The 288358-nt window shown below is 37.7% G+C and overlaps 5 protein-coding genes across 8 annotated transcripts in view; 4 read left to right on the forward strand and 1 right to left on the reverse strand.

The window, feature by feature from the left end:
• The first annotated feature begins 44415 nt into the window (after positions 1-44415).
• On the forward strand, positions 44416-134153 carry cacna1bb (calcium channel, voltage-dependent, N type, alpha 1B subunit, b). Its single transcript, XM_079586012.1, has 45 exons — positions 44416-44501; positions 44622-44774; positions 46458-46645; positions 60043-60146; positions 74458-74573; positions 75185-75274; positions 77922-78011; positions 78557-78775; positions 79752-79864; positions 80120-80232; positions 80385-80516; positions 83820-83892; positions 83985-84102; positions 85021-85088; positions 85229-85335; positions 87275-87337; positions 90890-91540; positions 92782-92951; positions 94553-94679; positions 94831-94960; positions 95781-95840; positions 96384-96490; positions 103032-103128; positions 104442-104602; positions 105893-106033; positions 106947-107148; positions 108711-108875; positions 110873-110983; positions 112344-112427; positions 114060-114176; positions 114294-114359; positions 116166-116257; positions 116378-116528; positions 117751-117878; positions 119041-119137; positions 121966-122071; positions 122433-122540; positions 122793-122902; positions 123213-123370; positions 123474-123603; positions 123780-123890; positions 125289-125443; positions 126929-127251; positions 129580-129800; positions 129887-134153. The coding sequence occupies exons 2-45, from the start codon at positions 44648-44650 to the stop codon at positions 130433-130435; spliced, it is 6549 nt and encodes a 2182-aa protein (XP_079442138.1). The 5' UTR covers positions 44416-44501; positions 44622-44647; the 3' UTR covers positions 130436-134153.
• On the reverse strand, positions 60557-73296 carry LOC306984432 (GTPase IMAP family member 8). The gene is made up of 8 exons (XM_079585791.1): positions 73162-73296; positions 71857-72012; positions 71510-71564; positions 70670-71386; positions 69546-70250; positions 69333-69451; positions 68582-69242; positions 60557-63612 (listed from the first exon to the last, which is right to left on the reverse strand). Exons 3-8 carry the CDS (start codon positions 71553-71555, stop codon positions 63341-63343), a joined length of 2520 nt encoding a protein of 839 aa, XP_079441917.1. The 5' UTR covers positions 71556-71564; positions 71857-72012; positions 73162-73296; the 3' UTR covers positions 60557-63340.
• A 338-nt stretch (positions 134154-134491) lies between the features above and the next one.
• Positions 134492-203517, forward strand: LOC306985080 (uncharacterized protein). 3 transcript variants are annotated; one of them, XM_079586977.1, is made up of 68 exons: positions 134492-134798; positions 161449-161593; positions 161848-162006; positions 163092-163287; positions 164655-164780; positions 164973-165053; positions 174974-175627; positions 177314-177358; positions 179497-179616; positions 181130-181168; positions 181254-181307; positions 181638-181691; positions 183109-183216; positions 183413-183466; positions 183594-183647; positions 183869-183913; positions 184003-184056; positions 184203-184247; positions 184449-184502; positions 184585-184629; positions 184706-184759; positions 184919-184963; positions 185526-185579; positions 185752-185796; positions 185896-185949; positions 186063-186170; positions 186289-186342; positions 186427-186480; positions 186920-186964; positions 187073-187126; positions 188134-188178; positions 188712-188765; positions 190042-190095; positions 190185-190238; positions 190352-190405; positions 191830-191883; positions 192078-192122; positions 192260-192304; positions 192394-192501; positions 192609-192662; positions 192739-192792; positions 192978-193031; positions 193140-193247; positions 193372-193425; positions 193504-193611; positions 194320-194373; positions 194504-194557; positions 194640-194693; positions 194847-194900; positions 195026-195133; positions 195243-195296; positions 195407-195460; positions 195595-195648; positions 195832-195885; positions 196122-196175; positions 196290-196343; positions 196462-196515; positions 196605-196658; positions 196744-196797; positions 196977-197030; positions 197316-197333; positions 197542-197595; positions 197695-197757; positions 198797-198962; positions 199797-199906; positions 199994-200074; positions 200607-200789; positions 201733-203517. In XM_079586977.1, the coding sequence occupies exons 1-68, from the start codon at positions 134678-134680 to the stop codon at positions 201874-201876; spliced, it is 5448 nt and encodes a 1815-aa protein (XP_079443103.1). In that variant the 5' UTR covers positions 134492-134677; the 3' UTR covers positions 201877-203517. The 3 variants fall into 3 exon arrangements, with proteins under 3 accessions (XP_079443103.1, XP_079443104.1, XP_079443105.1); XM_079586978.1 differs by having other exon boundaries at positions 134560-134798; positions 161455-161593; XM_079586979.1 differs by lacking the exons at positions 134492-134798; positions 161449-161593; positions 161848-162006; ... (1 more) ...; positions 164655-164780; positions 164973-165053 and adding an exon at positions 171839-171943.
• A 1587-nt stretch (positions 203518-205104) lies between these two features.
• Positions 205105-224060, forward strand: man1b1a (mannosidase, alpha, class 1B, member 1a). Of its 2 annotated transcripts, none has more exons than XM_079587270.1 (14): positions 205105-205463; positions 207569-207698; positions 209131-209239; positions 209423-209610; positions 210250-210392; positions 212383-212492; positions 212591-212782; positions 213420-213568; positions 213737-213925; positions 214020-214210; positions 216357-216477; positions 218386-218580; positions 218894-219025; positions 220194-224056. In XM_079587270.1, exons 2-14 carry the CDS (start codon positions 207597-207599, stop codon positions 220398-220400), a joined length of 2028 nt encoding a protein of 675 aa, XP_079443396.1. In that variant the 5' UTR covers positions 205105-205463; positions 207569-207596; the 3' UTR covers positions 220401-224056. The 2 variants fall into 2 exon arrangements, with proteins under 2 accessions (XP_079443396.1, XP_079443395.1); XM_079587269.1 differs by having other exon boundaries at positions 205137-205463; positions 210247-210392; positions 220194-224060.
• Positions 224061-237017: 12957 nt separating this feature from the next.
• Positions 237018-288358, forward strand: part of whrna (whirlin a) — a 93890-nt gene continuing 42549 nt past the window's right edge. Inside the window, exons 1-4 of the mRNA XM_079585507.1 lie at positions 237018-237523; positions 238206-239111; positions 281602-281823; positions 285903-286028. Of these exons, the coding sequence (XP_079441633.1) occupies positions 238377-239111; positions 281602-281823; positions 285903-286028 (1083 nt within the window). The 5' untranslated portion in view covers positions 237018-237523; positions 238206-238376. The remainder of the gene's footprint in view (positions 237524-238205; positions 239112-281601; positions 281824-285902; positions 286029-288358) is intronic.

A 288358-nucleotide genomic window follows, 5' to 3' on the forward strand; every position in this document is an offset into this window, starting at 1 on the left:
TGTTAATATCTTAATATCTGTCACATTTAGCAGATTAGAGCTGGGCGATAATATAGTTTACTTTTTGCGACGATACAAGCAACAAGCAACAAGCAACAAGCAAGTGGTTGAGATTTTCTGTATACTATATATTGCCCTTCACGACTAGTGCACTGTATGAATGCGGATGAAGTTGGACATACTTGTATATCCAACTTTATATGACTTACTTTCTTCTGTGGACAAGTCAATGGGGTCCAAACAACTTTGGATCATGACCCCAAAATTCACCTTTTTTTCATTTTTTTTTTCATATAATGATCAGGTCCTATACCTGATCATCATATGAAAAAAAAAGAAAAGTTAATTTGTATTTGTCTCTTTTGTGTTTGTCCAAGTCATACACGTTTGGGTAAATCAATTATATAATTTTTCTTTAAAGCCAATATATTAAAGCATACATATCAGTACATTGCCTGTCCAGTTTACATCAGGATAGATATATAATGAAAAAAATAAAAATAAAAAATCTTTTGTGGTCCACAGAAGAAAAATAGTGCAGGTTTGGAATGACATGAGAGTGAATACATTATATATATATATATATATATATTGTATATATATGCACTGTCCTTTTAAGCCAATATTTTAAAGCAGATATATCAGCATTTTTCTTGTCCAATTTACTCATGCTATAGATATGTCATGCACTTTTTTTTTTAAATTATAAACCTTCATCTTCCGAATGTTTTGGTTTTGTTATTGTCTTGACTTGCATTGTTTGTTGTTCCTCCATTTTTCCTTGACTTATCCACTCCATTTGAGTACCTGATCCTCACAACCATCATCGCCAACTGCATCGTACTGGCCCTCGAACAGCATCTCCCAGCCATGGACAAGACCCCCATGTCTGAACGCTTGGTGAGCATCAGCTTTCTCTATTTTCTTTTCGTTCACCCTTGATCATTAAGGTTTCGTTGTTTTAAACATGTCTATCAGAAATTAGATCATTCATTTTGTACTGAATATGACTGTAAGCTTATCTCTTAGGAGGGAGAAACAGCAATGACAATGCATTCTGCTAAAAGCAGAGCGAGTCAGAGATAACTGTGTATTTGGCTTGCTTTTCGTTCCGCCCACACACCCGACATCCCCGCTGGAGTATATTGATTGATCATTTTAGCGGTCTTGCACTGGTTTGCGTGGGTGACTGGTGAGCCTGTTGGAGCAGAGGCTGTTATCCCACTCTCAGAGCTCCCATCCAGGGCCACTGAGAACCACCCAAGCACTCCACACAGGAGCCATGTCTCTGTCTCATTAAAACCTGTCCTGCTGGGAACCATTGACAAACGTGTGCATAACGCTGCTTCTTCATGATCCGACCTTAACCCATGCAGAGCAGGCTTTGATCCAGTGCCTTGCTCTTATTCCCCAGCTCACAACAGCATTTGTGCCTGTTGAGTCAAAGTGATACAACATAGCTGCTTCAAAGTGTGTTGTTGCACAATTAAAGCAGGGACTGGACATGTTGGCGGATTAAGTCGGTAATAGTCTCTTTGTAAAGCTGAATACGGAGGCGGTAATGTTGGATTCCATACTCCCTGGAGGAGCGCTGCAATCACAGAAAGGAAAACAGCATGAGCCAATAAGGTCAATGGGATCCTCTCGAATACAGCCTCCTGATGCTAGACAATACAAAATACGACGCATTTAAAAGTTTTTTCTTGTGAATTTTTTTTTTTCATGCTTGAATGTAACTCTACACCCTTGCTTAACTTACAATGCAATGCAATGAATATGCTAATTAGTTCCCGCCTCCACTCAATCACACCAGCTCAGACTTCCTGATCCTCTCTGTCAACTGTAGTAAATGGCAATGGCAAGTGGAAATATTGGTTTAATGTAGACATTTGCGGTTTAAACCAGAAACTGATTCAGAACAAGAAGAGGTAGAGCAAATTATACAGGGTTGTCTATAAGTTGCTGTATCAGAATTTTTTTTATGTATCACTCTCTACAACGTCGGACACATAAGGGTAGTTGATATGATTAGTCTTTGGCTTGATTACGTTATCAAACAGCTAATAATGTGATGCTAATGTTACACAAACGTTCCCGTTCACCATCTCAGAGTCAGACAGCTGCCTTCTGCAAATCAGCATCCTTTGAAACGCTTTGAACATCATAGAAAGTCAGTGGCGAACAGCCTTGTACTTTTACAGGATTGGTTGGATGTTTGTGACGGTAGGAAACGGGCGATTTCAAACTGCGTTTTTGACAATGTCTTTGGTTCAGTGCAGTTTTAAGGAGTAAATACTCAGCAATTTCAATGAGTTTCTGTTACCTTTTTGAATTTTGTTAATAAACGAACTGCTGGCCTGCGAATAGATCCAGCTCACCTTTTTCTTCCTGTATTTCAACCGGCCGTGATGCACATGATGGTCCTATGCGACACGTTTTATATATTCCAAGTGTTCTGGGGGTATATGATAGGGTTTCGTGAAAAACAAAGCAGAATTGAATGTATTATTTAACAAAAATCATGACCCCAGAACACTTGGAATATATGACACACGTGTTGCATGGGACCATTCTGTGATAATATTGCTTTAGTTTTTTTAAAAGCTTGATGCTGGCCTCTATTCACTGCCATTATATGGACGAGTGTGAGAGGGACACTTAAAAAAAAAAAAAAAAAATCCTTTTGTGGTCTGAAAAAGAAAGGAGGGCATATGGCATTAAACCAACACCAGGGTGAGTAAAAATGACTAAATTGTTATTTTAGCGTGACCTATCCCTTTAAGGACCTGTGTTTTATGCCAGATACTGGCAGTGCTTAACTGAAGAGTTGTTTCGTTCTTCATTGTTCCCTGTAGTGAGGGTTCAACCTCAACCTGTCAAATTCATCAACATCTTGTTTGGTTAACACTGCAACGCAACCAATTCCCTACCTGTTGCAGAGATAAACTGGCCCCCTGATACCCAAACACTACAGACAGGATGTTCATTATTAATAAACTCTTTGGATCTATACATAATAGATTGAAATATGCTGTCTGCTGCAACGCTCACTCATGTCTCTGCTTCCATAAATCATCCGTTATGCACAGCCTCACATCTGCTCCTGCAAGCACATTTTTGCCAAGTGATTTCACAGAGACAACAAGACAGGTGCTGTCTCGCACCGCAACGATAATTAGACTATTATTGAGAAAATATACACCAATAGAGTGTGATTTAGCTTTGGGGCACCTTTAGGGAATATTCAACATGAAATTATTTTTTGTTTGTTTAATTTTGTGTGTGTTTGCTAATGGAATGTTATGTAATGCATTGCCAAAGGCACATTTATTTTTACAGAGAGTTGAAAGATTTAACAGTGCAGCGCTTTCCTCGCTGTACCAAAGTATCATCACAAAATGGCATCATGCTGTTGTTATTGAAGACTATCTTAAAGAATTATATTGCTAGGATAAGGTTCCCATCAAAAAGAGCACCATAAGAAGACTTATTTGCGAGCAGGGTTGATAATTGCACTCATAAAGTGGGAGGGATTTCTGAGAGCAGAGCTCTGGAGAGGTTAGTCCGGTGTAAGTGCCTGTAGAGCCTTAGGGCTCTGGTGACATTAATGGGAATGAGTTCAAAAGCAATGCGACATGCTGTAGCCAGGACTCAATCTCTTTAAGTACATTCTTCTAACAGTTTCCTTAACTTATACTTGGTATATTTCCTCCAGTTTTATTAGGTTTTAGAATGTTGAGACCCTTTTTTTTTTTGTAAGATAGAATGTTCTGGTTTCAGTGGTACTAATAGCATATGCAATGTTGTAAATTAAATGTATTATTATATAAATATGTATTTGTATTAAATTATACATGATACATATATATGTATCTATATATATATATATATATATATATATATATATATATATATATATATATATATATAATTTATATAATAAATTATATATATATATATATATTTGTTTTATAATAAATATATAAATTTAAATATATATATATATATATATATATATATATTTATTAGTAAAAAAAAAAAAAATATATATTTATTATAAAAAATTATATATATATATATATATAATGTATTATATAAATGTATATATATATATATATATATATATATATATATATATATATATACTTTTTTTAATGATATTTATTTAATGCACCCATGTTATTTTATTTTTTATTTTATTTTGAATATTCTTCAATTAAGCCTTTATTTTATACTTTTTGTTTTCATGTTAATTTTAGTTTAATGTTTAGTCATTTTGTTATGAGCTTTTGTCATTATTATTATTATTTAATGCTATTTGGTTTTAAGTTTTTCAGTTTAAATTTATTTATTTAAAGTTAAATTTAAACTTATTTCAGTTTATTAAAAAAAATCCTAATATTTACATTTTTAGTTTAGTTACTAATTACTAATATTTATATTTTATTTTAGCTTTATTTTAATTAACTGTAATATGTTTGCAATAGTTGTAGTTAACAATAATAACAACCATGTAAAACACTTTCAATGGATTTATTGTCACATCTTCACCTTCCCCATCACAGTGCAAATCCATGCATCTTGACCCGGTGTCATGCAATAAAAGTGAAAAGCTTCAACCTATATTCTCTATTCTGCTTTCTATCTTTTATCCATGCATCAATAGACCCTCTCTTCTTTCAGGCACACAAAAAAACAAGTTGTCCTTCTTTTTGCTCTCTCTTCCTACAGGACGACACAGAGCCCTACTTTATCGGAATATTCTGTTTCGAGGCCGGCATTAAGATCATCGCCCTGGGCTTTGTGTTTCACAAAGACTCTTACCTACGCAACGGCTGGAACGTAATGGACTTTGTGGTCGTTCTGACAGGGTGAGTCCAAAACCCACTGCTGGGGAGGCAGAAACAGTTTCAAATGGATGTGTGTGTGTTCTATGTCTTCAGGAAAGTAAGAGATAGCTTTATTTCTTTGCAAAAGTGCCTGTTACAAAGTGTTCTAGTCTGGTCCCCTTCTGCGTTTATGTAAACATTGCCCTCTGGCCGATCCTGTACTCCTAAGAAAGTAGATTTTTTTTCAGATATTGGACTATTTAGACAGCATTCCTTTTCCAAATGACGTTTGAGTTACAATTATTGACAGTCTGTGATTTCATGTTGATTGCGATGCCTGTTGGTTTTAGGTTGGAATAAGAGTGTCTCTCTGGAATCAAGTGTTATTGAAGGTCATCCTGAATCCTTTTAAATGAAACAGTTTATGTAAATGATATATGTGTTGGAATTACAACATTTATGTATATTAAGGGAAGGAATTCATTCATTTTACATCAGGTTAAATGCCAGCAGTAATCCATAATGAAGGTGCACCAGGAAGCACAACAAGAAAATTTGGCTTTATTTACGATATTTGACAAAGGTCAAAATAAATGAGGGGAGACGTTGTGAAAAATATTCTGACTTTACAGACATTCCTTCCCAGACAGGATTAGATTTCTCAGAGGACCCATGAGTTAGCTGAAAAAATGGTAATTTGGTTTGTAATTTTTAGCCAGGTTGTGTGACAGGATTACAATGAAGTTGTTCTGTAAACTCAAAATGATCTGACCTCCTCAGGAAAAACGAGTCCTGTCGGAATAGGGCTTTTGCTGACTGTAATGTCTGACATTTACTATTATAAGTTTGCCCGATCAGCATGTTGAATTGGTGTCGGGGACATCGGCGACAGTGGAAACTCTGATTGGATGTTCAGTTTAGCGAACGAGCCAGTACACGAGAATTAATACGAAAGTGAGTAAGTCAAGACGGCACAGACAAAAGGCTAATCTAATGTTATGTAATCCTACCCGAGAATTCCAAAACGCGAATGTATTCATAACAACATGAGCGGCTTAAAATGGATAAAGTTATCAACATAACTGATATTCCAAATGGTAAGAAAGCACTGATTTGTTTACGTTTCGTAAGTCATATATGACAATATCAGTGTTTTTTGTCGCTGCATATAAGAATTATTTCTGTGAATGTCTCACATTTTTACCTCTGGTTATGATATAGAATGTAATACTAGCAGGTATGGGTGGTTTCTGTTGTTGGTAAAGCTCGATTTTAACCAGGCACAGTGCTGAGTTATGTGAAAAAGGTGCAAGCTATAATGAGCCCAAATTACATGCCATATTTGTGCTATTTCAGCACATTTAATGTCTGCATAAAATGGATTGCGATTGGTTAGTGAATAAAATGCATTTTTTTCCCCCACTGAAACGCAGCAAGAAAAATCTTGCGTGCTCACTTTATTTTAAGTGGTATAAATATTCATGGTTCAGTATATCTGGGAACTTCAGGAGACCAGAGGGAGGTTCTTAACTTGCGTACCTTTGTAAAACTGTGGTATATGAACCAGCCCACTGCTGAGCTGCAATCTCTCTCCTGCTGTCTGGATCACTGATGCAGGGCTGCTATCTGTGTGTTGCCCCGTGTGTTGTCATGCAGTTCAAGTCCAAGTCGAGTCTCGAGTATTGGTTCATAAAGGCCGCATTTACACTACAGGTCTCGATGCCCAATTCTAGTTTGTTGACTAGAACTGATTTTTTTTTGTTGACGACCCGCTTGCATCTTTTAAAAGTGAAACATATCCAATATCTGCACACTATACACTTGGCGAAACAACCCTATGTAGATGTACTGACCCGGAAAAGGCTGAAAAGGAAGTACAAACGGCGTGATTAGTAATGGACGCAGACCAAATGATAAAACAAGCTTTTGCTTTCCGCATCATCTTTAAAGGTCACTGTCTCTTTTGCTCTAAAGGCTCAAACATAAAACCTTAGCATGACTCCACTGGGTTGAGCCTTTGTACTCCATTGTGCCATTGAAAAGAGTCATGTGATCACGGTTGATGTCCACCTGAGTTGACGGCACTCGCCACCGTCGCTTTTTCAATGATGTACGACTCTCATGGACAGGGGAATATCCGGTCTGTCTGCTTACATGGCTGATGCAAATGCACATATCTGATTCATATCAGGTTTATTTCCACATAAACCTGATAAACCTCGTGAGGTCGGGAACCTGTGAATATCGGAATCCATGTCATATCCGATCTGTTCCACATAGGAGGAATTTTTTTTTGGAATTGGGTCACTTGAACCATGTAATGTAAATGCAGCCGTAGTCAAGCTAGTCACAAGTCCTTTGTGTTTTGGGTGAACTATCCCTTTAAGAGGGACCAGGGTTTGCTGGCTGATCTATAACTGTAGTGCAATTGCATTGTTTATCTTCAGGTGTCTGTATTCCCAACACCTGCTCTTTATATTGTGGTCCATTTCAGTCCACAGTTTATGTTTGTCAAGCTTCCAGTTATAATTTCAGTGACTGGATTTATGGAGCAGATAATTGCAATTCTGAAAATGGACTTGACAGATAAATCAAAGATGAGCGAGGATAAAAAGCAGACAGAGTAAGTGGGGTATGACAGACTGTGATCATTTTAAAAGAAGAAGAGAGGAACAGTATAGAAGGGTTTTGGATCAGGATTTTATTTGGAATATCAGTCATGTATATTAATTAGTTGTTCACCCAGTAGTCATAAATTATTTGCTGTTAGCAGGTAACTGGGCGCTAGCCAAATGAAAATGACCACTTACTGGTGCTGCATGATACAGCCGATATAAACAGTTGGCAGAGTCTTTTGCTTGGTCTCGCAGTCATTATTTTATGCAGACTAGAAAAGCGAGATAATTTTTTCACAATATGTTCATTTTGCAGGGCATCACCAGACAGTACACTGCTATTACCATTGCCCACTGTTACCTCGACAACAGTAGTCTGGCCCATGCTGTCCTCAGGCAACCCGGTTAGGCCTTGAAACAATGGCATGCTCTGTTCTTTTATATTTTTCACTGTGATCGTCCACGTCGACTGGCCACTGCTCCTCTGATCTGATTCCTGCGAGACACTACGGATTTCACTCCCTGTTTTATGTGGATGCATCATAATGGCTCAAAAACCATTAGCTGTAAAACCGCATTCACATTGACAGTGATTTTAATAGCTGGAGATCACTTTATTGTTGGTAGGCTTTCGTGCCACAGGATACACTAATGCTATTGGTAGGCTAGATAACTAGCTTATAAAAATTATCACACAGATATTATAGATATACACTTTTAACCCTTGCATAAATGTTTCACCGATCATTATAATATATTTGTGTCGTTTGCTACCCGGATCTATAAGGGTCTGTGGATATTAAAGTTTCTTCATGGAACCATAGATGCCAATAAAGGATCTTTATTTTTAAGAGTGTATATAATGTATATCGTATGCAGCCATTATTATATCAATGTATGCATTCAAAGACCAGAACAGTCAAGTCGTTCACAGTAACATGAACTTCATGGATTGGTAGCCACCGAATTGCATTGCTTCTCATTTTCAATACGTTTTAAACTTTTTTCAACTTTGTCGAGTCACTGGACTTTCAGAACTTAAAGCAGCGTCCCATAATACGCTCATGCCACAGATCCTATCTTACTTTCTATTTGCCTGGTTCCCTCCTTTCATGTTTCTTCTATCAAACGGTCTTCATCTCATTATATATTTCCGTGAAGGTTGTTCAGATCGCATGTGCAAGTATGTGCTCGTTAATTTAAAGATGTCTTGGCTGAAGGTGAAATCTCAGTGGAGTGTCTGTCTTTTTAGATTCATACTAAATGGTTGTTTAGCTTCTAGTGGAATCACTGTCATGATTTTTTATTTTTTAATGGGCGACATACAGAGTCATGAGACACTGCCTTGGAAGAAGTGATGGAGAGGGCGTCACTGTAAAGGAGAGCTTTAAAACAAGAGACAATGAGCCAGTTTGGAGAAAGGGACAGAATGCAGACACCAAGTTGTAGACATCCATTGCAGCCAAGTAAGATAAATGAGAGAAACTGGAAAAAAGGACAGAAAGAGACACTGAAAGGCCAATCTCAGGGTTGGTGCTACAAGTGAAATGCGATTGTTAATGTACCTGGTTACTTAATAAATGGATGGTTCTCTGAGAAATTGAGACTTTTGTGATTTTATCTTTATTCTTTTAGTTAAGGCAAGACACTATGTGTATAGGGTGAAACATTGAACTATTAGATATCACCATACTTTCCCCAGTTGATTAGTACATTAAGACAATTGTTTTTTATATTCTGTAAAATCTTTCCCTGTAGTTCCTTGCATCAATCAATGAATCAATCAATCAATGAATCAATCAATCAATGAATCAATCAATCAATGAATCAATCAATCAATCAATCAATCAATCAATCAATCAATCAATCAATCACACACACTCTCTCTCTCTCTCTCTCTCTCTCTCTCTCTCTCTTTCTTTCAGTACTCTAGAATTTATTCAAAGTTAATAGACATGGACTAAAAGGCACAAAACGTGTTACATGAGTTTTAAATCTGGTCAAGCTAGTCACCTAGCTGTCCTTGGAGACAGGTCTGAGTTGAGACATAGAATGTGTTGAATTACAGAGTCATTTCATTGGGTCTGGTAATAAGCACAGTGTTACAGACTCAGAGCTCACTGTGACTTTGACAGACATACTGATCATATAATACAGCAGACTATAGATTTTCTAGATCAAATGGAGTTGCATGGGTGTGTGAAGTGGTTTCCACATCAGAAGTAAAAGGATGAGGTGTTTACCCATGCCTTTTCTCTCCTCTCCACTCCGTTTCTCAGTAAGTGTCAGCCTGAGCTGGCCTAACCCTGGCTTAACTCAATATTCAGTTGTTTAATGAATAGGCCGGTGTAACGGTGTTGCTCTGGGCAGCAGCAGACCTTTAATCTGTAGCCATCACACAGCAAAAGCCTCTAATAGGAGAATAAATCTCCTCCCCTCCCCACTCTGAGGTTCAGATCAATACTACAATGTCCAGCAGGAACAAATCGAGCAGTGCAAGGAAAGGAGGAAGATGAAGATAGAGTATTCTACCATAAGAATATATCTGATTCTTATTGAATTTATTTATCATTATTATTATGATTAATTCAGTATTTTATATTATTTTTATTCCTCTTAACTCTTTCCTCACCAGCATATATATTTTTTAAAGTTGCCAGCCACTGCCAGCATTTTTGATAATTTTCACAAAACTTTCATGGCCCCAGAATATTTTGTTGAATATCTGAACATGCAATATATATAAAAAAAGAAAAAAAGAACTGAGCCTCTGCTTTTAAACAACAACAAAAAGTTTGATTCTATAGCTTCATTCATTCTTTTTAATTCACTTGACACTTTCAATTTCACAAGCAACATTTTGAACAAAAAGACTACAATGTTCACAAGCAATGCTTTTATCACTTGTTTTATGCTCCTTTTTTTGCCTGTGTTTAGATCCAGAGATTCTCTACTCTTTCAGAAGATGCCTAATAGCGCCCCCTGCCATATACCAGTGAAAACACGCAAAGCGGAAACGTTGTTTCATAAATGACAGAAAATGACTACGTCAATAGCGGGGAAAGGGTTAATAACTGATTCACAGGGTCCCTATGTAGTGTCGACTCCTTACTGGTTAGAATTGTGTTGCTCAAGTGAATATATCCTACGATATGTTCTAATTTAATTTCCCACTAATTTCCTGTCCTGTCTAAATTATTTGTCAATAATGGTAGCAAAAAGCCCCCAAATTTGGGATTTTTATTGCAAATTACTTCATAATACAACATGTATATCATGATATCACAATAATGTAATTAGATTGCTATTAAAACTGTAGCAAACGTGATAGATTCTCAGCTATATCCAATTTCTGTCTCTTTTATTATTTAGACAAACCACGCCTTAATTAATCAAACCGTAAGAAAAATATATAAATGTAAAAAATAAGATCAATGCAATATCATAAGAAAAAAATGCCTTTAAAAAATGTCTATCCTTTCTGTTGGTATGTATGTTAGCACTTTGATGTACCTTGGTCTGAATGGGCGGAACGTTATGCTTGATGGAATGTTACGCCTATGGCAAAAGCCTCATTGGTCAACACAAGTTAATTTGAGCCAATCCAAACGACGCCTTGGGTGGAACCGGTTCATCTCCAGTTTAGTTCAAAATCCTGGTACTCCGGTATTTACAGAGGATGCTTTGCCTTAGCTTGTTACCATGGTTACAAGCCCACCTCCCTCTTTCTGTGGTCACAGGCGGTTGAACATTCAGCCAGTAAGTAACAACCAAAGCTGCGGTTGACCTGATCTGACCTTTAACACCGCTGTGATGTCTTCGTGGAAGTCATTTAAAAATGCCATTAATCATCCTGACAGCACTCAAGGCTCGAGCCGCGTGCTAGCACTATTAGCTACCTTTGCCTGAACGATTATTGTTCAGCTTCTTTAATTAGCTTGTTTTACACCTAAAGGGCCTGGTAGAGAGGATGTTTGAATGTTATCTCTGTCTGTCTCACATCTGTCCATGTTGACGTCAGCTCCTCCCCTTAGGTTGAGGCAGAGCGGGTTGGGTTGATGCCATCGTCTGCGCTTGTTCTTGGTTCTTTATCACACTCAGAATATTCAGGACTCCGATCAGTGCTGAGGCTGCTTATCCAGGAACACAAAGTGCTGACTTCAAAGAGTTGTGTTCAATTCTGATGTCTTTCATGTGTTTTGGATGCAGTGAGACAATGAGCGGCTTCAAAGTGGTAGGGACCTGGCCTTTCTTTGTTTGTGCCGGAGTCAAAGAGATTCATAATGGAGTACCATTTGAATGTGTGCCAATGTTTCTTCCATCCATCCATCCATCCATCCATCCATCCATCCATCCATCCATCCATCCATCTATCTGTCTGTCTATCTATCGCTGTCTATCTATCTATCTATCTATCTATCTATCTATATATCTATCTATCTATCTATCTATCTATCTATCTATCTATCTATATATCTGTCTATCTGTCTATCTGTCTGTCTGTCTGTCTGTCTGTCTGTCTGTCTGTCTTTTGCGCTATTATCTATCTATCTGTCTGTCTGTCTGTCTGTCTTTTGCGCTATTATCTATCTATCTATCTATCTATCTATCTATCTATCTATCTATCTATCTATCTATCTATCTATCTATCTATCTATCTATCTATCTATCTATCTATCTATCTATCTATCTATCTATCTATCTATCTATCTATCTATCTGTCTGTCTGTCTGTCTGTCTGTCTGTCTGTCTTTTGCGCTATTATCTATCTATCTGTCTGTCTGTCTGTCTGTCTTTTGAGCTATTATCTATCTGTCTGTCTGTCTGTCTGTCTATCTATCTATCTCTCTGTCTGTCTGTCTGTTGGTATCTGTCTGTCTGTCTGTCTGTCTATTCATCCCCACATGTTTGACTTCACTGTGTTGATCAGTGATGCAAAGTGTGGATTTTCAAACTGTTGCAGGAAGGTAGCAGCTTGTCCAAGTCCTTTCTCTATCAAGTGGAGCCCTCTGGGAATGTTTATTTTCTCTTTCTCTCATCTATTGAATTCTTTTATCATCGCTACACTTCATATCTCTCACCTGATGCTTACACTTGAGACTATCATATGTTTCCAACCGTGAATCCATACAATACAATCTTTTTGTCACTAAAGAGCACATTGTAAAGTTCCTCTTAGTGAAAAGAGTAGTTTATTTTATAAAAAGAGAAGTAGCCTACACTAACATTGTCCTCCCATGATATCCCTTGACATTTGTTCGGAAACACAATGCTCTCGGGTCATGAAAAAGCACTTTTGACTGGCATTTGATAAGCGGATGACTGCAGGCCCGGTGCATGTCCCTTTTCTTTGCCTTTCCTCGGTAGGGTACAGAAGTGATTTTGGATGCACTCAAAAGCTCTTTGTGCTGTAATCTCTGTAGTTTTTCCTCTTAGTTTTCATAGATGTCTCCTGGGTCTATTTGCACCTCTTCTCCAAGTGTTTGTTTTTCCTCACATGCCTTTACTTAAGGATTTAGTTCAATCTCGAGTCAATATCATGTCAGATAATAGCTCCACATGTGCAGGTCTGTACAGTTGTGTAGAAACATTTGCATATGTTCTCAGTGATGGTCTTTCAAAAATAGTTTTTGCCAAACCTTTTTGCTAGATTAGTTGGCCTAAAGTGTGTTTTTCATCTCACTTAGGAAGAAAGCCAAGTAGCCAGTATGCGCATAATTTATGTACTGTCCAACTTTATTATTTCTATCATTCCTGTTGCTGGACAGATGGTAAGTCCTGGAGTTCTAGAAGAGAAGCATGTCTCTCATCCCCTCCTTCATTGCATAGTTCCAGGTGGGAAGTACGGAAGTGACCCTCAACTTGATATACAGTATATTATAGGGATGTGAATCTTTTGGTACCTCACGATTCGATTCAAATCGATTCTTGAGGTCACGATTCGATTAAAAATCGATTCTCGATTTTGAATCAAATTTAAAAGGAAATGTACAGTCTATGGTTCAGTCTATATAGTGTTTCTTTACAAATTGACATCGCCAACTACTGGCCTGGCATGTGTAATATTATATTATATTATATTATATTATATTATATTATATTATATTATATTATATTATATTATATTATAATACAAACAAATTGCTTGGGATGTTGCTAATTTGTAGGTTTGGACAAAAGCATGTGGTTATCTAAACTTTTTAGCTGTTATTATTATTATTATTATTATTCGGATCTACCAGATGCCATGCTCAGTGATTGCAGGAATCATATTGTATTAAAATTAAGCAATAAGCCACAAGAGACCAAATTTCACAGAGATTTTACCATAATTCTGAGGCAAGCATGACGCAATGCAAAGCAACCCCAAGCCCTCAAGTGGTTTACTGCTTCTTTTTTTTTTTGATGGCAACTGCAAAATGATGAAATACCCCAATGTTACAAAATAATTACATTTATTAATAGTAATTATCTCAATCACCATTTTCTGCCAAGTAATAAAGTTCAGCGGTAAGCTGTTTACGGTTGCCGAGCAACTTGACACATTAATATGGAACTCGTGTGGTATTCTGTTGTTTCCTTTCACAATAGGACAGAATGAGATTCAAATACTCAGCAGGTCAACACCTGCGTTAATTTTTCTCACTCAAGTCTAAGTGAAGATTAATGCCCATTATGTAAGCTGAGAGGGTCAACAGTCGCATCACGGCATACAACAACTGATCAAGCAACAGCTGGCACAGATGCGGTTTATTATGACTGTTCTCATTATGTTGTTTCTGTCCTATGATAACCTCAGAACTAGATGTCATGTTGTGCACGTGCACAACATTTATTGCAATATGTATGAGAGAAAGAGAGAGGGCAGTGCTTTGTAGAAGAGATTGTGACATTTGCGTAGGGGTCTTAACAGAGCCCTGCTGCGTATCTCCCCCCCTTAGGGAGGGGGTCACCTTTCAGCTTCACCGTGCGCTTGACATGAACGTGCCCCCCCCCCACCCACCCGTTTGTCTCGGTGACCGTAAAACAGACCTTTTGAAGTACACTTGAAGGAAGAGTTCATGTGGGGGAACCTGTAAGACAGATGACACAACATACATCAAACACAGGCTTGTCTAGACGATCACAGTTCTTTGCACTGTTCAGTGTAGATTATTGCTATGACACAAAATTCAGCACTATTATTTTCAGTAGACATATTTATTACATCTAGAGACCATGCAGCGTTAGTGCCATGTCAGGTTGTATAAACCTGCATGTAGACCTTATAGAGTAATTATAGGTATAATTCAAATTTTTATCTACTTTAGTTTTATAGGAAGTGATCCCTGGCTTTTTTATGGGCTATTAAATGTGATTTCATAAAAGGCTGTGTCCGGAAATACCATACTCCTCTACTTCTGCAGTGTGCATACTGTGCGCAGTATGTAACCTCAATGCAATGTTCTGGAATCTGGACTGACCTTCCATTTCAGTGTGACTCGCTAATTGTATGTAATTTCAGCTTATTGACGCATTATTCATCAGACTGCCAAGAATGAAAATGTGTTCAGACAAATTTGGATCAAAAATGCAAAATGACAGTTTTTAATTGTTAATCATGCGAAATGGAAGCTGCTCGCAGATGTATGCACATAATGAGGTCATGTGACAATGATGTAACATACTATCAGTTGAAACAGTGTTTTTTTGTGTTATTTATACACTAGTTTTTTAGATGTATTCGTTTTTATTTTAATTTTAAGTAATTATTTTATTATTTCATTTTGGTCACACTTTATATTAGGTACTAACATAAAAAAAGTACAATTTACTTATGTATAGATTACAGAAAGTAATTACAGCTGTACGGTAAGTGCCTGCAGGTACTTATGAATACAATGTTAATCATACAGTATGTAGACAATATATTATGTGCATTGTACAAACATTTAAATTAATAATTTGATACAAAGTACTGTAGTACAATAAAGTGGGACCAAAAATAACAATATTTGTATATAGCTTAAATTATTTCAATTTGAGGTTTAGTAATTTTAGTATTTCAACTTATTTATCTGCCAAGGCAACATTTAATTTTTAAAAAAAAAAAATTAATTTTTTTTTAATTTATTAATTTTTATTACTAAAATATTATTATAGTTTAAGGGTCGTTTTCAACTAAAAACAGAAAAAAAAATGTATGTGTTTTGGCTGTTCATTTACACGACAATGGCGTTTTTTCCTGAAAACGGAAACTTTTGAAAACGTGTTTTAAAGTGGAATTTTTTTTAAACGATTATCGTCTCCATGTAAACAACAAAAACACTAATTTCTGAAAGCGGTGATGTCATGTGCATGCATGTTCAGTGTATAGGCGCAATGTGACATCACCAACTACTGGCCTGGCATATATACAACACTTTTAGCAATTTTCATGGATCTGTGTGAAGTCAATGGGGACCATTTTGACAACGTTGTCCTCTGTATGTATAAAGCGCAAAGGAAAAACTTTTACGTTTTTAGTACATCATTGTCGTGTAAACCTAGCATTAGTTAGCTGTTAAATGTGTTGAAATGTTTATCATTGCATAATGTGCATTGTTTCACATATGCAGTATAAAATAGTACGCAGTATTCAGTGTATACTGCGCACTATTCTAGTATTGGATTCTGAACATAGCGTGAGTCTCTCTGTAATCATTTCAAGAGCCTTGCAGTGACTTATGCAAAAGACAGGATTCTGTGAAGATTTACTTCTCCATGTTGTTGTAGAGTTATTCTGGTCAACTAGATGTGTTTGTCAGTCGCTTAAGAGGGGGATACATGAGAGGAGAGGAGGGAAAAAACTTCACACAGCCTTATATATTCTCTCTCTGAACTCTGTTTGTGTGAGGCTTCAAACAAACCACTCTGCCACTCTCTGCTTATCAGTCTCTGTCAAGTCACAACCAGGAAAACAATCTGCCTCCGTCTGTCTGCACGAGCTCGCCTGGCTTCTCTCCTGCCTGCTGTTGTGGCTTTTGGCTTGCTGTTCATCCTTTTTTTATAATTAGATAAACAGACGAAAGTTTGAAGATTGACAGAGCCGGCTGAATGTCAAACCAGGCAGCACTTTTCTCATTGTATGTCAGGCACGCTGCTTCTTTCCTAACGTACGAAAATGCTTTTGTATAAGGAAATTAATTAGGTTTAGAGATAGATGGGAAATTCATGAGCGGATGTTTAACAAAGAGAGGGATAAAGGTTGAAGGCACGTACTGGGTGTACACTGTAATTATACTGAATTAGAGCCCATGTTCTGTCATTTTGTGTGATTTTGGGACGCTTGCACTTTGCTATACTCTTGGACTTATTTGATACCATTGTAGAAATGCTACAATTTATTCTGTCAGCTAAAGTGTCAAATCTTAATTTACTGTGATAGTAAATAGTGATAGTTTGGCAAGTCATGTAATCGCAACTGTAATAGTTGTAACATCTTTACTGTTGATTTGCATCAATTCAATGCATCCTTGTTGACTAAAAATGTTAATTTCTTAAAAAACTTTTAAATGGTATTGTATGTATAAAAAACAGGTGTAATGTAAATATAAGGCTAACACAGTGACACGGTTGTTTCTTTTTACTACAGTGCCTTCAGCAAGATGTGTCATGGTATCTGTGTCAGGTTGCAGTCGCTGCTTTACATTTGACATTGAATGAAGCGTTACAGCTCATCTCTGAGCCCTTGTGTAATGTTTAATTCAATATAATTTTATCTTCTGTGTGCCCAAGACAATGCAGATTGTCACAAAGCGCTTTAATGTAATTTTGAGGCTGGCTGCAAGCCCTGGAGGCAGTCAGATACAAAGGACATTTTTATTTGTGGCCCTGGATGTTTATTAGCTGCTCAATTTGTCATTAGTTTTTAGACATATTTGTTGAGTTGTTTGTGTGTTTGTCTGTAGAATAAAACCACTATGGCAGATACACAAGAGCACAAGCACAGCTAGCAGCACAGATACGACTCTTGGCTGATATCCAGCGGTGACATTTATATGGTTCTGCTCACGTTGTTTCCTGTCACCTCTGTTTAAATGGCCAGTCAGCATTTTTGATATCCAGGATAGTCAGAACTGTATTCATGTAGTCGGGACAGAGAATCAGTAGCAACCTGGTTTGACTTAGTTTTTCTTTTTTAAATAGAATATTTATTTTTCTTTCTTTCTGTTTTTTGTTTAGTTTTTTGCATTTTTGAAATATAAATCAACATTACTAAAGTTAAAAAATATATATATTCATATATATATATATATACGTACCACCTACCTAAGCATTGTTGCAGATCATGTACACCCTTTCATGGAAACGGTATTCCCTGGTGGCTGTGGACTCTTTCTGCAGGATATTGTGCCCTGACACAAAACAAAAATGGTTCAGGAATGGTTTGAGGAAGCACAACATCGAGTTTGAGGTGTTGACATGGCCTCCAAATTCCCCAGATCTCAATCCAATCGAGCATCTGTGGGATGTGCTGAACAAACAAGTCCGATCATGGAGGTCCCACCTCGCAACTTACAGGACTTAAAGGATCTGCTGCTAACATCTTAGTGCCAGAGATACCACAGCACTCCTTCAGGGGTCTAGTGGAGTCCATGCCTCGACTGGTCTGTTTTGGCAAGCAAAATGGGGACCAACACAATATTAGGTGGTGGTAATATTATGCCTGATCGGTATATACGGTATATATGTAAGGAATAATTGACGACAGGCCGTTGAATTATTAGAAAAATAATGCACACCAGAGGTGGTAATGCGGTCACGACACGAAGCGGAGTGGCCGTTACACCTCGGGTGTGCATTATTTTTCTAATAATTCAACGGCCTGAAGTCAATTATTCCGCTTATACTACAGTTACCACACCTCAAAATATTGTTCAGATGATGTATTTCAAGACGTTTGTAAAGTTTTTGTCATTAAAACGCTCTTGTATGTAGGACTAATTCCTTGCGCATCTAAACCCCATGCTCCGTTGCTAATTCCAAAACGTAATTTTAGAGTTAGTAACGGAGGTTTGAGCCACTGATAGCAGAGTAATGCTGGACACACACTTAACGACTAGAAACATTCTCTGACTGTGAATGCTGCAGATTTTAAACACCGCTGTGAACATAGACTGAACGCGCTGAAAACGCGTGCATGATCAGTCATAAGTATCAAATTACATTCATAACCGGCCTTAGAGAGAAGCATGTGCGTCAATATTATTATTTATTAATTCAATTCGTTTTAATTAATTCGTTCATTCTTTTTTTCTATTAGTGACAGTAGACTAGACTAATAAATATATAAAGTATAGGCCTATCAATTTTATTTATTTGTTATATTATCTTCAATAATTACGAAAACCCGTGCAACAGGACTATCAATTTATTTAAATATTCAGATTAATTTTCTATTGATTATGTATAGGACTGTATAGCCTACTTTATTTATTAAAATTAAACTGCATGTTTCCATTGATTGTGAAGTTAGACATTGAAAATTGCAGATCAAGTGCATGGGGCTGCAGTTTTTCTTGTTATGAATTGTATCCTATTTTCCGTTATTACAGTTGACTACGCGAAGTGATATGGAACTGTAATGAGGTCAAGACCTGCCTGGAACTACTTTAGCCGTGCGGTTCCCTGAAAATAATTGCACACCGTAGAACGTTTGTCAACCAATCAGATTCAAGCATTCAACGGCCCTGTAGTATAAATATATATATACACAGTATATATATTTTTTTTTTCAAAATGCTAAATCAATTTCATTTGTTGAGATAATATAAGTAAGCCACTCTGCTTGTTTTTGAACATCCAATTGAACATGTAAGCGGCTGTTTACACCTGGTCACTTGATCGGCCACTGTGATCGGATAGCTTTCCAATCGTGAAAAGACCAGGTGTAAATGCCCTCCGAAAACACATTCGATACGGATTTAAATCCGATCGCTCAAACCACTTCAGGAGGTGGTCTGGGCCACATTCCAGACTAAACTGGACTAGTGTAAATGCATCTGGTTGTTGAAACCACATATGTAAATTTTACTCCTCCCAAAAATGCTAAAAAATAAACGTGTAGTGTGAGAGCGTGTTATAGGCAATATGTCATGTGTTCAGCCAGATATGAAGGTCGCTACTGCAGCACACATCACCGCAGATGAGCAGCTGAGCATCTATTCATCACGCCAACGTGCAAACTATCACAAATCAAAGTGAAAGTAAGTCGCAGACGCTTAAGACACAATCATCTTCATTAAAGTAAAGAAACAAAATGATCTTACCAGGGCTGTTGCCGCTCTCTCTTATTGTGGTCTTTGATTTAGACATTTTAGCTGATGATCAATAAAATGCAGCTCATAACTGTTGCTTTCGGTAACTCCTTTAGATCTGCATATAGCGCGGGAATTGAAGATCGGATTTATATCCATTTTACAAAAACACATTTGTGACCAGGTGTAAATGGAATCGTTTTGATAAATGAGATCGCTATCCGATCTGATAAAATGCATGAAGTGGCCAGATGTAAACAGCCCCTATATTTCTGGCTTAACCAATAACATGGGTAGACTATCTGGTTGACCAAATAATGGAGGAGGCTGGTAGGAGTGTTTGGTAATGTCATTATTTTTTACAAGACTTTTGTTATCCTTATTTAAACATATGTCATGCGTATTCTTGTTGGCTGAATACACCGTGTCGTCATTGTCCCAGCATGTTAATAGTTAGGCTAATAGGCAAATTAGTTGTTGTAGGTCATGGTTCATTAATCGCCCACATGACATTAGTCCCACTGTTAGCATGCTCTCCCTGTTAGGTCATGTAATAATAGTAATTTATGCTTGGGTTGTGCCTCATTCTACTCCTTAGTTTCCTGTGTTGTGCCAGTATATTCTAAAAAGACATTTTATTTGGTCTCACATTTAAACATAATTGATATTCATCAGCAACATTGCTGTGTAACATGCAGGGATTAAAGTTCTCCGTCGCTACAATGGATTTTCGTTAATTGCATGGTCCCCCCCTGTCCTTATGTCTTAAATTCACTTTTCGTAATTTTAAGTCTGTAAATATGCTTACATTTCTCAATAATAGTGTAGTGTAATAAATGTCTTAATTGTAGTTTGAATAGGTCTTAAATTAAGGAAGGACTTTTTTTTTTTTGCTTTAATCCCTAAACACGCCATAAAGCAATTCCATTATGTGTTAAAAAATACGGTGTCATTATGAAACGTGTTTAATGTTTTATTATGCAGAACAGATAAATGTATTATTGTAATTTTTTTTTGTGTGCACTCTGAGAATTTATGACTGATTTCCATTTCTAAAAATCAACCTGACTTGTGACTAGTGAGAGAGTGGATTGAAACACATCCTTGCTTTACAGCGTGGATAGTCTCAGGTGATCAGACTCGTCTGATGACGTGCATGAGGGTGGTCTCGGGAGATCTGGAGGTGAGAATGGAAGTGGTTCGCTTTCATTCGGGCGGAAACTTGTTTTTGTCTTTTTCCCTTAAATAACTCAAGTCTCAGAACAGGTTGATTCTGATGTTTGTGACCTGAATATTTGAACTCTTCGAATTCCAACTTTTAACTGCTTAATATAATTATCATAAAAGACATAAGTTCTCTAAATGCACTATAATCTGTACATGTCATATTTTTCACTGTCTGATCTGTCCTATAACAACTAATTGACAACTTGAACATGCGTTAAATGTAATTTCAGTTAACCAGCACTTTAAACACACACACTCGGGTTTGTTCTGTACAGAGAGTGACTCATATGATGAACTTCTCTCATTATCTTGCCTTTTTTTTTTTTTTGAAGACTGGGCTCGGAGCACCGGGAGGCCTTTTAGTCGTCATGGCAATTGATTTACCACTGTTCCTTCATGCTGTGTGTAGAACAGCTAAAGCGAAGAAAACCGGAGGCCTGATTAATATCTGCTTGTTGTGACGATTCTGCCATGAGACATGATAATGGCCCTGATGGGTTTTAACTGTCGCTCGCGTACCTTTTTTCCAATGACATGCTGTGGTGCCTCAGATTCACTTTGCAGCAATGTTTTGTTCAGTTCTGGTGAATATTAAAGGAACTGTTGAACATTTTGTTTAATCTGAAGAGTTTTCGTTTAGTCTCTTTTCTCTATTTTGTTTTGTCTCATTTTGTTTCTTTGTTGTTGTTTTGTGCCAAGTCAACTTGATTTGAGATTTTGTTTAAACTGAAATGTTTTGTTTTGTCTCTTCTTTTTGTTTCTCATTTTCTTTTGTTTTTTGTTTAGTCCATTTTTTTTTGCCAAATCAACTTGATTTGACATTTTGTTTAAGCTGAAATGTTTTGTCTCTTTTCTTTGTTTTGTTTTCTCATATCTTTTGTTTTCTTTTGCCTCCTTTTGTTTGTTTTGTTTTGTCAAATTTTTTTTTTTGCCATATCAACTTGATTTGACATTTTGTTTAAACTCAAATATTTTGTTTTGTCTCTTTTCTTTGTTTTGTTTCTCGTTTTGTTTTGTTTTGTCTCGTCTCGTTTTTTTTCCCAAGTCAAACCAGAAATGACACTCCTTAGCATTAACCAAATCATAAATAGAAAAAGGCCATCTATTTAAACTCAAATGCAAAAAAAAATTCTTGTTTCAAAATTGGATTTCAGACATCGGAATCTCAAATACGTTGACCCAACAGCAAAGACGCATGAGGGCATGAAAGATGTCTTAGAGGCACTGCAGTCAGAGATAAGGTGGAAATGCTCTTGTAAATTTAAATTATGGCTGTTTTTGGTGTTTGGCTAACATTGTAATTGGGCCTCAGGGAAAAATACACTAAAAAGACACAATATAACCTCTGAAACATGTAAAGCTTTAATGAATTTGTATTGTAGAAAACATTTAGTTAAAAAAAGTGATCTCTCCATCATACATCTTTGCTTTCAGAGCAAAAGCCTTTGTTAGTAGGTTTTTTAAATGCAGTTGTCTAAGGTGAAAAAGCATAGATTCTAAACGCCCACTGCCTTTTCAGATGATATTTTATAAGGACATTGAGAGCAAACTGATGGTGCTACATGACCAGTTCTCACTGCCTGCCCTCTCTCTCTCTCTCTCTTTCTCTCTCTCTCTCTCTCTCTCTCTCTCTCTCTCTCTCTCTCTCTCTCTCTCTCTCTCTCTCTCCCTCCTTTTTTTTGTCATTTAGCCTCAGGCTTTTATTCCAACAAGTCCTTCCATTTCCTTACCTGACATTTAAATGTTAGCGCCAGCTCAGATCTAAATAAAAACCCCATGATGCTCTGTGGCAGTTCTAGTGCCGTTGGCTTTGTCCTCCCATTTCCGCTCAAGGGTCTCTGAGTTTACCTGTCCCTTCAAAGCACACTTCTAGGTATCTACATCAAACTCAGCACACAATACATGATACAACACATGAGATGCTGTTTGCTTTGTTTATTATAGCGTACATCCTGTGGTTCAGTTTTATAGTTCTGATAAGCAATAAGGTCTCTCTCTCTCTCTCTCTCTCTCTCTCTCTCTCTCTCTCTCTCTCTCTCTCTCTCTCTCTCTCTCTCTCTCTCTCTCTCTCTCTCTCTCTCTCTCTCTCTCTCACTCACTCACTCACTCACTCACTCACTCACTCACTCACTCACTCACTCACTCACTCTCGCGCTCTTCAAGTACTTTATGTACTAATACAGTCCAAGAGGTTAATTTTTGCCTTGGGGGTGGGGGAAAAGAGGGCATATTTTTATGTGCCATCTTCTAAATGAAAGTCAACATATGATGTCGCCCTTTGTCATCTTTCTCATCCTCCCATTTTCTTTTCTAGCTATGTGCTGCTGTTCTCCTATAATCCTGATGGAGTCATTGTCATGTTGCCTTCCTGTTTCTATGGTGACAAAGAATAGGCTGTATCTAGTGTGGTTTACGTTTCACCACTATCACTCGTTTACACATTCAAACATGCGCACATACACTCTTGCTGTGACAAATCCCCAAAATATGAAATGTGAAAATTGTGATTGTGCCCAAACGTATGACACTAAACATTCACACAAACAAATTTGATGTAACACTATGGCTGGGCACTTATCCCAGCAGACCTAAAACGGGAGCTTCAATTTTGAACCTGACTTTAAACCGATTTCCCAAGCCATTAAACAGCAATCTAAGCCCTTTTCCCACTTTTCCCACATCTAGACTGTCAAGCAGAAGCGAGACCTGATGGCCTGCTGTGACTGTCCCAGTGCGGCCCTATCAGACCTGTTCTTCTTTGTCGCTACATCTGACATTTGATGATCTTGTACATTTATGGCCAGAGTTACTAAATAGATTAACTACTGACGAAGGCCTAAGTAAAGAACACAGATGCTGCATTTCCATAAAGACCAACGCAATCTACCAAGAGCAGAGCAAATTAGCGTCTGGTTTAATAAGACATGCTTTTTTGGGCGTTAAATAATAGCACAAATACCAGTAAATTGACTAGCGAAAACGTTAGTAAATCGCATTACGTGATTAATACTCTACAGCTAGAAACTCCTACAAATGCATAATATAACTGCGTCCACACCTTTTCAGCGTTAATTTTTCACTGCGTGTCTTTAGTAAATCCTGACAGTAGTTTTTCAACGCCAAAAGAGGGTTTGCGCTGATGCAACCTATTAGTAAATCTGTCCTTTGATGTGTTTTTATGCCTGAAAACTTAAACATTTTGGTTTTCTGGGATGTATTGAACATTTTATTGCCAATTCTGTTTATTCAAACTGCTCAATAAAATAAATTTGCTAGCTGGCTAACATATACACACATTCAAAAGTTTGTGTTTGGTAAAACATAAAAAAATGTATCTCTTATGCTCAACAACGCTGCGTTTATTTGATCAGCAATACAGTAAAAACTAATATTGTGAAATATTATTACGATTTAAAGTAACTTTTCTAGATTCTTTGACGAAAAGAAAGTTCAAAAGAACAGCATTTATTCAAAAATATTTGTTTGTAACAATATAAAAGTCTTTACTATTACTTTTAAGTGTTTATATTATATTGACCTATTTGGTCCCACTTTATATTAAGTGGCTTTAAGTACTATGTACTTACATCGAAAAATAAGTACAATGCACTTATTGTGTTCATGTTGTATTGTAAAACACTTTTGCTGCTATTGAGATGTGATGTGTTAGGGACAGGTGTGGTGATATGGGTAGGTATAAGGGTGGGTTAAGTTGTAAGGGCTAACAAATGTGTAATTACAAATGTAATTACATAAATTAGTTACAGCTCTAAATACATGCTGGTATTTTTAAAATATAAGTACAATGTAAAAACATGTATGTACACAATAAGTCCATTGTATCAAATTGTTAATTTCAATGTTATAGTACTTAAAGCCACTTAATATAAAGTGTGACCGTACTTTGTAAACATGACTTTGATTTTAGGTGACCTGGATTAAAAAAAAGCATTCTCTTACACAAGAACATTTTATAAAGTCAGCCAATCAGATTAGTACCATATCTGTAAAGTAATTTCCAGTTTTGTGAGCACTGAGCAGTATGCATCACATGGACAGTGAAGGGATTGTGGGCGGTCCGTGGGCGCACTGACAAATTCTGAGACTAAACACAAGCTGACTAGCATCAGTGCACAACTAGAAATGGGGTTTCTAAAGGTCTGAGGGTGCAATTCACGGAAATCAGAGTGTTGTATCTTATGGTTCGGATGTGAGGATGACTGACACTCGTTTTCCTCCCTCTTTCCCCTGCTTTCCCTGCAGCTCCACACCAGTATCTGTCAGGTTTTCTTGTTGCTTTGAGCCACTTTTGTATGTGACTGCTCCTTCGTCGTGTTGGATATGCTCTTCGTTCTGTTCCAGGCTCTGTTTGTACTTTGTCTTATCGCCATCCCAGAGAAGGTAATTAGAGCCTTCCATCCAACCCATGCGCTTATGTAAATAAATTAAACTCGCTCCTTTAGGTTTAATTTGTGACTCTGCGCTCAAATCTTTTCTCATAAACTAATCTTTCTCAAATGTAGGTTTTTATGTGTGTGTGGTTTCTCCGAGACGGCTTTTATAGACAGCTCAGTGGTTTCAACTATAACATTAAAACAAAAAGAGTTTCCCTCTAGCTACTTTTTGCCATAGACAGTGAACTGATGGCTAATGGTACCCTTACCCTTTTCTTCATATATTCATAAGACAACAGTGTCTTCTGAGGACACAGTTGCGTTGTGACTTAAAAGGTCATGGGTCAAATTAATCAGGTCATTGTTGTATGAGCATGTGCGAGATATTACAATTTTTTGTAACTGAAGTCTTCCAGCCCAGTCTAAAAACAGTGTAATTGTAGGTTGCTTGCCAACTATAATATATATATATGTATATATATTATATATATATATATATACAGCTATTTTACAGAGGCTGCCCAGTATTTTTGCAGAGGCTACCCTATTTTCTTTCAACAAGGGAGATCCTGCGATATAGGCTGTAAGGCTGTCAAACTTTTTGTCATTTTAGTTGTATTTATGCCTGAGGAGAGAAGATATGGAGGAGTTTTGTTTGGCATAACCTGAAGTTTTCCCATGCAGCAGACAGCTTTGAATAATCTCTTCAAGTGTCAAAAGTTTGGATTATAATCGGTAGAGCACATCCAAAATCAGCCTAAGGGGTAAAAGTCTTACATAATTCCACATTTATACCCCAGAAATCCTCATGCACGTGTATGAGGGACATGTGTGCATGAATACCACCATAGTCCCTTGTAAGGAAAGCCTGTTCACTCGGCAGCCATTTTTGCAACGCTATTTTGGACATCCAAAACCAAATCCTATCTACTTGAATGGGGGTATCCCTATCAAAAACTGCTTGACGAACTCACATTTAAATAACATATTTCAAATCAGCAACAATCTGACATGAACTGTCCCATAAATGTTTTTTATGCTCAAATGGCGTTAAAAAAGATTATTTATCTGGCTAGAACAATTGTGCATGTGCAATCCTAAATGTGCGTCTCAGAACAAGGACTGCTTCTAGCAAGTGGAACTTCTAACGGCAGCTGCAGTGACGGGATGACTTTAACAATCGGCGATTGACTCTTTTATTTAGAAGGTGGAACTTATTCCTCCATATTGTGGGTTGCACTTTCTCCCATTCCTAAGTAATATAAGTGCAATGTCTTTGTGTATCTAAAGACTTTGAAATCACTTTAAATAATGAAGTTGAACGGCAGGGTAGGAGGAAAACAACTTTTTTATTGCGCTATTATAGTGATGTGATGGTTTGCCATTAGTTTATTTCTTTCAGAAATAGGGTTCTTCGTCTGTGTGTTGGCGGGTGGCAGAGTGTGTGTCTCTTGGTTAATTACTTGGCAACTTTGACCCTCTACATTAGGTGCCTTTGGCCAGAGATGATGAGTTCTTTCAGGTCCAGTTCCTCCAGAGAATAGAGCTATACAGAGATTAAGACTAAGAGACAGCAGAAAGCTGTTCTAAAATGCCTGTGTGTGTGTCAAAAAGAACTAGGCACAAATGAAATCATACACAGTACAGACAGAAATGTTATCTGCAATATTCCATACATGAGAAGTCTTAGCAGAAATAATAAGCAGTTTAAAATTATACAGCAGTATTAAGAAATATGTGTGTATATATAAATATATTTTATTATCTATATCTATCACGCCATACATGTTCTCACACGGTGAAAAATACATCGCTGAGGAAAGAGGACACTGACAATGCGGCGGCAGACAAAACTGAGCAAGTTACTTTTGGTATGAAACAAAGTCTCAGCTTTCAAATTTAAGTAATTCGATAAATTAAAAAAACAAAAACAAACAATAAATACTGTTTTATATTGACAGAACACTGTAGCACCTCAGTTCAATTGGCACTTGAACCGATCATCTCTTCCTAGTAGACAGCATGAAATAAACATGAATGAACATCAGAAGGTATGTTTTTTCGATCGCGGAAAGACGTCAGTTCACACTATTTTTCAAGTTCAAGTCCACTGACTTTAATCTATTAACTCTCCTGTCTGGTTTGTTTATGGTACAAAATGGAAGATTCGGCAATATTACTGGTCAGATCGTCTGTCAATCAAACTCCTGGGGAGCGGTGAATTGGTAATACAATTTTGAATTTTTTTTTTTTTTTTGCAGTTTAATGTGTCCTGTTATTTCCCCTGAAAACAACATTTACGGTGCATGTCCAAATGTGTTTTCATTCATGAAAAACGTTACTGGCAGTTGAGTTTGTTGAAAGAGGGATTTTTGTCAGTAGGAGACTAACTGACAGACAGCGGGCCAGTTGGGGAGAAGCTGCTTCTGGCAGGAGAGTGAATGAACGCAGCATCCCAGACAGAATCTGGTGTTTTTCTACCTCATTTACTGCAGCTTTTGAGCCATTACAACTCACGTCTGCTCTGATGATTGAGGATCTGTTCATTCTACCTACATCCCACCAACAATATCTGTAACCAGGAGCAGAAAACGACTTTCTTATCTGACCATAAAAACTTCAATTCACTCTCTACGGATGAGCTTCCAGAGACAAATTGTGCTAGGATCACATTGGGACTTTGACACCTGCTAGTGTTACGGGCCAATTAGATTGTGGAATGGCCGGTGATGCCTGATCATAGCGTGAAACTCTGAATGTGGTTGACCCAGTTCAGAAGCACCAGGTGAAATATTCCTGTCCAATCAACACTGAATTTTCTTTGTGTAGTGGAATAGAGTATTTCCACTCTAATTATTGGCCTTCCTTTTGTGTTGAGCCAGGAAAATATAATGAATAATCTTTTCTTCTTTAAATCTTTTTTTTAAAGTAATGTTCCATGTTAAGGCTACAAGATAATATGGCCGATTTTGGACCCAATTCCCCTTCAAATGCACTCGCACTTTGTAGATTGTCACGTGGAACAAAACCATCCCAAATTAAAAAGCGAGCTGATGGAAAAAGCACGACATGACTTCATCCAAATCTTCTTTTTTCCTCGCATTTTTTTTGTAAAAAGCGGTCCAAACTCTTTTATCGCCATTTCTTCTTGCCCGTCGTCCACCATGTTTGTTTACTCTAAAGTCAAACAAAACTGTTAATTTATGATTTTTTTATCGTCATGTTTGTGGTCTCTCACATTTTGAGAGTCTGATAAGATTTTAAAATTCTTTTAGTGTGGGCCAGCCTTTAAATACAAGTTGCTGTCATTAATCACTGAAATATTTTAAACATAACCTTCAGTTTGTAAAAACATGTTTACTGTTTACACTCTATTAAATTAAATAATTGTAATAATACATCAAATATAATTTTAACTTATTCGATATAATTTTTTTGGGGTAATACAACTTTTGTTTTTTAATCTGAAATATTAGTTTGAAACAGACAGAGTGTAATGTGTTAGCAAGGTGTTTCCTGCTATGGTGTAAGTAAATTCTCAAGATGAATGCTTAATATTCAACATTCCTGGGAATATCCCATCTTGGCTGTTGTGATGGTTTTAGAGGGGTTTTAGGCAATTTCAACTAGACTGGCAAGGTGACCTGATTTCACCAAGTATGTTCCTGGATCAACCTCTTTGTTGACCCTGGAACAACATTCTAATCAACCAATCAGATGTGGGGGACAATTTTACAATTTATGTCAAGTTTAGGCTTACAATCATGGTTCGGTGCTTCTTCATCAGTGTTATTCCCGTAAGATTTCTTTTCAGGGATAAGTTATGGGTATAGGTTAGGTTTAGGGATAGGGTTAGGACTTTCAGACAAGAATGTTGTTCCAGGATCAGCAAACTATGTTGATCCAGGAACATGTCTTACTTGGCAAAATCTCAGTGACCAGACTGGTATACCATTTTAAACAAGCAAACCTCTTAATCCCTGCTGGAAATAAACACACCAATTTAAAGACTTTCCCCAAAATTCTGTTATCCAGCCTTGAAATTCTTTGGTGTATAACGAGTGACGCTTGAAATAAAGCTGAGGCTAAATGAAATGTCAACACAATTTACAGGGTCAACCCAAAAGCTAATTACTTTATCATTAGCTATAAATTTGATGAAGAATGACCCATCTAGTTACCTTGTGAGAGTATACAATGATTAAAGTGAGTTTTCTGAGGTGAAATTTAGAGCGGCACCGCTGAGAATTGATGGCGCACTAAAGCGCTAAGCCAGGCTAAGCCATCATACCCTGCTCTCCCCACGACTAAGTCTCTCAAAGCAATCGAAGTCGAATCAAACGGCGCCTAATTCGTCAACCCGTCAAAGAGCTGATGAGTAGTGGGCTCAGCTCATTGGATTACGCCTCCTTTAGCGGAGAATGTCGGAAGGGTATCCATCAGCCGCTGAGACGTCTGTTCCAATCACCTCCCTCTCATTCCCTCCATCATCAGTATAAATATATAATGATCTGTCCATTGCAGAGAATAATTATTGTCATTATGCTTAAATATGTTTTCTCGAACTTAGGGCCCAAGGGCCTCTCTGCGCAGTCAATGCTTCATTGACCTGAGACCTGAATGAGACGCACAGGGTCACTGAGGTGGAATGGAAATGGAAACTCAACAAAGATTAAAGCTCCCTGAGAGCAGATGGGTTTAAAATAACCCCTCTGCTGTTTCAGTTCCCTCACATTGAGAGGAGAATATGGGAAAATTGTTCCCTGAAGGGGGATTTTTTTTTACACTTTTTTTACACATCGTGTTTTGTTATAAAAACAGCAGATTTGGCACATCAGCAAGTCATTATCATATAAATAAACCCTGACAGGGTGATCAGGACCGCAAAATATTATCCTGAAGGTATTTTTTTCTGACAATGACCGTCTGACTGTGCAATATCAAACATATTGGACTGCTACTTATCCAGTAAATAAATACATAAACATAAAATATTTGACTGCTCAATGTTGTAACAGACCAATCAGAATCAAGTATTCCAGAGCGCATTTGTCACGACTTGGCTGTATTATAGATGGCAAATATGTGCATATTCTCTGTAATAACCCTAAAGCAAAATTACCACCATTTTGTATTATTCAATATTCCTGCTTCTCGTTGTTTTTTCAAACTTAAGTAGCCTCGCCCCTTTTCCCTGGCTCCTAGTAATGTATTTATATGTTGGACCGTTTAGGAAATGGCCCTGAGCAGACAGTCTTCATTTTCCTTTGATTTTCTCTTCTAAAAAGGCAGTTAAACACATGAAGAAATAATGAGCTTCCATTTCAGCCGAAACACTGGGCTGCATAGAGCGCTTACAGATAGTCTTCCACCTGTAGTGTACATCAATGTGTTCTGTTGAGGAAGAAGATAAACATTTGACAGGAAGACGGAGTGAGTAATACATCTGTCCTCGATGTTTGTTGTGACCTGCGCCACAGGAAATGAAATGTAGACTTTATCTCAGTAGCTACTGGAGCTTCCAAAATGAGATTGTAGTGAGGGAACAGGAGTGGGTTTCGGAGACCATAGACCTTCGGTATTAAAGGATGGTTGTGCAGTGTTGTGTGTTGTCATCTGCATTAGGATTAAAAGTCTCTTTAAATCCTCTTATACTCCCTAAAAATATAGGGAGGATTTTGCCTGTGTTTAATTTACAGTAGTTTCTGAGGGAAGAACACGTTTTGATTTCTTGGAAACAGTGTATCAAGCAGTAATATACAACGCCTTTTCTAAGTGTAAAAATAGAGAAAATGAACATGCTCAATGAAATATCAAACATAAGCTAATACCAATAAACTGTTTCCAACATCGATGAAACCAAGAAATGTTTCTTGAGCAACAAATCAGCATATTCAAATTTTTTCTGTAGGATCACGTGACACTGAAGACTGAATTAATGGCTGCTGAAAATTCAGTTTTGCCTTCACAGGAATAAATGACATTTAAAATAGAAAACTGTTTCACAATATTATTATTTTATTTTTGATCAAATAAATGCAGATTTGGTTAGACTTATTTAAAACATTAAAAAATAAATTGGTCCGTGGTGTAAAAAAACATGTGAAGAATAATGTTCTCGTGTGAATCTGTTATCACTAAAATGTCCATCTAAACAGCTTGAGGAAGCAGTTTTTTTGTGTCTGGGTGTGTATTGCTTCTCTCAGTGGCTGTGTAGGAAGAGGACCCAGCTGCCTTGCCAGTACAAATAATGAGGTATACTTGTCTCGTTGACTGAGGGTCTGTTTGGCGACTCGTTCTTAAAGTGTCTTCTCACTCTCAGCACTGAACTTTGTCCTCATTCAATATAGCTGCTACTTTTATGTCTACCCTCTTTATTTCATTCCTCTGTGTCTTTTCCTTTAAAAGTGTGCTTTAAAAAAAACTGTACACTACATTTCCTCTGAATACTGCTTAATCACCCGTTTTTAGACTTCATGAGCATCTTTTCTCTGGCCGTTTGTAAGTGCTTTGACAAATTGAGCTCAAATTGAAAACAGCTCTGAGGAGCACAGCTGGGGGAACACATCCGTCCCGGATTCTGGCTGATCAGTGGGATCTCTATTAGGCACTTTGAGGGTTGTTGTGTAATTGGACAGATGCTTCCCGGATCTGGTGTATGTTTGTGCATTTGTATGGTCTTCTGTAATGACAGAATTTCCCATTGTAAGTGAAGAGGTTGTCTAGAAATGCTTAACCTCAATTTATATTATTCTTCTCTCATTTTCTTCAAAAAAGTACCTCTTTTTTGTTTTGCTTCATGACCCAAATGTTGCATTGGATTTATATAGTGGTGACCCAGCACACTACCAAAATTGTTAATCATACAAATGTAAACAAACATATATGCTAACATTAAAAACATACAAATGTAGTACTATTTTGTAGATTTTGCATGTTGTGTTGTTTTGTTTCTTAACAATGAGGTTATAAATGGTAGATGTGGTAGAACGTTGTATGTCAAACTTTTCAACACATTGTCTTCACATTTTTTGAAGATAATAAGATAATAATGCCAATGGCTCTGGTATCTAAACAGTCTGAAATCAAAAATGAAAGAATTACAATAGTTGGGCCAAGTAGAAGTATGAGCAATGTTTTCCACTTTATTGCACATAGGCTTTTTTTTTAGGCTTTCACATTCAGGCTTTTTGCATTGGATCTAATGCCTGTTTTGCAAAATCTCAGCAATGCCGCCCTGCATGTTTACAATCTCATACTTCTGTTAGAAGACTTTCTTCAAATCTTGCCGCCAACAGATTTTCAGGTTTGTAGATTGTTTCTCCAAAGTACAAATTTGCCTTTTTTAATCATCCTGAATGAAAAATTGAAAGAATTAGAGATTCACACAACGCATGCTTTAGCTGTTAACTTCCAACTGTGCATGCACAGTCACCCATGATGCTTCACTGGAATGCCAAGCATGAAGAGGAGTTTTTTTCTTTTCTTTTTTCTTGTTATTCTCATTCCCCCTCCTTCCAGCAGTTCTCTTCAAGAACACTATTTCAATAAAAGTGTTGAGTTAACTACACTATTTTTCAAAAGTTTGGGGCAGGTAAGATTTTTTTGGAGGGGGGGGGGGTACTTTTATTCAGGAAGGATGCATTAAATTGATCAAAAATGGCTTTTCATTTCAAATAAATGCTATTCTTTTGAACTTTCTATTCATCACAGAATCCTATAAAACTGTATCTCAGTTTTCACAACAAATATGAAGCAGAACAAGTGTTTTCAACATTGATATTAAATAAATGTTTTTCGAGCAGCAAATCAGAATGATTTCTGAAGGATCATGTGACACTGAAGACTGAAAATTCAGCTTTGCCATCACATGAGTAAATTACATTTTTAAATATATTTAAACTAGAAAGATATTTTAAATTCTAATAATATTTCACAATATTACTGGTTTTACTGTACTTTAAATCAATTAAATGCAGCCCCTTTAAGCGTAAGATACTTGTTTAAAAACAAAAACAAATTTTGAACGGTAGTGTTTAGTCCAAAATTGTTACCACTCCATTGTAGAGTTGTTTTCATATAATGAATGTCTTGGTATGTTTGTTCAATTAATGTAGTTGCAAATGCATTACTATGATGATATTGTTGTTCAAAAATTTGAGTAAAATGAATCCTGCCTTTAGACTTTTTTTACTGACGTACACCTCTGGATCCTGTGCTTGTCAGCGTGTCATTGCTTTGCCAGCCTGACATGGTCAGCCAGTCCTTTTTAATTTGCTCTCATCCTGTCCTCCTTGCCAGAGCACTGGGGCCTGTAATGAGGTAATGACGCTCGCTGCGCCTCCCTCAAGGCCAAGGCTTCTCTCCACCTCAAGTGTGTTTAATATCATAAGAGACCTGCTAGAACCAACAGACTCTTTTCCAAAAGACCCACTAGTTGCCTATCTCTGGTACTGACCGAGAAATAAACCTTGGTTACATCTGTGATTCAATTCAGTGCTCCAACTCGCCCATAATTTTGTGTTTCAAATAATTTCATTTTGATTTGGATGTGACGAAAAGTGATGAGAACTGAGTGGTTGAGTTGTTCCAATGTTAAAATATTACGCTTTTTCCACCAGTTTGACCTTTGTCTGTTGATTTACTAACAGGTTGCGAACAGGTTGGCATTATCACATTGACAGTAATGAGACGCTGCTTTATCTCTCATTTTGTTCCGCTATATGTCACCATTACATTCACGTCATACTTTAGATGTAATGACCTCAAGTAAAATAGAAGAGATTTCTCTTTTATTGAGATTTCAATTTATAATTGTTCTGTTTTTAAACTGTTGGTCATCCATTTTATTGAGGAAGCACTTTCGCCATTGCATCCGCAAAGAAAATGTCACTGATAGATTTAGCTGTAGATTTTAACCAGGCTGTTTCATGTTCATGCTTAATGTTTCTTTGCATCCAAACATGTTGTTTTTCACTTGGGTAAAGTCTGGCTGATGCATAAGGTTGAGACCCAGTACTGGTCACTTCCTGATTTGTGACATTCCTGTGTCCTCTGCGTCCAGTTTATTCCAGTATTGGCAGCCATTTTTGTCTCCTTTTGTTACTGTTTCTTTCATGCAAGCTGTATGTGACTAATGGATGGCGAGATGAAAGCAAGGTGGAGGGGGATATAGAGATGAGTCTATTTTTTTAACGCAGTTATTGGAGTTGAATCAGGGGACACAATAAAGGGACAGCATTAATTAAAGCCATTTTTAACATAAATGGAAGTTGGGAAGAATAACTGGGGACTGATCACGTTACACACTCTTAGTTTGCCGTTTAATCATGCCGTTTCACCACACACACAAGGTTTTAACACTGGAGGTTTTAATGCCGGAAAGACAACTCCGCAGAGACATTGCTGTGGCTCGCTGTTTTTACTGTCTTTGGTACATTGGAAGCAAACAACAGCTTAAGAGGCCTCAGAGGACAAAAACACATATTCCAACACTTCTGTCAGCCATTTACTGAGGGATGAAGGACATTTTTTTTAAAGGAATGATTTACCCAAAACAATCTGCCATTTGTGTCGTCATCCCATTTCAACTGAGATAAAATAAGTTTAGGTAAAACTAAAGCTGAAATAAATGAAATCTCAATAGAAATATTAAAAAAGCTAATAAAAATGACAATAGTATTATAAACATTTTATTGAATTTTTACTTGCATTTGTCACTTAAAATTTGCTCATACTTATTTTAACTTACCGTACTATGGATTTTTATTAATTTTATTTACATTTCCAAAGTCATTTTTTACTTTTATAGTTATTTTTGGAGCATTCATTCTCAGTTGCTAATTCTGCAAAACACTGTACAAATTGAGCCATACAAGTTTCGAACTACATGATGGTGAGGTTATTTTTCCTTTTCTTTGGAGAACTGTCCCTTTAAGATGATTGCGCTTTTTTTAGGTTTGTGTTTTGTGTGTAATCTGAAGGGTGTAGGTGATGACTGGCAGCTTTTAATGTGTGTGGGCATGTGCGTAGGAGTGTGTGTGTTTGTGCATGTGTCACATTAGAGTGGATAGAGTGCATCTCTGTACGAGTGTAATTGTTGCAATGAGACAGGCTTCTGCTTTGGTAGAAGTATGTGTGTGTAAGTGTGTGTATCTATTAACCGCAAATCATTAAAGCTCTCTGTATGACGCTGGTGCCTTGTGGCAGGCAGGATGACTTCATTAGCGCTCCCTTCATGGGCACCATGGCAATGAACCCCCTGTTTGGCACTCTGATATGCCCGTTCTTGTTGGTCAGTGTGCCTCTGGACAGCTCCACGTCTAATGTCTAATGCTGTGACCTTTTGACTGTTTCTATTCTGATTGAGCATGATGTGGTGACATAATGTGAACTAAGGAAGGTAAAAGTGTAGCGAGTAATGGAGAGAGACATGACAGACGCCAACACTGATTCAGGAAATGATCTATGACTAAGTGATACCAGAAGGGCTGTGTGGCTACTCTCATTTTTCTACATTAGGGGAATCAATTGGGGTTGAAATTCCTCGAGAATAAAAAAAAAAAAAAAACGTTTTTGGGGATTTTAAGCTCTCTGAAAGAGAGCTAAATCTATAGAGATTTAATTTCATAACATATACTTTTATTCCATTACTAAAGGATTTTTTTTTTACATTTTTGCTCAAAGGTTCAATCTCTCATTAAAGCAGTGCAAATTGTAAAAAAATTTGCCACTAGCGTCAAAAATTGAGATTGCAAAATGAATGACTTTTCTAACATATTTCCTAGAATTTCTCAGCTATACCAATTTTCAATAATGACAGTTCCTTGGGAGAAAAAAGAAATAGACACAAATAAGACAATTATTGTTATTATTTAAAAAAAATAGCAAGGATGCTTTAAATTGAACAGATGTGATAGAACATACTCTTATGTATCACAGTTTCCAAATAAATATTAAGCAGCACAACTTTATTCAACATTGATAATAATAAGTAATGTTTCTTGCGCCCAAAATGAGCAATGATTTCTGAAGGATCATGTGACACTGAAGACTGGATAATGGACGCTGAAAATTCAGTTTTGACATCACAGGAATAAATTACATTTTAAAATGTATCAAAATAGAAAACAGTCATTTTAAATAGTAATAATATTTCTCAAAATGACTTTTTACTGTGTTTTGGATCAAATAAATTTAGCTTTGGTGAGCATAAGAGAAAAATGAAATCTAACCGACTCCAAACTTTTGAACGGCAGTGTACAATATAAGTTGTTTAATATTAAATAAATGTATATGACAATACAGATCATTTGTTCATGGAAGATTGAAAAAAAAAAAAAAAAACTGAAATCTCGTTTAGTTGTCAGAAATGCACGTCACCACATTGTAAATGCTAAAGCATCCTGATGCGCCTCAGGCAACAGCGAAAGACTGCCTTCTGACCTAGCATGCAATCATTCCTCCAAAACAAGGGTTTCAACTTTGCAGATTAGTTCGGCTTCAGAAGAAAACATCTGTCTGAGCGCAACATCCGGAAAGCCCATAAATATGCACGCGCAAGGTTTCACAGGACAGCAACACAGATCATGTGACACATCAGAAGTTCAGTTACACTCTGCTTGAAATATCAGATTTAAATTCTAAAATTACTCTAAAATAAAGTTGTGCTGAGATTAAAATTATGTTATATTTAGAGGCAACAAATATATAAACTGGCATCTATTAAGCTTTTTCCGTTATTACCTTAAATGTAGACGCGAACGGCATCTACTTTGACCCGCCCTCAAACACTGTAGTTGTTGGCCTAAAAGAGTTTGGTTTGTGTTGTCGACATGCCAAGGAGATGCTTTTTTCAGTGCCGCAAAAGCAAATTCACTTTACATGCACTTGCAAAGGGTCAGGACTCTGGCTTGAATTGATACAGTAAAACCGTCGCCATTGTCACTGTTTGAATCACTAGCTGCGTCCCTATTCAGATGTGAAATTCAGATATGGTTATGGGCAATTTGCTTTCAACACAAGCTGTAAGCGGTTGACCGTTCACAACAGACTGGGCCATCTGACCAATCAGAGCAGAATAGAGTCTCGGAAAGAAGGGGATGAGAGACTGAATGCTTTATCGAACCGTTTCAGACACTGAAAAAAGAGGTTATGCAATGTATATTTTGAGAAAATTAAAGTGTTTTTTGTTTTTGGATGTATGTAAACCTATTGTAGGAGACTCCTAAACAAAATTAGCAGCCTTTAAAGGGGTGGTTGATTATGATTTCACTTTGTATAATGTTGCTGTTTGAGCATAAACAACTGCAAAGTTACAATGCTCAAAGTTCAAAGCAAATGAAGATATTTGCTTTTAAAGAAATAGATTTTTAAGGACCACAACAAACGGCTGGTAGGGACTACACGACATTCCTCCCGGGTTAGTGACATCACCAACCCTAGAATTTACATAAACCCCGCCCCCTGTACACGATTAATAGATTATAAAGACAGAATATGCTAATCAATGACTACTCATCAGCTACATAAATGAATCAACTAACCATTCAGAAATGTCCTGTTGCATTTTACATGTTGTCACTTCTTCTTGAGTCTCTCCATCATTGACTGTAGTTTGAACATAAAAGGCTAAATGTTTTTGAAATTTTCAGTGCATGTCTGTGTGAGGTAAAGCAGCTCTTGAAGCTCCACCCTCTGTGCTGTGAGCAGCAGCTCATTTGCATTTAAAGGGACAGACAAAACGGTGCGTCTTTGACATGCTATATAAAAATATCTGTGGTTTATTTTGAGCTAAAACTTCACATACACACTCTGGGGACCTCAAAGACATATTTTACATCTTGTGAAAAGGTCATTATACCACTCCTTTAAAATAGCATAATAAGGGTGCTTTAACTCTCCATTTGCTGTCCATTTAAACAATTAAGACACTAAAGATATTAATATGATTTTTTACAAGAGATTGTCTTGACTCCTGTTCTGTAAGATCATTTGTCGACAGGTGTACTGCTTGTAACATTTTCCAGGTACATTTCCCTTTGGATTCTGCTCTGGCTTGTTCTCTGATCTTAGAGGTCTCAGTTGCTCTGTTGAGGTCGTGAGGTCACTGTGTGCCCGAGGCTGACTGACAGCTCTCCTCTGACACTGGATGATCATCTGAGAAGGATAAGTCTCTTTCTGAGATGTGTGAAAAACTCAATTCCAGCACCATGCGCACCGTGCAATGATAATTACATCACAGCACCCCCGCTGAGGGTGAGAAGTCTCCCTCACACTCTCCCTTTCCGCCACTGTCTTTCCCACTTCTCCCTCTTCATCCTCTCTTTCAGTTTGTAGCACTGGCGAGTGCGGTGTGAGTTTAGCAGCTCATTCAGTTGAGTGTCACAGAAGTCAGCTGCCCTTCACCTCTGTAGCAGAGAAAATCAGTAGCTGTCAATCACGTGCGAGTTAGTTATGAACTGCAGTCACAGAGACTGCATTTATAAGCATTCAGCTCCCAACTACTTAATTCTGGTTCATCATCTGACTGCAATTCTTTGTTGAAAGAGCCACATATGCTGATTCTGACTTCTATTGTCTACACTCTCATTGTGTGCTGGGCCAAATCTACCAGTAACTCATTGAAATTTTAGTTTTAGCTTGTGGGACTGAAAAGCAGGAGTTGATTGCCAATTTCTCATGACAGTATCTATTTTTGTGTACTGTATGTGTGCGTTATTGTGTATATGCCTTTGTGTCTTTATGCGAGGGAGTTTTTCTTTGACCAATAGCAGATATCGTTCCCAGCCATATTTCCTGTGCCCGAGCTTTCTGCCCTCATGTAGAGATATATTCTGTCATCGATAAGCGGGATATTAAAAATCTCTCCTTTTTGCTTGCAGCTACCCTGCTACATTCTAAATAATGATGGTCTTTTTCTGCTAGTCTTCTCTCCAAACCACAGACAATCAGTTATATCTTACCATGAGGGTCCTATAAGAGTCCTTATATAAAGTGTAATCTTATAAGTCATATATATTGGTTATCTTTTCCAATAGTTAACGAGTATACATTGCCATGTATCCCATACTTACAGGTTTTATACTATGAAAATGGCCCTTCTCTTAGTATGAAACGATATACACAAGTAAATGATGTATTAAAGGTACAATATGGTACAATATGTACCAAAAACCACTTGCACAGTGTTATATATTTCTTTCAATTGTGTACTTCCATTAGCCTAAATGGTTCCAAGAATTTGTAAATTCAGAGAAATTCACAATTTGAAAAAGTGCCGTCCCTGTTCACTTGTCAATGACGTAATATCCGTGTTATCCCTGGTTTCCGCTTGTACTGCCATAGTAACCATGGCGACAGACGTGGACAACTGCGTAGTGCATAACGTCTAGCTGCACGTTGTTGTTGTTTCGTTCAAACATTATGGACCATGGAACTAAAACGAGGATCAATATCGGCGTGGCGTTTTCGAGATGCAGAGAGCTCCACATCCACTAACTTGGACTTGACAGAGCTTCACGAGTCACGACTTGACAGGGACGCTGCTCTTGCATGTACTTTATTAGACAGGTGAGCAAATGTACATAAAACAAATCATTGTTATATAGCTCAACATGATGAAATGTTAGAATATGATCGGTATGTTATTCTAATGTTGATCTAGCTTACTGGTAGTCTCATACAGCCAACAAACTAACATAGTCACATATGATAACATTATAACTTTCAACACACTGCATTTTAGTATGATAGTGTAACGTTAGACCAAATGAAACAGCGCTGCGTTCCTCAAGTTTAATCCGTCAAATAAACTGACTTGTGTGAGTTGTAATTCAGCACTTGCGGGTAGTTCGGTAGAATTAAATGTCCTTATTCCTTTATATACGCATGTGGCGCTAATATCTGTCTCTTATTAGCAATCGCTCCCTGCTTCATACCACAGTCATGTTAAAAAAACATGAATGTTTTCACTCATCCATAAACATTATTAGATCCATCAGCTTGACAGCATCATTCTGCTTATTCACTGCATCATCAACCTTCACCTTTGTTATTGTAAGAGGTTAACAACCCCTAGCGGCGAAATTATTATATATATATTATATACGTTTATCTAAATGAAATGGCTTCTTAAACAAAACAAAAAGTAGGACAGAACTTGATTTTGTTGATAGGGAATTGATTGGATCGCTGGATTGTAGTGGTTTGCTATTGCTGTGATCTCATGTGATTGACAGGTTATCCCACACCAGTAAACTTGAGAAGAGAAGAGATGTCAATGTAGGAGCTGTCTTCACTGCTGACAAAATGAGCTTTCAATTAAACTTGCCTGGCTATACAGTAGAAAAGGTGAACTTTTGAAATCGGTGCTACCTATGGACTAGTTGCACGGGGCCGCCATTTTGGATTTCTGAACAGCGAGTGTGCGGTTAGACACTTCCGGTTTCGCATTATGCACGGTGCAGGGAGCCGGAGAAAGCCGAAAATTATACCTTTTTTATAGTGGTTTATAGAATAAATTATATAACTTAAAATACTACCAAGATCCATATTACTATCACACGAGCCAATGGCAATTAAATGCACGGATACATAGTCCGATTAATGAATGAAATACAACTGTTCACGAACAGAAGATTGTATTGGACTCATGCTGCATACGCAATGACAATTATGCCAACTGTAGCCTAAATATAGTTACAACTACGATTAGAGTTGTTAAATAAAATACCCCGTGAACATTCACACGTTTGCCCTGTGATAGGCTACAATTTATCTCCATAAATACGGTTTTCTCAATTCTGCGTATATATTTTCACTTACTCGATCAATATTATCATCACATATTTTACATTTTTAACTGTAGGGAACGTTACCACAAAAATTTAGTCTACTATAAGTTTGTGTATATTTTACACGTAGTACAATACTGTATGCGCTGCTTATAAACACCAGACAGATAATGATTTATGAAACAGATGCTCTTCACTCATCTCACTTGCACAGAATAAATGCAGTAATAGAGAGGATAGAAACTCACAGGTGAAATACACAGAAAACTATATGCATTTAAAAATTTGGTCGGGTTAAAGTCCCCCCTGGATCTTCTGTATCCACTCAGCCCGTACCGCAGGCGTCAACGGGGAATGCATGAAAGCTGACTTTGTTGTAACGTGACGAAAGTTAACGGTACATATATAACGGCACACAACAATGAAGTGCTGAGGCTGTCACCCTCCGAAAGGCAAGTCGCCTCTCTTGAATCCTAAAAACACTCATTGTGAAAAATTATCTCTCTAGTAATGGAACTCGGTCGCTGTTGTCTCTTGCTCTCGCTGTCTCCCGCTCTCACTGTCAGATCACCGGAAGTACTGGCCCGCACACTCAGGGTTCGAATGTCAACGGTCGCCATTTTGTGCACGGAGCGAATAGAAAACAGATCAAATGGTCCACTGTCTTCCCTTTTGCCAAATAGGTAGGAAAACTTCAACACCCATAATGCACTGGGCATGTTGCCGTCCAAGGCCACTCCCAACAGTCTGCTATGGATACGCTTGACTTGAACCAAATATCGCCTTGCTTTAGTAGGATATACTAAGTTCTTAGCAAACTTTTAGTCATAATGGTGTCAACTTGTATTGTTCCCGGGTGCAAAAATTCCAAGAGAAAATGTACAGTGGTAGTGAGTTACTTTAGGTTTCTAGTGAAGAATCCAGTATGTTGTAGGCAGCAGCTAACGGCTGCAAAGAATTGTAAATACAGAGAGAATATAAAAGCCCTGGAGCTGTCATCCAGTGGGCTTCTGCTGACAAATAAACATGAATTTCTCTTTCCAGGTAACTACAAAGAACAAGTAAACATTGGTCATTTACATATACGGTACTACCGACACTGTAACAATACAAATCGGGTTGATAATCAGCAAAGTTTTGTTTTTTATGTGTCTTTTTTACTATATTTTCTCAGAACCTTCAGAGAATCCACTTTGAATTCATTTTTTTGTCGAATATCACCATGCATATACACATTTTAGTTCTAAAGTAAGAATCGTGTTTACCTTTAATGCATACCTTTTCCTGAGTGTCTGTGCAAGTGAAAATAGTCAATGTGACATGCTGATTATGTGTTAATAATTAACTTTAACGACTTAAACACATTCAGTATGTCACAGTGTGTTTTGAATGTTTGCATATAATGAGATTTTGGCTCTTCATAATGTGTCGGTAGCCCTTGACTTGTATTGCATATGAAGCATCTCTGTGAGATGTACAGCTCAGACTCTGACCGCACAGCTCCAGCAGAGGGCGCTGTTGTCGCAACACTAGATTACATGTTCCTGAAAAGGTCAACTTTATTAAAAAAAAAAGAATGTTGAAAACTTTGCCAACTCTTCCTCCTTGTCTAACTTTCTTCCTCTCTTCCTCCTCCGTGTTTGTGTAGTGAGTTAGATAGATTGCGGGGGTGTTTTGCGGCAGCTCTATCATATTTAATGGGGCATGTCTGCTCAGCCTCACAGTACTCTGCATGATCCCTCCACCCCAACCCTCTGCTGCTATCCTCTCTTCCCTTTTCAGACATCCATCTTTCTTTCAATCTCTCATTTTCCTATTCTTTCTCGTGTTATGAGCAAATCAGATCAGATGTCAGAGAAGAGAGATGCTCCTCTGCCAAACATAAGAACTGTAACTTTGATATAAGCTTACTCAGTTTGCCTGCTGTGAGTTGATGATTGTGATTTAATGGGAAGATCTTATTCACGGCCACATTTGCACAAATGCAGTGTGCGGCTGGTTCCACTCCAGTGCTGCTGAAGACACACACTCGTGTGCGCTACGCCAGCCAGGCACATTGCCTTGGCAACATCTAATGGCTGTCATCTCGACGGTGTCACTGTGATGATGGGATTAGATTAGATTAGGTTATGCTGATTTTCCAGAACATAAACACACACAACACTGAAGGCTTGACAGTCTGCTTCAGAGAGGTTTCTTGTGATTGCTACCTTACACGAATCACTGACCAAAAAGGTGATCCAGTCATTTAATACAGTGTGAGATGAGAATTAAAGAGGGTTTTTATTTTTTTTTTGGTGTGTGAAAAAAGAGAAATACATATATAGAGTGACACCTGTGGTATCTTTATAGATTTCTAATACTCTTGTTTTGCTTGCATTTTGGGGACCGATTATTATTATTAGTGGTAGTAATTATCAATAGTATATAATGTTATGTAAATAAAAATGTATTATGTATTATATATAATATAAATCATATTTTAATTCTATTGATGAATGAATAAAATAATAAATGACAAATAAATTAAATATGAATACTATAAAACATAATTTTTAACAGTATCAATAATAATAATAATTATTATTAGTAGTATCAATTAACAAGTAAAATAGTATATAATTTGATGTAAATAATGAATTAATTTGTATTATATATAATATTAATAATGCTTATATAAATAATCTTTATATTCAATATGTAATGAATGCATAAAATAATAAATTACTAAAAAATATATGATAAAATATGATAATTGTCTATTGAATGAATAACAATAACATTTTACAATAAAATGTGTATTATTAATATTATTATTATTATTAATCACTAATTATTACCAAATTAAAATTATATACAATAATCTTTAAAATAATTAATAAATCACAAGATTAATTGTGGAAGATTAATTAAAAGAAGAAATTAATTGAATATTGAAATTAATTACAAAAAATTGTTTTAAGTACTATTATTATGAACATCAATTTAATAAATAGAGACAATCGATAAAAATTATATAATGTAAATATCATTATTATATTTAAGATTATATAATATAATAATATTATTTACAATGTTACATTGTTTATATTGAAATTGTTTTGTTTAAATGTAAGTATTTCTATAAAGGATATAATCAAATATCCAAAATGGAAGCAGGCCCAAATGGAATGAAACGAACAACCCATGCTGACTGGCCACTAATCTGAACTAAAAAATGTTTACGGTGGTCCTGCTTTCTACTGAATTCCGCATGTTTGTGTTTGTGACAGGATTTTAACCACAGTTGGTTCAGAGTTCGACTTAAGAACATTGCGGGCCGTCCGAGTCCTGAGACCCCTCAAACTGGTGTCAGGAATCCCAAGTAAGTGTTTAGCAGTACAGAACACGTTGATTTAACACTGTTCAAATATTCAGACATTACAAATGGCTGATATAGTGTGACAGTTTTTCCAAATGTAACCAAATCTGGTTCTCTCTTTAGGTCTTCAAGTAGTATTAAAGTCCATAATGAAGGCCATGGTCCCCCTTCTTCAGATTGGACTGCTGCTCTTCTTCGCCATAGTTATGTTTGCCATCATCGGTGTGGAGTTCTACATGGGCAAGTTCCACCTCACCTGCTTTAGATTGGATACAGGTTAGTCTACTTCCTGTTGTGTGTGTTTTCTTCTTCTTCTTCTTCTTCTTCATTTTATTGAAAATTTCCTATCAGAGTGTGAAGCTTCTTATGAGAGGAAATAAATCATACAGCCACTGCAGTCAGAAACGTTTCAAAGCACACCATCTCAAAACATCCCTTTGAATCACACATGAAATAACAAATTCAGGTTGTCCAAGGAAAGTAACTCCTTATCAGATTACGTTGAAGAATGAAGATAATAAAGACACTTTAGCAGAAAGAAGCCTGCATTGGTATCACAAAAAACTAAATAGGAATACACTCTGTATACAGAATTATTATGGGAAAGTATTATTGAATAAAATATGAGAAAGCCAACTTACTGTTATACTACTTAAACTTATATTTCTTATTATTGTTATTATTCTGAGCCTTCAGACATTATTGTTATTATTCTGAGCCTTTTCGACCCATAGACAAAATAAGTAAGATGTTATGTCTGAGCAATATCACTGTGGGTATGGAATTCCAAAGCTGCCAAAAGCATACATTTGCAAGATGGCCTGAGTTTGAGTCCCAGTTTATGGTTCAGGATTTCTCAAGCCAACATCAAAGTTTGTTCACAAACTTTAGCCTCTTTTTCTTACTTGCAACACTATAGCTAGACAAAACCCGTTCTGATCAGAGCTCCTCTCAGGCTCTTCTTTTGCTTATGCAAATGTCCTCCACCTGCCTTGCTCTTCACTGACTGACATTTACCCACAAAACCTTGCGGAGAGACACATGACACAATCTTGAAAACATTAACTTTAGATGTTCATTAGTGTTTCATTGTGCTCTGATGTGTAAATTCCAGTGTACTTAAAAAAAATCATGCTACATAGACAATATATATTGGGATTAGAGGTGAGGGGAAAATTACATTTTAAATAATCTTTTAGGCTTAATAATGATAATTTTGTACTTTTGTACAATTATAACATAAATGTCCTCTAATTAATATTTAATCAAAATGAATCCTGTATAAAATTGCGCATAACATTTTTCTCGAGGGCTTGAAGAGCAAATGTTTTTCTATTGTATCCACACAGCACGGCTCTTGAGGATGAGGACATAAGCTGTGTTATTGCAGCTGGAGGCTGTGTTTGTGTGCGTGCGCGCATGTTTGTGTATTTACGTACTATATTTCGGTGTCCATGGTGTGAGGGATCTTGACAGGTCGTTAATGTCATATGTGTGTGTGAGTTATTTCAGTTCGACACAGTGTGTGTAATTAGCTTGTGTTGGTAATGAGGTTTCCAATAAGAAGCTGAGCTGCTAACATGTGCTCAGCTGCTGCCTGCTTCACCCCTCAATCAGCAACATCAGCAGGTGCTATGCCTCAGAGAGAGAGTGTGTGTGTGTGTGTGTGTGTGTGTGTGTGTGTGTGTGTGTGTGTGTGTGGTTGGTTAAGGTAAACCATACATTGTGTGGGCAAAATGTCCCCACAAAGATGGCAATATCTGAAATTCTTGTCCTTGTGGAGACATTTTTTGGTCCCCATGAGGAAAACAGCTTATAAATCGTGTGTGTGTGTTTGACCAGTTTGGAAAGGGTGGTTGCAGTAATTTCCCCTTCGTATATATAATGATTATTTATTTAGGCTTATGTACAGTACAGTACATGATTCTTTTCTGTTTGTTTGTTTGTTTGTTTGTTTAGGAGAAAAGGTTGACGATTACCCATGTGGTACAGAGCTTCCCTCAAGACGGTGTCCCAATGGAACAGAATGTAAAGAGTACTGGAAAGGACCCAACTTCGGCATCACAAATTTCGACAACATCCTCTTCGCCATCCTCACAGTCTTCCAGTGCATCACCATGGAAGGATGGACTGATGTACTATATTATGTGAGTTGCTGTTAAAATAATTGAAAGGAAAGTTGATGCGAAGAATGGAAATTGTCATATACTCGCTCCCACATCATTTCTAATAATCCTTATTATTTTCTTTCTTCTATAATCCAAACATATATGGAGATGTGAGGCTGAATGTCTGAGCAGCTCTTTTCCATAAAACGGTAGATGGTGAATTATCATGCCAAATGGCAAACAAAGCATCATAGAAGTATTCCATCGAATCTGTGCACTACGTTCCAAGTTTTCTGAGGTGATGTATAGGCTGAGAAAGCTTAGGCTTATGCGAGACGTGTCGCCTCACTGTTTTATAAGCCAATGGTTTCAGAGACTTCCGAACTCATTCTTCTCCCTGAATATGTTTCTATTGCATACTTTTTAAAATATACTAAAATACATTGAGGTTTAAATAGTATATGCCACTATTTGCACTGTGTAAATAGCATCTAACTACTAATTAGACTTAGAATGAAGAAAATACTGCTATTTTCAGGTAGTGTAAATAGCATCTCTAGCTATTTACACTTGGGGTAAATTGCATCTATCGCTATTTCCACTTAGTGTGTACATAGCATTTAACGCCATTTGCATTCAGTGCCAAGAAAATGCCTTTTGTTGTTATTTCCACTTAGTGTAAATAGCAACTATCACTATTTGCACTTAGCTCCACAGCCTAACTATACCAGAATCACATGCACATGATAGTGGGATATCATAGGCAGTGAAGAATACAGTACATCTATGCCGACTTCAAAAATCAATCAGATGAAGGTATCTCACTAGACAGATGTGGCTCGATCATTGCATTCGGATGTACTCTTGTTGACTTGTACCACCATATGACCAATGACATAAATTTAATTTTTAGGTGAACTGTTTAACCTCACACACACATAAACACACATGCATTTACAGACATGCACAGTGTGGGATGTTGATGTGGAATATTGTTTGTGTAATCTCAAAGGCATTTCTTTGTTTCTGAATTTTGTGTTGTGTTATAGAACATCTGACAGCCTGTGTTCTGCTTGTCTGAGTGTTGAGCTCATGAGACTAAAGGTGCTAAAATCTGTCTGTGTGTGTGTGTGTGTGTGTGTGTGTGTGTGTGTGTGTGTGTGTGTGCGTGTGTGTGCGTGTGTGTATGTGTGTGTGTGTGTGTGTGTGTGTGTGTGTGTGTGTGCGTGCCTGCTGATGTGAATACAAAGTAGAAGAGGGGAAAGAAGTTTGCTTTAATTGCAGACATGCAAAATAACATAATTTATGATATGCATGAATTTCACGCTTATAGAAAACCCTACTGTGGCCATAAGTTTTTACCACAGGCCAGTCATTATAGAGATATCACATTCAGGACAGACGCTGGCATGGACGGAACTGTCTCAGGGAGCGTAGTGTAAATCCTGCTGAGTGACAGCAAAGACAGACTGCTGTAGTTTCACCTGCTCCCCTTCTCCTCACAGTTTACTAATGTGTACAGAGCATCAGACTGCCAGAACATGGTGTGGGGCAGCATATGCCACCCTGTTCCCACACCACTCCTCCTCCCGCCACAGACTGAGACGAGAATTATGCTAAGCTGAACTCAAACTGTACGCTGCCAACCTGTTCCTGTCATATGTGGAGGGCTGCTGGTTATGCTGATGCCCTCTCTCTTTCTCTCACTTTCACCCGCCCACTTTCTAACACACACAACTGTTCCAAAATCTAGTGAGCCGCCTCACGGTCTACTTCATTGTATTAGCCTAACCATCATGGAACCTCGTAAATGAACAATTAGAGCTAATATTGGGTTAAACAATCCTTTTTAATTACACTCAATATTTGTTTTTAGTGTTTAATAAGCTTATTTGCAGGGTTCAAAAGTGAGGATTTTTTAATGCTTGCTTAAACTAAGCAACTTGATTTTCCCACACACAATTACATATTTTTATGAATTTTTAAAAAAGTGTTGATATAATAATACTTGATTTAATTATACTCTACATTCATCTGTTTTTTTTATTATTATTTTTTAAATTATATTTTAAGTATTATAAAAAAATCATAATTGTTTTCATTCAATGTTAGATTTTCCTTTTAAAGAAAATGTCTGTAAATTATAAGAAAATACAGATTTATTTATTATTTTATTTATCCTGAAAATACAAGGATATACAAGGCAGAAATAAACATATAAATGCTTTTGCTGTAAAATGATGCCATACTTGACTTATTATTATCATTAACTTGTAATGTTTTACCCATTCTCAATGATGCTACACAGACTGTCACAAATCTTGGAATTTTGATAAATTCAGTCAATTTTGTTTCAGATATAAAAAAATTTTTTCATATGTAAATTAATAATTGTTTTCATTAAATGCTAGATTTTCCTTACAAAGAAAAGTAGAAATATGTCTGTAAATTATACAGCTATTGTAATGATACAAAGAAAATCTATTAACACTTTTGCTGGAAAATTATGGCATACATGACTAATTGTTACTATAATTAGTCATTTTTAACCCATTCTTACTGATGCTACCAAGATTGTCACACATATTGCAAATTTGGCAAATCCTCTGTGTCAGACAGTAACATCTTTTACCTAGCTGACAAGTTAAAAAAAAGTCGACTGCATTTCACAACCACTATTACTAAAAAAACACTAAAAAACACAAACAAATGCTGCCTCTGAGCAGCTCACTATGTTTTAGAACAGAGCACCACTTTCCTCTCTCTACACTCATGCACTTGCTATGAGTTTTCTTATTAAGTACGATAAACCTTTTCACAAGGCAACTTTAGCACAGCCTGCGTGTACAGTATGTGTGAGTGTATCTGATTAGCATGGGCTTGAGGGCCACATGACCTCTCAAACTGCATTGGTGGCCCCTCAGGCATTCTGCAAGGCCTTTAAAAACAACTTTTGTTCTCAGAATACTGTAAAAAGACGTCTCTGGGAGACCATCGTGGCTTCATCATTTTATTGCCAATTTGTAACTACTGGAGCTTGTAGTTTAACCATTCCTTATAGCCCAGGGGTTTCAATCCTATTTCACAGAGACTGACTCGTTTATAAAGTATCTCAGTGCAGTTCTTAATCCCTCTGCATTGAAAAGCAAAGACCTATAATTGGTGACAAATAGAGAATAAATCAATATGTATTGTTCATCATAAGCCTTAGATCTTTCCCAGAAGTCACCCGTATGAGTGCCAGTTCTTAATGGTGTGCCGGAAGCAAGTTTGAACTTTTCCTCCATTTTGTAGATGAATAGAAAACATACTGTATTTTTTAAATATATATATATTAATGCCAAATCGATTATATAGACATAATGCACTATGCAGTTCAGCCAAACATGCAATTCTTCCAAAAAAGTTTGATATTATATATAAAATATTATACAGAAGCTATTATACAGTAATATAATTAAATACAATTTACTAAACAATGTTCTAAAAAGATATGGTAACACTACGGTAATGGTAACTATATCATATATGTAACTACGGTTACACTTTATTTTAAGGTGTCATTGTTACAGTGTAATTATATATTTAAGTACTGCGTAATATTAATTAACAACATGTGCTTACTATAGGGTTAGGGTCGGATTAGGGTTTTGCTGAGGGCTCTCTAAAGGAGTCTGTAAAATAAAGTGTTACTGTAACTACATATATATGGTACTACATAATATATGTAACTACATATACAGTATATGGTAACTACACAAGTTAACATGAACTAATAATGAAGTGCACATTTCTACAGCATTTATTAATCTTTGAAAATGAAATTTCAACATTTACTAATACATTAATAAAATCAAAAGTTGTATTTGTTAACATAAGTTAAAAGGGTGCTATAATGCCCTTTTCACAAGATGTAAAATAAGTATTTGATGTCCCCCAGAGTGTGTATGTGAAATTTTAGCTCAAAATACCCCACGGATATTTTTAAATAGCATGTTAAAGTTGTCACTTTTTGAGGGTGAGCAAAAAAACGCACCGTTTTTGTGTCTGTCCCTTTAAATGCAAATGAGCTGCAGCTCCCGGCTCAGAGGGTGGAGCTTCAAGAGCTCGTGTCCTTTTACCTCACACAGACATGCACTGAAAATTTCAAAAACCTTTAGCCTTTTACGCCTTTCAGACAATGATGGAGAGACTCAAGAGGAAGTGACAACATGTAGAATGCAACAGGACATTTCTGAATGGTTAGTTGATGAATTTATGTAGCTTATGTGTAGTTATCTTCTAGTCATTGATTAGCATATTCTGACTTGATAATCTATAAATCGTGCTCCCGGGGGAGGGGTTTATGTAAATTGTAGGGTTAGTGATGTCACTAACCCGGGAGGTATGTTGTGTAGTCCCTACCAGGCGTTTGTTGTAGTCCTTAAAAAGCAATTTCTTTAAAAGCAAATATTTCCCTTTGCTTTGAACTTTGAGTGTTGTAACTTTGCAGATGTTGTTTATGCTCAAACAGCAACATTACAGTGAACTAAAGTTAGAAAAGTGAAAACATAATTAACTACCCCTTTAGTGCACTCTGAAGTAACATGAACAAACAATGAACAGCGTTATTTTTACACAGCGTGTTTACAAAGATGAAAAAATACAGCAACAAATGTATTGCTCATGGTTCATGTTAGTTAATACAACAAATGAAACCTTATTGTAAAGTGTTACCAAAGATATTTGTAAGGAGTTACATGTCACATGTGTTTCCACCACAAAACAGTGAATGTAGAAACCGCACAAGGCATGAAATCAGCCTCCGTCTTAGTAATTCAGGGAAAATGGTGTTCTGAATACTTTTTTTAAGGCTACTGTGGAAGATGATGAGTGATATGCTGCTTTTTGAGATCCAGTTTATGGTTTGAATGCAGGATGGATCACATCATGAAATAAGAATAATGCCAGCACTCCATTTTCTAGATTGCATGTCAGAGTAGCTGAAATGTGACTCCTTGGATTGATGTCTTTATAGCGCTGTGATGGAACGGCACAATGGAATAATGGGATTGTTTGTAATGGATTATACACATAACTTCTTTCTTTTATATACCAAATGTTGCCAATGCAGCAAAACCGTGACTGTGATATATAATCATATTCTAAGATTCAAATCCTAGGTAAAAACAGCCGGTTGTGTGCCTTGTCGAAATGAAAAGGCGTTTCTTTATTGAGCATCAAGTTGTAGCTCTATAAATGACAGACAGGCAGAGGGCCAGAGGTTAGTGTAAGTTTCTCAACCTTAGGAGCTACATTATCCCCACCCATAATGAGCTGCGGCCCAAGCAAGCCAGCGGGGGCGGAGTCTTCTGCTAATGACATGGCACTCCTCATTTCATGCCTGTTAGTTTTATTACCCTCTCACTGTGCTAGAGATTAATCACTTTCTGCTTAATTACCACTGCTGTGTCATGCTTGTTTGGGGATGCTGGTCAGATCCCCTGTAGTGGAACAACACTACCTGTTGGAGATGATGATGTTATTATTGAGAAACGTATTTATTTATTTAAAGGCACACTATGTAAGCTTTTTCGATCAAAATATCCACTAGAACATCTATATATAATATTTATAAATTCTAAATATATTTTGTTGATTTGTGTACTTACATTATCCCAAATGTTTCTAAGAATGTTTAAATCCAGAGAAATAAGCAGTTCATTGAACTGACCTATCAATTAAATCATACCCGTTTTGTTTTGTAAAAACCATGGAAACACCAAAGACGCTTTAAAATATTATGTGTTTTATTAAACAGGTGAGCAACTGTTTGGATACATTCACCGACAGAAAACTAATCGTTGTACAGCTAAACACACTTAGGGCCCTATCTTGCACCCAGCGCAATTGACTTTGTACACCGACGCATGTATCATTCCTATTTTGCACCCGCGCACAGCGGACTTTTCCCTCCACAGACGCACGTCGGTAAATTAGGAAATGAACTTGCGCTCGCGGGGGCAGTTCAGCGCAAAGAGAAGGCGTGTTCCGGGGCAAAACTTCCATGGTACTATTTTCCAGTTTTAGAAAGCAATTTCGCCACTAACCAGGAAAAAAACAGTCTAAAGACAGTGGCGCGTTGCGCGTTAGTGATATGGTATTTTAAGGGCGCGTGCTTGGCCATAATGTTAACGCGCATCCACTTTGATTCTCTAATATAAAAAGATGCAGCAGTTTTCATTTTTGCAAATCATACATTATTACAAGGAAAAATATTAAAACACGAGGGAAATCATTGTTGTGTCCGTGAAGATGTGAAAAAGATCTAGATTAGGCTACACATTTACCCAAATTATACGCCTGTTTAACCGAAGCTAATTTGGGTGGGTTTCTCCCATCATCCCCAATGTCACTTCTCTGTGTTTTACAGCCCTGACGAGAACGTCGGTCTCCTCGGCTGTGAACTGCTCCTGGCGTGCGCCGGCAAATCCGCCGTTAATAGCGATCCGCCACGGAACAAGCGCGCCTGCTCTTAAAGGGAATGTGAGAGGACGCTCTGATTGGTTTATTTCACGTTACGCCCAAACCACACCTTTGAATAATGAAGCTACTTCAGACCAACCCCTTTTAGATTTGCGTCGGGCGCAAGAGTCGTTTATCGCGCTGGGAAAATAGCAACAGCGCCGGGATCCGCCCACAAAGTTACTTGCGCTTTGCACTTTGACACTTGCGTTTCAGATCGTCAAAATAGGGCCCTTAGTCTTTTTGTTTAAATCTTGTTTTCTTGATTTACCGCGAGTGCCTTATTTACCATGCCTAATATCACTGCAGTGTGCAACAAGTGCCTAATAGTAGCACACAGAGTAGCATTATAACAACTTTCATTGCACTCAAATGTATCTAATATGATAAAACAGCGCTTCATTACCCCACATACGCATGACCGGAAGAAGCGGAAGCGGTCTGCGGCATAATAAAAGCTCCACTGCTCTCGAGCTGTGTGTCGTACTTAACAGCGGCCTTGTTTCGCTCCAACGGCTTTCATAACGTTAATAAATTTTGAATACATTTCCAGTCATCCACGAATATGATTTCTGCCCGAGTCCCTTCGTATTCTCCACTGGCTGTAGAGGTGAAGACCACAAATCCCATGATTCCCCGAAATCAAGGCGTCATCAAGCTACGCCTTTTTAATGAATAAACGATCTCTAGTGGCGAAAAGTTACATTGTGTGCCTTTAAATAAAGTTTATCTAAAGAGTACAGTTTATTAAAATGTATTTTTTATTATTTAGAATTTATTTACAGAGTAAAATGAATAGACAGACTTTCTCTTTATGTCACCATGGCTATATGCAGAAAACAGTCATTTGTAATTTGTGTTTTAGAGAGCTAAATATTGTTATGACTTCACACAGTTTGGTTATTATTCATTAAGATTTTATTTGTAATTTGTACTTGATTGGATTTGTTAGAGTGTCCATTGTTTTAAGACTTTCTAGTGTTATAGAAGTCAAGATCTTTGGTCATTTTCAACCTTGAAAAGTGCAATAGAGTGGCATTTGAATTTGGACTCAAACTTTTGTGGCAAAGAGATTTGTATGAACATGGCCAAACCCAGGGAGATGTATAGAGTTAATGATAAACATTAATTTGCATGCAAATAAGTCTAAACTCATTTATTACATAATAAATTCAGTTAGCAGAAACAGGATTGAAAAAACAATAACTTTCTGTTCATAATCGTACATTTGCAGAAGGAATGCTTACATTGGACAGCATCATTAGTTGCTAGAAGACCTGTTGACACTGGAATACTTTATGGTAGCATTGCCATTTTGTTTCCTTACATGCCTGTCATCTTTTGAGCATCAAGCAAGGGAATTTTTATTTATTTATAAGAAGTAGGAATATCCCACGTCTTTGAATGGAACGCAGCATTAAACTCGATTGGTTTTCCTTCAATCACTGATCTTGAAAATTGTCCCCCCCCCAACAAAACAACCCTTGTTGAATGTCTCGTGTCATTTCTAAAAGTATTTTAATGGACCTCTTTGTGGTGATTTTGAAATGAGTCACGTCTTGATGTTGTTGTACCTACAGCATCTTTAATTAATCTAAAATCTACCTTCTGGTCAAGCATTTGTAATGTTAATATGTCTATAATAAAACAGTCAACTCGCACCGGGGCGGTAATAAGGTGTCATTTATTGACGTGTGAGAGCATGCTGCCCGAAATGAGACATCATGTGGTCAGTAGCCCCATGTGTGAAAATTGTTACACTAAAATGTATAGTCAGCCCGCAGCTGTTGTGCTATTCCAGTAGCCAGTGTGTGTGTGTGTTTGGATTTAATCAGTGTTTTTGCTCTTGTTACTGCAGGCTGAGTCACCAGGCCTCTGTGCACCTTGACCCTGTCAGCCGGTCATCCTGGGCTGTCAGACCCATCCCAGAGCTCATTAAACATCTTTAAAAATAGCCTGTTGGGAGCTGGATGGAGGACAATCATATTTGGATGCATGCAGCATTGAATCAATTCAGGCTTTTTCCCTTCTTTCCCCTCCCCCTATTTGGATATAACTCATTACAGTGGTAGTGAAAAATATGCATGGATGGAAAATGCATGCGTCTTATTCCATATCGCCCTGCAATCCAGTTTAACCAGGAGCTTAGTGCACTGGAATAATGCTGCACCATATTTAAATTAAGCCATGGGGTTTCTTGTGGGCCCAGAAAGGTGCGGCAGCAATAATCATCGAATTATGATCAAATGATGGAGAAAAGCATTATATCTGGGCATATATCCAGACCCACAGTGCAGTCGAGACACTCAGCATTTTAAAGAGCTGATTCAGGTGTCTAAATCACAATATCAGCTGTACGGTCTCAGTGAAGTACTCCACATAGTGAATCTGGTGCTAAATCAAATAAATTATGCAGTTCATTCTTAAATTTCTGAATTCACCCCACAGTCTTTATTTTTTTATTTCTTTATCTTGGCATGAGAGGGAGAAAAAGAAAAAGAAATATGTTCATTATATCAGAAGATCTTATTATATAGTTTTCTGTCCCTGTACGGACTAAATATTACACTAATATCACACTTACTTAATCTGACACTTTATTCAGTTGACTGTGCATAATGCTGAATAAAGCATTATGATAATCACCGTTTACAGATTAAGTAGATGTGTGTTTGCTCACAGTGTTTCAAAGGAAGTGTTACAATGCAGTAGAACAAAGTAGATAAATTGGGTGACGTGCAATGTCACAGTGAAACAGATATAGGGGAATATGATAAATGTATTTTTGCTGTAATTCTCACACTTCTAATTTGTAATTCCATATATTTGCCATATTTTGGCATCTGATTATAGTATAAAAGTAGCTGGAGTTTACTAAAAACGTTTTAATCCAGTGATGTCTCTTTCATAACAGGTTCATAACCATGAGGTCTTGCAATTCCTGATTTCTCCGCAAAACTTTACCATAACCAGGTTTAGACATCCAGTTTAGATGATTTCACCGTGTGATTGCTGGGAAACATGTAACGTCCTTCCTTATAGTGAATAAATAAAGCAGTGCAGTACAAGTACATATTATGGGCCCTATCTTACACCCGGCGCAATGCAGCGCCAAGTGCGACGCAAGTGTTTTTTTACTAGTTTCAGTCCGACACAGTTATCCTTTTCACGTCCTGCGCCACGTTGTTTAAATAGCAAATTTATTTGTGCGCCCATGGGCGTGCTGGTCTGAAAACGAGGTGTGTTTAGGCGCATTGTTGGCGCGTTGCTATTTTGATGCAACTGAAATAGACTGCGCCATTGACCAACTGAAACCTGGTCTAAAGTTAATGCCGCAATATTTTTGCACCATTAACTTCAGTTAGTACTAAATTAACTTTAGAGCACGTTAGTAATGTGCGCCTATAGGCGGGTCCACAACGCACGTACACTGCTTATTAAACACAAAGGGATGCACAACAGCACACAAACATGCCAAATATTTCAAATAAAAGGATTACAATGTAAAAGATTATTATTATGTATATAAAGATATGGAGGAATCCGGCTTGTCCCGTAGATGGTCTGCTTGCGCACTTTGACCTCGCGCACAAGCAGATCCGTTTGTGCTCTGGAGCAGTGTTTGGTCTTTCCAGAATTCCGTCATGTAAATAGCGAATCCGCCATGGCGCGAGCGGAACTGGCACTTAAAGGGAATGGGAGATTAGACTCTGATTGGTTTAATGCACTTAAATCCTAAAACCCACCCATTACTCATTAAGAGATTAGGGACAAGCCTTTTAGACCATGAGCCTGGTGCGGCAACCATTTTTCCCGTCGTTAAACTAGCAAAAGTGGATTCGGACACACCCTACAGTAAGTGAACTTGCTCCCTGCGCTTTAGACCATGCCCTTAGATCATTATAATAGGGCCCCCTACCTCAAAATGTAATTGCAAAATGAATGTTCTGGTTTGTTCTTGTACATAATGTACTTTCTGTTTATTTTGATTGTAGACACTGAGCCACTTACAGTATATTCTATTTTCTAACACTCTGCAATGATGAATTGCTTTGACATTCCAGGGAAACGTAATTCCCTAAGTAGTTCCTTCGTCAGCATAAGTGAGTATAGACGGGCTCATCTGGGCACTGAGCATTGACTGAGGGACTGTTTCACACAGGTTCCCATCGTCCCTCATGGGAGCTCATACCTCCTGCTCCTCTCACTGTTGCTTAATTAGGAGTGAAATGACTGAGTGCAGGTCTCAGACGCAGCAGCCTGCAGGAATACTGAGACACGCTGATGGTGGTGTGGAAAAACTTCAGTATGGTCATGTTTTTTCATTAATGTAAAAGAAGGATTGATTGTCTTTCTAAAAAGATAACTCTTCTACCTGCTGGATGTGGATGATGATGCAAATTGTCACCTTTAGTTTTATTCTTGTACTGTAGTTACAGCAGGAATTATAACGCACATATATAAAGTCGAGTAGAGATATTGAAAACAAGACAACGACATTTTAGATGTTACAAAAGGTAAGCATTATATTTATGCTCACATTCTGTGGCAGCAACCAATGTATTCTTCAAGCAGAAGGCAGTCCCAAATAAATAAAAGATGGCAGAAAAAGTAAAAGAAATATTGATGATTATAAATAAAATTCATTAAAAAAAATTTTTTTTAAAGTATAATAACTAATGCAATATAATTGACTTTATTTATGTTTTTTAGAATACCATGTTGTTAGCTTAGCAACTATCGTCACACTCCATTGAAATCAATTGTGATTGGAGTCTCGTGTGTGCTTCATGTGACGAGTGTTACTAGCGCCTTATAAATCAGTCCATGATTGTTATGCTACCTTTAGCCAACATTTAGATACATTTTGATACAGGCAGCAGTCAATGAGCGTGCTGGGCTTCGGAAAAGTGCTAACATGTCATCTGATCTGGACTAAAACTAATGGAAACAAAACAACTGAGAGATGTATTTTTACAGTATGTGTGATTGACATGGTCCATCACTGAGCTCATCTATACCTTGTGCTTTTTTTGGCTGAATCATTTACCTGTTCATTAATGATTTATTTGGTTTCTCATCTCCCACTTGGTTTGGTGTTTATTGAGCAGCATTAAGTCTCACGAGTGCCTCATCTCACCTGGGGCTTGTTTTATGAGATACACAATCAATTTTAATATATTTATAATATCTTATTTCTATTTCTCTCCTCTGATACAAAGGGTAGTGTTTTCAAATGTTTATAAATGCATTTTAGACATTCGCAAAAAGTTTCTGGATTGAAACTTTGTTCAGTGAACTGAATCAAATTGATTTGTTCTCAACTTTCTCCAAAAAATAAAAAGCTTTTGAATTGAAAAGCATATTATGATAACACCCCCTTTAAAAGGGAGATGATGGTAAAAGTGACGTTTACTTAAGTGACAAGTGGCACATCATTGACGCATAAGCAGGTTATAGCAGAGAGTCAGTGCTAACGTTATTGCTGCAAAAATCTTTTTAAAGGATTAGTTCACTTTCAAATGAAAATTTGCCCATGATTTACTCACCCTCAAGCCATCCTAGGGTAGGTGTATATGACTTTCTTCTTTCAGACGAATACAATCAGAGTTATATTAAAAAACATCCTGACGCTTCCAAGTTTTATAATGTCAGTGGATTGCAACCAACAGATTGAAGCTCAAAAACGTGCATCCATCCATCATAAACAAACTCCAAACGGCTCCTGCGGGTTAATAAAGTCCTTCTGAAGCAAAATGATGAGTTTGTGTAAGAGAAATATTAATATTTAACACGTTACAAAGTAAAATTCTAGCTTCCAGCCATACGCAGTCTATACCCCTAATGCGCATCTTACTAAACTTATGACGTCAGAAGTAGCGTATAGTGCGTCGTGGCGTAGCTAAATATCAGCAGTACGTCACATTACTCGCATAAGTTGCGCTTTACACTTAAGTGGAATCCGTATGTTCATTTTCTTACACAAACGCATCGCTTTGCTTCAGAAGGCCTTTATTAACCCCCCGGAGCCGCGTGGAGTTTGTTTATGACGGATGGATGCACGTTGAGCTTCAATCTGTTGGTTGTGTGACGTCTCAGTCTAGACTGTGCGTATGTGTGTGTGTTGTTCGTTATGTGTGTTTTAGGGGCCGTCTGGAGGGGGCGTGGTTGACACACCTGACGCTTGTTCGATGCGGAGTGAAAAATGGTGGAGACTGCTCGTGAAGGCGGCGGGAGAGTTTTGTTTGGCGTTCGTCTTCGGTATGGAGTTCGGTGGTCTATGCTGTGACTGGACTGGATTGGATTGAGCTGAGCTGAGCTGAGTGTCCTGTCCGCCCGGCCGGTCCCTGATATATTTTGTGACAGGCTTGTTCGTCCTTGGGTTAAAATAAACGTTTGGTTGTGAAATGACGCGTCTGGTCTCCTTTTTGTTGCAGCCTGAGAGCCGGCTGTAACAGTTGCAATACACTGCCATTATAAAACTTAGAAGAGCCAGGATATTTTTTAATATAACTCAGTTTGTATTTGTCTGAAAGAAGAAAGTCATATACACCTAGGATGGCTTGAGGGCGAGTAAATCATGGGCTAATATTCATTTGAAAGTGACATACCGGTACTTCTTTAATTACAAATGGCTTCAGCCATATTTTCTCAGTGGTGGCTTGTGGGAGTGGATTTGTATTGACTTCATTTATTAAGCGTTAGATTCTCAAACCATGAGAATGATTAAAGTAATTAGTCTCAATATGCTTTGCATAGTAGTCTTAGATGTGTCTTCATTCACAAGAGCAGGTACAAGTCATTGTACATGGATACTGCACACAATACTGATAGTTATTTGTAATGAGCTTGGGAATTTCTTAATCGTCTGTGTGAATGGGTTGTGTAAGGGCTCTACTGTAACATCTCTTGCTTTATTTGTCTATGCACAGGCCAATGATGCCTCTGGGAACACCTGGAACTGGCTGTACTTCATCCCTCTCATCATCATAGGCTCCTTCTTCATGCTTAACCTCGTCCTGGGTGTCTTATCAGGGTAAGTTGTACATCACGCTTGCTCTCTTTGTTTCTCCGATTTCCCTTTCTAGTCCATGGTGAAAATAGACTGTTTCTATTATTTGGAACACTGTGAAGATCTATCTGCCTATATGTGTATACATATTTCAGCTTCATCAAGACTTTTTCCATAAGGTGTATGTGCATTTTGATAAATGTGGAAAAATGTTTAAACTAGTAAATCTATGTACTCCATTATAATAGTAAAAATGCTAAATTTACAAATTCAGTTAAGGGAAGGTTCATTAAATTTTGCCAATCTCAGTATTCTACTTTTCTCCAATGATTTAAAAAAAAGATTGAAAGTGTTTTTTTAATTGATGTTGTCTAAACTTGATGCATCATTCCTTTTAGTGGCTACAAAAACACACTAACAGTTAAATGTTTGTTCTAAATTTCAAAGTTTATTGATCACATGCTCAGTGAATTGAAATTGATATGTTATATTTTAAATCTGCTGTTGCATCCTCTCTCATTGTGACAAAATTGTACAATAATTCTAGAAATATAACTTTTGTAGTTTAACCCTTTCGCACGTACGATCACACCGGTGTGATTAGAACGGTCAGCGCATCACGTGATCAACTGCTAAATTCAAATGTGCTTTCGCGCGTTGGCTGGCGCTGAGCCAGAGACGGACGTGCTCAGTGCTTGTCATATATCACAACTATTCAGTGTTTTCAACCACATAATGTTTATTTTAGGTTTCAGGCATTTAAAATCACATAAGTACTAGCAAACCAATGAATTTGAGTTTGTAAAATACACACAGATGTCTATGGAAGCGCCAATAATAATCCTTTCCATTATAATAAGACGACACGTTTTATTCAAATCAGATACACAACGTGTAAGTAGCTTTACATTTTACCCTATTCTTCCCCCAGTTAACCTGCCACTTACTTTCATGTATTTCGTGAGAAGTGGAGGAATTCGCCTTTGGCTAAGCCACGCCCTAGAATGTATATTGACCAATCACAGCGCAGCCAAGAACGAGCTCCCACAGAGGGTCCGACACTTTTTCACGGCGCTCCATTGACTTCAACGCAGGCGGCTCATATTTTTGGTCTCGGCAGGCTATTACGTCGTCGTTTTATAAAAAATATGGTTAAACGTTGTGCCGGGGGCATTTGTAACACAGATACGCGTTTCCCAGAGAGGTTGGAGGGGGGTGTCCGTTTTTTCCCCTTCCCAAAACCGAAGTTAAATACTGACAAGTGTCGTCTTTGGATTAAACTGTGTGGACGTCCTCACAGTCAGCGAAACCCCTCAAGGATCAACAAGCTCACTTTTGTGCTCTAAGATACATTTAGCTTTTAACCTTACTGTGAGTGTGAAGTTATAGTTAGACAGTTTTATGCTGGTTTAGATTTATGATTTCGGTTCTCTGCCCTAATTGTTGATACGCTAGCACACGCTGCTAATAAATACAGCTTTATACTCGCGTTTGCTTTGTAAATAATAACGATTATAGAAGTGAATAGAGACCTACCCAGCTTTGCATGAACAGTGTTTCTCCTGATATTGTGAGTCACAGCCTCCGTCTCGATTAGGATATGCTGTGTTCATTTTTTGACTGTGACCATTGCTTTTGCCTGTATTTGGATGCCTTGTTGTTGCTCGCGTTTCACCGTATGTCTTGAATAAAGCCTTCAAACGCACACTGCAGACACTTTTGCCTAGTTCTATCGGACACTTTATTTGCTGCTTTATAAAAGTTTGATAAAATTTCAGCAGGAAGAGCTGTCACAGCATAAGCCATGTTGATACCAAACCAGAGCCCAGATGAAGTTGTCGGAGGTAGCAACAGTAACTAAGGGGGGCGGGGCTTAGCCAAAGGTGAATTGACGTGTTGTAAATTCTCTGAGCTGTGGCACAAACAAACATGGCGCCGCCCATCGCGCATACAGCTCAACTAACGCGATCGTTATAAAAGTGTTTAAACAACCAAACACATCCACATGCACATATTTGACAATCGGAATATCTGTGTTTCATGTTATATCTAACATATTGTTGAATATTTTGAATCAAAGAGAGAAAATTACATAAAAGCAGATCATCATTCATTCAGCGCTGTGTTGTGTTTGCGCTGTGTCACGTGACAAGCAATGACGCGTCACCATGGAAACGATAAAATGACAGGTTCTAAATAACGGTCACCTTGAAAAACTCACGCTGGGGGGTCAGTTAGAATATTTTAAACTTACGAGTGAAAGGGTTAAGTGGACTTACATTGTCTTTTTTCTTAAGCACTTTTTCTTAAGAACACATGAAAATAACAACATAACATTTCATACATTTTTATACAATATCATCACATTGTTTTTAAAATAAAATAATAATATTAATGCACACTCCCCTACATAAAAGATGCAAACTCACAAAAACACACTGATAAAACCTGTTGATCAACAGCCCACACTAGCTTCTTCACAATGTGAAATCAAAATGAGAGGAACGCACTGCAAACTGACTGGGCTTTGTATGCAAAGAAGTCAATTTATATTACAATACAAACTGTATGTATAAAGGCTGGGACACACCAAGCTGGCGGTCAGCCGTCAGCTTTTTTTTTTTTTGGTGTGTTCCGCACCGTTGGCTTATGTCGGATGCTGTCGGGATTTTTTGGGCAGATTCAGCATATCTCTCTCACCGACTGGCCGTCGGTGAGAGAGAGAATGTTCTTGGCTGTTCAGCTTAGCGAACGAGTCAGTGCAAAAGCGAAAGTGATGAAAACTTGCAAAGATGACAGTACATACAAAAGGCTGTTATAATTTAATGTGATCTTACCTGAGCATTCGAATGCACAAATATTTTCATAATAACATGCGTCGACTGGAACGAAGAAAGTGATCGGCGTGATTGAAATTCAAAATGGTGAGCAAGTGCTGCTTTGTTTACGGTTTTGTATATCTGCAGTCCTAGTTCAGTTTCCCTTTTTAAATTACAAAAATAGACTATTGATAACTGCTGATATAGACAGATATTTACTTACACACAGGCACAGACTGCATGTGCTAGTTGACAGTCGCCTTTAGTCCTTTTGTGTGCATTTAAGTGCCGCTTTTTGGCCGAGATGCAGCCGATGAGAGCTGACAACACATTCAGCTTTCGTCACTGTTAGTTCTTTGATATCGGCTTGGTGTGTCTCGGGCTTAAAGAACACTGATTCTATATTGAAGATGATCTTGCATGTTTTTGTTCTCTCATATTTCTGATATGTTTTGGAGTGTCCATGTCAGGATAGATTTGGACCATTGAAATATCATCTTTTATACTTTCCATCTTTGGATGTTGAGAACTTGATGTTATGCTCATGGTATCATAACCAGATGATGCAGCATCATTTCTAGGATGCGAGAGCCATTGAAATACTCTGGCATTAGCAGAATTCACAGGATCTCCAAATAAACTGGTGTTGTCGAGCAATGATTCTCCACTCACTGAAAAGACAATGAAAGTTAATGTTATTATGCCCAATTTAATTATTTGCTTGTTTACTGAATATATGATGTACATTCCTGTGTGCCTTACACATGTGTCCTAACCAGATGGGATTCCAGTGATAAGCAATTGTTCTGTCCACTGATGCTGTGGAATAAGGAACTAATATACAGTACAGTACAAAAGTCTTGTTTTCACACCTGGCTGGTTTAGAGCATTTGTCTCAGAACTTGGTGCAGTTTCCCTCTTAGTTTGGTTAGTTTTGGCATATACTAACAGGCCAATTGTGATGCTGATTAGAGCACAATTGTGATAAGTGCACGAGTCAGCTCTCGCCTTTACTGGCTTTCCATCTGCCGGCTTTTTCATCATTGGAGGATGAACGGCTTCATTGTTTTTGTCCTGTCCATGCATTGCATCACTATGTGGACAGGACGAAAGTACTAAGAAGGGGTAATCAGTTATTTGTTTCATGGGCTGATTCTCATAAGGATAAACCTATTTCATGTCAGTGTCAGTCCCACTGGGTAGTGGAAGCTATTAGGCTATATTAGGTTATAATAGCATGGGATAATGAAATTACCAAAAAGTACTAATACATTACGTAACTGGCACGTCATGTGTTAGCTGGTACAGTAACTGCAGTTTCCATAACCTTAACCCAAAATACCACTTTATTTACACTTTGTTATTTTCTATATTTTTGATGACTATGGTGGCTCATAACAACTTACTTACTTCACTGTAGCCTTACCAATACTTTATACTGTTTATTTATCAGTGTTAGTGATATTCTTACAATGTATGTGTATGTTAAGTAAGGTGGGACAATACTAGTGTGTGGGTGTTAACCATTTTTAATAAATAAATGAGCTTGTTTCAAAATTCATATTTCAAAATGTGGGTCCCATGGCCAGAAACAGTTATGAAAACAAGTTTATGTGTGTATACAAATTAAGTGTAAAGAGTGTTAAAGATATGGTAGGCGATTTTGGAGAGGCCAGCAATAGCAAGCTAACTTTAAAAGCATAAGATACCACTGTCCCTTTAGAGCACACCCAAAAGCCACACCTCCTTCAAAACAAATGATCTGCACATCCAAGGAGCAGATTCTACAAAGTGTCACGAGAGATGGTGTTAAAATACTTATTGTCTCAAATCACATAACATTACAATAATAATGAACGTAAACAACTTAAAGAGCTCTAGTTGTACCACCTGACTGCTGCAGATTCATTTCGATGTTGATAGTGTTAAAATAGAAACGCATAAGTCTGAGGGGTTTTCACCTCGCAATTACGGTTACGACATGGCGTGAACTCAGCATAAGCTTGTTGTTTTGGTTCAGGAGGAACTTTAAAAGGCGGCTGCTGTTAACACGGAGGTATGGAAATACTTTAATATGTTAACAGGCAGGTAGGACAACCTATCATTGCATTCAGACAGAACGATGAATGGTTGGATGAAAATGTTTTGGTCCTGAGACTTCCACAGAAGATATATGTACGTTTTTATTAGTGCTGTCAACGTTAATGCGTTAATGCATGCAATTATTTTTTTTTCAGTTTAAAGGGCACCTATTATGGAATTTTGAAATTTACCTTTCATGTAGTGTGTAACATAGATCTAAGTGAACAAAAACATCCTGCAAAGTTTGAAATATGAAAGTGTACCGTATATAAAGTTATTGTCTTTCAAAAGTAAGAGTCGACTCTGAGTAGGGCTGGGCGATAAAACGATAACGATAATTATCGCGATATAATTTTTTGCGATAAAACGATATCAAGAGTTCGATAAATGTTCGATAATGTTTTTGCGCCAAAAGCGGAACGAATCTCATTTGAACCGCGCGCGCCACACGGACCGTTTATCCGCTCGGCTCAAAGTCCAAACGGCAGCGCGAGCTCACAGACGCGTTTACTCTGATCGGTCTCAGACACGAGATCCAGTGAGAAGCGCTTGAATTCAGCGAGGAACACAAATGTCTCAGTGATTTAAACCAGTTTAAAGGCAGATGAGACCGCGCTGACGAACAGCAGAAACACTGAGCGCAACGATACAGTCAGAAGCTTTTCCGTCGACACATTCCCATCATTTACCACGGATTTAACGTTACTGTAACGTTAGCCTAGTAATATTAACTGCACCATGAAATGTGCGTGGGATATATATATTGAATTGTATAATATTATTAATGTAGACAATGTATTAAAGGACTAATGGAATATAATTACAGTTTTTAATAATGTATTTAGGCTACTGGTTTTCATAAATACCATAGAAACCATAAAGTTACATTTTATCTGTGGTTATCATGATCTAAATGCATGATGCTGGATGACCAATGGTTAATTTTAATAAAACTAAAGAATATTACATTTTACCAAATAAAAATAATGTTGTTACTTTTTTTTAACAGATGTTACTGTTTTTGTTAATGAACATAAAAGTAAATCTGCATCCTAACTCAAGCTAATACTACTGAAATAAAGATATTTATTTTGTTAAGGAAAAATGTCAAATGTTTGATCTACCTCGGATTTGTGAATGTTCCCCTGTTTGGCAAGTGTTTGTCATGATATGTTCTGACAATAAAGAGTAGTTTAAAAACACAACGCTCTGGTTTCTACAGCTTTCACGTTGGAGTAAAAATCTGTCTTTAAACTTGAAATAAATAAAGATTTGACATTTATCGATAATTATCGATATCGACTGATATAAAAAAAAATATCGTGATATTTTTTTTTGGCCATATCGCCCAGCCCTAACTCTGAGTCATTTTTATGAATCGTTAGAAGACCGAAGCTTTTTCTCTGACTAGATGACGTCAACTTGTCAAGTTATTTGAATACGATACGCCCACTTATTGCGCTCCAAGGCCAGGGAAAATATCATGGCGACGAGACGCTGCGTTCTGAAGTGCGACTCAAAAGCAAACTTTTTTCATCTGCCCAAGGAGGAGCATTTGAAGACTAAGTGGCTACAATTCATATATACAACTATACCACAGAAGTATAGTCCGAGCCTTGTGTTTTGCTCGCGCCATTTTCAAGACGATTGCTTTACCAACTTAAATGCACTCAAACTGGGATTCGCGAGCCGGCTGATATTGAAGGAAGGTTCAGTTCCAAGTGTATTTGCATCAGCTTCCTCCTCCGTATCACAACCTGTAAGTGTTATTAATAATTGTTGCTTTTATGTTTTATGTAGCATTAATTATTTTGTTTGTTGTGTAAGCACCGTTTAGCTTCTAGGTCTTCAATGAAAATTGTATTGAGATAGCATGTGAAGTGTTTGTCGTTGTTTTAGGAGTTGTCTTAAAGAATAGAGTAATACCTCGTAGTAACGTAACTCAATTTTTTTTTTTTTTTTTGTAAAAACGTTATGTTTATGCATCGGGCTAACGCAAACAAAGACTGATTGTGCTTTTACAATATGAACTCTGGGCTATGCTCGCTAACATAACATTACATTCTTTATCTTATTTTTAGTTTTTTACTACAAACTACAAAGCAGTGGACTATAATAATTATTATAACACAATTTAATTGATAAAAGCATCATTGTACTCCGTGTTAAACAATAAGTATTATCTATGTAAACACTGCTGGGTCATCTGACCAATCAACGCAGATTAGCGTCGTGCAAAGGAGGGGTTTGAAAAACGAGTCGTTGAACGATTCATTTGGGAGTCGGTGAGAAAATCAGGTAAAAATAAATGCATATTATACGACAACAAAAGTGTTTTTTGTCATTGCATGCATGTAAAACTGTTGTTGGGGACTCCCTAAACAACATTAGGAACATTTTAAATGTCATAATAGGTGCCCTTTAACACGTTAAAAATATTTAACGCAATTAACGCAGCATCCATTTTTTTCTGTCATCCTTTGGCTAGCGTTACATTATATGATCAAGCTCTTATTCATGCAAATGCTTTGAAACCATTCAAGCGCGTCAAGAAACAAGAGAACGTGATAATCGAGTTCTCTTTCACGGTTGAACGAACAAAAACACACACAAGTACGCCAAAATGTCAGTTTTGGAACACGTGTGAGATCCGCGTCATGTGCAGCAGCCTGCCACTGCTTAACCAAATAAACCTGCTACTGTCTGTCATTAATGTTAATCACAGAAAAAAGGTAACAGAGAAAATTATTCATTGCTCTTGACTGAAGAACTTTTGTAGCTTTAATAAGGATTCATCTAGATTTAATTTATAATTCAGGCAGTGCAGACTGTTTGATAACTTTATTAAATGTATGTATATTTCCTACCTATTAGACAGGAAGGGCACAGGTAAATATGACATTTATTATGGGTTTATGTGAAGATTGTTATAAGGTCACTTAAATTAAAATCCTAATAAATGTAAAAAAAAAATTATAGCTTTTAATTACTAAGTAATGTTGAATGGCTATAATTAATGTTTAAAATTGGAAAACAAAATAAATTTAATTGAGACACCAGTAGCTGTATTAGTATCAGTGATACTGGCCTTCATTCATTAAAAGATGCCATTAAACAAATATTTAAAGTACCGGTATACTGTCTTTGTTGTTTCTACATTAATTTAGAGATTAACTGAAATTATTACATTATAAAATATAATAAAACATAAAAAACGTATATTAAAAACGTAAGTGTTTTTGATAGCAATTAATTGCGATTAATCACAGAAAATGTGTGATTAATCTAGTTACTTTTTTTTTATCGACTGATAGCACTAGTTTTAATATTTAGACCACTTCTATTATTCATTGCTATCAGGATGTTTCAAGTTTCAAACAGTATAAAAAAAAAGTGTTCATAAAACAAATTGCCTACCCTACCTTTAACTATGTTGAAAAATAATTGTGTTAAGCTCATTTGATCACATAATTAAAATTAATTCTGTCACCGTATAATCTATTACTCTAATACAATAATATTCTATTTGCGGAACTGGCTACAAATTCAGAAACTTACTACTTGGGATCAAGCCGGTGAAGCTTCCCCTTCTTCTGGTTGATGGCTGCTTGGATTCTTCATCTAGGTCCACAACGGCTGCCTCCAGCATCCTCTCTATGAGTTCATCCTCACGTTTATTCCACTCTTCTTCAGTCAGCACCTTACCAGTAAACCATTTGATCACTGGATTGGATGTTGTTATTTTTCTCTTTTCTAGAGTATAGTATTCTCCTCTGTTTCTTGCCACCATCTCTTCAATCATTTTAAGCAGACTTTTTAAATGTCTGTCATCATCTAGTACATGATATCTGTTTCCACACTTTCTTATCAACCTCTGCAGGGCTTCTCCTTCACATGCAATGTACTGCTCAACTGGTCTGTCCTTCAGCCAGTTTCCAGAGAATATAATTATAGTATATCTCCAGACATGCTCCCCAAAAAGGCTCATGAGCTCCAACACTGTTTTTTCTGCTTTTTTTGTAAAAGACTCACTCACAGGTAGCACAAGCAGGAATGCATGCGGACCTGGCAAACTAACCGTCACACTGCTTAAAATTTCTTTTACGTTTTCCAGATTTGATGTTGACCAACCTGGTGTGTCAACCACAGAGACCTTGCATCCTTCAACGTTTCTCTGTTTCATCATACATTGCCTTGTTCTTGTCTGGAGTTTGAAACCCTACAGAATATCAATGATGTAACAATGATAATCTACCGGGACACAGGAATTAAGCTAAAATTTGGTATTTAAATTGCAAAAGTTAAATACCTCATTTAGTGTAATGTCAAAAAAATGTCCTTGCACAATCACATTTCCTGATTTACTTTTCCCAACTCCTTCTCCTCCAAGAAGCACAATCCTCACTTCTGAGAGTTTTTTTTCCCTTTCTGAGAAAGAAATGGTATGTGTTATTGTTAACAAAGAATGACTTGCATTGTCACCTTGTGCAATTTATTTCCACATATAGAAAATAGCTTGTACCTTTAAGCAGCTCTTGAAGAATAACGTTTTGTCTAGTCCTTTTCTCTGTGTTTATTTTGGCTTTCTTTAGCTTCAGCTCAAGCTCATTGAATGGATTGCTCTTCTCATCTAGCTCATAATGGCCATTTTCCATCACCATTTCCTCAATCTTCCCAAGGAGTTCTGTGACTTGTGTGCTGTCAGTGTGATTCTTACAGTTAAATACATGGTATCTGTACCCACATTGTTCCATTAACCACTCAAGGGGCTCGCCTTCCTTTTCAATACGTTCCTCAATGGTTGTTTCTCCAAGCCAGTCTCCTCTGGTGAACAGCACGATTGTATGGCTCCACACCTCCTTCCCTAAAAGACCCATGTGTTCCTCTACAGCTGTTCGATACAATTTATTACATGCTGTGGCAATGGGAACAGTTAACAGAATCGCATGTGGCCCAGGAGGACATAGATGCACACTACGTCTAATCTCCAGTTTGTCAATCTCTGATGTCTTCTCGAGAGGATATTGCCAGAACCAGCCTGGAGTGTCGACTACTCTCAGCTGTCTTCCGTGCACTTCAGCATGCCTAACCTCACAGCACACTGTTGTTCTTGATTCATCAACTTGAAAAGCTTCTTCACCCAGAATGAGGTTCCCTGCAGAACTTCTTGCAGCCCATGATGCTCCAAGTATTACAATCTGTATATCAGTGAGATGTTGTTCCACATCTGAAAGAAGAGATTAAAGTTGTATTGCTCTCACAATACTTTATATTGGTATATTATGTTGCAGTTTATGTAATATGGTTGTCTTTGGCACTTTCATTACATCAATAGCACGTAGGTGCTAGTAAGGAAGATAAAATATTATAAAATATCGTTATAGAGAGTGACTGATGGTGCTTTTCTTATGACTACTACAGATGTTTTTTTTATGCTGCGGTTATTGTGTACACTATTGTGTATTTACACTGTATATACTGTCTTGTTTATTTGTTATTTGTATTAAAGGTAGAATATCTGAGCAATGGTGGGTGGAGTTCCCAACTTATCTTGCATTACATTCCATACAAAGTCACTATGTAATATAATTACTTTAATAACGAAATCAGTTTTGGGTCAATCTTTAGTATGTAATAATTTCTCACCTTTATTGCGTGCTTGGAGTTCAACCCTTTGACTCTTGACGGCAAGAATTCTCTGTTTGACTTTTTCCTCTCTCATTTTCTGTCTCTCGTCATCTATAGACAGAGCTTTACTGAATTTAAAGTAATTGTGATTGTTTTGGGCTACCATTTCCTCAGTTTTTTCTAGCAGTGTGATCACTTGAGAGCTGTCATTCCTATCTTTAATATTAAGGACATGATACCTGTTCTGACACTTTCTTAGAAGTAATTGGAGGTCTGGCCAGTTTCTAAGATTGTTATTAAAAGATCTATCATCATATGGAGTGATGGAGCTAAACAGCACAATAATGTGTCTCCAGACATTCTCTGACAAAAACTCCAGATGTTCATTCAAAGCTTTTCTATAGTCTTTTGGAAAAATGTTATCTACAGGAATGACCAGAAGGAAGGCGTGAGGTCCAGGGGGACACAGTGTTGGGCACCTTATCACTTCCAGTTTGTCAAACATTGGAGTATTTTCCACAGAGTAATGCCACCACCAGCCTGGGGTGTCAACCACAGTCACATGTCTTCCATGTACTTCACCCTCTGCTTGAACAGACCGAGCAGTTCTTCTCCCAACAACAAAAGCATTTCTTCCCAGAATGGTGTTTCCTGTTGAACTTTTTCCACTTGATTCAATTCCTCCCAACTGTCGACCCCCAATCAGTATAATTCTGATTTCAGAGAGACGTTTTCCTTAAAGTAAATAATATATTAAATAATTATATAGTTGAATTAGACTGCTGTCGAAAAGTTTATAAATGATTTGTTAATTGTAGGCATGATAAACATAAGAGGGTGATAATATTTAAAACTTACTGGAACCAGATGTTGAGAGACTTTTTGGTGTACTGTGTTCTGACATCTTTATTTCCTGTTTAATAAATAATGTCATTGATTATTTACATTAAATTTAAATTAAGTGATATTGTTGGCCATTTTATTAGATGCATCTGCAAGCAATCAACAAAGTATGTTAATGCAAACATGTAACTGTCAGACTCCTCACCAGCTTATGTTGGTAGTTATGTAGATATTTTTCATGGATCTTTAAACTTTGAAGAAATAATTATTTGACTGTAAATGGTTTTTACTATGTACAAGTGCTTTGAGACAATTTATATACAGTAAGCATTTGTTTTGAGTCAACCACAAACATGCCTTACCTTTTCTGGGTTGTAGTTTAAAATGAAGACTCGAAGGCTGTTTCACTTCCTCATATGTTAGGAGGTGTTATGTTATTTGTAGATGTTATGAGATCTATTGTTCCTCATATTACATGTCAGCAGGTTGCCAGTTCTTCAAACATTTTTGCTTCAGTGCTAAGAAAAATAAATAGAATAATCAACCCTCTATGCACAACTTGGCAATAGAATAGAAACATTTTTTAGTTTACTTGCCAGACTCTTAAGTTTGTAAAATGGCAAAGCTTTTTACTACGTTCATATGTGGTATGATCTGAAAGCATAACAACTACACTTTTAACATAAGTCAATCAACCATTTTTTTATGAGAGAACTTTAGTAATTAGAACTAAAACCTGAAAAATAACCATGTGTTAATGACAATTTATGGATGCATATTTGTCTTATTAACAGAACTTAGAGAATTATGAGCTGGTGGTGGTGGTGGTGCTTGAGACATTGTTGATCATTCAGTGTTTCTGCAAAAAAATACTGATAAGATAATAATACTACTAATTCTTAACTACTAATAATAACTACTATTATTACTAATAATAATAATATAAAACACAGTCTGATGAGCTGTTAGGTTAATGAATAATAATAATTTTGTTTGCATTGATTTCTGATTTGCTGAAATCAAAACATGGATATAATACTGTAGGTGAGCACTAGCCAATGGCATTGCCACTTGTGAATAAGTTCCACCCACGGCACCTAAGGTGCTTTGCTTGTTCTTAGCGGCTGAATAATTACAAAAGAACTCTGTGATTTTGACATGGAAGAAAACCATTTACATGTAGCACGTCAATTCAATGTGTGATGTAAGACTCTCTCGCTTACTCTCTCTTTGTGTGCATGTGAGAAAAAAAAGGCTGTGCTCAGTCTAGTAATGACAAGTCAGGTACAATACAAATGACAGTGCACTTTGTGCGCTTTAAAGAGGGAGAGTGAAACTCTCAAGCGTCCAGTCAAGTGAAAATACAGTTTATAACTCAAACATTGGCAAATTAAATTTCACAGTTTATTAGCCAGTGGCAAACAATATATTATTTAGTCGCCTAGCATGAAAATTTAGTCGCATACAGTATGTGAGTGATTTACTCTCATTGTAGAGTAAAGATTGATTGAAGACTCCTTATTTTAGGGGTAAAGATGCTATTTCAAAAATATATTATTTAAATGATCGGCGCATGTTACATCATTTTACACATTCTTTCCTCGGCAAAACTTTAAAAATATCTTTACATACTTTATGAGTGTACATACTTTAAACGACACACTTACCCCTTAAAGTAAGGCTGTCCGTTTCTGTAAAATGTCCTGTAATATGTCTTTTGTCTGGAGTCGTTTACAGTAACTTTTAACCAGGTTTTGCTGGAGCATCTGATCCAACCGGTTTTAACTGCTTTGGAAAAGTACATGACATTCAATGTGGCATGCAGGCCACTCCCTCTACACTCTTTTTTACCTAGGTGTGTCTTGTCTTAGCATTCGGACATTATTGCTTCAGTGCTGAGAAAATAAATAGAACAATTATTAATTAGTTTCAGTTCACTTCACTGCACTATAAAATTAGGTTCTAAAATTGTCTTTTGCCAATAGTTTGGTAATATATATATTTTTAATTTAAAAAAAAGTATTTATTCAAGGATTCTTTAACAGAAATGGATGTACATTTTTCAGATTGTATACTTCAGGGGGATCCTGTGCCCGATTAGCAACTCCCATTAAGATAAGATAAATGAAATCCTAACTATATTATTATAACGAGCCTCTAAAGACCACTTTGGGTGTGTCAGATTAGTAGAATAAATACAATTATTTTGTAGTCCAAAGGAACCTCTCAGTGTCATGAACTGCTCCGAGACACGAAGGTGGAGAATCCAAACGCAGCTTTATTTAAGGGGAAATCCAAAGAACAGACAGGGTCAAACACAGGAAGGCAGTCCGTACAAACAAACAAACAAACAAACAAAACAGGCAGGGACCAGAGGCAAGAGAGTAATCCAGGGACCAGAGGCAAGAGAGTAAACCAGGGAACAGGGCAAGATATCCAAAAACCAAAAGACAAGAAAACCAGGAGAATGCTCAGAAATGCAGTGTGACAACTAAAACAAGACTTCGCGGTGAGTGAATGAATGAACAAGGTATAAATAGACAGACTAACAGGATGAGACAGGTGAAATGCAATCAGTGAATGAGGTACAGGTGAGTGTGATCAGTGACAAGTGATGAGTCCGGGCAGAGAATGATGGGAGATGTAGTCTGTGAGTGAATGATAATAGTCTTGATGTGGAGTGCCCTCAGGTGGCTTTCAAGGGCACTCCAGCTGGTGACCGTTACACTCAGAATAGTTTGACAAAAATAAAATAGACATAGAGGAATATTCAGACTAGTTCAGAGAATTGATTGAAGAGTCTGTTCAAAAACCATAACTCAAATTGCTTTAAAAAAGAAAAAGAAAAAGTATATTCATTATTCAACCACTTGGCTTTCCAGCATAATGCAAAAAATGTCCTGGAAAGCTTTCAGAACTTGGGTTACTTAAAAACGACTATGTATGTGATTGTTTGGTCTTAGGGAGTTTGCCAAAGAAAGAGAGCGAGTGGAGAAGAGGCAGGAATTCTTGAAGCTCCGTAGACAGCAGCAGATTGAAAGAGAGCTCACTGGCTACTTGGAGTGGATCTGCAAAGCAGGTTAGTGTAAAGTGACCTCTCTTTAGTATATCATTAGAATCTGATCAACACTTCACCACAACAGACTGGGTTGAGAAAATGTAAATAATGCAAAGCTATTGAAACAAGCCTATTCATAACATGCCTGAATTGTGCAAAGCAAATAGACATGGAGGAAATTACTTTAATGTCAACATTTCCCCAATCAAACAAATCATATAGTTGATGAAAATAAAACAAAATTACTTACACAAACACAAAGGTCTCCCTTCATGCCAAATTAATGAATGAATGAATAAAATAAATTAATAATAATAAACAAATCACACTCAAGGTATTTAGTTTAGTTTATCGATTTATTAAGATGTTCAAATTAAACGATGCATATCTATAAATGTACTTCAATCTATAGTCTAATAGATATTTTATATACCTACTGTAGCAATTAATTCAGGCACCTAAATACTTTTCAGAGAATGACAAAAGTATGGCATCAAAATAGTTTTGGTGCAACATTGTTTGCAAATATTTTCTTGACCTGTCCTAGTTTGAACAGGCCTTAATTCTTAAAAGAGTGTTTCTTATAATGTCTTTACTAATACAGTGCTCTTAATGTTATTTGTTCATTACAGAGGAGGTGTTGCTGGCAGAGGAGGATCAGAATGCTGAGGAGAAATCTCCTCTGGATGGTGCGTGGTACAGGAGGAAACAGAACAACCCAGGTGAAAAGAGGGCAAATGTCCATGGGGCTGGTTTACCATTGTCTCCTATGATAAACCAGGCCAGTGGAAAGCATGATCTCTTGTTACATTAGCTCTCATATGTGGTGATGATTTTGCACGGTTATGGGCCAAAATGGCATTTGGGAATCTGAGTTTAGATTCTGATCTTTTCACCTGGGCACAGTTGCTAGATATAAGTACATTTATCACATGTTGTGCAAAGGCATCTCAAAATACCAGTGGTGTAAAGTATTTGAGTAAATGTAATTGAGTATCTTTTTGGCTACTTTGTAGTTTTACAGAGTATCAAAGGTATTTCCTAACCTTTTCTGCAGCAGTTTATTTCTGCTACAAAAGAAGTGATATTGCCATGTACAGGGCATTGAAGGTTCTATATCTTGTGCGTTTTGCCCTTACTCACCCAAACTTGTCAACAAGGCTATTTTACACGAATGCTAGTGCATTTAGCAGGTAGTTGTGAATTTTTATATGTGATGAGGCACATAGCCCCTTTAACATGGGTTAAGAGACCTTTTTGAAGGATATTCGTTTACTTGTTCCTTTTTTGAGTACTTGAGCTTAACTGAGAACTGAGTGTTTCTAGATGTTTATGAGGGTGTTGTGTCGACCTTGATTTATTGCAAATTTAAGGTGTTTAGTTTTTTAAATTTTGTTTTAGAAAATTAACATGTGCTTGCTCTCCTCACAAATCAACTGTTTCTTGTTTTTTCACTAGCCAGTTTTCCATCCAAGGATTTTTTGGTGAAAAAAGGTTTAGCGCATCAAAATGTTTACCGATATAGCTAATGGAAATGGCAAATATTGATTATTTTTTTGCAAATGGCGACACAATCTTTTTACCTTTAACTTATAGAAGTTAACAGCATAAATCCTATGCCGATACTTTAAATGTCACGAAAAACTAGTTGAAACACTTTTTGTCGAGAAAAAGGTCTTTAACGCAAATAAATGTGGTGTCACATGACACAAAAGCCAGGGTCTGAGTTTGTGCCGCTGCTCCCGTTAAAGCTACAATATGTCAAATTTTTGTAATAAAATATTCAGAAATCACTTGCACAGTGTGATACATTTCCTGCAGTTGTGTACTTAAAATATCCCAAAAGTTCCCAAAGATTTTTATTTTCGGAGAAATTTCTATTTTAAATAATGGCTCGTCCCTGTTGACTTGTCTTTTACTCAAGTATGGTTTTCATGTACTCTTTACACTTTTTTCAAAATAGGTTTTTCCCTTAAAGATGAAAGAATAAATTGAAATAAAGTCCATATGTATTATTATCTGTATATGCTAACGGACTCCTAATATCAGTTAAACGTTCAGTTAGGAAAATATGTGAAGACAGGAAAGAAAATACTTTTTATTTTTCCTTAAACCCATTCTCACAGTGAGCTACTGCACTTGCCTTCCTGCTCGCATGGATTTTGTTTTATCAAGGCCTATAATCTCTGTCAATTTGGGCTGTTTTGGAAGCCAGATGTAATTACTGGGATTAAGACGACTGTGATAATTGGATTAGATACACAAACACTCTCAAATGCATGCCCCATAATGTTGGAAACTGACTAGCTAGTGATTCCACTGACCTAACTACCTTTTCTGCTGCATGAAATTAGTTCAACTGTTTTCAAAATACAGGTAGTGCAGTTTTTCCAGAAACCAGTAAATCGGTTAGCATTGTCCAGCTACTCGTCTTAAAACAGAATGCCATTACATCGCTTAGTTTTCTACTTCACTATCAGCCAGAGGGCAGATGATTAAAGCCATGGTTGCCAAATATTCCTCTATCAGCTGTAATTGGTGATGTTGAGTTCGATCTATGCATTTAGAGAAAAGGGGATAGATAGAGAGAGAAAGTGAAAGTGTGAGATGAATGGAAACCCAGTATTGTGTTTGCACATGACTGCATAAGTCACTGCAAGATCAGGCCTGTAGTGTGCACACATTTCTAACTGTAGCCAGAGTAATAAGTATCAGGGATATCATTCAATTAAAAAATGATGATAATTCAAAGACATGACATTATTTTGACAGACAAGTAAAATTATTGTTTCCCATATATATATGGAATATCACACTTACCCTGTAACTACATGGAACAAGAGGGTAACAAGCACCACTACATGAAGAGTACCTTTCACCAATGTTTAAGCAAAAGTTGCAATAGTTTTAGTTTTCAGTGCACTTTTGTTAAAAAGATTACTGTATAAATGCATAGATATGTACCCTGTAATAAAACAAAAATTGGTACACCATTATTACAAAAAGGTACGCAGTGTATGTTCTTGCTAAATTGGTCCCAAATGTGATTGTTGTATCATAATAGTAGAATAAGGACCCCTTATTTCTATAATACGTACAGTATATATATATATTTTTTATTCTCCTGGTTGTTACCCCTTTATTCTCCAAACTTTACATGTTGTTCCCTTATACTTACACACAAGTACTTTATAGGTACACTATAATTACAGAAAGGTACGCTGTTAAATCACTTTAATTACACAGTAATTTCCGGGCTGTAATCTAAAGCGTTACCATTTTTTTTTTTACCTGATTATGAATTTAATGTTTCTTTAAACTCTGTCATAATATTTGTGTGTATGTATTTGCATGCATTTTTGTGTTCAGTCCTGAAAAGAACAAAGACCAAAAGGGGTAGAAACGACCTCATCAGTGCTGAAGAAGGAGAGGAACATTTCACAGACATCTCCTCTGTCGGTAAGCTTTGACCTTCGAACTTCAGAATCTCGTCTCGATGCATGACCCTTTTTGTCTAAGCCAAATGCTACTTTTTACAAAGCCTGCATAACATTTTTCTCCAACACAGCATTGAATTGAATTTGTACAAATTATATTTTATTTTTAGTATAGAATTATGTTACAAGTCACCAACAAGTGAAGAAATCTCTACAAACCTCTACAGAGTTTCTCAGATTAGCTTGAATGTGCCCATTAGCTGAAGTGGGTAAAATGGAGCCTAAATCTTTCAGCCTTAAAATCTTTCGAGCTTGAGTATGTTCTCTTCTGTTTTTAGATTTAAAAAGCTGATAGAATGATTTATAATCTTAAACACTTACGTGTCTCAGCCTAACACTATAATGAATAACAAATCCAATGCCACTGATTGCAACAAAATGCAGTTTATATTCTTGCATTTATTATTCAGTTGCATTAAAGATGGATTTACAGTAGTAGCTCTGTGATCAGAGTTTAAGTATCTTCCCTTAATCTTTTTTTCAATGTTTTTTTCTCTCTCTCTTTAGCGCCACCCGGATCACCTTTCGCCCGAGCTAGCCTGAAGAGCAGTAAGAACGATAGCTCCTCGTACTTCCGTCGAAAGGAAAAGAGGATACGCTTTTTCATCCGGCGGATGGTGAAGGCACAAAGTTTCTACTGGATCGTTCTCTGTTTGGTGGGATTGAACACGATGTGCGTGGCTATGGTCCATTACGACCAGCCTGAGGGGCTCACCAAGGCCCTGTGTAAGAGCGCTTGCTTTCTGTTCACTAGGAAAATACAGTTGAACTGTGTCAAAACACATTGATTGTATGAATTTTGGGGCTATTTAGTTTCTTAAACAGCATGTCATTAGACTAGTTTTGCAATCTCTCCTTGCTTCGTGAGTCACGACTCATGAACATGTAAGATTTGAGACAAACGTTTTAATGGCATCTTTTACAGTAATAGCAATGCAGTTTCAGTTTCTCAAGCAAAAATGACTTGATGAATTTCATTTATTTCTATAAAGCAGCTTGTTTTAATGAATCAATTCAAAGCTAGGATTCAGATTAATCATTAATCACGTAATGCTTGTGGCATTTATACATTTTTATTAATATATAATTATTATAATTATTATTTTGAATTAGCTTATATTTCTGTACTGCCCATTTTCATTTCATTTTAGTTTGTTTTATTTATTTTGTTATCCGCTTTTGTTATATATTTAACATTATATATATATATATATATATATTATATATTTAAAAAATATATTTCTATTAACTTTTATTTTAAATGTAATGGTTTTAGTTGTAGCTAACAATAACAACACTGTGTATATAAAAATGTTGTAGAAAAAATAGTTAATTATTGTGTATTGTTAAATTATAATTAAATTAAAAAAAATTAAATAGTAAAATTATAATAGCATTTAATTACATTATTTTACTTTTTTTGCTTAAATGATTGATCCTCTGATTGAAAAACATCTATTTAACAACTTGAGATAAATACTGAGATATAAATACATTTAAATAAATATATTTCATTTAAATGTTTTTAGTAAAAGTATATATTGAAGATTGTCGAAATGCTGAGACATATTGGTATTTTATTTCTTTTAGCTTTGTTGCCCAGCTCTACCTTGTAATAGCATTAGTTTTGAAGGGTTGTGTGGGAAAAGCTTGGGTGTTGATGGATAACCTAATCTCTCCTTTCATTTCTATGGGCTGTTAGACCTGGCAGAGTTTGTATTCCTGGGTCTGTTTCTGACAGAGATGAGTCTGAAGATGTACGGCCTGGGGCCCAGAAACTACTTTCACTCCTCGTTCAACTGTTTTGACTTTGGGGTGAGTCACAGCACACATGATTCAGACCAGACCATCCAGGCAGTCATTATCAGCCACTGTGATACTTGTGTCCACGCTGGATCGCCACATGCATGCTCTGAGCCATTTTACTCACATTCACTCCAACTGTTATTGTTCCATTTTATTTGTTTTCTAGTTGATCTAGACTATTTTAATAATTGGCGTCTGCTCTCTTTAATGAGATGATACATAAAATAAACCCATATAACTGAAAGTCTTCATTTATATTCTCAGGTAATTGTGGGAAGTATATTTGAGGTGGTGTGGGCAGCAATCCAGCCTGGTGCGTCTTTTGGGATCAGTGTTCTGAGAGCCCTGCGTTTGCTCCGGATCTTTAAAGTAACCAAGTAAGTAGATGTGTGTTTAAATGTATATATATTATATATAAACAAGTCGAGTCTTCACGAGTCTCTGAAACCAGCATTTCTTAAAGTGATCAGAGACGCTTCTATATGTTGTGATCTATATGTTAATTCTCTCTCTTTCTCTCTCTTTGCAGGTATTGGAACTCTTTGCGTAATCTGGTGGTTTCACTGTTAAACTCCATGAAGTCCATCATAAGCTTGCTCTTCCTCCTCTTCCTCTTCATCGTGGTGTTTGCTCTGCTAGGCATGCAGCTCTTCGGGGGCCAGTGAGTGATTTCTGAAATGATCCTCCATCATTCTAGCCATTTCTGTCCAATTTCACCCCTTTGATTTATCCAAGAAAGAATATTTATTTGTTCTGTTGAAAAACAAAAAAGCTTATTCCATATCTTGTCCAATATCAGCCACCAAAACAATTTGCAAATTGAAAGATATAGACAATTTTTGATTTTTTTAAATTAATTAATAGGCACAAACGTTTAAAACATAACTACAATCAAAAAGTGACTGTGTCAGGCTGGAGCAGATTCTGTAAAGACCTGCAACCTTATGACCACAGCAGGCCTACCATGAAGCTCTAATAGAAGTTTCCGTAATATCCCTGTGGCATCTGCTTCAGATCAGTTTTCTGGAGCTGATCTGAAGCCTGACGGCGTGTTTGATGTGTCTTCTGTCAGACTGAGATCAGCCCTAGGCTCCATCTGCCTTATCCATGAACAAAACTGGTCACAACATGTGCTCAATTGTGCAATCTCATTTATGTAATGGGCTTGTAAAAACGTGTCCTGCTGTCTAGTGCAGTTTCGGTAATATGTTTTAATAGTCAGTCTCAAGTTTGAGCCGTTAGCTCTGGATAAATTTGAATTTTCTTCCTGGACACTGTCTGCATCCTAAATTGCATACTCTCTACTTCTTTTGTACAAATACTTTGTAAAGTATGTTCTATATAATGTGAATGTGTGCAGAATGTAATCCCAACGTTCTACATCATGTTATCCTCTCCCATGGCCTCATGGCACAGCCTTGCAAAGTATACTTCCTTTGACTCATACGCGTACACAGGCGTTCGACTCATGCGCAGTTTTAGACAATCTCTCGCCATGAGTTACAAACCATGTAAACACTGCCAAAAAATGTAATGCGCATGTGCGGCCTACGCGTACAGACTACACGCGTACTCTTCTGATGACGAAATTCGTGTCACACGCACTGTACGCTGGCCCTCACGTTCACGCAAGAATCTACTGGATGCGCACACCTACCTTCCTTCAATAGTAATTAGTTCATTCATTTTCTTCTGTTGCCATCTTGCATCAATCAAATTTTACAAATGCATTTTCTGTCAGAATATCAGTCCATCCATCCATCATCCGCTCCTTTCTTTTCTATAATTCCTCTGCCCTCGTGCCAACTCTTGTGAGCAGAGGGAGTGATACGGCATGCCAACAAGGATTTAGATCTCTACGCTCAAAGAATTACTGAGCTGATTATGCAGTGTGTCTGCTTGCTTTAACGAAAGACACCTCGCTGACAACAAGCTTGATGAATGAAAGCTTTAGTCATGCCCTTCCACTTTCTCTCCCTCTTTTGTTGCATTGGGCTGCTTTATTTTTATTTTATAAATTTTTTTATTAACCAGCCAAACCTTGGCCTCTTGTGCACAACGGATCATTTTACATTTTTAAACAAAATGTTGATCTGAACATCTCCAGTGTAGTGATAGTGTTTATTATTGTTTGCAATAGATTACTGTATGCGTGTTCACACACTTAAACATGGCTTCTTTTTAGTATAGTTCCACTGTTTTTAACGCAAGAACGCGTTCTGCGTGAATGCCCGTTAGTCATCACAGCCAGACAGTGTGTCTAAAGGAAGAAATGCATATTTAACAGTCAGATGGGAAATGGTACCCATGAGTCACTCTGCCCTTCCAAATAAAGCTCACATGCACTGGTAGTCCTATTTTAAATTTGACACATACAGCATTTATGATCTTCATTCATGATGATGTGTTCTGATAGGTGGTCGTCCCGTGCGTGTTGTGACGTCAGTATACATGCACGTCTCCTATTGGCCGTGATGTAATCAGGGTTTAATGCCTGCAGGGTCTGATCGCATTAACTCACCTGGCTGTGTTTGTTGACTCTGTTTTTGAGGTCCTGTCAAAAGCCCCTAGAGTTGGTTAAATTGCTGTCATGCAGATTACCAGCGAAAGCACTGGAGTTTTGGAAGGGATTGCAGAGCACACGCATAAACATTTGAGTGGTTTGAAGAGACTTTCTAATTTAGTCTTTGCTCATTGAGTTTCTTGACCCTGTCTGCGCTTGCTAAAACGCTCCTTGTGTTTCAGAGAAATATGTCTGCGGATGATGTAACCGACTTTTAGGTTTAGTTTTCAGTTGCTTATGCAAATCAGACTGCGATGAAGAATTTGAGATTTTCCCTCCAGCAGAACATCCTGTCAAATGAGCCTCTGTCAACGTTTTCATCCTGTTTTTGTCGTCTTTAGTTGTGAGGCCCCTGGGGGGCCCTGAAACACAAGCTCGCTCAGGTTTGTTCTATGAAGAAAGTAAGTGTTCGCATGTGTAGGCATGAAATACAAAAGCATTCGATGCTTCCCCAGCAATTACAAAATCTCTTTTGCATTTGCAAAATTCTGTGTAATCAAGCATATTCTAAGCTTCTTATTCAAGTGAACAGAGAATGCAATAATGCATCTACTGCAGCTTCTGGTGGAAACCTCTTTGTGTTTACAATGTAAAGCTAATGCACACATCCCACGACAAGCCAGGACTGAATTATATATCCCTTCCGCAATAATTCTCTGTTGTGAAAGCAAGCGTGCTCTGAATCTCCTTTATGAATGGATGAGTCACCGCTGTGATCTTGTGTTTCCCTTGAAGGCCAGACTCTGAAAGGCGATTTGAAGGCAGCGCTGAAAAGAGAACTTTGAAATCTAAAAATAAAATGCTAGAAAGAGGTAGAGAATGGCAGGGATAAATGACAAAAGAGGAAAACTGATCCTCTAGTTGATTTAATCTGAGACAGGGACAAATATTCCTTGCCTTGCAAGAGGTGGTTAATCTGAATCCTGCTTGACAGACAGTTTTTTTTTAAACATTAGAAGTGCATCTGTTTGTTAGTATTTCAGAAATGGTGGCATATTTGGCTGAATTTTATTTGACTTCACCAGAATGTGTTTTACGGGGGTCAAAATGAAAGACTAGGGTCTCTGTGGGGACAGTTTTAGGGTTTGGAAAATCTCTCTGTGTTTTCATTCAGAGGGTGAATAAAACAAATGAAAATAAAGCTAAAAACAAGCCATGTCTCAACTTATTGTGATTGTTCCTCAGATTCAAGTCGGCAAATGACTGATAAGTGCCGTGCTCAAGGGTACAAATGATGATAAAACAGAATTTTGATCCTAGTAACTCAGTATGTTTGTTTTGACAGCCCTGCATTGCTAAACCAAAATGAAAGCAAACCAGAACTGACATCAAAATCTTCAGTGTACCTCTGAAGCCTTTTTACACCAAGTGCGCTGAAGCTCTCTCTCTCTTCCCAACTAGGTTTAATTTTGAAGACGAAACACCCACTACAAACTTTGACAGCTTCCCTGCAGCCATAATGACAGTCTTCCAGGTATACTTTATTTTGGCCTTATGAATGTTTAATGTGTTTATATTAAACTATAAGACTGTTTGGTGTGCTTGACCTGTTCGTGCCTCTTGCAGATTTTGACAGGAGAGGATTGGAATGCTGTGATGTATCATGGCATCGAGTCCCAGGGTGGCGTCCGGAGTGGAATGTTCTCCTCGGTCTACTTCATTGTTCTTACGCTTTTTGGAAACTGTATCCTGTCCTACATATGTTCAGATGTTTTAAATATTCAGCATCACAGTTGGTCCTAACCAGACACGATGCGATAAGATTTCAGCGGCAAGCAATTTGTCTGTCTACAACTTCTGCGAACTGCACTCGCAATGAAATGTAGTACATATGTAGATATTACACCATTTGAACATTATTAAAAATACATACTAAAAACTGAAACAAACTTTGTCATAGGATACACTTGTTTGTTCACATTGAGTTCACAATTTGAATGTTTTTTTAATTTATTTTCAAGATCTGAGGTGAGTTATGCTGTCGCTGTCATAAAGGCCACACAAAATGATATTCAAACTCATAATAAATTATTTGAACATTAATTAAAGCACATAATCAGTACCTGAGATTATCATTATTATTCTTTGTATGTTGTTGTTCCAGCCGTGACGTCACATAAATAGAAACTCTGTTGCTCTTCATGTATCACTATCGCAGCTGGTTAGTATGAAAGGTCTGATACCTTTTATCACACATAATGGAGTTGCATCTGGTTAGGAGGACAAAGAGATTTTTAATGCATCTACATTAAAAAGTTATGCATATGGAAAACCTTATAATGAATGTTCTAAGAGGCAAAGAACATGCTTAAATAAATAAATAAATATACATTTTTATGTATTTATTTGAGAAAAAAAAAATGTTTTATACTTTTTCATGAAAAAATATTTGTGAACAATTAATTTCTTGAAACTATTGATAAAATGTAAAAATATAATCTGTCTTAATGCAAATCTAATGTATGGGACAGGGACAGTTCACCCAAAAATAAAAATTGTCATTGTTTATTCACTTTTAAATGGTTCCATTTTTGGGTGAACTGTCCCTTTAATTGAAATGCAATGTGAAATACGGACAATTCTCTAACCTGATAACAACCAGACACGCTTCTCAATGTATTCTTGGCCATTGCCGTGGATAACCTCGCCAACGCACAGGAGCTGACAAAGGTAATCGGACCTTAATAAGGCTCCCGATATCTGCATGTCACCTGATTTACTGTATGACAATATTATGCTTTGTTTTTGCTATTACACATGTATGTTTCTTTTATCCTGATCTTTCATTTCTGCAATGTCATTGAATTCAGGATGAAGAGCAACAAGAGGAGGCAGCGAAGAAGAGCTTGGCTCTTCAGAAGGCCATGGAGGTGAAGGAGGTCAGCCCTATGTCTGCCGCCAACATCTCAATAGCAGCGTAAGTGTCTGTGTTACTTGCCCTTTGCTTTTTTGTGTATCCAACTTTGCTCTATGGAACTTTTCCTATAATGTGCACTCACTGTAGCTGTTGTTTGTTACTTCTCTGTTCAGTTTTTTGTGATTGCTTGATTGTTTGTATAGTCAATGTCAGTGTGACCCTGGCCTGGCCTCTCCTTTAAACCTGCTCTGTGTAGTCTGTTCTTCATACTGTAAGTGTGTTTAATGTTTATGGTGTTTCAAAGCTACAGTATATTATTATATTTGAATTACATGTCATCTGCAGAGATAGTTGTTATGGTGCCATATGCTTTTTGCATATGCACGTTTTTGCCTGAAAGCTTCTGCGAGGTAAATAAACCTAAAACGTTTTGTAGTTTAAGGAAATTAGCAGTGGAATTAGAGTGTTTCTTCAACTATGAGCACTTTTGGCCCCTTCACACTCTCATTAGTTTATTTACAGTCATTTGTTAACATCAAACAGAAAGTGACTGAAATTACATTTAAAAGGTCGACTCGTTTGTCTTTCTAATCTAAGGCGTTATGTGTATCACAAGTACACAATATTTTCATAATATTTTCAGATTGAAATCGAACTTAAATTTATTCATACGTAATTTCATTGCCGTCTTTTTTTGTAAACAAGTACAGGCGAAACTCGAAAAATTTGAATATCGTGCAAAGGTTAATTTATTTCAGTAATTCAACTTAAAAGGTGAAACTAATATGTTTTATAGACTCATTACATGTAAAGTGAGATATTTCAAGCCTTTATTTGTTATTTTTTTGATTATGGCTTACAGCTTATGAAAAGCCCAAATTCAAAATTAGAATATTGTGAAAAGGTTTATAAGCCATAATCATCCAAATTCTAACAAATAAAGGCTTGAAATATCTCACTTTGCATGTAATGAGTCTATATAATATATTAGTTTCACCTTTTAAGTTGAATTACTGAAATAAATGTACTTTTGCATGATATTCTAATTTTTCGAGTTTCACCTGTACACTAACAGTTGATAACTGTATTGATCATGATGGAAACGAATACACAACATGATTTCTGTAAAAGTTTATCATTTTCTAGAATATAATTGCTTATTTCACTATTTAATTGGATCATCATAGACATGATTATGATTTAAAAATATATTGTATAATATTGTATAAAAATATACAATATGTTTTATATTATTTAGTATATTCCTTTGTTAAACGTTTCTAAGACAGTTTTAACTATAAGAGAAACTAAACATTTTTACAAATCTACACAAATCATCCTCTTCCATACAAGTGACTTTATTTGAAGAAACACTGAGTAATGCCAATCTGCAGTAGGTTTTTAGAAAACAAAATCAGTCTGAATGCTTGTCTTGTTGTGCTACCTACTTTCATTTACATTTGTTTTCATATGCGTAACCATTTTTTTTCTTTTCACAGAGCACATGATGTTAGTACTTTATAATTGTCGCCTCAATATTTCTTAACAAAACTAATTATAATCCACATTTCATTTGATCACATCAAATCAAATTTACAAAACTGCCAACTGTACATTTCTGTAATGCAGCTTGTTTATTGTTAAGATCTTTAATTTCGTCTGAGTTGTTTTTAACACATGTATTATTAGCTTTATATTTTGGTGACACTGAAGTGGAGGGCCAGAATTTCAAACTGTGATTTATTTTTTAAAATAATTTCCTAAACTGTTTCACGCATTTTTAAAGTCTTGAGACATTCTCCATGGCCACAGTCTGTACAGTGTTTAAAGTGTCCTTTACTGAAGTGTTACCAATGTTTGTGTCTTGTATTTGAAACACACAGGGGCAGGTGGGCAGACAGAGTGACATCACCCTGACTGCCATCTGCTCCCTCGGCACTTTTTTCAGTTGAGTTTGTGTCTCATTCTTTTGTTTTGTTTTTTTGTTTCGCATGTGCAGTTTTGTAAAGCAAAATCGAGATGCAATCTCTCGCAGGTCTTCAGTCTGCAGCGTTCACTCACCGTGAGTTGTGCTCTCACTTACAATACTCCTCTCCTCTCCTCTCCTCTCCTCTCCTCTCCTCTCCTCTCCTCTCCTCTCCTCTCCTCTCCTCTCCTCTCCTCCTTAATGCTTTAATTCTCTCATTGTTTCCACTCTCTGTATTTTTATTCATAGCTCATCTCATTGATTTTGGGGTTGATCACAGCATCAATTTTTAGTAGTAAACAAATGCTTTCATATAGATTCCAATTAATCAACACTTTAATCAACACAACCTTGAATGTTGAATGGCTTCACAGAATGTTGTCTGAAATTAAGAAAAAAAGAAAATGGGTAAAAAAAATATTCCGGCTTTATGTATGTTTGAATATTTGCTGTTGCAAGGGAGTAGATAGATAGATAGATAGATAGATAGATAGATAGATAGATAGATAGATAGATAGATTGATTGATTGATTGATTGATTGATTGATTGATTGATTGATTGATTGATTGATTGATTGATTGATTGATTGATTTAGGCCCTGTTTACACGAGAACGCTCGCGGATGAAAAATATTTTATCGGATGTGCCTTTCGTTTACACGGCGACGGCGTTTTGGGGGCTTAAAAACGCACAAAAGTGAAACCACCCTCCAGAGTGGAAATCTTAAAAACGCTCCACCATCGCGTTCCCATCTAAAGTGTAAAAACTGTAAAAACGCAAAAGTCTGCTAGACAGTGAAGGCGTCGCGTACGCGTTTACGTCACAGGCATGTGCCAGTACAGGAAAATAACAAAACATTATCAAACTAAAATATAGCATTAATTTCATTGACACATTTTTTTTTTTAAAGTAATTTTTGAGCAACACGTGAAGAGCACCGAGGGTTAAAGCAGCAGCTTTACCGTGTTAAACATGAAAAACTCTGTCAGCGTCTCTTTCACTTTCAGTGCTTCACATTGCCACCTAGCCGCCTGGAGTGCACACTACATCGGATTTCACACACTTTTGCGCCACCATATGCACGCAGATTTCCCCCCCATAACGCTTGTCTAAACGCAGAATAAAAAGTGATAATGCATCGCCACTTTTGTGTTTTCTCTTCAGATCGTTTCCGTGTAAACATAGCCTTAGAGATAGGGTTATAACAATTTAAAGACTTTTATTATGCACATTTGAATAAGACATTATACTTATTGTTCAGAGACATTATACATTCCCTCTTAATTAGTACACAAATTATTATATTCAGTTTTTTTTTTTTTGACACTATTTGTGCTTGGTACTTGGAGCTTGTTATTCCTCCTTTACATGGTCTCCTTTTGTCCTTAGATAGATGTATTATATATGTGAAGGCTCAGAGGCCTGCAGCACTTTGATTTTTATCCTTTTGATAGTGGATAACTTTTCCAATATGAATGAAGGCCAAGCTAAACAGAGCAGTCTGGGTGTGCTGTCTGCAAGCTTCACTGACTATTTGGATCAACGGGCTTTGTAGTGTGTGGGTTTGGGTTTGTGTGTGTGTGTGTTTTTGCATGCAAGGGATAGAATGGGACTTTTCATCAGAAAACATCATTTGGTGCATTGCAATTATATTGACATCTACATGTTTTGTGTTGTTTGTGTGTCAAAATTCCCATTTCTTGTTGCATTTGTCTATTTCTGTGTGTTTTTCTTTCTCACTTGTTGTTCTTCCCTTCTCTCTTGACCTCTTTTCATATAATGTGATTGTTTGTCTTAAACATGTCTGTCATTTTTCTGTGTTGTGCTACCCTGAATGTGTCTCAAAGGAGTTATGTCTACACTCCATGTCGTCGCTTTGTGAGGTATAGTGACACAGCTCAGGATGCTATTATTATTTTTGTTCAACTTTAGTGATTTTTATCATTAGCACATGCTATTAGCACATCATTAGGGCGTCTGAGTCCCTGTAGTCTCTGTCTCTTCTTAACAATGCATTTGGTGTTGGACGTAAGTGAAATGCATGAGTCAAAGAGCATGAGCTACAGATTACACTGAAACTGTATACTGTATAGAAAAACATCTATGCCAACCACTGTTCCACTCGGATGCTTGAGAGCCTGATATTCTTAAAGGGGTAGCTCACCCAAAAGTGACTTTAAAAGTAGGGGAGAGCAGGACACAACCTAACACTTTTTGACTTTCTCAGTTTGTGTAAATTCACTTGGGGTTCAGAGTATTTCTTTTTCCCCACATTAATTTCACACATCTAGTACAAATATGTGGGTTTGTTTCATTAATAGAGTGTATACATTTTTCTGGATTTACCCCGAAAGAATGGAAGTGAAACGTGACAAAATGCCCGATAGGTGGGGCACATTGTAACATGTGAGGGGCACATTGTAACATGACCATATGACAGCTTAAAATGCTATCTGATCTAATCAAAAACATATACATGACAAACTAAAATATTTTGTCAATAAAATCCAATTTTTCATATGAAATAATGGAATTTTTAATAATTAAAAATAAAGTAATTTTTGAGTTTGACAACGAACACACCACAAAAGAGCTATACAGCATAGTTCAAAATCAAAAGATAATAATAATGAATAATTTCTGAACATTGACTCAGTTTTTTTCACCTTTTTCTCATGGTTTCTCAATAGAATTAATAAAAGTATAGCATAGAATATAGCATAGCATAGTTCTTCTAATAGGGGCACATTGTAACGCAGTGTTACAACATGCCCCACGTGTGCAACCGGGATTTAAACCTGGCTAGGGTCTTCTGCTGGTTAGATCAGCAGTAAATAACTATTTCAATTGCTTAATAACAGATATAAGATATAAGAAACACAAAAAACAGAGATGAAAAATGAACTGAAGTAAGACATTTACTTTTGCTATGGTTAAATAAATGTTCAGTGATATCTTCCAAAGATTTTTTACATTTTGGCGCATTTTTTTCTCTATAAAGTGTTGATTTGGCAACTAGTAAATACATGAAGTTTCATCATGCTGGCATGTGTGGAAAGTGTTAAACCATGTGTGTTACAACTAGCCCCACGTTAGGTTGTGCCCCGCTCACCCCTACCTTTAAGAATGAATGAACTGTATGCAAATGACCTCTGTTTTGATGGATACTTTTATAGTTTTTGTTAATATTTTAAGTTTACTTTTGTGTTTGTACTTTATGTTAGTAAAGTAAAGTTACTTATTTCAGGTTTCAGTCATTTTGTTGTACATTTGTTGTTCATTTCATTTGTTTTTGTTTAAATAAAGCTTTATTTTTATTTCACTTTTAGTTTGAATACTTACTTTTTTTTAAGGAGCTTCCTTAGGCCTACCTCTGTTTTAATTGGCTAATTTCTTTGCATAATTATATACGCTTGTTTAGTCTTTTAAAAAACAACAAAGAAAAGCCATTCATGCTGTATTGTTTGCAAACAACATTACTGTTGATCATGTCATCTTATGTCAAAATGACATATGATATCATGAAAACTTACTGTGATCGGAGTGATTTTGAGTGGTCGACAGTGGTAGGCTCATGGATGTGGGTGTTATCGGAGTAGGTACATATTGATGTGTGTAATTCAGGCGAATGTTCTCCCGTCTCTCAGTAAAGAGCAGCAGAGGTCACTGCAGAAGATGTCCATATGGGAGCAGCGCACCAACCAGCTGCGCAGACACAATCTGCGCAACAGCAGCGAGGCCCTTTTCAACGAACTAGAGCCCGAAGAGCGTCTGCACATGTCTTCTGCGCTGCATCTGCGGCCCGACATGAAGACCCACCACGATCGGCCTCTGGTGGTGGAACACCGAGACGGCACTGTGGACAATTCCAGGACTGACGGAGATGGGGACAGTCGAGAGTGTCAACCGACGAAGAAGCCCCATCGATGTCGAGGAGAGAACGGAGATGCAGGGGAGGGGCGGCAGCATAGACACCACAGCCGAAACAGAGAGCACCAGGGAGGCCTGGAGCGCAGCACCAGTCAGGATGAGGGACACATGAACCACATGGCGGGCTCTCCTGAGGAGGGCATAGGGATGGAGGAGAGAGAACACAGACACCACCATTCTCGCCGATCAAGAGAGCTCAACGGGAACGGAAGCGGCCCGATCGGTAATGGAGGCAGGGGTGAGAGTAGGGTTCGAGGTCACAAAGAGGGCGAAGGAGGGAATGGAGAGAGGAGGAGACACCGGCCCCGTGTTAAAGCCCAGTCCACACTGGATGGAGAAGAATGCAGGGAGAATGGTGGAAAACGCAGGTAAGTTCTGTATGTCGACTGTATGTTCTTCTGAAGAGCACAGACACACAAAAAAAAAATATTTTGAATATTGTTGGTAACCAATTATTTTCAGTTCCCCTTGACTTCCATTGTATTTTTTTTGTCCGTATAATGACAGTCAATGGGACCAAAACTGTTTTTTTACCAACATTCTTCAAAATATCTTCTTTAATGTTCCACAGAACAAAGAAACCAGTGGCCTAATGAATAAGGCATCATCCTTCGGAGCTAAGGGTTGTGGGTTTGAGTCCCACAGAAAACCAGTGCCCATTGTAAAATCTTTCACTTTCTTTGGGGGAAAAAAAAAAAGGTTGTGGCCTAATGGTTAGAGAGTCGGACTTGTAACCCGAAGGTCGCAGGTTTGAGTCTCAGTACCGGCAGGAAATGTAGGTGGGGGGAGTGAATGAACAGCGCTCTCTTCCACTCTCATTACCCACAACTGAGGTGCTTTTGAGCAAGCAAATATGGCTGCCTACTGCTCCGGGTGTGTGTTCAATACTCACTGCTGTGTGTGTGCACTTGGATGGGTGAAATGCAGAGCACAAATTCCGAATACGGGACACAATACTTGAATACACACGTCACATCACTTTCTTTTCTTTCTTAGAAAGTCATACAGGTTTGGAATGACACAAGGGTGAGTAAATGATGACAGAATTTTCATTTTTGGGTGAACTATCCCTTTAAGCCATAAATAACACAAAAACATTACCTTTAGATAACAAAATACTAAAAGTGGAAGTTGCAGGGGAAAAAAAACTACTAGAGCTTTTCTCAAAACTACACATTGGTGCGCAATTTTTGCAATATCTTTTGACCAGCTTGTTTCAAGGGGATTTTTAGTGCACGGATGAAGCCAGATTCACGCAGAGTAGCCAACATTTTAGTTCACATGGATTTTGAAATGTTTGAAAACCTCAAAGAGTCCAAATACTTTTTTCCATCAAATGTTTTTCTTGAAAAGTATGCTGTTTTTTTCTTTTTATAAATGAAATTACTTTGATATTTTGTCATTCATCATTTTATGCGAGGCATTTTGAAGCTGTGTACATTCTGAATAGACTGACATTGAGTATATGATCAGACATGGCATTTGTTGCTACAATTTTATTGTTGCTTTGATGTGCACATACTTTGCAAAGCATTAGGGGGCACTTTGAGTTATATTGTGTATGTTTTGTATTATTTTGTTCAGATGTATAGCTTTCCAATTATTACAGGGGCAGACCGACAGAAACAGACAGCCTAGCCACCAGCCCTCTCCAGTCTCCTACTGATGAGAAGCCAGAGGTCACGGATAATCTAAAAAACAGCACCAGAGCAGGCCCAACCGGAGTCAACATCCCCGTCACCATAACTGCCCCGCCAGGAGAGACCACTATCATCCCCAGTAAATTTTATTTTACATTTATCTTTGAATTTAAATAAGCAAATGCATTAGAGTCTATGATTGGGTTATTACTGCAGTGTTTATTATGTTTCTAGCATATGTTTGGCAACAGTTCTTCTGACCCTAATTGATGGAGTGTGTAGCTTTTCATTTAGGAAAACAAATCATGGCCATATTCCAGGATGACAATGTCAAGATTCATCAGGCTCAAATTGTGAAAGAACGGTTGGGAGGGAGCATGAAGAATAATTTTTCACACATGAATTGGCATCTCTGAGTCCAGACCTTAAATTCATTGAAAGTCTTTGGGATGTGCTGGAATAGACTTTACAGAGTGCTTGACTCTTGCACAGTCAATACAAGATCTTGACCAAAAATTGAGCTAAAAGCTTACAGTATGTTGTGATGTTATTCCCATCAAGAGGTGCATCAGTTTTTGGTCAAGATCTTGTATAACAGTAGCTTAGACATTATGCTTAATGACTACCAGTGTTGTGGGTAACGCGTTATAAAGTAACGCGTTAGAGTACTCTAATTACCTTTTTCGTGAAATGTGTAACTTAACGCGTTAGTTTTGTGCGTTAAGTAATCAGTAACTTCGTTATTTTTTTTAAAAAGTAATCCGTTATTTTAAGGAAAGGAAAATCCGAATAAAAATTTTTCCCCATGATCAAGACAGTGTTTCTGCGCTTCAATACCCCACCACACTCCAGCTTCATTAAGGCACACGCGCGCAGTCTCTTGCTCTCTCTCTCTCCCGCTCTGCCATGCACGCACTGCGCGGTTTGGACTGAGCACAGTCTCTGTCTCGCGGGCGCGCTCGCTCTAGATTCCGGGAGATTTTAACTAATTCGCGGGCATCAGTGAGCCGCTATTAATATGCGGGAGACTCCCGGAACTTCCGATAGACTTGGGATGTCTGCATTTCTATACTGAAATAATATCGCCATTATAATTATTGATTTTTTTTATTGAAATAATAGCCCATCCGCGCATCTCTACTACCCTGGCTGGGAAGGTGTGAATTTTGACTAATATGTTCTGTGATAATAAATAAATAAAACGCTATGTGGAATAGCCTATGACTGTCTTTCCTGTTATTGTTATCCTGCAGTGTTCATTTAGTCGGATGACTGACGTTATTCATTGCCAGGAGTCACGACTTCTAGGTGCATTTAAAGGGGGCCGTGTCTGTCAATCAAGCTGCAGCATGTGTGAGGCGCTGCAAACGGCTTTTAATTTTTGGTAACGCATGAGTACTCTAACGCGTTACTTTTATGAATAGATAACGCAGTAACGTAACTGATTACTTTTAATTGATGGTAACGTTGTAACCTAATTAACTACTTTCCAAAGTAACTATACCCAACACTGATGACTACAGAGGAAAAAGTGTTTTAAGTGACATGAGGGTAAATACTGTAGTGTAGATGATGACAGACTGTTCATTTTTGGTTGAATTATCTACTAACTATAGTATTATCCACTAGTATTATCTACTACAAATTCACTACTGCTAAAAAGAAGGCAGCTTTGAATGTTTATTTGCCACTTGTGACATTCCCTCCTCATCTTTGCTCTAATGATTATCTGTTTGACAGTGAACAACATTGATGGTGACAGTCTAATGCTGAACGAGGAAAAGAAGGATCTTGATGAGCTAAATCAGAATGCGCCCAAACACATTCTACCATACAGCTCCATGTTTGTGTTCGGTCCAACTAACCCGTGAGTTAAACCCCAAACACTATATGTTCTAGCACAGTCTTAAGGAGAGACATGAAATGTGTATCCGGTAACTGCTGTGAATAAACATTTAGATGTGATGTACCTACTGAATAGTGTGAACAAGCGTTGTGTTTTCATGTTGCCCCTGTAGAGTGAGGCGGCTGTGTCATTATGTGGTGAACCTGAGGTATTTTGAGATGTGTATCCTCACAGTCATAACCATGAGCAGCATCGCTCTCGCTGCTGAAGACCCTGTGCAGGCCAATGCCCCCCGCAATGACGTAAGACACACAGACCCACCCACTTGCAAAGTCAAGAAATGTACAAATTTATTTTTAAAATGTTTTTATTTCCAGACCTGAAATAGTCTATTTAGTGAATCGTCTTGCCATATCTGTTAAAAAAAAGTGTGTTATCTTATAAATCTATAAAATGCAACAAACATTGATCTCATTGTCTCTGTATTTCGTTGTAAGCTGTGGTTATGGCATCAGTGGTGTTTACATGACTCAATACCAGTCCTGTAGTATGGCAGCCCTTGTCTGATATGTCATGCTCAGCATTGTCACTAGCTAATCTGACTGGCTTTTCCACTTTTTTTTTTTTCCACGGGAAAGCCTGCGAGAAGATTTAAGCGGCCAGTGTGACTGCATTAGCCCATAAACGTAGCACTGCACTCCTAATAACAGAGAATTACATGTACACACGTCTTCAAGAATCCCAGTGTCCACTGTTTTCTTTCTAATTGATTCATTGAGCATGATCGGCTTGTCTGATGAATCTCTGCTTTTACAAAATATTCCCCAACTGCTCATGTGGGAGGAATGAAAGGCTGGAAAAACTTGAGTGTTTATCCAAAACATCTATTTTTGTCTCTCAGAAAAATACATTGTACATCATGTCTGCTCTGGTTTGAAGATTATTGAATTACTCGCTGAATCATAGCTGCAGTGGGGCCGAACACTATGGTTTACATAAATATTTTTTCAGTATTTATGGCATCAAATGCTTTCCCTTGCTCAAAAGGTCTGTGGGACTGCAGTAATAGGAAGAAAATGACTTCTTATTTCTAGCACTCACACTGTTTTGTGGTTCCCTCAGGTGCTGAAATATCTAGATTACGTCTTCACTGGTGTGTTCACATTTGAGATGGTTATAAAGGTAAATGAAACCTCCTTGTCACTGTGTCATTGACGCAAGAATTTTACCCTACCCTGTTTGGGATTGGCACGATTTATTCATGTTTATTTTTTAATGAAGCCTCTTATGCTCACCAAACCTGCATTTAATTGATCAAAAAACAGTAAAAACTGAATTATTATTACAATTTGATAGAACAGATTTCTATTATAATATATTTTAAAATGTAATTTATTCCTGTGATGGCAAAGCTGAATTTTCAGCATTATTACTCCAGTCTTCAGTGTCACGTGATCCTTCAGAAATCATTCTAACATGCTGATTTGCTGCTCAAGAAACATTTCTTATTATTCTAAATTTTGAAAACCGTTGTACTGCTTAATATTTTTGTTGAAACCCTGATACTTTTTCTTCAGGATTCTTTGATGAATAGAAAGTTCAAAAGAACATCATTTATTTGGTAACATTATGAATGTCTTTACTGTCACTTCTGATCAATTTAAATGCATCCTTGCTTGAATATAAGTATTAATTTCTTTTTTTTGTTCACCTCCTTTCTTCTAGATGATTGATCTTGGGCTGCTGTTGCATCCTGGGTCTTACTTCAGGGACCTGTGGAACATACTGGACTTCATCGTAGTCAGCGGCGCTCTGGTGGCCTTCGCCTGCTCGTGAGTGGCTTTTTTTGTAATTCTGTCAGAGCGGAGCAGAGACGAGCAGACTGTCAGTTCAAATCCAGCAAGAGAGCATTCAGTCGAAAATGACAGAAACAGGATGTGACTGCTCGCTGTTTAGTTTCTGGTGTGAGATGGAGCTTTGTGATGAGGGGAAGTGTGGCATCTGTGTGCAGTTTGGTCTTAGGAACTGATCGGTTTAACGTGCATCTGTTTTTTTTAGCTCATAATGGGATCGTGTGCAGCGCGCACACCTGTGCTAATGGTTCGGATTTAGTATTTCCCACAGGATATGAGCCAGACAGTGGCAGAGAGGACACATTTCCCAACGGTTTTCCTTTCAGGCTACGTCTACATTCATCCGGATACATGTGAAAATGGCGTTTTCGTTTCAAAGCACGTCCACACTAGCATTTTCCAAAAGTTTTTCATCAAAATTACAGTAACATATCTTTAGCAACACTGTGAATAGCACATAACAGGTGCTCAATATGCGTCACATGACTAAACGCGTCATCCATTCTCACAGTCCAGACTACAACGTGAAAACGGTGTTTTTAAATTTATCCACTTGGGAACGTTTTCAAAAAGCTCAGTTTTTGCAGGACAGAACGCTGTCTCAGTGTGGACTCAAGGCCAAAACAGAGAGAAAAAGATGCGTTTTTAAACTAAAACCTATTATTGTGGACAAGGCCTTATTCTTATTGTTCCTGAGCCACACATGCTAATTAGTAATGATTTCCTTAGTGTGCTATTACTCTTCTAATTGATTGAATTAAAAAATTTCATTTGATGGATGATAAAACGATAAAAGTCCCTAGACTCACAATGATCTAGGTGCCTAGCAACCACCTAAGCCACAATCTACCATAGTAACCGCATTGCAACACGCTAACAACCAGTCAGAAAATTTAGCAACCATATAGCCATGGCAACCACCGTGACATCACGACGGCATGAGTTTTTCATAGCCGAGAGCCAACATAATGTAGTTTATGAACCCAGTCGGGTACAGATTTCTCTGCAAGGCAAACATAAACGCACGCACACACATTTGGTTTGACAGCGCGTGTGTGATTTGTGTAATGAATCCAAGGTCTAGTGTGGCAGAATCTTCTTAGTCGTCATGTGCAGATGCTCAGCTGTCTCTCGATCTCCACCTCTGCATTTGACAGAGAGACCCTGGGGTGCTTTAAAATAGCTGAAAAAGAGGTGAGAGAAAACTGCTCCGCTTTTGAGACCAGACAATTTGTGTGAGTTTGCAGCTGTATTATTCAGTAGTGCAGAAAGACTCCTCCAGCTCCGACTCGCACCTGTGCTTCTGATGGTGGTATTACAGCATATTCACCGTGATTTTGACAGGAAAGACATGTTCCTGGATCCTAAATATACTTTTAACCATATCCCCACCCCTAAACCTAACCCTATCGATAACTTATCCCTAAAATCAGAGGGAAATAATACGTGAATAACACTGATGTAAACCTGGTTTCAAGCCTAAACCTGACATAAACTGTAAACTTGTCCCTCAAATCTAATTGGTTGATTGGAATGTTGTTCCATGATCAACAAAGATGTTGATCCAGGAACATGTTGTACTTGGAGAAATCACGTTCACCAAGAGTTTCTTTAGCTACGGACACTTTTGCCCCTGTGGATTTACAAAATATAATATTTTGTATTATTCGACTTTATTTACATTGTTAGTAAAAAATTAAATACACTAATGTCCCGCAATAGTTTGGCTTGCACCATAAAATAATGCTGCCGTTTTTTTGTCATTTATTTCTGGAAATCATAAGCATTTCTACAATAGTGTAATTTCCAACAAATCTAAAAGGATGTATTGGTTTTATTAGCATTATATGGTGGAAATTACATTTAAAACTAACATTTAAAGACTCCTTTGTCTTGCTAAAGCTAATTTATCTATTTTGATGCACAAATGTAAATAATATTTGGTTACACTTTATTTTAAGGCTTATTTGACTAAGTACAATTAACAGCATGCACTTATTATAGAGTTACAGTTAGGGTTTGTTTTATGAATAGGTACTTGCAATTATGCTCAATTTACTTTATTTCTATAGTAAGAACATGTAATAACGTGTAACTACATCACCTTAAAATAAAGCGTTACCTAATATTTTCACATTTTCTGCATAATTTGCCAAAATCCAATTAGATCAGAAATGGCACATAATTAAAATAGTAAAAACATTATTAGGTAGGTCATGTGAAATGGCACCAGAACTGAATCAATTAATAAAATATTTACAAATATATAATTCATTTGATTTTCATATTTTAAGATTTAAATTTTGGTAAGTGTAAAACAATAAATTCTGTACATAAAATGTATTTGAAAGTGAGAAATGATGAAGGACTGATAAAACCATGATAGTTCTAGTGTGACCTTCATTCATATGATAACATAAAATAAATAAAACGTGTTCGTTTTAATAAAAAAACAACCCCTAGGACATAAAAGTGCCTGTAGCTGAAGAAAGATGAATTTAGGGGAGTAGTAGCTCTGGATTCAGTGCACTGTTGTACAGTGAATATAAATGTGTTTTGCTCTTTCGGATACTCCTGTGCTTGTTTCTCTTAAACTGTGCTGTAATCTTCTTTTCTCTCCTGTGCTGTTCTTCAGTGGTTTGTGTCCTGTGGGTTTTAATGTTTCTCATTCAGCTCCTTCTTTCTCCATCCATCTTTCTTTCTCTTTCTGTCTCTCTCTCTCTCTCGCTTTCTTTATCTGCCCTGTCTTTCCTTTTCGCTTGCGTTGCTTTCAGGAGCTTCATGGGGTACGCATTTGTTATTACCTGCTTCATGTTAATCTGCCTGAGTATTAGTGTGTGTTTGTGTGGATAAGGAATCGGTAGACCCTTGCAAGACATTCACAACTGGACATAAGCAGCGTCTAAAATGACTTCTTATACTCAATACACTTCAGCGAGTAAATAAAACCGAGTTACTCAGTTTGGTACATTTTTAAGGACGGCCAACATAATACATTTTTAAATCGAATTTTAAGAAAGACAGAATGATACTTGCTGCTATACAGTAAGTAATGTAAGCAAATCAGATTACAGACATTACAACCATCTACTAAAGAAAACATCTGTTGCAACATCTTTTATTTTTTATTTTAAATTATTTATTTATTTATTTATCCCTGCCTTATTAAGCCACCGTAAAGAAAATATAGAGAAATAAAGAATAGAGTTTGTATTTTTTTATGAAACGTACCTAATCTCATACTTGATACAATGCCCCCCAAAAAAAGATGAGTCCCCGTTACTGGCAGCAATCAGTGATTAAAACTAGGATTGGTTTTGAATGAATTTAAAAAAGACTAAAGGCGTTTACACACAGTGCAATAAAATGATCCATTTTACTTTTACTTGCTGACTGTTCACAATCAGCATCCATTACCAGGAGTTGCATGAACTTCTAGCACATGCATGCATTTTCTTATAGTGTGTGTGTGGGTGTGTATATGTTATATATGCAGGTCTGTGACCTTTTCACATTTGTGTTTTTTATTCCATGTTTCGATGCCTCTATATTTACTGCTGAGTGTGATTTATCTTGCAGAGATGTTACAAACAAACAGTAACTAATAATCCCCCATTGCATCATGTCTTTGATTAATGTAATGTTTTATTGTGCACTAGAGTTGCTTCGATGCTTTTTTTTAATCTTTCTTTGCTGTTCGTCCTTCCACAGTGTTTCCGCTCAGTGACAGCTCTCTTCCGTTCTGATCTCATTTAATCTCTTCATGCTGATCTGCATTTACTGCTTCTTCTGTGTCTGCGACGCGGCTTATTATGTGTGTGTGTTTCTGTGTTTGTGCACATGTGCATGGTTTTTCATCGGTTTCCCTCGTCAGATCACAGCAAACCGTGACCAGGTGGGGACAGTCTATATATCTATAAAAACATACCCTTTACCCCCCAAACCTTCCCACGGACCACTCCAAACTCACCACCCTTCGACTCTTCCTCTCATTCAGCCTTTGCGGAAGGGGATGGACCAACTCTTTCCCAATTACATGACCTTCGACCTTTGCAAGGGCTTATAGAAACTACTACTCCTACTGTTTCCAGAGGACAGCCACTCCTTATGATAATGGTCAAACGGAAGCTGAATTCATTCTGATTATTGCTGTTAAATTATTGCATAAACTGAACATCTGGTACATACATATCAAAAGAAGTTCTATAACCAATTTGTTTTGAATATGAATAAGCTGTGAAAACAGCAGATGGATGTTTTTACTGTCTTTGTATTTTAGCTAGTTGATGCCATATCATTCTAAAATGACCTTCATATTTGCTCATATTTCTTCACTAGACATTTGTGGATAAAACTCACAAGCTGTCAATACATATCTGGATAATATTTAACCCCAAAATCAAATGGGAAAATATATGTTTCCATCTAATTGTATGTAACAAAAATATAAATAATAATGATAAAAATATAACAAATTAAGCCCATTACACACACACACACACACACACACACACACACACACACACACACACACACACACACACACACACACACACACACACACACACACACACATATATATATAATTGTAAAAATCTATAATTTTATATGATATATAATACGATATGACATATATAACATATATTATAAAATTATCATATTTATAATATTATGAACTCCCACAATTACCAGAACCCCCTAAAAAAATTTACATGGTGAAATGGTGAAAATAAGTTGTCACTAAATTTTTATCTTACTTTCAATATAATTGCTTGTTTTTTTTTTTCTTTTCGTTTAATTCTGGGGTTAAATTTGACCTTGATTTGCGATTTACTCTTGTATCATGGTGCATCGGGTAGCTTTATCCGGTCACATACGGTACATTATGCAGAATCAGTTCAGCACGTGACCTCTTGTGTGATAGGTGGTTGGAGACAGATAGTCCTCTGAAATCTATGGGAATATAGTTGACTGTCTCATTAAGCAGAGATCCACATGCACCCATGGGGTGTGTGTGTGTGTATGACTGACAGACATTGCATGGACATTGCATGCCAGTGTGATAGAGACCCAACTCCTCATGGGAGAGAAAAAGTAAGCAGAACAATCACAGAGCTAAACCATGACTCCCTAAACCCACTCTTTTTAGTATCCGGAAGCATAGGCTTATTTGAAATGCAGAGCATTTGAAGTTTGTATTTTGAATGATGAATGTAAAGAAAATAATGAAAAGCTCATCTTAGTGAACTTTCAACTGTCAAGGAAACATCTCATCGGTCAGAAAGGACTCAGCCTTTTTGGTTTAAACAAGGTTCAAATTGAGGTCAATCTTGTGTTTAGACATGGCTGCTGAAGTTTAGAGTAAAAGAGTTTTTAAATGGCCTTTTCTTATCTTTTCAGGTGAGTTCCCTTCTGTTGAACTGTGTAATTTCATTCAATGTGAATCTAGCAGCTGTAACATTCAGAGAATGAATTCATCAGCGTGGCATTGATGTTGACAGTCTTCTGTGACTTCATTTAACTTCGAGTCAATCCTGAAAACAGTTCAACTGAATGGAACTTAAACATTAAAGCGACATTCATTATTAAGACTTTAAAAGGTTTATTTTCTGTTCAATACATTTCATTAGTGGTTCATCATTGTTATGATTTCTCAAATTTAAAAACAAAACAAAAAAAGGTATTAAACTTCATTGTAGCTTTAGAATTCATGACTTTTGCCTGGTGGATTATAAAAAAACCCCCAGAAAAACGTAAACTTCCCTTAAACTTGCAGTAAATAATGCACCTATTTAGGGACCGCAGGGGCCATTTGCTGATGACACATCCACTATGGTAAAACTGTGTCTTAAGAACTAGTCTGTCTTATATTTCGGATTCGAATTAGGCCAATCTACTTTTTTTATGTACATTTTTTTTTTTAAGTTATGACCAGTCTTAAAGAAAAAAATAAGATGACTTGTATGATGAATCTTAGAAGTTTATGCAACTGCCCACAGAACATCATAGAGATTTGTGTGTCTTTTGGCTTAGGCCAGTAAATAACCACTAGCAATTTAATAGTAACTCCCACAACATCCTAACAACATGGCGGCAACAATTTTTTTTAATTTTTTTTTATCTTTTAAGCTTCAGAATATGACTTGGCCAACTGTGGTTTTTACAAAGAGACCATTCCTGCTGAATGGATTGTTTCTTTGTATCTTTTTCTGGTAAATGAGTGTTATTTTACAGAAACATTACATGTTAAATTATATTTATTGTCATGCTCAGAGGTAGGTTTGTTTCTGTAGAATAACCTCCCCTTAAAGGCATGCTTTCTACTAACCAAATGACCTCTAGCTAATGTAATTCTGAATTACATGATGGGCTGGAGGAAGTGATTAGCTCATGAAAATGTAATTGAATTAAGGCTTTGTGCATGTGCTGGCAGACGACATCAAAATGCATCAAGTGTATGTTAAAATTTGTGAATGCAAGCATGTTCAAATGTCTCTAAGTCATTGCTTTTTCCTCACAGAGGAACTAAAGGCAAGGACATCAACACCATCAAGTCCCTAAGGGTCCTTCGAGTCCTGAGGCCCTTGAAGACCATCAAACGTTTGCCCAAACTCAAGGTAATGTCCCTGCTTAGCTCTTGTCTCACTCCTCTGAGAGCATGCAAGTGGAATTATGGGGTTTTAGTTTTAAAATGACAAGATCAGATCCACCAGTGAAAGATTAGCATGCGTTAAAACTCATAGAGGGCCTATCAGTTGAGGTGTACACTGTCTTATTGAGAGGCATTGATAAAAAATAGATGCTAACAATAGTGTTTGTTTTCCATGCTATTGTTGTTATTGTTCAGTAAAACTAAAACTATACTGGTATATTTTGGTGTTTTAAATAAAGCTCAAATCATTTAAAATGAAAAGTGAACGTGAATTTAAAATATTTGTAATTACTTTAACAGCATAATAACACTAAAATAACATGCTCGCAGAATAAACCATTTTTGATTCGAAGACCTGATAAGGCAATTATAAAGATTTTCAGCAAAATTGATAACACATGCTTTGCACACTTTATAATGTGACCTTGTAAATGCGTAGTTTTAAGGTTAAATGGAAAATTTAATAAAATGCACTAAATGCAGGATATTGAATTTAATAATGCACTCAAAAAAAATCTTAGCACCCCATCTGAACTGTTAGGCAAGAAAAAGGAATTCTGAAGCTGCCACTGTGTGATATTGTGCTTGTTTGTGTGAATATTTTGCAGGCAGGGATGCCCCTTGTGTAGCCCTCGACATTAACAGCCTTGTCGCATCTTTCTCTCTAATCAAATCACACACTTAGGCACACAAACAAATCGTTTTAGAGACACTTACTGTTATCTCATTACATGGCTAAATTATACATTTAAACTAACATTTCACACCATCATTTATTCATTTGGCTGAAGATTCATCACCGGTGGCATTAAAATAAATAATATACGAACTAAAAACGGCAGTTTAGGTTAGTTGCAATACTAATGCACAGATAAAGCCTCACAGGGCCACAGAGACGGTTATCCTGCCTACAGAGATCTTATTAACATTAATGGTGAAAAATATATACTACTCAGTGCTAATAATGATACACTGTGGAAATTAAACGAGCAGAAATGACAGAAAAAGGAGTAGATTTACACATCCCCCCACTCTCATTTTATCCTCAGCCTTAGTGCAATCATGTGATTATCTAGAGCAAGAGGAGCAGTAATCAATTAAGTCACAGCCTACAGTTAGCGAAGTTGTGTTTTTTCACAAAGGCCCTGTGACTTTAACACACAACGACACATTCTACACTGATGGATTTAATGAAAGTGTGCATTATGGTCTGCATGTGGCAGTGAGGCTGTCCACTGTTTGCAGGAGATTTGATTTGTGCCGTTTGTGTGCCTCCAGGCCGTGTTTGACTGCGTAGTGAACTCTCTGAAGAATGTGCTCAACATCCTCATCGTTTACATCCTCTTCATGTTCATCTTCGCCGTCATTGCTGTGCAGCTTTTCAAGGGGAAGTTTTTTCACTGCACCGATGAGTCCAAAGCCCTGGAGAAGGACTGCAGGTACGACTGTGCTCTGGCCGGACTGTCTGGATATATTCTACATGGATGGATAGATGGATAAAGGGAAGAGAAAGAGTGGATGGAGAGAGGGGGATGAAAGTGAAAGTAGAGAATATGGAAAGGATGAGGGAAGGAAGGTTGTCAGGCAGAAAGGAAAATCTAAAGGTAAAAAGAAAAGTAAGTGTGAAGTAGTGTTATTTTATTATGTTTTCTATACTAGTATAGTTATTTGAATTATATTATCATCTTTATTTAAATGTCATTTTTAGTAATTGTGTTTGGAAGAGACAGAGAGGATGGATAGATGATAAAATTGAACGTAAAAAAGATGGAGAGGGAGGAAATGGAAGGAAAGGCAGAAAGGAAAATCAAAAGGTAAAAAGAAAAGGAAGTGTGAAGTAGTTTTATATACTAGTATTGTTATTTGGATGAATTTATTCAAATTCTTAGTCATTGTTGATCTTAAATATTACGGTTTAAGTTTAATTTATTTATATTTCAGTGTTAGTTCAGTATTAGTTTGTATTTATTTTTTAAGCTTGTAATTTTAGTGGTTCAACTTAAACTTATTTCAGTTAGTTGCCAATGGAACATTTCAAAACATTCATCTAATATTTATATACATCTAATATTTATATATATATATTTTTTTTTTCAGCCTTATTTCAACTAAAAAAATTTAATAGTTTTAGTTAACGAATAATATCCCTGGCACAAAGGAACTAGAGCGAACAAAAGAGGAAAAGGAAAGGGATAGGACGGAAAGACGAAGGGTAAAACGGAAATGAAATGAAGAGTGAATGAATAGGAAGGCAGGAAGGACAAAAATACAAAAGGTGAAACGGAAGAATGAAGGAATGGAAGGAAGAGTGAAGGTAGGCAGGCAGAAAGGAAGGAAGTACAAAAGGTAAAAAGGAAAGGAACGAATAAACGAATAGAAACAAAGAAGAGCAAAAGTAGGGACAGGAAAGAAAAACGAAAGGTAAAGCGTAAAGGACGAGGCGGTGACGGAGGGAGGAAAGGAAGGAGCGAAGGGGAAAATTAAATGAAGGCAGGGAGGAAGGAAAGAGGAAAGAAAGGGAATGGAAAAGAAGAGGAAAGAAAGGATGAAAGTGAGGGGGAAAAGAAAAGGGACAGAAGGAAGTAAAGTAATTAGGAAGGAAGAATGTAAAAAGAGGAAGAAGCAGAGGAAGTGGGAAAAATAAATGAAGGATTCAAAGCAGGAAGGAAAAGGAAGTAAATAAAGACAAAAGACGAGTTTGTGGTGGATTGTGTCGTGTCTGCACTCAGGGGTCAGTTCCTGGAGTACGGCAGTGATGGAGTTGCCTTGACGCAGCCGCGCGAGTGGAAGAAGTATGATTTCCATTATGACAACGTCCTGTGGGCCTTTCTGACCCTGTTCACTGTCTCTACAGGAGAGGGCTGGCCATTGTAAGTCCTCCTCATCACTCACTCACACAAACACATCAAACTGACACACTTAATGTTGCTTTTCTCACTCTAATCTCGTTCTCCTTTTACTCTAATCTGGTCAAGTTTCTCGTTGCTCAACTCTCTCTGGTGTAATCTGTTTTTACTTTTAATTCCATAGAAAAACACATACTTGGTTGAGAGCAAGAAACTCAAGCGTTGCATCAAGAAAATCCAGAACGTTTTTTATATTAACTTAAATCCCTCTTTAACATTCAAGAGTTGCCTCTAGTACTCTGAGTTTTAATAGACATGTTATCTTAACCACTGTATGAGACTGTATATAAACACTTTTTCCCTCTCTGCTGCTTTAAGCTGATATTTTCGGTCTGTTCTACTTTGTAAAAAGTTTTTAAATATATACTTGAACGGTTTTAAATGTGTTCGTCTTTTTGGCTTTTTATAGAGGGACAATCAGAAAAGGGAGAGGAAGAAAAAGGGATAAAATTCTACAGCAAAATAGCGCTGAAACTAAATATGTATTACATTTATATTTCAAACTTTTAGTGTTTGGTCCGGTTTTGTAATAATCTTAACTATTTGATGCATTAATTATTACATAATTTAAGGAAAAAATCTTAGTCACCATGAAATCAAAATGGACCATTCTTATTTTTAATGGAATTTTGCAGTGTTAATTATATAAGATTTTTCCATGCACATCATTATTTAAAAAAAAAGAAATCTATCCGCGATAGACAAAATCCTTACATTACATTTCACTCCAATATATGGGTCACAATAGTGAAGAAAATACAACCGCAATTCCCATTTCCTGCCGACTTTTTTTCTTTTCATTATTGTAATGTAATTGTAATGTACATTACATGTTTTATGTGATCATCTTGCTGACATTCTCCCTGTGCTTCTGTAGAGTGCTGAAACATTCTGTAGATGCTACACATGAAGACCAAGGTCCCAGTCCGGGTTATCGCATGGAAACCTCCATCTTCTACGTGGTCTACTTTATCGTCTTCCCCTTCTTCTTTGTCAACATCTTTGTGGCTTTGATCATAATCACGTTCCAGGAGCAGGGAGATAAAGCCATGTCAGAGTGCAGCTTGGAAAAGAACGAGGTAGGACGGGGCAGTTGGAAGCCTGCATAGTCAGTTACAATCAGCCGTAAACGGATGAGTAGATGGGGGGGGGGGGGGGGGGATAGACATGTCTACTGTGTCTATTGTGTCTACTGACCCAAATCAGTAGACACAAATCAGTGTTGCTTTAAATGGAGTTTCAGTGTACAGTATATGCAAATAAGGGCAAAGTCTTGTTTTATATATGCACGGACCGTTTTGAGATGGCTGGAGGAGAAGCACTCTTAAGAGAATTCCTCTCACCTGTGTGAGGCCAGCGCACCTGTCCGTCTACATCTCTACTACATTGAGTCTTAGCTCTTTTGACAAACACATGCTCACTCACACAAAGCACAGAACTAAACCCCAGGAGGAACTACTAGACCAGTCAGGCAGAACTCTTTCAACTGAGTTGAAAACTCTGGCTGTGTTCTAAAACATATTAAGCTGCATTGTTGCCTGGTGTCTACTAAGGCAGCATTCAAACAGTTATTAGTCCTCATAAATAACTGTTCTGAAGCACTCAATATAAGCAAGCATAGCATAAAAAAATATGCGGATCAGGCATTTAGCTGGGCATCCAGATGTTCTCTTAGCCCGATTAGCTGAAACGTGTCCGAAACCTCTTAAAACCAGCCAACAGTCCAGTCAGATTTGTGCAGCTGGTTATGTATATATAGTTTGTGAAAATATTAAAATTACAATTAGAAAGTGTTTTACATTTTTTATTTATTTATGATGTTTAGTATTTTGTTTTATTTTTGTAATGTGTTTTTGTAAAGTCCTAATTCTGTTATAATTTAATACTGTTTATAAGTATTAATATCTTAAATATCTGTTTGCTATTTGCAGTGGTTGCTAGTATTTACTTTTTTCATAGTGTGATTAGTGAATTGTACTAAAAAACAATTAGGCATAATTATTCATTATAATAACAATATATGAAACCCACAACATTTAGAATACAAAAACATACTAAATACATTGTCCCCGTTTTTTAATTCATAGATAATTACGAGTGAGCTTTCAATTCAATTTTGACAACTGAAGTGGGAAACTACTATTTCAGAAATCTGGTCACGTTAATATACGTATATATTCCTATGGACTACATTTTTTTTTAAAAATCCCCCCAACTGAACTCATTGCGGTGATTTCTGTGAACGTGTCATTCGAATTTGAACAAAAATCTTAAAAGGCAGCATGATTATGCAGCACTAGGTTTTGGAATGGAGCAATAATCTATTTCTTCTTTTTTTCTGGTTTCTTTATACAGTATTTGTCTCTGATCTGTATCTATATATTCTCTCAGATGAATTATTAGCCTGTGTTTAAATATTTAACTGAGCTCTGTTCAGATTTGTGCAGCTGGTTTGATGTTTGTCTACAAGCACTCATTAGTTCTTTCATTCGTTTGATTTAGAGGGCTCCGGGAATACCAATGCTGTTCTAATAATCAAACATGGAAAGATCAGCGTGATGAGTCGTTTTGAGCTTGTAGATATTCACATCAACATTTTGCTGAGGAACTTTTGCTGAGATAAGTGCGCTTTCATCAACAGCGAGCTTGTATCGACTTTGCCATCAACGCCAAACCTCTGACACGCTACATGCCGCAGGACAAGCAGTCTTACCAGTACAAGATGTGGAAGTTTGTGGTGTCCACTCCATTTGAGTACTCCATCCTGACCATGATCGCCATCAACACGGTGGTCCTCATGATGAAGGTAAAACTGTTGTCATTTTCAGGCTAAGTTAATCAGTGTCCTACTAGTGTCCCACTTTTTTCCCCTAATTAATATTTAATTTAAATTTAGTATTCATCATAAATTAGGTGTCATTCGAAAGCTTAAAAACTCAAAATCCATCCTGTGAAAACCGTTTTGAGATCGGACATTGCGATACCATGGAAATAGTACTTTAAATCCTTTTTAGCAGATTCCTCCCCCTATAGGCACCGTTGTTTTGCATTTTACAAAATTTACTGCACTATTTTGTAATCAAATGTTTTTCTTATCTTAACAAAACAAGTTCTGTTCAGTCTTTCCAGAATTCCGTCATGTAAATAGCGAATCCGCCATGGCGCGAGCGCAACTGGCATTTAAAGGGAATGGGAGATGAGACTCTGATTGGTTTAACACACTTAAATCCCAATACTTATTAAAGGAGAACTCCGGTTAATTTTAACATTGAGCTCAATTTTTAGTAAATTTGGAGTGCTGTCAATACAGAGAACAACGACAAAAATCGGTGTTGCCTACACTGTGTTATTCTATTTTTAAAATTTGCACCCTATTGACTTGAATGGGGCAAGTTTTAAACCTGCTTTTATCCTCTTAACATATTTGATGTGTCATTACAAGTGCCCAGCCATGTTGAGTGATTCCTTAAGAGTGAACACGAGTGAATCTGACTGCAGTAGATGTGAAAGATATGAATAAAAATGATGTTATATCAGCCAGCGCAAATACCTGTATTTAGTTCCTGTTTTCGGTGGAAGTCCAAAGTAGTCGATTGTCGAGTTCACGCGCGTGATCATAGTAACTAAACCTATGCGCGTGAACTCGACAATCGACTACTTTGGACTTCCACCGAAAACAGGAACTAAATACAGGTATTTGCGCTGGCTGATATAACATCATTTTTATTCATATCTTTCACATCTACTGCAGTCAGATTCACTCGTGTTCACTCTGAAGGAATCACTCAACATGGCTGGGCACTTGTAATGACACATCAAATATGTTAAGAGGATAAAAGCAGGTTTAAAACTTGCCCCATTCAAGTCAATAGGGTGCAAATTTTAAAAATAGGATAACACAGTGTAGGCAACACCGATTTTTGTCGTTGTTCTCTGTATTGACAGCACTCCAAATTTACTAAAAATTGAGCTCAATGTTAAAATTGACCGGAGTTCTCCTTTAAGAGAATAGGGACAACCCTTTTAGACCATGCGCGCCGACCATTTTCCCGTCATTAAACTAGCAAAAGTGGATTCGGACACACCCTAAGTGCACTTGCGCCCTGCGCTTTAGACCATACGCTTAGATTGTTAAAATAGGGCACTTGACCTAGGTTTGGTTTCTAGCAAGTCCAAATTATTTAGTAAAATATATATTTTGTATAGTATATAAAATGTTTAGATCAGTATATTTACTTTACTGTAAACATAAACTTATTTTTTGCCCTGGGGCTGTATTCCAAATAATTCATGAATTACAACCATTTTCAGAATGCATTTTCACCTCTTTAACAGGTTAAAGGGAAATTTACTAACTAGGTTTATCTAGGACGCTTTTTGTCTCCATAATAACTCCCTGTGGCCTGTAAGTTATACAGAAGACTTTCTAATTAAATTGAACAAAAAGAGGCTATTTAGATTAAATCAGTGCATCCAAACATCCAGGCATAATGTTTTTCTTCCCCTTTGGGAACGGTCTAGTGCAGCACAGAGTTCATCAGTCAATTGCACGTCTGGAAAGCTGCCAACAGGAAGTGCCCTCTTGTGCTTTATCTGTAAGTTAGTGTGTAAAGCCATTGCCAAGGTTGATTGAGGTTCAGCAATGCTAATTATTACATATGAAATGATGTGTGTGAATATTCAGTTATGAATAAGTCATTTCTAATTTCGGAGTCCTGAAAGCCTATTTTACAGGTCTTTTGAATATTTGAGTGAGTGCCGAGTGAGTCGCTATCGCTGCGTGTTTTTTTTCTTCCTCTGCAGTTCCACGATGCTCCTAAACCGTATGAGGACATGTTAAAGTGGCTGAACATCATCTTCACGGCTCTCTTCACACTGGAGTGCATTCTCAAGGTCATCGCCTTCGGCCCTCTGGTGAGAGTGGAGAGACTCTGATAACACTTATCTTTAATCATTACAGTCAGTGTTTGATACTAGTTTCCCAATCCACATACAACACAAGTATGCACAGCATAGTCAGTTTGCAAAAATGTCCAGTTCCGGTTTCCGTGAATGCTGTTGTGATTCCTGAAAATTTACGGGTGTGAGTTCGGTGATATAATGCATTTGTCACTCCCGCAAATAATTACTTAGTTCTGGCATGCAACTCTATATGACATAGGCTGATAGGTCCTTAAAGGGATAGTTCACTTAAAAAGGAAAATTCTGGCATCATTTATTCACCCTGAAGTTGTTTCAACCCTGTTTTTCTGCTGAACACCAAAGAAGATATTTTGAAGAATGTCGATAACCAAACAGTTGATGGACCCCATTGACCTCCATAGTATTTTTTTTCCCTCATGGGCTTTAGACTTAGAAATAGGCGGATAGGGCAATTCTTGGGCGGAATAAACTGGTAGGCTAGTTTGACACAAAGTTGAGGGGACCTGAAAAAAAGTGAGAATGAATGACTGATTTGAGTGAAAAAGCGGTGCTCTGTCGGTTGATTGACCAGCCTACAGTGCCGTCAGTAGCGCAAGAACTGTGAAATCAGTGAGAGGCTAATGACGGCCCTGTGGGTGAGAAGAATGTGTAAGTATGAGTGTGGTTGTGTGTGTACGGTATGAGCAATGCATCATAAATCTCTCTTCAGTGCCGGATGGTCTGACCTGCAGCAGAAGGTCTCATCTCAAGCTCCATTTCCATTTATGAGGCTCATTTATTAAGAAGCTTTTCTGGTGCGTGACGCTTATGTTTACCTCCACCTGTTTGGAGCCCAGGGTTGATGAATGGGTCTCGCTCATGTTGTTCTGTCCGCGATCCATGTCTAGCAGCAGTCGACTAATCTTTGCGGCGTTCATGAGAGACATGGACCCAAGGCTAAGACACCTGACAGACCGCCCTGCCATGAAAGATCTATTACATGACTCACCAATGTCTGCATTTTAGGCTGTGTTTATGTGCCACATTGTCCTCACTAGAATAGTACTAGTGTTTCCACAAGTAAAATCAGCCCAAACTTAACCTAAATCGATCTATAAATGCCCAAATATGGCTCTACGGACTAGGAATAAGTGTAGATTTGAAGTTGGGTCATTATAAATGATAAAATGTAGCTCTTCTGAAAATCGACTTCCTACATCAACACATGCCTTTTAACCGAAATCAAATCTCAAAAGTGACTCATTTTGAATGACAGAAACTCTACGTGGCACATAAATAACACTCTTTATGGGAGATTTGTCTTATTCGACTGATTTCTTCAGAGTTGCATATTTTTTCTCAATTTGTGCAGAATTACCTGAAGGAGGCATGGAACATTTTTGACTTTGTTACTGTTCTGGGGAGCATCACAGACATTCTGGTTACTGAGATCAAGGTGAGTCATCAAAGAAACACATCAAAGTTTGTGAGAACCAAAATTCAAAGGTATTTAAAAGTAAAATCATTTAAAATCTCAACACATATATTATAGATGTTATAATTTATGTAGCTATCTTACTGCAGTGGATGTTCCAGATGAGAAACTCTTGAAGCTTAACTTTGTCTCTTTGTGAGCTTTCAGCGTTTATTTTTTTGTGTCACATTTGTGTTGCACTTTTAGTCTGCTTCCAGTTTGTATTTGGTTAAAATCATGGGGACAGGGTTGCACTGAAAACCTGGAACTAGTAGGAACATTTTTAAATGGTCAAAGTCATGATTTTTTTCCTTAATATCTTTAAAAAATCTTTTAAAAAAGGGTTTTCTCATTCTGCTCAGTCCTAAATACATTTGTATATTAATTTAGGACTATATATATATAATATATAAGGATAAAATTGGACTGTATTTACATTTAAATATACCGGTAGTATATGTGGTGAATAAAAAATAGGCCCATTCAAAACTGATTCGCTCCTTGCAACATTTGCACTAGATGATTTCAAATGATTTGGTTTAGACCTTGATTATTGTTAGACTAGTTGTAAGACCAAATCATCTGCTGAAGATGACAATCCGGAGATCTCCCCCAATGACTTTTGACAACAGCCGTGTCTCTGCGTGCAGGAGACGGACTCCGGCCTCTCCTAACGATTTCACTGTGACTCTTATTTTCATGCTAAATCTCTGTTGGCACCTGTCCCCTTCCTTTCCCCAACGGACTGCACAGACGGTAAGTGGCTTCATCGCTCCTGCACTGCTTGTCTTCATCCAAACCTCTCCTCCTGTCAAACATCTTTATGCTAATTCTGAATGCTCACCTTTTTACCTGCTGAGATCCGGCTTGACTATTTTCAGAACTTGTTCAATCCAGCACCAGGCTGGGATTTGAAGGCTGTTGGGGGGATTTGTAAGGTCTATTCACTGTAGCCATGTTTCCATCCATATATATTTATGCAAATGTTGGGATATTCACAAACACATCTGAACGCAAGATAACATGACAAGTCATTTATAATGTAGGATTGTGAAGTGATGATTTTGTTCTCTTAAACGGTGCTTTATTTGCAGACGTTTTTGCTATATTTCAATTTTGTGCAGACTGTAAGTTAAATTTGCAAAGGTTGATGGAAACATAGCTAATGACGAATAAATGTTCCCTATATTTACCCTCTTTTCCAGTATTGAAAGAGTAGGGATGGGTGGTATGTATATGGGCAATATATACTGTGAAGTCTCGGGTCAATTGTTATTAATTATTTTCCGTTGGTTGAAAATCTAAAATATACTAAAATATATCTTTAATTTGTGAAGTATTGTTACATTTATTTTGTCACTGTGATATAATAATACTGCAGATTTTGGTCATATCGCCCATCCCTAATAGATAAAAGCATGCTCATGCAAGACTATTCATGCATCATAACCAGACTATCAACAACATTGTCCTGCATGAGACTAACTAGTTTTAATACCTTATCAATAACAGATGCTGACTCTCTGACTGACTGAGGATGCGTCCTCGTCTCGGGTTCAGATACAGCACCAGTGATGCGGCTCTGATCTTTCTTTCTTTCTTTCTTGTATCCAGGATAAGAGGATTAATCTGAGTTTCCTGAGACTCTTCCGGGCGGCTCGTCTCATTAAACTCCTCCGGCAGGGCTACACCATTCGCATACTCCTCTGGACCTTCGTTCAGTCATTTAAGGTCAGACCCTAACCTTTGACTTTACTACAACAACTTAGACAACATTGATTGTAAACAATAAATCTCACGTTCAAGCTTAATTTGTGATATTTTTGAACAACTGTATTTTGTCCTCAGGCTCTGCCGTATGTGTGTCTCCTCATTGCAATGCTATTCTTCATTTACGCCATCATCGGGATGCAGGTGAGATCCAGAGAGCTTTAAAAGCCTCTGTTGCTTTCTCATAAACATTACCCTCCATGCTACCTTTCCATCTGAGCCTGTTACACCAGTGGATCTCATCACCAGAGCTTCGACACGCTTCACGTTTAACAGCTTCAACGAGATAAACAGAGTATTGATCTTGGGTTTATTGAGAATGAACCCGGTAAGCAAAGTGATACGTTTAACCATAAGTGTTTTGCATGAGCAGGTGGTGTTTTTCCATATGAAAGCTTCTTTATGAAAAAGAGGCCATTGTTCTAATGGAACGGACTGATCTCTTCTTTAAGTTTGATTGCTCGTTTAAGGACGCACAGGCAATCTCCCAGATTGTGTTGGGAATGATGGCGCCTGCCATCTAGTAGATTAGGACTGCATTGTAAATCAATGCTAATTGTATCCTGTGAGACTGGGGAAATAACATCATCAGTAAGCCATGTAATCAACTGTACGCTTGGAACTCCTACCGCCAACTGTGTGTTCACTTTATCATTCAGCAAAAAACGTGCCTTTGAACCAGTTTTTTTTTTGCAGCATTTCTAGTATTTTTATAGGAGGATTTGAATAATAATCTTATTAGATTCATGGTTCAAGTTTAAGCTTTATTTACACCATGTGACGTGCTGTTGATTAGCACAGACAATTTCACATCCTTCATTCTGTGCTTATCTTGTAATGAAAATATTTAGGGCAAGACATTTCAGAGTGTTTTTAATCATAAATGTGAAGCTTATATTTTTGCTAAATGAAACTAAATATTTTTGTTAATCCACTTACACTGCCGTTAAAAAGTTAATACGATTTTTTTTTAAAGAAATCAATACTTTTATTCAACAAGTATGTTTTGAATTGATTAAAAAAGTGACAGTAAAGACATTATGATTTCAATTTCAAATAAATACTGTCATTTCTATTCATCAAAGAATCTTTGAAAAAGTATCACAGTTTCCAGAAAAAAATATTAAGCAGTATAACAGTAGTGAATGCTGAAAATTCATTTTACATTTTCCAATATATATATACATATATAAAAAAGAAAACAGCGATTTTAAATTGTAATATTATTTTACAATATTACTATTTTGACAGGAACGTTTTGAACAGTTATGTGCATTAATACTTGAACATGAATGTGTTATTTTAGTTGTCAATTCGTTTGCACTTGGTACGTGAACGTATTTCCTGTGTAAATTCTCCCTCTTTGCTATCCTTACACATATTGTGCAAAAATGTACAGGGCTTACTGACTTTTGGACATAACTTGGCATAAAATGTGTCAGATAAGTCAGTTATATTAAAAATAATCGAAAGCACACTCTTAGCAGTGGGTTTGATATGGATTCTTGATGGCAGAAATGTGTATAAATATATTACTTTTATTATACAATTTTGTGCATATGCCACCCTAAAAGATGATCCAATCTTAGTCACTGGATATACTTTCATAATGTATGCTGATGACAGATTATTGTGATTTGTTTGACTGTCTGTCAGTGCATTACAACTCTGTAGATTTGAGTGAGTCAGTGTGTTTATTTACGTGTCTGCTGTGTGACAAAGTCATAAAATTCATAAGCATGAGTCACAGTTTGCGCAATATGTGTATGTGGCTTTGTTAATACTGCAGATGCTTACTGTAAAATACCTTCCAGGCAGTCTGAATTATTGACACGCTCCCTGCAGGTATTTTCATGAAGCTCCAATAGGAAAGTGCACACATTGTGCTGTGTTTTTTCGTTGTAATTCATCCAAAATTAGAACGCTGATGTGCTTTTCTCTCTGTGTCAGGTGTTTGGTAACATCAAGTTGACTGAAGAGTCGGCCATCAATCATCATAATAACTTCCAAACCTTTTTTCAGGCCCTCATGTTGTTGTTCAGGTAAAGCGATGGTTTGATCTCTGTTCAGTCTTCCAAAAATATCAACTCACAGCTTTTGCAGTGTAGTGCAAGTGAAGCCAACGTTTCTGACTTTAGTGTTTGTGTGCATGCATGTTACAGGAGTGCTACAGGGGAAGGTTGGCACGATATAATGCTGGCTTGTTTGAGTGAAAGGCCATGTGAAGATGGGTCTGGCTACAGTGGGAAAGAGTGTGGGAGTGATTTCGCTTACTTCTACTTTGTCTCTTTCATCTTCCTTTGTTCTTTCCTGGTTAGTGGAGCACATCTCACATTCAAACAAATGTACATGAAAATAAAAATTCTGTCATTATTGTTTCAAACCTGTATGATTTTCTTTCTTCCTTGAAACACAAGTTGTTTATCTCTCTAAGCTGCTCTTTTAAATACAATGAAAGTGAATGGTGACCATGGCTAAGTGAGGTTTTCAGCAGATACGGACTTGCTCTGTTTCTCATACATACTTTAAGGCTTCAGAGCACTTGAAATAAAGTGCAAAAGTAATGTTGACCAATTCAATTATGCTTTTTGAGGTTAATTTTTGGAACCTCTGGTCCCCATCCAATTTAACTATATAAAAAAGAGCTGCTCTTCTACTTCTCCTTTAGTGTTCCACAGGGAAATAATGTCATGAGTTTGGAACGAAATTTTGTTTTTGGTTAAACTATTCCTTTCAGCAGTCTACCATGATCTTACTTGGACATAACATCCTAATCCATATAGATATCTACCAAGTGGCCAAAAATGGATCTATATATTAACTACTAGTCTATTCATTCAACACTATCGTTCCAAAGTATGGGGTCAATATAAAGAATAAAAGATAGTAACACATTTCTTCAGCAAAGACGCATCAAATTGATCAAAAGTGACAGAATTTTTTTTAAAATAGAAAAGTCTTTACTATTTCAAATAAATGCTGTTCTTTTACACTTTCTATTCATCAAGGAATCTTGGGAAACAATGTATCAGAATTTCCATAAAAATATTAAGCAGCACAACTGTTTTCAACTGTGAAATTAAGAAAAAAAAAATCTTAAGCAGCAAATCAGCATATTAGAATGATATCTGTATTGCTGCTGAAAACTCAGTTTTGCCATCACAGGAGTAAATTACATTTTAAAGTGTAATAAAATAGAAAAAGAAATCGGGTATTTGTAACAATATTTTACAATATTACTGTATTTTTAAACAAATAAGCAGCCTTGGTGAGCATAAATGACTTCTTTCAAAAACAAAAATCTAACCAACCCCAACCTTTTGATCGGTAATGTATATGCACAGACAGAACACTTACAGTACTCAAAACATAAAAACGGATAGAGTGCATTAGCTTTATTATCAGTGAAAACTTCCTTTATGTCTAGCCAACACTTGTAACATTAAAACAAAATCTGCTGTCTTGTTTTGCATAATTCTGATTGAGATTTCACCTTCGATTTTTCATAATCTTTCCTCTATCCCACAACCACCAGATGCTGAATCTGTTTGTCGCTGTCATCATGGATAACTTTGAGTACCTGACACGTGACGCTTCTATTCTCGGGCCTCATCACCTCGACGAGTTCATCCGCGTCTGGGCTGAGTACGACCCTGCCGCCTGGTGCGTATCTCTCCTCCACTGTGACACCTCAGTTAGTGCCACTTTAAAAGAATGTGACAGCTAAAGACTAAGTGATTGAAAGATGCTGGCTTAAGAGGGTCTGCCACAGGCGCTGTGTCTGATTTACTCATGGCCTCAAGTCACATGAATCCCATTTTACTGTGCGACCATGGCTAACATCAAATCCTCAAGCTTTGTCTATGCTGAGGAATGCAAATCTTTGCACGCCATCCACTTTTTAGTCTGTCTTGAGCAGAACGGATTTGAATCCTATCCTCTCTGTCAGTGTAATCCATTCTAACTGAGCTGAGAGTGTATTTATCTCAATAAGCATGAAGTCTTTGGATACATGTATTGACGGAATATGGAAAAAAAATGTTATTAAAATGTGTCTTTTTAATCCATATCTGTTTTTTGCAGTGGAAGGATACGCTATATGGATATGTACAATTTGTTGCGCGTAATCTCACCCCCCCTCGGCTTAGGAAAGAAGTGCCCTAATAGGGTGGCATACAAGGTTTGAAAACCTACACACCTTCCCTCTAGAGGGCGGTGTTGTAAAAACAAATGCCCGTAAAATGCCTGATGTCTGATGGGATTATACTCCCCCCTCTTCCCTTACTAATTTTAATATGGGTAACCATGGTAACCAGGAAACAAAGCCAAATGCTAAATCCCTCATCCCAAACTAATCCCATATGTTCACAATGCACATTACTATCTGGCTTGTTGTAAATATTGATATACTAGAGCAGCTTTTATTTGCTCGGTTAATACTGTGGTTAAAATTAGGCCAAATATTAGCTTTGTTCCTGAGTATCTGATTGGTTATCCGTGGTTGCGTCCTAGCATGCAAGGACGGAAGCTCCAGACTGAAGCCCCTCAGCCCAATCCCATCATGCCATGTTCTTCATCCCTGGATCACCGACAGCCTGTAGCTACAAAAGCAGCTGTAGTTACATGATCCATCCGTCCTTCTGAGACAGGATGGCATCGGATACCCTTGACCTTCCTTCAGAATCCTTAATAACGATGCTTTTTTTTGTTCCTTTTCCTTTCTTTCTTTCATTCACATCACATTTCCTTCATGTACTCCACTACCTCTTCCCTCTCCTTTTCTTGTCTGTGTGACCTTTGAACTCTGGGTGTCGCCCCTGTGAAGTGGACGCATGTCCTACCTCGATATGTACGAGATGCTTCGCCACATGTCCCCTCCGCTAGGTTTGGGAAAGAAATGTCCTCCACGAATCGCCTACAAGGTAGATCCCGTCCCCCCGACCTTTCCTTGGCTCCTCCTCTGTCCTCTCATTGGCTGATGTGGCTGTCAGTCAGTGTTCTAACTGTGGAAGTGTTTTCTCGTGTGTGTTTGGTGTTGTGCTTTTTTGTGTCTTTTGATATTACAGATGTTCTCAAATTTCTAGAATTACGGGCTGTTTACACGACACCGTTTTCAACAAAAAACATACAACTTTTTATGCATTTTGGTCGTTCAGTTACACGACAACGGCGTTTTGGGTGCCTGAAAATGCAAACTTTTGAAAACGGGTTTCAAAGTGCAAGTTTTTGAAAACGGTCTCCGTGTAAACAGCAAATACGCGAATCTCTGAAGACGATGACGTCATACACATGCGTATTACGTGTGCAGTCTATAGTGTTTCATCGCCATCTAATGGCCTGGCAGCAGAATACAGGGTTTTCATTGTGGAAAACTCAAAGGAAAAATTTTCAGTTTTAAGTATATCGTTGTCGTGTAGATGTACAGCTAGTAGTCACTGTGCGAGTAAACCTCACTCCTCTGATCTCAATAGGCGCTCTACCGACAGACAGTTTTTAGCCTCCTTGTTAGAGCGCCTGACTTTCACGCCGGAGACCCGGGTTCGAGGCCCGCATAGAGCAGGGCGACTAGGACCCGGGTGGAGGGGTTACATACACGTACCCTTAAACTGATACAATAGTTCTGTCCCAAAACCTTGTGAAAGAAGTCTCTGATACTCACTAAGGTTGTAACGTTTCTTAAAAAGCAGAATACTGGTAGACAGCGTGTGAGTCTTGAGCATGCCCTTAAAATGCTGTCCTGATAGGCAGCTTTATAGAGTTTGAAACAGAAAAAATGTAGACAATAGAATAAATACACAGTAAGCACTGAATGTCCTGAGGCATCTGCAGATAAAATTGTTGCATCGTGTAAGAGAAAGTGAAGAATAGTGTGGGGAGAGGGGGTTGAGAAAATCTGAAAAATGCCTGTTTTAGTCGCAGGCCGTTCTGCCACTTTGAGAGCTGCCTCCGAGTCAATAAGTTTACACACCCTGTTCCAGCTGTCTGAATGGGTAACGTTCAAGACACGCGTCCGTGGCTGTCTGCTGAGCTACTCTCTGAGGCCACACAGTCTGCGTGAGTGTAGGCTCGAGGATGAGACGTTCTCCAGCGAGCTCTAAATAGAACAAGCCCCCACCCCACCCCCCACATCAGAGCACTGAATCAACAGGGAGGAAAGAGCGAAAGCTTGCTGTAGATGTGTGCTCAGTGGAGCGTCCTTTCCTCCTTTCTCTTTTTTTCCATTGGTAGTTGTTGTGGAGACATGTCTTCACTGGCCTACGCTCTCTAATGAAGGCAGAGTGTTGTCCCTGTGCATGATTTTACGCTCTTACACACTACACCACAGAAACAATTCTTTGTTTATTTTGCATCTGTTTTCTTTTCAACTCTGTATTCAATTACCACTGGGTGTGTTAATTTGTGAAGCGTTTGCTCCGATTTCAGCTTGAGTGATGTGTTTGTGTGATGGGTGGTGTTCGTGGCTCTTGGTTTTGGTTGGTCAGCATGCTTCTTTTTTCTGGTCATCATCCTCTCTGAAGGTCATCGATGATTCTGTGAAAACTCAAGAAAAGCTGCCCATTAACACCTCATGTTTCAGTGCACATTAACAAATGCATTCTCGACGTGGACAGTAGTCAAAGCTGCCCGCATACACAGACCTCAGACACAAAGGACTAAAGTAGTTTGATTTTTTACTAATTCTGTCACGAACAAATTACGGTCATGTTTTACCCCAAAATCAACAGGAAACTTTTTTTTTATAATAATTTGAGAAGCTGAATTGTGTCTTTATTTTCATGACAATCAAGCACAATCACGTTCCTCTAATATTTATTACAAAAATTATATTGACATTCTTAAGTTTTGATACAACTTTACTGTTTGTTGTAGTTGAATTGAATTCAATTTTGTGGTTTTAGTTTAAAAATAAATATTGTGTATAAAGGATGAGTTATTGAGTCTTAAAATTGTTTTAAAAATACTTAATTATTATATGCCAAATCTCTCTCTCTCTCTCTCTCTCTCTCTCTCTCTCTCTCTCTCTCTCTCTCTCTCTCTCTCTCTCTCTCTCTCTCTCTCTCTCTCTCTCTCTCTCTCTCTCTCTCTCTCTCTCTCTCTCTCTTTATCTCTCTCTCTATAAATATATATTTTATTTTTTTGGTTGTTTATTGCTTTTGATTTGGGGTGAAATATGTATTCCATGTGAACAATGGAATACTATATCATTACGTGCAGACGTATACATTGAGTTCAGTGTGTTTATATGAACGAAAAGCTGATGACTATCAGAAATCTGCTGATTCTAAAATCTTAACAGGGATTTTAAAATCGTCCAGTTTTTTTCTTCTTCATTTTTCTGATGTTGAATGCCGTTTAAGGTGTATAATTGCAAAGTAGAATTGGAGCAATGGACAAAAAAATCTTATGTGCTTACTGAGAAACCTGTAAACCTCCACAATGAAACAGCTTTACTCTCTGCTACCTGGAGAAATGCAGCAAAACATCTTCCATCTCCAACATCACTCATTCTCTCCACAGCACCTGCATGAAATATATATACTCTCTTCTTCCTCTCATCATTTTAATGTCCTGATGAGACAATTTGTGTGCTGAGATGAGCGTTCGAAAACAACAATTGACGAAAGAGAAATTACATAGCCCAAGTCGTTACTCTCCCTCAGCATGCAAACTCCTCCTGGCGTGTGTTATTTCTGTATCCCCCAGTCATGTGTAATATTAATCACTCACTATCTGTGTTTGGACTCCACAGCGGTTGGTGAGGATGAACATGCCCATAGCTGAAGACAACACGGTTCACTTTACCTCCACTTTAATGGGTCTCATCCGGACCGCCCTGGAGATTAAACTGGCATCAGGTGAGTGTCCGGCAGGGCACTGCAATATGTAAAACGCTCTTTTAACTGTCCATCTACTCCAGCAGGCTTTTCACCAGTCACTGCTTTGTTTCATCAGCCTAATTTAATTTAACACTCCACCGTCTTTAAAAGCATTACAAATTAATTGAATGATGCTTTCCCCTCTGACTTTGACGTTTATTCAGCCTTTTATTTGGTGCAAAATATGATAAAATAATAAGATAACACCCATTAACAGCCCAACAAAAGGAGTCTCACTGGGGATATTAATCTGCAGGAATTATTAAGGTTATGAACAACTCTGTTTGATTCTGTTAACATTATTGCATCTCCCAGACTTGCTTTCTTATTGTTTTTCCAGGAGTTCTGGCTCAGAGACTTTGTGATGCTGAGTTAAGGAAGGAAATAAACAAAATTTGGCCTAGCTTGTCTTCAAAAACAGTGGACTTGCTGGTGACACCTCACAAACGTAAGCCCTGCATGTAGAAAAAAAAATATGATTTCTGTTTAAAAAGCAATTAGCATTTATATGGAATCTTAATTAATTGCTTATGGGAGTTAGATATTTCATTTTGAAATAATATTAATGCCATTTTCCGCTTGAGTGATTCCAGCCTGGTTTTGCCTGCGACTTCTGAGTTTTTGGTGCCACCTAGTGGACATCAGTTTTCCCCCTGCACTTCTGTCCATATGATACCTCATGCACTTCACTCTCTCTTAGATAATGAATTGACTGTAGGGAAGGTCTATGCGGCTCTGATGATTTTCGACTACTACAAGCAGAACCGGGCCAAGAGACTCCAACAGCAGCAGGCTGCACCAGGCACACAGGTAGAGCATCTTCATTAGGGATCGTAACCAGATTAGTATTTACTTTCATCTTCCACGAGGGGGTTGGCGTGGCGGAACGTTAAAGAACGTGACACACACGTCTCCCAGAAATCCTGTAGAATTTAACCAATCAGATGGTGACCTGCAGAGTTATTATCAATATTAGAACAAGTATGTTAGATGTAGATTAAAGCCACACTTTATTATTAATTTGATTATTAGTATTCATAGTCCCTCAAAGAGTTCTTAATAATTGATTAATGTGGTTCTTATTAATCTCATCTTTGTGTATATTATGTTTTCTCCTCAGACTAAAGTTGGAGTTCTCTTCAGACCAATGCTTCCTCTCACACACTTACACGACCAGGAGCCAATGCTGCCAAAATCCCCAACCCCTTCTCAATTAGATACCACACCACAGCCAGAGGCCCCGCCAACATCCTTTCACCTGACCAATGGGGATGCAGTGTGAGTGTTCTACCGGTCTGGTCTTCATAACATTATACTTTCCTTTTGGGGAATGTGTTTTGTGTTTATTATTTTCGAGTTTATCTTTTTTTGTGCGTCACAGACAAAGCCAGAGCAGTGGCGTGAAAAAGTTTCCTTCGGGGGGCATACCTCAGGAAGTCGCACAGGAAGCAAACAGAAGGCCTGTCCAACGTGGCCAATCAGAAGACGTGCCAAACACATACAGATCTCAGGTGATTTATTGCCGAATAATCAGTCCTCTTTAAGTTACGTGTGTCAGACATTTACAGCCAGTCAGTTTATGTTAAATTAAATGAGTACAAACTCCCACATCCACCAGAAACTTTTCAAAACACGTTTGTGTTTTGAAAATGCATTTGTTTTTTATCTGGCTCTACGTATGTTGCAGGAATTAGTTGAGATGAGTGACTTGGAGAATGACTCGGATGTGGGCGGGTATCCTGTGCTGGAGGGTCACGGCAGAGCTGCCTCCATGCCCAGACTCAACGCTGGCTTTCAGGTGAACATCTCCTGTCTGTGGTGGCCATATGGGGTCATTCTGGTGGGAGTTGGGAGTTGAATATAACTGCCGTACAGCCTTTGTTTCTTATTCTCACAAAATGAATTCCTGCAAAGAAAGAGGCAGCTGGAGGATGACTGCAGGAAGATGGAGGAAAGAGGAGTGAATGGGCAGCTGTATGAAATAATGGATGAATGGAGGTAATGGAGAGGGTGTATTAATGAATGCAGAGAGGAGGTGAAGAATACAAGAAAATGAATTGGTGGAAGTCAGTTGAGGTTAATTTATACACCACTCTCCACTGAGAGACACAATTATTATCTTCAGTTCAGGTGTGTGTGTGTGTGTGTGTGTGTGTGTGTGTGTGTGTGTGTGTGTGTGTGTGTGTGTGTGTGTGTGTGTGTGTGTGTGTGTGTGTGTGTGTGTGTGTGTGTGTGTGTGTGTGAGAGGGAAAGGAAAGGAAAGGAAAGGAAAGGAAAGGAAAGGAAAGGAAAGGAGAAGAGATGAAGAGGGTCAATGCCAAATCTACATACTGTATATTTATATACCAAACTATATTGGAATATTTAGATCTGTTGTATTTTAATCTTTGAATTTATTTTAAATTATATTAATATTATTTAGATTTCTAGGATTCTTATTTTAGTATTGTAGTATTTATTAAAATTTTAAATTTTTATACATTTTAAGTTATTTTAAATACAATTTTAGTACGTTGTATTAAAAATTCTTTTTTATTAGTTTCATATTAGTAATTTTATCTTTCTATTTAGCTTAAAAATATATATTTTAGTTTTAGTTTTTTTAGTACTTCAGCTTCAGCTTATTTTCTGTTAGTTGCCAAGGCAAAATTTGTAATTTAAGTTGTTCATCTAATATTTATAATGTATTGTATGCCAGTTTTATTCCAATTAATGAAAACAGTTTAATAGTTTCAGTTAACAGTAATACCACATATGTAATTTTGTTTTACATGTTTCATATTCATTTTTTCCTCATTAACTACTGTAGTGTAATTATTTTATGTTGCTTTTTAACTGTAATTTATTTGTGTACAATATTTTTGTTTGTTATTTTTGCCACATCGCTAAAGAACTCAAACAGTGTCAAGCATCCTTGTAATAATGTCTTGTCTTCAGTCTTGTCCTGTCTTGTCTTGTCCTCTCTTGTCTATCTCTTCTTTCTCTCCACCATCCCTACTTTTCAGGCACCTATTTTCTGACCATACTGGACCCTTGATATCTAAACTTTTCATAAACATCACCCAGTCTTCTTTACTCTGTCCCTCTCTTCTGATCTCTTTCCTCCTGTCTCACTCTGTTGCTGTGTCCATGAATGCCACTGCTGTGTACCCTGCTCTCCTCACCTATGTGTCCTCTTCCTCTTCCCGTCCAACAGCGGAGCCACTTACGCCACACCGCCGGAACGTATCTAGCAGTATGTACAAGTGTTCCACCTGCAATCGCTCTCTCTTTCTTTCTCTCTCTCTCTGCCAGCCACTCCACCATTCTATGTTGGCTTGTGTGTGCTTTGTCCATTCCAGCTCTTTTAGAGTCTACACTCTTTTAGCAAGCCAATAAACGTGTACAGGCAAACTTTATATTAGCCTGGTGAGGTAAACGCAAAACTAGCATGCACTAGAATATATAGATATAGTAGTTAATCACTGTGGGCAACTAATTTACAAGTAATGCATTAGATTCGTTTTGTTACAGCAATATGAAAAGCAAAGAATAAAATGCAGTGCTTATTTTATCTTGGATGTTGTGAGGTGCTAACTGTAAGTATGTGTGTGTTTCATTTAGTGGGTTGTGTATCATTTTTGATTTTGTATTAGTGCAGTCATCTCTTCACATATCTTTCAGCCGTATAAATCGCATACACTACTGTTCAAAATATTGGGGTTGGTAAGATTTTTTTTTATGTTTTTGAAAGAACTCTCAGCTCACCAAGGCTGCAGTTATTTGATTAAAAAAAACAGTAATATTGTGGATTATTACCATTTAATTTTTTTTTTCATTTTAATATATTTAAACATTTAATTTATTCCTGTTATTGCAAAACTGCATTTTCAGCAGCCATTAGCATCAGTGTCACATGATCCTTCAGAAATCGTTCTAATATGCTGATTTGGTGCTCAAGAAACATTTCTCATTATTATCAATGTTGCTTTTTTGTGGAAACTTGGGGAAAAAAATCAGTTGGCTTTTCTTTGATGAATAGATAGTCGAATGAACAGCATTTATTTAAAATATAAATCTTTTGTAATATTATAAATGTCTTTACTCTCACTTTTGATCGATTTAATTTGTCCTTGCAAAATAGTATTCATTTCTTTAAACAGTATATATAATACTGACCTCAAGCTTTTGAACGGTAGTTAGATTGGGAGGGATTAAATTATTTTACTGTGAAAACCTTGAAAACTTCCATATTCTGTGGTTTGCATTCATAAAAGTTTATGCTAGCTAATTCAAACCAATTATTCTGGTATTTTCAAGCTATGTGGAGAGGGGATGCACTGCTTCTTGGAGTTTCTGATATCTTATGCCACCGGGTGGCACTAGTGAGTGTTTGTAGAAGACTCACTACTACAAAAGTAGAAATTCCAGTCATCAAGCAGTGGTCATGGATTCTCCGAAGAGTCTGGCCTAAAGGTCACAATTTTACATTTAATTTACATTTTTTCGAGACTGTAAATACACATGTATACATAGATTATGTAGAGATTAACAGCAACAGTTATCCAAGAAAAGCGCCAGTGACTCTTCATTGATCAGTGACCGCTGCTTGGCTGTGGATAGTTCACGCAGCAACTATTCCAGCCGTCCAGTCCGTGTGTATAAGAGACGACTCGATGACAGCATTCAAACAGCCGAGTGTTTGCATCGACCGTGACGGTGTTCCACTGCTCTCCGATGCGTGCGTGGGTCCGCAGGAATGGGCTCTTCAGTGGAAGTGTGTTTTCATGCTCAGCTGGTGACGTGTTGTGCATCTGTTGTGACAGGTCTAGTGGTCTGAAACTTTTGTCATTCGAGTACCGTGCTAGATATGTGTCCTCTCTTCGTCATTCACGTGTTAACTCGCTCTATTTCTGCTACACAGCCCATCGCAGACGTGAGTCCCATGCGGCGGTCTACGTCCTCGTTGACTCCTCAGAGAGGGGTGCGAGAGGTCAGTCTGAGTGAATATGACCTGGAGAGGCCACAGATGGTCTCAGGCCAGACCCTCGCTCAGGAGAGAGAGAGGGAGCGAGCCCATCATCATCATCACCATCATCATCACCGCTGCCAACGGCGCAAAGACAAGAAGCACAAATCACTGGACCGAGCCATTAGCGAGGAGCAGCCATCGCCTACAGGTGGGCTTCATTTTCCTCTCATTCCTTTATGCTCTTCGGCATATCCATGTGAAAGAAAATAGGGAATATCATACAGCACAAAAGTATCATAGAGACTTGATATGACCTCTTTTGATTTCAGCCAGTAAGCAACCATCTCGAACAGTAGATCTTAACCTTTTTGACTCGAACGCCCCTCACTGTCTAACACGATATTCTCGTTTGAATTTAAATAGGCAAATGCGTAAGAGTCTGTAATTGGATCCTAATGGTTGTGATTATTATGTTTCTAGCATGTTATATGTTTGGGAAGACTTTAAAATATGTATTGAGTAGACTTTACTCTTTAAGTGCTCGATTCTTGCGTTGTCAGTACAAGATCTTGACCAAGAATTGATGCACCTCTTGAAACATCACAACATTTATTTCCATCAAGAGATGCATCAGTTAATGGTCAAGATCTTGTATTGTCAATGCAAGAGTCAAGCACTCTGTGAAGTCTATTCCAGCACATCCCAAAGACTTTCAATGAATTTAAGGTCTTGACTCAGAGGTGCCAAGCTTGAGAAAACCCTGACGAACTTCCAGCAAATTTGAGATTTGCTCTGCATGTCCATCTGGCCAAGAGCCCAATCTTTCCAAATCGAGGCACCAATCACAAACGTTTAGGCAGGCTTTACACGATGACGATCACTCTGATTGGTTTTAGGTCTATCCAATTGCGGCCAGAGGCATTTGGGCGACGTTCGTTGGTGACGCCCCTTGGAAATGGGCTGTGAATGAAACTTCCCCAGACCCTCAGTTACAACTGAGGTGCCAATTCATGTGTGAAAAATACCTGTTTCATCTTTGAAGGTTGAAATGCAGCAAATTTCACCTTGCACTCCTGTACCCAAAGCTGAATGTCTTTTCATATGTAACGCATCAGCCATGGTTTCACAGCAGCTAAACACCTTCTGACTCAGCCTACTACAGTAGCTACGCCCCAAACTCACGCTATTGGTTGAGCTGGTAAGAGATGGACAGATCTGAGCGGGCTCAGTGTTTACACTTTTGTGGGAGATAAACCCATGAATGGCACACTAATAGTAGTCAATGAACAATAAACTTTTAACATAAAAGTTTTACATACTTCTCCCTTAAATACGTCCCTAGCAGACACATAGCATTGCGTTAAAATCTGCTCAGTAACTTCAGCACTTCACTGCCCTGGCAACCACCCACAGCTCCTTTTATATTGTTTATATATATAAATAAATGTTTTGTTGCTATGCTTTGCAGTTTTATATTTTACTTTTTAAATAAGATTTGACATTTACAATATAGAGGTCTGTAAAATCTTTAAGGATTATGAAGAAAAATGGAGTACTAGTTGAAAATCCCAGCTTCTTTTGCTCAGCACAGTAATGTAAATTCTTTTAAGGATTAGAGTGATCAGGTTATCGAGGAAAAGACTCTTTATTGCTCTCCAAAGCGCTTTGGTCTGGGATTTACTTTGTCAGCTTCTCTATTTGACTGAGAGTGAGGCTTACAAACCATTGCTAGAAAATGTGTTTTTTAGTTTTTTTTTTCTGATTTTTGTTTCTTGGCCAGTTTGTGGCGCGACTGGGAAAGTCAGTCATCGAGAGAAAGCAGCTTTTAGTTCCTCGAGAAGAGCTTTCTCAGAATGACAAAATTAGCCACTTCTTATTTCTTTACTACAAGACTCCTACTCTTTCTTTCTCTGCTCCTGTTATTCTGTTCTTAGAAACACTGGAACGTAAACATGTTTCTCAGCTGGAGTCTGGCTCTGCTCTTAATAGATCAGTCAGCTTTGACTGAGTTGAAACAGGGCAATACATCAGTCCACTGAAAGCTCATTTTACGTGGGTGTGTTTGTACTCAGATTTCAAACACATACAGACACCCACATACATCTTCCTCTACTTGTTTTTGTTCCTCTGTAGTCAAAGATTACAACCGCACCAAACAGCAGGGCACACACACACACACACACATGTCTGGTTTACTATCTTTGTGGGGACTCTCCATAGGTCCCCTCAGTGACACGAGTCCTCATGAGTCCCCAGGTTGAAGATTGAAGTCCCCACCGCGATAGAAATACCCACTTGGGGAGAATATAAGCAAAAAAAATTAGAAATTAATAATGAATCATTTCATTTCTTTTGAAAGTACAACATTTTTAAGTAAACAGCCCACATTCTTTTTTTGTGCAAATTATTTTACACTTCCTTATTCAGTACATTTCCACAGAATATCTTATTTTAACATAATTTAAAAATAAATACACTATTCTGCTTTGAATGGTGCATGGCTGGTTAATAAATGTGATGTTTTTCTGTACATCAGCAGATCCAAACACCGAGTCATTGCCTAGGGAACGAGCGCGGGAGCGTGACCGTGGCCGCTCCCACGAGAGGAAGCATCATTCATCCTCAGCGGCAGAAAGACAGCAGCGATACTACTCGTGCGACCGCTACGGCAGCCATGAACTCGGCCACAGCGTGTCCGCCGGGCCCAGCCGGTCCACGTCGCCAGGAGAACCACATGACCCAAACAGGCTTAAACAGGTCAGGTGGTTTCTCTCGGTCACACTAGCTTCTACGCGTGCTGTTTTTGGGGGCTCACTCTTTCGCTTCTCTCTGTTGTGTTTCAGGGAATTAACACCGCTAAAGGAAATTCAGTCACCCATACCTCAGGCACCAGCACTCCCTGCCGTGGACGTAGACAGCTCCCTCAGACGCCCCTTACCCCTCGGCCTGCTGTTGCCTACAAGACTGCCAACTCCTCCCCGGTCCAGCTCAACACTGCCCAGTCTACAGGGCCCTGCCCCACTCGCCTTAGTCGTGGCCTGTCAGAGCATGATGCCCTACTCAGTGGTAACGCCCACCGCCAATCTCCCGTGCCTGTCACTCGTATCAGCTCTGACCCCAACTTAGGTCCCCTCCAGCAAGACTCGAACTTGTCTGAAGCAGACGACTTCCACGATGCCTTGAGCACGTACGGCGCAGGCCGCTCCCCCAGGACTGCACTCTCCGTCACCCACACGTCGTCAGGTGCGACCCCCACTTCCACGCTGCTCTCGCGCAGCCAGAGCGGAGTCCCCAACGGCTATCACTACTCCCTCGGAGTGAACTCGACACCCGGTTCGAGCGGCAGAGTATCTGGAAGCTACCAGGAGACCGAGAGAGATGACTGGTGTTAGCATGATTCAATCTAGCATGCGTTTTATCGTCTTTGCCCTGAGAAGAGGAGCCAATTTTTGGAGGGAAACAAGAGTTATGTCCACAGTTTACACTGTTTTCTGCCCGTTTACCATCAGATTGAGCACATAAGGTTTTATAAAGGTGTACTTCTCTTGTTTAGAAAGAAGCAGACATCCTTGTCACTGTCTACGAAAGTAGCGGCAAGATGGAAAGCATTTGGAGGTCTTGATAGGTTTCAAACAGAACAGTTTAGCCTCAAGTGACACTCCCCACTGCTTTTAATTTAATTAGGGCTGATTCCAGAAGGGTCACATGCAGGGAGATGGTCACATCAGCTGTGCCTGTGACCAAGACCTCAGACCTCAGAGAGGAAGATGCCCAAAAATACAAGCTATGATGGAAACACTCTTGATCAGTCGTGTGGAAAAAGTGAGATGTTTAGTTGTTGTGGTTTGAGAGGTTGTTTAGACTCTTTGCACAGGACGCAATGACTGAAAAGTTATTTCTAGGGAGTTTGGCTCTGTGTCCACCAAAACGTTTGGCATATTTGTTCAGTTGTTTGCAATGGAAGCTCCATCAAGCGTTTATTCCGCACTGAGTGTTGCACGCTTGATGTTGATGTTCAACTTTGGATAAAACGCAGCGCTAATCAATCACTTCTTACCCAGTCGTCTAATCGCGGTGGAGGAGAGGTACAAATACCACACTGACTAACTGTCACAATCTGCTTGTACAACTAATGATCAACAATGGTCTCAGAGTTTCCATGTCCATACCAGATGACATCGACATCCCTGGACTACCACATTACTAATATAAAAAATAATGCTTGGAGGAACTTTTTTTTCGTGATGGGTCTACCAGATAAACAGCTAAACACTGCACCTCCAAAAAGCGTTCTCAAGCGCCCACAACTGGGCATTTTCAGAAAAGCGCTCTTTGGTGGACACACAGCCTTAAGGTTCTTGCTGCTGTAATTCTACATCCTTCTCTAGCGTGAGTGGAATAGACGGTCTGCTCCCACCTACTGAAAAAAAGGCCAAATTGAACTCACTTTTCTATCAGACTGCAGTAGATTGAATATCTTTTCACAGTGTTCCATTTTGTACCTTGTAAATGATCCGAGTGTAGCTGGACATTACATAAGGTCTAATCCTTTTCTTACTCTTGAGAGGTAAGATACCAAGTGCCTAAATTTTACGATTTTATTGCCACATTGGTGTGCAATGCATCACAAAGTATTTTGGCCTGAAAGAGGCAGTGAACAGATGCTGTATGGTGTAGGTTAAATGTCACGGATATTTGTTTCTTAAATGTACTTTAGCATGTATTTGAGGAAAGATATTGCACAAAACAAAGACTGTAGCGTTATAAAGATAGTTTAGGTGGATGTTGATGATGTTGGTCTTTTCAGAGTGTATTATTAAAACAATTCAGGGGAAAATAGATGATATATGAAAAATGCGAATGCAGGTGATTTATAGAGGACTGAAAGGATGGCAGAGGGTTGTATTTGTTGGTTGCTGTTGGTGTTAGTGTTGTTTCCAGAGGGTGTATTGTGAGCTCACGCCTTTCTCTTCCAGGATTTAATTAGAGGAGGAAGGTGAGGGAATTGAAGCGCTTTATTGACTTCCACTTGTATCTATTATTCACCACGCAAAATGCTTCAGTGCAACCTATTTGAAATAAAGAGTATGTTGTATTCTCTCATTAAGTGAGATATTGTAATGTTTTTTGATGATAGTTAATAAATCGAGGTTAATTTATTCAGAGAAGATGAATTTTACTCTGACCCTGCCCATGTTTTCTGTTTGTCGTTTCCAACCGTGTCTTTTCTATGTAAGGGGTTTATTAGATGGTGGTATTTTTAGGGTGAGCCTGCAATAGAGCGCAACAGTTGCTGTCCACTTTTTCAGCTGTTTTGGTTCTGGAAATGTTTTACTATACATTGTCTCCACAGGAATTTCAAGCAAAAAAGTATTTTGAAGCAAAATAGTGAATGAAAATTGGGCAAAAGGTAAAATACAATGAAGGAATAAACTCCTCATTCCATGAAGCTATAACTTACTGTATGACTTGCAGTATAGACCTTATGTAGCCCCGCCCCTTTTCAGCGCTGCACTCGTTGTGTTCTGTCTTTCGGTTTGTATTTCCACCGCATGAAGGTAAGATCTTACGGATTTATGAATAAACCGCTCGTTTTAATATGTCCCCGGTCTCCTGACATTTGTAATGACATCTTCGTCAAACATTACAATGCTCATGATAACTTTCATTAACTATACAATAAGTAAATCCACTTCACTAGCTAATTACACTTCGACAGCAATGCCACAGAGATATACAGAGGCACTGCAAAAACGAAAGTTCAAACACAAAATTCTAAAGATGGCTGCACGCTTGTTTCTCTGGTGCATATGGTCTATAAAGTTACTGGAAATGTAAATTGAAAGATTTTTTAAAAAAGGGGAAAAAAAGACGTATTCTACTAGAAAAAATAAATTAAAACATATTTTGATGGGATTTTTTCTTGATTGGCGAATCTGTTAATGAGTGGTTTACAGTAGTTCTTCACAGGGATTTTCATTATTAAATATCCACGTATAGGCTACACTATGCGCTAACCACCCATTAAGAATCTCAACATTCATGATAATATGGTTATTTGAAAGGTTTATACATTTGTTAAAATATCGAGTTCTTTATGGAGAAAATGAATGGCATCTTTACCTGTGGAACGTGACTGTTGCGCTCTATAAGTGCAGGGGAATGTTGACTGTTGAAGTACAGTAGGGCTATGCAACAAAATGACACTTTAGGACTGCTCCTCATCCTGTAGCTTTACCTGCACTCAACACACTCTAGCTTTAGCACCAGTGGGACCAATTCACCGCTTCACAGAGATCTTGATATACAGGATGTGTAGCTCACCTAAAAATGCATTGCTGATTATGCTTGATGTTGATCTGCCCTCTGAAAGAATATGAAATAATATAGTGGTATTTATACTGGTTGCACTAGGAAGTGAACCAATGTAGTTTTACGCAACATGTCACTTAAAAGGATGGTTAATGTTAAGACATTTGATTTCTTTATTTTTTACAGTACGTGATATCCCAGTGAACTGCCTTTGGCCACCATTTCCATGTTTTGGGATGAGATGTGGAGTGTTGTGATTTACCCATTACCCAGTAGATCTTTGATTTCCCCTTAATTTAGAAATCACCTTTCCTCTTTAAAAAAAAAATCTATATATATACCAGGTGCCAAATTTATTACAGCACTAGTTTGTCTCTGTGTGCTGTATAGGCTACTCTGTCCAACTAACCTGTGGCTAATCTCTTTGGATGATGTCATGTTTGCATGTTATGATGATGACATATGTGCATGTAGGAAATTGTATATCTTCATTCATGTTTTTCTATGAGGAGTTAAATGGCTGCTGTTTTTTTTTTTTTTAGAAACAATCTTTGATACACTTACCCCTGGATTTCTGGGAGAAAATTAAAAGACCCTTCACTTCTCAGTTTGTTGTAAAAAGGTTGTTGAACAGTGGAGCGATGCACAGAGAGACTGCCTCACTCCTGTGATCTGATGATTGATCTATGATGCCATATATTTCTGCTCATTGACTCTTATCAATCTTATAATTTCTACCATTTACATTTTGTATGAAAAAAAAACCATCACTGAACTGAGAGATATATGGAAATAAATCTTGGGAAAAAAATTGCCTTTCTTTAATCTTTTCTAATTTTAATTTGGTAATGAGATGTTTGTGACATGGAAAAAGCTGAACCTATGAAATGCAAATGTCAAATGTACTTAAGAATTTTTAAAAAATTATATATAAAATAATTTAATATTACATATTTAATACATTTCTTTCATGTTTTACATTATATACTGTATATGAAATGAGCACAGTAAGCCTCTGCCATTCTCATGTCCTGAGATGTTAATGATTGTTGTGATGCCGCTTCTCATTGGCCAGTGGCGTGAGTGTGGGCGGAGCCCCTTGAGCAAATACTGTCCAGATAAAGGTGTCTGGCGGCAAGCGCGAGGCGTGCGCAAGGTGTTCACAGTGACGCTGAGGCGCGTTGGTAAAGTCACCAAACTTCAACGGTAGACACGTACCACTCCAGTAATAACGGCCTCAGACAAATTTAATTTATTTCAAAACTGTAAAATGCGATGAATAATTACAGTGCTTGTTTTGCGGCTCTATAGATCAGGTAAACATGATGCTCGCGCCTGTGGTGTGGACAGCTGTTTTATTTAGTTTTGTAAAAGCCACTATCGCGGACACCGGTCCAACTGATACACCAGACACGGAAAGCGGTTCGGGGATATTGCTGACAGGTAAGTCGTCAATTTGTTTTTTTAAACATTAAATACTGTTTTTATTGTGTAGCTCATAGAGTAGGCTATATTGTTCGTTTGTTTAACTTACATCTATTGAGCATAGCGTATGATAAGGTGCCTGACTGACCACTAACGTTAATGTTGCTAATTTGCATGTTTAGATACATTGCAAATTCATTAAAAAGTGTCACTTTTGTATTCAAATAAATTCTACATTTAAAATGTGAGCTCGGAATAAATGAAGGAAATATACACTTTCTCTCATATATAAATATATCAACCTTCTCGATGAGGAAAGTTCTTTCATGTACAGTAGGCTAAGTTACATGTTGTTTTACCATTATTTTTCATGTCCAATGTTTCCCTCTGGGAGCCGCTGTTGGTTAAAACTTTACTGTACATTAGAGCAGGTGCAGGTACTTCAGCAATGAACTATTTTGACACCCCGCCTATTTAAATCACACTACTGCTGTTTTTCCAAACATGAGGGCTGAACTCACACAGCCTACATGTTAAACACTGGACAGTGATGTTGCATGCAGCACCTCACCCATTTTCACCGTTTTGGTCTAAAACACGTTTTAAAACACAGATTTGTGGCAGATGTGAGGGCAATTAGCTCCAGCAATCTTTGGAGAAGGTAGGCTAGAAGATGCCATCATCATAAAATATATAGGTCATATTCATTAACTAACCAAGAAGGCTCCTTTGTGTTTATTATGCACATACCGGTATGCATTTGAAAAGTTATGCTTTTCTAAGTTTAACCTGATGTTCTTTTAAACTGGATTTTTGCGTTTATGCATCAAATTTTGTAGATTATGCGTCATCTGTCCCCTAGGGCATTGCAAATTAATCAGCTTTTTGCTTCCTCCAGTACCACTAGCGACTAAAAAAAAGCTTATTTTTACCATACACAATCTTTATTGGCAGTTGTCACACAGGGACACACAATATATTGGTGGTAGGCTTTAACATCTTTTAACGGCTGATGTTAACCTCTTTTTTTTGTTCTCTATCAATTTGATAGTGAATAAATATCAAAATTATCAGCTTATTGGTATCAGCCAAAAAAAAAGAATTAGTTTAAATTATTATTATGTTGTTGTTATTATTATTATTATTAAGAAAAAAAGAGGAATGATTAAATATTTGCAATTTGTTGTAGATGTATTGTTCGTAGTATACTGATAATTCAGATATTAGAGTGGCAAAAGCAAATATAAAACAATTAAAAATGTTTTCCAGGTCATAGGCTATGCAAGCAGTTTTGTGTTGATCTCTATTATGAAAACTACCCAAGTTCCCTTGGGTAACTACAGTTTTTCTTAAAATAAAAATAAATAAAAAAAGTTAAACTGCTGCCCACTCCCTGGGCTCATTAAGAGACTTTATTAGTTTTAGCTCATTCTTCTTTTCAATTGTTTTAATCAACCTTTTGTGATCTCAGCAAACAAACTACAACAAGGTTGGCTTGGCTTAATAAACTCAGATTTTACGGTCAGGCTGACATATGAACGGGTTTATTAAATCCAGACGGCAGCTGAAGAGTGTATGCAATCACTGAGATGACTTGTTAGAGTCGATGTGCTATAGCGTGCCATGAAAAGCCCATTTAAGCTCAACAGGTTCAGACCGTAAGGCCGGTAGTTATGCAATGCACATGGCATTCAGCCTTCTCCAGGTAGCTTTATAACCAGCACTTGACTTTGTGAGGTGGACGCCAAGTTATTTAAAATTTTATAGCCGTTATGTCCATGCAGTAAAAGCGGTCATGCTCGTTCAGGCTAGGTTTTTGCGAAATCAAAACCCACTGGGAAATGTGATGAAAATATGATCACCAATGATTCTGAATTTCTGACAGATGACATCATGTGAATGCCGCCCACCATGGAGGTGTGTGAAAAGTGTGTGTAAACAAACTGAGATGACAAACACGTTTGTTTGCTTGGTGCTGTGATGTCATGCTTTTCAAAGTGTATCTTGTTCATCAAAGCTGCTTTTACTGTACTTGAGTTGCTTTGGATCTTTTGACAGTCTTGATGAATTACGTTCTTTTGATTGGTGTCCTTTTTTCAACTAGATTCATTTTGTTTGAGTTGGACAGAAATGCAAGTTTCTTTAAAATTACAGTTTTGTCCAACATAAAACAAAAGAGTCACATAATAAAACCTCTTTATTTGGCATGAGGTTATTTTACTTCATGCAGAGCACAAAAAAAAACTATATTTTTATGAACGATTTGACCTTCATTTTTATTTTCATTTTAATAATTTAGTCCTGTAGGAGATCATAATTGGCTAATGCTGTTGTTTTCCATAAAACACAAGATTATCACATGCTGGATAACAAAAACATTTTTCCATTGTATTTCTTATTAAAAGCTTTGAATTCAGGATTGTTGTGACTGTGGATAAAGGAAAATAGAACCATATGTTAATATATGAATAACATGAGTCTTGGATGAAAGATAGTGCTTATTCAGCAGCCAGAATTTAGGAGTTTCTTAAAGCCTTAAAGATTTAAAGAGTTAAAGTTTCTTATAAATTAACAAACATTTTAGTTTTAAAACTCTAAAAACTCCAGTCTGGTCTCTGTCGGTCTCTCAATGGGATGCTTTATGTTATGTGACTAGGCTATATGATTGATTTCGGTGATGTCATATGAGTTTATTTTTAAATGGGCCAAATGGAAATTCTGTCATCATTTATCCAGACCTGTTTGTCTTGGTTTCTTCTGTATAAAAAAAATTTTTCTGCCCATATAATGAAAGTCAGTGGGCTTCAATATACTTAGAGGTCATTTTGTGCCAAATTTGTCCAGCGGCTGTGACATGGACAAAAAATAAATATATTTTTATCGATATTGCAATTTCGATTTTATTTTGAAACAATATTTCCTTACACACATACTTGTGTGTATTTTTTTTTTTTGGAAGCCACTCCAGCCAGCTTTATTGTATTTTTGGGCACCATATTTTTTCATAAATAATAACGTCGGTTATTTCTTTATGCCTTAACTTTTTTCGTATGTCGTATGTATTATACATTTTTGTATACGTGGTTTGGAAGAATCGTTTTCGCATCTCACACATGACACAACATACTACGCTGCGCCTCATAGTAAAAGAAGTTCAACTTAAAAAAAAGAAAAAAACGCATCTCTAGACCTGCGTCTCATGTTTTTAAGTCTAACAGCAGACCTGAAGTTTTTTTTCCGCAGTGATAGTTTGACAGGTTTTGCAAATTACCTGGCTCTCTGATACATCATCTCTCCTGCATCCAAAATATTCCCAAACCACATATTTAGATTTTTTTTGTCCATATCCTGTCCTAAAATCACCTTCCTTGTTTCTGTGCTTTCTTTCTCATAATGGTAAACCCACTCTGTTCTGTTCTTGCGCTAGATTAAGGCGCGCTGCATTCAGATGGTACACTTAGAGGGCTGGTGGAAAAATCATGCTTTTTGCAGTTTAGAAATCGTGCATGCTCACATCGCAATTGTATTACAGTATGATTTCGATCCCACAGTTTGGACCCCATTGACTTTTATTGTTTAAACATTCTTCAAAATATCTTGGGTTGGACCCCATTGACTTTCATTGTTTGAACATTCTTCAAAATATCTTGGGTTGGACCCCATTGACTTTCATTGTTTGAACATTCTTCAAAATATCTTGGGTTGGACCCCATTGACTTTCATTGTTTGAACATTCTTCAAACGATCTTGAGTGCCACAAAACAATTCTTGGATAAAATATCACTTTTGACATTCTCTGTGTGTCATATCGAGGCCATGTATTATCCAGATTACATGGTTTGCATTCCTAAAAAGCACAATACTCTCTGGTTAAACAATACCAATGACTACTTTGGTTTGTTTTGATTGTGTTAAACTGGAACCTGCCAGGTTTTGTCCTTGTCATCTTGATAAGGGTTGATTGTAATGTTGGCATCGTTTACATTTGAGGCCCTCATAGTGCCTCTGGGTCAGTCAGATTGGTAATTTATTACCACTTACGTTACACTCAATCACCGCTGTAATGTAATCTGCAACGTCTGTGTCAGGCAGACAGACAGCTGGGGGGAAAACCTATAAATCAGAAAATAGCCTAATCATCAAATCAGGTTCTTTGGTGTGTGTGTTTTTTTATGTCCAAAGAGCTTTTCAATGATCATGAGATTCAGATGTGACCATTTTTCTTTTGAGTTTGACACTTGTTGAGGCCGGTTGAGATTGTAAACAGCGCACAGCTGCCTGTAATGACACATTGCGGGGTACTTTGTCTCTTCAAATGGCTGTTGATCCAAACAGTGAAGCAGAAACCATGGTAATATCATGTTAGCAAGCATAAAGAAAAAATGAGAACACCTGGCATCAATATGATTTTATACATCTCTAATAATTAGAAAGAGAAAGTTGAAAGAACTACACTCGCTCTCTATAGTTGTCTCTTATTTTCTAGTAACATTCTGCTTTGTTAAACAGATTTGAAAGCTTCAGTGGGTTCCCGGATCCAGGTGGGTAAAGAAAAAAAAAGCATCCAAGGAAAACACCCGGTGTGAGTTAGGAGTTGTGCCTGTCTGCTGGCTGGCTGACAAGAGCAGGCCTGCTGTAGATTTGGACCTAATGGTGCTCTTGGCACAGTTTTGCCTTTAGCCAAACTTTAAAACTATCACAATATTCTAGTATATCTTTAAAAAAAAAGTGGGCATCTAACTAGAATAGCAGTCCCAACATCCCTGCATGTATTCTGCGCTGAAATGTATGCCAGATGATGTCATGCTGCTCATGAGCACTTAAACACGCACTCATGTATTAGACTATTCAACCGACAATACAACCTGTTTCTACTGGCACACACTGGGGCCCATTGACCTGTGGGCACTATGAATGACATCACCACAAACCAATTTGGGAAAATAAATATTCTGTTAGAACATATGGGCCAAATATGGTGCACACATTGCTGTGTAAAGACCCTCTGATTATAATATCTGTGTATAACCAATGGTGTGTTTAATAATTAGCAAGCGTTATAATGTGAACCTGTTTAATGCGCACAACAATCTGTAGCCATGACCTTTCATACTTTATTGCTTAACTGTTGTGTATTGCTGTTTGTTGTTGTAGAGATTATGTAGAGAGGTTTAGCATCTTTTTGTGAATCATGGCTGATGTTTGAATTATGACAAGCAAGATAAATGCCGTCATGACAAATGGTTGTCAGCATTTTTCTTTTTTGGTCTCTACTTGTTTGTAACTTGTCAAATCTCTCAAATCTCTTTGCTTGACTAATCTTGAATAATGACAGGCTTTCAGGTGGAATCTGAGGTCAGCTCACTTCTCATGTCAAATCGGCAGGTTCTGAAGCTCTGACACACATTTGTGCATTTCTTTCTTTCTTTCTTTCTTTCTGAGAAATAATCCGGTCGATAATCCGAATAAGAGATTCAACTCCTTATATGATATTAGGAATAGCCCTATAAGTCAATATGTCCTCATTAGGTAAAATAGGATAGCTAGATAAACTGTGTGTTTTAGTATGTGCATCTAAGCTTGATCACAATTTATTAGGGGCCAAGCACTGAAGGTGCGGGCACCTATTGTATCTGTTCCCGTTCTTCTTAGGGGCCAAGCACTGAAAGTGCGGAGGCACCTATTGTTTTCGTTCCGGTTCTTATTATTATTAGGGGCCAAGCACTGAAAGTGCGGAGGCACCTATTGTTTTCGTTCCGGTTCTTATTATTATTATTATTATTATTATTCTGCTTCTTCCGACTGGGCGTCTATGGCAGCCCATAGAAGCGTATGCGGGAAAGTTGTTCCGGTTTGACATTCTGATAGAGGACATTCCCAACAGTAATTGCACCAATTTTGGTGTCTCTAACTCATTCCCTCTAGCGCCACCACCTGTCCAAAGTTTCACTTATATTATGCTAATAACTTTTAAACCGTAAGGCCTATCAACAAAATTCTTTTTTCCTCTGATTCCTGAGCTCACGACGATTCGACTGGACCCTATGACGTCATTTTCCGTCATAAAAATATGGCCGCCATTTTGAATTGTCCAAAAAACCTTCTTTTGCGAACTCGTCCTAGACGGTTTGTCCGATTTGCACCAAAATTGCACCAGATCATCTTCAGGCTGTGGGGACAAAAAGTTATGGAATTCAAGTTGATTCGTCAAACCGTTTTCGATAAACGCGCAAACAAATTTTACGTAGCGCTTGCGAAAACAGACATAAGGCTGTATCTCCGCATCGCTTAATCGTATTCAAACCAAACTTCCTACATGTCATCACAAGCATGACTTGAGGCTACATGCTGCGTTTCGGCGCAGCGCCACCTACTGGTCTGGAGATATGAAAAAAGGCTATTTTTGCTTATAACTTCTGAACGGTTTGTCCAAAAATCACAAAAGTGGTCTCGTTAGATTCAGGGCGTCATGTTGAGTTGACTGATATCCAATTTTTCCATATCGGCCATTTTGGCTGTCGGCCATTTTGAATTATGTGCTAAAATGCTGTATTTTATGAACGCATGAACGTATCGTTACGAAACTCAGTATGGGTCATCAGTACAAAGCCCTAAAGGTACTCAAAAGATTATGAGACAGCGCCACCTTTTGGTCAAAAGTTATAATGAAATTTCCAAAAATGCTAATAACTTTTGAATAAATTTGCCTATAGTAATGACACTGATCTCAATAGATTCCTTGGGTTATGCTGAAATCATAGATACCAATTTTGCCATAGTCAGCCAAACTTCCTGTCCGCCATCTTTATTTTCTTTTAAAACCTACTTTTTCGAACTCCTCCTAGACCGAACGTCCGATTTTCACCAAAATCGGATCGTGTCATCTCCAGACCGTGCCGAGTAAAAGTTATGGATTTCGTGTCGATAGACAAAACCGTTTTTGTATACCGCAGTGGCAAAGTTGAGGCATGATGCCAAAATGACTATTCAGGCTTTATATCTGCAATGCCTTGACAGATTGACACCAAACTTTGTATGTGTCATTGTCACTTCACTCTGACATTATCACATCAGTTTCGTAACTGCGCCACCTATTGGTCGAAAGTGATAATCATATTTTTAGTTAATGTATCAACCATTGTGCCAAAATTCATCTTTAAATGTCTTCAATTGCTCCTTGCTGCAGTGGGTCTCACACTCCCAGCCACTTTGGCATGTCTTGTCGTCTTGCTTGCGCTTGGCCCCGGTGATTGCTGCTTGTTATTAGGGGCCAAGCACTGAAAGTGCGGAGGCACCTATTGTTTTCGTTCCGGTTCTTATTATTAGGGGCCAAGCACTGAAAGTGCGGAGGCACCTATTGTTTTCGTTCCGGTTCTTATTAGGGGCCAAGCACTGAAGGTGCGGGCACCTATTGTATCTGTTCCCGTTCTTATTCTTCTTTTTCTTTTTCTTCCGACTGGGCGTCTATGGCAGCCTATAGAACCGTTTGCGGGAAACTTATGAAAATTGGCACAGTGATAGAGGACAGCCTGAAATATCACCATAGCAAATTTGGAGTCTCCAACTGATTCCCTCTAGCGCCACCAGCTGTCCAAAGTTTCACTCATGTTTATGCTAATAACTTTTGAACCACAAGGGCTAGAAACAAAATTCTTTTTTCCTCTGATTCCTGAGCTCACGACGATTCGACTGCACCCTATGACGTCATTTTCCGTCATAATAGTTTTCCCGCCATTTTGAATTTTCCGAAAAACCTACTTTTTCGAACTCCTCCTAGGCCGTTGCTCCGAATTTCATGAAAATTGAACCAGATCATCGCCAGACCATGACGACAAAAAGTTATGGAAATCAAGTTGATTCGAATAACCGTTCTCGGATACCGCGCAAATAAATTTTACGTAGCGCTTGCAAAAACAGACGTAAAGCTGTATCTCCACAACGCTTTATCGTATTCAGACCAAATTTGGTACATGTCATCACAAGCATGACCTGAGGCTACATGCTGCGTTTCGGCGCAGCGCCACCTACTGGTCCGGAGATATGAAGAATTTATGTTTTTGCTTATAACTTCTGAACGGTTTGTCCAAAAATCACAAAAGTGGTCACGTTAGATTCAGGGCGTCATGTTGAGTTGACTGATATCCAATTTTCCCATATCGGCCATTTTGGCTGTCGGCCATTTTGAATTATGTGCTAAAATGCTGTATTTTATGAACGCATGAACGTATCGTTACGAAACTCAGTATGGGTCATCAGTACAAGGCCCTAAAGGTACTCAAAAGATTATGAGACAGCGCCACCTTTTGGTCAAAAGTTATAATGAAATTTCCAAAAATGCTAATAACTTTTGAATAAATTTGCCTATAGTAATGACACTGATCTCAATAGATTCCTTGGGTTATGCTGAAAACATAGATACCAATTTTGCCATAGTCAGTCAAACTTCCTGTCCGCCATCTTTATTTTCTTTTAAAACCTACTTTTTCGAACTCCTCCTAGACCGAACGTCCGATTTTCACCAAAATCGGATCGTGTCATCTCCAGACCGTGCCGAGTAAAAGTTATGGATTTCGTGTCGATAGACAAAACCGTTTTCGTAAACCGCAGTGGCAAAGTTGAGGCATGATGCCAAAATGACTATTCAGGCTTTATATCTGCAATGCCTTGACATATTGACACCAAACTTTGTATGTGTCATTGTCACTTCACTCTGACCACATCACATCAGTTTCGTAATTGCGCCACCTATTGATCGAAAGTGATAATCTTATTTTTAGTTAATGTATGTGATTTTTCAACCATTTTCCCAAAATTCATCTTTAATGTCTTCAATTGCTCCTTGCTGCAGTTGGTCTCACACTCCCAGCCACTTTGGCATGTCTTGTCGTCTTGCTTGCGCTTGGCCCCGGTGATTGCTGCTTGCAGCTATATTTATTATTATTATTATTCTGCTTCTTCCGACTGGGCGTCTATGGCAGCCCATAGAAGCGTATGCGGGAAAGTTGTTCCGGTTTGACATTCTGATAGAGGACATTCCCAACAGTAATTGCACCAATTTTGGTGTCTCTAACTCATTCCCTCTAGCGCCACCACCTGTCCAAAGTTTCACTTATATTATGCTAATAACTTTTAAACCGTAAGGCCTATCAACAAAATTCTTTTTTCCTCTGATTCCTGAGCTCACGACGATTCGACTGGACCCTATGACGTCATTTTCCGTCATAAAAATATGGCCGCCATTTTGAATTGTCCAAAAAACCTTCTTTTGCGAACTCGTCCTAGACGGTTTGTCCGATTTGCACCAAAATTGCACCAGATCATCTTCAGGCTGTGGGGACAAAAAGTTATGGAATTCAAGTTGATTCGTCAAACCGTTTTCGATAAACGCGCAAACAAATTTTACGTAGCGCTTGCAAAAACAGACATAAGGCTGTATCTCCGCATCGCTTAATCGTATTCAAACCAAACTTCCTACATGTCATCACAAGCATGACCTGAGGCTACATGCTGCGTTTCGGCGCAGCGCCACCTACTGGTCTGGAGATATGAAAAAAGGCTATTTTTGCTTATAACTTCTGAACGGTTTGTCCAAAAATCACAAAAGTGGTCTCGATAGATTCAGGGCGTCATGTTGAGTTGACTGATATCCAATTTTTCCATATCGGCCATTTTGGCTGTCGGCCATTTTGAATTATGTGCTAAAATGCTGTATTTTATGAACGCATGAACGTATCGTTACGAAACTCAGTATGGGTCATCAGTACAAAGCCCTAAAGGTACTCAAAAGATTATGAGACAGCGCCACCTTTTGGTCAAAAGTTATAATGAAATTTCCAAAAATGCTAATAACTTTTGAATAAATTTGCCTATAGTAATGACACTGATCTCAATAGATTCCTTGGGTTATGCTGAAAACATAGATACCAATTTTGCCATAGTCAGCCAAACTTCCTGTCCGCCATCTTTATTTTCTTTTAAAACCTACTTTTTCGAACTCCTCCTAGACCGAACGTCCGATTTTCACCAAAATCGGATCGTGTCATCTCCAGACCGTGCCGAGTAAAAGTTATGGATTTCGTGTCGATAGACGAAACCGTTTTCGTATACCGCAGTGGCAAAATTGAGGCATGATGCCAAAATGACTATTCAGGCTTTATATCTGCAATGCCTTGACATATTGACACCAAACTTTGTATGTGTCATTGTCACTTCACTCTGACCACATCACATCAGTTTCGTAACTGCGCCACCTATTGGTCGAAAGTGATAATCATATTTTTAGTTATTGTATGTGATTTTTCAACCATTTTGCCCAAATTCATCTTCAAATGTCTTTAATTGCTCCTTGCTGCAGTGGGTCTCACACTCCCAGCCACTTTGGCATGTCTTGTCGTCTTGCTTGCGCTTGGCCCCGGTGATTGCTGCTTGCAGCTATATTTCTTCTTCTTTTTTTTCTTCCGACTGGGCGTCTATGGCAGCCCATAGAAGCGTATGCGGGAAAGTTGTTTTGGTTTGACATTCTGATAGAGGACATTCCCAACATCAAATACACCAATTTTGGTGTTTCTAACTCATTCCCTCTAGCGCCACCACCTGTCCAAAGTTTCAGAAATTGTATGCTAATAACTTTTGAACCACAAGGGCTAGAAACAAAATTCTTTTTTCCTCTGATTCCTGAGCTCATGCCGATTCGATTGCACTCTATGACGTCATTTTCCGTCATAATAGTTTTCCCGCCATTTTGAATTTTCCGAAAAACCTACTTTTTCGAACTCCTCCTAGGCCGTTGCTCCGAATTTCACGAAAAATGAACCAGATCATCTCCAGACCTTGACGACAAAAAGTTATGGAAATCAAGTTGATTCGAATTACCATTCTCGAATACCGCGCAAATAAATTTTACGTAGCGCTTGCGAAAACAGACGTAAGGCCGTATCTCCACAACGCTTTATCGGATTCAGACCAAATTTGGTACATGTTATCACAAGCATGACCTGAGGCTACATGCTGCGTTTCGGCGCAGCGCCACCTACTGGTCCGGAGATATGAAGAATTTATGTTTTTGCTTATAACTTCTGAACGGTTTGTCCAAAAATCACAAAAGTGGTCTCGTTAGATTCATGGCGTCGTGCTGAGTTGACTGATATCCAATTGTTCCATATCGGCCATTTTGGCTGTCGGCCATTTTGAATTATGTGCTAAAATGCTGTATTTTATGAACGCATGAACGTATCGTTACGAAACTCAGTATGGGTCATCAGTACAAGGCCCTAAAGGTACTCAAAAGATTATGAGACAGCGCCACCGTTTGGTCAAAAGTTATAATGAAATTTCCAAAAATGCTAATAACTTTTGAATACATTTGCCTATAGTAATGACACTGATCTCAATAGATTCCTTGGGTTATGCTGAAAACATAGATACCAATTTTGCCATAGTCAGCCAAACTTCCTGTCCGCCATCTTTATTTTCTTTTAAAACCTACTTTTTCTAACTCCTCCTAGACCGAACGTCCGATTTTCACCAAAATCGGATCGTGTCATCTCCAGACCGTGCCGAGTAAAATTTATGGATTTCGTGTCGATAGACGAAACCGTTTTCATATACCGCAGTGGCAAAGTTGAGGCATGATGCCAAAATGACTATTCAGGCTTTATATCTGCAATGCCTTGACATATTGACACCAAACTTTGTATGTGTCATTGTCACTTCACTCTGACCACATCACATCCGTTTCGTAACTGCGCCACCTATTGGTCGAAAGTGATAATCATATTTTTAGTTATTGTATGTGATTTTTCAACCATTTTGCCAAAATTCATCTTTAAATGTCTTTAATTGCTCCTTGCTGCAGTTGGTCTCTCACTTCCAGCCACTTTGGCATGTCTTGTCATCTTGCTTGCGCTTGGCCCCGGTGATTGCTGCTTGCAGCTATATTTTGTCTCTATATTTGTTCACTAAGGGTTATTAGGGGGCAAGCACTGAAGGTGCGGGCACCTATTGTATCTGTTCCGGTTCTTTTTAGGGGCCAAGCACTGAAGGTGCGGGCACCTATTGTATCTGTTCCCGTACCAAAAATAATTCTTCTTCTTCTTCCGCTCTGGGAGTCTATGGCAGCCCATAGAACCGATCGCGGGAAAGTTGTAATGGTTTGACATTCGGATAGAGGACAGTCCCAACATTAAATACACCAATTTTGGTGTGTCTAAGTCATTCCCTCTAGCGCCACCAACTGTCCAAAGTTTCACTCATGTTTATTCTAATAACTTTTGAACCACAAGGGCTAGAAACAAAATTCTTTTTTCCTCTGATTCCTGACCTCGTGACGATTCGATTGCACCCAATGACTAGACCCCGAAGCCGCCGCCAGGCGCCGCCATTTGCGCCATTTAGAATTTCAGCCGCCGCCAGCCAATAATTTCGTAAGCCAAATTGAGCCGCCATCTGATAAAGTTTGGCTGAGCCGGTATTATTTGCATCAAATAATAAATCTATCACATAGAGACATACACACACGAAATATAAAAACAATACACGATATCTATTTCCCCACTGGATTCATCAGCACAGTCTTGTGCTCGTTGCTACGATACACAGACTCACAGTGAATTGACGACCAATTAAAATTGCTCGTTTTCCGTACAGAAGAAGCAGTGCATTTTTTTCTCGCACTGAGGTGAAATTGCGGAAAGAAGCAAGCAAGGTAATTTTGATCTCCCTTCTCACATACTTTCCTGATTCCTACTTACTTTTTTTTAAACTTAGGCCTACCCAGACTTTTGTTAAATCTTCAGGGTACGGTTGCACAAACACCTGAATCAAAGATTGATGTTATGAACCAAATATTCTGGAACGGAGAGATTTATAGCACTGAACGTGATATTACTGCAGTAACAAACCACCGTTTCCACATTGCTAATTCACGACGCATGCTTCAGTGTACATTGAAGTGAAATGTGCAAAACTTTGTCCAAAATAATACTGATAACAGTGTGTGTTTATATTAAGGCGAGACACGGCAGGCAAAAACATCGTTTTTTTTTACTGGTCAATTTTGAGATTTTTGGATATTTGTCTTCAATAACATGTCTTCTTTCAGACTTGTGGTGAAAAAAAGTTCGAAATACACATTTAGGTCTTTATTTTACTGCACTTTGTCTGTTTGCGTCTGTAGATTTAAATTCAACAAAAGTTTGCATTCTTAATCAACATACTTCTCCGCGATCTGGTGTTTTCTTTATTACATTGTATTGCATTTTGTATAAATATAGTGTAAGCCATGCATTGCTTGGAAATATTGAGATCTAGTAAATCAGTAACATATAGACATCTGTAGACACGAAGTGGCAGCTTCAGCCATTTGCAGCTATGAAAAGTTTGGCGGCTGCAGCAGCCATTTAGGTTTTGGCTGAGCCGGCTAGCCAGCCAATAACTTCATCAGCCAGCCATTATTCTCAAAACAAATGGCTTCGGGGTCTACCAATGACGTCATTTTGCGCCATGAAAAGTTTTCCGCCATTTTGAATTTTCCGAAAAAGCTACTTTTTCGAACTCCTCCTAGGCCGTTGCTCCAATTTCCATGAAAATTGAATCAGATCATCTACAGACCATGCCGACAAAAAGTTATGGAATTCAAGTTGATTCGAATTACCGTTCTCGAATACCGCGCAAATAAATTTTACGTAGCGCTTGCAAAAACAGACGTAAGGCCGTATCTCCACAACGCTTTATCGGATTCAGACCAAATTTGGTACATGTCATCACAAGCATGACCTGAGGCTACATGCTGCGTTTCGGCGCAGCGCCACCTACTGGTCCGGAGATATGAAGAATTTATATTTTTGCTTATAACTTCTGAACGGTTTGTCCAAAAATCACAAAAGTGGTCTCGTTAGATTCAGGGCATCGTGCTGAGTCGACTGATATCCAATTTTCCCATATCGGCCATTTTGGCTGTCGGCCATTTTGAATTATGTGCTAAAATGCTGTATTTTATGAACGCATGAACGTATCGTTACGAAACTCAGTATGGGTCATCAGTACAACGCCCTAAAAGTACTCAAAAATTTATGAGACAGCGCCACCTTTTGGTCAAAAGTTATAATGAAATTTCCAAAAATGCTAATAACTTTTGAATAAATTTGCCTATAGTAATGACACTGATCTCAATAGATTCCTTGGGTTATGCTGAAAACATAGATACCAATTTTGCCATAGTCAGCCAAACTTCCTGTCCGCCATCTTTATTTTCTTTTAAAACCTACTTTTTCAAACTCCTCCTAGACCGAACGTCCGATTTTCACCAAAATTGGATCGTGTCATCTCCAGACCGTGCCGAGTAAAAGTTATGGATTTCGTGTCGATAGACAAAACCGTTTTCGTATACCGCAGTGGCAAAGTTGAGGCATGATGCCAAAATGACTATTCAGGCTTTATATCTGCAATGCCTTGACATATTGACACCAAACTTTGTATGTGTCATTGTCACTTCACTCTGACCACATCACATCAGTTTCGTAACTGCGCCACCTATTGGTCGAAAGTGATAATCATATTTTTAGTTATTGTATGTGATTTTTCAACCATTTTGCCAAAATTCATCTTCAAATGTCTTTAATTGCTCTTTGCTGCAGTGGGTCTCACACTCCCAGCCACTTTGGCATGTCTTGTCGTCTTGCTTGCGCTTGGCCCCGGTGATTGCTGCTTGCAGCTATATTTATGTGTGGTTCTGTTGTCTTTCTCATAAAATATAATACCTTCCAAACACACTTTAAAGAAATAAAAGCATTTATTAAACGCAATCTACTAAAGGAAAAGATTAACTAAACACATTCAGCCCTTCAGTTCTCTTAAACGGTCTCATCAAGCAGATAAGCAAGGTGTGATTATTCAAGTATACAAGCCATTGTAAATCTGAATATTTACGCAACAAGCTGTTTGTTGTGACGACAAGCAGGACCTCATCTCCTTTAAATTGGGAAGTGTGGACTTTACTTAACGTCGATGCCATATTTTATCTTTAACTCTTTTATCAATGAACACTGCCAATGATTGGCCTTCGTTATGTATACCCATGTCATACTTAAATATTCGATGAGGGCATGTGTTGTTTCAGTCATAACATCATATTTCACTCTGTGAACAGTTTACCATGACGTAAGTGTCTTCAGACGGCGAGTGGGTTGTGGTCTTATATCAGGTTGTGTGTTATTGTTTCTGACCAGTTTAAAACCTGTCAATGTACAGATGCTGCGGTCAAGAGAGATGTTTGCCTCCCAGCTGGTCCAGATTCTTGCTTTTGTTTGGTCTCTGAAGGACTAGCTTGAAGGCAGGCTTTGGTGGGGGGGCAGTCTTAGCCCAGCCTGTAGGGTGCACGGTAAAACCCTGTAAAAAATTTACAAGAGCTTTTTACAAGATACTAAAAAGCCATGTTGGAGCGATTTCTGGTGTTGTCTTGCCCTTTTAGTGGCCTTTTATGTGATAAGGTTGACCCCTATGTCACGGAAACGCAACATTTGTTAAGAACAAAGTGGATTGTGGATTCATTGGGGTTGTTAGTGTTATCTCCAACAATGAAGTTTAGTCAGATACAGAGAGCCACTAGACTTTGAGAGTGAACTTGATGTTTCCTCAGCTTAATCTTTACAGTCTGGCTGGAATGTGATTGCAATGATATAAAATAAAACAATATAGGGATTTACTGGAATGACATAATATTTCTGTATCCGTAGATCTCCATATTCACCCTTGATGGGCCTCAAGATGGAGTTGAACATCATATAAGTCATCCCCCAAAAGTCTCCTTTTTGGCTGTTCTTCTAATGTTTTTTTAAACTGTAACACTATCATTTTGTGCCTTTTCCATAAATTCACTCTGCCGTGGTTTATGCATGTTCACACAAATACCCCATCGCCAGATGTTTACCTTGCACCTTCCAACATCTCGTGATTATGCATTATTAAAATAAAATCATTTTCGCTTCAAGATATTGATGAGTGTGTCTGCAGCTGTATATTTTTCCAAGTTAAAATTAATCTCTTTTTTTTTTAAAATCAAAAATAAGCATCCCAAACTAATTTCCTAGTCTGCCCGCCAAACCTCAACAAAGGTCTTATGCTGAGTTACGCAACATAGTTCGTGTTAGGATCTGTACTGTTTTCCAAAGCTTCGTATAGATGTAGACGGTGAGCTACATAAATATTCTTCAAATTGCTTTCTAGGGGGGAAAATGATTAGTTGGCTCATGTTCAAAATAGAGGCATGGGCTTGTCCTAAAAGGATGGATCTCCTTAAATGATTCCCAAAGTAGCTGTCAGTCTGTTTGTTTTAGTTTAGGTTGACGAAGTGGTTGATGTAAGATCACAACCCCAATCACATCTATAGGTCTGTGTTAATATGAATTAAATGATGCTGCTAATGACCATTTATTCTGGAAAATTCCTACAAATAAAACTAAATATTAAAAAAAGGCTTATTACGGATCTGGAAACCTAGCCATCTGATGAATGTAATGTAATGTTTTCTGTGCAGTGTTTGTGCTGGCATTGTTCACTCTCTTTCGGACGTTCTCAACGTTTCTGCTCAGCTTGTAACAGGCGTCTGTAGCATCAGGGGTCCGCTGCAAACTTGTGTTCTCTGTTTTTCTCATCTGGTGCAGAACACCGGTTACAAGCAGTCACCCCCTGACCTACAAAACACCGCTCTCTCTCATGGGCTTTTACACTCTCTCTCTTTTACACACTCTCTCTCTTTCTCTCTCTCTCTCTCTCTCTCTCTCACTCACTCACTCACTCACTCACTCACTCACTCACTCACTCACTCACTCACTCACTCACTCACTCACTCACTCACTCTCTCACTCTCTCTCACACACACACACACACACATTGGTATTTAGTTATCTAAAAAAAGTATTTATGATCAGTCCTTGAATTTAAGTCCAAAATGGTACTATGAGAAATGGTTTATATTTCTCAAAAATACTGGCTTGCTGAAAATTATATAAACACTTAGGGCTGGACAGTATGTAAGGGCTACATATTGTGAAGCTATTTTTTGTACTCATACCAGATTATGAATAATATTTTTGTTTGCATCAAGTTAATTACTTTTTTGTGTGTAATTTTTGTACACTATACACGTTGCCTAGATTCACTTGTATCATAAAATAATATAAATTTGACACCCATTCTAGATTAAATCTCTTTGGGGTTTTTTCTAACTACAGACTTAACAGGAGATTTTGGTGAGTACATTTCTAGCTTCACAAGTGCATTGACAGCTGGCCACTGTCTCCAGATTGCATAAAACACGCTCCTTTCTGATTGTTGTGCCCTTGACTGCATGTTTTCTCCTGGTCCCCAGCACAATGGCGTTTTTCCTTTGCTGTGTTTTGTTTGTTCAGTTAACCTGGCATTATGTTCTGCCAGCCCCATTTGTAAAGCTTTTAAACAATGATTTGTTATATTTGTTCAGTTAAATTACTTTTGTGAATAAATATATTTTGCCGGTAATTCCTCAAGCGTGGTTTCCTCTATTTGTTGTGGCCTTTGAGCCGGGCCGTAACACTGTTCTTTGGTCAACCAGCTTCACCACAAAGACCACCTTGGTCAACCAACATTTTTTTTTTTGCTGGTGAATGGCATGGCTGTACTTGTCCTCTAGGAATAAACCAGAATGGAAGTTCATGGTCTTTACAGCAGCATAGAGTATGTTTCTAGTCTTTGACTTTTTTGAGATAACAGTAGACAACTCATTTTTATTGTTGGATAGCTGCTACAAAGACCATGTTTGACATGGATATTTGACAACCCGCTAACACACCATCACATTCTAGACAAAGATGTCTGACCTCAACCATAATGTATATTAACTTGTGATTACCTCTATTCAGGTTTACAAAAAACCATGGAGAATTTGACCAGGAGCAATTTCAGTCATCTGTCTCCTGTTATTGTCTGCCGATGAGTAAACTATTCACAAGTGTCCATTTTGAGACAGACATGTATTGACTGGCTCTACATACATCTTTTTTTCTGACGCAATGCTGTTGTGCCTCACATGGTTTTGGGCATTATATTTTAGACAGCTTAAGTGGAGGGATCAAGTCAAGCCAGGGTTATATCGTGAACATATCTGTAAAAGATGAAAAATGTTTCAAAAGTTTAAATTATTAAAGTTAAAAGTTCCTGCTCCTAATATTGAGTCGTAGGAGTTACAGTATATTTTCAGAATGGCATACTAGACATACTGCTTTTTTTTTTTTTTTGCACTATACTGCAATTATTATTATTTAATATGCAAAACAAAAAGTGTTGTGCAATGCACTGTGTACAGTATACATACAATCTTGCATACTTCATTTAAAAAAATATCCAATGTCTTTCCAAGAGGAGAGGATATTCCTCATTACCACGGTCTTATTTGTGCAACTGTGGTTATTACACTGCTAGAGAATTGCTTCTGATCACTTTTAAACCACTGACAATCTCGAGTACTACTACTCAGTTATGATACTCTTTTATCATAAAAGAGTTTACTATCTCTCCCATTTTTAGGGCAAGAAAGCTGATACTACTTAATGATCCTTTAAGCTCTTGGCAGATGAACCACTGCACAGCTATTACAAGTAAAGTCTCCTTTCTTACAGTGAGTCTTTTAAGCCTTTGCTCCAGAGTATTCCCTAAGGAACTTGCCTTTTTCTCTGTAGTCAAAAGCTGCCAAGTGCTGTCAATTCAAACCATTCCGAGAAGGTTAAACAGAATTCTAGACATGCCTGGCTTAACAACTAAGACTTAACAGTCTCTCTGTGTTTTGAAGAGGCTTGCCCCAAAAAAATGCCATCGCCACACTGTAGCAGTAAAGTTGTTGCGTGACTCCCTCAAATACTCACCAGTTATCTTTGAGTGCACTTGCTTACTTATTTACCATATTTCTTGCTTCAGCAAGTACGTGGAAGATCATATTTTTTCTTTACTGGATGTTTCTTTCCTTTTCCTCTCCCTTGAGTTTGAGTTCCCACTGGCACCCAGTAGACAATACCCCCATATACCCCCCCCCCATATCCGGGCAGTTACATACCCCCTGTATCTTTCATTCATTTTCCAGATGAGCTGCAGAGCGAAGAAAATAATTCTGTTAAGGCACGTGTGCTTATTTAGACAGTCCTAATGAGTCCAGCAGGGTCCTCCTCATATATCTTGTATATAGTGAATATCCCTGGCCCTGCAGAAGGTTAAAGCCATAAAATAACAGATTCACTGTGAGATGACCATCAAGTAATTGAAAATTCAATCTAATTACATTTTCTTATTACTTTTGATTTATTAATGTACAAGCACGGGTGATTAGAACCTTCACCTGCTCTGTGGAAGCCTAATATTGGACAGAAACAAATTTATCGAAGTGACCACATCTTGGGTTGTTACCATGCAGTGGTCTAGGGGAAGTCTTTAATCACTGATTATTAGTGCCATCCAACCTCAATCTCTTCAGGCTGCCCTACATAATTGGGGTACAGTAATTGAGCCATCCTCTGGCCCTTCCCGTACCATTAGTGTAATGCGATCCTGGAGGGAAGACGCTGCGGCAGGCGACTCTACTTCCTCCGATTATGGAGCTTCACAGGATCCAGGCGAAAGGGGCCCAGGGTGAATATCAGCTGATAGCCCTGCATTACTCTTGGAAATTAGCCATTTGGTTCTGGTAGGGCACTTTCGCCAAGGACATAGCCTGATATGACCTTGCATGGGGTGGTTAAATGGCTAAATAATCCATTACCGTTGGGTACAGGGTGACGACAGCTTCCATATGGAAGAAGAGTTCTCCAGGAAATGTAGTTGTGACTTGGGAAAAAGGTTAAGCATATGTCTTTCTACAAAGGCTGATTTTGTTGCATTTGAAATGCCATTTTTTTGTGAAAATTGTTGTAGTATTTTCTGCTGCTTTTTTGCTAGACGGTTACTTTTTGATGCACTAACAAGCTCCAGATCAATAAGCTCTATCTGTAGAAGACATTCGTGCATGCTATAGAAACAAAATCTGTTTTGGTTTTGTGTTTTAATATAAGCTAGAGAGCCTTTAAATAATTTATAAAAAACAGCTCTACTAAAATAACTCAAGGGACTCATCAGGAAAAATCCAATTGATTTAGTTGATTCGCTTTATGGTAATGCCTTGCATAATCGAAAGCATGAATGCCCTTTTATGTTCTTTAAAGAAATATGAATGACATAAGGTTTTCATAGGCAAGTCAAATGGAGAGTTTTCATAATGATTGGGGTGTGATGTCCCTCTTGCTCTGTAGGATTGTATAATATTCTGTATTCAAGTAAAATTTAAAGAAATACCCTGTAAAGCAGCTGTTTTTCTCATTTGATGAAACGTGTGAACCCCATCTCGTAACTTTACGAGAGCAGAACATTTTGGGAATTTTCAACTGGCTTTTATCAGTCATCACAGCAAAGCGTCGTTGTGTCACATGGGATCAATATGACCTCTGACCTCTCACCTGCCTTTCAGAACATGAGCTCTATGTCTGGTTTCTCATCGCCATATCTCCTCGGAGAGTTTTCATGGAGTCTGTATCACAACCCATCAATCCAGTCTTTTTGAGGCAGTTTTAACCCTCTTTCAGCCACCTGGTAGGTCCAAGTGAGATGACTTCTGGACCTCAACATCTGCTTGGATGTTTCAACAAGCAGAACCTTCTCACAGAACACCCAAAACTACTACAATTCAAAGGGTTGTCTAAACAGCTAGTTCTTTTATAGTAAGTTTACTTTTAAAATTTAGTAACCTTAATTTTTTGGTTGCTTTGGATAAAACTAAATGTACAATTGTTCTGTCTATTTGTAAGGTTGATAAACCTGCACACTTTTTTAAACCTGCAACACTGCTTTACCAAGCTCATCTTCATTGTAATTATATTTCCTTAATTTCAAATGGCAATTCTTTGTTTCAAAGTCAGGAATTGAACTGGACTTTAAAAGGCATTTTCATTATAAATTCACATGAAGGCAAGCACAGCACATTGTCAGCATGCTATAATTTCTGTTAAACTGCTAAAACAAAGCTAACAACAAAATAACAAACAATTTCTCCTTCTTTGCTGAAGTCTAAAAGCTTGACATAAGCTGCACTGATATCTGTTCTGATCTTATATTAGAGCATCACATCTTGTTATTATCAGCTAGAGAAGCCCAGACTCCGGTGAATGATAAAGAACATTGTTTTAAGATACTGTAGTGGCTCTGTATCTAGTTTTTGTGATCAAAGTTTGTGCCTCATGCATGCATCATGTGACATGATGTGACTTGTGGCTAATTCTGGATTTTATTTAATATCTGCACATGCGATCCATCAACACAATCCCTAAGTGCCAGTGTTATGCGGTGTCTGAACACTCCTCCCACATAATACAGACATCGACATCTGGAGCTGTGTATTGGGCTCTTAGGAACAAAACTAACCGGCTTTCGCAGGATATGCTTAAGAAGATGCTTTCCTTCAGTTGGTTTGCACCATATGCTACTTTATTACTTTACATGCATCTCTTATTTAAGCTTTTCTGCAGAAATATGCCATATGTAAAGGCATTTTCTGAATGTTTTCCTTTTCATCCTTCTGGTATTTTACTCATGAGTTGCAATGGGGTATTACTTAAATGGTTGCAATGGGATATTGTTTATTTCACCTTCTCATGTAAAGGGTAACTGTTTTGCATCAGTCTTGTCATTCCTCCTGCTTTTAAACTCTAAGCTGTCTGTGGCTCATGTATTTATGGCTTGACCGTAAGGGTTTTGCTTTTATTCTTTAGGTCACTCCTCGTGCAGCATCCCGTTTCAAATGAGCCTACTGAAGGATTCTTCTACCCACTACAAACCATTATGGAAGAGTTATGAGAGAAGAACAGACTTTACTACCAGGGCAGAGCAACTAATTCGTCTGCCTTCAAATTATCTTTCCATCACTTTGTCTCATGCACATTCTTTCCACACTTTTGTGTCATTCACCCGTGGCCTCTCTAAGTGGTCTGTCCACCTCTGTATTTTGGAAAAGAGCTTGCACATTTCACCACAAATGTTGTTTGTCTCTAAAGGAAGATTCCAACAAGCATGTGCAAATAATCATGAGGGTCTTCGCTGCAGGGCATGGACATAGATGAAGGGTCTTTCATTTGAGATGCAGTTGTGGCTTTTGATGCATGTCTTGTAGAACAATATACAGTACTGTATTATGGCTGTTGAGACACTGCAGACAAGTTATTATCATATGCCGTTATTACAGAATGCCAAACATTCCTTATTCTAGTTCTCTTACGTTTGATCAATTATTCTGATTATGCATCACATAGAGGTACAGCCAGGAAATTAAACAGTGGTTGCATAATTTGTACTTTTATAGTTACTTTTATTGACTGAAACCTTTTGACTAGTAAAGCTGGGCATACGATTTTTGTTGTCGTACGGGCTTCACCACTCTCGGAAAAAATAATTGATGATTGTTTGGTCACGGCTCACAAAGTGTGAGAGGAATTACAAGCCAAGCTGTGTATGTTACAACCACCTCCTGACCTCTCTGTAATTTTTAAACATGTTAAAAAAGTTCAGGGAGTCTGCCCGATTTTAACCAGCATATAGGCTGTCCCCTTTTGCCAAATCATACACAACCGCGTCACATAGACTAGATCTATAAATATTATTGTAGCTGCAACCCTACAGCGTGATACACTGACACACACACACTTTATGCACTATAGTTGCTTTTGTTGAAAGGAATGGCTATGCCTTTCTCTGCTTTTCAGCAAATCATTTGCTCACTCGTCTTTTTATTTTCTTTCTTTTTTCTATCTGAAGCTATAGCAGCATTGAAAGCTCCAGTCTCTGCAAAGCACCAAAGCTCATGCGATTGCCACGCAGTATAGTTGTGCCATGTACCCGCTGCTTTGACACGATTATCTGGTTATCTGACTAGTAACTTGTGCAATGGCTCACAAACTCCTCCTGAGTGTCCGAACTCCTTCCTTAAGTGAAATTATTTAAACTATGAAGATTATTCATTAATTGGTTGAGCCACCCTTTGTTGAGTAGCAAACATTTAAATAAGATTAATTAATGAAATTATACTTAACTATTATCATTTCAAATAAAAATTGTACTTGTATAACAAGGTGATTTTGATCAAACTCTTCTGTGTACTAATTTACATTTTTACATTTTATTTTATTTAAATCTGCTATGAATGATAATAGCCGTAGTTTCAAAGCACACTTTCCTCACTAGCTCTAAAAACTTGTAATTGAAGAAGTTTGTCTTTTATCGGAGTTGGTTTATGTGCCCTATTATCCACTCTGTTGCACATCCATGTGGCAGTCGTACGGCTTGCAGACATGATGTGTCCTAGAGGAATGTTCTCCTTGGCGAAGTCCATGCTCTCCCAAACACAGGCACAGGAAGTACTGTAGGCCCGAGCCTATGGAAAATGCTTGACTGATGAGAATGCATCGCTCACAGCCCTCCCAGAAAGTATTCAGACTGTATGCATTGAGTGACCCCCAAATCAATCTTCCCTGTCATAAACACAGCTTTGATCACGAGTCTTGTTTTGAAACACGGACACCACGGTGCCCTCAGGATATGGCGATAGTTTACGAGTGCACAAGTTTCAAGTAAGAACGATTTCAGGCATCTGGTTTATGTTTTTTTTTTTTTTTTTTTTTGCGTGTTGTCATTTATGTGTCGTCTGAAACTGAGGGAAAATGCATCAGTCATTTTGCTATAGAGAACTTGGGTAAGAATCTTTTAACCTTAACCTTTCCCAAAAGCATGCAGAGTGTATCCTTTCTCTAGTTCCCTTTGTTCGCTCTTCTCCTCCTTCCTCTTTTCTTGAGTTTTTTGATAAATGATACCTTGTTGCCATCATGCCTCACAAGCAAATTTCTCCAACCAACTCTCTATAGATTATAATCTAAATAAGTGGAATATCCTTGGCTTGTTGGGATGACAGCATCTCAACATCTGGACTGAAGTCATCTGAGCTTTGATGTGAGTGTGATGTCATATCCTCAGTATTTATGGTTCTTTTTGTTAGTCTAAAGCAGATCTTAACCTGAAAATCACTTCTTTTGTTTTCAGACTTTCAGCCAGCAGGCTCGATATGTTGATATATCATTGTAAGGACAAGAAGTGAGCCAAATTCTCAGAATATCAGTGAAAGTTTCCATTGGATATCTTGCTAATATTGTTGGCTAGTGGTTCAGAAACAATCATAGTGTTTTGAAAGGTGGATTTCTCTGTGTCACCAGATAGGGGTTCTGCATATCTTGTTTCCAACGTAAATCTGTGTGACCAATACAGCTTGACTAATTTCCATGAATAATGTGACAACCACTGTGGATTTGACTGGAGTGCAGCATAGAATCTAGCTGTCCATTTAGAACTGTTATATTTGAGCTAAAAGAGTATGAGAAAATGTAATTAAGGAATTGCTATAATTTCTAAAATCAAAAAGTCTGGTGAAAGTTTGGAGCATGTTCACTTCGCAGTGTGTTTACTATGTGACTGTGTAATCCTGTTGGAGCAATTACATGTTCCTGGAAAAAGGCTTACGGTCTTGTGCAGTGCTCGTTACACAGTGTGTAAATCTGCTGTGGTCAGTTTGTGCATGTTCAGTCATCAGAATCCTCGCTTAACCTGTTGACTCACTCTTCTCCTTGTTAACAGTGTTGGCAGAGGCAGCCTTTTTAAGTTTTCTTGATGTCAGTGTCATGGATAATTTTGCATGCTCATTTGACCTATTTTTACATCCAACACTCACATAGGCAATCTTTAAAAACACTAATAATTGAATAATAAATTAATTATTTTACAGATCTCAAAATGAATGTCCATTTTTCATACTATACGTTCAATAGTGTTAGTATTTTATTATTTTGAAATAAATCAATATGTCCTTGCTGAATATAAGTATTAAATTGATCAAAAGTGACAGTGAAGACATTTATATTGTTATAAAAGATTTCTATTTCAAATAAATGCAGTTCTTTTGAACTTTCTGTCCATCAGAATCCTGAAAAAATTTATCATGTTTTCCGTGTTATTTTGTTATTGATAATAACAAGAAATGTTTCATGAGCACCAGTTCAGCCTATTATAATTATTTCTTAATGATCATGTGACACTGAAGACTGGAGTTACGGCTTAAAATTTATTAAAATAGTAAACTTTGTAAATTGTAACAATATTTCACGTTATTATTGTTTTTACTGTATTTTTCATCAAATAAATGCAGCCTTGGTGAGCATAAGATTTTCTCAACAACATTGAAAAATTGTACAGACCTCAAACTTTTGAACGGTAGTATAAATGTATAAATTAATATCTTCTATTTATTGTTTATCAGCCATAACGCGTAGGCCTATAGTATGCAGTGCAGTCTGAGTATTCTGCTTGGAATAACTGTATATTCATCTTGATCTTTCATTTCAAGAGTGACAGTCACCAATAGTAAAGTGCCCCTGTAATGCTTTTAAAAAATATTACCTTTTATGCAGTGTGTAATATAGCTGTTTGTGAAGGTAAAAGGTCTGCAAAGTTTTAAAGATCAAAGTGCACAACAAATAAAGTTTTTGTCTCCTAAAAGAAAGAGTCTATGGTTTTCATTGGCTGCGTGTGAACGACAGCTACTGTGACCCGCCAAAGAAAATTAAAGTGTTTTTTGACCTTGGATGCTTGTAAACCTATTGTTGGAGACACCAAAACAAAATTAGGGGCACTTTAACTACAATTTTTTTTACCCAAAATTGGCTAAAACATATTGGTTTTATATTGTTTTATATTTATATATAACAATTTAACCCATTCATGTTAAGGTAAATTTAATTCTAGGTTTTCTCTTTCAACTTTGTCTTGTAAATGTAGATTTGCACTCCAATACAAAGTCTGTGTTGATGGATCAGTTCTCACAGAGTCAGCTGGCTTCCCTGCCAGGTGTGTTTCAGACCTGGTCATTGCGAGCTGTGCTTTCTGAGTCACTTACTCTCATCTGATAAAATTCAGCATTCGGCAAGATTTATTTGTCTCATTTTGTACAATACTACACACTAAAACACAAGCCTGCAACCTGGAGGCATGAGATATTCACACACGCATAAACATGAGCAAGCACACAGTATACTCTGTAAATTAAGACCTTCAGCGCCCGCAGGAAATGAGCATGTTAAAGAGGGAACACAATGGTGGGCACTATGGGGTATGACTGCTCCATTTAAGACCAGCTGACTTGTTATGACCCTCTAAACATTTAATGAAAGGACTGAACAGGTCTGTTTCTTTGTATGGTGAACTGATTTCCTGAGTGACTGTTCTCACACACAGACTTACCTCAAAGTTGCTAAGACTTCAACAGAGCTAATGATTAATATTGAAAAAATGCACCTACACAACAGAGCCTTTTGTTTACAGGCTCGGTTCTCATCTATACCTGCTGCAATATCTAAAACAGATGTTTCTGGGATCCATTATGCAATTTAGGGATAGACCTACATGTAGTCACCCTGTGACTTTCCCACCCTCCTACAGTATGGTTCAGCAAAAATGCTGAAGTTTTGTTGAAAATGTGCTTAAATGGACCTAACTTTTTTTCCATTTACTTTTAATTGTTTGTCAGAAGCAGTAGACCTTCTTGATCATCTATGGCAGGTGGCTAATCACAGCAACGCATCAGTAACACATGAAAATCAAAGATGTCCAGTCCTGCATGTAGGCCAGTACTCCACCCTCTCTGTACCACTACAGCAGGTGTTTGGACACAGGTACGTACACTCACCAGCCACTGACATTATAAAAAAAGTATTTTTATTTTGTTCTTCAGTTTAGACACTCCAATGTACTCCGTATGTACTCCAATGCGTTATGATTGAAACATGTACATATACAATATGACAATTTTGGGTCTTTGCTAGAATATCTACTTGGGTTTTTCTTTTTTGAACTTTATATATGATATTCTTTCTTAAAACTAGTGTAATCATGTAATATCAAGTTTTCTCTTTTATTTCTTTCTCAGGTTTGGTGATGAGTTCAGTTTGCTGTTGCGTCTGCGTAGCTCCCAGTCTGAAGACCGCAGTGTGCTGACCTTCCTCTGTCCAGACGGACACATTCTCCTGCAGATCCGCATCAGTGCCTACACCTTCACCTTCATCAGCACCCAACAACGACACTACGAGTGAGTCTTCTCTTCAGTGGCGGACAAATTGCACACTTTAATTTTATCTCTTGCATTTGCCATGTAGGAAATATCTAGGAGTCCCTAAGAAAAATCAGAGAGATCTATCTTCTTCTTCTATAGAAGATCTATCTAGATCTATCTATCTTCTATAAGATCTATCTTCTTATTTTTTTTTATTATTTTTTTATTTTTTATTAAGCAGTTAAAGCATCTGAACAATGCATATGACAAGAACACTTGGAAAGGAGACAAGACTATCTAATTGCAAATCTTGAACAATTCTTAAATTAGGATTAACAGTGAACGATCTGAAAACTCAATTACTTGGTGGTCTTGATTATTTTGTGGTTCATACTTTGGTCCCAAAGCCGTCATCTTGGCAGGAAAACGATAATTAAAAAGGCACATCTCAGTGAATCCTCTTATTTAACCACAGTCTGTTTATTCTACTTCTCCTCTCTTATTTTCGGTTTCTTGCTTTTTAATGTCATTGACCTTCTTTGTTCCTCTTCCATGATGACAAAACCATCCTCATCATCTCCTCATTCTTCATGTCAGTAGAGTATTAGTTTTGGCTAATGGTTAATCTTAAACACAAGCACAGACCCCACCGTTTTGTGAAGCTCTGTGATATATTAAATCTAGATTTCTGTGACTTAAGCCAAGCCTTACAGTCGAGACGTATAAATGAGGCATGAGATTTAACTCGTGGCCTCTCAAAACTAATATTTGGACCTGTCGCCTAATTACCCACCTGCAGGACAAAATAAATGGAACGCATTTTACCTGTTTGTCCTTCTCATTCATCATAAGGTGACATAACAATGCCATGATGTTCTTACTGTGTTCTCATATGGTTTTCTGTTTAGTTTAAGCTTGCATCTGCAAAAAAAAAAAAGTAATGTATCATTACACAGACAGGAAGTGTTGTGTCTCTGAATGTTTTGCCAGGAAATTTAATGGCTTCTACTTTTTTGGGGTTCTCCCAACTCTCCCTGTTCTCTGGTACTTTAACATACGATTTGTTTAGCCCACCTTGTCAAGAAAACTAAATAAAGTCTGGTCTGTCCTGTCGTTCCCAGATTCCCCGTGGCAGTGCTGTCCGATGGAGGTTGGCACCGCGTGGCCATCAGCGTGTCCTCTGGCCGTTTGGCATTGTATGTGGATTGCTCCATGGTTGAGAGCGTGGACTGGGCCTATAAGGACGGTCTGGGAATATCCACTGATGGCCTGGTAATGGTGGGAGGAATCATTGAGGGGTTTGAGACCCCTTTTGAGGTCAGTTTTCAAACATAATTTTGTTTTGTGTGGTCCAAACATGCAAGGATGTAGTCCAACTTTGTGTAGAATGAGAATATCCTTCATCTCACCAGCTCTCAGCACATGATACGTACTGTAAATACATCTCCAGAACGTTCCCAGTCGGCATTTAAACCCAAAGTCAGGTTTATGGAGGATGAGGGTCTCTCGTATAGGAGTTACTATACCCCAAGCCGAACATCTGTGTTTATACTCATCCAAGATTCCAGATGGATTGGCCATTTTGTTGCTGACAAGCAGATTGAGATTTTGTATTTTTTATGTGCAACTATCTGTTACAATTTACCAGCACGATTTCTTACATAAATAATATCTGATGACATTTTTTTTTTTTTTTTTTTTGGTTTTCAAAAAATAGCATGGCATAACATTTATTTTGCTGACACTGCCATGTAGCACTCGTTTAATTAATGCTTTTATTAATTAAAATTATTATAAACTTGAACTTAAATCTGAAGTTCCCAATTCCATTCATGCATTGTTCATACTGAGTGCCATATTTATTTGCTGTTGAATATTGTGTATGGAGTAAAGAAGTCGCTTCTAGTACCCTAAGTGTGATTGTTGACATTAACATTTAGGTGTCTCCGCTGTAAACAAGAAACATATCTGCCATCTTAGATACCAGTCTAATTTGTTTGGCAGATTAGCTGTAATTGAGCAAAGCAAAGTTAGCGACAGGAGATGTAAAATCTATTTAGCTGGAATGTGTACATGGCCATAGATTATAGATTATTACGTTGCAGAACAAGAGACCCATGTCAGGTTAAGAGAGGGAAAAGCCATTTTAGCAGATTTTTTTGTCCTTTTGAAATTGATTTACTGTATGTTATGTTGTGTTCTGAAGAACGTGCATTTTAATGGAGCTAGGACTCAGGAGTATAGTTTAGACAGCTGTGCACAAGTTAAATGCTCTTTTTTAGTTGTGTTAGACAGGGAAAGTTAATACAGCATGAAGTCTAGGCTGAGTCTCAGAGAATTACATCATAGTCCAAACATCCAATTTACATACTTACACACTAAACTCAGTCATAGGGTAACATGGTGAGAGTTAGCATTTTAGCAAATTTCTTGACTTCTATGGCAACACTTCATGATCATCATATTATTTGACGTTAACAGATGGCTAGACTGTCATCTGAACTCGTATCTGTTGTATTCATATCTGACATGAACTCTTGCTGAATAATTGACAAATAATTATTCTCTTTCTCTGTTTTATGTAATGGTTGCTAACAAAAGCTGTTAATAGGTGTGCATTCTTATATGGGTTGTATGTATGAATCTATATAGGCGTAATATTTTCATTTGCCTTGTTTCTTCAGGGTGATCTGATGCAGGTGGCATTTCTGATGGGAGAACCAGATGCAGCTCGAGATCAGTGTGCTGTTTTCCAGTGTGGCGGAACCGGCAACAAACCACCTCGCTCTCCTCGCATAGACACTGAAGAGGTGAGCGAGCCATACTGTACAGGGAATGTTATATAACCCGGCTTCCAAATCAGGCTAGTTTCTACCTAGTGACAGATTCATTTGTGTATTTCTAATTGTGTGCCACTGCAATTCATTTCCTTTTTTGTATTTAAATATTCATCTTTTCTGTCTACCTGTCTATATTCCATCTTTTTTTCTTTCTCTGTCCAGGAACTTTTGCTGTCCTCAAATGACCTGGAAGACTTATTAGTGTCAGCAAATGACAATGACTCTATTCGTGCAAAACTGACTGTAAGTGTCAATACTGTTATTTTTCATATGTTCTGTATATGTAGTGAATTAGTTATCTCCAAAATGAAAATTCTATCATTTACTCACCCTTATGTCATTCCAAACCCATATGACTTTCTGTGAAACACAAAAGAGGATGTATTGCACAATAACCAGTGATCTTTTCTATACCACAAACAAAAAGAAGAGGACTGTCACACTTCACACATAAGTGTTTTATGATTTAATGTTATGTTACAAGTCTTTTGAAGCCATAGACTAATTTTTAGTCTTATCATACAGCTTCAGAACACAATGTAGGAATAGGAATATAGCAGATAAGTCATATAAACCACTTTTATGCTACTTTATGTTGCTTTTTGTTTATTTTTAGAGCTAAAAAAAAACAGCCTCCGTTCCCATTATGAACGAGAGCACTTTGAACAATCTGCAGTATGCCTTCTTGTGTGTTCCATGGAAGAAAGAGAAACGGCTTTGGAGCAATATGAGTGAATTTTGATGACAGGATTTTGGGTGAAGGAACCTGTATCTGTCTAAACCAGCCTTTAAATTATATAGCAAAAGATCAAACAACCTAAAAATATGATTTAATCTGTTGATATTGGTATTCCCCTGCAGTTTTATAAATTATTTGGATAAGGAATTGCTCAGTCCTATCTGCATTGCCTACATCATGACTTGCTTTCTTGTCATTTAAACCGTATGCACATTTCAGCAAGAGTTGATTTCCATAGTTACCTCCATACTACATATGGTTGTTTTTACGCACAAGAAGTGCTGAAGAGCATTTAGTTTTGTGAATCATATTTTGATTGCATGTTTGATGTGGATATAACAGCTGGAAATTGTAGCCTTGAGCATTACATGTGAACCGTCAGTTTATATTTCCATGAATAATCTTACACCTTTTAAGAATCTGTATTTACATACCATTCCTGTCAGAATGATAGTCATTTAATATTTTATTATCCTGTCAGTGGTTTTTATGTGTACAAAACCAAAAAAGCATTCCTGATGAAAACAAATGACAGTCTTATAACGTACCGTGAACCTGTAGTCACAAACCCAAACAGGCTTTCCAAATCTCCTCTGTCTTCTTTTAAGCCAAAGAAAGATGGCGCGGGGTGTAGTTGAGCTACAGCAGCCAAGTCCGTGTGTGTTTGGCTGCGGTGTGCTGTTTGGCCCATGGATTCATGGTCATTGTGGGCTTTGAATTAAGTTTAGAAATTGCAGATATTAATATTGATGGACTCCATATTCCTTCTGATTCAAAACCAAATGTTTCTTTCAGTGAGGCCATAGCATGTTTAAAACATCTACAGTGCCTCAATCAATCACCTGGACTCCATTATGTTATGTCATAAAGGTGGAGGATTTCAAAGACTAAAGAACACCAGATTTTTTTTAAATAACCTGTTTTATTTCTCCAGTTCTCTCTTGTGGTGTAACCTCTTGACTATGAACTTTTTGTTGTGGTGTTTCGCTTTGATGCCTCCACCGTTTTTAGTTTGCCAGTTTCCTGGATGGATTAATGGGAAACGTATGGTTTTCTTTGATCTCTTTAACCCGGTCAGGGGTTAAAAGTAATCACTAAATTAGCTTGTCACTCATTTCCAATATCACAGCTTTGAGGCCCAAGTCATGAATGTTTTGTTGGATATGTGTATGTATGCATATTTTTGGGTCAGATGACCTATTGAGAGACTTGATATATTTTATGTAAATGTCTATGTATGTGTGTGTGGTATACTGTATATGTGTATACTTTATGTATACTGTATGTGTATACCTTGTCCACTGACCATTACTGCTATATGAATGAGACCTCAAACCATTATTATTATGATTAAGGCTTTTTGCCAATTTAAAGGATAGAATAGAGGAAATGCAACCCACTTCTAAATAAGCACCATGACTCAAGGTCTGGAGCAGAGGGCCTGTCGAGAAATTAGGTTTTATGTGTAAATGTTATAGTACATGTTTGATTGACCCATTGGGCGACGTGTTATTGCCAGGGTTTATAATGTGTTTGTGTCTGTCTGATTCTGTTTATTTGTTTTGGGTTGTTCTGTTCAGTCTACAGGGGCAGTGTGTATGTTTAAAAGTGGTGTTAGCGTGTTTAGAAATAGCCTTGTTCTTTCTGTGGGTTTTGTTTGGCAGGGGTTGGCACAAGCCTGTAATTGATTTGCTCGGCACTAAAATTAGGTTTGAGTTGGACGGAGTACTCCTCTAGGGAAGTGTCAGAATTACTCAGACAGGCTGTAAAGGATTCAACAGCTCCAGACGTGCCTTTGAACTCGCTCTGTCTGTGAGTATAAAGTAATAAATGTATGATCTGTGTTTAAAGGTAGTCTATTTCTTCATGGATAAAAGTATGGACATGCATGAGACAGTGCCAGCTATCCTTAAACTAAACACTATGGAAGTATTGTGTATACAAGATCTTCGTTTACAAATAACCTGAGCTGCTAATTTTCTCACCTCTTCTTCCTGATATTAGGAACTAAGGTCAAATCTTAGGTTGAGTGCATTTTTTCCATTCTGTCATCTGTCATTCTCTGCCCAAAGGCTTAATATTAATGGTTCTTGAGAAGGCCTGGGTTTGAACAAAATGCTAATTTGTTATATCAGTTAGTTGAGTCGTTTAGACACTTTACCTTTAATTTTTATTTCTCAATGTGGTGATATACAGTACTACTCCTCAAAGGTTTCAGGGTTAGAAAGATATTTTTTTATAGAAATAAATACTTTTAATTCAGCAAAAATGCATTAAATATAGTCCAAAGTGACAGTAAAGACATTTATAATGTTACAAAACATTATTTTTGTAGCACTTTACTTTACAGTCATGTTCCCCTTGTACATACTATGTGATTATAGTAATTGTAATAACTTGGTAATAACTATGTACTAACCCTGAATCTACCCCTAAACCTAATCTTAACCTATGTAGTTACCTTATATTACTGTACCTAGTAGCCTACTTTCTTAGGGAAGTTCACGTAAGTGCACATAACTGTTAAGTAAAGTGCTACCAAAAATTCTAATAAATGCTGTTCTTTTAAAGGGGAACTATACAGTTTTTTTTATTTATTTTATTTTTTTTTTTAGCTTAATTTACCTTAACTGAACAGCATCGGAGTCATTGGAATGGTTATATGACTTTTTTTCGGGTTGAATGGTGGCAGTCTCGCTTCCCCCTGGTGCCCGTGAGCGGAAAAACACCCGTGCAACTTTAGGCTCAGCGCCAGGAGGTATCGCGTTATATCAGGTCTCGCGATGTAACGAATTGCTTTACGGCACTGCACACATACACTATCTCAACATTTATATACTAGCCTTCTGTGTATCATACATATCTCAGTGGACATTGCTCCGTGCGTTCGCCGGCTTCTTTGAAAACAAATGCACATGACCAGAGGGAGAAGATGGGAGGGGGGAGAGTCGCCAACGAGTTTTTACGACAGTGTTGTCAAATATCTATTCCGAACCTGTATACCTATAGGGGGAGCTCTATAGAGAAACCTGCGAGCAAAAAGCGAGAATACAGCAAAGAAACTGCCAAAACGGCATAGCGCCGCTTTAAACTTTCTGTTCATCAAAGATTCTGGGAAAAAGCATTTAATGCTCACTACAAAAATATTAAACAACTTTTCTGGTTTTCAACATTGATAATAATAAGTGTTTCTTGATTACCAAATCTTCATATTAGAATGATTTCTGAAGGACCATGTGAAATTGAAGATTGGAGTCATTTAAACTTTGTCATCACAAGAATAAATTACATTTGAAAATAAATAAAAAATAGAAATATTTATTTGAAATTGTAGTATAGTATAGTATAATATTTCTAGTATCACAATATTTATTTTATTGTATTTTTTATCAAATTAAGGCAGCCTTGGTTTAAGAGACTTTTTGCAAAAACATTAATAAATATTACTGACCCCAGAATTGTTAACGCTGTTGTAGGTTCCTATTTTTCTGTCCTTCCAAGCCTCTTTCCTCACTTTTTGATTAGCAAAAATCTACAAAGATGTTTACACACACATACTGACGCACATGCTGAGATAAGGTGAGCTCATAGATCAGTTGCCGTGCAACCTTGGATTTAAAAAAAAATCAATTTAAGAGTTATGAGCCTATGAACACATGTCATCTTAGCAGTAATTGAAGCAATAAGTTGTTTTCTTGTCTCTTTTCTTGTACCATTTCCATGTCTCAAGCTTAAAAAATCCCTCTCAGCAGATTACATTAGATGCTACATCAACAATGCACTGACACATTGCACTGAAAAGTCTCTTTCAGACATGTCCGATTAGATAAGGTAAGATCATTGGAGTGTATCTAGGATTTCACTGATGTGATGAAAAGTTATGACTGTATCAGGCTTTGTCAATGCCTACATGAGACAAAGTTGGTTTTAGTAAATAGAATTCTATTAAAACTTTTTCATCCAAGAAATGTAAATTAATTTATTGTAAATACAAATTACATTTATTTTAAATTCTAAAAAAGTTTTTACAAGCGGAGTCATGGGTTTTTGTCAAGACAGCTGCTGAGAGTGCCATCCACAAAACAGGCTGTTTGATCTATTCAGATTGATCTCTTTCCAGCTGTCAGTTGTTTAGTACAACAATATGAATGTGTTTGTAATTGATTTAATATCTATTTTTACATGTGCGAAAACTTTTTTCCCATTTGGATGTCACAATGACAATAAACAAGAGTAACAGCGCCATGTGATTATGCGACAGTCTGCCCTTTTAGAGCTCAGATGTGCAAACTGTTACATCAATTATTAAGGCATTTTTTACCCGTTTTGGTGTGTATGATGGTTTACTGAAAACTCCATAATTATGTCATTGTGCAGGCGTCTGTATCACGCCTGCTCTCCTCCTCACTGTGTCTCTATCCTCGGGCATCCACAGACCTCAACTCCACAGGCTGTAATTATCAGTTCTGAGACAGTAATTTAGTACCGTCCATCCCCAAACCCACAATAAATCACATGCAGTTAATGCAAAGTGGCTTTATCATGCAGAACTGTACTCTTTCTCATTCTTTCTTTCTAGATGGATGGATGGATGGATGGGTGGGTGGCTGGTTGGATGGGTGGATGGATGGGTGAATAGATCAGATGCTGGATTGACAGATATATAGGTGTCAGCATGGGTTGCAACAAGGATGAGTTGAGGCAGGATCTAGGTGCAGCAGTATCTTTTAATAACAATAAAAAACACACAGGAGCAACAGGAAAGTGGAGTAGATGAAGCAAAACACAATATTACCAAAAAGAATGGACAAAGAACAATTAAAACAGACTGCGATTTTTGGCAATCCTATAAGATCATTACAAAGCACACTACTTGTACGACATGCAAGTAGACTGTTTGATGATGACACCTATTAAATCGTAGGCTACATGCAAGTTAGTGTAGAAGAATAAAACATCATCAACATGCGCTGGTGGTATACAAATGCTGTTGTAATCGAAATTATTTAACCCCCATATCAAATCAGGTTTATTGCCAAATTTACAGACTTTTAGCTGTTTGCAATGAACAACTATTCCTATCTAATAATGACACGTATTTGGTGGTGTGCACTAATCCAATACTTTATTAAGCTCCACTTTAATAAAAAAATTTATGGGTTTCGTTGAAAAATAAGTCATGGATGTAGTGCAGTAGTGGCCAAAAGTGATGTCTGGAGGGTATTTGTTTTTTATGACCCTACACCGGTACATATATTTTTATATATTTTAAATATGAAGGAAAAACAAAACACTATAAACTTGGCTACTGTGTTTATCTGACAAAATTATTTGGCAAACTACAGCTAAAGGTTTCATTTTACAGTGCAAAAAAATGCATTAAAAAGCCCATAGGAAAAGGCATACTTTAACAACAATATAATCAGTTATTAATATTTTGTTGATTCTCTGTGTTCATACTTTTTTGTATGACAGCCTGTCCAAACATGAAATCCGCACAATTTGTCATGTTGCATTATGACAAATAAAACAATTGACTCCAAGCACAGGTAATAATAATATGTAAATGTTTCAAGGCTGAACATCTCTTTTGGTCACTCCTGTAAATAGATGCATGTAGATACTGTATAGAAATATAGACAGACAGACAGATAGATAGACTTGTCAAAACTTGTCAGGATTCTATAAATCAGAACTGACTGGAATTTTCTGGAAGCAATTATCTACTATTTGGACCCTTGTGACAGATCCCTATGGATTGTCTCCATGAAGACTTCACATTGCTTTCTGCTTTGTGAGTGAAGAGTGTGGATAGCCTCCTCTTTGATTTAGGGTCTTCTTTTTTTTATTCAGGGCACTGATAGTCACTTTTTTCTTCTCTACTTGCACATAATTCAATTCAGCAGAATCTCAACAAGCTGTCAAGCTTGTCATTCCGTCTGATGGTGCCAAAATGTGTCAGCATGTGGGCAGTGTAAGAATTTCCCATTGGTCCATTTGTCTCTTTTAGCAGAAAGTTATTATATAAACAATATTGTTTTTGTCAGTTAATTCTGATCCACCTCAGCAAGCATGTAAGTACTTGTATCTGGACACTACAAGCGTTATACACATAACCACTCACAAAGACAAGAGCGCACGCTTGCACATACACACGCTCAATTTGCCCTGAGGCCACACAGCCAAACAGGTGTCTCATTGTGTGAAGTAGATAATATGTGTGTGTCTGCATGCATGTGGGTGGAATGAGAGTTTGTGGGTGTGCTAGCGTGTTTTGCACATTATTGACTATTGTGTGTGTGCCACCATGAGGATCTGGATGTGTTTGCTAGGATGGTTTCTGTTGGATTTAATGAGATTCGGAGCGCAAGGTCAAAGAAATCACATTCCAAAGGTATGGCTTCATTCTGGAAACCTTTCCGAAATGTGTTTGTTTTGGAAAATTGTTCTTACAAATAATTTATGAACTACTCTTATTGACTAATGAAACATGGGTTTGGTGGTGAGCGGTAATCCAACACTTTATGAAGCTCCACTTTGATTTAATTTTTTGTGGTTTTTAGTATGTGTATAAATATTTGTGTTGAAAAATAAGACATATGCGTGTAATCAAGTCAAGTGTTAGTCCGTTTCTCCTGAAGTCTGACAGTGGTTTGGCTGCAGATGTGAGAGGTTACAGTGGTTTTGGTTTATATGAGGGAAATAGTTTTCACTGAGCTATAGTTCGACCCAGATTACCACAAACCCTGAGTTCATGTCCAGTGTCAGGGTGCAGATTTTGACTATAATTGACATTTATTGGTTTTGCAGTATTTTACAATATTGCAATTGATTTTTCGCACTTTTTTGTTTTCTTTTTGTGCTCCTTATTATAGCTTACTGTATGATAACCACTGCTCTTTATATGATTTGTATTAATAATATTTTATTACTACAGTATGCATAGAGCTAAATATAATTCTCAGCCTGACAAACTCTCGGTGGCAGAAAAACAACAGCCGTGGCAACAGTTTTATGACAAGACCAATATAACAATGGATGAGACTGAGAATGAATTCAGTTCTGCAAATGTAATTGGTATTTTCTTACTTATTTTTCTTTGTGGGCCTAACCATCTTTTCTCCATATTAAATTTAGCTTCCAATGCCCACTTTCTTCAGAAATGTAGGACATTGCTTTATGGGAAATATTTAATGGGGTGCTGTAGTTAAATCAGTCAAAATGCAAGATACGGCTGGTTTGACATTGCCCATAAATACCTGCGTCTCTGTGATAGATTTACAGATAGTCTTTCAAGTCTTCTTTTGTGCTGACTTATGTGTGTGCGTGGTTGTATGTACTAGACCCTTTTTTGTTGGCTTTTCCACTTATATATTTACAGACCAAGGCATTAGATGTAAATTTGTAACTTTCAGAACTGAAGTATGATAATAGGCAAATTTATTTTGCTCATATGCTTGCATTGGTTAGCTGTCATGTAGACGTGTATTTAAGTAATGTATCTGAAGCCTAAAGGCATATCGCTTTTATGTTTTAGGGAAACTCTTTACCTCTCCTACAGACTTGTCATCTGGCACTTTTCACTGATCTGTCTAAACTGTGTTCAGTCAGGAAAGGTTTCTGTAGCAGACCTTAAATAGCAGCAGCGTTATACATCATGTGCACATCACAGCAACAGCTCTGGGAACATTCATTCTTGAAGTGATCGTTGATCTGGATTATGTCACAATAGCCTTACTCCTGTAGACAGATCTTTGCTTAATCTGGTCACAGCTTCTGTATTTCCCCCACTTGCCATGACAATGTGAGTAAGGGTTTCTTGTGTAAAAGTCACCACCACAATACTGAGTTGTTGCTATATGGTTCTAGAAGGCTCTATGTTATTCTGGTCCCCATGACTTGAATCCCTCCTTGAATGTAAACGTTTCTGGGTTTTTTGGCCCACTAGGAGAAAATCACTTTAGTGACTTTGCTTTTTCAGTGATCAAATTCATCTTCTATTTCCAAACTTTGTGCAAGAGAAAAAAAAGAAAAAGAAAAAAAAGGACTCTGGTTATTAATTAAGGAAAAAGCACTGTAGCAGTGAGGTTACAAGTATGTTTTCATGGTGGTCCTAGTCACAGGAAGCCCCCTAGTGGCCCAATGTTATTATAGCTAGCTAGAGCTGGAGAGAAAGTTGCTCTTTTCTGGGTGACTGGACACCTAATGTGAGTCAGTGTGTTCAGACCCTCTTTGGCAGGCTATTAGAGGGATATCAGACCAACAGCAGGAAGATAAGCTGGACGACGGCCCTTCGTAGCCAGGCGAAGATCAAGTGTCGCTTTATCAGGCTGTGGCCACAGAAAGAGCCATTGTTACTCATAGTATTAGACCATAGGGTCTGATTTAACCCACGTTTCCGTCGTATAAAGGCTCTTCCATCTCACCTTTACAGGCTACAGTCCAATGTCCTCTTGCTGACTGACATATTATTCATTGGAAAAAAAAAATATATATATATATAAAACATGTATTAATATAATAAAATATACAATATAATGTGTAAGATTTATGTCATATTTGACCCTATCAATCTGGCAACACAAAATAGCATGGTTATAACTGTGCAACATATAAATAGCTTCATATACAACCTTCCATGTCTCCCAACTCTCTTTTTGAGTTTCTTTTTTTCTGCATACATTGCAGATGCCACCAAGAGAACTGAAGCACTCGTATTGTCCTACAAAAGTCACATTAGTAAAACACTTTTTCTAGACTTCATGCAAATAAAGCAATTAGACAGAATCACAGCAGACTTTAAAGAGACACATGTTTCAATTTTGTATGATGTCATTTTGATATACAGCAACAATCCCCTGCCTTTGACACCATGATGTGGGTGTTTCATCACAGAGAGAGGCTGTTTTTCATTTCCCTTTTCATCATTCAGAACACAGACAGATCATATGGAATCCAGACCTTGATTGTTGTTTTTTCCTTTTTTATTTTTGTCTTTCTCAAAATCTCATTGACTTTGTCTCAAAATGTAGCGTGTGTGTGTGTGTGTGCGTGCGTGCGTGTGTGCGTGTGTGCGTGTGTGCGTGTGTGTGTGTGTGTGTGTGTGTGCGTGTGTGTGTGTGTGTGGCTGATTGCTACAAGATGCTTAATAGTTCAAATGACTGTTGTTTATCTTCCTGGAATTATTGCGTATTTACCTGAGCATCTGTTAACAGCAGCAACTCCACAACCATATGTTAAAATGGATTACAGCTTTAATCAAATCACATAAACATTCTCATGGTAAATTAGACCTTATGAAGAAATACAAGTGATTACATATACATTAAACATGTTATACTAAAAATAAAGCTCCCAGATGAAATTGAATAATAGCTTACACACAATTCTTGGCACACATCAAGTCATTTCTTTATGTTGATAGAGTCTCCGTAGACGTGGGATTATACGTGGTGATGGTACTCTTCCCACTGGATCCAAACGTCCTGTCCTTGTGGGGCGAGGTGATGTGTTTGAGGTGGATGAGGATACAGACCTTGTGGACCAAAACATCTTGTCCAAAAATGGTGGTAAACCTTCCAAATCCTTCCCAACTGACACTACAGAAAGTCGTGACGGAAAACCAGAATCCACATCTAAACGATTAGATGAAAACATCACCACTGACAAGCACAAACCCGGCAAACCTTCACCAAAGAAACCAGTGGATACCACAATTATCAACCTGGATGTTCAGGTACCCGAGAAACCTACCGGAAGTACTGTATCTAGTGGAGAAACCCACCTAGCAACCACCTCCAATCCTGAGGATCGAGAATCCAACTTGTTAAAAGAGGATCTGGGGGCCACCACACAGGCTCCTGATAGTACAACTTATTGGGAAGGCATCTCAAAAGGCAGTGGAAGAACAGCATCCAGGACTCCAGATATCCCTGCAGGGTCTGGTTGGGGATCTGAGGAGCACCCAGGTACCGTTATACTCACAGGCAGGCATGGAGACCTTGTGCGTGGCTCTGATGGGAATATGTATCGCATCCAACGGGGACCAATGGGGCCAGTGGGGCCCCGAGGAGAGCCTGTGAGTATAAATTCAGTATATATCAGTGTTGTTGTTGTAAATAATTAAAAAATAACTATTAAAAATAATTTTTGCAAACTGAAATAAATTCTATTTAAGTTATTAAGCTAATTAGAAATAAGAAAAGTAAAATAAAAAAAGACTAATAAGAATGACAAAATTACTAAAAGTTAAATTAGAGTACTACTAATTTGAAATATTAATGAAAAAGCTGATTCAAAATATTAATAAATACTATCATAGTGTATAAATAATACTAAATAACACTGGTATATAACTTGCAGAAATTGCTGGTCTTACTGTATGTCACATTCTGTTAACACTAAAGAATTATGTGAAACCAGTCTGTGTCTAAGAAGGAAATGGACACAATATCTGAAATAAAATAGCACGTCAGACAAGGCATGTGCAGGTTTTTACACAATAAATAAAAAGGGAAACGTCTGCCACAATCTGCAAAAGCAGGAGAACCAAGTCTGATGCAGGAAGCAAAAGAGGGAAAATAGAACTTTGATTTTGTATATGCATTTCAGCTTTTCTCACTGGCCACTTTAGATTCATCCAGCTCTCTAAAATTGGCTGTAGGAGGAACAACCCATCTGCATCACCCAATCAAAATACAATGTTCACCTGGCTTGACAAGTGGCCGGGCATAACAGGAGTAAACCCAGACGTGGTGGCATCTGGAGGCTTCTGCCTGAGCTCCATTGGCCCAGGCACTGTAAAAGGCCTCCATTAGTTCATGAAGGCTTGATTTATACCTGTTGGCTGAAAGCATTAAGGACACACTTCACTGCCTGAGAGTAAAACACAGTAGAGATGCAGTAATTAATACCCCCTCTTTTTCACATCTTTATTACTATCACACCATGCATTTATGTGGGGGTCAAGCTTTTAGTCATATGTTTAACTAAGTGTTTATGAACCGCTTCACTTGAGTCTAATATTGTACAGCAATGCAGTGTTGATATTGTTAGCTAAAACTATTAAAATGTAAATGTTAGATGAAAAACTAAAATTAGAATGCCTTGGCAACTAGCTGAAATAAAATAAGGTTAAGTTAAAGAACTAAAATTAATTAAAAATAATAATAATAATTACTAAAACTTACACTAAAATGAAAATGAGAACTGGAAAAATAAGAATAAAAGCTAAATTCCACATTTTTAAAAATATTATAATAGTATATTAATTTTGGTCCAGTATTTTATTTATTTATTTATTTTTGAGGCTAGATCAATTGCTTTTATTGTTCAGATAACAATAAACTTAGAAATGTTTTAGTCCCATTCAGTGATAAAAGTTTGTACTCTGTGTAAATGTTTTTGTTGCAAGAAACTTGCAGATGTCATCTTGAAGTCAGCTTTTAGACTGGCTTTGTGATGGTTAAAAGGTTAGGTTTAAGTTTAACAATGTGCTTTTATTACCCTGGTCAGAGTGCCACTAAAGTTAATGGATTTTATTAACTTGTCTGACCTCTAAACTCTGAATGTTTGTTTTTTGTTAGTTCAGAACAATACAACTAGGACACTTGTTTGTCAGTTTGTTATTGCTTATTTACTTTTCCACTAGCTATAAACCTTTTATTCAAACAAACTTGCTTACCGTTAAAAATGAAAGCCGCATGTTTTTTTGTTCACACTGTGGCTTTGTATATTTACAAATATTTCTTTCTTTCCTTCTAAGGGATGTCCTGGCAGTGTTGGCTATCCAGGAGGCGAAGGTGATAAGGTATGAAAATCTGAGTGTTTACTAATGAGAAATGAGTCACAGTCTTCAGGATGAATGAAGGCAAGCTGAGGTCAGAGTGCTTCACCGCTGAAGTTCATGGAAAGTTCACGTGCCTTTGGTCATGACTGGCTGACCCTTCGTGTCCTTTTATGACCTTTGTCACTTCAAAAGACTACTTATATGTTCAGTCTCTCCAAACAGAAGTCCAAATGCCAAATATGCTGTATTTTTTTTAAGTCACAGATAAATTAATTAATTTAATTATTTTTCTTCATTTACTTTATAGTAAGAAATGTAGCATTTAAAGTTTAAAAAATCTCCCATCCCATTGATGGAATGTTAATCAATTCAGCATTCAAACCCGAACCAACAGTAATGAAATCATTGTAATATTTGCAAACTGACTATTCGTTCGCACATCTTTTTAAAGATCTATAGTCGTCTTTACACTGTAAACATGTGCAATATGTTTTAAGAGTCATAACCATGGTTTCAAAGACAAAAAGGGTTCTATTGCACCATTTTGATTATGCAAAACCAAAAAGATATGTTTATCAAAAATGTTAACACTACGTACACTACCATTCATAAGTTTGGGTTCTGTCATGTATGCCCATCAAGGCTGCATTTACAGTAATATTACTGCAAATAAAGTTAAAAAAAAAACTGTAATATTGTAAATTATTTATAACTGTTTTCTATTTTAATATATTTTAAACATTCCCGTTATTGCAAAGCTGAATTTTCAGCAGCCATTATTAAGTCCGTAGTGTCACATGACCATTTAAAATAATTCTAATATGCTGATTTGGTGCTGAAGTAACATTTCTTATTATCAATGTTGAAAACAGTTGCTTAGTATTTTTGTGGACATCATGATCCTTTTTTTCAGGATTCTTTGAATGTTAATAAGAAATATAATATAAAAAAATATAAAAGTGTCTTTTCTCTGTTACTTTTGATCAGATTTATGCATCCTCCCTGAATAAAAGTATTCATTTCTTTCCAAATAATTGTTTTTATTGACCTCTTTTTGACCCTAAACTTTTGCCCCCGGTTTCACAGACAAGGCTTAAGTCTTTGAAATGCATGTTCGGCCGGTTTTAACTGAAAGCAGCTTGCACTGACATATCTTAAAATATGTCGGTGCCATTGTTTTGTCTCAAGATGCACACCAGTAAAGTTTTTTTTCTATTTGTACTAAGGCCTAATCCTGGCTTAATCTAAGCCCTGCCTGTCAAACCAGGCCTTGAAGTTTTAAAGTTAAGTTAAGTAGTGTAATTGCAGGCACATCTGAAAAAGAACATTTAATTATAACTTGAGAGACTAATGTAATAATTAGGGGTGTAACAATATATCGTGCCACAATATATCGCAATACAAAAATGCAACAATACGTATCGTGGATAGTGACAATATGTATCGTGGATAGTTCACCCAAAATAGAAATTACTGTAAAAGAAAAAAAATCATGTTTTCAGAGTTTTAGTGTCAGTACTACATTAAACTACTATATAATGTTGATTATAATGTATAATAATGCAATGGTCAGCTTCAGAATCATGAATATTTTTATTATGGTGTCACCATTGTCCTTGAATTACAAGCACCAAGTCCAAACCTGTTCATTTAAACCCACAATGTAATATCAAAGTTAGCATTTTAATCAACAGTAAATTTTTTGTTAACCTTTTATCATATGTCTTGGGAGTATCGCAATAATATCGTATCGTGAGTTCAGTATCGTGATATATATCGAATCGTGAAATGAAGGTATCGTTACACCCCTAGTAATAATTGATCAGCTATCTGGTGGTGTCTAAACTGTTCTGGGCTGTGTTTCCCAAAAGCATCGTAAGCCTAAGTAGACCGTAGAACCATTGCATCTACGATCATCTTAGCTCATGTCACGATGCTTTTGAGAAACGTAGCCCTGATCTATTATGCACAGTGCTGTTTTACAATATATGTAAAAACATTTGCCTGTTTATACTATGCAGATGTGTAATGGACTATTGTTTTTCATCCCGACAGTTAAGCTTTCATAAGGTTTGAAATTTGTTTGCATATGTCAGTGTAAAGATTTATTTTATTTTTTTTGGTGAAGCAGTCCTCCTTATTCTTGTGATGTTCTCTAGGGTGCCATTGGGCTTAGGGGCCGTCCAGGTCGCCGTGGATTCCCAGGACCTCCTGGGCCACCTGGGCTGCCCACATTCTACCTGTGGAGAAACACACCTGAAGAATGGGCTGCGTTTCAGGTGAGTTTTCTCTTCTTTCTTTTTCTCGGTTTCTTCTTTTACAGGTTTTCCTGACTGAACGCTCTGTCCCTGTCTGTGGTCTCCCTGTCTTCATTTTTCATCCCTTTAAAGTGGCTGTCAGTGCACAGCTGTATCTTGTGTAACAGCTTAGAGGAGCACCACAGCCGTGATTGAAAAAAGATGCCCTCAGAGAAAGAGAGAGAAAGAGGAAGGAATTCTCTCTTGTTGCTGTAATGGGGTATTTGTTTCCTACAGCCTTTGAACCGTCCCGCACTGTACATCCAGCTGAGGGCGAGGGCTTTTTTTTCTCTTCCTGGCGCATGAGGTCATAAGTTGTTTCTGTAACTGAAGGGAAAAGCAGGAGGGATATCCCCTTTGCTCAAGCCCAGAACAAGGTTACCTCAACACTATCAATCACTCTCACCCTTCATGTCAGTTTTCAGCTCTGTATCTCCGAACGCATCTCCTTTGTGATAACCGAAACCTATGCCAAGCGTGGTCTAATTAAAAGCAGCCTGTGACCTTGAAGCTTATTTTGGTTTCCGTGTCCTGTGTGCAAGATGCTGCCTTTGTGAACGCCTTTGTAGTTTACAGGGCAGCTTTTAAGTCTAGAGTCTGGTTGGATGAGAATGGATCCTTAAAGCTCTAGTAAGACCAGAATAGCATGGTTATGGCTTTTGACTTCATTATAAAATGACTCCTCGGAGTAATGAAGAGGGAAAGCTTCGAGAATAGACTAGGAATGAGAAAGATTCATATTTGAAAATTGGCTAATTTGTGGGTTGTCTGAATGACTAACCAATTAATCTGCCCAAGGATTATTATTAGGCTGGTTTTGAATTCTCTTGAGCTCGATTAGTAGGGCTGCACAATACATTGAAATAGAATCAATACTAATGCCATATTTTGATATTGATTTTCAATATTGTATTTGCATTTCGATTTGCAATAGTCGAATCGTGAAGGCTGTGATTTTAATTAAAAAAAGAACTGCACTTCAAAAACAGTGGGAATGTTGAAAACCTCAAGTGGAACTCAAGTCTGAAGTCTGTTTACTCCATGGTTACTTAAAGAGGCTTGAGTTGGTTCATGTAAAGAGTATACCCAAGTGTGAACACTCATTTTTTTTCACATTTTCACATATTGTTCTACCCTAAAAGGATGTTTCATGCTTAAAAAGAAGGATTTGTTTTATCTATACAGATGCACTCCTCCTCTATAATAATTAGTTCTGTCCAAATATCTATTCAAGTCATCTGATGACTTGCATGAATTGCATACCGTATATATTTTCATATTGCAATATATATTGCAGAAAAACAAAATATTGCAATGTCATTGTTTCCTAATATTGTGTAGCCCTTCTAATCGGACACATTTCTTATGAGGTTTAGCTTTGCAGACTATCAGATAATGCTTTAATATCAGCAGTGATTTTGAAAATGTGATAAACATGGATAGTCATGTGATGGCTCAAATCAATGAAATATTTTTCTCTCACTCTCTCCTCCAGCAAACATCGTTCTTCCAGCTTCTCCTTGCAGGCTGGCCTGTAAGTATACAGCACATGTTTGCGTGATTTATGTTTCTGAACATGGAATATCCCTGACACTGTTATATTTCCTGTGAGCTTGTAGAGAGTGCAAGGTCTGCCTGGTCCGGAAGGAGAGATGGGAAAACCTGGACGGCAGGTGAGGCAGATCCTGTCTGTACCAGCTGCTTTAATTAGACTTTGATGAGGCTTAGTGACACCTGTGTTATGTAGCTCAGTACTTCCTGATCTCAGATAACAACACCTGCTCTGCTAAATCATTCTCTCTCTCTCTCTCTCTCTCTCTCTCTCTCTCTCTCTCTCTCTCTCTCTCTCTCTCTCTCTCTCTCTCTCTCTCTCTCTCTCTCTCTCTCTCTCTCTCTCTCTCTCTCTCTCTCTCTCTCTCTCTCTCTCTCTCTCTCTCTCTCTCTCTCTCTCTCTCTCTCTCTCTCTCTCTCTCTCAGCTCTCTCTCTCTACCTTCTCTATTAGGGGCTACCTGGGGAGCCAGGTGAACGAGGCCGTCCAGGACGTATGGGAGACATGGTAATATCCTATAGTGCAATCATTCTCATTTTTAATGCTCCAAGGATCATTTTTATCAGTGGTGCTTGTTAGGGCAAGCATCCCTACTGCTATCGTAAAACTATTAACCTACCATTTGTGCACTAAAATGTTTTTTACCTGGGTCGTCTCCTAATCGACTCCCCTGAACGTTTCCTGATCAACGTTCAATAATATTTATCCTCTAGCGCGTCTCCTAATCGACGTCGGCTGAGTCGGTCAATGTCTTGACCCCCTATGAACACTATCACTTGGGAAAAATCTCTAGTGCTTCACTCACTTGCTTCACACGTAATCACCGCTGGATGGTCTCAGACCAATTTCAGAGAGAATCCCACCAGCAAAAAGAATACAGCAGTTTTTATAGAATAGGAGCATGGCAAAGGTGACATGATTCATTACATATTTTTTCATTACAGAGAAAAAATATTCATAATTCATCAAACCCTTCTGTTACTAGGTAGAAGCAAACTGTTTTCTTGGTATACTTCACTTTGTTACTCAAAGTCATGAGTTTATATATTTAAGTCTAGTTTCATTTCCCCTTTTGTTATATTCGGAGATGATTCACTAACGCACACTGATTGAGTGAATTTGACCGAAGTGTTTGGAAACATTTAGGTTTCAAAAGCATATAATTGTTAATCCTGCAAAAAAAATAAATGTTAGTTATGATTAATTAAAAAATCCATCACATGATCTTATCGTATTCGTAATAAGAAAATATGACAGTCTGTCAAGAGAGCTATATTTGTAAATAGACTAATATTTGCTTTTTGTCAAAGCAAGACATCATGTCACCTTAAATTAGTGCCAATTAATTAGCTGCCTTTTTATTGAACTGTGTGGGTGTTATTACACACACTACCCCACCCAATCATTGCTGAGATTTAACCACAAAGTCCATGCATGAATCACTGCTAAACTGAGCTCCTGTTAGCATTTAATGAAGTAGAGTGCATTGCTATCAGACTGAATAAAATATCATATTAATAAAATCCATCAGCTAAGGTCAGAAAATCAATCCCAGATTTCTTTGGATGCATTTACATTGCAAGGCCTAATGCTAGATAGGACTAGATATTTTGACTGATACCTGATTTTAAGTCCTACCTATTTGTATTCATAAGGCATTATCAACTATGTTCACAATAACAAGAAACTATCAATTTAAATTACTTTTAAATCACTTCACCATTCTGATATATTTAGATGTAATTTAACTGTAGGTCAGAAAACCAACATGTAAATCTGCATATTCTCCAAGAGTAAATTTAGTACCTGTAGATCTACTGTAAGCAACCAGCACTGAAAGTTTTCGACATTATTAGTTCATGCTATTATGATTCACACATACTTTTCCTTATTTTATAATGATTTAATCTGTGCTATTCTGAAGGGTGACCGTGGACCACATGGTGTGGTTGGAAGAGCAGGAGTGTATGGAAAGGATGGTGAAAACGGACTGGACGGGCCTCAGGGGTCTCCAGGGATTCCAGGACCAAAGGTCAAGTAACCATGTTACATCTTACACCATACACAAATGACTCTTGTAACAGACTCTGATCCAAACTGCTTCGTTTTGGCAGAAATAAGCTATTTATTTTAGTATCCTGACCTATAAGTGTTTTCATTTGTGTGATGTTTCCTGATCCCTGTTAACACAACAGTTTTAAAATTCAGTTTTAAATTCTAAAACACAGGGTCCTCTAGGCTATAAAGGTGAATCAGGCTCACCTGGAGAAAAAGGAGAGGAGGTGAGACAAAATTGAAGCTGGTCACTAAAATGTTGTAGGTTCAAATCCCATGGTGAACGATCATTTATACCCTTTAACATGGCACTTTTTTACCCCAAGGACTAACACCATTCTTTTTTTTTTGCAGGGCATTATTGGATCAGAGGGTCCATGTGGAGATATGGGAAAAGCTGGTGAGAAAGTAAGCCATCATTAAACCAATAGTCAATATAAATTCAAGCACCCTATTTTATAGGGTCCATTGTTTGTATATATCACCATCTAGTGGTCAAGCAAAGAACTATTAAAGAGGCACTTCATTTATTATGCATTTTTATATTCTACAGTTGCATCATTCTGGGAACAGTGCTTGGTCATTTTAAGTGTTTATGAACATATTTAACCCGTGGTTTACATTTACAGGGCTCAAAAGGAGTACCTGGCTCTCCTGGTCCTGTCGGCTCTCCTGTAAGTCATCTAATTATGACTGCAGCGTCATTCATTGTAGCTATGAATGTAGAATAATCAAGACTGATTGTATTTTAATTCTTTTTCAGGGTCCACAAGGCATGAGAGGGATGGAGGGCCCTGAAGGGCATCCAGGGCCAGATGTAAGTGAAGACAAAATTATTATAATGCACTATATGCTCAACATTTATTTATCAAATGCACAAGTGTGTATATAACATGAGGACCTAGTCTAGTTAATCTTAATCTAGTTATAGTTATCTGTTAATGTTACTGTTACTGTTTACAGGGGGATGATGGGATGGGTGGACCACCAGGTCTTCCAGGTGCACCTGTGAGTAAAACAGAATATCACAAACTGACGTGTCACTGTGACTCAGTATGTACTGACTAAACCACTACTGCATTGACACTAGATTATATGCTTCCTGTTTAAATTAAATGTCTTTCCTTTTCATTACACTGTATTTTATCTTACTTTACATGTATTATTTGTCCGTTTTCTTTCAATATCAGTTTATTTAAATGTTTGCAGGGAGCTCCTGGTTGGACAGGTGTGGTTGGTGCCCAGGGGCCTAATGGGTCGCGTGTAAGTGTTTAGGCTGTTTCATACTGTTCCACTCAATTATGTCAATCCGTGACGTACTAACAATTTCTTTTATATTTTCTAGGGGGAGCCTGGGCCTCCAGGAGTTGTTGGTCTTCCGGGGCCACAGGTATGCTATTTATTATTTGGTACAGTGTAATGTTTCTGATAAATGACCTCTACATAACATACATGTCATTTATTAGGGTCCCCAGGGATTAGAGGGACAGATCGGGCCTCCAGGGCCCAGGGGTCCACAGGTGAATGTCTTCTAATTGATTGAATAAAGAGATGGTAGTCTTGGAGGTTATTTTAGGTATCTGCATGCTAATATAGTAACTAGCCTGTGACAGGCTCTGTCAAACAATATTTTACTTGAGCGTGATCCATATTATTGCATTCATATTTTTCTTCAATAGGGGCTGTCAGGCCGGGAGGGTTTTCCTGGTCCTAAAGGAGAGCCTGTAAGCATTTTTTTCTCACTGAGTGAATCTTTCTTTAAATTTCTTTAATCTTCCCATATTTAATCTGAACACATCCACTACCGTTCAAAATTTGAGGTCAATGTGATTTATCTTATGCTCACCAAGGCTGCATGTATTGGATCAAAAATAAAGTAAAATATAATAAAAAATATAATTTCACTCAAAAAAAAAAAACTTTTAATTTATTTAATTTATTCCTGTGATGGCAAAGCTGAATTTTCAGCATCATTACTCCAGTCTTCAGTGTCACATGATCCTTCAGAAATCATTCTAATATGCTGATTTGGTGCTCAAGTAATATTTCCTATTATCAATGTTGAAAACAGGGAACCATGATGAATAGAAATTTCAAATAACAGCATTTATAATAAAAAATAAATAAATATATATATATATATATATTGTAACATTATAAATGTATTCACTGTCACTTTTGTTCAATTTAATGCGTCCTTGCTGAATAAAAGTATTAATTTATTTTAAAAACAAACTTTTGAACGGCAGTATACCTTCTTATACCTGTTCATTTACTCATTTACAGGGACCTGCAGGGCCATCGGGCCTCAGAGGGGAGCCAGGATTTGAAGGAATAATGGTAAAGGCCACTCATCCCATATACAAAAATACACATATAAAACATATATACTGTACGCATATAAAATCTATCCCAATGAATTTTTTGTAATTGTGTCATTCAAATGTAACCAAGGTAATGTCCTGTTTCTTACATGTACTGGTTAATCTTACTTATGTTTTGTTTATTTAAGGGTGTACTAGGAACACAAGGTCCAAAAGGTTTTACTGGCATCAAAGTAAGCTCATGCCATCTCTATTTTAACCTTTTTAAAAAATTATGTTGGCTCTTACTGCTTTACTGCTTTAACTGCTTTAATAGCTTTACTGTCTTTAAGGGTAACAGAGGACCTGATGGAGACCAGGGAGACTTTGGACCTAAAGGAAACAAAGTAAACTTTAAATATGAATTAAAATATATACACAGTTTACATTGCGCATTGTTCTAGGTTGTTGCCCTCATGTTAACAGATGTCACTTGTTGAAAATTGTATTTTCCTCCCAGGGTGCTAGAGGAGCCCCAGGGGTTTCGGGCATTCAAGGTGAGCAGGGACCAATGGGCTTTCCTGGTTTCCCAGGCATCAGAGGTCTGCCAGGAACACTGGGTATTCGGGTATGAGTTACACTATTATTGCTTCACTTAAAATCACATTTGCTTTTAGTTTGTTCTTTGTACTAACCAGTCCACGATTAGTCTTAAGATTCATAACACAATTTGCTCTCACACTTAGGGAGAGGATGGAGAAGCTGGTCCGCATGGCAAAGGGGGCAAGGAGGGGCCAAAGGTCAGAGTTGCTCTGTACTATAGGCGTTAGGATTTACAGTGTAATATTCTTCATTACTAATGTGAAATGTCCATTTAACTAAAGGGGAGCAGAGGTCCTGAAGGCCTCCCTGGAAAGCCTGGTCCTAGAGGCCTAAAGGTAATACACTTTATGGTATATTATCATATACACTGCCATGTTAGATTGAGGTCAGTAAGATTTTTTTTAAATAATTTAATACTATTTTTCAGTAATGATGATAATAAATGTTACGTGAACACCTAATCAGTAATATTATAATGATTTCTGGAGGATCATGTGGCTCTGAAGACTGAAGTAATTATGCTGAAAATTCAGCTGTATTATAGTAGTAAAATATATTAAAATAGAAAACAGTACTTTTACATTGTAACAATATTTCACAATATGATATTTTTTACTGTATTTTTTTTTTTAAATAAATGCAGTGAGCATAAGAATCCTACTGACCACAAATATTTGAATGGTAGTGTATCATGATCATAAGCTTTAAAGTATTACAAATAGAAAGAAAAAAAAGCTGTTTGATATTGTATTCAAAGTCTCAATAAATTTTCAGGGACGAACAGGGCAGAGGGGTCACAATGGCATGCCTGGACTTCCTGTAAGTGTCCATACGCAAAAGCTGAGAGTAATGGAAATCCTTACCTCCCCATTATCAATCTTTTGTGTAGAATGTTGATGATGTCAGTGTTGATGGTGTTTATTGCAGGGTTTACCTGGCCCACCTGGACCTGATGGAGCTGAAGGAAAGCCTGGTACACAGGTTCCCATTCTATATTCTAATACCATGATGACTGTAAAAAGATCTCGTTGATGCATTTTTACTTCAATTAAAAAAATATAAAAGCAAGAAGGCTACATTATATTATGAAAACATTATATTTATGGTGTCTAATTTTAGAGTTTATTCTAATCTTAAAGGGGTCCTATTATGCCTTTCCACTTTTTCAACTTTAGTTAGTGTGTAATGCTGAAGATCTTCAAGGTTATAAAGCTCAAAGTCCACTCCAAAGGGAGATATTGATATTTAACAGAATCCCCTTTTCAAGAATCCCCTTTTCAAGAACCACAACGAACGGCTCGTTTGTACTATAACGCGATTTTTTTCCGGATCTTATGAAGTCAGAATGTTCCTCATTTAAATAATCTCTGCCCAAGGAATACGCAAAAAAGAGGACGAGGCCTGATTGAGCTGCATTAGAGAAGACAGTGTTATCGCTACGTCAAAGAGAAGCTGTTTTTTTCCACAACATTTCCAAAACTTTGACTTTCCTAAGGCTGACGAACTTAGAGTGGTTAACTAGTTTTTAACACTGTTACATTAACATTAAAACCCAAACGTTTATCTGTGTGCTGCACATTTTATGGAGAACAGCTTGTTTACTGTAGCTTTTGTAAGCTCTCGCTTTTGAAAGACGTTCTGCACGATCCTCTTGTTCGTCAACATTGTCAGGGTCTGGATTGGGTTCGGATTGGTTTGAAGTTCACGCCATCATTAATATTTACACTACAGAAGAAATCATAGTTATAGAGGGGTGGGACATTTACCAAACATGTGCTAAGCTGTCACACTCTAATCAATCACAGAACATTTCATATTTTGGAAGGAGGGTACTAGAATTTTGTAGAATAGAGTATTATAATAAATACAGATACATTTGTGTATTGTTACAATTATTATAAATAGCTCAATAAAGGTTATAGTGAGAATAAACAGGTACTTCAAAAGAGACTTCTGATTCATTCTCATTGTTCTTTCTTGTGCTCCAGGGACTGCAAGGCCATGTGGGTAATGCAGGAAGTAAAGGACCAACGGTGGGTTCAGAACTCTTTATGTCATATCCCACCTACAAATGGTTTTAAAAGTCTATATTGGCATTTATAAAGACATTAATGTAGTCTTTAGCTACTGGGCAGAAACTGTTTATTTAGTTATCACTGCTAAGCTTTCATATTGAGCACCTCTCTAACAGACTTTATTTACCATTAATGAGCCGTTTTTGGCAGTGAATGCAGCTCTATAATGCATATTGTTGTCATGAATCCAGCAGACTGAGCTCCCAGTGCAGATCAAATAAAAAAGCAATGATCACATTTTATAGAGGATGGGCTATGCCTTTTATGAATCATAAAGAGGTTATTCAAACAAAGAAAGCCTTTCCAGGAATTTAGTGGGCACCAGTGTTATGTGCGGCTTGTCAAAGTTTAATTTGCACCCTACCAGCTATAAATAACTCCAGTAAAATGCCGTAGGCAAGAAGAGTGATGGTCAGTGGTGGTAGCAGAAACACTGGTACACACATGAACACACAGGCTTTTAAGTTCTTGGTTGGTTTCTCAAACCTCAGGGATTGCAAGGTATTCCTGGAGAACCTGGTCAGGATGGACCCCCAGGATCTATGGTGAGTTTTCTTCTCTATTCTCTGTCATTTCCACACACGTCTTTAAATCACTTTCAGAGTTTACTAGTCTGCTGTGCCTGAAGCTGAATAGCTTATTTGTAAGCACAAGAATGATGACAAAATGTCAGCATACAGTAATAGAAAAAAAATTCCCCTGCTTGCAAGACAGACACCCTCCTGACCCCTATTTGACTTGCCAATTTTATTACCTACCGTATGTTTAGAAAATACAATAAACTGAATCCATATTACATATTATTTTTCATAGTGTTGAATTTTTTACTCTGTGTATTCAGATCAGGGGGTGTGCTGTTACATTTTCTATAATTCTTGGCACGTCTGCCTTTCAATATCTAAAAAAGTAGCGGTAGTCTTGAAGTTATATGTGTTTTTTAGCTTTGCATTTCCATACATAATGCATACGGTTACACTTACACACGTTCTACTCTTTCTCACACAACAATGGAGCACATGCAAATAGAGATCAAAGCGTATTTGGATCTTTGAATCAGCCATTGTTTGTTTAACTTGTAAGACAGAGTACAAAGCATGCTTACAAACTTGAGGTAATCGGCTCAGACACAACAGTAGTTGTTTCACAGGATTCAACTCTTGACCCCCCGTTCAGCGTATTAGAATGATTTCTGATGGATTCTGATGGATCACGTGACACTGACTGAAGACTGAAGTTATGGCTGCTTTGTCTTCACAGGAATAAATTACATTTTAAAATATAAATATTTCAGTTTTTTCTGTATTTGTAGTTAAATAAATGCAGCCTTGGTGAGCATAAGAAAACTTTTGAACTCACTTCACCAACTTCTCCCCACATTCAAATACAAATAGTTTTGCCTTTCCAACACAAATGTATTTTAATGCAAAAATGGTTTTATAGCACACCCTTATACATTGTATTATCATTCAGTTGCATGCTGGTGATTAATTTTGCCTATTCAATGAGCTTGTTATGAACAGAGAAAAGGTTACAGTAGATGGATGCTATGTTGAATTTAACAACGAGGCTGTGAGGGATAGACGTACAGTCTTTACAATGGCACACTGTATAAAGTTCTCATAATTTTTGTTGTTAAACAACAGTTCAATACATTGAACGCACTGTATTCTATTCCTCACAACCTCATTTTGATTCCTGTCAAAATTCCTGGCGCTACCCTGACTAAGATCACTTCAGCAACTTAATACAAAAATTAAAATCCTGCATTGTGATCTGTTTGTGTATTGTTAAATCTGTACTGATTATGTGTTTCAATGACAGGGTCTGCCTGGACGAGAGGGTCCCATGGGCAGTCCTGGACCACCAGGAGAGAGGGTATGTTACGACTTATTTCTATGCTCTCATATAACTCATATAACCAAGCTGCTGATTTTTCATGATGTTTTGGTATGTATTTTTCTCAGGGTTTCTCTGGAAAGACAGGAGTGGATGGACTGCAGGGCCCTGTTGGCATGTATGTAAGTGACCCCTCTACAGGGCTTTATAGAGGAAAAAGGGAGCAGGATGAGGAATATTGTACTTGAGGTTGATGTTTTGACATAGCCACCTAACTCTGTCATATTTTTTTAAGGGTTTTCCAGGAAACGTGGGTATGAGAGGAAGACCAGGCCACGCTGGAGACAGAGTAAAGACAAATTGCACTTTAACCGTCCTACATTAACCACAATGTCATTATATTATGCTGTTGTACATTACAGTTATAATGTCAAATCATACACACAGATAAAGGCTCTGTTCTTATCTTAGTGAACCTGCCTCGTAGTCTGCATAATAAGCTGACCTATAAGGCAACATCCTAACCTAAATGTAACCTATAAATGACTGGAAACACTCAGCAGCTCAATTATCAGTTTTGAAGAGAAGAGATTTGACTAAGCTCAAAGTTGACTTTGAACAAAGTTGCTTGCTAAGCTAACATGATACACATATAAGAGAAAAGGACAGCACACACAGATATTGGGTGGATTTTTGTTTAGGTGGGTCAGTAAGTTTTATTTTATTAAATATATTTTTTTAAATGAATACTTCAATTCAGCATGGACACATTAAAGGGATGGTTCACCCAAAAATATACATTTTGTCATCATTTACTCCAATAGCAAATGGTGGTCCATTGTCACCAAACATGTATGAGTTTCTTTCTTCTGTTGAACTCAAAATAATATATTTTAAAGAATGTTGGTAACCAGACATTTGATGGTAGCCTTTGACTTTTTAGTATTTTGTTTCCTGCTATGGAAGTCAAAGGCTATCATCAGCTGTTTAATTACCAACATTCTTCAAAATAACTTATTTTGTGTTATACATGTGTAGAACAACATGAGGGTGAGTAAGTGATGACAATTTTATAAAACATAATGTTTAATATAAGACATAATGTTTCAAAAGATTTTTATGTAAAATAATTGCTGTTCTAATCTTTCTGTTCATCAATAATCCTGAAAAAAGTTTTCCACAACAATATTAAGCTGCACAACCGTTGTCAACATTAATAGTAAGAAATGTTTCTTGAACACTACATACGGTAAGCGTATTAGAATGGAATGATTTAAGAATGGTCATGTGACCCTAAAGACAGGAGTAGTGGCTGCTGAAAATTCAGCCTAAATTGTAATATTTCACAATATTACGTTTTTTACTGTATTTTTTTTGATTAAATAATTGCGGCCTCGGTGAGCATAAGAGACTTATTTCTAAAACGTTCAAAAAATCTTACTGGCCACAAACATTTGATTGGCCGTGTATTTAAAGTCAATATTTCTCAGGACTGTAACTGAATATCATTTTTAAAATATTTTGTTAAATAATGTTTCATAATACCTTAAATTGTTATATAAAGTATTTTATTGATCAACTTATCACTTTCTGAGTTTGTCACTATGCATTCTGGGATTTTCCTATCCCTTATAAGCTTGGAACAACCTTCCTATTATGATGATGACTAAAAATGTAGATAGCTCACTTGGGTTTATAGCAAACCCGCACTGTTTTTAGTCTTCTTAATAGTAACTTTACCTAAATAAAAAAATGACATTTGTTTTGTCATAGGGAGAGCCAGGTCTAAGAGGGGCTCCTGGACCACCTAGAAAGCCTGGACCACCAGTAAGTGTGTGATGGATCTAGTACAAACACTGGGATCCTAAATCGAGTAGATCATTTTTATTTTATACTTCATTCAGTTGCTGTACCTTCATTTATTTCATTATGTGGACAATTTTTTTTCAGTTTCCACTGCTGTACCACTGACATTTGCATGTTGTGGTGACTAATACTGTTAACATTTATGTGTTTTTTAGGGTCCCCCTGGTCCAGTTGGAGAAAAAGGCCTCCCAGGACCCCAGGTATATACCACTTCTCGAAGAAAATAAAATATCCTGACCTAACTCATTCAGTGAAGTTTGATTTCTCATAAAGCAGTGGTGAAATATAAAAGGTTTCATTTATTTCCTTTGTAAAATAAACGGTTACCTCTCTGCAGGGCCGTCAGGGAGATCCCGGGCATCAGGGAACAGATGGGCCATGTGTGAGCACACAATCAGCTCTTTCATTTACATTATATCTCAGTTTGGCTGTTAATTTTCAAACGCTGATTATGATTGATTGTCTATATAGGGTCCTCCAGGACTTCAGGGAGTCAGTGGGGTCATTGGAAAACCAGGACCCAGGGGAAGTAAAGGGCTCTCAGGGAAACCTGGGCCAAACGGGCCCCCAGGTATTCCAGTAAGTGAAAATTCTCCCTACCATACATGATGATGGATTTTAAAAGCTTTGCTGTATGAAAGACGTTGATGGACATCAAGTTAAAATTGTTGCAAATCTTTCTTCAGGGTTTACAGGGGGAGAATGGAGTGCCAGGTGTAGATGGGATGAAAGGAGAAAAGGTGATTTAAGTAATTTCAAATTGATCTCAAATTGTGTTTCCTTATGAAATCACTAAAAGTTGCTATAAATGCACAGGGAATGATGGGCCCTCCTGGTGACAACGGGCCTCTCGGACTGGAAGGGCCACAGGTTAGATTGGCACTGCAAAATTATTTGATCTTTATGTTCAGAATACAGAATAGCAAACTAAAACATTAAGCCTTGTGGTGTTTTAATGAACCAGAGTAAAATCACAATGACACAGTCTCAAATGGTTATAGCTTTAATAAATTGGTGGCAACTGAGATGTGATGAAAGCTTTCTGACCTCTGTAGGGTCCAACTGGTCCGACGGGTTTGGAAGGGCCTCCTGGAAGGAAAGGTGATAAGGTCAGGTGACAATTGATATTATATGCACTATCAAAAAATTATAGACAAAAATAACATTAATGTAGTTTTTTTTTCTTGTATCTTTTAATAATTATTTTCTACTGGCAGGGAGACAGAGGTGCCTTTGGAAAGCTTGGTCTTCAAGGACCAAAAGGAGACATTGGCCCTCCAGGTGCTAAAGGTCCAACTGGTCCACCAGGCCCAGCAGGCAATGAGGTGTGGAGATTAATTTCTTAATGTCGGCACAACTGTGCAATTTACCCTAAAGTCATCCGTCTCAAATACGATCAGTCTCACTGTCTTTTAAAAGAGTAATATTGGTGTTTTTCTCCTGATGAAGGGTGATGCTGGTCCAGTTGGCGTTGCTGGAGACCCCGGCCCTAAAGGAGAAAAGGTCATTCATCTTTTACAGCTATAGTGTCATTTCACAAGGGAAAATGCTGTTGTACTATATTTATTTTTTTCCCCTCAGGGTGATATTGGGCCGCTAGGATTTACTGGTTTAGAGGGGCCGTGGGGAGACGTGGGGGAGCAGGGAGAGAAGGGACTCAAGGGAGCCAAGGGCCAAATTGGACTGCTGGTGAGTGCAAATTAGCATTTCATATTATGCATTTGTTTGCATAACATTTTATTTACCCTGTCATGTTTTTATTAAGCATCTTCTCGGTTTATCGTATCATTTGATGTACGCTACTGTTGGAAAGAAAACAGTATTTTTTATTCAGCAAGGATTCATTCATTTGATTAAAAGTGGCAGTAAAGACATATAATATTACAAACAAATATTTATTTCAAGTAAATGCAAAAATATTAATCAGCACAAACTGTTTTCAACATAAATAATAAATTAAATGTTTCTTGAGCACCAAATCAGTATATTTTAATACTTTTTTCTTGGATCATGTGAAACAGCTGCTGAAAATTCAGCCTGACCATCACAGAAAGAAATTACATTTTATATATATTAAATATATTATAATTATAAATATATATACAAATATATTAAAGTAGATGAGTTATTTTATTTTATTAAATGTGATAATATTTCACAATATTAGTGTTGTATGTTACTTGTATGTATTGTCTTGGTAAGCAAGAGACATCTTTCAGAAGCTTTTAAAAATCTTACTGACCTCAAACTTTTGAATGGAGGTGCAGGTATTTTTCCTAAATGGAAAACACTTAAATATGTGTCATGTTCTTTTACCATGTAAAATGCATTGTATCTTGACGTTTTTTTGTCCAATTTTATTGCATTTTTGTTGATCGTTTGCTGTTTTTATGTCAGGGTGAGTCAGGCCTCATGGGCGGGAATGGACCTGCTGGTCTGAAAGGTGTAGAGGTGTGTAGTATCTTATTTTACTAGAGTTCATCATACTCTATGATCTGTTTCACCTGAGAATGATTGACTCCTACATTCCTGTTTGATATGGTTGTTACTGATAAACAGTTCCTGTTTTCTTGTGTTTCAGGGTGGACTAGGCCATACAGGGCTGGTTGGGCCAGATGGACCTCCAGGAAGCAAGGTACCACATTTGATTGTTCACTTAGAGCATCTTTGGATTATTTAATTTATTTTTATAGTCTAAATCTAAGTGTCTCTTTTAGGGAGATGTTGGACCGAATGGTTTACTTGGTGAGCCAGGAGATGCTGGACCTGAGGTTCTGATCCACTTGAAATGAAAATACATTACTATTTTAATATATTCTGCAAAGCTCATAACATGGAGCATCTTATTTGCATTGCTTTTAATGTAAAAAAAATTGCTGTTTTATTTATGTTCTCGTTATTCATATCTTTGCTTTGTGCCTCAGGGAATTGCAGGTCGCAAAGGAGTGCGAGGTGACTCAGGAAAAGCCGGCACACAGGTAAAGATAATTTGTTCATGTTTATATTCATCTCCCAGATGGTAGCCTATACTTAGGAACAACAGGGGACAATCAATGTGTTTTACCTCAGAGTAACTGATTCATGATCATACCTTGACCTACAGGGTGGTGTTGGATCAGTTGGTCCCCAAGGTTATTTGGGCCCTAAAGGTCTCCCAGGGCCTGAAGCGGAGAAAGGAGACTCGGGGGATAAAGGAGAACCAGGGGTGGAGGTGAGCCTTGTGATGAACTCCACTAAGATGGAAACTCGTGATTGCTTCTTTAAATTGATCGTAAATAAATCTACTACATGTTAAAAATGAACCCATCTCTTCCCTTTAGGGGCCAGACGGCCTTCAAGGCATACAGGGGCCACCAGGACTGCTTGGTTTGGAGGTACAGACATTAAAATCAGTTGGTGTGGCATTTTGTGCTTGGCTGTATATAGAAATACAGTACATGTGTTTGATTAACTAAGTTATATCAATTCAAATCTACTACCTTAGGGTCCACAAGGTGAGGTAGGGGCAAGGGGCTCGCCAGGCCTACCAGGAGCTCAGGTCAGTGCCAAGTGAGACAAAAGTGTACTTTTACAGAAAGAGACAGCAAATTGATACACCTTAATTTAATTGCGCCTTTGTTTCAACTCTGCTTGCCTAATAATCAGGCCGTTAATGAGTTTTGGTTGTTGCAGGGCCGTTTGGGTAACCCAGGACCTGAAGGAAAAGAAGGCATGAAAGGAGAGAAGGTAAGGTCACAATGTTCTTTTCTCTGTCTTAAATCCCTGTCTGCTATCTAAAATAAAAGTTATTTCTCTATGCCTTTGTCCTTGCTGTCAGATATGAGAGCTGTGTTTAAGCATACAGATTTCCCAGGACTCTTATCTGCAAATTCTTTTCAAATTTGAATTTGGTTATCGATGCATTTTTAGGGAGCTCAGGGCAAAGATGGAGCACCTGGAAAAATGGGTCACATTGGACGGAGGGTAAGATGTGATAAAGTGCCTCAAAAGTGCCTTTTGTGCTCTCTTAGATTCTATTAAATGTTTCCAAATCTCTAAGTAAAAGACAACAAAGTTTAATGACATTAAATTATCATGAATATAATTAGGTTATTTTAGACTCTGATGTCATTTATGTCATGATGCAAACATTTGTAAAATTGTGGTGATTATGATTAAAAAACTGATTTTTTGTTGTTGGTGGTGTTTGACATCTAAAGGGTAAAAGAGGCAAGGCAGGGTTGAGGGGGACCAGAGGACCAAGAGGAGAAAAGGTCAGAGTTCAGAGATTATAATAATAATTATAAAAAAATCTCTTAATTTTTGAAACCCATGGCTTGAATTGGACAAGTTAGGTATTTAATTCTTGCCTTCTTCTTGTCCAATAGGGAGAGAGAGGAGATGTAGGAGAGAAAGGACTTCCTGGATGGGAGGGAAGTATGGTAAGATTGATACTCCTGGTCAGAACAGTCCATTTCAAAATTGTCACATCTTTTGGATTAAATAACATTGTGGGAATGAATAAAATAGGATAATATTAAGATGCTTGATGCTTGACAGGGAATCCAAGGGGTGAAAGGAGAGCCTGGGGAGCAAGGTGTCAAAGGAGCAGAGGTGATTTTAAAAATGTACTCCGACATGATTCTTTTTGTGCCTTAAAAATACATTTTCTTAATGTTAATTCCTTAATCTGTCCATAATAGGGTGAGAAAGGAGACCAGGGACCTCTTGGTCCACCAGGGAGAGATGGCTTGAAGGTATGGTGTATCACAAGCCCATCCAATGATTCTGCAGTACAACCTATTAATTTATCTTATAAGAGTATTTATTTATCCTCTTTAGGGGAGTCTGGGGCCTCTTGGTCATTCAGGATCCCCAGGACCAAAGGGGGATCAGGTAAAAGTCAAAACATCTTGAGAACACATTCTTTAGTTTTTTCTAAGTTGTTAATATAATGCATGTATAGGTCATTAATCTTAGATATCTCTCAATTCTTTCTCCTTCATTTTTAAGTTGCTTTGGTTAAAAGCATCTGCTACATAACTAATTATTAAATGCATATACTTTTCCTAAAGGGCAATATTGGTCCTGCTGGGCCTAGAGGGACACCTGGAATACCTGGACTACCGGTAAATATGTCTTTTTAAAAATGTTTCAACATTTAAACCAATAGCGAACTGTGCCTTTTAAACCGTAGCCTAATTTGTTTTAACACATCTGCTGCAGATGCATTTACATGTGCTCTGTCCTTTCAAGATATGAAAGCATGGTTAATTCATTTTTAATGACATAAGCAAGGACAGTGAAGTGCTTTATCGCAGCCACAGATTTTTTATTTTTATTTTTTATTTTTTCCCGGATGAGCATGAAGATCATTTATAATTTATTTCTCTTTTATCTCCACCACCCTGCAGGGCTTGTTTGGAGACAAGGTATGAAATGTAATTTTCAAAGCTTTCTTTAGTCAGCATCTATCAGGTTAAAAGGCAATGTTCCAGATAAACAACATAAAAATACCTACATAAAATATTTTTACAGTTATTTTTATAGTTATATAATATATTTTTTTACAGTATATGTTAAATGGACTGTGTTAAGTTTTGTACATCAGTTAAATATCTCTTGTCATTTTAATTTTAGGGACTCAAGGGATTTCAGGGGCCTCCTGGCACCATTGGAAGAAGGGGCTTTCCAGTAAGTTGCCAGACACACTTTACAGTGTTTTATAACAATGTGAAACAATAAAAAGAAAAAAAAGAAAAAGAAAATTTGTTTTTTGTTTGATTATTTTAGGGTCCACCGGGGCCACCAGGACCTGCTGGTAATACTGTGAACCTGACCATGACTCAGATCAAGGCAAGTTGTTTAAAAACGTAATGTCCCTTTTCTCTTAAAAACGTAATGTCCCTTTTCTCTTAAATACATTGCTGATAATTTAATACCATTCATCATGTTGTTAAAGGACAAGTTCTGTATTTTACACTTAAAGCCCTGTTTTCAGATAGTTTCTGATGAAATAGAACGGTTAAGTTTAAAATTTGGACAGATGCTGCTGTCCCGAGAATTTTCGTTTTCTTTCGCTTTCCCCCCCACCTCCACAATGGCTGCATAGGTGCACAGGAATAATCCTTCCTAAAATGCATTACACTTTACATTTACACGTGAAACTCACCAAGTGGTCAGGGGTGTTCACTGATATGCTCACACAAAAATCGCGGCAAAAGATGCTTTCCAACAGGTTTTATCGTAGTTTTCCCAGTTCTCAACGGAAGAATGGGTGTGATGGGTTTAAAAAAAAATAGGTCCACAGTTTTACAAGGAATGGTAAAACACCTGTTGGAAAGCATCTTTTGCAGCGATTTTTGTGTGAGCATATCAGTGAACACCCCTGACCACTCGGTTTAATGCATTTTAGGAAGGATTATTCCTGTTGTGGAGGTGGGGGGGAAAGCGAAAGAAAGCGAAAATTCTCGGGACAGCAGCATCTGTCCAAATTTTAAACTTAACCGTTCTATTTCATCAGAAATGATCTGAAAACAGGGCTTTAAGTGTAAAATACAGAACTTGTCCTTTAAAGTCTTGTTCACACGGCACTAGAAAATGCCACATAGTTCACTGTATGCACTAAGATTTGCATATTTTGCATGATGTTACATACATCCTGAACGACGATAAAAAGTACTTAATTTAGACTATTCAGACTATTGTATTTGTAAAAAAAAAACTGATTTCAAGGTTTTTGGGACTTTTTTATTTTCACGATTCAGACATTTATCGAAGTAAAGAATGTTTTTATTTTTAAATTGAATGAAGGTAATCTTGTATTTTGTACTAATATCATTGAATAAAATACAGTAAAATGCATAGTAAATGTCTTTTTTTTCATCTCCAATAGGACCTGATGTACAGTTCAGACAAGCCCAATTACCCTCTGATTCAGACACTCCTGGACTCTCTGTACCATGACCTCCGGCTGCTGGTGGACCCTCCGGACGGCAGCAAGCAGCGCCCAGCCTCTACCTGTCTGGAGCTGTGGCTGTGCCATCCCAACTACACCAGTGGTCAGAGTCCACCTCTAGCTTTCATCTTTTTTTGGTTGTAGTTGGGTTTATGGAGCTTTGGAAATGCATACACTCAGTACTATCTCAGGCGATACAACAAGTGGACAGTGTCGTGGATAAAGTCTTCTCAATCTTGCAAAAGGAATGCTCTAGACGCAGATGTTCAGAAGTCAACATTAGACTTTATTAGACAAAGATTCCTTATTAGCCGAGATTCCTGCAGGACATCTGACCATCTCACTCGCAACACTTTTATACAGTTTTAACTAATGATCTCAATTGCAAGTGCTCTCCTCCCTTTTCTCTTCCTGGAATCTCCCCAACACTTGCCACAGTAACCTTATTAATTGGCTAGCCTGTTCTCTTTGTGAGGGTGGCCGACTGTCAACTAGTCAAAAACATATTTTGATTGTCCCACACAGTGATTATTCAGTGTTTTTGCCTCATTATTTTTATCAAGAGAACATGTTGAAGGCCATGTGAACCAAAAGAGAAACTTAGTATCAGTGCAGATGCCAACCGCAAGCTTCTTCAGCTAAAATCTCATTCTTTCCCGTGTGACTTCTCTCAAAGTCATGTAGTAGACCATGAGGCCTTCAAAACACATCTGTTTTTTTATATTTAAACTACTTCTACAATTGTTTTCAATAGGATAAATAAAATATTTCATAAACAGCACTAAAGAGGTGTAAATAAAGTGCTATTTTGAACATCCAATGTTCAGTTAATTCAGCTGCATTACTAAAGAAAGAAGTGTCTGTGTTCTGTGAAGCATACTGTAAGTTGTTTTGGATAGAGCTGTCTGTTAAATAACTACTTTTGTAACCGTTTCAGGTTTCTACTACATTGACCCAAACCAAGGCAGTCCTTTAGATGCTTTTTTGGCCTACTGTAACTTCTCAGATTCAGGAGCAGAGACCTGCCTTCACCCCAGAGATGCACACGTAATGTTCTACCTAACACCTCTACCTAACGTCTCTTTGATGTCAAAAACAATCAAAATCTTATTATTGCTCTTTCAATTTCCACAGCTGCCCTTAAGGACTTGGCTGAATGACATAGGGAATAACAGCAAGTTCTACTGGTTAAGTTCACTGGAGGGAGGTTTTAAAGTAAGTAGTACTATTGGTCTGTGGAAATACTTCCTATTGGGTCAAAGTTTGTGTTATCGGCAAGAAGGGAGTCTGGCTGTAAGATAGTTCACCTAAAATGAAAATTCCCAGAGCTTGTAGACTTACAGACTCTCGATATTTACTTTTATGGTACTTTTTGTAGACCCAGTTACCTTCGCTTTTTGTTGTAGACTTACAGACTCTCGACTTGTATACTTAAGAAGTCAATAGTTTACTTTTTTGGTACTTTTTGTGTGTGTTTTTGGACCCAGTTCCCTTCCCTTTCATTTGTATGAAAAATAAAAACCTGGAAATTAAAGATGCTGACTAAATAAAGACAGTTTTTTTTTATAAGCTTGCCTTTTAGCGCTTTCAATTATTGTCCAGATTAATAGCTTTTAATAATGTTGTTTTTATTACCCATAAAATACTTGCTCTTTTTATGTTCAGTTTTAAGCCCTGTTGTTGCATACAGTAAACTGTCTGTGTTCTCAATTTTATCATCAAATCCCATCTGTCCATCTTTGGTCAGCTTGAGTATCCAGCCCTCAGTGTGGTTCAGCTGCGGTTCCTACGACTCCAGAGCAACAGAGCAGAGCAGAGAGTGACGTACTCCTGTTACCCTGGACACCGACTGGGCCAGACACAGCGACAGGTCCAGTTCCTCACGGACGCCGTGAAGCAGAGCTATTTAGGAGCATTACAGGATTGCGTGGTACGTGGAGTCTAACGGCACTAGTTTTAAAAAAGTGATATTTTTATTAAATCACTTAAATACAGGTTAATATTTTATCCACGATTCATTCATTGCAGTAGTGAATCCATTTATTTTGCTATACTGTACACTAATATTCAGAAGTTTGAGGTCTATATAATTTATTTTTTTTAGTCACTTATCAAGTCACCAAGGATGCATTTATTTGCTCAAAAATACAATAAAAACTTATATTATCACAAATATTATCACAATTTAAAATAATACCTATTTTCTATTGAAATATATTTAAAAATGTAATTTATTCCTAAGATGATAAAGCTGCATGTTTGGCATCATTAGTCCAGTCTTCAGTGTCACATGATCCTTCAGAAATCAGTCTAATATGCTGATTTGTTGCTCAAGAACCTTATCTTATTATTATCACAAATGTAGGGCTGGTTTTGATTTTATCCTTTTGAGAATTTATTAGATTGGGAAGAGTAGGTGTAGAAAGCTTGACCTGAATGTAAGCTTGCTGAAATAAAGCCTAAATCGCTATTTGGCTATTGGTTTTACATTAGGGATTTTTGTCAGCTGATCCCCTTTGACCTACAATATTTACTTGAAGTCCCCCTGAGGTTTTAAGTTAATATTTAAATAATTTAATCATTTATTTGCATATGCACGACTCTCTCATGTCTGTTAATGTACACATGACTTGCAGGTAAACAAATATTGTTTTTTATATAAAATATATATTTTTTATTAAGTGATTTAATTTTGAATAATTTTATTTAATTATATTAAATTATAGCATTTTTTTATTTAATTATTAGCTTTTCATCAACTCAGATTCAGTCTTAATATCCAATAACAGCTTTGTTTGACTGACCAATGAATGTATACTCTTCACCTTTAACAACCATTTTGAAACCCTTTATGATTATGTTTTGTGTACCAGTCTGCAAAGGATGTGGATCCCGGACCACGTGAGTCTGTGTTTCAGTTTGAGGACATGGACCTGCTTCCTCTACATGACATAGGAGTCTTTGGCAACAGCAGTCACGAGTTTGGCTTCACCATCGGCCCTGTGTGCTTCAGCTAGAGACATACTGAATGATAACGGTACATTCTGTGTGTTTAAATACAAGCAACAAAGAGAAGAAAACAGAACACTCTGAAGAAGCATGTGGCATCTATGGCTTGTGGTAAAGGAAATACTCTACAAAGTCCTTCAGGCAGCGACTCCACACAAGGGTCCTGTCTTTCCCGGTGCTGCCAGAAAAATGGACAATATCCTTTTTTTGTTTACAGGGACTTATGGCTATGTAATTGATGTACTGTTTTATAACTAATTTTATTTGAGTTAGCAATGTTTTTTAATCACTAGCTGGTCTTGTAATAACGTTGTAGAGGACGCTTGGATCGCATCAAGTGTAATGATAGGGTTCTGACGTGACCACTATGTGGTTGCATGGTCCAAGTTTCAGCTGTATACTACTTTAATCATGTGCATCATGTTAAGACTTTGCATTATAAGGCAATATAAGTACATACTTGGAGTTTATAAATGACTGATACAAACAAAGCGTCCCAGTGAGGACACAGCTTACCTTACCATGAGGTTTAAATATCAGGAAGTCTGTGCTACCTTTCTGTTGTCTCTGTTCATGTCATAGTTTAATTTCAGAAAGTGTCGTATTGCCTAAATATTGTTCAAATATGTGGTTAGATGATGTATGGGTGCTAAGATTTACGATACAGCAGTAATAGTTGTTTCAAAAAGAGAATAATAATACTAACTGCAGCAAATAACTGTGCAAGCAGTGATCTAATGTGCATTATGGGTACGAGACTGAAATTCAATGCACATGCACAAAGTCATAGAGACAGTGTTGTTTAGTTCACATTTACTGTATGTAGGTCTCAGGGAGCACTTATGACATAAATGTAAGAAAATACACAAATTATATTGGATAATGTTGAGAATAATCAGACAAAGCCAAATTGAATCATTCAGCATTGCTTTAAAGCAGTTATCAAAACATTTTAAACCACATTGAATTTAGGCACAGGTGCTTTATTTTGATCAATTAGCCTATATTTTGTAATGTATATTGTGTTTTCTATGTATTTTTTTGGTGTTATCAGAAATCACATGCTGGTCATCTGTTTGAGTATCAGCTATAAAAAAATGCATTAATGTATCATTTAAATCGTGTCGAACTGTTTTGTATCATTGTTTGAAACACGACCGTTTCTTTAAAAAAAATTTGTGAAGTTGTATTTTTCCCTATTCAAACCAAAAAGCTTGCTAATGAGCTGAACTGCAGCTGCCCGGTTATACCCCAGGAGGATCCATTAGCAGGTACAATTTGCTTTAGCACAAGGTGCCCTAGCTGTGCCGCCTTTTGTCTGTATTTCTTTTCTGAATGTAGTCTGTAACGTCTGAAAATCGGTGTGGAATGGGATTAAGTGGGAAATCTACTGCACACTGCATACCTGAACTTGCCATACAAATGTTCAGATCTGGTCATTGGCAGGGCCGGATTAAGAGTTCAGAGGCCCCTGGGCACAATGACTTGTAGCCCCCCCCTCCTTTATTTTTTCAGCTACAGTATGTGTATTTAACAGCATTGTAGAAAGTCATTAAATTATATGAAATATGAAAATAAAACACAACATAGACTTCACTGTATAAATTGTACATTGATTCTTATTAAAGATACTATTAAAGTTCACAGTCAAGAGTGAGGGATTTTCTCTTTGTATTTTGTTGTTTTATTAACAGGGATAGCTCTCCAAAAAATTTTTAATTGTCATAATTTATCCTACTCTCTCAAGCCGTTTCAAACCCGAATAAGTCTCCCTCTTCTGTTGAAAATAAAAGTTATTTGGAAGACTGTGGGTAACCAAACAGTTGATGTACCCCAGGGACTTCCATAATAGTTTTTTCCTACTATGGTCAATGGGGACCAGCAACCGCCCGGTTAGCCACACTCCTCAAAATATCTTCTTTTGTGTTCAGCACAAGAAAGAAATTAATACGTATGTAACAACATTAGAGTGAGTAAATAATGACATCATTTTTATTTTCGGGTAACTATCCCTTTAAGGACAAGCGGCAGCATGTTTACTATTAGGGCTACTGTCTCTTTAAGATCTGCCCGCGACGAGTCTAATATACACGCGTTTGACAATCAGATTTTTTTCTTATTTTTTCTACTGTTCTTTCACTTTAGACATAACCAACTTTGTTTATGTAAACCTTGTGTGTATTTGACAGTATTAGAGCAATAAGACTCGAAAGATAACTTAGTCCAGTAATGGCGCTGTTAGACAGGCGTTTAGTGCATGTGCGTGTCGGCGGGTGTAACGTTATTGCGCTCAGAAAAGCGCCCATTAGAACAGCACATCAGCAGCGAATGACATGTTTAACCGGCAAGGCTTTAAAGCACATGCAAATAATACATTTTTATGAACTACGTGTCCCGTTCCTCTGCATTTCATGTGAATATACGTCGCGCTGTACAGTATGTTGAGACGGAGGCGCCAGAACTGCAAACTGATAGAATGCACGATCCTACGATATTTCTTCAAAAGCAGATCGTGGAGACATTTTAATCATAATATTTGACATAATATTTGACGGTGCCCAGGGCCCCTTAGATGTCCTGGGCCCCTGGGCAATTGCCCAGTTGCCCTAATGGTTAATCCGGCCCTGGTCATTGGGAATGCAATGGAAAGTGTCAGTCAGACTTCATCTTGCTATTAAAAACACACACACTTTTTACATTTTCAGTGTGTCCATGAGGACATCTTCATCCAGTAATATATGAACATCATGAGGAAGGAGTGTTATCAGTCCCACAAAACAAGTCAGCAAAGTGTTCCATTAATTTAAGTGTTCCTCCACCACCATCTTATTTAAATGCTTATTTACAGTACTTACTGTATGTCAATTCAATTCTTATATTTAAGTGTATCAAATGCTTTAATTTATATAAATATATATCCTATTCAATAAATTACTGCATTTATATGATAACATATGGAGTAATTATACACTATTAGGATATTTCCAATTTCCAAATGTTGGCTGTTACATTTATTTGTGGTATGGTACATTTTTTACAATTTAATGAATTAATAATCAAGCAGCATTTTTCATTTTCAGTCATTTGATCAGGTGACAACCCACGTTATCATAAATATAATTATGTCAACTGATAAATGATTCCTTCATCATTGTTGAAGTGAAACTTCCATATGAAAAGGGAGATTGTTGTAAGGTCATGAACGTGTTAATAAACAGGGCGGAGCCCGAGCGAATGACGCGTGTGCACGAGGATCACGTGATACAGTAAGGAGCTGTCACATAAACATTGTACTGAACAGTGAACACAGCTTTCTGGTGATTCACAGCGACCATGCTTATTTTTGTACAGAGTGATACATTACGATTAGACTGTATATCAGCATGCGTGTTGTGCGAGTAATTCGCGGTTTGTATGAGAGCAGCGTGATGGAGGAGAGATAGAGATCTGATAGCCACTCCTGCTCTCTGTCACCTACACACTGAGTTCACTAATACTACACGCACAGTGGACGGGATGCCTTGGCTGTGACCTCTTCCTCTTCATGCATATAGATCCTCTTTCTTACCGGGATCAGCAAGTTGTCAAGAGAAAGGTAAAACAAGGATTCGTTTGGAGGCCAGTTAACGTCCCTTACCTGAGCAGGGTTAAACGGTTGATAAGAAAATGCATTTCTCTTTCATTTCATTGTGCTTTAATGGTGTAACAAACACTACATTTGTTTTTCCAAAGCGTTTGCAGCATAGATGTGTACAATGGTAAATCGGTCAATGTAAAATGAATATAACAAGTACAGGCACGTGACAACATATTTACAAGTATTTTTAATTTGACTGATGATGATTTTAAGAAAAGTGATTTAAAAGTCATAAGTAGAATTACTTCCAATACAAATACTTAGCCTAGGGCGCTGGCTGGCACCACATTGATATGGTATTGCAAAGCAATTTGGTTTAAAAATAGGGTATATCTTATTACAGATGACCCAAACATATCTGGAGTTCCCCTGAAAACAGGCTGCCAAATGTTATGACAAAATTACTGTATTTTACGACAAAATTCAATATGGTTGGCCTAGGAAGTATTCAGAGGTTTAAAAATAAAAACAATATCAAGGAAAGACATTGTAAAACTATGGCTGTATCCGAAATCACATATTGAGTAGGTACTTGTTTTGAATAAATACTAACGACTGCTAAAAAAAAGAAGTAGGCTATGTTTAGTATGAATATCTGTAGTATGAGTGTAATCTGGACATACAGTACTACGTTCACCATGTTGTATGTATGCACACTTCAGTTATTGGCTGTATCCGAAATACTTCCCTACATACAGTGACATACAGTAGGTGACAAAATATGTCCAAATTCACAGTAGGCCTAGTACTCATAAAGGAGTAGGCAAAAAGTAGCCGGATGACCAACTTACTAGTTCTGTGAGATTCTGAAGTGTGAATACCACGGAACTTGCAAACTGCGTCCGAAATCGCATACTTATTTTGAATAGGTAATTACTGCACGACCACTAAAAAAAGTATGTTCTCTATATAGTGTGAATGTAAACTGGACGTACTACATTCTCCATGTTGTCATTATCATGGGACCTACCAACATTGCCATTCATAAATCCTCTCCCGTGGCCCCATGGGATAGTAAAGTGTCCAATGTATGCACACTTCAGAATCTCGCCGGAAGAAGTAGGTCATCCGGGTACTTTTAGTAGGGAAGTATGTGATTTCGAATGCAGCCTATGTATTTTAGAAAATTAAAAATGGTGGTAAATCTAGTTGGGTGGATATTAAAACCGTCATTTGACTTAACACGGCCAAACGAATCATATTACTTGTTTACTCAGATTATGAGTTTTGTCCTGGCTTATCATGGAAATAAATGTGAACATTTAACATTTTTCTTTAACATAAAAAAAACCTTCCATTGATAAAAAAACAAAAACATTTAGTGTGTAGTGTAAAACTTGCTCAAAAACCATAGTGTTGTGTGATCTGTGAGTGAATCAGTTGATCAGTCGACCAGTTCACAAATCATTTTGAATGAAATCAATTCAAATCAATTTGAATTTGCATGCTATTAAAAGGAAACATTCATTTCCAGTAATCAAAAACAACAGGAAATGTAATAAAATTGTTTAAAAAAGTGTGGGAACGTTGTCTCACAACAGAACTGAACTTTTATGTTCACCTTCACACTGAAATGACACACTCAAACAGATGATTTTACCTGTAATTTGCATTTGGGACACAGTCTGCTTTCAACCTTCCCTTGTCCTACGGCATGTTATCTTAGCAGGCCAGTGTTTTAAATCTTTTCTATCCAATAAACTGGGTTTGGTATGATAGAAACCAGATGGACTTAAGCTAATGTTCCTAATCCCCTCTTACACGGCTCTCATGGCCCTGGGACAGCGAGGTGAGCAGCCCTGTCCCATGGTGTTGTTCTCAGATCAGATGTCCCAACCCGTGCCTCGTTTTACTTCAGATTTAGTCTGGTATCAAGTAATCCTGTGAAGAGATCTGTGTTTTTACACCTCAATTCTCCTCAGGGAGCTGCGAAGATCAGCATTGCAGGAGCAACACACCTTCATGTGCTCAGCTCATGTAACGAATAGTGATTTGTGGGAAAATCACTTGATATCTGTGTCATTCTTGTCTTTTTTTCCCCCTCTCTCGCCTATTTGATTCAGTGTGTTTGAGTGGTGGGCTGTGTTAGAGATGTACTCGCCACAGAGGAAGGACTTTGTCTCTCTGACGCTGGGAGACCAACACAACCGCAGCTACACCAACGGCAAGCACCGGAGACAGTCCTGCTGGAGGGTTAGTGTTTGCCTATTTTATTCTTAAGACGCCATCTAAACCCTTGTTCTGCAGGACATAAATACAGAGCATTACGGTATATATTTTTCATTCATTAACTGATGTTCGACGGCTGATGGCTTCTGCGTCTTTATTTGTTTGTGTAAATGAGTGCCATTTTCCTGTCTGCGAGGCATCTTGACATCTATTTAATATTCGGAGAAGAAAATGCTGGCACTGTAGTCGTTGTGTTCAGTGCTAGCCAGACCGGGGATGTCAAAACCCTTGTTTCTTTTCTTTCTTTCTCACATTTAATCTACTAATTTGTATATACTTAATTATCGCCGGAAAGCAGACACACACTCCCTGCTAAGCCGAAAACACAATCGTGTGGCTTGAAAAAAACAAAACTTTTAATTTAAAAATGTAGCTTAAAGGAACTGTTCGTCAAAAAAATAAAAAACTGTTCTGCTAGGATTTACTCGTCTTTCTAAACTACTATATTTTTTTCTTGGGAACCCATATTGAGGCTCTTGTTCATGCAACATTATTTTAATGTAAAAAAACAACAACATAAGAACACGAAAAAAGAAAAGAAAAAGAAAATCACTAAGTCAGTAAGTTCAACTCAAGAACTCGGTTAGTGAATGAACTGTCCTCAATCAGCTCACTGACTATAACTGTTTTTATTTTGAAGAAATTAATACTTTCATTCAGCAAGGATGCATTAAATTGATCAAAAGTGACAATAAAGAATAAATGCTGTTCAAACTTTCTATTCAGCAAACAATTGTGAATAAAATGTATCACAAATATTAAGAAGCAAAACTGTTTTCAACATTGATAATAATAAGAAATGTTTATTGAGCAGCAAATTAGAATAATTTCTGAAGGATCATGTGACGCTAAAGACTGAAGTAATGATGTTGAAAATTCAGCTTTATCATCACAGAAATAAATACAATTTTACAATATATATAAAATAATATTAAAAAAAGTTACTATAAAAGTTACCATACTAATCAAATAAATGCAGCTTTTATGAGCATAAGAGACTTCTTTCAAAAACATTAAAGTCTAAGTGACCCCAAACTTTTCAAAGGTAGTGTATCTCATTTTTGTTTCACAGAAAAAGAAAATCATGCCGGTTTGCACAGCATGTGGGATTTTGTGGGTGAACTATCCCTTTAATGCCTTCCATTATCTGAGATTCATGTTGATTGAATTAGTTAGGTTGATTAAACTATAGTGACGTGACTTTGTACTGAGAGAAAAGTTCTTTTAGATTTGATTTGCGAGTGCAGGATAAATCATATTGTCGTTTTTTCCTTGTAGCTTTGTTTTTGTAGCACTATATTTGGCGGTCATTGCAGTTGCCACGTCAATCCATCAAATGTAAAATTGCTGCACTTTCCTCCGATTGTCCATGTATTGTTTGTGTTTGTTTTGGCAGAAATGGAAGCAGCTGTCTCGGCTTCAGCGCAGTCTGATTCTTTTCCTGCTGGCCTTCCTCTTCATCTGTGGGATTCTTTCCTATTCCAGTCTGTCGGAGCAGTGGAGAGGTACTTTATACAGCCCCTTTAATGACATCTCACAGGATATGAAAGGTGAAATCACAAAAGATAGATGATTGGTACAGTCTCTGCCCATTTACATTAGCTTCTGGGGTAACAGTGTTAGTAAACATCACACGGTTTGCTATTAATAATTCACATGAGAATTATTTCTGTCTGTTTATTGTCTAGGACTCTCTGACAGATCGTTGAAAGAGGACTGGGTTGAAATGGAAAACAGAGGTCTCAGGCCCATTCCCCCTGGCCTCGTCCCAAAGCTCCCACCAGGAGTTGTCCCTGGGGTCCAGGACGTCCCACCAGAAGTGCTGCCGGAGCTTCAAAGACCAAGCATTCCAATACTTCCCAAACCTCCAGCTATGGTTAGTAGGAATATTTCTCAGTTTTTTGGTATATTTATTATTTATCGTTTGATTTATAATTTTTCTACTCATTTTTTAAGGGTTTTTCCAGCCCCTGCTAAAACAACAACAAAACAACTTGAATCTTAAACCAAAATGTAAAAAAATAAATAAAATAAAAATACAATTGTTTAATTCAGAATAAAAGCTTTTTAAATAAATACATTTTAACAATTATAGCATTATTATATTGATAAAGTACATTTAAAAAGAAAAAAAAATTACAATTGTTACTAAATAAAATAAAAACATTGCAAATAATATTAATATAGCATTTTTTGTTGTTTCTAAATAAATAAATAAAATTAAAAATAAATAATATTTTAATATTTTGTTAATAAGGTAATTCATGACATACAAAATTATGCACATACACATTATGCACATGCGTATTATGTGTTCAGTCTATACAGGCACGTAGTGTTTCTTCAAAAAGTGACATTGCCAACTACTCGAATCCGCGTGAACGGGGATCGTTTTTCTGTATACGAAAACTGCAAAGAAAAAAATTCCGTTTTTAGTACATCGTTGTCGTGTAAATGTATCCTAAGATTCTTTATCTACTCTTGTCTTTTTATGTTGGCCGGTTTGAATCAGCAGAGGAAGCCCCCTAGCAAGCGTGGTCCTCCAGCTCTACAGAAGCGGGGGAATGTGTCAGATTGGCAGGTGAAAGATAGAGAAGAACCCGAACCCGAGCTCAAGAGAGAAGACGACGGAGGGAAAGAAGCAAGAACAGTCATTAGGTTTGGACATTTTACATTCAATTATTCAATTATATTGAATTACTTACAATCATTTTGGAAGATTGTGCTGAGAAGTGCATGACCTTATTTAGCTGCTATTTTAATTTTGTATATGTATGCATGTCTGTATATATATATTTTTTAATTTTATATATATATTTTTTTACATGTTCAAATAAACTACTAAACTTCAAGCAGAGACTTTTAATTATGATAATAGGAAAAGGATTAGTCATTGACATTTATTTGTTGTTGGCTTAGTATTTAACCTTTTGAGTAAGTAGAGGTATTAAAACTGACAGTAATTATGAGTTTTATTGCCAATTATTTGTTATTAGTCTCACTCACACGCTTAGAGCTACTAAGGATTTTATCCCCTCCACTAAATGAAACACATTTTCACATTGATGCTTGTCAGATTCGTCACTGTATTTGGGCACATATTAATGACAAATTCCTTTAAGAAATAGTTAATTGTGTGTTAATTTACTCACCGTCATGCCATTCGATACCTGTACGCTGCTAATTAAATATATTTGGTTAACCATATTTGGTTAGATTAAAATGGACTCTGGTGCGATGGCTCTTTTAATGCAGTTCATTTGAATAAGTTTGAACACTGCCATTCAAACCTTGGTGTGCACCAAAGTGGACCGCTTCCAAAACGAACTGGTGCAGTTCGACTGAAATATTAACGTAACACGGACCAAAGACATCTAAACGAACCAAAAACAGGATGTGATGCCACAGAACTTTGTTTGTGTGCAACAGAGGAATTGCTTGTGGTGTTTTACACATTTTTATCTTTCACACGACACTACTCCTTTACACATTCTCAAAGCTCTTCATGTGTTCTCAGCTGATATAAATAGCATCATATATTTACACTCGTACAACGAGCGCGTTTAGCCCAGCACACAGCTTTGTTTTGGATGTTTAGTTCTGTCAAAAAATAACGTTATTAAAAAATACACGTCATATTTTTTGTTTTGTGTGTTTAGCTTCGGTCTTAAAAATGACAGTGTGAACGCTAAGCGTACCAGGACTAAATGTATCATTTTCATTTTTGTCCAGAAAAGAACCAAGAGAACCGAAGTACAAGTGTGAGCACCTTATAGTGCTCCAAAATGTACACACACAAAAAGGAATGATATAAAAATTATAACAGATTTTAGTTTTTGGACGAATTACTTTTAAGGCCCTGAGCGTCATTGAGCGTTGACCGGTCCAGTTTTTGCGGCGTGTTCTGGCATCGGTGAGAGAGAGAACTCTGATTGGATGTAATATCCAGATATTACCATACTCTGATATGGATGAAAATAAAAGCTAAAGTGATGAAAGCGACCAAAGAAGTCAAGACACCACAGACAGAAGGCTGTTCTCATTTTACTTTATCTTACCTGAGCGTGATTGATATTCAAAATGGTAGCAAGTGCTGCTTTGTTTACGGTTTGTATATCTGCAGTCTTAGTTTGGGTTTCCCTTTTGACGTATATATACACTATACCTTCTGTTATAGAATATACAGTTATGTCCTTACACGCAGGCTCAGAACGCACGTGCTCGTCGACAGTCTCCTGTAGTCCTTTTGGTGTGTTCAAGCTCAAGTTTTTGGCCGAGACGCAGCCGACGTGAGGTGACAACACACACAGTCAGCTTTTATCATCACCAGTTCTTTTACGTTGGCCTGATGTGTCACTGCCTTTAGAAAGAGCAGAGAATAGATTACAGGAGCAGAAGACAAACACTCCTGTGTGCTGATAGTGCCTTAGGGAACAGTTTATTAACAGTTAAGCTGGTAACGCAGCGTTTTTGAAGTGAGTTGTGATGAGCTTTCATTTCCTCCAGCTGTGTCCTGTTGTGAGACTCCGGCTCATGTGTAATTGCAGTTATAATCATGGGTCATGTGGAAGCAAGCAGTGCTATTATGGGTGCTGAATCTCTGGATTGGATGTTACAATTGATGCCAGTGTTGTTTTTGGACTCCTAGCTGGCGCGGGGCAATGATCGAGGCGGAGCAGGGGACGGAGCTTCAGCCCACCGCTCATGGGAAAGAAGGAACAGTGGCTGATGCCGAGGGAGCCACCAACTTAGAACCAGGTTTCAGAATTAATTAGTTATGTATGTAGCACAAAGGCCAAACGTCTCAGACATGTGATCATCTTAATGTCTTTCTGTGATTTACTTGTTGTGCACAGTCACAGTGAAGCCCGTGGATCGTGTAGAGGCGGTGCGGGAGGCTTTCAGGCACGCGTGGAAGGGCTACAAGGCTTTTGCGTGGGGTCATGATGAACTAAAGCCACTTTCTAAGACTCACGCTGAGTGGTTCGGTCTGGGCCTCACACTTATAGATGCACTAGACACCATGTGGATCCTTGGCCTGAAAGACGGTGAGTCTTATAACTGCAGCTTTTGTTTTTTGACCGCTGTATGCACATTTCAAATCTATTGCTTGTTTCATTTCCGATTGTCAACTTTGATTTAAAGTGACAGTATTAAATTGATTAAAAGCGACAGTAAAGACTTTTACATTGTTTTACACAAAAAAATCAAGGTTTCCACAAAAATATTAAGCAGCACAACTGTTTCCCTCATTGATAGGAAAATGATCAGCAGCAAATCAGCATATTATGATTTCTGAAGGATCATTTGTTTTAATGTAAAACATAAAATGTTAGAGTATGTGTTTTTACAGTATTTTTTATTAAATAAATGCAGCCATGGTGAGCATAAAAAAACATTAAAATATCATTCTGACCCAAAACCTTTGAACAGTTGTGCAAATCCACAGTTGGACGTTGCTAGCATACAAATCGAATAAACTAGTGAGTGTCAAAAGTGTGTTTTAAGAAAGAAAGTCCACAGGGCCTAAAGTTCCTATATTTGAAGATAAACCCATTAATTAAAAATATATTGAGTGAAAAAGACTATATAAATATGAATAATGACGGAACAATTTTACTTTGCACCCCTCCCCCCACTCTCTCTTTCTCTCTCTCTCTCTCTCTCTAAATCTGTGTATATTAGAGTTTGCGGAGGCGAGGAAGTGGGTCGAGACAGAATTATCTTTTTCCAAGAATGTGGATGTGAATCTTTTTGAGAGTACCATCCGTATTTTGGGGGGTCTCTTGAGCACATACCACTTGTCCGGGGACACACTCTTCCTGGAAAAAGCTGTAAGTACTTCATAACTTTATTTAATTTAGTATCATCCTCATCATCCTTCATATCCTTCATTATCCTTAATTGTCCTTGTAAAGGTTTATAGCTTTTGGCTTACACGGATGAGTCAACTATTTTAATAGACCACAGATAAAACACTTGTTGTGTCTCTGTTTTTGTAGAAAGACATTGGCTCCAGATTAATGCCTGCTTTCAAAACGCCATCTAAAATCCCCTACTCTGACGTGAACATTGGTAAAGGAACCGCTCACCCTCCCCGCTGGACCACAGACAGCACAGTCGCAGAGGTGACCAGCATTCAGCTGGAGTTCAGAGAGCTCAGCCGACTCACACAGGACCCGCAGTACCAGGTACATTATTTGTACCATTTATTTCAATTTTATTATTATAGTAAATAAAAAAAATCAAGTACATTTTATTTTATTTATCTCCCTCTGTTGTCAGAATGCAGTGGAGGAGGTGACCAGACAGGTCCACAGATTGGAGGGAAAGCGTGATGGTCTGGTGCCCATGTTCATCAACACAAACAGTGGTAAATTCACTCGGCGAGGGGCCTTTACGCTGGGGGCCCGCGCGGACAGCTACTACGAGTACCTGCTCAAACAGTGGCTACAGGGTGGCAAGAAAGAGACCGAGTGAGTTACACTAACAGCAGATACTAATGCAGCTTTGGCTGACGGTTCATAAATTTAGTGCTTAGACCGGGTGTCAATAGCCCACTGGTGCTTTTAGCTAATGGGTTCCAGAGAATTGGCGATGCTCACTGAGCCTAATGTACTGAGGTTGTGGTTCTGGTCACAGATGGGGTGGTATGATTGATTCACATTGTCAGTTACTGATATAGTGAATTGCACTGGGAAAGAGAGAAAAAAAACGGAGCATGTTTTAATTGTTACGTAACGACGTGCTACTTAGCCTTGACTGTGATAAAAGTACAGGGCACTTGTGTTGCTCTTGAAAACCTGGAGGTGACTTCGGTGCATTTACAATTAGATTATTTTATTATGATGTCATCAGAGGTCTCGAATTATATAAGTGTAAATGCTTCTTTGGATGTCAAATTGGGGACTCAAGCACTTAAAAACATTGTGGTCTGAAGTAGAAAACAAACAGTGGTGATAAGTGTGTATTTTGTGTGCTGCTAGAAGCACCAAAAATAACAGCCCGTTTTCAAACAGGCTTCCTGAACACACCCTGGCAGCTATTGGATAGTCAATATCAAACTATTGATGGAGACAATGTTGCTCAATGCATTTTAACATAAAAAAAAATAGAATATTGGTATAATAATGCAATATTCTTTTAGCTGAAATTCCAGCAAAAATCACTATTGCTCATGTTTAAGAGTGGATGCACAATATTATTATTATTATTGCTTTTTTTTAGTTTATCTATATTGTATATTTAATTGTGCATGCTCATTTCCTTTATTTTTATATTAAATTTTCGGTAACACTTTACAATAAGGTTCATTAGTTACCTACATTAGTTAACATTAACTAATAATGAACTGCACTTATAAAGCATTTATTAATCTTTGTTAATGAAAATTTTAACATTTACTAATACTTTATTAAAATCTTGTTAACATGAGTTAATGCAGTGTGAACTAACATGAACAAACAATGAACAGCTTTATTTCTATTAACTAACATTAACAAAGATGAATAAATACTGTAACAAATGTATTGCTCATTGTTAGTTCATGTTAGTTAATACATTAACTAATGTTTAATAAATGAACCTTATTGTAAAGTGTTACCTAATTTTCCTTTGCTGTAATGTACCATCGCTGTTTATGTGTGTATATATATATACACACTTGTATACATATACACATACATGTCTTGTAATGTTTATATTTGTTAGTGTTTTCATTCAATTTCATTTATTTAGACAAAATAGTATTGAATTGTAATATCAGCCATTTTCAGTTATCAACCATAACATTGAAATAATTATTGACTTTTTTGTTTTGGCACATAAATCATCTCAGACATAAATGATGCCTCAAATGGAGTAGCTTTTTTGAGGAGAGGTGTGCTGTAACGTTTCTGACTGGTTGAACTTAAACTTTTTGTCTGACGGACAATAAAATGGGCATAAAAGCACCCAAAAGAGCGTATCACCATGATGACTGACTGATATAGGCATACACTGTCATAGGCATGTTTCGCACATGTCCGCCACCATTAGGGACAGTGCCAAGGTGTCATTGCTCCTGGCGAAATGCGACATCAGCCATTTTGTGCACTTGACAGGATGTTATTCTGTCTTCCTGTTCTCTCTGCCGGTGCGATTCAGTCTCTGTTGAGCTTGACGGATCATTGTCATGCACTGCTCACACCTGAGTCTCGTTAGACTCCCGCTGTGTTGACATCACACACACTTGCTCCTCGCTGATAGTATTTTTTTTTCCATTGGGTTCGGTTTTGAATAATTCAATAAAAAGGTGTTCACTGGGGTTCAGTAGACACTGACTGTTAATGAGTTTTGATAAATGTCTGGAATATCAAATCCACACTAGACCAGGTTGGTGAGGGATATGCTAGTCAATGACGGGGAATGTGGTCTGTTTAAATGACCTCTGAATCCTGTCTGTTATCTGGCTAAGACACTGATGGGGTTGGATCGGAGCGCTCACTATCTATGTTTGATTTTATTCATCACAGAGACACGTCGACTGGAGTCTACAATTAAGATGCAGTAGCTTATTTTTGTCTCTAGAGGGCGAGCTTAATCACGTCAAATGCATAGTGTGATGTTTGCATATTGTTTCAGGTTGCTGGAGGACTATCTTCAGGCTGTTGAAGGTGTCAAAAAGAATCTCTTGAGACAGACTTCTCCTAGTAAACTGACCTTCGTTGGGGAGCTGTCCAACGGCCGTCTCAATCCCAAGATGGTGAGAGAGTCATAACTTAATTTCAGCCTCTAAGTGGCATTCTTAAAGGGATAGTTCACCCAAAAATTTTAATTCATGTTGTTCCAAACATGTATGCTGTTATTTTTTGTCTGTGGACCACAAAATTGGAAATAGCAAAAAATTATACTTTAATGTATGTTTCACAGAACAAAATAACAGCTTGAGTACTGACAGAATGTTTATTCTTTATTCCCTTGACCATCCTTATGTGTTTGCTCAATAAATATATGTAATCTATACCATACATTATCTGTTCTTATCATCTCCAGGCTTAAATCTAGTGGTTTTAATGAAATTGGCTTTCTCATGAGTATGGAAATAAACCAGCATAATGGAGATTTGAGACCTTTGTGACACGTACACATTTTTAACCCTGTAAAGCCTGACATGTGAAATATAGTCAGTAAAATCCTTTTTTTTATGGAACAGTTTACTGAACCTTTAGACAAAATCTTTAAAAAGAGAGAGAACATTTGACAAATAAACTTTCCTCAAAAGCAGTGATACATTTAATCATGCTTTTTCTAAAAAAAAAAAAAAAAAAAAAAAAAAATGTATAGATAATCAAGTAAAGTTGTTTCAATCAGTGTTCATAAAATATCACTAACAGTATTACCGTTACTGGTAACACTTTACTTGAAGGGGTGTGCATAAGACTGACAGATGTTTATGTTTATGGCAACTGTCATTAAGTGTCATTCGCTCAATTATGACATTTCCTAATGCAAATATGACATTGTTTGATGTCTTTGTTATGACAACTTGACATAAACCAATACATCATAACCTGTCAGTGTCTTTGTCATGACAACTTGACATTACTAAGACAACACAACCTGTCATAAATATGTCATAAACATGACATAGCAGATTAATTATCAAACTTAAAGCTTTATGGGTTAAATTACATTAAACTGTCATGTGGTTGGTTTTGACATTGGCTGTTATGAGGCCATTATAACATTTTAATGACAAATTCAGTTTGTACCACTGTAGTTGAGGTCAAGAAAAAAAGTTATGACAACTTGACATAAACCAATACATCATAACCTGTCAGTGTCTTGGTAATGACAACTTGACATTACAAAGACACCATAAGTTGACTTATGTCATAAACATGACATAGCAGATTAATGTATGGGTTAACATTACATTAAACTGTCATGTGGTTGGTTTTGACATTCTTTCTGTCATGCGGCCATTATAACTGTCATGAATATTTTTCTTGACCTCAACTACAGTGGTACAAACTGAATTAGTCATTAAAATGTTATAATGGCCTCATGACAGCCAATGTCAAAACCAACCACCTGACAGTTTAATGTAATTTAACCCATAAAGCTTTAAGTTTGATAATTAATCTGCTATATCATGTTTATGACATATTTATGACAGGTTGTGTTGTCTTAGTGTCTTTGTCATGACAACTTGACATTACTGACAGGTTATGATGTATTGTTTTATGTCAAGTTGTCATAACAAAGACATCTCAAACAATGTCATATTTGCATTACAAATGTCATAATTGAGCAAATGACACTTAATGACAGTTGTCATAAACATGCATAAAACCTCCTTCACATTTTGAAGGTGTCATGTCAGTCTTATTCACACCCCTTCAAGTAAAGTGTTACCCAGTTACGTTTATGTTTACTTTATAAAAATCAGTAAAGATTTCACAGCAAAAAGACCTGAATGATAAAGTTTTTAAAATTGTAAACTTACTAATAAAGTATGAACTATCAATCAGAGGGCAGAAGGTATGTAGCAACTTTTGATCATGTTGGTAATTTGGAGGCTTTGTCATTTTGTGTATCAAATATGATATAGTGCGCTTTATAGGGTGAATCTCTTTCTCCATAACAACACTCTCTCTGTCTCATCCAGGATCATTTGGTGTGTTTTCTTCCTGGCGCACTGGCTCTCGGCGCTCACAACGGCCTGCCCGCTGATCACATGGACCTGGCTCTGCAGTTGATGGAGACGTGCCATCAGATGTATGCGCAGATGGAGACGGGCCTGAGCCCAGAGATCGCTCACTTTAATCTGCAGTACCAAAGCGGACGGGACATCGATGTGAAGGTTCATTAACCTGTACAGTCACCACTCATTTTTGACAATAAACTCCCTGGGTGGTTGGAGACAAGACCTTAAACTGCTGATGCAGGTTTTGGAACAAAGCCAAAATGCCTTATCTCATCTTTGTCTAGAAATAAAATGGTAATAGACCCCCAAACAGTGGTTCAGATTCTCTAATCAAGGTCTTCATGTTTATCCTTCTGTTCTGAAGAACAAAACAGTTTCTGCGCTCAGCACTGATGAGATGACCTTTATAATAGTTGGTGCCCTTTCACATTAACAGATTTTGTTTTCTCTCTTCAATGTGTGTGTGCAGCCGGCTGACAGACACAACTTGCTGAGACCAGAGACCGTAGAGAGTCTGTTCTACATGTACAGATTCACCAATGACAGCAGATACAGGGACTGGGGCTGGGACATACTGCAAAGTTTCAACAAGCACACCAGAGTGAGTGAGGCCTGCGAGAATTTTCTCTGGATTTTACGTGACAAGAGGTCATACATTTTTTCCATCGTTTTGAAAATAGCACATTTGATAGTTTTTCTTACATTACAAGAAAGATTATATACTGTAGGGTCCAAAATCTGAGACTAAAAATATAACAAAGGTTTTATTTTAAAAAAAGATTAATAATAAACGTTTTTGTTAAAACATTTTTTTTATATATATACACTCACACACAAAAAATCGCTTGTTTTGGATTTAAATAGGCAAATGCTTAAGTCTTCGAATCTGATCATTACTGCAGTGATTATTATGTTTCTAGCATGTTATACGTTTGGCAACAGTTCTTCTAACCCTAATTGATGGAGTGTGTAGCCTTTCATTTCTTTAACAACCATGTAGGAAGACACATCATGGCCATATTCCAGGATGACAATGTCAAGATTCATCAGGCTCAAATTGTGAAAGAATGGTTGGAAGGGAGCATGAAGAATCATTTTCACACATGAATTGGCATCTCTGAGTCATTGAAAATCTTTGGGATGTGCTGGACTTTACAGAGTGCTGGACCAAACAATATATGCGCCTCTTGATGGAAATAACATCACAACATTTATTTTCATCAAGAGGTGCATACATTTTTGGTCGAGATCTTATATTAACAATGTAAGAGTCAAGCACCGTGTAAATCTACTCCAGCACATCCCAAAGACTTTCTATGAATTTAAGGTCTGGACTTAAGGCATGTGTAGAAATGATTCTTCATATTCCCTCCCAACCATTCTTTCACAATTTATTAAATCAGCTAATGTTAAAAAAATATTTTTTTAAATCAGAATCAGTCCATATTAGAGAAAATCCAAGATTGTACTATGTATTTCTGTTTTCACATTTAGATTACCTTTGCCATCATCTAATGTTCACTTAAAGATTTAACGTTAATCTCTAATATGGCTAAATTGAGCAAATCTCAAAATTATTTCCCCCCACATTTTATGCCAAAATTCACTTGTAGCTTTTAAGATGCTTGCTTCTATATTTTAGTGTGTGTGTTCTTTTAAGACAAAATAGTATAGAGTTTGACTATCTTTCATTTATCGATCTCAGATGGAAGCATTTGCACTGCCCATTGAACAGTGAACTTGACGACTTTACTCATTTTCTGTCTCAGGTCCCCAGCGGGGGCTACACCTCCATAGGTAACGTCCGTGACCCTTTGAACCCCGCACCCAGAGATAAGATGGAGAGCTTCTTCCTGGGCGAGACGCTGAAGTATCTCTTCCTCCTGTTCTCTGAAGACACCGAGCTGCTCAGTCTGGATAAGTACGTGTTCAACACTGAGGCTCATCCACTGCCCATTTGGCCCTCTGCCTCGTGAGGAGGGGGAGACGGAATCATGCCAGTCCTCGCTTGCAGAGACGTTTGGGTTTCAACAGGAAATGATGCAGGCTTCACAGGAAGTGACCCCTCAGAGCTGCTCTGCAGGAATGTTTCTGCTCTAAACTGAGGTGGTAGGTCATGCATCGACCTTTAACTGTACACTTGAGCTTTATTCAAATGTGGTAAGACTATTTCCTCACCCAGTAGAACAGGTTTGGTGGAGGTGTTACTCATTATGGCAGGTGAAACATCTCAAATATTGTTTCCACTTCCCTTTGAGCTCATGGGACAACTGCAAAAAGTGTTGGACAAGCCCATGCAGCTGCCACCATTTTTAGATGTCTCATCTTCCATATTTGGGACAGAAACATTAGTGTCAGAGCTCCGTAAATCACAAGGCAGACTGCTGAAGTCACACACTGTGAAAAATGCCAAGCACTTTGTAAAATGAAGACTTGTTTTTTTTGTTAACGCTGTTATTTCTATGTCTATAGAAGGATGCTCTCGATGGGAGTGCCTCGGCTTTATTTTTGCAGGCTGTTACCGAAGGAAACTCCGTGTCAATTTCTAAATGTTTCTTTTTTGCGAGTCAGGGTGCATTAGGGAACATATTGAGTACTTTTACAGATCACCGTGAGATTTATTTGGGAGCCCTGTGGGATTGTGTATTTGTCTGTTATTTATGTTGACTTAAGTGAGCGTACTTGAGTAAACGCTAATGATTTGATGTAGCGGATTTCGCCCGAAGCCCTGCTTGTGTTATACGCTGTAGATTTACGTTACTATCTACAAATTTTACAAGCTGTTGCGCGGCACTGGATGCTGTGATGCTACATTTAGCTGAACCGCGATCAAAAGTGTATGTTCATTTATTAATTCGGTAACACTTTACAATAAGTTTTCAAATGTTTACTGTACGTTATTTAATGCATTGGTTCACATAACCAAACCATGAACAATACTTCTGCAGCATTTATTAATCTTTAATGTTAGTTTCTACATTCACTTTTAAAATCAAAAGTTGTATCTGTTAACATTAGTTAATGTTTTATGAACTAGCATTACTTACATTTATAAAGGTTAATAAATGCTGTAATAAGATATTGCTCATAATAAGTTCATCACTAATGCATTCACTAATGTGAAGAAATGAGACCTTATTGTAAAGTGTTACCATTAATTCAAATTTCACAGCAAAACATTGCATGAAGGATAAACTGATTCCCATCAACAGTCGAGATTACTTCTGATATTAAAGCTACAAAATTGTCCTTGTCATATTAGAGCGCAGTCATAATCTCTATCCGCACACTGCCATCTGTTTCAATATGTTAGATTAGTGTGGACAGGTTTGAAACAGTTGAATGAATCACTTACCCAACAATGAAATGAAAACGTCATCATATATTCACCCTCATGTCTTTCCAAACCCGCAATTACATTCTTTCTTCCTGGTCAATTCTGAATTAATTCCTCCTTTTGTGTTCCGAGAAAGAAGGTTGTACAGGTTTGGAATGACATGAGGGTGATTCAACGATCACAGAAGTTTCATTTTCAGGTGAGCTGTCTTGTGATAAATCCTTCATTTATGTCTTTTATATTTTCTGATATTTATGTAAGGTTGTTTCCGCCTCTGGATAACAAGGGTAATAATATTGAAGGTAATTGCAACTTTTTATCTCACAATTCTGACTTTTTTGCTCGCAATTGTGAATCTATAGCTCTCAATTTTGAGGGGACTTTTACATTTCCTCATAATTTGACTTTAGAACTCAATAGAGAAAAAAAAGTCAGAACTGCAGGATATAAACTCGCAATTGTGAGAATTTATTTTTACTTTATTCTCAGAATTTGACTATAATGCACAATTGCGAAAAGTTATAATTATAAATTTGAAAACGTAATTTTTAGAGGGGGGGGAGTCGCAATTGCGAGTTTATAGCTTGCAGTTCTTACAACAACAAAAAACGTAGCAATTGCAACTCTTTATTATGGAAGCTTTTTCCACAACAGAATACAAATGTAGGCCTAAATGATAATTGCAACTTTTTATCTAAATTCTGACTCTTTTTTTCCCCTCACAGGTACAATTCACATCTTGAAATTCAGACTTTGTTTCTCAGAATTGCATGATATAAGCTCGCAATTCCTTTCTTTTCTCGCAATAGCGAGTTTATATCACGCAATTCTGAGATGCAAACTCGCAATTGCGAGAAACAAGTCAGAACTATAAAATAAAAAGTTGCAATTACGGTAATTACTTTTATCATTTTTATTCAGTGGTGGATAGCTTCCACAATTTCTCATGCTTCTCGCTTGTTGAGTTTGTTTGTGCCGTCAAGTGTTTGTTTCTCTTATCATCTCGTGTCTTCGGTCAAACAGCAGTCATCCAATCACAACATTCAGGCCTTCAGAAGCTGTCAAATAATCCGAAACAATCCATTTTCAGGGTGATTGACATTTGCATTACAATATGTCTGTTCCGTGTCACAATCCTCTTGCTGCCTCTAGTGATACGACGTGGAAATCTGCATCGCTTGTGCCTTTGGATTTACAGAATACAGAGTGATCGCATGATAATGAGAGATTTCTCCCTGATTGCTTCTCCCGTCTCTCTGCAATCAGCGGTTTGTGATTACCGTTTGTGCTCGCCAGCCAATGTTAAATGAAGGAGCCCGGAGTGGACACAGATCTGATGAGGGGTTGTGAAGGTCAGGTTGTGTTAGATGTAATAATATCCAGCACAGCTAAGCTGTATTTCATAATGGTGAAGTTGTGATTATATGTATGTTTAGATACAAGCAGGTCTCTGGGGTTGTTGACATTTGTATAGTGTAAAAAAGCACTGGATAAAAGTAAATTATTATTTTCTTGTAAATTTGTTGTTCATTTGTTTGAAATTAATCTATGGCTAGGTTTACTTTCTTTAATTATTCAAATTATGATTATTAATCTGGATTTAACTTTAATTTTTTTTCGTATGTAGCGAAATGAAAAGTCGCCGATTTATCACATGCAATTGCAAAGTGCCACCTTTGAGATTTAATATTACAGAATGTATATTTCTACAATTTCCTAACAAAAAGGAACTCTACCTAGCCTAGTGTGATTACGCATTTTGTTCATGTTGTTAATTATATGCATACTTTGTCATGCTAATCAAATTATGCTTATTACATATTCATAATTTGAAATCTATGGTAAAAAAGAAAAATGCTATGCTGTAAAATGGCCCCTCTGGAAGTGGAAATTAAATGAATATTGTAAAAGTTGTTCTTGTAAATACTGTTTGAAAAACGTGCTTTGCTACATTACAAAAATAATTTTCTTAATCCAGTATTTTGTCTTGTGTTCCAGTGAAAATATTGAAACATCCTTACAAGTTAAATGTACATGATAAGCAAACAATAAGACATTCATTTATTAAGGTAAGTTTATTTTTCTAACCCAATTAAATCTAACAATTTTTTTTTTGAATTTGCATATTTTGTAGTTTTGCTTCTCGTGTGAGTTTTAGTTTTTTGTTCGAGTAAGGCTGTTTCGATATTTTTGCTTTACTGGAAAAAATACTGTTTAAGAAAGTCAACTTTTTTGTGTATAGTCTTGTAACTATTCCTACATTAAAAACACAACAAAATAAAACCATCCAGCAGGAGTTATCTCTGTGTTCTTTTTAACAAATGCGGAGGTTCGTTTGGTATACATAAAATCAGTGCAACCAATCCAGCGCCTGACATCCACTCAGATGTGTAGTTCAGCCAAGCACACTTTATCTCTGATCCCACTCGGATGCCCGTCTCTACCTAGGCAGAAACCGCACTGTGAGAATTTCCAATTTCCGCTGTGAACATTTTTTTGTTGCTGACCTGTATGAGGGTTTTCAGTCATGCACTTTCTTGGTTGCCGATGTGAGAGAGTCCTGCGCCTCTGACCTGACTGCAGAATGTCGTGTTTGGTCATGCATTTATAATAAGGCTCGAACACACTGCCCAGAACTACTTTACTGCCATCTGAGAGCTTTAGCATATGGAGAACCATAGGTAATTCACGCAAAAATGAACATTAACACAAATGAAGATCTTTTACTGAAATCTGAGAGCTTTCTATCCCTCCATTAACAGCATACGCAACTACCAATTTCAAGTCCCAGAAAGGTAGTAAACTGGTAAATTGTGGGGGTTTTTGTGTGCAAACAAAGCACTCACATCGCTTCATAAAACCCCTGGAGTCACATGGATTACTTTTATGATGTCTTTACTACCTTTCTGGGACTTGAAAGTGGTAGTTGCGTAGGCTGTTAATGGAGGGATAGAAAGCTCTCAGATAATCTTCATTTGTGTTCTGAAGATGAACGGAAGTTGGGTTTGGATCAACATGAGGGTAAGTGATTTCATTTTTGGGTGAACTAACCCTTTAACAGACACGCATGGTGGCCATAAATACATTTGAAGCCATTTGGTACAGGGCCTGTAGTAAACTTGCGGTTATGGAAACTTCTGGAACCAATCACAACACACTGTCCAGCCCACAAATCGGAGCAAATTGCGCTTTTCAGAAGGAGGGACTTGCAGATGACAGGAACTAAAAAGAGCGTTTTAGGCCCTGACCCAAATGGTACACTTCATGTGCACTTGTGGATTAACAATGGCCGCCGCATGCATGTGTCCTTTAAGTCTACAAGACCGTATGTGTCACGAGTGTTTGCACAGAAAAAAGATGAATAAAGTTCCGCATGATACTTTAATAATAATGAAAGTAGTCCAAACGATAGCAGCAAACACACTCAACGTAGACGTGACCGGACTACTGGGAACTGAAAAGACGGCAACTTAAATGCAAAGCAAACAAGGGTATGATTATTAACATGTGCAGATTACATGAATCTCCATGACAACTAAAGAGTGGCGGGAAACTGATCAAAGGAACCCATGTGACTGAAAATAACAAACTAAATGTCCATGAAAACTGAAACTAACTGAACGTAACTGTGACAGTATGATGTCCCCTTTGTCATTTTAGGTTCAGAAGGGTGCTCACGAGAGCCCTCTTTGCGGACAATATGCGCCCTCGATGCGCAGGGTTTCTGTGTCTCAGATAAAATGATCTTGTTTTAAGGATATCTTTTCAGGATTTTTTGTGTGGAAAAGAACACTGATTAAAAACTAAATGAAGTGATTATTATTGATTTTTTTAACTGCTTATGACTACATTGTTTTACTCTTCCAGACTTAGAAATGTAATATGCCATTCTTCTACATATCATTCTGACATTAAATATAGTTCTAAATTCAAGATTTATGGTTAAAGTTTGAAGTTAATAAATTTGCACTGTCTTTGGTCATGCAATCAGTTAAAAATATATTGTGCCAAGATAGTTTCTGAAATGAGTAATATCTCTGATAAGGAGTCGGTATTGGATCCTTTATTTTTTGGTCCTTGGTCTGGAAAAAAACATATTACTGAGGTGGATAAGTGACATGACTGTAATATTTAACTTATCTAGTTGATCAGCCAGGCCAGTTTCCCAATATCAAGAATCTAGGGACTGAATTGTCAACTATTCTGCGGAAGGGTTTTCCCATTCATGCGCCCCAATACTTACAGTAATGTTTTGAAATTGTACTGCAGTTATATATTTAGTGTTTTTATTCATTATTTTTACTTGATTGCCTTATATTTACCTTGCCTAGGATAAATGTGCTCATGATCATTTCTGTCAGGGTTGATTGTGGTTGAAATTTTTGTTGTGCTTTCTGCTAAAGTTGGGAAAGTTTCATTGAATATATTTATTGAAAATTCGAAGTTGAACACAAACATTTGGTTGAGAGAGCCTGTGGCCTGTGCTCTATATCCCAGAGCAGAGCTCGAGAACTACAACTCAAGCTTGTCCACTTGTTTGGCCATAGAATACCTGACCTGATACGGTTAAATTTGTTCCCAGAGTTTACAGCTTGAGCATGGCCAATTTTCTGCATGACGGTGAAGTGTGACAGGCCCGCGGCCGCTACCTCTCGAGCGGCGAGAAAGCGCTGTATAATTGCTTCTCGTCTCATCAGGACTGTTCCTGCCTCTTCAAACATCACGGCCTCCGTTGGCTCCACCGAGAAAAGGGCACCAAATTAAAGGAATATGACATTTGTCTTAAGATCGAATGCTGGGACTTTAATTGGTTCTTTTCTTCTTTTTTTCTAACACAGAAATTATGCAATCAAATCATAAAGGTACATTTTAAAAGTATTGAATTATAGTCACTGATTCTAAGCATTGTATAAAAAAAAACATATAAATAGTTATTGAAATTAAAAATTATGTAAAAATAATGACAATCCATTTTACAACAATAAAATATAAGAATAAATATTCTTATATAACAATATTTGTGGTAAATCTTTGAATGGTATTATTGTTATTTAGTTATTTAAATAATTGTATACACAATAATAATATTATATATATATATATATATATAATATTATTGTATATATTTTATATAATATAATATTGTGTGTATAGTATAATTCATAGTTTTATTTTGCACCTTTATGATATGATAACATGGTTTATCATGAATTATTTTTGTTTAATCACAAATCAAACCAAAAGAGGTAATCTGATTGATACTCAATTGGAGACATGAATGGTATTTTTTTTTTTTTTTTTCATAATCTGACTGTTGCGTTCTGTCATCTGTGAGTTCCCTTCCCTTCAGTGGAACACAGGCACTTCACTGGGAAAGGGAATTCTTTGGCATTCATGATCTGTCCCTTAACAGTGACAGCTAAATGTACTCATTAAAGTGATAAATGCTCACTTTCAGCCAGAGTTTTAAAGCTGTTTGGGTGTAATAAGGGGGTGTTAAACAGACCCCAGGGCGTGGTTAGGGGGAAAACACAAAATTCCGCCAGTATTCCAGCTGGCTCGTGTGTTGGGAAATCCGTGTGGAGCTGAGGGTGAAAACTAGGGATGCATTAGTGAGAGCTTGCAAAACTGCCTGAAAGCCCTGGGCTAAAGAGCTGAACTTTGAAGGATTCTTTTTAAACGTCAGGGGAGGAGTAGATGGATTGGTAGCCTGGAAGTAAAGTTTACAGCGTTTAAGTTGTTCTATGTGAGCAAGAGGTCTGTGGTTTGCAGAGTCTGCATGATTGATAAATGGAATCAGGTGTGACAGTGTGATTCTAAAGGTTGCAGACAGGTAATATATATGTATATATATATAGCCTATATATAGAGAAGGGGGGGGGGGGGGTAGTTGTTACGTGTTCCATATAGTTTTTAAATTGTTGTAGAAGAATAAAAACGAGAAGTGTTGATGGAACTTGATTCTGTCATTTGCCTCTGGCTCAAATTTGAAAGAAAAAAACAACAACACTTTTTTTTTATTAATACATGCATATTTATGAAATCCAGTGCAAGATATCCTAAAATCCTGAGTTATTCAGAAGCGTGTGAAATAATTAAAATGCCGCCTGGCGGAGTGGTTCATTCATAAACCCCATTTGAAATTTTCATGAATTACGCATAATTGTGAAAATATTTGGCTTGTTACGTTTAAAGCTAACCTGAATTTGCTCCGGATCATTACACATTATGTTATGGTTCTTCTGAAGTCTGACCCAGTTTCCTTTGGAGGTACATTATACAAAAAACAGTTAAGTTTCTTAAATTTCATAACCACTTTTCTACATTATGACTCAAAATACATTACCATGAGTTCAGAAGTTTTTATATTAATTAAAAGCTTTCCACGCTCTACTAAACTGTCAGGAACGATTAAACAGAAGGATAAAGGTGATCAATTTTGGTGTCCATCTGGGAGTGAGCATTAATGGGAACTATAACATGAGACTAAAAGGGTTTCGGATACTAAGATGTGAATCTTCCAGACAGAAGGGCCTTTCAGATTTCAAGGTAAATGGAAGGCAGGACAGAATGAGAATCGCAGACTGACAGTAAAGACAGAGAGAGAGTTATGTTCCTTCCATATAAGGAGGTGGAAATTATTTTAAAATCAGTTCCCTCATGTCGTGAAGCTCCGACTGCCTCCTCCTGGTGCAGGTACAGTTAGATTAACTAGGTTTGTCTGAAGAGGGCCTTTAGAGCGTGGGCTGTATGCGTCACACACGGTCCCCGGTGGTCTGACAGCAGCTCCGCAGGGACGGCCTGTCGGACTGACAATTATAAGCTAAGGATAAACACAGCAGCTCTCAGTCGAGCTGGAGAGCGCGCGCTGCGCACTAAAATGAGCTGACAGGTGTGTGGTACGCCCACGCCATTCTCTCTTTGAAAGAGCTCCAGCCAGACCCATAAAACAAAGACAGGTGATGTGGAATGACATCCATAATGAAAGGGAAGTTCAGCATCAGATTAGAGCGGCTCAGACAATACAAAGAGCAGCATCAGTATGCTCGGTGCACTTTGTTTGGCTATAACACTGTCTTGCTGATAAAAAAATAAGTCATTTGGACTTCATAAATTCAGCAGTTGATTAAATGTTTGGGCTGTGAAAGATATTTGAAACATGTTTTGCAATTTTGCTCCAAATATCAAGAATTTTGCCTTTACTCTATTTGCAAAATTGTCACACGCTCTGTCTGGAGCAGTGAGATAAATTTCTGGGGAGGCGAAGGCTGATGTGTAAATTAATATTGATCAACCCACGGTACCTTGTCAAAATAAAAGATTGTATCTTTTTTTTCTGATGATTTTATTCTTACACACAGGTGATCTCAGATTATCACGGTTCCTGGCTGTCCTGGAAGGAGTTATGGATGATGAACCTATTGAAGTTGTGATGAAGTGTTGGGTTGGCCGAGATCACATACAGTCTGTCTTTGCAAGGTTGAGTTATAGGTGGTGGTCCTTCATCCTGTCTAAAATTAGTCTGTCGGGGCACACTGGGATGCGAGCAGCTACCGTCGGATCATCTGGCTGGAATGAGAGAGTTGTGAGTCATCAGCATAGCAGTGACAGGAAATGCCATGTTTCTGAATGACAGATCCTTCATGTAGATGGAGAAAAGAAGCGGTCCAAGCACTGAGCCATGAGGCACCCCATAGCTCTCCCCTCCAAGACACCCTGAAGGACCCTGAAAACCTGAGTGCAGTTCCTGAGATGCCTCGCATTTTCATGAGGGTTGACAGGAGAATCTGGTGGTTAACCCTGTCAAAAGCAGCAGACTGATCCAGCACGATGAGCAGTGATGATTTGGAAGCTACTCTTGCCAGTCTCAGAGCTTCAATAATCGAGACCAAAGCAGTCTCAGTTGAGTGGCCGCTTTTAAAGCCAGACTGGTTGTTTTCCAGGTCAGGAGGTTGTTCTGTGAGAAAGGTAGACTTGGTTGAACACGACTCGTCTTAGCAATGAATGGAAGAAGGGATAGCGGTATGTAGTTTTCTAAAAGTGCTGGGTTTAGAGTGGGTTTTTAAAGCAGTGGGGTTATGCTTGCCTGCTTAAATGCTGTGGGAAAGGTACCAGTTGAAGAAGAAATGCCTTGAAGAGGAAAAGCGGGGATAGGATCAAGTGGACGGTTAGTGGGGTGATTGGAAAGGATGAGTCTGGAGACTTCTGCCTCCGAGAGTGGAGAGAAAGAGTGGAGAATGTGTGTGATTGCTGTTAAGATGTGTTTGTCAGTTTGTGGTGTAGAGAATAGGCCACTGATGGTTGTTGTTTTATTTATGAAGCATCTGGCAAAGTTGTCAGCTGTTAGAGTTGAGGAAGGAGGGGGTGGAGAAGGATTTCAATAATCTTTGCAGGTACCACACATGAAAGACAAAAAGTAATATGCATATGAGTTATGCACATTAATTAAAATTGATTGATAATAATGTTTTTTTCATTGTTTTAGTTGTTACATTTCCAGTCCCTCGAGTAGAGCTTGATTAGCATGATAAGTACTGTATCTAGAAAGCACATTTTCATTATGTAAAAAATAATATTACATGCATTTATGATTATAAATATGCCACATTCACACGTATTCAGTTATTTTTCAAGGGGCCTTTGACTCATGCCTCCACAGACAGAGTATTCCCTTGCTAAAGGTGCATATGGAGCTTTGAGTGCATGCTTGCCTGATTGCAAAGTGAACTAATTTTCACACGGGACTCATTATTTGTTGCCTTCTGCATAACAAAAAGCCTCAATACGTGCTGTTGCTGCATTCCAACAAGTTGTTTCCTTGTCCCTATTAATTTCATGCCATGAGGCAAGTTCCAAATTAAGCATCTTGCCTATTTGCTATTTCAGCGACCGCTTTATAAAAGGGGGCACAGCAAAGGTCACTTAAAAACCAAAAGGGAGAGTACAGCTGAAAGCTGTTTGCCTGAGAGCCAGCGGCAGGGGCGGTAAAGATTCATAAGTGCAGGCAGCGGCCCTGCAGCTGTAAATAACACTGTGCATGTATAAATACTCACACAGGCTCTTGACATATGTATATAGCGTCCAACCCACGCTAATGGAGCACCACTGAAGAACGTAAAGGTCCTGGTCCTGGCTGACGTTTCCATATGATACGCACTGGAAACAGAGACAGGGGAAATGGCTGGGTATGTGTTACTCTTAACATAAAGTTAAAGCAATGCAGATGGATTGCAGTTCCATAGGTATCCGAGATATTGTCATTGGTCGTTTGATGCCGCAGACCTGGATTTGTGAGGATTGGACTTACTGTAACTTGATGTTTAAAAGCCTTAATGCCCTTTGGGAGATGTGCCACTCAGTTTAATGGGGACAGAAATGGTACAGACAGTCAGAATGAGGGAGTAAAGGTCAAGGGTGTGCAAGAGAGAAGTGGATGCTGGATGGCTGTTAAGGAGGTTGGAAAAGTCATCCTTGGCCGTTTGGCTGTTTTTGCTGTAAATTGCTTTTCCCTGCTGAGAATTAGACATGCAGAGTTCCCATATAACCCTCCACTGAGGACACGGCGTTGGAGAACTGCCATTTTTGCGATGCTGATCATTTGTATTACAACGCGATAATGTTTATGTCGCACAATACGGCGGTGGTTTAAAGCCATCAAAGAGAGCTGATTACAGTTTTTCTCAACAAAAGTGAAGGCAGAAGAAACAATCAATTCTTGTCATTAAAGCTTTAATGGTATTTGTTACCACAAACTGTTAGATCAATACAAATGAAGAGTCTTCATGGCATATTATATACAACCCATAATGTGAAATTGCTTCCCTGCGAGGATTCACTCCAAGGCGAGATGAAATGAAAGCTTTGTGTTTGTTGAAAATAGGAGCATTCATAAGATTGAATGGGAGTATGCTGTTGTTTGTTTTGTTTTATTTTTCTATAGGTCACCCGCAGACAGCCTTTGTGTTTTATGGACTGAGCATTTTCCTGAAGCTCCGTGTCAGGCCATGAAAGAAAATGAATGAATCAGAAAGTCACACGTAATGACAATGAAATATAACATATAGTCAAGGTGGAACATATAACAAAGCGAATGATGCTAGCAGCTGGGAACAGTGCAGGTCACTCCAGACGCTACAGTAAATAATGAACTATAAATATAAGGGGTAATAAAAATAAACAGTCATGAATATAATGTTAAGAAAAATACTGCTGGGCACATTGAGTACAGTTCAAAATGATAAACGCACACGCTGTTAGACTGCTGGTTAGGGCAGGACTTACTGCATTCTTTTTATTTACTTATTTTACGAATAAAATGTATTTATTCAGGAACTTGTTATTTTTCTTTCATTTATTATTTATTATATTATGTTTATTATAATTTATTTTAAGAATAAAAAAAGTTGAACCCTTTTCACAGATTGTGATGATGCATTTTAATGTACAATTATAACACTATACTTTGTGTTATATGACCTTGTCATTAAATTATTAGTCATAGTCATAGAACGCGATCATGGATTTTTTTTTGCTATTGGATCAAATGAAAATACAAAAATGAAATACAAAAATAGTATTTATTGTAGTTTCTGTTCACCACTATAGATGTTTACCCAACTATGACTTTTTATTTATTTATTTAAAGTATAAACCTCTCTAAATTTAACATAAACTTCACCTAAATGGAATAAATGCACATGCATTCTTTGAAAAGTCTTAATATGCATTTTGTTTGAAAGATTTTTAGATGTTGATACTGACAAATATACTGGTTAAAAACAGTATTTTGTGGATGCCCTGCACATACACTCTTGTCCTTGAAAATGAGTTTAAACTACACCTCTCTCAAATGAATTGTACTGTACTCTATAGACTGATACAGTATATAAAGATATTGACTTTTAACACTTTATATCAAAAAGCACCCTGTTTATCCTAAACTGCCTAGAGGACAAATATTATAGTTGAAAATGAGAGACAGTGCCAAAGAAATAGATCAGTTAATAGAACCCATCCATCTCTCTTTAAGGCCAAGGAATGCAGACTAATTTACGTTAGCAATAAAAGCAGGGACTTTCACGGTCCTTCTCCGACCCCACCGGTTTCCAAGATCTGCGACTGGAGGCAAATTGCCCTTGTAATTCGATGACATTACCTGAGCTGCTTGAGCAAGTGAGGGACCGGCAGACACATGAGATCCATATAGAGAACCAGCAAACAATAGCCAACATTTCATCATCTAGGACGGTTAATATAGACCCAGTCCAGCTATGAGTAACACACTTCTAGCCAAAATAACCTTCAATTTGGTCGTTATTACCAAAATAACTTGTGAGATGTATGATATTCCATCATGTAAGCAAAGTCAACCGTGATTACAAGGTTTTTGGTTTCATTTCTTTGACATGTTCATGTTCTAGATGACTAGTCTATTCACTGACAGCCCAAATTTTGCCTTGTTTTAGCCTAGACGTCAGGTCTGTGTTTGGACAGCGATTAGACGTCTTTTAAACGCAAAATTGCTTGCTGGGAAGCCTCAAAATACAGGTACATACAGCAAACTTATCTCAAAGTCCTTATCTCAAACACTTACCTATTTTTTAGACCTGCCATTAAGGCTCTTAAAATGTAACAGTTTGTATTCTGAACTTTTGTTTGCATTTCACAGAGTGTGTGGCTGCTGGTAGTTCCCATATCTACAGTACAAGCAGGGTCTGACGCTAACCAGACAAACTCGGACATCTTGGTTCCAAATACAATGGTTCCTGTTGGCCTATTAAGGGTTCTCAACTAAGGGGCCGTTTACACGACACCGTTTTCAACTAAAAACAGAACACTTTTATGTGTTTTGGCCGTTCATTTACACGACAACGGCGTTTTGGGGGCTTGAAAATGCTAACTTTTGAAAACGGGTTTCAAAGTGCAAGTTGTTGAAAACGATTAGCGTCTCTCTGTAAACTACAAAAACACAAATTTGTGACAACATTGATATCAAGCGCATTCCTATAGTGTTAATCTATAGGTGCGTAGAGGTGATATCGCCAACTACTGGCCTGGCATGAATAATACATTTTTTTTGTCATTTTCACAGATCCATGTAAAATACTTAGTTTCAGTCAATCTCATGTTAATCTTGAGTACCTATAGAGTAATAGTGCGTCCTTAATATCTCCAAAAAGTCTTTAGTTTCATCATATTTATAAAATAAAAATACAGCTTTCCGATTCTAACCGGAAAAAGCCGAGGTCCTTGATTCTGGGCGTGGGCGGAGCTATAGAGTCAAGCGGGAGCGCCCGGGAAGGTTTGCTTATTATCGATCGTGGTGCGGTATGCCATATTACTATATAGTATTTGGTTTGCAAATCCAGCGACGACCTGGGTCTTGTTAATAAAACATTCGTCACTGAAATGACCAGAACACAAAACCGCACTTGCCACACTCCTTTGCTGTCCCGGAAATACAAACTGCATCCACTGTTCCAGTAACACTGGGTTCTTTGGGAAGCTGAACAAGGTAAACTTTCCCTCACATCCCAAAACACACTTTTTTGGAGACATTCTTGACATCAACCATTCCTATTTAGCGCTGCTGATGATGATTTCCGGTAGTAGCGCGTCGATGCATAGATATTATATAGAGATATATGATGTCTATGCGTCGATGAGCGCGGTCTTTCTCTCCTCTGGTCGACGTGTGCGTGAACGCGCTTTTCCGAGAGCAATGCTCATATAAGGAGTTCCACTCTGGTCTACGTCATTAGATCTACGATAGAAAAAAAACAGCCGAAACGTGTTGCAATCCGGAAGTATGATTTTCAGCACAGAAATTCTCTGTTATTCGTTCAAAATAACTTTTCAAACTTTGGCCATTATTAGCATGAGAATCCATCTCTTTAACACTGTAAACAACTCTGAATACATGAAACACCATTGTACCCCCCCCTTTAACAACATTGTTTGTGCGCGGAAAAACGCAAAGGAATTTTCATTTTATTTTTAGATGTCGAGCAAAAGTGCCCTAGCTAAGTTAACATAGTTGGCTAAATGGCTGATAAAATGATAAATAAATTATGTTGAGTAGAGAAAATGGTGACTGGGGGTAATTCCTTTTATCCACTTGATCAAGAACTACATGAAACATATTGTTTATTAGGCATCCACACATAAAAAAAAAAATCAGACTCTCTGGGATCTTGAATGGTGTCTGTGTCAGAGCTGTTAAAAGGCGAATCCATTCACGCTCTTCACCGGTACCTCCAGGTTGCTCTGAGTCACTCTTTCCAAAGCCTATTACATAAAGTACTTAGCTGCTTTTTCTCAAAACAGAGATTAATACAGTCAGCCGGTGCAGAGACAAAACTCCCTAGTTCGACTACATAAACAAATTCACATCATCACCAGTGCATTTTCTTGTGCACATGCCCCTTATTAGTTCCCTGTCAAACTGACAATAGAGTTATTGTATTGTGCTTTATTCCTCAGGACATTTGTCAGCTTTGGCATGTGCAATAAGGTGCTGTAGTCGGCACTATAAATGGAAAATCAAACAGATAGACAAAGTCATTAGCAGTGCTGATGCAGGCAGGAGGATAGGGAGAGTTAATTAGATCTTTCTTCCCGTGCCTACCAGGCTGGAATTCAGCTCATTGTTACTCTGTCTATGTCCATATTGGAGGCACGGCAGAATAATCGTGTTTACCTTGCCATCTTGACGCTTATACTCAGTAACGGCATTAATTACGCCCATCAATCACTCACTGTCACTCCGTCACTCCCTCTCTGACCTGTGTGTGTTGCTAAGCTCTGAGAAAACGACTAGACACCTCATTATCAAACACAGGTGGATCGGGAACTGATTAGAGCGATTCTTTGGGAACCGTGTGGCCAAAGCTCAGGTGGGTTGAGATTCTGTCACAGGGTATATCCAGCTGTCATCTCTTGTCGTGCCTCGACATCGACACCTGCGCCAGTGCCGGCCAGAAACCCATTCGGCTTTTTATGTGTGAAATGCTGACTCAGATTTGTGGCAGGATTTCAGCATTCTGCTTTATGGGATCAGTTCTGAAATGCCGTAAAAGGTTTTGATTTAAAGGCTTTCTACCGTGTACTCCCGTAATGTGAACCGTACTAATGTGGTCAGAGCTGTAAATGTTTATAGAGGGGTAAAACATGATTGAGGGATGCATCTAAAACCATTGAGGGCCGTATACACTTTAGAGTATTAAGCTGGTTTCTTGATTAACTAGGTTATGTGTTTCTGCTTTAACTAAAAATGTTTCTCTGGTTGATCATTTCATCATCAAATCCTAATCAACAATCACTGCAAATTTGAAATCAGATTGTTATAGATGTTTATTCAAATAAAGATTATTTTTGTCACAACTTTTGCATTTCTGATGGAGTTACAGCAATATTTTTGTATTGTCTACTTTATAGGATTTTATTTGATCTTTGAGTAAAAAGCTATTTATGTTTATGCTATCCAGGATTAATGATAGTTTGCTTTCAAAGGACTCTTAAACAGGATTTTTATAGTTAACTAAAACTAAAACCATAAAAAGTATTAAAGTATTAACAAACTTAGCCTATTTCATTTCAGCTATCTGCCAAGGCAACATTTTCATTTAGTTAAACTTGATGCACTAAAATAAACTGAAACAAAAATAAACAGACATTTTTTCAGCTAGACATAAAACCAAATAAAACTAAATAAAATTAAACTAGTCCAAATGAATAATCAATAAAAAATAATTATATAAATGTGCACAACAAAATTACTCAAATTAAAGTAGGCTAATATCAAAATATGAATAAAAAATGTCTCAATGACAATAAATAGACATTAGCTATATCATATTTTTAGGAATGAAAGCGAGGCTCTTGCACTGTTCTTTAATGTGTTTTTTTATTTTTCTGTTGACGAAACACTAAAAAAAATATCTTTCCAAGAAATTTCAGTAGACAAAAAAAAAAACAAAAAACAAAAAAAAAAAAAACAGACAAAATTATAGTTTAAAATTATTAGTTTTTTTTTTTTTTTTTACAGCTGATGCCATTGAAAACACGGCAAGTCTATCCCTCAGCCTCGCTTTCATTCCTGTCATGGCGCTGCTCTGAATAAGGTCTATAACACTGCTCTTAAAATAAGCAATTGGTCATTTGCAAGTCCTGCGCGCACCCGGCATGACTCGTGTGTTGTTGGTTACTAAGCAACTTACGCGCACCACATAAGCTGCGTCATTTCCTGTGTAGGGACTCGTTGAAGCGAGCCAGTTCAGTCGATCCCCTCCGACAGCTGAAGGCTAGACGGAGACACAGTCGAGTCCGTGCCGTTTTACTTTCTTTCTTTGCGCACTAACGCATCAAATAACTTTCCAACCTGTTTGATTTATTTGTCTGTGGAATTCATCCAGCGCAGTTTCCAAGGGACTAAAGCGCGTTTCAACTTTCTGATTTGAGAGTGCCAAAGGAAAACAACTTTGCATTTTAGTTTGGGTGCCATATCCTCCAAATACAGGGACGAGTGGATTAGAACTGAACGCTGATCCGGTGCTCTACTTTAAAAACTAATCAACGGGTACGCATTCGTATGATTGTGCTCGTTGTAAGCTTTGGATTTCTGGGCAAAGATCCTGAACTCCTTTATGAGGGATTCGCTGTTGACGACAGAGATATTGGAGAAGACGCACTGGCCACTTGACCCCCTTTCACGAGCACAAGACGCACCGGAGCGCGCAGCTTTCTGTCACCGTTATTGGGAAGGTGCACTTTGCGCTCGAATATAGGGCTTTTAAAATTTTACTTTAAAGTTCTGTTTTTACCGTGAAATCTAAATTTCATATTTTTTTTATAAATATGAAATGTTGAGATGATGGGAATGAATTTTGATGACCATATTTTTACATTTATAATCGTAGAATGTATGTCATTATTTCATTCAGTAGGGCTATTAATATTCCAAACTAGATTATCGTGAGTTATTTAATCTGTTTGCCATTGTAAAATAACTGTTCCAAATATACCGGGTACTGTTGAATGCCACAAGTTGATATAACTAAAAAAAAGAAAAGAAAAAGAAAGGGATCTCTCCTGCAACTGTGATTAATAACAATGACAGATCACAGTGCTACACCTTCCAGGTAACACGTGACATTAAATGAATGCAGGAACATTAGCTAACTAAACAACACAATATGTAATGTAAAACACTACAATGTACATTTGATTTAATTTTCCTCATAAATGTAATGTAAACTAAGTTCAGTCATAGGCCTACTATACGTTGCATTAACTTTTTCAATATTTTAGAGTAAAATTATTATTATTATTTCTTTTTTACATAGGCCTTAACATTTAAATGTACATAGTAGCAATTAAAATATAAAGTGTTTATTTCAAAACTTTTTTCCCCCCGCTAATTAGATTTATGTGTTTGGTTTTGTAGGTCCTGTGTGACTCGTTTGATATAATATTGAGTATGACCGTGAACATCAAGGCATCGCAGTGCCATGCGCCGCTCCGCAGGCTCCTGTAGACTCGGTTCCGGTGCTACTGCAATGCTCGCCGGACCCCTCCGCTTCCGCGTGGCTCTGTGATCCAGGCAAAGGGCGCGAGGATGAGCACAGACCTGGAGCGCATGTCGCTCAACTCTTCCTCGGGCAACTCCGTGGCTTCCAGCGCGCGTTCTCTGTCCGCCAACGTGAAGAAGCTCCACAACGCTCTCAACCTGCTGCTCAGCGACCTCGAGAGAGAGCAGTTCATCCACTGCCTCAACGTGTACCACTCCAAGCGCAATGTGTACGATCTGGTCCAGACGCTTAAGGTTATACTGAACGTCCCGAGCAAGCGTCAGCTCCTGCCCATGCTGCGGCTGGTCATCCCGCGCTCGGATCAGCTTCTGTTCGATCAGTACACATCAGAGGGGCTCTACTTGAAATCTGATGTTCTTGCGCGCAATGGTGACCCGGACGGCTCCCACGAGGCTGCTAATTCCAGTCCAACACACGGGGCTCATTTCTCGCCTGCTTCCGCGCCTCAAGCCGCTCTGCGCGGGTCTCCTGACAGTATCAGCACCAGCAGCGATGGGACAGCGACTCTTATTCCTTTACTGGGCAGAAATTTCTTACCGGAGCCCCCTGGAGAAATCCGACAGGTGATCCTCAAGCGTCACAAGAGCAACGAGGGTTTGGGATTTAGCATCCGCGGAGGTTCCGAGCATGGAGTTGGGATCTATGTGTCACTGGTGGAACCGGGATCACTGGCAGAAAAGGAGGGTTTGAGAATAGGAGACCAGATAATGAAAGTTAACGACAAAGTGTTCGACCGGGTCACGCACGCAGAGGCAGTTAAGGTAACGTATAGGCTATTTATTTTATTTTATTAATATTTTGTGTGATGTTTAAGTGAATTAGATTAAACATCCCTTAAATATGTGATTAAATATTATGTTTAATTAAATTGTTGATTCAATTATGCTGTTGTTGTTGGCATAATGCGAGCTATTTTTCTTTCTTTCCTCAATATTACCTATACACCTGGCCACAGATATCATAACTGTGTTGAGATCACCAGCTTCTGGCCAGTCATTAGACCACTGTGACTCCTTCTCCTTGATTGATTATTAATGCAAGACAAGCAGCTGAAAGTGTCCATTGAAGGACCAGAATGATAAATGCTGGCTTTTATTGAGATGTGTTATCCAGGAAGGCCTGTACAAATGTTGATGTTATTGATCAGTGTGTATGGATTAGATGTAGTTAAATGATTAGAGGTGGCTTGTCGATTTTGTATCAGTAACACTTGCTGTCATACGCAGGTTTCAGTGTAGAAGCATTTGCAGGTCTATAGTTGTGATTCAAAAGAAGAGCTGATTTTGCCTGACACTTAACATGATAATTATTATTAGTAATCCTGCATGTTGGACCTTACATGTATTGTTGAGGAGATTGTGTGCGCTGTCCGTGGTGCTGAATCTAGCTAGATTCATTATAGATTGCATTCTGTTCAAACATACGGTTTGTGGCAACTAAAGATCGCTAGTTTTCACATGCCACAGACACTGGTGTGGTGAAACCCTCTGGAGAACCTCCAGGCACACTTTTAAAAGAGCAGTTCTCTGAGGAACCTATTAGTTTATTCAAGAAACTAAACATTTGCCATCATAACAAGGAAAAGGCTTTGATGCACTTGCATATACGTTCCTTACTTTGAGTCATCTTCAAAAAGTCTTTAGACTTAGTTTCTCCAAAGGCTTCCACCAGCGTGGAACCTCAAAAGATTTCATTATTACAGTGATCATATTTTGAACTAAATTACAAAACATGGAAGCATCTGACGGTGGAGATCCCGAGCGGAGCATAATTTAAAAGCTGGCATATGACTAGGAACTCCATTCCACTGATACTTTCCTGTTTGACTCTTCTGTATTCCCATGTTTGTGAATCTCTGTAGGGTTGCGTGTGCCAAGAGAAACTGAACATGAACAGTTTGCCTCGTTTCTGTGTCATTGTTTCCCTTCGCCGGGGGAAAACTGGCACAGTTGAACAGCAGGGTATAAATTCTTTCCACGGTGCCTTTCTTAAACAGAAGCTGGCAGTGGGGGAAGGCTGTTTCCTCCCAGTTAATCATATTGATCTGCATGAGTAAATGGACGGGCCTCTCCCCAGGCTGAACATGACCTTCCGCTTGTCTTGATGCTCTTGTTCTCATGTAATGCAGACATAGCCTGGGTGAAGACACAAACTGTAAGCAGCCAGAACGGAGAGCGATTTGACTGGGTTTTTTCTAGGTGCAGATATACATTCAGCACAGTGTACTTTTGATCGGTGCCTTTCCCTCAGTCATCCCTCATTTTTCTAGCAGAAGAAGAACATCCTTTTTTTAGTTCCAGTGAGGATTTCCTCAGGCTCTGTTGACCTTTGTAAATGAACCCTGAACATCCGTTTTTGTTCTTTTTTTTCTTTCTTGGATTATTTTGTTGTTTCTTTAAGTTTTCAGACATTAACACTAAAATGATAATGCTAGTTAGCAAAACTCATGGAAAAAGTAACACAGTGGCTCCATCTGAAACTGGATACTCTTAGGTACTTTTTTCCATATGTTCTGTATAGTTTGACGTGTGTAGTGTTAATGCAATTCGGATGTACTACTTTTGTCACTGTCACTGTGTACATCATGTGACGCACAGCATTATTTGAGTATTGCGACAATATGTGACCCTTGATCACAAAACCAGTCACAAGTCGCACGGGTATATTTGTGGCAATAGCCAACAGGCCTACATTATATGGGTCAAAATCATCGATTTTTCTTTTATGACAAAAATCATTAGGCTATTAAGTAAAGATCATGTTCCATGAAGATATTTTGTCATTGTCCTACTGTAAATATATAAAACATTTATTTTTGTGAGTCATTGCAGCATAATTGCGAACATAAATGGACAACTTTAAAGGTGATTTTCTCAGTGTTTCGATTTTTTTGCACCCTCAGATTCCAGATTTTCTAATTGTTGTAAACAAATTGTCCTAACAAACCATACATCAATTGGAAGCTTATCTATTCAGCTTTCATATGATGTATACATCTCAATTTCATAAAATTGTTCCATGTGACTGGTTTTGTGGTCCAGGGTCACATATCTTTCCTGCATATTTAACCAAAAATAAAAGTTTAGGCATTTAATTTAGCATTAGAAATGGTAATGCTGCATCAAATATGGTCAATCTTTACTAATTATTATTCATAAATTAAAAATAAAATACATTATTTAATAGGGCTGCACGATTATACACGATTGGGGCTGCACGTAAATGTTGATTATTACCTTGAAATTGTAATTGTGATTATTTATTACGAATGTCACAATTTACATTGAATGATGTTTTAAATAGCTTTATACTATTGTTTGAAGTGATTGGCAATTGCATGCCATATTGTTATTTCAAAATGAACAAGCTGAAAACACTCTTCCTGAAAAACGTATTGCTTTTCATTAAGCCTCAAATGTCATATATCCATTTTTTTTATTTTAAAGAAACCAAACCAAAGTAAAATATGCATTCTATTATAATGTTATAAAAAAACATCTTAAGCACACAGAAGAATGTAAGTGGATTTTTTTTTTGTAACTACGCCTTTGAACTATCACATATTGTGACATCCGTAATTGTAATCGCGATTACCAATTCGATTAATTGTGCAGCCCTATTATTTACTAAAATAAGATGTTTTAAAACTTCTTTAATGTAGCCTATGCATTCAGGGATATGTATCTAACATAATTCTGTATTTCTAGATAAGCAGAATGATGAATATTTCTAGAATAGAAATGATCATTTCTATTCTGGTGTCACCATTATCCGGTGCAAAATTTTATGTAATACCAAATGTAGAATTTTAATAGTACTTCTTGTTGTTTACCACATTAGTTTCGAAGTAAAAAAAACAAACAAATATTTATTTTAAAGTTCCATTTTAACTCTATTTTGACTTTGTTCAAAGTAAGTGAGAGTATCGTATGGTGAGATCAGTATCTTGTGTCAAACCGAATCGTGACACGAGTATTATTATTCGTCTAGTTTATATTCATGATGTTTTTGGTTTTTGTTATGAGGTCGATAGAGGAATCACTCCAGTTGGGTTGACATCATTATTTCTCTTCCTGTATGTCCAGATGTCTGAGCTGTCTCCATCTCTCTCTCCGCGTCTACAGACTCAATGAGGATGGATTGTACATGCTCTAGGTGACCATCTTTATGCGTGTGATGCCCTTTGGCGTCTCATGATTGGTTGGTCTATCCGCATGGCCTTCAGTGTTTGTGCACTGCGCTGCTATGATAGCCCATGTGATCAATGATCTTTCCTCATCTCCTGCTTCAAGGGTGACCGCATTGAAGAGCACCTGTTAGTCGAGTTGATTGAATTTTAATGCTGTTGTGACTCTCATGCAAGCTGCCATGGCTCAAACTTAGAGGTTGCCTCTTGCCTTTGTCCTGACACCGAAAGATGATTAAGACAGTGTTTACCAGCTGACAGTCGAACGCTCCTGTGTAATCTCAGTTAGAGCCAAGCGAGAAGATTCATAACCAGTGCCTGTAACCGTACCTGTCCACTTGTGCTTAGCTGAGTGAGCGTGTTTAATTTACTCACGGGAGCTGAGCCGAAGGTTCGTTTGGGGCATTGTGGTGTTGATAACAGAGTGGTGCATGCAGGGAGAGAGGGCATCACAAAGTTTCAAAATAAATGCTGAACTTTATGCAAATGAGAGGTGAGGTGAGGTGACACTCTACTTTGCCAAGTCAAAATACACTGTAATTGTGCATACAATTTCACAATTGATGACAATATGATGACTTGACAGTACATTGTAAAAACTGTTTGTAAGTTTTAAAACCAAAAAATGAAATGCTACAGTAAAAAGCTGTTTATTGTAAGTTACCTTGTATTGTGAACGGTTTAACGCATGTGTAATTTTACTGTAAAATGCTGTCAAATGTTTTTTTTGCAAGTAGAAGCTATGGTTTTCATAGTTCGAGTTGCTTGGTATTAAAATGATATTACTTAATAACATACCTTTCTATCTATCTATCAATTACCATTTCAGTTGTATCTGACTCTTGGTGATTCTATGGCCATATCTAGCCATACGCGGGAGACTGTCCATTAATTTTCTTGGCAATTTTTTCTGGGGTAGGTTGCTTGCCACGTCTTTCCCCAACCCTTCCCATTACATGGCTTTGGACACACACAAACACACACACACAGACACACGCACGCACACAAAATGTTTGTGACACCATGTTTTTATGGTGAATTTCTGGCAACAACAGCTAACGTTTTGTTCTGTAAATTTAGCAGGATTTTTATTTATTTATTACAGTTTATAGTTAAAATCAACATGTGAGCAAACAAAGAAGATTTTATTATTTCGAAAATAAGTAATTTAATATAATATAGGCTAGCTATTTGTGTGAACGCTATTTAAGCTGTGTGTGGTGTCTGTGTGCTGGGAATGAAATGTGAACAGAGGCCTGGTATATGTTTACAGAAACAAATTCTATTCTAGTGTGTCACATGGTAAAAACAAAAACCTTTGCCTAAGGGTGTGTGAAGGATGTATAGGTATATATTGAGAATGGGGCAGATATCCGGAGCCGCTCCTTGCAAGAAGCTTGCTCGGCTTTGTTTCTTTGAATAACAAAGTCTAAATCTGGCATCACAAAAATCCACGACTTTGAGAAGCTATTTTTCAAAAGAGAGAAACCACAACAGTTTCTTACGCACAAGTGGAAACCTAGGATAAGAGATTCCTGCCCATTCTCCCAATGAAGGAAAAACAAGGCAATGAGAGAATGGAGGAAGGGAGGGAGAGCCTTTCCTCCATCCCTCCATGATCTTATTCACTGGATTGTCTTCATTAAATTGAATTTAAGGCTGCATATCAGCTTCAGCCCCTCTGCTAATTGTCTCTGACTGAGTAGGCGGCACAAATGTTTTGGCCCCTGTTCCAATAATCTCTTGTTCATTACATGGGCTTAGAGCAGGTGACTGACTGTCCGTTGTATTCTTCATCGTGATTTAGCTCCATCATAAAGCGGAGAATATACACTGCCTTTCTCTGACAGACCTCATCAATTTGAGGCAGGGCAGGATTGATGCCCCGTCATTACACTGTTGGGGACCTGTTGATATATGACTAACTGACTGTGGATCATTGGTCCACATTTCTGTGATTTTAAGACCTCCCTCTCTTAGCACATGATATCTTTGTGATATACTGATCCCAGATCTGTCGCTTTTGTCTTTGTGAAAAGAAATCGCACGCCTGTAAGCATGGCTTTACGGGCCTGCGGGGTAGGCCTATTTTATCAGTATGTCAATGGATTTGACCTTTTTTAATGAAAGGTAGAAGCTGCAGAATTTCTGATATGTATTTGCATTCAGTAGGAGTATTCTGGCAGTATAATTTTAGTTATTCACCTGCTAAAATACTTTCTAGACATTTTATGGCTCCTAAGACATTTATGCTTTTGAAATAACTACACATATAAAGCAATTTTAGATGAATGAACCTCTCACTCACATTCTCTTTCTCTCACACACACACACACACACACACACACACACACACACACACACACACGCACGCACACGCACACGCACACACACACGCACACACACACAGCTTATTCTGTGAAGGGGCAGAGCAATGCCCTAACTTGATGTGGCAGTCTCTCTTCCATGATACACAGAATTCTTGATGGTATTTAAAAAAAAAATTTTTTTTTTTTTTTTTTACTAACACAGTGACAAACATACAGCATAAAATCCTCCACAAACCACACAAGAAAATGAGTTTTAGCTTTAGTCTGGTTACACAATCCTTGTATAATGCAGATTGAAATAATCGGTTGTTCTTGACAGCAGGATTTTGAAAGATCCCAAGACAGTCTGGATACAAAACAGTAGCATATTAAGAATTTAGACCCATTTCCCTAACTATGATATCGGAACTGGATCACAGTGACATTTATTCATATTTATGCTTTTATCCAGTAACATTGCTTTCAATGAAAATATAGTGTTTTATGTGATAAAAAAATTAAATAATTATGTATATATATATACACAGACCAATATATATACAGACAAACTAAAAATTATTCAGACACCAGATATAATTGTTTATATTTTTTACTAGTGGGTACAGGATACTATAGTTCATTTATGTAAGTGAGGATAGCAAAATAAAGGAAACTTTGACATTATACCCAAAAGTTTCTTCACGCAGTGGACTACTAGTAAGTTTCAGAAGTGCCATCTGAATTAATAAATTATATTTGCATACTGAACCTGTTTTTTGTAACAGACATAGCATAAGTGTACAACGTGTACACAACTAACATCTGTGACTTGTTCGTCTGTGTTTTGTGGTTGCAAAATAATTCGCAATTTTGAGCAGTAGAAGCTTGTGGATAATTAATAGGACTCTCCACCCTGTTTTTGCCTTTCATCTCCTCTGTCTTCTTTTAAGCCTTAAAGCGTGTCATTTAATACAGTTGAGCCCGGCCCCTCCCCCGCCTCCCATGCCCCGCGTCCCATTGTCCTGTCTGGACCCAGACCATCTGTTGCTCAAGCTCTTGTATCTACAGCATGACTTGCCACTCATAGTCTTATGAGAGAGAATATTCAGTTTGTCCACATCTTCTCTATTAAGGCAGTGCAGTATTGATGATATACGACACGTGATCCTTTCCCATTGGTCGGTCTCTTGAATTTGGCCTCTGATTGGCTGACACCTCTTTCATGGACTCCTGTTAGTAAATAATTGAAGAAGCTCCACCTTGTCTCAACACTAATGTCAGTCAGACAGAGAGAGAGGAAAAGAGAAGAGTGTGAGTGTACTGTGGGATGTACTGTATCATATTTGATGCACAAATTTCAAAAGGCCTCTAATTTATCACCATGATCAGCACGCTGCTGAAAAACCTATGCTCACTCGCTTTTCACTTTTAAATTAGTGTACTCTGTGTGTGTGTGTGTGTGTGTGTGGCCTAACATTTTCAGGCATCAGGGAGCCGCTATCAGACCCTGCCTCCGGTTGTGCCGCGGTGGAAAAGTTATGTAATCTGTGTACAGTGTAACACAGTGTAACCTAGTTAAATGTGTAAGGCTAGTCAAATGTGATCATAAAATATGATATAATTTTGAGGAACGTTTATTTGTAAATCTCTCAATCGTCATTGTATTGCATAGTCTGTTTTGCCCCCACAATAAAAACTAGAGAGCTTTGATCATAAAACTAAGCATTTAAAATACATCAAACTGAGCCAGAGATGAGTGACTGACAACTGATATTTATATGCAGTTCTCTGCTATTCTGTTAGAAAGATCTCTTTGAGTTTCATGACAAGCTATCAGAATTTCATCCTTGTTTTTAAAATATCAGCAACTGCAACACATTGCATATTTTTGCTAATTTAGGAGTCCCCCCCCCCCCCCCCCCAATGTTCTCCTATATAATCCTATATCAGCCATAAAAGCATGTTTGTCAAATATAATACTAAACAAAAATTGTATGCACGTATGCACATTTATTTTTGACTTTTTTCTTTTCATTTTGTCTAAAGTTTCAATACATTGTCCCAATTTTTTTTTATTCAATTTCAAAATGTCAGGCTTAAAATAAAATATATATATAAAAAATTACTGAACTATAGAATTGTTATAGAATATATATTTATTGTATTAAAAATGTATTTCTACACAGAATACAACCCAAAATAATATTACATACGTGTATTGGATAATTTCCCCATCCCCTCTCTCCTCTTTCATTTTTTTCCCACTTGATTAGACTGTTTTACCTGCACACATGCCTTGAATGCAAAATCCATTTTTCCATCTGCATTATACGCCCTGTTCATCTTTAAATGCATGGTTGGACACACATGGATACACCGCACACTCAAACGCACACACAGACACAGTAATGCACACATAGGCATAAACTCGGGTGCATCCATCTAAGTATATAGTTTTTATAGCAGATTTTTATTGATCCGAATGACATTTGTTAGGACGCATACACAGCGCCCAGGGCCAAACTACATCATGTGTGAGATGACTGTACTTGCATATGTGTGCATGATCGCTGGCGAGAGCGCAGGAAATTAGCGAGCACCACATGAATCGTCACTATGTGGGTTTGTTTTGTTTGTTCCATCTGGTTTTTAGTGTCATGTGACTCTCTAATGACTGGTCTTTAGTGTTTGTTGAATATAGCTGCAAAAGTAACAGTGTGAGCTTTTCCTGCTGAGACTGTCTGCTGGGTAAAACCCATTAAATGACTAAATGGCCATCACTCTCTGAGTGAACTTCACACTGAGCCTTAGTCGACGTGCATGTGACTCCTCTACGAACTTGAACCACTCTTACCCAGAGTGCCTAGTGCCTACACTTGCCAATTTTCACCGCTGCATGTGAGGGATGGAGGTAATTGACCTACAAAGGTTACTTTCATGTAGTTTTTCTCTTTTATCTCTGTGCCATCCAGCCTCTGTCACTGTCATCTGCCCCAGTTGTCTGTATGTATTCAGCATCCAGATTAATCATCAGCTCTCGGCCTATCGATCTGGACTTTATTGGCAGCGGACATCGTTTCTGATTTGCTCGACGGGTTTATAGCTGGCGCTGTTCACCAGATGCATCTGCTAATTGACACTCTCTTTCTATGGTTTGTTTTCATGCTAGGTTGGGTGACTGGGCCCATGGGCACCAGCTCCGTGACCAGCTTGTCAACAAACAGCATTGAAATATCACAACACACCACTATTGTGGAGACTGTAGGTGCGTCCCAATTTGTGCACTATTTTATGCTGTTTATCACTCTGATGTTGAATGACAAAATAACCTTTTGTCTGTTTTAACCTATGTCTAAACATTCTGCTTTGCCATTTTTAAGTACTGTTATTTTAAACTAATACAAACTAATACAATTTTGTGTAATACAAAGTGTTTTAATATAAGCGTTTTTATTTTAAGTAAATTATGCTATGTAAAAATAAAATGTTTTATCTTAAATTAAAAAATGTTAACTGTATCTTTGTCCATATTTGATGTTTAATTTACATTTCTCTAATTTACATTAAAATTAAATATTAAAATAATTGTATTGTTTTATTATAAAGTTTAATTGTACATTTTAAAACTGTAATTATAATGCACATTTTAATTTAAGTAAATTATGAATGCATGTATGTGTTATTGTTTATTTTATTAATTTATTTTGTAAAAATGTGCATCAAACAAAAATGCAATATTAAAAGCTACATTTATGAAGCTACAAAATGTACTACTTTTTAAAATTAAAACTACTTTATTTTTTTAATTTATCTTTATCTTTTCTCTATTTGTACATTTAATTTACTTGATGTCATGAAGTTATTGTTTATCTCAGAATACTAAGAGTTTATGTTAAATGTCATCTTTAGCAAATCTCAAAATTAATATTTTTGTGTTATATTGTGATGAATAAATTCAGCTGTGGTATTCATTTTGATTTGATTTTTAATTTATTTAGAATTTTTTAATATTGGCGCAACTCAAATTGAAGAACTTTTGCAATAGCTAAAAATCCCAAATTTTGTTTCGTGGCTATACTGAAACATTTAAAATGACTGTTAAATATTGATGCATTTGATTATAACTGTGATGGGTTGAATGTTCAGTCAGATTTAAGGAATATATCCCTTTAATCTGTTGACGTACTGGGACTCTGTTATAAAATTGCTTAAAAATACTTAAAGCTGTCCTCGTCCCTGAAGGATCAGGTCTGTTATCTTATTAAAAGGAAATTGGCAGATTTGAAAGCACGCATATATTCAGATAAAGAGGGATGACACATTGTTTGGTCACCGAGGATTTAGATTTAGAGAGATAATTAAATGTTTCGGGTAGATTAGTGAGGATGTGCCTTCAAAAGGACTCGATTTAATTCCCCACCGACTGTTTTCCTCTCTCATATTAAGAGAAAATGAATAATAGGTAAGGGGTCAGAGCCATATGGAGATATTAATTCTGCAACGATGTGTGCAGGGTCATGAAGGGCCGCTGTGTTTTATTATAACTCCCCTGGATTATGACGGAGCGGCAGAAGCCGCCGTACCGAAGGACTTAAGTCTGCTCCGGGTCCAGATAATTGATTCCGATCTGAGATTTATGTTTCTGCGAATGTCCCAAAAAATGAGTTCTGTTAGTGGCTATGAAGTCTAGCCTTCAGATCAGTGTCAGAGGTAGAAATCTTTCATCCCATCCTGGAGAAGTTCAGACCTCGCTGTCCCCGCAAAACGCTGCATCCCGAACCACGGACACAGGATGATGAGTTTTTCCCTGTGGACCGCTGCCAGTGGATGCTGCCAAGAACACTCATCTCCACAGGCTGGCTGTACCTTAAAGGCCTTGCATCAGGGAAAATAACAGCATCCGGGGAATTTCCTGGCTAGAGGAGGATGGGGGTGGCGGGCTGTTGAGATTTATGATGGAAGGGCGCTGTAATGAGAGAGCATGGATTTGATAGGTGATATAATTGTTCTGCCACTCAGGATCAGTAGACAACATGCTCATATGTTCCTCGTGAGCGGTGTGGGTTACTGACAGATACAGACCGCTCACAGCTGATAATACAGTGATCCAGTCAAAACGACATGTTTCATATCTGGCGGTTATAAAGAGGTTTTGTAGCTTCGGAGTCGGACAGGGATTAATTTATTTATTTGTTTCCATCGTTACATCACATGACTCTCGTTTCTCCCAAGGGTGGTGCGGTGAGGAGGTTAAAGCTGTGAACCTGTAATCAAACTGTATGGTTTCTCCAAGAGGTGAAGTGAGCCATGAGATTTCACTGTTGTGCCCTTGAGCAAGAAACTTTGCTTGAAGTTGCTTCAAGGGGAATTATTCCCACAACTGGATTTTAGAGTGTTACCTCTCTGTGTAAAAGCCACTGCAATGAAAGGATGCGATAGTGCGAGGGCTCAAAAGTACGATTTTTTATTTTGGTAGAAATAATTTCAACAAAATATTACATATAGCTAATATTTTATATTAAAGTTTTCTTACTTTTTTGTTAAATAAATGTATTATAATTTTTTTTACAAAAAGAAAATATGCAAAAGTTGGACATTTTATATAGATACAGCCTATAGCTAATTTAAACCTATGAGTGCATAACATTGATTTGTTTGTCATTTTATTATTAATATCATTATTATTGATTTATTATATGATACTCTTGGAATTGCTCCGTTTATTATCATTATTATTGACTATCTGAAACAGTCCTGTTGCAATTAGTAACGTTTTTAGGTTTCTGCAAATTAGTGGCTAATTTAAATTTATTCATGCAGTCTCATTCCTACATTTTTCTAATGATCTGCTTTGGAGCTGCATGATTCAGAATAAACTGAATCACAATTTTTTTTTGTTTAACATAGAGAATCACAAATTCCCCAATGTTCTGAATAGACAACTAAACAAAATAACAAGTAATTTACTAGAGGTTCTGGCAAAATGATAATTGCTGAAGTCTATTACATTTTTTTTTCAGTTTGAATTAGTGATTCAATAACTTACTCACAAAGACTTCTCTTAGTTTGATTCATTACTGTGTTTTTGAACAACTCTTTTGAATTAATGAATAAATAACAAAAACATTTTGAACACTCACTTGTCGCCACCTACTGGTGTAACGATGTAATTGATACAATATTTGAAGTTACTTTCAAAGGCCGATTCACATTAGCTACTTTGATTTTGACATCAGTGTTTATATCCTATGTAAACTTTTATTCTAGTACTTCTGTGGTCATTTGAATTATTGTAAGACAGAAATATATAACTGTGTGGTTGAAACGACTGTTTCTGGCTCTGGCTCAGTGATTTGAATGTTCGCTGTAATCGTTCTTGTCAAAGTTTTAACAAACAAAGCTGAATCGATGTCATTTAGGATCATGGGTGTTTGAATCGAGATTGCAACAATTAACAATTAATCATGATTCATGCAGCTCTAATCTGCTTACACCCCTCTTATGTTTAGTGTTAGTTCGGTGTGAACTTTTGTGCATTGTAAGATGCTGTAGATAATAGTGCTGTAAATAACTTACTTCTAAAGTATTGATAGTGAATGTTGTCTAATATCACTATCCTCTTGAAATGCATCGCTAGAGAACATTTCTCCTCTCTGTTCAACATTGGGCAGGAGGCCCAGTGATGTTAATGTAGATCTCACCCTTGGTTCTGACCCACATTAACCCATCCGCATAGGTGCTGCTGAGTAAGCAAAATCTCCTTTCTGGCTCTTACTGAAAAAGTAAAAGAATCAGGGACCTGAAGCATTAGCACAGCAGTTAGCCATCTGTTTTTAACATCCCTTCTTTATTATATCTACTTTAGCAAAGAATTGCACTTTGAGGAATGCTGGCGAGACACCAGATCGTATTGTCCCTCTCAATTTCCATGTATATTATTCCTCCCTCCCCTGCTGTTTACAGATCCAAAGCACATGCATGCAGTAATAAAGTCATGCAGAAGGAATGTGAACCTTGCTTTCTTGAGGGTTTTTTTTGGCAGCAGATATTATCTCATGCCAATCATGCTGGCTCATGGTCTTATGCTTTTGCCATTTGGCTCAAGAGGTCTTTTACCCAAGCTGAGCTTGTAGGCCGTGTGTCCACCAAAGCATTTTTTAGCCAGCTGAAAACGCATTGCTGCAGTTTGTTTTTCCAGTTGAGACGCTAGGCTATATGTGCTATGGAATATCCGCGGAACTGTTACTAGTATCTAATTTCGAAAGTAGTTAATTTCACAATATAAAAATGTCGACACAAGGTAATGTACTTGTTCTGGCACTAGTTTTGGATGAAGAGATGTGCTTGTTGCTGTCGTTTGTTGTCGTTGTACAAGCATGTGATTGGACGGCTGGGTAAAAGGTGACAGTCAGTGATGAGCGCTGCTTTTTACCCAAAGTTGAACATTCTTCAACTTTCGACGAGCGGTAAAAACACAATGCTCAGCATCTAATAGATGCTCAGTTTTGTAGGTTTAAGTTCCAGTTGGCAATCAATTTTAAAATATTTGTTTTATTTGAATATAGCCTTAAAAATTATATTAATGTAAATATAATTGTAAATACTGTTTAAATATTAGGCTATTTCATTTAATAAAATAAATCATTTGTTTTTGAGCAAAAATCTCAAATTGAATTTTGAATGCAACATCCCAAATGGTCTTTTGATCATTATTGTAGAAACACAAAAAGACTTATTATCATGTCAAAGTTGATTTTTGCATATAATTAAAATACATGGTTCGACATGTCTGTTGTCAAGCTGGCTGGCTGTCAACTTCAGCTGCAATTGTTCTTGGTTTGTTAAAAAATTATTAGGTCAGGAACAGGAACATAAAATGACATTAAGAACTACTGCGTTGTTTTGTTTATTGACTTATTTCACATTGTTGGCTTGTTTCATGGTGCTCAGTCAGGTCTCGACTCAAGGTCTTATTCCTAATAGGGAGTGATTTTGGCTTTAACTTGCATGCTGATGGTTTAGGCTGTGTCTACGTTCTCTCTAACATGACATCTCTCACTACTGTTTTTCCTTCTGATTTGAGCCTTCATGTTACGACGGGTTGTGCTGTTGTAAACACTCTTTGAACGCACAGAGAGCACTTACATGTCAGGTGAAGGATATGGTTAGCTTGTCCCTGATGGCCATCATGCTGTGTGTCAGTGTTTCTGTGTGACAGGATGTTTCCCAGGAGAGATGGGAACAGCTGTGTGGCAGGACTCAGGTGGACGGCTCTCAACACAACTCCACCAGTGTAAATGATGCTTTAGAGAACAGAAGGGGAAAATACTTAAACACAAACATCAAAGCAGTAGGTTGATCTCTGCAAAAAAATGAATTCAAAAATAGTGACGCACTGAAATTTTGGCAACCGAAACTTTTTAATTATTTTGTTTTTGTTTTGGCTGAATCAGTTTTGGAGGGGCGAAATCATTGACCGAAACTTCTAGCGCACCTACCATACACCAATCGCAATTAGCTTTGTACTTTTGATATGAAACAAAGTCTCAGCTTTCAAAGTGTCAATTTTTATACTGAAATTTGAACAATTAAAGGTGCAGTGTAATATTTAGTTCAAAATCAACAACATTTTTAAGATTATTTAAGTCAATACATCATCAATCCTTCTTCCAAAAAGTGTTTTCGTCTTACCCTGATTCACTATAGTAAGCCTATTAGAAGTGTTTATGATTTAGACCTGTCTGGAAATTGCGTAGGCTACATCACTCACCTGCGTGTATCATCATATGCTTAAATAGAGAGAAGTTGCTCTGGTTACTTTGTTTGACGTGTGTGTGGTGTGGAAACAGAGGTCGTGTTAACTGATAATTTTCCATCATTGACGGAATATTTTTTAGCAGTGACGGAAAAATCTGAAAGCCGTCTGTAATTTTGACAGATTACACTGATGGTGATAAGATTGTAACTGTAATTCAAACCCCTGTCCACTTGGTGGCGAGTGAGCTCTTGCTGATATTATCAAGATACTGGTCAACGAATGGCAAATTACAATGTTCACAAGCTGTTTTATTGACGTCTTTCTGCAGTTGAAACACTGATTGAGCGATAGCATGAGAGACATTTCGGTAAGGATTGTATCTTTTAACATATTTTATTATGTTCATTCATGTTTATTTCGTTCTGTAACGTAGTGAGGAAGGGATGATCGCGTTCACTCGCGCTCCGCTTCACTTGAATGATCTCTCGCGCTACATTAAGGAGCGCCAAAACGGTATTTGTTGTTTGAATTTTGTGATAAAATTTACAGAATTTGAAAGCTGAGAATTTATTTAATTTCAAAAGTAACAAAATGATTGTAACGTGACATGGGTTGGTTGTCACAACGAGCGAGAAAGGTTGATATGTCACATGGAGGCTGGAGCACACTAAATTTTGAACCTTCTGAGAATCACACGTTTAAAAAAAACGCCAAACAGAGGAGAGTATTCTGGCAAAAAGAGAACACAAGAGGCTCGTAATAAAACGACATAATTGGCTTCAACATGGAGAAACTGTTATTTAAAGAGCACACAACTTCCTCTGCATATAATATTGGCTTGGCTTTTTGGAGAAGGCGAAATCGATTTGGCCATTATCTGGCATTATTAAAGGCAATATCTCTTGAAGAGCACTTTTAAAAAGTGCATGATAGATACAGGTATGGATAGAGCTTCCCCAGAAAAAAACTGCTGCTTTCTTTCTCTGTCCTTCTTGCTTTCCTGGCCCGTCTATCCTAACTCTTAACCTCAAGGCCAACGGGAACATTATAAGAGGGTGTGATGGATGAGACAATAGGAAAATGGAGGGAGAGATGGATATGAGGAGAGGATCACAAGCTCCTCTAACAAAGAACATTGGAGCATGAATCAGATGGAAATAAAGGGGGAGTGAGATGGACTGCTGATTAGAGAGGGGGATTAATGAGAGGGAACATGGAGATATGGAGACCAGAGATTTGCAAACGTTTTTTTTCTAGCGTTCAAAACAGCTAAATGGAGTGTAGCAGAATTGAACATAACATGGTACACAGGATTTTTAAACGTCTCAGCCTCTTGTTACAGCATAAAGTGGGTCAGCTAAAAATTGTAGCACACAAATGTTACAGCTACTCTCATTCACTAATATTTGTGTACAAGTTGCTTTTTGAGATACATTTCAGCCAGTTTATGTTTTTAACACATTTCTGAGTTTTAAAACATTGCGGGATGCAGTGCACTGATCAGTCGTCCATCTGACTCGCGTGTACTTGAAATGCATCTCTAGACCACTTCATGCTGTTCTCTCACTGTTTTCAACATTCTAGTTGAGAAGGAAGACCGTTGATGTTAAAGTAGATCTCGCCCTTGGTTCTGACCTGCATTAACCCACCCACATGGGCCTGAAGTAGGAGACGTGCTGAGTAAGCATAACCTTCTCTTTCTCTATTGCCCAAAACTTGAGAATAAAACAGTGGCACTCCACAAGAGAGGGAATTGTTTGCACAGCAGCAAGCCACCTTTGTAGATTGCAAGGCTGTCAAACACGGCCTCTAGTAGGTCATTGTGGCTTGTAAGATTACTTGAGAAAAAAAAATTTGCAATTAAATTGTACAGTACTGTATATACCACCGTTCAAAAGTTTGGGATCGGTAAGATTTTTCGGGCCCTATTTTAACGATCTGAAACACAAGTATCAAACGCGGAACGCAAGTAACTTTGTGGGTGGATCTCGAGCGCTGCTGCTATTATACCGGCGGGATAAATTACTCTTGTGCCCATCGCAAATCCAAAATGGGTTGGTCTGAAGTATCTACATTACTCACAGATGTGGTTTGGGCGTAATGTGTAAAAGACCAATCAGAGCGTCATCTCACATTCCCTTTAAGAGCGGGCGCACTTGTTCCATGGTGGATTGCTATTATAACGGCGGATTTGCCAAGCACACGCAACTTACATGATGGTAAAGGTGATTTCGCAGTCTTCAGAATTTTGTTTCCTGGTTCTTGACGGACAACCCACTTTGTCAGATGTCCTCATATACCCATGTGTCCTGCCACTATTGATCAAACAGGTTTGATCCGTCATTACTACAATTAGCCTGAATAATTTGGGTAAATGTGTATGCTAGATTTATGCTTATTTTTTCACATCTTCAGGGACACCACAATGATCTCTCTCGTGTGGTAATATTTTTCCTAGCAATTGTGTATGGTTTGCAAAAATGGGAACTGCTGCGTCTGTGTAGATGAGAGAAGCAAAGTGTATGCGGTACATTATGGCCAAGCATATGCGCCCTTAAAATAGCTTCTGAATAACGCGCCACTGACTTTAGACTAGGTTTCTCCTGGTCTGTTGCGGAATTGTTTTCTCAAACTGCAAAATAACACCAGGGAGCGTTTGCACCGGAACACGCCTCCTTTTTGCTGAACCCGCTGAGTCCGCTGTGCGTAGGGTGCAAAATAGTAATGATACATGTGTCGGTGTACAAAGTCATTTGCACTGGGTGCAAGATAGGGCCCCCTATGTCTTTAAAAGAAGTCTCTACATAGCTGCATTTATTTAATCCAAAATACAGTAAAAACAATATTATTGTGAAATATTATTACAATTTAAAATAACTCTTTTCTATTTGAATGTTTTTCAAAATGTAATTTATTCCATATGACCAAACTGAATTTTCTGTCACATGATCCTTCATAATATACTGATTTACTGCCCAAGAAACATTTATTATTATTATCAATGTTGAAAACAGTTGTGTATTTTTTATTATTATTTGATGAATAGAAAATTCAAAAGAACAGTATTTGTCTGAAATATAAAGATTTTGTAACATTATACACTACCGTTCAAAAGTTTGAAGTAAGCACGATTTTTAATCGATTTTTAAGTACGAAAGAAATTAATACTTTTATTCAGGAAGGATCCATTAAATTGATCAAAAGTGACATGCTGTTCTTTTGAAGTTTCTATTCATCAAAGAATCCTGAAAAGAAAATTCAGCTTTCCATCACAGGAATAAATACCTTTTTAAAATATGGATAAGAGTTAGCCTATTTTAAATAATAACGTTTCACAATATGTTTTTTTACTGTGTTTTTTTTTTACTTTTAAAAAGCATTTTAGAAATCTCACCAATCCCAAACATTTTAAAATGATGTGATATATTTTGTATTATGTTGAGAATTGTATTATAACTCGTATCTTAAAGCGGCGGAACCTTTATATTCAGCATTCATGAAACACTTTCCAAGTTCGAAGTTGTTGTTTTTTTTAGTTGCTCACAACAATATCAATTAAATGTAATAAATAATTGATTTTCTTTATGGTTTCATTAATTTTGTATGCATGTAATTTCGATTAATAATTATCTTTTTCAACCTAACTCTGGTCATTTTTTTTTTAAAGTATAAGTTATTGATCGGTGAGCATTTTTTTCATGTCAATATTATTGATTAGATTAATATTCTTTTTTACATTACATATAGCCTACACAATTTCATGGACATCCCTTATTATCCAATTTTGGTTATCAAGTCCGCAAAATGCTGATTTTATGTTGACTTTCTTAGCTCCAAAAATGCACTCTCCACTGCTTAACAAAAATCCCCCCCACATAAAGTGATGTTTTAGAGCCTGACACTTCTGTCTAACACACATCATACATTTAGACCAACAATTAAAAAATACGTGTGGTTATAGATTTCAATTTCATAAAGCTATTTCTGTATTCTATAGTGTTTTTTTTTCCTCAGAGAGGGCGAGAGACTAACACATTATCTTTTCTCCGTAAAGAACATTCAGTGCTGCTCAAACGCTGCGCTGCGGAGCCCATGTGTGCTGATACTCAGAACACCGCTCTTATTGTCACATGGGCAGAGTGGTGCATGCTGGGAAGACAGGTGCAGCGGAGGGGTTAAGAGGCACTTTGAGCCACACGGCTGGCTGCGTGAAGAGCTCTGAGCTACAATAGAAAATACTCGCAGCAGGTGGACTCTCCAAACCGGAGGAGAAAACGGAGGAAAGGAGAGGAGAGCGTAGACGGAGCTTTTAAAACGACATATCACACGATTTGTCATTCCTCCTCCTTTTCCGGCTGGCTTTGATGAAACGCTGGAGGATTTTTAGTTAATTAAACAGGATTAGGTGTAACCTAGGGATCAGGCTGTTCAATTATCCTTTTTTTTTTTTCTCGCTCTTCCGCTCCCACTCGTTTCCTTTGTAGGAAAAGATGTGTTGGCTTTTAAGTAGAACTAATGGCTTTGCTGCATTTCAACTTAAAGCCCAGAAGTGCTGCTGTGGACAGCAGGAACACACGACATGCACAGGGAGAATAATGTCCCATGCGGTAATCAGCTTAACCCTGCGCACACGCTCTGTAACAATGCTCATTAACTTCAATTAAGTAACTTGCATACAGGGGAGTAACTAATTAAAAGCTGTAATACTGCTAACTTTACATTTGTCAGTAGCGTGACAGCAGCGACAGTGTACAGTAGCTTTTCCAGCACTTTTTTCAACAACTAGAAGTAATTGTGTGAAGCAAGAAGCATTACTACAAGCATTACTTTCTTCTGCAATATTCACAAATATGTGACCCTTGACCACAAAACCAGTCATAAGTCGCATGGGTATATTTGTGGCAATAGCCAACAAAACACTGTATGGGTCAAAATTATCGATTTTTCTTTTATGCCAAAAATCATTAGGATATTAAGTAGAGATCATGTTCCATTTAAGGTACATTTCCTACCTTAAATATATCAAAATTGTATTTGTGTGAGTGGACGCAGCACAATCGCGAACATAAATGGACAACTTTAAAGGGGATTTTCTCAATATTTAGATTTTTTTGCAGAAAAATTCCCGATTTTCAAATAGTTGTATCTCTGTCAAATATTGTCCTATCCTAACAAACCATACATCAATGGAAAGCTTATTTATTCAGCGTTCTTATGATGTAGACATTTCAATAAAAAAAAAAAAACCCTGACACATAAGACTAGTTTTGTGGTCCAGACAGGGTCACGTATTTCAAAGGTTTTAGTCCATACAATTAAAGTAAATGGGGTCCAAAACAACACAGGACCCCACTGACTTTCATTATATGGACAAAAAAAAAACACATACTTTTTTCAAGAAAATATAAGAAAATATCTTCTTATATGTTCCACAAAATAGAGAAAAGTCAAACAGGTTTAAGTAAATAATGACAGAATTCTCATTTTTGCTTGAACTATGCTTAAGAGAACTAATAATAGGTCGAACACATGAAAGAAACAGTGGAATGAGAGCAAAGAGGGGAAAAAAGCATTGCATCGGGTCAAGAAGCTCTTGTAGTGCAGCTGTGACGCAGAGAGGCAGATGCATGTAGATGCAGCTTCTTTCATTCTACCTATCTATCTTTCTATCCATTGTTCTATCTACGGTTCTTTCTTTTTATCTCCTTATCTGTCCGTCTGTTCGTCCGTCCATCTATCATTTTATCATTCTTCATAATCCATCTAGAATTCTGTCTGTCTATCCATCCATCCATTCGTCCATCTGTCTGTCTTTCATTCTATCGATCTGTCTGTCTGTTGTCTTATCTATCTCACATCTACATACATCCAATCTTTCTTCTGTCAATCCATCCATCCACCCACCCACCTTCCTGTCTGTCAATCCAGAAGTGCTTATTTTATGCCATTGCTCCTTTGTAATTATGCACTCTCAGCCTCTCTATAGGATGGAGTGGGCGAGTACAGTGCAGGGTGGAAGTGACTTCTAATATCATGCATTAGCAAAAGCATCCTCCTTTAATGGAATACAGCAGACATCGCTCTTGCATGCAGCACTCCAAAATGTTTTTATACACTGAAATCAAGCTGTAAACCAGGCGGTCACATTCAAAGTTACAACTAGCATGGCTTCTAAAATTCCATTTTAGTTCGGAGAGATGAAAATAAACATTGCTGTAACACGATTGATAGAAAAGCCTTGAATCAAAAGGTTGATTCGCTTAGGATTTCACGGCATTTTTTACATTTTTCAATATTTAATTGGTTATATATTTCTTTTACCAGTAATTATGAGCAGCAAGAAAAGAAATTCCATGTAAAATCTTTATTTTTAATTTTTTATTATTATTATTATTATGGAAAATTCACTTGTAACACAATTTTTCCTATTAGATTAAAGGACCAATACTCACTGTTGTATAAGCTTTAATATGTTGTGAAATCTCACCCTTAATTTTGTATCACTAATACTTGAGTGTGAAAGAACACTTGCCATTTTTTTCTCTCCTCTAGTGTGTGTTGCAAGCCACCCGTGTATTTAGTAATGGATTAAGCTGAAAGAATGGATGCTATAAAAAGATTATCGGTCTCTTGATGTCCTCAACATAAATGGCTGTTAAGTCTCTCTCTGCAGGGGCCTATTGTACAAGCCTTGTTTATTGGTCTCTCATAGTCCAGTCATTACCTAATGACTTCCTCATAGGCTTTATGCCTAATGAACGAGCCTGCCGAATGGAGAGGAACAAAACTCATTGGCTGCTTGCGTGGACCGTCATGTCACTTTTAGGTGCAGTTTTGATGTTAATCAATGCTTCTGTGTTTGTGGTTTCATTATTTGTAAATAGGAATTAGGAAATCAAACTTTTGTAGGGAAGTTCATGTTTTTGTTTTTTCCTTGGGCGAGTGAAATCGTGGGGTTGGAAATATTGACCCGTCCTTCATCCTTAGAAAGTGGCTTCCATTAGCAAAGACGAAACGAGAACAAAAAATGGCCCGTAAATGGTTATTGATTAATTTTGTTGTAGAGGCCAGTGGCTGCTCTTCTGCAGTTATAATATTGCTTGCTTCATAGCAGAGCTGTGTTTTTATTAGAGTGCTTGCTTTTTCACTACAAGGCAACCAGTCATTTCTGTGCAATGTGACCAATCATGCTGACGATCTTCTTTTGGCATGTATTGTTGTTTGAATTCTGAGATGAAACTTTTTTTATTACTTCATATTGAGCGACGTGGTCCCACCCACCGTGAAATCTCATTGGTCCACATCCAGCTGAGCATAACCGAGGATTTAACATCAAATATGTTGATTCAGTGTGTTTTTTCCCCCTAATCTCCTTTTATAGTTTTTCCAATGAGCTCTAATGTGGAAAAAAACTGCACTACTGTTTTTAATGTTACGTTATGTTGCCCACGCTGCTTTATAGCACAGCAGATGTAGGCTATGTGTTACGTACCAGAGCATATTTTTGTGAATGTTTTGTGCATGCATGTTTGCTGGTCTGTTTTGCACTCTGCTCCGCTAGCATGAGAAGTAGCACCTGTTGCTAATCAACGCTTGAGCGTCTCCCTCCTTGAGATTAGCGCCTGTGGCCATGTGCTCTGAGATAAAAACTGTCCAGTTTGGAGTTACTGCAGAGACGTGAGGCTGGAGTTTCCCCCGACGTCTCTCTTGCTGTTCTAAGGCGTTTGATAAATTCTCCTTGTGTTTGTGTACTGTTGTGTAACAGATGTTTATTGAAAACTGCTGGAACGGTAGACTGTTAATTTGTTTAATTTATTAATTTTTCTTGATTTTTATTTTATAACTGTTCCCCCTCCTCTACCCCATAAAGGGGAGGATGTAACCGATGGGTTACACTTTATTTTAAGATGTCCTTGTTCAGTGTAATTTTAAGTACTGAGTTATATTAATTAACAACAAGCACTTACTATAGGGTTAGGCTTAGGAGGATTAGAGTTTGGGGTTGCTCTTTATTTTACAGTACGTTTACATACATTCCCTAAGAAATAACTGCGTAATAAGGTAACTACAGGGGTTAGGTTTAGGTGTAGGTTTATGGTTATTACAGTAATTACAATAACTGGGTAATAACTAGGTACTAAGTACATAGTATGTACATGGGAAACAGGACTGTAAAATAAAGTGCTACCTGGTTTAGGGTTAGTTGCATGTAATTATGCATAAGTGCATGTAACATGGTTAACAGTACCTGCTACATTTTTAGTAACACCTTGGTTGAGGTTTCAAGCGAGCTGTACTGATACAAAAATGTGATGTATAAACACTCCAGATCACTGATTGGTCAGAGAGAATCGTCACTACCAGCGTCATTGGATTTGCGACATGAGACACCAAACCCGCTAGATTTAAATAGTCAGCAACAGCCACCGCAGTATCATTTGTTCGCACGGCTTTTTTAAAACGAATTGCTTTTTAAAAGAAAGTGCAGGCATTCCTCTCGTTGTTGGTGAGGAGCGGATCCAGCGTTTACGATGATGTCACGGCAGTAGAGGCGGCACAACTATAGCCTAACGATCAGTCTATAATCCCAGCCACTTTGAAGCGGTACTAAACTGGGGTGTGTTTCCCAAAAGCATCATTGGCCAACTGTGATCGCAATTTCCATTGAACTCTATTGGTAACGATGGAACTTGTGACCATGGCTTACCAACGCACCCTTGCAGTGGAAAAGCAAACCAAGCCAAAGTAATGCGATGCCAAGTCGTACCACGCAGTGGAAAGTGCCTTAAATGTAACAAATTTAAATGAACCCTTTTGGTGAACGGAATCAAAAGATAACTTTTAAAGGGGTGGTTGATTATGATTTCACTTTTCTAACTTTAGTTAGTGTGTAATGTTGCTGTTTGAGCACAAACAACATCTGCACAGTTACAACGCTCAAAGTTAAAAGCAAAGGAAGATATTTGCTTGTAAAGAAATCGTTTTTTAAGGATTACATCAAACGGCTGATACTAGGGACTACACAACATTCCTCCCCGGATAGTGACATCACCAACCCTAGAATTTACATAAACCCCTCCTCCGGGAGCGTGATTTATAGATTGTCATGACAGAATATGCTAATCAATGACTAGAAGACAGTTAACTCCAAATCAGCTACATAAAATCATCAACTAACCATTTAGAAATGTCCTGTTGCATTCTACAAGATGTCACTTCTTGAGTCTCTCCATCATTGACTCTGGTTTGAACATAAAAGGCTAAAAGTTTTAGAAATTTTCAGTGCATGTGTGTGTGAGGTAAAAGGACACAAGCTCTTGAAGCTCCGCCCTCTGTGCCGGGAGCTGCAGCTCATTTGCATTTAAAGGGGCACACAAAAACGGTGCGTTAAAATTGTCAATTTTAACATGCTATATAAACAAATCTGTGAGGTATTTTGAGCTAAAACTTCACATACACACTCTGGGGACATCAAAGACTTATTTTACATCTTGTGAAAAGGGCATTATACCACCCTTTAAACAAGTCACTCTAGCCATCTTTGCATGGCTCACAGGCAGCCTACAGTATTTTCTATGTGTAGCTCCTATCTACTTGAACAAGACATTAAACAAATGGTGTCATAAATTTTGCTTAATTTGGTTTTAATTACTTTTAAAAACATGCAGTTTTTTCCAGATGGTCCAGCTGGTGTATATTCAAAAATAAAAGTTAATTGTCTCTTTTAACTTTTTAAGGTCAAACTTACTTTCTTGCAGCTTCTGTATTAAGCTTGGAATTTTCCTCCTTTCTTTTTTTTTTTCAAGTAGTCCATGTCTTTGTCTTGCCGTTTGTAGATTAGCCTAATGCAGGCTCTCATAACTTTAACATCTATTGACCAAATACAAACCCACTATAGCCTTCTGTACAGTCTTTATCAGATTGTTGAGTACTAGTCACAACCCTGAGGGTGAGGGTTAAGATAAGGTAAACAGAGAGTTAAGGAGTAAGTGGAGAGTGGAAATTATCCAGTAAACCCCGCTGTATCTCTGTTTGAGGAGAGCTTAAGCTTTTGGCAGTGAATTCAGTGAGGTTGATTGGATGAGGCTGGTGTGTGTGTGTGTGTGTGTGTGTGTGTGTGTGTGTGTGTGTGTGTGTGTGTGTGTGTGTGTGTGTGTGTGATGGCTGAACTGATAAGCGGGACTCTGTCTTATCACCCAGACAGACCCAATGAGACGTGCGGGGCAACGCCACAGGATTGAACGTAAAATTAAAGCACCACTGGGGAAGGGAGCATGTAATTGAAGAGCTAAGTCAACAAGCTAGTCCATCTCTTTCCCTTTTTTCTCTTTGTTTTGCTCTTTCTTACTCTCATTTTCTTTTTCATCTTTGCGAGGAGCTTGATGTGAAGGAAATTGATCGGTGGTCGGTCAGTCCAGCCCACAGCTGTTTTGGAAATATTTTTGCTTCAGTTTGTGTTGCTGGGTGAGATTGCAGTGTTAGCTTGATTATGTGGAAGATATCTCACCTCGACTTTTCTATTACCTTGGCGATGTCTTAGGATGTTTTTAAGTGTGTGTTACACAGTTCCATTGTAAACAACAAATAAGCAACTCTTTCTGTACTCCCACATACTGTTGCATATATTGCTTCAAGATTAAATTGTTTAGCTATATATTGTAGTCAATATATAATATATATTAAACCGCCATTACTTCTACACCTACAGTTTTCAGTGTCACATGATCCTTCAGATAACATTCTCATATGCTGATTTGGTGCACAAGCAACATTTCTTATTATTATCATCAATGTTGAAAACAGTTGCACATTTTTGTAGAAACTTTGATTTAGTTTTTTTTTTTTTTTGTTCAGGATTCTTCAAGGAAAATATACACACACATAATCCTGGTCAGAATTATTGGCACCCCAGTTAAAATTGAACAAAGAAGCCTGTGAAAATAATCAGCATTGTTAATCCTTTTTATCTTTTATTTAAAAAATTCACATAAAATCTAACCTTTCATTGAAGTAAATGAATTGAAGATAGAGGGAAAATCTCATTATAAAATAAATATTTTTCTATAATCCACTTTGGCCACAATTAATGGCCCCCTTGCTAACTTCTTTTGCCAAGATAACTTCTCTGAGGTTTCTCCTATAATGCCTGATGAGTTTGGAGAACAACTGACAAGAGCTCAGAGACCATTCCTCCATACAGAATCTCTCCAGATCCTTTACATTCCCAAGTCCATGTTGATACACTCTCCTCTTCAGTTTTCTATAGGTTTCAGGTCAGGGGACTGGGGTGATCATGGCAGAAGCTTCATTTTGTGCTCAGTGACCCATTTTTGTGTTGATTTTGATGTTTATTTTGGATTATTGTCCTGATGGAACATCAAACCACGGCCCATTATAAGATTTCTAGCAGAGGCGTTCAGGTTAATAAAATGTATCTGTTGATATTTTATAGAATCCATGATACCATATATCTGAACAAGACATGATACCATATATCTTCACTCTTGTGAAACAGGAAGTCAAGCCTAGATAATTTCATGACCCTAGTTGGTGTGACTGAGAATATACTTCAGATATATTTTACAATACAAATTTCTTGGGGTATAAATAATTGGGGCCAATGTGTATTAGAGAAAAACATTTATTTCATAATGTGATCATGTCATATGTCATCAATGTGACATATGACATGTGTCACCCCCCCCCCCCCCCCCCCTGCCACCCCAAACACACACACATTCATTATTTTCACTTCAATGAAGGGTTAGATTTTTGTAACATTTTGGAAGGAAGGATCAAAAGTATAATCAATGCAGATTTATTTTCATAGCCTGCTTTAATCATATTTACCAAGGGCGCCAATAATTCTGACCATGACTGTACTGTATATAGCCTAAGATTAATTGTATATTCTCTAAAAGTCTTAATATCTTATACAGATTTGCTTCTCACTAAAGCTGTTTTTAAGGATATATAGAGATTTTTTACTGGAGAAGATAAAACTACAGATTAAGAAAATGTGTGTGTATTTGGATTAAACTTGACTAAATTGCCTCTTACACAGTTGAATTAGTCCACTTCAGTTTTGCATACGGATTGTTGCATCCTGTCTGCACCTGTACAGTAGGTGGACATATGTATCGAAGTGTGTCTGAACGGCGGGCAGATATCTAGCAGATTATCTCTTGTGTAATTAAATTTGGCTGCCATTTGCCGTGTGTGATTTGATTCCCTGCGCTAACGCGGCCGCGCATGACTCAAGCGCGGCTGCTCCTTCCTCTCTCGAGCTGGTGGGTGGACCATAATTGGACCCGGTTGAAAAGGCCACAAGTGACACTGACAAGCCACTAATGAAGTGATTCGGACAGTCAGCCCATCTTTATGTGCTCAACCTAACTGGCTGAACCCACAGAAAAGGAAATAACACTCCAGGAGACAGAAATCAGGGCTAAAAACACAATTACAGCCTGATTTTTCACATAAACACATCCCACAAAGCACAATGTGTTCAAAAATGAAATAAGGGTTTCGGAGATGTCAACGCCGCTGGATTCCACACATGCACCTCGTGGAGTCTTTTCTAGGAAGTCGTTGGAAAAAGCTACTTTCATTCAGTACAGCTTCTTTTTGACATTAAGGCTGTTATTGTCCACCATTATACTAATAGACCCATATAGATATTCAAGGAAACAACAGTTAGCATGGTTTGTCCCCCAGGATCATCTCTCAGAACATGTTGTATGTAATTCAGTCAGAAATCGCAGTTATAGTTGCATGAATTCTTTGCTGTTTCTTATTCAGAAGCTCAAGCATCAATTATATACTTTACATTAGAGATTGTGTGGCTGGGTGTAATCTGAAATTGTATCATTATTTTTAGTAATAATACAAAATAAGTTTTTAAAGCAAAACTTTGACTGAACTTAAAGGCACATTATGCAGTTTTCCGGGGTTTTTTCAAACAGCGACTGAGTATTTGTATTTTACATTACTGTCGTAAATACCACTCACGCAGAGCCGTCTCTGCACTCACGGCCTGATCCCCTCCCCCTGTATACCGGTACCTATTCAGTACATAGACAGTATACAAAATGGACACAGCGACCCCATAGACTTCAACGGAGAAAAGTGAAGTCAATTAGAAGAAGCACTCACTTCCTGATGGCTGAGCGTACTGCACAGGCTCAAACTGAGCTTGACGATGTAGATGTGACGTGAGCAACCTGTCTGACAGTTGTAAGTCTTCTAGTAGCTGTGCCGAGAGAAATCTGAATCATTCCCTTCCGAATCTCGCAGAGACGGAGAGCGTGAGTATTAGCTGTCCATGAGCTAGGAGCAACTTTATGACTCTCTATGGGCTTCTCCCTTGACTTTATTGGACTTTATGCCTCCACGTCCCCCGGATTGCTTGCGAGCTTCTCCGCCTGTGTATACGGTAATTTCTCGAGTGTGTGACAGAGAGTCGAGTGGTTATGACGCAATCGTTAGCCTATTTTTACAAACACTGCTTCTACGGGGCCATAACGTAAGATACAAGGTAATGAAGCCTTTTATACAATTGTCGTGTTTCTTTAGAAATAAATAATGGACAAATGGAGTCTTTAAACGCCTCAGATGTACATGTAAAGTTATTCGCTGTCAAAGTGACGCCAAAATGAATGGGAGTCAATGGAATGCTAACGGCAGGTGATGGCTTGATAGCCAATGGTGGCCCCCGGGGAAGCTTCGGTTTCCGGCTGATGGATTACCCCCTTGGTTCAGTAGGATGGAAGCTGTAACGAGTGGAAATAAGATGTGGCCCCTTTAAGAGCTATGTGCGCCCTGTTGAACTGTCGGCAGTCTGTATTGTATGCGCGCCTCGAACACCCCATGTATGCGGGTTATTTCTGTTTGATGCTCATTCTTATCCTATTTTTTGTTTATCAACGCTGTGGACTGTAGAACGTGTGATGTTTGATTGGGGAATAAAGTGCAAGTTGTGAGATGCCAATCGCCTCCAATATTTCAAAAATACAAAAATTGATGTTTGTTAAAACCAACTAATATTAAGTATACAAATGTTGCTGACACCACTGCAAGGCCACTGTTTGCATCACTGTTTGCATCATTGTTACTTTATGTGTGTGTGTTTTGTATGTGCGTGTCTGGTGGAGACCCAGGTGGTGGAGTTAATTTTACGCACAGGTGAACACTGAACGTACCAGAGTAAGCAGCCTGTGGCAGTGTAGATCTAGAGGCAACACTTCATCTCTGTCCTGATACACAAACACACTCTGAATTCATACACCTCCCTCAGAAGATGCTGAAAATCAGATCACCGTTCAATGCTTTAAAGAACAGCATCACAATTCAACAAGAAAAGAATTAGAAAGAGAAGTTGACAGGGACAAAACAGTATGTTACGTTATATGTATTTTTTCTGTATATAATCTATATCTTTTCTACTATGCATCGCGATGCGGTTGTGCACCCCTACACACCCCCAATAGAAGTTTTTTTCTTGTTTAGTCAAACTGAGTTAATAATAGTAATTATCACTTCTTGTTCTTGTTCTTTTTGTCCTGCTTTATTTTCATCTTGTTACTTCTACTACTACTTTTTATTGTCCTTCTACTTCTTCTTGTCCTCCTCATTCTTGTCCTTGTTCTTCTTCTTCTTGTCCTTCTTGTCCTCCTCCAGTTTCTTCTTCTTGTCCTTCTTCTTCTTGTCCTTCTTCTTCTTCTTCTTCTTCTTCTTCTCGTCTTCCTTCTTCTTGTTTTGGTCACAGTTGTAAACAGACACTACGTCTGAAATCAAATACTTCCCTACTATATAGTGAAAAACCTGTGCGAATAAGGCAACTGAGTATGAATTCTCCTCTGAGAGCAGTTTGGGCCCTTGAGAAGCTTCTTTTTTTAACTTTCAGCTGTGTCTGGCAGCTCAAGGCAGAGATCATAAACAAAGGCAGTCTGATTCCTGCTATTGCTGTGATTTAAGCGTTATCAAAATCACTGCTGTTCCGCTCTCTTCTCCTCTGCTCCTCATCTTATTAGGAGAAAGAGTGATTAACTACACTTTTTACGTAATAAAGAAAGTTTCATGCCTCTGTGTTCCCTCTCCAGTCCCGGTAGATGAGATGGATGGTTTTGAGCTCAGGGTCAACAGCTCTTCCCAGCTAGCCATTTACACAAACTTGTGGTATAGCCTAGTCCTTGGGTCACTCTATCTTGCCAGCACAAGCAGAGCACAAATAATGAACTGAGGTAGCCTGTGCAGTGGGGGCTGGGGAACAGAGAGGTGAACTGAACTGTGGAAAGCTGTCAAGCTGTTGTTGACTTAAAAGAGTGGTATCTTCTATCTTGAGTTATATTTTTGTGAGACAGAGCTCTACGCTAACTTTTTTCCCAAGGAGTACGTGTGCTCCTAAATGAAAAAATTTAGGAGCACACAAAGAAATTTAGGAGCACAGTACAAAAAAGTTTTTTTTTTTTAATTCGTTTATTAAACAAATGAACAAATTTCATGCATATACTGTGTGTGCAAAATTGGTATATCAGATGCAATATATCTTCTCCTCCTCAGATAGCAGCACTTGCCTTTTCAAGGCTGCTATCTCCGTGCTCGATGGTTTCTCCTGTCTCAACAGGTACAGGTCTCTACACTGAATATTCCGCCGCGAGATGTTATGTTTCGTTACGCTATCTTTTTTCAAATGTGGATTTCCTGACACGAACGACGAGTTGCCAGCCTGTTTCTGCCCTCTACAATATTTGCAGAACATGAGGTTGTTCTCGAAATCCAGCCATGGGAAAATGTTTAACCAATTGACATTAAATGTATATGATCTCTCTCTGCCGGCTCCAGTGGACGCTGAAGTGACAGCGCTAGTCACCGTAGGTTCGCTAAAGTTGTTCTCAGCTTCACCAATATTTTCTTTCCAGTTTTTACCTCACTTGACTCTCTCACTTAAAATCCAGCAGTTCCCGCACATTCCCACACTATTTCAGTGATTGGCTCATTGGTTGCGAATCGTCGCTCTCATTTGCATAAAGTTAAGCGCGTCATCATGCTATTTTCACACATTGTCTATGTGTTCACATCGCGCAGTCGCGACGCTGTCACGTCCTCTTGCTCTTTTATATACTGTCTTGTCTATGTTGCTCAGTTCCATGTGAAATCAATGGGATGCTTTGCTTCATCACGCTGTTGTTCAGTGTATTGAGAACAGCCCGTCACTCGCACACTGTGCTCGTAAATTATTTTTCAAGTTCGCACATAACTATTTTTAGGCGCAAATGCGAGTGAAACACTCGCACTGTAGATTCCTGTGAGATATATAGGATTGTGATAAATAATAACGATTAGCCTAAACATTGTCCCGGGAAAAATTCACACGATTGGTTAAGCCACTAAACAAAAGCAAATGTTTTGATAGAACCACATAATAACACTGTTTCCCTTTTCATGGGAAATTGGCCTACAAATGGCTTACTTATAGTCTCTACACCAGTGACTTTCAACCAGGGGCCTCAAGACGACTTAAAATGATTTAAGATTATACAAAACAAGCATTCAAATAAACTAAAACCACTAAAAGTCAAGATATTTCTCATTTTACATTACCACCTTAACTGTTTTTTGTCTTAACTAAGAACTAGTTGTCGTGATCTTGGAAAACTTGGATATAAGAGGTAGCATGATTTTAAAAGTGTGATTTATCATCATCATTAAAATCCTTTTTTTATTATTATTATTTTTTATTTATCAAATTGATTTGGTTTAAATGTACGCCATTGTTACTGTCTTTACAGTGTGTAAAATTTCTGAGGATTTAGGAAGCCTCCGGAGCTGAAATTCAGTTATGGTATGGGGCGATTTGTTTCCGGCACGCGCTGTTAGCGGTCGACCAATCACAACAGACTGAGCAATTTGACCAGAGTTGCTCTCGGAAAGGCGAGGGTAAGAGAGACTTAATCTTCGAACGAGTCGGTTTCAGAATCTTTGTGAAATGAGGTGATGTGCAGAAATTAGGACAATTACAGACTACAGATTCCTACCCCTAAATTTAAATTCTGCCATTTTTCTATTCTGACACCATTCACCTCAGCAAAGTAAATACAAACAGGGAGGTCTGGGAGCAAGGTCATGGACACATGTATATTTTTTCTATTTTTTTCTTTCTCAATTTCTTCATCTTTACCTCAGTTGAAGAAAATCAGATATCATTCCATAACCACATGTATAATACAGCACCGGCGAGCGCTGCCGGTGGCACCGTTTGCCAACACAATAATAAGATCTCAGAGACTTTATCTTATTTGAGTTTGCCCAACAGGACTACATCCCCCTGTTGTAATTACTGTCTTTTCTTGTTATGCATTTTTTTATCTGAAACTGAGCTAGTGGGAAGGATGATTGCATATCTTTTTCATATGAATGCATGTTGTTTTATGTGCTTTGATAATGTCGTATAAAGATTATACGTATATGTACTCTTGTAGATGTGTTAGTTTGTGGGTCTCTAAATCATTTGCTCTGATATGTAGGAACAAGTAGCCATGCTACGGTCTGTTGGGCAGAGCAGATCACCTTTAGTGTGACAGCACTGGCTTCTGGGTGAAGTCGATTACAGGAGATGGTGCAATAGTAACATACAGCACAGAAAGTCTCCTGAACCCAGTATGAATCTCTCTAGGGATGCTAACATTCAACTGTACTGGTTCTTCAGCATATAAAGAAGTTCTCCAATCTCATTTCTCAAGACATTACAGTCATCATTCAAGTCTTTATATCTTTTGCAGTTTTGCTTCCCCAGTAAACTGATCTCGTTTTAAGGATATTTAGATGGTTTTCAATGGAAAACGAGACAAAAATACTAAGAAAAATATTAAGAAAGGATTTTTTTTTGCAGTCTTGTGCAGTATTGACAGGCTTTGTACGGTATTTGCATGCTGTTTTTGCATTTTGAGGAGAGCATTAGTATGTTTATCCGGTCTCCTGTCAGCTTTGATTTAACTGAAACAATTCTCCCTGACATAGACGTCTTCAACAAGCCCGGAGAGATGATACTGTTGTTTGTCGGTACTATATTTGTATGTCCCACCATGCTTTGTCTGTTTTTGTTGTTTGCAAAACTCTATTTTTTCATGAGAGTATTCTCTCATGTTTCAGTCAAAGAGTGAAAAATCTCCCTTAATCTCCCCCCTGATTCAAGCACAAAATCTGCCCTTAAGTCAAGCGCTCTCTCTCACTCCTCCTCTCTTTCCTTTTACATCCCTCTTCATCCCATGTGGTGGCGACCCCTGCTATATAACTCATAAATAAGAATGAGAGATGAGACAAGAAGTTGGAACGCAGGGAAAGCTGATAAATGGAAAGAAGTGTAGAGAGAGAGAGAAATGTTTGCTGTAGCTGCTTGTTGTAGTCCGATCGATCCCTTCAGCATATGATGCCACAGCTCTGGACAGAACTGTTGAAAGATGTCAGTGTGTTCCAGAGCTGTCTAACTATATCAGACCTCACTGCCTTAAACACGCGTCTTACTCCAGCTGACATTTCTGACTAAATCCGCCATTTCACAGCTTAATTTTGAGCGTATTTCAATATCCTTCAGTGACAAACTTTCATTAAAATTTCAGTTTGTTGTGTTTGGTCTCAGGGTGTCTCATTAAAGGGACTAAATGAGAATTTGTTTTGTTATTTTTTTGACAGATGAGATTTTGCTTATGCAGTAACGCCTAAGGGGTACATGAGTCATGGCAGTCACAGGTGGATGGTCAGAGGCAAAAATAGAGAGAATCAGGTGCATTTTGTGACCAGTTAGTGCTCTGTATCTTGCTTTATTATTTCCCATCAAAAATTAGACCTCTTTAGTATCAATATTTCTTCCTAGACATCATCTTCTTTTATGGTATTGCCTACTTGTCATAGCACGCACTTACAATGTAAAAATTCCCTGCAATTTGAGCATAGCGCTTTAATAAAGGAACACAAAGGTAACTTGGCATATTACTTTTTTTTTGTGCTGTAATTAGTTACATTTTAAAATGAGTTCGAATTATAGCATTGAAACGTGTAGGGTAAGTGTACCTATTAAGCCCATGTACCCTTTAAGCCCACTTTCAACTTTGAAGTCTAATATAAAAAAGAAAAAATCATATTTTTTGCTGCTCCTTATTTTAACCAATCCAGTGATTTGTAACTTACCTGACATTTTTTATTGCATGTTAAACACTTTTGGCAAAGTTAAGTTAGCCCCACTCATGTGCATGCGGTCTCAGGGGACCTCAAACAAAGACACCCAAAAACTTTGGTGTTTCTGGACCCTTCAGAAATCAACACATTTCTGCAATTTTCAGCCATTCTTTTGGTAACTACATTGATATTATGTCAAATAAGAGATAAATGTATTGTTTTTTGTGTATGAACAAATAATAATTCATATTTTTATATAATTTTCCTTTAAATGGAAAGATGAGTTTTATTAGTTTGCGCTCAAAGCTAATCTCAAGGTCAAACCATTAGCCTTATTGGAAGATAAACTGCTGAAGAATTAAGCATGTGAACTACAAACACTAAATATTTTGTGATTTATTTTACATTAATTTACAAATAAATACATCATAAATTGTTTTGTTGGTAAGATTATTTTCATAAATTAACTTTTTTTAAAGATGGGCTTAAATGGTACAGCGCCATAAAACGCATGCAAACTAGAGTCAACACAAGCTAACCTTGAATGAAAAAAACATAACATTTCTCAATGTGGGCACAATGGAAATTACTATGATGCGTTGTCCACAGTATATTTAAGCTCCTTGCATGTCTGTGTAAACATATATTATATTTTTTAAAGGAAAACTGTCTTTTTTTCACCTTTACTGACTGTGGAACCATTTAAGCCCACCTTATGTGTTTCAATGAGGGATCCCTCAAATTACAAAGTTTAATCAACTTTGTGAGAGAAATTGTTTAATGGCCTATTAATTGGATACTTCATGTGGAATTTTGACTTCATGTGGAACCAAGCCGACTCAAGGCTCCATACTTAGGACATGGGAGGACCACTAGTGGACCCCCCCTAACCCCTGAGTCTGGCTTCCTTCCCAGGATACACTCGGTCAAAGTTCCAGCTTTGACCAGGCATAACTCCAGAATCAAGCCAACTTAAGGCTCCATACTCCCGGCGTGGGGGCCCACTAGAATACCCCCTGAAAGCCAAGAGTATGGATCCGCAACTCGGCTTGGCTTCTGAGATGCTCCAGAGTCAAGCCGACTGAAGGCTCCAGACCACCGGCCTGGACCCCCAGCTACTAACACCTACCAATCACACCCAGGGCTCTAATAAAACATTAGCAAAATTACTTTTTTTAATGCTTCCCTGTCACTGAATAAATATATCAATGTTTTACTTATTTAAAAAAAAATTAAATAAATAATATTATATAAATCAATCATGATGTGGGCTTATTTGGAACACATGCGGGCTTAAATGGTGCCAAAGTACCAATTAAGCCCATGCCAGACTTCTGACTTTATTAATCAAATATCTTAATTTTATATTCTAAAATGTACATCAACTAATAAATACATTTTCAAATGTGAGATTAATCTTGCATTTTAACAAATAATTTTTCTTATAAACCATGTCAATATCTATGAAAAAAACCTAGACTTAGATTTTGGTGGGCTTAATAGGTACGCTTACCCTAACTTTTAAAATGTACTTAGTTGAATATTTACAAAGCTCATAACATTTAACTGAAGTAGGCCTACAGCTTGCAGCAATCATGTAACCTGTTTTAGATGCTCCAGTTAATATGTTTGTCATAATTTTTTAAAAAATTTTAATGGCTTCCACTCAAACAAAGTGAAAATTTCTGCGGCTGCAAAGTGCTTGAATATAATCTAATGAGGTTGCATTGTTTCGTTTATAATTTATTGTCTGTTGCTGGCAAAAACATTAACCCTCTGTAGGGCTTTTCACACTCGAAATAGTTAAAGGTGCTGTATTTTTTTGGACTGAACTAAAGCATAAAAATACCATAATATGTTTGCAGAAACATGCTAAGTTCACATACTTGTTTCTTCGAATAACATTGCTACAGCGCGTTATTCTAATTCGAATTGTGCATTGCGTTCAGTGTTGGTCAATGTCTGTTTTTGTTTTGGTCTGTGAGATTTCGCCCACTGCCAATTTATCCATTAGTATTTCGGCATCCCTGGGTTGCCAGTTGGAGGAAAACATCACTTATTTCATCCATCGATGCAACAAACTGGGTCAGAGATTGAATATTCTACCCAACCTAAAAAGCCTCATTATCCTTCTGTCCAGTTTGTCCTAATACATATTAAACACGGATAAATATATCAAATTACAATGTAAGGCGCGTCGCCTTCCATTGTCAACTGCGCTTGTTCCTGTTTCATGTCCTCAATTTGGCAACCTGCGTGAGCGCCGAGTCTGAGGAGGAGGGGGCGGGGGTAACAACTCTCCAGTATTTAGAATTTGGACTGCAGTACTAATTTCAACTGCTAGTTGTCAATATTACTAAACCACAGGTAAATGGGAATCATGGGTTATCACATTTCACACTGCAATTAATCCTGGATATTCATAAGCTGACGTTTTACACTGTAGCCTACACCACCCTGGGTTATAGTTAATGTCAGCACTGATTGGTCGAATGCAGCATGCGACCTGTTTACATTTAAGCATTGTGCATCATTGTATTATATATTGCCGAATGTACTATCAAGTTTTTCCTAAATGGACTTTTTCAGACTATAAGGGTAATAATAAAACAGTCTCTTCATCACTCCAATTGATGTTTTTATCACCATTTGACATTTTCCTCTTCAAACGCTGAAACGGCATGCACGCCATGTGTCATTTCAGTGTTTGAAGAGGAAAATGTCAAATTTTGTCCGTGACTGTCCAAATGAGGTGCGCTGTTGGTAACATTCTAACACCGCAGACATTTCACACTACTCAAGGTTAGCACTGCAATGTGGGGTAAACACAGCAAAAGTGATTCTAAACCCTGCTCTGGAGCAGGATTTATTAACCCCGGGTAAAAAGCTGTGCTAGCTCTGCTTCTAAACTATAATTGTCTACCTGGGGTTAAAATCGTGGTTTAGAATAATTAATGATAACCCGGGGGTTAAGCATAGGGTGAAAAGCCGTTTCACAAAAAAAGGCTCAAGTGTACTTGAGACCAGACTAAAATGCATGTTTGAGCTGTCTTAACTAAAAGCAAGTTGCACTTACATATCTTAAAATATGTCAGTGCCATTGTTTTGTCTTACCATCCACACCAACAACTTTGCTTTACGCAGGGTTAAAAGTGGCCTTAACTCGGAGATAAGTAGTGTGAAAACATTTGAAAAGGCGATTAAATGTAGAGCAAATGGAAACTTTTAATGGGAAGACTTCTCAGATTTTTTTGTCCTTTGAAACATCCTAGTAATCTCCGTGTGCCAAATCTGTTATCAAAATTTCCATTTGAACTCAAACTTCTCATCAAATTCTTTTGAAACCTAATTATCTCACCTGTGCTAGTCATATTAGTTTTATAGCTGTAAATTGATCAAATTTAAAGGGTAGTTTCACCCCATGTTGATATTTGCATAGGATACAATGCAGTTGCATGCATTAAATAATGCATTAATTAAAACATATTCAAATTGAAAACAGTTTTAAAATGTAATAATATTTCACAATATTACTACCATTTTACTATATTTTTGATCATATAATTGCAGCCTTGATGAGTATACTTTTTAAAACATTTTTTTTTTTAACCAATCTGAATAATAGTGTAAATTGTTCAAAGATCATAACTCAGTACTGTATCAAAGAGCTGTATATTTGTTGGGATGACATTCAGAATACTACTGTTCGCAAATGAACACCTACACATACTAGCTACTTTAAAAAAAATTAAAAATAAACACACCTACGCAAAATCCACTATATATGAGCACAATAACTGACTCAGATCCATCTAATTGTACTACAGCGATTCTTCAATCTTTTAGATTCATTGTCCTCCTGGTTTTCATCCAGAATCGCTCAATCACATGCAAATGTCTCCTGCGCTCCTTCCGAGCCTCGTCTGCGTAATCTCATAAACGCATTCTGAGCACACGGCACTGCTAACCAGACCCAATTACCCTTTGTGATCATCTAATTGGCCCCTTTTTGTAATGCTAATTCAAAGCAACAATCGCAGATTGTCTGTTTATGTATGCGTTTTCTGTTTGCTTCAGTATCCATGCCAGCTGGTCAGTGCACACTGAGCTTCACATGCTCAAACATTCGGCATTTATGACTTGATTTCTCATTCTGCTCTCGGATGCTTTATAGGGTCCCATTGGAAATGACAGTAAATAAACAGAATGCCAGTCAGCTCTGTGTGTGTGCGCGCTGGGTTTCATGTGAATTGGTAAGGCCATCAGGCTCAGATGTGAAATTACTTGGAGCAATTAGCTTTAAGTGTTCATGGCCTTTAAAGTCAACATGAAATTGTAATGGAAAATTTGCATTTTTTTATGCGGTATTTATTATTATAAAGATGATTTATCTGTAGAAATAGCAAACCACAATGATCCGATCAAATCTCAATGGACAAAAAAAAGCCCCGGCCTACATTTGTTCAATCCGTTTCACTCGGATATTTGTCACAATAGGGATGAAAAGACTTTAACTTCATGCAGACTTTAAAGTCAACGTGAATTCTTAATGCAAGTTCCTTGTTGTATTGTGTTGCTCCACCTTCTGAAACATCACATAATGGAAGTCATATGCCTTGCAAATGTTTTATGTTGAGTTTAAGTCTTCTAGATGAGAAGTCCAACATTTCGCTTCTCTCTCAGAAGCATGAAACTTTCTTTAATTATGTCCTTTTGCTCTTGCTCGGGGCTATTAATGCATTTTTCCACATTATTGGCATTATTGGCTTTCCTAAGGTGACATTGTAGTATATCATATAAGATGCCGGCTTGCTGTCTTTCTCCATCCCTCCATCTCTCTCTCTCTCATCCAACAGTATTCCGTTACTCCACTCATTTGTTGACACACTCCATCAGACAGTGTCACAGTCAGCACTTTAGAGCAGCGATGGTGCATTAAGAATCTCGCTGCCAGGCGCTCTTTTATTTGTTAGTATTCACAGCAGGGACAAAGCTGTTTTTTATCTTCTCCTGTAGTCTCTTAAAGGAGTAGTTCACCCAAAAAGAAAAATCATTTACTCACCCTCATGTTGTTCCATATCCGTATCTCTTTATTTCTTCTGTGGAACATAAAAGGAAGCATTTTAAAGGATGCACTAGTTGTTACATCTCAAAGAGGCACGGAATCACTTTCACTGACCTTCACCTTGACTGTTCCCTGTCGGTGAAATGACCTGCCTAACTCAACCAGAGCTGCTGAGTCCGTAGCCATTCTCAAGAAACGGCTCTTTTTCGTCAAACCGCGATCCATTAATACTAACTCTTTCTATTCTATATCTATTAAATACAATTGTGTGTACTGCGTTAGACTAAATGATGTTTTATTAACAAAGTTCGGGAGGAGCACGTTCAGATAATTAACACGAGTGGAGAGCACTCAGCAATCAATGATAAGAGGTATAGATTCAGCAATCTCACCTCAATCCATTGACAGTTTAGCAGCATCCCTCCACCGCCCCTTCTCCACACTTGTAGTCCTAACCACTTACATATTGGGGAAGGACTCTGGGTTCGGTCCGAACTCCGAGCTCGGAGCCCTCCCCCGGACAGCACGCCAAATACGCATTAAACCTTAAAGTGTGAACTCGTGAAACTGGGAAGGGTCACAGCACTTGCATATTGTTGTCCTATTGTTAGTTTAATTGCTCTCCTCATTTGTAAGTCGCTTTGGATAAAAGTGTCTGCTAAATTATTGTATGTAATGTTTTTTTAATGCATTACAATTAATGAGGATTTCAAGCTTCAAGAAGTAAACAGAAGCATATAGGCTAATATTGATGCACCTTGATGGAAATAAATGTTGTGATGTTATTTCCATCAAGAGGTGTATCAGTTTATGGTCAAGATCTTGTATTGACAATGCAAGAGTAAAGTACTCTGTATTATTAGCCTGGCTCCTACATACTTTCGCTCAATTTTCATTTTCCTTCAGTAGTACTAGGTCTGGGCTTGCGGTACTGTATATTCTTGGATTTTCTCCAATAATTTTTTTTACCGGTCCAATCAGCGAACAGAGGGAGTGGTTGAGAACGATGACGTTGAGGTTGTGCATAAGTTTGAGTTGACAGACTCACGACCAAACGTTCGCGATTGGTTATGGCAGATTTTTTACCGGTCCAATCAGCGAACAGAGGGAGTGGTTGAGAAAGATGACGTTGAGGTTGTGCATAAGTTTGAGTTGACAGACTCACGACCAAACGTTCGCGATTGGTTATGGCAGATTTTTTACCGGTCCAATCAGCGAACAGAGGGAGTGGTTGAGAACGATGACGTTGAGGTCGTGCGTTAGTTTGAATTGACAAACATCACGAGACTCACTGCCAAACGTTAGCGATTGGTTATGGCAGATCCAGAGTGGCTCTGGGCAGATCCAATAGTTTTAAACTTCAACTGAGTACCAGCCTTCAAGGAAGTTAATGCTTGTCAATGGAGAGTGGCCAGACTCAGTCTGGTAGGACCAGGCTAGTGTATTATGATACTTGTATTAAAAGTTGTTGTTGGCCCTGTCCCAAATGGCACACTTCATATGCATTTGCTTTCTGGACATACACTGGCCACCGAGTGCACGTGTCCATTAAGTCCACTAGACTGTATTGTTCCATTTGTAATTTTAGGTTTAAGAAGGGTGATCGCGAGCGCCCCCCTTTGCGGCCGATATGCGCACTTTTGTCAAGCCCTCACTGAAGTGAGCCCCGCAGGAGACTTCCACCCGACAGTCAAAGCAGCATTACATCAAGAAAGTGTGGACTCAAAGGAAGATCGCAAGGGTATAGGGTTCCATTTGGGACAGGGCCTTTGAGTTCATGTCCTTTTCAAACTTGAAAGTGTTAGTCTGGATTCATTATGATTTCATGAAAATCCTGGGAAGTTCTTTAAAATTTCGCTTTTTGTGCTCCACATTAGAAAGGCTTGGTCATACAGGAACAACATGAGGTTGAGAAAACAGATTTTACATTTTTGGGTGAATTACTGTATCCCTTCAAGTAATTATTTTTTGTTAATAATTATTAGTATTATTTTCTGTTCATTCCAATGTGTCTTCATTTTATTAGTCTTTGCTCTGCATTCCTCTACCCCAAAAAACATCTTGTCACTCGCTTAAAAAATCCAGGCAAATCCTGGCCCTGGAAAGAAAGGAAACCAGATGCTTACGGACCAGATTAACTCCTAAATAAATCCAAACTTTAGGCTTTGAAACATTTCTGGGGATTAACGAAGCACCATTGGTGTTTATTTTCAACAGAGGGAGTGACTCACGAATAAACAGTTTTATTTTGTTACACTTTAAATCTGGACTACTGTATTTTGCAACTCAATAAACATTCCGCAGAACTAGGTCAGAGATACGCAACAGAGCACGCCTGCGGACACAAACTCCCTAACCGTTTCTGAAGTGCACTGCGAGGGAGTCTGAGCTGCATGGGAAGTAGATACCGCGAGGCCACCCTGAGAACAGGAAGTTCTTTGAGTTCAGCCCAATTATAAGTTGTTGCATTGGAATGTGTGTGTTTAATGCCGACTTAGTGTATGTTTGTGTGTGTGTGTGTGTGTGTGTGTGAGTGTGTGTGTGTAGGAGATAATGGTGTCATTTCACACTCAGCTGAATTTGTGGCATCCCGCAGTGCAAGTTGCACTAGACTTGATCTGTGGAGTGATGGTGAGCATAGCAGACCATCAGAGACCAATGAGGCAAACACCACAAATAGGACTTCCATCTCCGCAGCATGTTCCTCTGTATTGTATGTCTCTGAAAATGATCTTCCCTTGCGTTTTAGCAGTGTTAGGGACTAGCTTAGTTAAAGGAGTAACACTGCTAACTTAGCTATGTTATTTAAAAAGAGCTGAAATACTGAAAAATATAGTTATTTCTTACCAGTAGCATATGGAAGTCTGATTCATTTTAGTTCATTCCAGTGATTCATGAAAGTGAACTGCTTCTAAAATTATTCACCAATTCATCAATTGCCTGCATCGCATTTTATTAAATATTTAATTCATTGTTCAATATGTTTTAGATTAATTAGGGTGTTTCGAGTTATTAGTTGCATTTACTGTATATTATTCAATGGATCTGAACTGAACCCTATTTGAATCTGAGTCATATTGCTGAACTGAATCGAAAGATTGAATTTACTGGGATGAATCAAAATCTGCTTACGTTTGCAAGTTAAGTCTTAAAGGGATAGTTCACTTTAAAATGAAAATTCATTTTGTCATCATATACTCACCCTCAAGTTGTAACCAAACAGTTAACTGGTCCCATTGACTGCCATAGTATTGGTTACTGACATTCTTCAAAATATCTTCCTTTGTGTTCAGCAGAAGAAAGAAATTCATACAGGTTTGAAACTTGAGGGTGAGTATATGATGACAGAATTTTCATTTTAAAGTGAACTATCCCTTTGAAGATCCTCAGTTTGTTTTGTGCCAGATAAATACTGCTCTCATTTATATATCATCAGATACCATTTATTTATTATTTTTTAAAGATATTTCCTTCTTAAATAGCTTCAATGTATTTATTCAGCCGGTTCTAGCTGGTAACTTGCAGTGTTGAACTGCTTGATGTGTAGCTTGGTAAGCGTCAGTTTCCAGGTAGCTTCTTGTGTTTGTTGTTTGCAGCTTGAGTATCGATGGAGCTTTTTATCATATGGAGTGGAAAATGTGAGCATTTTCCCATGAATATCTTTACATTCCCATAACTGCTTCTGCCTTTTATCGCTTAGCAGACACGCTGGACTGATTGTACCTCTTCATCTCTCTGTCACTGTCTCTCTCTCTCACAGGTGCTGAAGGGCAGCAAAAAGCTCTCCATGTCGGTGCGTTCTGTGGGCCGTATCCCAGGTGGTTATGTCACAAATCATGTCTACACCTGGGTGGATCCACAGGGGCGCAGTGTGTCCCCACCCCCTGACCTGCTGGCTGAGCATCGCAGTGCCACTCTGCGCAGGACGAACAGTCAGGGCCGCAGCCACATGCAGCTTCTGCAGGACGGAGATGAGAAGAAGGTGAAGATTCACATTTACAGCAGTCCTTAGTCGAGTTATAGCAAGTTTAATGTGTTTACATGATACTTATGTAATGAGGATATGATGACCCAATTCCGATTAAGATAATATACGCTACTGTCTTAAGGACCCCAAAAACACCTTAGACCCCAGAGGGTTAAAAGTTTGGGATCTTTATAGTAATTTCATGTTTTCATGTTTTTGATAGAAGTCAGGGCTCAACACTAAAGATTATTTTCCGGGCCAGTTTACTTGTCCCACCACACAAAAAAGTAATAAATAAATAAAGTAAAATAGACCTAGTTATTGTTTTCTGTGTTTTTGATTCATGGAACCTCATATAAATTTCAAATATTGTTAAAGACAAGTAAACAGTCAAACAAATAATCAAACTACGAGCAATAGCACTAATAGAACAAAATAAATTAACAGTGCTTTTCAGGTTTTTTAGATTGTTCTAACATTAGTTTTCAGGTACAGAAACTGAATAGAGTAATCAAATGTAAAATAACTGCATAGTCTTCTCTGTATAAATTACATTTAAAGAACGAGTCTCTATACCTTGCAGTTTTATTCGTTCCATTGACCTGCTTTTAACAGCAAAAACGCGTTCTGTGCGAACCGGTCCTTACACATGCGGTTTATTTCTCAACTGTTTACGCTCACTTTTAACATAACTGGCTATGTTTACTTAGCCTGGTTCTACCAGACTCTCGTACATTTCATTTGTACAGAGAGTCTGGCCTCTCTCCATTGACAAGCGTTAACTTCTTTGAAGGCGGGTACTCTGTTGAAGTTTAAAACTATTGGATCTGCCCAGAGCCACTCTGGATCTGCCATAACCAATCGCTAACGTTTGGTCGTGACGTATGATGACTCAAACTAGCGCACAACCTCAACGTCATCGTTCTCAGCCACTTCCTCTGTTCGCTAATTGGACCGGTAAAAAATTGATCGGAGAAAACCCAAGAATATACCACAATCCCAGACGAAGTACTGAAGTAAAATGAAAATTGAGCCGAAGTACGTACTGTAGGATGGCGGAGCCAGGCTAATGTTTACTATGTCCGTTCAAGCGGCAGAACACGTAAAGAGAACTCAATTAATTATTTCGTAATTCAGTCATTTCTGGGCAAGCGCATATTCTTACACTTAAATTGGTGAAGCCACTCACCCAGACCTTCCAGACCTTCAGCCGTCAGTCTGAAGGTCTGGCTACGCGAGACTAACTGACCCCTAACTTTTGATCAGTCGTGTGTTTGTCCATGTAAACCGTTTGTTAGGTCAAAGTTTCTTGTTCATAAAGTAATGTTGTCCCTGAAGAACGAACAAACAGATTTAAAAAAAGGTGTGGGCGACAGTTACATAGTTGTTCAAATACAGAATGGATGGGAAACTTCTGATCATTTGCATGTGCAAGAGCCTTCAAAAACTCAATGCTAAAGCTACGTTGTTTACAGCTCACCAGCTTCAATAAATGGATGTCATTTTAAGTGCTCTGCTCCTGTATGGGCTGAGTGCAGAAATGAGTTCTCACTGGTGTGCAAGAAAGGAGCGAATGAAGAATTTGCCTTGTCTTTCATGAAATGCTGTTTATGCTATTATTTCTGTAAACCAAAGCTCTTTATCTTATTTGTGCCAGCTGATGACAACCCCAATGACGCTGAAGTGCCATTGGACCGCTGCCCTTTTCTATAAGTCATAATTTATCCGCTGTCACGCATGCATATCTCTGGGCTAAACTATCTGTGATAGCTCCCATAGCTAATGGGCAGTAGCACTTTAAGAAGGGGATTTATAAACTAGCCCTGATTTGGTTCACCTGGGATGTTTTTTTTGCACTTCTGATAAGCGTTTTGTGCTACTTTGATTTGATTGAGTTAAAAAAAAAAAACAGGAGCAACAAGATGTGTGTGCGTGTGTGTGTGGCTGTGTGTTCGATTTGCATTTTACAGAAGTCTTTCTGGTAAACATACACAATGTGTACTCTGCTGATAAACCCTTTACGCCGATGCATTTCCATTTAGAACAATACCGTCTATTGGGGCAAATCCAAACCGGTGGATTAGTGTTTTGGGCTAGGTGTCTTTTTATCAGACAATTATTGAATATGTATGAAACATTAAGTGGCAGCAAATACAAGAGAGTCAGTTCCACAGTTACTCGGTCTCCGTCAGACCTGAACAAAACTAAGACGTGTGCAGTTGTATGCAGGTGCCCTGTTATGAATTTTAAACTGAATTAAATATATAAATCAATGAAGGGTGAGGGGAAAAAAATGATTTTGTTTTCACATCATTATTTGCCTAAGGAACTGTGAGCACACACTGTTAGTCGGATAAATTAAGCAATCAATCACTGAACATTGTCCATTTTGGCTCAAACCTTTTTCTGTCTGCAGCCCAAATTTACCCAAGCACTATTCCTCACCCCTGTATTTTCTTATAATCTCACCTGTGTGGCAGAATTTGTTAAATGTGATTATAGGGAGAGTTTTATGAGCTGTTCATCCAGGTGTAAATCTTCCAAGGCTATTGGAGAGCGCGCGCTCTTTCTCGGGCCCTGCGGCCGTTGGAAGCGAGAGCACTAGCGTGGCGCGCGGCTTCATCAGTACTGCACAGCGCAGCAGAAATCTCCATCGGTCCGCCCTGATTTACTACCCTGCTTGCTCGGGTCTCACATCACGGTGAGGCAATTTGCAGGGTAATTCTGACAAATTCCTGGGTACTGATACAAAAGTTGCGTCGAAAGCTCTGTTGGAAGCCAAAATCTATTTAGCCTCTAGCACGCTTCTCAAGACGAATAAAACATAAATATAAGGAGCCATTCATGGGAGAGACATTTATAAATGTGTGGCATTATGAACAATGACACAGTATGGCCCAACGCCACCTTGACCTTTCAGGGATGGCTAGTGCTAACCTTTAAGCAGCGTGCTAGTGAGCGACAGATGCTTTTGGTGGGTTCTGGTGTTTGGAAGAGACGACGCGCTGCTGCATTGATCTCCCAGAGCGCTCCGGTGACCCCGTTTGATTGGCTCTGCTGGGATTCTATGATGCATTCTAATCACAGGACTATTGTTGCTTTTGTTAAGAGGTCGTGGGAGTCACATTAGTCCTTCTGCTGGTTCAGCAGATCTGCCATTCGCTATGGCGCATGGGTTGTTATAGTCGAGAATTATAGTTGTAAGGCACAGTAATGGGTGCTCTAGGTTTGAGAGGTGAATTGTAACAGCACATTGTGTTTGGGAAATATATTAATTTCCTTGTCACACCGTAATGTCAATGCCACATTTCAGAGATTTGTTTGGGTGTGTAAAGCAGCCCGTGTAATGTATTTGGTAACTTACGGCACTCTTCAAAATGTCTGATTGTTATTGCATTAGATACAATGTCAAACATGTGCATTCTTTTTAAAGAAATAGAGCACAAACTGTACCGTTTCAGGCTGAAGATGAGGCAGGCGAAGCGGATCTAAATGCAGCAGTTACTTTATTAAATACATCAAAAAAGCAAAATCTACAAATGAAGGTAAACGAAACGGTGTGCATAAGCACAGCTAACACCAGACAATAAGTGAATGAAACTGAGGGCACGATATATTTTAAACCAACAAAGGATCAAAACGAGGAACAGGTGTGTGAAATCAATTTAAACAATAAATAACCATGATAACCAATGCTAAACGTGCTAGAAACCTTGACTACAGAAAGCAAGCACAGGAAATAATTGCAAAGCTGATTTTTCAGCAGCCATTACTGTCTTCAGTGTCACATGATCCTTCAAAAATCGTTCTAATATGCTAATTTTGGTGCTCAAGAAACATTTTGTACTATTATCCATTTTTAAAACAGTTGTACTATTTATTATTTTTGTGGAATCTGTGATACATATATTTATGGATATATTCTGAAACATTAAAAATGACACTTCTGATCAATTTATTGCATCCTTGCTGAGTAAAAAACTGACTGACTCCAAACTTCTGAACAGTAGTTTATATTGTTCAAAATGCATTTTATGTGTGAAATGTATTCATTTGATTTAGCTTTCAATCAGACAATGCCTTCCTCTTCCCAGGTAAATTTGGTGCTGGATGACGGCCGTTCTCTGGGTCTCATGATCCGCGGAGGGGCTGAATACTCTCTGGGTATCTACATTACGGGTGTAGACAGAGGGTCTGCAGCGGAGTGTGGAGCGCTGAAGGTACAATTTATGCCTATTTTACCCACATCCTTTCATTTGATCTATTTTTACAGCATTTTTTACCTTGATTTGTTTTACCGTGACCACTAACTGTCTCACTGTTGAGAGTATTTCACACTCCCGTAGTCTATCTTTCTATCTGATTTCATGTATTAATTGATCCACAACTCTGACATGTTAATTGTCAAGTTGATTTTCGCTTTCCAAATATTTAAGCTTTTAAGCTTTGAGTCTTTTATCAGGGTTTACTTACATTTGTGAGCAGCAGCCAGTGGGGTCCATGAGGAAAGCAGCTTAACAGACTTCACAATGTATTTGTGAAAATGCAAAAAAGGTTTCTCAGATGGTTTGGATTAGGGGTAAGGTTAGTGGTTAGAATATATCATTAGCTCAGTGTAAAAACAATAGAAGTCAGCAGTGAAAAGTCCTAACCAAGATGTACCGTTCTTCCTTTGCCCACTATCCAACAGGCACCCCATAAACCCGACGGTTTGTTGATTGAGAAAGCATGTTTGTATATTCCGTCTAAAGTGTCCATCTGGTTTTACTCTACCTGCTTTCAGTTGAGCTATTCCGTCAAGTGTCTTTGTGCATGAAAGATGAAAAACGAATTATTAGAGTTCACTGTGAACTGCGTGTGATTTTTCTCCAGCTATTCTCCTGTTTAATAATAGGCCCAGACATCCTGCGTTTATTCCCTTTATTCATTTTTTTTGCTACAATTTGTGGTGAATATCATTATTATGTGGTGTTAGAGAAAGTTTTAAGCTCTTTTCAAGCTGGCAGTTCGCTTTGTGCCCGGCTTTTAGATTCATGATGGGATTGAGAGGAGAAGGCAGTTTAAAGGGAGGGCGATCCAGATACGCTCTGTGGAGAGAGAGAGAGAGAGAGAGAGAGAGTTGGAGAGAGTGTTGGATGTTTTATCTTCAGGCCATATGTCTGTTCAGAAGAGAGATGTGAGATGGATTTCTGGGCGGCAGCGGACACAAACATGAAAGCAGCAGCATTTATCATGGCACATATATGAAAAAAAATCATGGCATATTTATGATAAACACATACAGTACTGTTCAAATTTTTGGGGTCAATACGATTTGAAAGAAATGAATACTTTTATTTTGAAGGAGACGCATTATTTTGATCAAAAGTGACAGTAAAGAAATTTAAACTAGGCTATTTATATTTCGTTTGTACTTTCTATTCTATCAAATAATCCTGAAAAAGTGTATTACTGTTTCCACAGAAATATTAAGCAGCACAACTGTTTTCAACATTGATAAAAAATAAAAATAAAATGTTTCTTGAGCAGTAAATCAGAATATTATAATGATTTCTGCAGGATCGCGTGACACTGAAGACTGGAGTAATTCTGCTTTGCCATCACAGGAATAAATAACATTTTAAAATATAAAATATTTCAAAACATTAAAAAATCTTACCAACCCCAGACTTTTGAATGCTAATGAAATAGTTTACCCAAAAATAAACCTGTAGACTGTTATTCTTTTCTTTGAAACACAAAAGGAGAACTTTTGAAGAATCTTTACACAGCTAATTTCCATGCATCAATATGAAAAGTGAAGCACTGTGTGTGCAACATGGACTGTTTTTATAGTGGGTTTTTTAGGGTGTTATTTTTGTCCTTTTTGTGGCTTTTAAGCTGTGGTCGCTATGAACTTTCACTGTAAAATTGGCAGGTAAGCCCTTGAGTTTGAGCTACCACTTCATAGTGAGAAAATAGCTTTCATCCAAACAGCGCGGCACTCAGAGTGATTGTGTTATTATAGTGTTAGCAGCAGACGAACCCCTGACCCGACACCCCAATATAGACACACACAAACAGAAAAACACAAATGCACAGATCAATGGAACCAGGTGGATGAGCCATCTATTTCCCAACAGGTCCCATGAGATGGATGCAAGGCCAGGAGGTTTGTAGAGAGGTTGCTTTCAATGTGTGCAGCTCCATATATACCATGCCAGAAAAGAAGGATAAATTGGTATTGGCAACAAATCCCTATTTGTTCAAAGCAGGAGTAGGAGGAAGTGATCCATTTTGGAATTACTGGACTTTATAAATATTAATGCTGTGTTCTGTTCAATTGAGAGAACTAGAATTTCCGACTTGGATCAAATTTCCAGTTTTGAGACTTTCAAATCAGAAATCACAAATTGACTTTGCCAATATGTGCCGTTTGATGGCATGTTGCATAGCAGAGACAGATTTGGATGTTAAAATGCTTTCTGTTATCCAGTGTTGGGGAAGCTACATAAGATTTAACTGCAGTCAATCTTAAATTCTTTTGAATGTAGTTAGCTTCAAAACAAAA

Source organism: Phoxinus phoxinus (genome assembly GCF_949152265.1).
Source record: "Phoxinus phoxinus genome assembly, chromosome: 17".
Taxonomy (NCBI): domain Eukaryota; kingdom Metazoa; phylum Chordata; class Actinopteri; order Cypriniformes; family Leuciscidae; genus Phoxinus; species Phoxinus phoxinus.

Bases quoted from the DNA above. Each gene is read 5' to 3' on its own strand.
- LOC306985080 (XM_079586977.1), top strand. From the start codon at position 134,678: ATGATGCTCGCGCCTGTGGTGTGGACAGCTGTTTTATTTAGTTTTGTA. The intron at 134,799-161,448 runs GTAAGTCGTCAA...ATTGTTTGTCAG, and splicing joins TTCGGGGATATTGCTGACAG to AAGCAGTAGACCTTCTTGAT. The intron at 175,628-177,313 runs GTGAGTATAAAT...TTTCCTTCTAAG, and splicing joins TGGGGCCCCGAGGAGAGCCT to GGATGTCCTGGCAGTGTTGG.
- LOC306984432 (XM_079585791.1), bottom strand. From the start codon at position 71,555: ATGTCAGAACACAGTACACCAAAAAGTCTCTCAACATCTGGTTCCA. The intron at 71,387-71,509 runs GTAAGTTTTAAA...ATTTACTTTAAG, and splicing joins TCTCTCAACATCTGGTTCCA to GAAAACGTCTCTCTGAAATC. The intron at 70,251-70,669 runs GTGAGAAATTAT...CTCTTCTTTCAG, and splicing joins ACTCCAAGCACGCAATAAAG to ATGTGGAACAACATCTCACT.
- cacna1bb (XM_079586012.1), top strand. From the start codon at position 44,648: ATGAAGGCCATGGTCCCCCTTCTTCAGATTGGACTGCTGCTCTTCTTC. The intron at 80,517-83,819 runs GTGAGTGATTTC...CTTCCCAACTAG, and splicing joins ATGCAGCTCTTCGGGGGCCA to GTTTAATTTTGAAGACGAAA. The intron at 127,252-129,579 runs GTGGGCTTCATT...TCTGTACATCAG, and splicing joins GGAGCAGCCATCGCCTACAG to CAGATCCAAACACCGAGTCA.
- man1b1a (XM_079587269.1), top strand. From the start codon at position 207,597: ATGTACTCGCCACAGAGGAAGGACTTTGTCTCTCTGACGCTGGGAGAC. The intron at 210,393-212,382 runs GTTTGGACATTT...TTGGACTCCTAG, and splicing joins GAAGCAAGAACAGTCATTAG to CTGGCGCGGGGCAATGATCG. The intron at 214,211-216,356 runs GTGAGTTACACT...ATATTGTTTCAG, and splicing joins GGTGGCAAGAAAGAGACCGA to GTTGCTGGAGGACTATCTTC.